Raw genomic sequence first — 288,358 nt, 5'->3', positions numbered from 1 at the left:
CCCCGCTGGCCTGCCCGCCCACCTAGCTAGTAGCTGGTCGATTCCCGGAATTGCCCAGCCACCAGCCGGGTGGGCAGGCTCGCCACCGCGGTGGCGCGGCCGGGCTGGCGCCACCTCTGTTGCCCGCCCGCCCACCTGGCTGGTGGCTGGGCAATTCCTGGAATCATTTTTCTTTTGTATCTAACATGTTATGGTTGAAAACATGTTGAATTTATACTTTGGAAAGAAAAATGATATCATTCCAAAAACATTAATGTGTTTTTTCCTCATAAACAACTTTGTTTGGCACATAAAAATTTGGTTTTACTAGCATTTTTTAAAAAGTTTGATAATTGACCCTAAAAAAAATCATTGTTCCAGTATCATCACTTTCATTTGGAAGCTATATTTTGCACGAAAATTTCGTAGTCACTACCATTTTTAAAACATGTTCAAAATTGACCGCTAAAAAATAAAATCATCATTCCAGTTTACACACTTTTCATTTTTAGCACTGTTTTTTATGTTTTTTCGGGGTTTTTTTGCCAGAGTTCCCATTTTGAGTTTATAGTTCCCGTTTCAAAATTTACATTGTTTATTATTACTATTAAACCAATAAATATCATTATTATTGTGTTGAAAATTATTATTAATAGAACCACTTCTCCTATTTTCAAAACAAACAGAACCCAAAGAAGAATTAACAGACAAGGAACCTGAGGGAATCCAATAGGGTGAATACGAGATTGTTCCATCCTCATATTTGATGGCAGAAGGGTGAGAAACACCATCAACCCAATTGTCTAGTCAATTTAATGTCTTAAATTGCTCTACATAAATTATCAATCTGAGTATCATAAGCTGATGAAGTGTGGTGCACTATATGTGCTTAGTTAACTTTTCTCTTACTTCGTTGTTTTATAGTTTATGTTGTTTTTGGGATTTTTGTTCTAACATGCAATAATCAAATAATGAGAAAATGACTGAGACCAAGTATCCTGGCTGCAGCAAAAGGACAAGATGATTCTATCACGTCATTAGTTCATTAGAAGGCTATGTGCATCACTAATCTACAATCAACTTGAAAGCATGCAGTAATTCAAACTGTACATTAAACTTGCAAAGAAGAGCTTGAAAGAAATAACTTGAAATGAAACTAAAAGCAAAGCATAAAAACCACTTTCTAATGGCACTAGTCACTACTCATGCTGCTGCAAAAAAAAATAAGAAAAACTACTTTAAAGACCAGTTATAATGTTCAACTCTTCTTAACTCTCTGCTTCCAACACATGGGATTATGTGAAACACGATTAAGAAGTAGTTAGAAATAAGTCTAAAAAGTAATCAAAATAAGAAAAATCCACTTTAAAGACCAGTTATAATGTTCAACTCTTCCAAACTCTCTGCTTCCAACATATGGGATTATGTGAAACACGATTAAGAAGTAGTTAGAAATAAGTCTAAAAAGTAATCAAAATAAGAAAAATCCACTTTAAAGACCAGTTATAATGTTCAGCTCTTCCTAACTCTCTGCTTCCAACATATGGGATTATGTGAAACACGATTAAGAAGTAGTTAGAGATTAGTCTAAAAAGTACTCAAAGCAAGCTGTGATTTATTAATATTCTGATCTCTTAAAGATAAACAACTTATGATAAAGAGACCATCAATATGTTAGCATACAACTTGAGAAACTAAACTAGAAATCAAGCTAGAAATATAAAATAAAGGCAGCAACTTATGAATATGATAACTGAAAATACCATTAGAGATAAAGCAAATACAACAAAGACACACAATCCCGGGAGAAAATAACTTGCATAAATTAAAATTGCATGAATGAAAATCTAATCTACCTTATATTCTACAAAGCAATATTTACAAAATGAAATCTAATCTACTTACATCCTAATATGCTCCATGACATCTACTTCACATCTCCTTCCATGTTGAGAACATCAAAGCTTTATTCAATTTCTTCAAAAGTGCAAAGTACAACAAAGCTCTCCAAAGCTTTCAAAAGCCATGGGACTAACAAACTAAAAGGACTAAGAAAAGACTAAAGGAAAGACTAGCAAATGAAGGAGAGAGATCTCCTATTTATACAAAAAGATGAGAGCCATCTCATTAATGATAGTCCATTAATCTCTCCCTCTACCTCTAGAGTCCTAATCAAAATAGGAACTGATAAGACACATGTCTTTTTAGAGTTACAATACAATTAGGAGATGTGACACATATCCTCATGATCCCATGATTCTTTCCAACCAAATTCGAATTTGGCCTTAGAGTGCCACATAAGGGTCTTCTAGAAGCCTCCTTTCAACCTACACATGTCAACAATCTTAACCCATTTGTTAAGTATAAGCATATGCACATTATTTTCTAATGTTTAACCACAAATTCACTTAAAAGGCTTAGAAATAATAAAGATTGGAAAAACATAAAGGTGGCCCAATGATAATGAAAGTGGGATGAATGTGGTGACATAGTAGTGAAATGGAGGTGATATAATGGACATAATAGTGAAAGTGTAATGCAAATGAATGACATTTTCAAGACTCAACATACCCCCCAACTGAAGCTATTGCATGTCCTCATGCAATATATATTACATTAACTCTTTTGATCCTTGAGCTTTGGCTTAACTTTGCATGATATCATTTGATAACTTTATATTTCTGCAAAGTGTTTCACTTGAATTGCAACATGGTTGGTTCTTGTGTTACAACCATTTTTTTTTTATTGTTGCCTTCTATTTTGATCTTTGAACTTTGCATAATGATATTTTGATTATTGTTGCAAAGTATATCTTTATTGGATTGCATGATGGTTGGTTCTTGTGTGACAACCATGATTTTGTTTGTATCCAATTTATCCTTTAAGCACTTTTTCAAAAGCCATTGTATGCTCATAATAGCAATGTAATATTTAATATATGTTGGAAGTATGTGAGCTCTTGAATATGATATGGACATGGCAAGATATGAATATGAATGTATTCCCCCCCCAACTGATGGTATTGGCAATTTTATGAAATGAGGAAGAGAAATGTTTTTCCAACAATTATCATTCTAGCTTTTTATGGAATTCTATGGTTAAAAGTTAGAAAATTCCGTACCTTCACTTACCCTTTGGAATGGATGAGTTGTATGTGTGGTGGCTGAAAACTTCTGATCATATTCTTCTTTAGTGGCTGAACAAGAGGAGTCATGGATAGAGAGATAAGATGGCTTTTTATTGCTTCTACTAAAACTTGCTGAGTCTGCTCCAAAATGCTGAAAATAATAGTCTTCATGTCTTCAAAACTCATTGGCACAATTCCTACTATGTGAAAAGATGTTCTGATGTCGAACATAGTAGGAAATTGTTGGCTTAGTGGCCATTAATGGATGCCACTAGTCAACACGAGAACTCTCACCATTGATGACAATGAGAGTCAAGATGCCCAAACACATCTTGCTATGTACGAATGAATTTGTTGATGTCGAGTCACCTAGAAGATCTAACGAACAAGGGGCATTAATGTATTCCCATTGTTTGTCAGCATGAGGACTTGCCATTAAGGCATGCAAGCCTCAAGGTGTTTTTACAAAGAACTTAGACTCAAAGGACTATGGACTCAATAATTTGCATTGAAGCAGGGCTTATTTGCAGAATGAAAATGACAAGGAATGGAAGGTGAAAATGGAAGATGGCAATGGAGAGTAGAAATGACAATGGGCAATAAGCATATGAATGAGCCTCTTGCTTTTATTTGTGGGTTATGAATGGACAAAAAGAGATGGAAAATGTATGTGAATGTAAATGGAAAATATGGAGGAAAATGAGGTGAATGGTTTATTATGAAGTATGGATGTGATGGAGACAATAGTATCTGAAGGTTTTTCAAGTGTTTGGATCTGATTTTGCATCAGCATATTTCCTCTTTGTTGCTGATCATCCTCTCATGAAACAAATTGGTCTCTTAGAGAGACACCATTCTCTTGTAGTCATTTGTCCTTCCTCCTGGAACCTGCAAAAAAACTAATACTTCTTCTGCAATGGAATGTAAGATTATCAAAGGAGAGAGATGATCAATCTCTCTAGTTATGATATTTACACACAAAACAAATAATTTGTATTAATGAAACAAGTTCTCAAAGGAAAAATCAAAAGAATTTATACCTGCTTTGGAATTAGTGCCTCAAGTTGATGTTGCTTCTTTTCAGCAATTTATTTCATTATTTGCCATTTCAAACTCTAATGATATATTTCTCATTGTATAGATCTTGTTGAGATCTTTCCAATGGTACTTAAATCATCAAAATCTGATTTTGTATGAGAAAGATAAGCTGATTTGAACAATGAGGTTTTTCTGGCTGCGGAATCAGAGAATAGCTGCGGAATTGGACTTTAGCTGTGGAATGTGCACAGTTCTGTAGCTAAAAATCTCGGATACAAAGTTAGCCATTCATCTTTCATTATCAGTCCAAAATTAATCAATACCTTCAGAAAAGTGAGAAAATAACTTGTTCATTTCAATGATTCAAAATTATTATTTTCTTTTGACATGCAGCGACTCAGTGTGGCGACTCAATGTGGCGACTTTGTGATAACACACAATTTGACTTCCCTTTGACCGGGGTCTTTTTCATCAAATTTGACCGAATGAATAGGACACCATCCATGTACTGACATTTCCCTAGCTACCTGGTGGGCTCCAGTATTGTAGCAATAATGCTACAACTCCTAGGGCTTCCTGTCTCTTAATTTTATCAACCCGGTAGTTCGTACAAACTTGGAAGCGACGGTGCTGTATGCACAAGTACTAGCCCTTGTCGCAGCTGTCACTTGGTCAGCTGGCACAAGTCCGCTAGGGCTTAAGCCAACTTCTATAGGCTCACAGAAGAAGCTTTATCAATGATGGATGAAAGCTAACTCAAAGGAAGGCTACGCTGCTTGACAAACTGAATCAAAAGCAATTTAAAGCATGTAAATCTATGAAACCCTAATTTAACTAGTCTATCTTCTATAATGCAAAGAATGTGGATGCAACTCCTATGAATGCTGTCATTACCTCTAACAAGTGTAAATGCATGGGTCTAAGCTACTTGCATCATGAGAAATGTGTTTTTGTGTTTTTCCTTTTGGTGTGTGGAATGAGTGTGAACTTGGCCTAATTAGGGTTTGATTGTGCAGGTGGGATGGAGAAGGAAGGAAAGTGTGGGACAGGTTGGGGAGGCTAGGAGAGGTTCCTAAGGATCCTTAGCACCCATCCATAGAGGTCCCTCACGTTCAGAAGCTCGGCAACGAAGTGAATGGCCTCCTACAGGAAGGCTGCAGGGGATCCTACAGGATACTCTGTTTTCTACAGGATGGCTGTGCACGTCTACAGGATGGTTGGCCGTGGAGGTTTTCAGGAGTTGATGGAGTGTTGGAGTGGTGTGGGAGGCTAAGGGAGATGGAGATGGACCTAATGATGTCTTAGGAAATGGCAAGTCAGACGAAGGAAGGGTGCATGCAATGGGTTGATGTTTTGGAAGGGTGGAATCAACGAGAGTGAAGGAGATGGAGCTGTACGTGAAATGAGAGAGTTGGAGGGCACGTGAGTGAGATAGAGGGTGAATAGAACTTGCAAGTGGATGAAGGAAACGACGAAGGAAATCGCTTGAGCAAAAGCAGCGTAAATAAAACAAATGACCTGTGCATGAAAACAAGGAATTCATTAACCTATTATGCCATGAAACCTATAAATCCAAAATGGAAACCAAGCAATAAAACTAATGCGTGAGAGTGCAGTATGGATCAATGTCGAGAATGTATGAATAAATCCTTAATGAAAAACGTTCATGTGGCAACTTGCGTGGAGATGAAACGACTGCTGTTCTTTTTGGTGGCTGATCATGGTCTACACCCCAATCCCAAACAGTGAGATGGCAGTGAGCCTTTACAACCTGTTTTTGTTGGAGCTCCAAGAGATTTATTCTACCAACCTATCAAACTTGAATACTGAAAGCAAAGCATCATACCAGTCCTATCTATGCTAATGAAAACAATTAAACTAACAAGCTGGAAATCCGAATTGCATAGGAAACTACACAAACTCAAGTGCTGGACCTAATTGTAAATGCATTACAACACTGAGGAGGTCTATGGCTCTCAGGTTGGGCCCTAACCTGAGAGCTATAGCTCCTTGAGAAAACTCAGAACTAACTCAAAAGTGGCCTTCTTTATTCATAATCTGATAACATGCCAAATTGGCTTACAAAAGAGAACGAAACTTGAGCTGTGCTCCAAAATTACAATAGTAATACGAGAGTTTCAACAACCTAACCAAGGCTAAGGCCTCTATACTTATACAAAACGATGATCCAACAAGTATCCATGATTCTAGGAGCTCGGCTGCTTAATCTAGAGTTTAACTGCTGATCCTGTAGGATGGTCATAAATGCTGTTTCCTGTAGAGCAGTTTTGAACTGCTGTTCCTGTAGAACAGCTGGCCGTGTATTAAGCTCGGAGGGAGGATGGAGTGGGGCTTGGAGTTCTTGGTGAGGATCACGAGGAATGTCCCCCAAGACCGTGGACAACCTTTCCTTACGTCAGCAATGCCAACTCGTTGTCTCCTTGCCACCTTTTCGTTGTCTTTTGCTCCCTTTTAATGCCAAAACCTGGAATCACAATGCATTAGCTACGTAGATAAAGTGCCTATCCTTTCTCCTACAAACAACATGAATAAACTAAGAAGTGTATGCATAAACAATAAAAATGAATGGTTTGAGCAAGCAAAATAGGCCAAAAATGAGCCCAAATTGTACCAAAATTGGGGCTCATCATCACCCCCCAGCTGAACCATTTGCTCATCCTTGAGCAACCTTGCCTCTGCTCCTTGTCCTTTGCCGAGGACTCGGGACCGGAACAGGCTGTTTCTTTTCTGCTTTTGATGGCCCTGCCTTTTCTGCCCCTGATGGTGATGAGGGTGATGCTTCCTTCCCTTTTTCTATTTCCTTGAGCCAGGCTTCAGAAGGCGATTGGCCTATCTTTCGTGTCCAGGAAGTTATTTTTGGGCTCCCCTTTCCGGGGGTAGCTGATGGTTTAGAGGGGGTTCTTGCACTGGGTGAAGTAGGTACATCCCCTGAAGTGGTATGGCCGTTGGGTGAAGGCTGTGGCTTGCTCGGGGACATCCGCTTGCTTCTCCTGGCTTCAGGTGGCAGAGGGGTCTCCCTCTCCCTTTTCTCTTTCGGTTTTGGAGGTGTGCTGAGGGCAGCCAGTGCCGCTGCTGCCTCCTTATCGAGGATGTCAGCCTTCTCTTTCTTGTGTTTTGCTCTCTCGGAGCTCCTTGTAGAGGGTCCCTCCTTTTTAGATTTCAGGCTTCCTGTGGAAGACCCTGCTTTGCCCGCTTCCGGGCCTCCTGTAGAAGATTCTTTCCTTGTCTTCGGGCTCTCTATAGGAGGCTGTTTCTCAATGACCTTCGGGCCTCTCGTAGAAGCCTGTGGGTGTATTGTCGGGCTTCCTGTAGAAGCCTTTGTCTTCGTCTTTGGGCCTCCTGTAGAAGCCTGTTTTCCAACAATTTTCGGGCTTCGTGTAGAAGCCTTGGTCGTTGCTCTTGGGCTTCCTGTAGAAGCCTGCTCCTTACTGATCTTCGGGCTTCCTGTAGAAACCTTTGTCTTTGTTTTCGGGCTTCCTGTAGAGGCCTGTGTTTGTGTTTTCGGGCTTCCTGTAGAAGCCTGTGGTTGCGTTCCTGCAGATGCAACTCCCACCACCTTCTCTTGTCTTGCTGCGTGGCTTTTGCTTTTGGCTTTGACTGCAGAAGCTAACAAGGTGCTTGGGCTGGCAGGGGCCACCTTAGCTTTGACTGCCCTGCTCTTCAACCTCTTTTCCCTTGCTGATAGGATGGGGGTGTCCTCTTTGACTCCGTCATCTTTTCCTTCTTTCTTCTTCTTTCGTTCTTTCTTCTGTGCTGGAGCCGGAACTTTTTGGCTTTTTCCTTTCTTACTCCCGGCTTCTGGCTCTTCTTCTCCTCCGTTAGAGGATTCTGCTTCTTCAAGCAACATTTTTATGTTCCCCGTTCTTGATAAGTCCCTAAATGATTCCCAAGCGAGGGGGACTTTATATGAGCGGAGAGCATCCTCCACGAGGAGCTTGACTAGCCCATGGTGGGCTATTTGGTCCGGAATTCCGTCCTTGAGCTTGGTGGAACACTCCATTAAGGACTGTAGTAGAAAGTAAGGAATGCTCAACCTCTGTGCTGCAGGGAGGTCAATCTGGTGTTTTAGTTTGTTAAGCAGCCTGAAGTGATACGCATATACAATGCTATATCGACCCTCACAGGTGATATATTTCATAATTTGTAGACTGACTTCGTTCCATGGCGGCAACAGGCTTGCCCTTTTGACTCCATTTTTGTCTTCGGTGAATGACTCTTCCGGTGAGAAGAACTCCTTCTTTGCTTGCTGGCTCTGCTTCCGCTCTTCTTTGTCCCACGGCAGACCCATTGGCAGCTCTGTAATCCGACTGATATGCTCTGGGGTGAGTTTGAGGCTGAGACCTCTGAAGGTTACCGTGGCCAATGTCTGTGATTTAGGCTGCAGAGCCCGCAAAAATTCCTCAGCTACTTCATCATCGTAGCCCTGTAGTTTATCACAGAAAGGCATCCATTGTGCTCTAGTGAAGAGCTCAACCACTGCCGGGTTTCTCCTTAATGCATTTTAATTAGTGGGCTCTCGCCTGATAAACCCGCCAGGCATGATGAACACAGTGGTTTATACCAGAGGTGGTGGATACACAGGAAATTCGGTCTTAAAGACAGAACATGCAATGAATTTTCAGACCACAGTTTGATTATACAGCTATCCTGTAGGAGCGATAGTATAGGCACGGCAATCCAATTCTTTATGACCACACTGTGACTAATGGCCTTGCCACCTTTAAAAAAACCAATTGCGGAAGGAGTTGCAGGGTTACCTCTTTTCTGCCACCTTTTTTTACGTGAAGACTTCACCTTCCTGTAGAGCCGCGTTCCTGTAGAAACTGCTTCCTGTAGGACGGCGTTCCTGTAGAAACTGTTCCTGTAGGAGCAGTGCGCAGGCTTCGGGAAGAGCTTTAGTTGGCTGGCGGTCGAGAGGTACTTTACCAGCGTTCAGGTAGCCGAGAGCTCGGCGTATCAACATGCAGAGGTAAGCAGAGGATCTACTCGAGTTTTGAAGTGAGGTTGATGGAGATACACGCTTAATCGAGCCGATTAGATTTTGAATCAGCGCAGCTCGTGGCGCGGGGGTGAGCTGTCCCCGCCGGACCGTTGGGTGACATCACCCATCATCCGCCTGCACATTCGTTTGTTGCCGCATTCATTCCCACAGATCTGCCGCCGCCCTTTTCGGTTAAACTTCACTTCTCGGTTGACGGGACTGATCTTCACGTGCTTGCTGCGTGTTTCTTTCGTCGTGGCTGCCACCTCGTCCTCTGACTAACCCTTTACTAACCGACGTGGCCAATCACTGGCCTTTAGGCCGCTCAACCATTCACCTTTATGCCATGCAAAACAAATCGAAGTAATAATCATGTAGTTTGATGGAGAGAAGGATTAGAACACTTACCTGCGCGCAGCTGCACATGATTTCCAGTTTTTTTTTAGCGATGGATCTACCTGCCGCCTGTGGCTGCACATTCCTGTAGGCTCGTGGTTACAGGATGCTGGCGATGGAGTGAATGGTTCTGCGTTCATGCGCCCGTGTTTGATCTCAGATGGCGGTGCTGTGAACGGTCTTCACTTGAGCAGGTTGAACTGGTACAGGATCCCCGCGAGGGGTCTTGTCACCGTTCTTTCTCCTCGGGTGTATGGTGCATGCTGGCGGTTCTGGCTTCTCGATCACGATCCCAGCACTTCTGATGTATCAACGTGGATGTGGTATGGTTCTCGGTGCTTAGTTTTTCTTTGACAGATGCTTCCTCACGAGAACTGATTACTTTATTGTGCTGCTGCAGGGATCTTGGTTGCATGGCGACGAGGATGGTGGAGGACGATAATGGCAATGTTCAGGGGTGCCATCATTGGCATGCATGCATTCAATCCACTCCTCAGTCGCTAGATCTTCATTTGAAACACATTTCGGCCATCGTAACCTTCTACAGGAAGTTTCCTGTAGAACACAGAGTTTCCTGTAGAAATTTGGCATTTTCCTGTAGAAGATCCGCGTCTTCCTATAGGAAGACTGTCTGTTCCTGTAGAAAAACTGTATCCTCCTGTAGAAGATCCAAAGCATGATAATAATTGCACATACCTTAAAAAACATTGCTGTTCTTGGAGGAGGTGTTGATGACATCCTTTGCTAGCATGATGAAGGCCCCTGGCTTGGAGTGGAGAGGCTTCTTCTCCTCCATAGAACATCTGTGTGCAAACCTTTTATTGTGCTGATTGCTTTTTCCTGTTTTCTTTCTTTTTTTCTCTTTTTTTTTCTTTTTTTTTTAGAAAGACAATAGGAGCGCCTCAATGAGGTTTTCACCCCTACTGCCTGCCTTGGGCGCCTCAATGAGGTTTTCACCCCTACTGCCTGCCTTGGGCGCCTCAAAGAGGTTTTCACCCAAGGATCTTTATTTTTCTCTCTTTTCTTTTTCGAAAGACAATAGGAGCGCCTCAATGAGGTTTTCACCCCTACTGCCTGCCTTGGGCGCCTCAGAGAGGTTTTCACCCAAGGATCTTTATTTTTCTTTTTTTTTTTTTTTTTTTTTTTTTGTGTTTTAGATCCTTCAGGGTATGCCCAAAGCGGAGGCAGAACCCTTCTCTATGACCAAAACAGATTTCTCCATAGTGCTGATAAACTCTTGTCTTGAGAGAGGTCTTCTATAGATCTTCAATCGGTGCCCATTGACAAGCATGGGAATGGATTCCTCATCAATGGTTCGAATGAGGACAGATCCATTGTCATGGCACTGTTCCACCACATATGGTCCTAGCCATCTGGTTCTCAACTTCCCCTTGAAATCTTTGAATCTAGAATCATACAACAAAGCCCAATCTCCCGGCTGAAATTGCTTGTCATGGAGATGTTGGTCATGCCACACCTTCCTCTGAAGTTGAACCACTTCTGAGTGAAGGAGGGCCTGCATGCGGTGTTCATCCAGTCCATTCAGCTGCAATAACCTTTCTTGCTATGCATGGCTGAGATCTAGGTCCAGCTGAGCTGCCAACCTCAAAGTGTTATACTCAAACTCAATGGACAGTAAAGCTTTCTTCCCATAGACTAGCTCATAAGGTGTGAAACCGGTGGTGGTCTTCCAAGTGTTGTTGTAAGCCCATGTGGCTTCAACTAGGCGATCTGCCCAGTCTTTTCTGCTGCTGTTTACCACTTTGGTCAAGATCCCTTCTAGAGCTCTATTGGTGACTTCCACCTGCCCATTTGCTTGAGGATGATAGGGGGTGGAAGTCCTATGCTTGATCTTGTGATGAGCTAATAGATCTTCAACCAAGTTGGAGGTGAACTGGCTCCCTTGATCGGTCACCAGCTCTCTTGGGTAGCCAAACTTGTAGAAGATGTTCTCTCTTAAGAACTCGACCACCTTTTCTTCTGTTGCTGCTTTGATTGCTTTAGTCTCTGCCCACTTTGTCAAGTAGTCAGTACACACAATGATGTAGGATCTCTGCCTCGAAGAGGGATTGATTGGGCCCACAAAGTCCATGCCCCACTTCTCAAATGGCTCGAGAGTCACTTGAGGTTGGAGAGGCATCTCATCCCTTTGGGTCGGTTTCCCCATTCTTTGGCATTGGTTACACTGGCTAACATATCTTCTGACATCTTGATGAAGTGTGGGCCAATAGTAGCCTGCCTGCAGGATCTTGAAGGCAGTTCTCTTTGATGCAAAATGTCCTCCACAAGGCCCATCATGACAGGTGAGGAGAATGTCAAAGACTTCCTCCTCCCTTACACAACGCCTTAAGATCTGATCGGGGCCAAGCTTGAACAGGTTGCCCCCAATCCATGTAAATGAGGCACTCTTTCTGATGATTTTGCTCTTCTCTTTTGAAGAGAGGTGCGGAGGGAACTGAGCTGAAACAAGGTAGTTTGCTATATCAGCAAACCATGGAGAGAGTACTGAGATAGCAAAAAGATGCTCATCAGGCATCTGGTCATCCACCGTCTCATCTTCATCTGCAGACAAATCCAATCTAGACAAGAAGTCAGCAACAACATTTTCTTTTCCTGGTTTATCAACAATGGTTAGATCAAACTGCTGCAATAAAAGTAACCATCTAATAATACGAGCATTCACATCTGGTTTATTCATCAAGTATCTAATAGCAGCATGGTCAGTATGTACAAAAGTCTGGTAACTAGTAATGTAATGTCGGAACTTGTTCAGTGCATGAACCACATCTAAGAATTCCTTCTCGGTTACAGTGTAATTCAGCTCTGCTTTGGACAAGTTTTTGCTAACGAAGTAAATGGCATATGGAAGTTTTTGCTCAACTTGTCCTAAGGCTGCACCTATGGCTTTGTTCGAGGCATCAGTGTGGATGTGGAAAGGTAGGGCCCAGTTTGGACCCCTTAGGATTGGAGCTGACACTAACTTGTCTTTTAATTCATTCAAACTCTTCTGACAATCGTCAGTCCAATTAAACTCCACATCTTTTGCCAACAAACCAAACAATGGTGAGGCTAACTTGCTGAAGTCTTTAATGAACCTCCGGTAGTATCCTGCTAATCCCAAGAAACTTCGGACATCCCTTACTTTTTGAGGAGGTGGAACCCTCTTGATGAGAGCAATTTTGTTAGGATCCACCTGCAATCCTTGATAAGAAATGGTATGGCCTAGCACTGTCCCTTCAGTCATTAGGAATTCATATTTCTCAGGGCTAAGGGACAAGTTCATCTCGATGCACTTGGTTAGGACCTTTCCCAAGTTGGACAATGCTTCCTGGAAGTTGGCCCCATAAGGGGTAAAGTCATCCATGTAGATTTCCACTGCATCATGGACCAACTCCGAGAAGATGCTCAAGACAGCTCTCTGAAAAGTAGCAGGAGCATTGCATAGCCCAAAGGGAAGGACTCGGTAGGCAAAGGTACCCCAAGGACAAGTGAAGGTGGTCTTATCTTGGTCTTCCGGGCTGATTTGGATTTGATTGTACCCGCTGAACCCATCCAGGAAAGAGAAGAACTTCTTTCCTGCCAGTCCATCCAACACTTGATCTATGAAAGGTAGAGGGAAATGGTCCTTCTTGGTAGCTTTGTTCAGCTCCCGGTAATCTACACAGATCCTCCACTTCCCATTCTTCTTGGGAACCAACACTAGAGGGGACACCCATTCACTATCTGAGATGGGGTAAATGAATCCGGCATCCAACAGTTTTTGCAATTCTTCCTTGACAATGTCCTTAAGGGCTGGATTCATTCTCCTCTGGGGTTGCCTAACTGGTTTACAATCCTCTTTGATGTATATATGATGGGTACAGACCGAGGGGTGGACTCCTTTCATCTCCTTATAGCTCCAAGCAAAAGCATCTAAGTGGCTGGCCAATAGGCTACACAACTCCTTCTCCTGGGAAGGAGATAGAGAGGAGCTGATCTTTAACGCTCTCTCAGGGCCGAACTCCACACTTTTGACTCTGGGAGTGACAGGGCTGGTTGTACAAAGGTCCACTAAGGTGCTAGCTTGGGCATCCTCCACCAACTTCTCTAGAGATAGTGCACTGGAAGGTGGATTCTAGATCAGGGTCTCAATTAAATCATCCTCGGTAGGAGAATTTCTTCTAGCGGTATCTAGGGTGCACAGAGGTGCAGAGTACACCTCGTCTTCCTCTCCGTCCTCCAACCAGAGTGGTAAATCATGCTCTAAAGAGGGTTGGGCAGGAGGGTATAGGACTAACTGCTTGGACATGGGACCATTCTTGATGGTCATGTTTCCTGCCCGACAACTTATGTAAGCATCTGCAGTAGCTAACCAAGGCCTTCCCAAGATGAGAGGATATCCAGTAAGCTTGGCCTTTGGTTGCAGGACCAGGAAATCCGCAAGGTATTCCCAAGAATCAATTGAGACCAAGACATCCTCCACAATCCCTTCGGGAGTCACGGTGGAGCGATCTGCTAACTGCAGTACTGTCGAGGTCTTTCTCAAGGAACCCTGAAGATTGAGTTTAAGCATGGTATCCCTGGTCATCACATTGATGGCTGCCCCCAGTTCAATCAAGGTGTGGGGGATAATGGTGCCATTGATGTGTACATCTACTACAGGACTTCCAGGATCTAGGTACTTTGGGCAGATGACTTGTCCTAGCATAAGGTCAGACAGTTGTCCTATGACATTGATAGTTGAGGCATCTTTCTTCCGTCTGCCTGGGTGTTTGAAACACTTCTCCTTAATCAGCTTGTTATATATTGGCACATCCTTGATGGCTTGGAGAAGTGGGATTTTTACACACAACTGTTTGAGCTTACCCAAAAGCTCATCTTCTTCTAGGTTCGGTTGTGTGGTGGCTGTTAGTCTCTCAGGAAAGGGTGGAGTAGGCTTTGGTTCACTCTCCTGATGGGTTTCCTCATCCTCTGGGGGAGGAGGTTGGCGATCTGGAAGAGTCTTTCCAGATCTAAGATTGATCTCCTGGATCTCCACAGCATAGGTAGGGCATGAGGTCTCCCCAGTATAAACCTGCTGAGCCTGTCTATTGTTGGGGTTCGGGTTTGGTTGAGCAGGCATCTGAGGTTGCCTTGGAGGAGCAGGAGGTAAAGGCTGAGGTTGAACTGGTGGTGGAGGCAAAATGGCAGGAGGAGTGTTGTATTGGGGCCTCCACCCCGACTGAGGAGCACTCCATTGAGGCTGCGACTGGGTATGTGAGTGATATGGGTGAGAAGTAGGTTGAGTAGGGTACTGAGGTGGATAAGACCATGGAGGAGGCATGGACCAGGAAGGATGAGCAGGGGGACCCCATGAAGGCATGGGAGTCAAGTGGTTGGGGTTGTAATAAGCTTGAGATGCCCCTTGCATCCCCTGCTGATAAGGTCTAGATCCTTGAGGCCTCCTTTGGTTGATGAAGTAAAGAGGTTCAGTGGGGGCTTCAGTTCCTTGGTACATGGCTTTAAACCCAGGCAAGGTTGGACACTGATTTGTTGGGTGGTCCTCCTCACAAACGAAACACACTTCGACCGAATGCAATGGACATTCGTTCTTAGGGTGTCTTCTGGTGCACCTAGGACAGAAGACAGCCAAGGCTCTCTCAGCTTCCTCTTTCTTTTGCTGGATCCTGAATGTGTCCAGCTACATGGCAATGGTATGTCTCACCTCACTCTTAAGATCTTCTAATTGGTTTGTAAGCTCATGTTTGGAGAAAGGGACACCGGTGGAGAGGAGGTTTCCTCTACCTCGTTTTCTAGCTGCCCTGGAATGATTTCGAAACACAGTCTTGATGTCCTCATAAGGCAGTGGGTAAATGTCCCCCCCAGCTAACATGTGAAGGGTGTCTAGGAGATCTTCAGGGACTCCTCGAAGTAGAACCAACTTGAGGGATTCAGGGTCAAGTGTGCATCTGGCCCGTTTATAGCTAAGTTGGAACCTCTCCTCATAGTCCTCTAAAGACTCATCATTCCCCATGGTCATACGAAAGATCTCTCCCTTGGTTTCCTTGGACCTACAATAATCCCTATACTTGGTATTGAAGGCTTGCTGCATCTGAGCCCAAGTGGTGATGCTGTTCCCAGGTAATCCCATGAACCAGCGTAGTGCTGCATCCTTAAGAGTGGAAGGGAAAAGCTTCAACTTTTGCTCATCCTCAGTATAGTCATAGGTTCGACAAAGGACAGCAAACTCAAACAAGAAGGTATCAGGATCCTCAGTGGTCAGTCCATGGAAGTGAGGCAAGGCAGAGGGGCTAATGTTTTTCATTTTCATATCCCCATTGGTCTCTCGGATGGGGAAAGCTCCTTCTATTCTCTCATCTTCTCTCCTGTTATCAGCCATGGCTTCAGATGGAGTGGTTTCTAACTCTTCTTCTTCTATAGGGTCTTGGTATATCTCGGGATGTTCACCTATAGGTTCCTCTGGGTCGCTGTCACCAAAGAAGAGAGAAGGGTGACTTAGTGATGTGGTGGGGGTGTTTGGTAGGAATTTGCCTGATCTATCTCGGTTCCTACGAGGCATGAAAGGGAAAGGACTCTTCTCTGTTTTTAGTGCTTTTGTTTTTTCCTTGTACCTGCAAAACTGAAACAAAGTGATCTACAACTAACTAGATTACTCAAATGAAATTTGCGGAATTGGAAATATTAATCTAGGAAAGCAGGAAATATTAATCTAGGAAAGCAGGAAATACTAATCTAAGAAAGCAGGAAAGATTAATCTAGGAAAGCAGGAAATACTAATCTAAGAAAGCAGGAAAGATTAGTCTAGGAAAGCAGGAAAGTCTATGCTACTTTTGCAGAATGGAAATGAAGCAAACTACTTAGCAGAAGGTAAGAGTAGGAAAGTAGAGGAAAAGCAACAGGTGCTAATACTCTGACGCTTCCCTGGCAACGACGCCAAAAAGATGGTGGGCTCTAGTATTGTAGCAATACTGCTACAACTCCTGGGGCTTCCTGTCTCTTAATTTTATCAACCCGGTAGTTCGTACAAACTTGGAAGCGACGGTGCTGTATGCACAAGTACTAGCCCTTGTCGCAGCTGTTACTTGGTCAGCTGGCACAAGTCCGCTAGGGCTTAAGCCAACTTCTATAGGCTCACAGAAGAAGCTTTATCAATGATGGACGAAAGCTAACTCAAAGGAAGGCTACGCTGCTTGACAAACTGAATCAAAAGCAATTTAAAGCATGTAAATCTATGAAACCCTAATTTAACTAGTCTATCTTCTATAATGCAAAGAATGTGGATGCAACTCCTATGAATGCTGTCATTACCTCTAACAAGTGTAAATGCATGGGTCTAAGCTACTTGCATCATGAGAAATGTGTTTTTGTGTTTTTCCTTTTGGTGTGTGGAATGAGTGTGAACTTGGCCTAATTAGGGTTTGATTGTGCAGGTGGGATGGAGAAGGAAGGAAAGTGTGGGACAGGTTGGGGAGGCTAGGAGAGGTTCCTAAGGATCCTTAGCACCCATCCACAGAGGTCCCTCACGTTCAGAAGCTCGGCAACGAAGTGAATGGCCTCCTACAGGAAGGCTGCAGGGGATCCTACAGGATACTCTGTTTTCTACAGGATGGCTGTGCACGTCTACATGATGGTTGGCCATGGAGGTTTTCAGGAGTTGATGGAGTGTTGGAGTGGTGTGGGAGGCTAAGGGAGATGGAGATGGACCTAATGATGTCTTAGGAAATGGCAAGTCAGACGAAGGAAGGGTGCATGCAATGGGTTGATGTTTTGGAAGGGTGGAATCAACGAGAGTGAAGGAGATGGAGCTGTACGTGAAATGAGAGAGTTGGAGGGCACGTGAGTGAGATAGAGGGTGAATAGAACTTGCAGGTGGATGAAGGAAATGACGAAGGAAATCGCTTGAGCAAAAGCAGTGTAAATAAAACAAATGACCTATGCATGAAAACAAGGAATTCATTAACCTATTATGCCATGAAACCTATAAATCCAAAATGGAAACCAAGCAATAAAACTAATGCGTGAGAGTGCAGTATGGATCAATGTCGAGAATGTATGAATAAATCCTTAATGAAAAACGTTCATGTGGCAACTTGCGTGGAGATGAAACGACTGCTATTCTTTTTGGTGGCTGATCATGGTCTACACCCCAATCCCAAACAGTGAGATGGCAGTGAGCCTTGACAACCTGTTTTTGTTGGAGCTCCAAGAAATTTATTCTACCAACCTATCAAACTTGAATACTGAAAGCAAAGCATCATACCAGTCCTATCTATGCTAATGAAAACAATTAAACTAACAAGCTGGAAATCCGAATTGCATAGGAAACTAAACAAACTCAAGTGCTGGACCTAATTGTAAATGCATTACAACACTGAGGAGGTCTATGGCTCTCAGGTTGGGCCCTAACCTGAGAGCTATAGCTCCTTGAGAAAACTCAGAACTAACTCAAAAGTGGCCTTCTTTATTCATAATCTGATAACATGCCAAATTGGCTTACAAAAGAGAACGAAACTTGAGCTGTGCTCCAAAATTACAATAGTAATACGAGAGTTTCAACAACCTAACCAAGGCTAAGGCCTCTATACTTATACAAAACGATGATCCAACAAGTATCCATGATTCTAGAAGCTCGGCTGCTTAATCTAGAGTTTAACTGTTGATCCTGTAGGATGGTCATAAATGTTGTTTCCTGTAGAGCAGTTTTGAACTGCTGTTCCTGTAGAACAGCTGGCCGTGTATTAAGCTCGGAGGGAGGATGGAGTGGGGCTCGGAGTTCTTGGTGAGGATCACGAGGAATGTCCCCCAAGACCGTGGACAACCTCTCCTTACGTCAGCAATGCCAACTCGTTGTCTCCTTGCCACCTTTTCGTTGTCTTTTGCTCCCTTTTAATGCCAAAACCTGGAATCACAATGCATTAGCTACGTAGATAAAGTGCCTATCCTTTCTCCTACAAACAACATGAATAAACTAAGAAGTGTATGCATAAACAATAAAAATGAATGGTTTGAGCAAGCAAAATAGGCCAAAAATGAGCCCAAATTGTACCAAAATTGGGGCTCATCACTACCCATGTGACTTGTTTTGCTTGATGACACCTGCAACCTAGAGTTTAACAAAACAGCTGCGGAATTGTCAGCTAGCTGCGGAAACGCTGTATTGGCTGCGGAAAGTGCAGAGAGTGCTGTGAAATGGAGTGGCTGAAACAGAGTGTAGTAATTACAACAAAACCTCAGATCATATCAGGGGATCATATGACAAAAAGTCCATAACAAAATTATTTTGATCCTTTGGAGTCCAAATCTTAATGTTTTGTTGTTGTTTTTTTTTTTTTTTTTTTTTTGACATGAATTTCCTATATGGGAAGATGACCGCATCATTCTCTGCTCTCTCAAGGGCAGCAACAGCTGAGTATATCTCTCAAGGGCAGCAACAACGGATTTTGTAACAACAAAAACAGCAGCACATGGTGAAGAGGCAGGCATTATGGACATGGGCTTTTTCGTCAATAATATTGATGCAAGATTAATTTAGTAGGATAGCCATAACAGGTTGCCCATATGTAGCAGAGCCATAACCAAAAAAAAATTCATGTAAAGTGGCTATAAGATGGTTACAAATGACGGCATGTACAAGTTCAACCTGTTCTCGAACTTCATTTGACAATTCAAGTTCTACATAAGCCAATTCACTTAAAGCCTGCTCCAACTGAGTAGTTACATTGTGAAATTTGCCTGCGGCTTGCTATGAACAGCTTGATACTCTCGTGGCCAAACTTGAGGGTCTCCACAACATGTTTAAGAGCCAAGCGCAGAGATGACAAGGGTATTATCCTTAAGCAGGGAATCCGTCAAACATGATTTTCTCCCAACATCTAACCGACAACGATTTCATGGAATTTAATGGCAGAGAGTCGTGTTCAATTGGAACACGTCTCCAAACAGGTTGAGTTTAATGAGAGGGAAGGTGTGTAATCGGATTTCAGATGCCAGCAATATACAATGATTCCTAATTAGAATTCCCTTTCTCAGGCACGCAGAACACATTCAATCTATCAGTTAATCAATTCAATTTTATTTTTTTCATGCGCGGCAGTAAAAAATGGGCTCCAAAGAACCAAAACTTTCTTCCAGACCGCCATGAATTTCCTCAAACGGTTTCTAGGTTATCTAATTAACCCACCTGGCAAAAAAACCCATGTTTTATTTTTTTGCAATTCGCTACCATTTGGGCAAATCGAGCGTGTAAAGTTTGACGTTTTTTTCCTGTATTTACATTTTTCTGAGTTAACAGTTCTGCATTCGGCCTTTTATGAATTTGCATTTGTTTTCTTGTGGTTTATTTGTTGTTTCGCAGGTATGTTACACAAGTTCAATTCAATGCAGTCAGCCATTTAGAACCTTCCGGCTCTGCTCTTAATAACTTGCCCATTTCAGTTATCAGCTCACTCTGCAGCTCTGACAGTGGTGTTTGCATGCTGGAGGAGAAAACTATGCGGAAAAACAGTGCTCAACAGTGGGTATTACGGCTTATAACAGAGTGGCTGTGATGAAATTGCAGGACTGGTGATCGGGGTTTTGAGTGGATAGGTGAGGAAAATGGAACAGAGAGGTTTACAATGAAACAGAGTGGTGAATGAAACCGAGAGTGAAAAAAAACGGTGGAGTGAGGGAGTAATCATCAATACGAAATTGTTTCCTTCAAGTCTGTCTTTAAAATAACCAAAGGCACATATCATTTCTTTGCTTTATTATGCACAATATTCTAGTAGAGGTTTTACCCAAGGAATACCACTTTTATTTTGAAAAGAGTGGTTCACTGTTAAACGCTTACTTCTCTAGATTTCTCCTTCTGAACATCAGGAAGAAAACCTTGATGACATTGAAGGATGGTATGCAGGGGAAAATGGATACACAGAGGGACTTATATGAGCCTATACTGAGGTAAGCACAAGCTGGTCAGGGTCCTAGTACATTTTTCTTTTTTGAAAACAGAGTTTGTTTCAGGCCAAAGCTTGAACAAGGAGGCAGATTTTTATTGAAGCCACAGTGAAAACTAGAAATGGAGATAGCCATAGATTGCTTTTCTCTTTTTTTTTCTTCTCTGAAATTGTAAAATTTTATAAAAAGGATTAATGATTTTCAATTTCAAGCAGCAAATACTTCAAGAAAAACATGCTAAAAACATGGCTTTGACTGAGGTCTTAGGTTGGTTTTTCATCGATCTGAGCTGGGTGACTAGGATAGGATCTATGTCGGGACAATTCTGGAGATGCCCATGTGGTCAGTTTTTTCATTGGATGCCTGTAACCTGCTAAACCTTAAAACAGCTGCGGAATTGTCAGCTAGCTGCGGAATCAGGGCAGTTTCCGCAGCTAAGTTGCAAAACCTTATTTGAACAGGATACAGTGTTTTGAAGACCACTACAAAGCATAACCAAACAATTTTGGACAATTTGAACCTATCAAAGCAGTTGAGTTTCATTTTTTTCATTTTTTTTCATTTTTTTTTTTTTTATTGAATCAATTGAAGTGATGAAGTTTATTTTGTCTCCTATTTTTTCTTAACAATTCTTTTTCTGATCCTCCAGATCACACAGAGTGCAGGAGGAGAGCATACTCAAGAATTATTATTTTGTCTTATTTTTACTTAACAATCCTTTTTCTGATCCTCCAGATCACACAAAGTGCAGGAGGAGAGCATACTCAAGAATTATTAATTTTTTTTTTCAGATGTAAGAAATAAGGTCTCCTAATTACACTTCCCCGGCAACGGCGCCAAAATGTCTAGTCAATTTAATGTCTTAAATTGCTCTACATAAATTATCAATCCGGGTATCGTAAGCTGATGAAGTGTGGTGCACTATATGTGCTTAGTTAACCTTTCTCTTACTTCGTTCTTTTATAGTTTATGTTGTTTTTGGGATTTTTGTTCTAACATGCAATAATCAAATAATGAGAAAATGACTATGAGACCAAGTATCCTTGCTGCAGCAAAAGGACAAGATGATTCTATCACGTCATTAGTTCATTAGAAGGCTATGTGCATCACTAATCTACAATCAACTTGAAAGCATGCAGTAATTCAAACTGTACATTAAACTTGCAAAGAAGAGCTTGAAAGAAATAACTTGAAATGAAACTGAAAGCAAAGCATAAAAACCACTTTCTAATGGCACTAGTCACTACTCATGCTGCTGCAAAAAAAAATAAGAAAAACTACTTTAAAGACCAGTTATAATGTTCAACTCTTCTTAACTCTCTGCTTCCAACACATGGGATTATGTGAAACACGATTAAGAAGTAGTTAGAAATAAGTCTAAAAAGTAATCAAAATAAGAAAAATCCATTTTAAAGACCAGTTATAATGTTCAACTCTTCCTAACTCTCTGCTTCCAACATATGGGATTATGTGAAACACGATTAAGAAGTAGTTAGAAATAAGTCTAAAAAGTAATCAAAATAAGAAAAATCCACTTTAAAGACCAGTTATAATGTTCAGCTCTTCCTAACTCTCTGCTTCCAACATATGGGATTATGTGAAACACGATTAAGAAGTAGTTAGAGATTAGTCTAAAAAGTACTCAAAGCAAGCTGTGATTTATTAATATTCTGATCTCTTAAAGATGAACAACTTATGATAAAGAGACCATCAATATGTTAGCATACAACTTGAGAAACTAAACTAGAAATCAAGCTAGAAAAATAAAATAAAGGCAGCAACTTATGAATATGACAACTGAAAATACCATTAGAGATAAAGCAAATACAACAAAGACACACAATCCCGGGAGAAAATAACTTGCATAAATTAAAATTGCATGAATGAAAATCTAATCTACCTTACATTCTACAAAGCAATATTTACAAAATGAAATCTAATCTACTTACATCCTAATATGCTCCATGACATCTACTTCACATCTCCTTCCATGTTGAGAACATCAAAGCTTTATTCAATTTCTTCAAAAGTGCAAAGTACAACAAAGCTCTCCAAAGCTTTCAAAAGCCATGGGACTAACAAACTAAAAGGACTAAGAAAAGACTAAAGGAAAGACTAGCAAATGAAGGAGAGAGATCTCCTATTTATACAAAAAGATGAGAGCCATCTCATTAATGATAGTCCATGAATCTCTCCCTCTACCTCTAGAGTCCTAATCAAAATAGGAACTGATAAGACACATGTCTTTTTAGAGTTACAATACAATTAGGAGATGTGACACATATCCTCATGATCCCATGATTCTTTCCAACCAAATTCGAATTTGGCCTTAGAGTGCCACATAAGGGTCTTCTAGAAGCCTCCTTTCAACCTACACATGTCAACAATCTTAACCCATTTGTTAGGTATAAGCATATGCACATTATTTTCTAATGTTTAACCACAAATTCACTTAAAAGGCTTAGAAATAATAAAGATTGGAAAAACATAAAGGTGGCCCAATGATAATGAAAGTGGGATGAATGTGGTGACATGGTAGTGAAATGGAGGTGATATAATGGACATAATAGTGAAAGTGTAATGCAAATGAATGACATTTTCAAGACTCAACACCAATGTCGGAGAGCAGAGATTTATTAGAATTAATTTTACATCTAGAAGGAACACAAAAGAAACTAGACTCATTAGGCTGCAAGATCAATTTCTCTGAGAGCTTACTGAACTTCTTGGACTTCTTTACTTTCCATATTTCTTCCAAACGAGTATATTTCAGTGCCGAGCATGACTCGATCCTTGACCAGAGGGGGGCAGAGATCTCATTTGAAAGTTCCAAATGGAGAGACAACAAATTATGAGAAATGAAATCCAAAACCTTTCTCACCATGCCAATCTCCAAACAAAGCAATGCCATGCTGGCATTAAGTAAAATACAACAACCACTACAATTATTAAGAGGGTTCTTAATCTGAGTGAATGGAGGAACAAGGGAAGAGTCTCTACATCATTTTAGAAAAGCCAGATCTATCATCAACTTGGAAACCCTTACGCAAGACCTTTGAAAGTGATGAACTTTAATAGCAGTGGCCCTTTCGTATAAGTTAGGAATTTCTGTATTCAAGATTTTGTGATCCATAATGAATTAAGAAAAGTCTTTCGATAGAAATCACATAAGAGAAATTTTTGGCCAATGCATTTCAAACCAAGTGTGTTTCTTCATCAGGACCAAATGAAGAGGTAGACCATGGCAAAGGCTTAAATAGAGAGCAATTTAGAGACAAAATTTCCAAGTAATAACTATATTTGAACAATAATATTTAAATTATGATAATTGTAATAATTATAGGATTGGTAATAAGACTCTAGGTTTGGATAATATTGTTTGTTCTAATTTTCTTTCCTCTTCTAGTAATAGGGTTGTCAATCTCTCTAGTTTTTCTTTTGATCCCCCTGTCTTTAGTCTTTTGGAGAAAGTTTAAATTTTTTTCTTACTCCTAAAAAGATCCTGGTCGAAGATATCATTTGTGACATTGAATATGGTATTAGAGACTTATTGGATGTCACTAATGATATCATTTGTCAAGACTATGTAGTTGTCCTTAGAAAGGCAAAGCGCCTCATGAACAACATCAACAAACATGAGTTTGATGCTTTCAAATCGTTAAATAATAATAAGAACATTGTTGTTCTCAAAGCCGATAAAGGTGGTGTTGTGGTTATTCTTGATAAAGATGATTACTGTTAGAATATGTTGGACCACCTCTATAATAGCGGGAGCTGCAAGAAACTCAACAAGGGTACCCTGAAGAAAATTTTCAAAAGTATGGCTCTTGCTATAAAGGCTAGTAGCTCAGTCAGCGCGTTCAGTCATAAGCTTATTGAAATTTTCCATGTTACCCCCAGAATATATGGTCTACCAAATATTCATAAGGAAGGGGCTCCTCTGAGACCCATTGTCAACACGATAGGAGGACCAACTTATCTTCTTCCTAAATATTTAGCATAAAATCTTAAGACCCTTTTTTTCCATACAGAATCCTTCGTCAACAATTCTGCATCATTTGTTAATGAGTTAAAGAGTTGCAAGCTTGATCCATATGACAAACTTGTGAGCTTCAATGTGGTCTCCCTCTACACTAATATCCCTATCAACAAGGCCATCGAAGTCATCAAGAGCATCACAAATCCTGATATGGCTTACTTAGTTGGTATTTGTATTACTTCTACTTTCTTTTCATTCGATGGGGAATTCTATGAGAAAGCATGCGGTGTCATCATGGGTTCCCCCCTCTCCCATGTGGTAGCTAATCTATTCATCGAGGATTTTGAATCAAAGGCCTTATATTCTTTTCTTCTTTTGCCTAAGATGTGGAAGAGGTTTGTGGATGCAACTTGTGTCATCTGGTCCCATGGTAAAGAAAATTTGGAATTGTTTTTCCTCCATCTTAACAATCAATCTAGTTCTATAAAGCTCACCATGGAATTTGAATGTAATTTTAGTTTTCCCTTCCTTGATGTCCTCCTCTCAAGGAATGATGATGGCTCTTTTTCTCGTCAGGTATTTCTTTAAAAATTCATACCAAACAATATTTTCATTCTAATTCTCATCATTTCCCAGCTCAAATGCTTGGTGTTCTCAACACCTTAGCGACTAGAGATTTAAGAGTTTATGATGAAAGCCATCTTAATGAAGAGAAAGCACATATCCTAAGTGTTTTCTCTTTTAATGGGTATAGTAGACACCAATGTACTAAGGCTTTCCTCAGAGGTAAAAAAGGTCCTAGTGTTAAGAAAGATACCAAGGATCAATTTTTTGGTGTTCATCTTCCTTTCATCCAAGGGACCACTGACAATATTGCAAGGATCCTAAGGAAGCATAAGGAGGCTTCAACCTTTAGGCCTTTAAATACCATCTAGAGCTCCCTTCAATCTATAAAAGACCTAGTGGACCCCAAGAATATGAAGGGTGTTTATGTTATCCCATGCTCTTGTGGGACTCCCTACATTGGTGAGACTGGTCGCTCAATTAATCAAAGGATTCGCGAGCATGTTGATGATATCAAACATGGAAGGACCCACTCCTCTAGTTTGGCAGAGCATGCAGATAAATCTAGGCATCACATCTGCATTGAGAAGGCCCAAGTCATTGCTAGGGTTAGTCATTTCCATCATCGTAAATTGAGGGAGGCCCTAGAAATTGAAAAAACGCCCAATAGTTTGAATAGAGATGATGGTTGGAATATTAGCAGAAGTTGGATCCTTGTCTTGTCCTCTTAGTTTTTTAGGCTTCTTTTTGGGTTTCATTTTGTTTATTTGTTTGTCTATGTACGTATTGGCATGCTTTTTATAGTATTTGTTGTCTATTTATTCTTCATTAGAGCTTGTTTTCTTGATCCTTCATGTTTTTTATGTATTTTGTCATCCTATTTGTTCTTAACTCCTTTTCATATTTTTATTATTTGTTTAATGGGCCACAACCCCATATCTTATTGTTAACCCTATTTTATTTATTGATTACTTTTCCTTGTATATATATATATATATTTCTTTCGACTTGTGTATATATTTCTTTTATTTTATTTTATTTCCCTTAATTATTTTATTTATAAAATGATCTTGTCTCGATTAGGGTATTGACTCATTTTTATAATTTTTGACTTCCCTCCTTCTTTAGAGTTTGACTTTTATTTTATTAATTTTTTATTTTTTTAATAAATTAATTTAAATATTATTTCCCAAAAACTAGTTGTTTAATATGGCGGTTACTTATTGATATTTGTTTTTAATAAATTAATAAACTAGTATCATAATTTAAATATTATTTTTCCAAATATTAATAGTCGGTTTTCATAAATTAATTTAAATATTGTTTTTCAAAAACTAGTCGTTTAATATAACCGTTACTTATTAATATTTTTAAATAAATTAATAAACTAATATCTATTTAAATATTATTTTTCAAAAACTAGTAATATTTGTTTTTAATAAATTAATTTAAGTATTATTTTTTTAAAAATATTTGTTTAATATAGTCGTTACCTATTAATGTTTTTAATAAATTAATAAAATAATATCATTACTTAAATATTATTTTTCAAAAACTAGTCGTTTAACATAGCCGTTACTTAATAATATTTGTTTTTAATATATTAATAAATTAATATCATAATTTAAATATTATTGTTCAAATATATTCGTTACTTGCAAATTATGTCTCTACGTTGTTTTCCATTTAAGCGTTTTCCATGGTCCGCCTCTTCATCTGGTGCTGAGGATAAACCACACTTGTTGGTTCGAAATGTGTCGGCCAAAAATTTATCTTATGCGATTTCTGTGGAAAGACTTTGCTTAATTCATTATCGATCATAGAAGCTTGAATATAGAAATTACTACCCAATACGGAAGGGCCACTTCTATTAAAGTTCATCACTTTGAACGGTCTCGTGTAAGGGTTTCCAAGTTGAAGACATATATGGCTTTTCTAAAACAATGTAGAGACTCTTCCCTTGTTCCTCTGTTCCCTCATATTAAGCACTGTCTTAATAATTCTAGTGGTTGTCGTATTTTTCTTAATGATAGCATGACATTGGTTCATTTGGAAATTGGGAGGGTGAGAAAGGATTTGGATTTCGTTTCTCTTAATTTGTTGTCTCTTCATTTGGAACTTTCAAATGAGATATTTGCCCCCCTCTGGTCAAGGATCGTCGCATGCTCGGCACTGAAATCTACTCATCTGGAAGAAATATGGAAACTAAAGTAGTCTAAGAAGTTCAATATTCATAAGGAAGGGGCTCCTATGAGATCCATTGTCAACACGATAGGAGGACCAACTTATCTTCTTCCTAAATATTTAACCTAAAAGCTTAAGACTCTTGTTTTCCATACATAATCCTTCGTCAATGACTCTGCATCATTTGTTAATGAGTTAAAGAGTTTCAATCTTGATCCAGATGACAAGCGTGTGAGCTTCGATGTGGTCTCCCTCTACACTAATATCCCTATCAATGAGGAAATTGAGGTCATCAAGTCCGTCACAGGTCCTGATATAGCTTATTTAGTTGGTATTTGTCTTACTTCTACTTCCTTTTCATTCGATAGGGAATTCTATGAGAAAACATGATGTGTCGCAATGGGTTCCCCCCTCTACCTTGTAGTACTTAATCGATTCATGGAGGATTTTGAATCAAAGGCATTATCTTCTTCTCGTCTTCTACCTAAGATGTGGAAGAGGTTTGTGGATTACACTTGTGTCATCTGGCCCCATGGTAAAGAAAAGTTTGAACTATTTTTCCTCCATCTTAACAATCAATCTAGTACTATAAAGTTCACCATGGAATTTGAATGTAATGGTAGTCTTCCCTTCCTTGACATCCTCCTCTCAAGGAATGATGATGGCTATTTTTCACATCAGGGATTTCATAGGAAAACTCATAGAGAACAATATCTTCATGCGAATTCTCATCATTTCCCCTCTCAAAATCTTGGTGTTCTCAACACCTTAGCGACTAGAGCTTTAAGAGTTTCTAATGAAAACCATCTCAATGAAGAGAAAGCACATCTCCTAAGTGTTTTCTTTAATAATTGGTATAGTAGACACTAATGTACTAAGGCTTTCCTTAGAGCTGAAAAAGGTCCTAGTGCTAAGAAAGATACCAAGCATCGATTTTCTGGTGTTCATCTTCCTTTTATCCAAGGGACCACTAACAAGATTGCAAGGATCCTAAGAAAGCATAAGGTGGCTTCAACCTTTAGGACTTTAAATACCATCCGAAGCTCCCTTAGATATTTAAAATACCTAGTGGACCCCAAGAATATCAAGGGTGTTTACGTTATCCCATGCTCTTGTGGGAATCCCTACATTAGTGAAACTGGTCACTTGATTAATCAAAGGATTCGTGAGCATGCTATTGGCATCAAGCATTGAAGGACCTGCTCCTTTGCTTTAGCAAAGCATGCAGATAAATCTAGGCATCACATCTGCATTAAGGAGGCCCAAGTTGTTGCTAGGGTTAGTCATTTCCATCATCATAAATTGAGGGAGGCCCTAGAAATTGGAAAAAGACACAATAATTTGAATAGAGATGATGGTTGGAATATTAGTAGAAGTTGGGTCCCTGTCTTGTCCTCTTAGTTTTTTAGGCTTCTTTTTGGGATTTATTTTGTTTGTTTGTTTAACTATGTAGGTATTGGCATCCTTTTTATAGTATTTGTTGTTGATTTATTCTTCATTAGAGTTTGTTTTCTTGATCCTTCATATTTTTATGTATTTTATCATCCTATTCATTCTTAACTCTTCATAGTATTTTTGTAATTTGTTTAATGGGCCTCAGCCCTATATATATATATCTATATATATATCTATATATATATATATATATATATATATATATATATATATATATATATATTTTATTATTTTGTTTTATTTTATATTTATTTATTTATTTATTTTAATAAATTAATACATATTTATACATGTCGAAGAATCCAATACCATGGACTGAAAACCATCACGTCCAAAAAACATGTGCGAAAATCATGCACAAAACCATAGGTGGGTCTGCTCAACCTAACATATGGTCCAAAACCAAAATTTTCTGAGGCGTTGCCCCAGACCCCATAAAGTGGGGTTATGGGTACACCTCAAACCCCCTCTAACCCCCCCTCACTACACAATTGGCGCAACGAAGGGGGGCTCTGCCCCACCTCTACCCCCCCGGTTAACTACGTGGGCTAGTCGTGGAAAGAATATAACACAACCCAATAGATTATGGTAATAAGGACAATTATTACAATGCATTGGGAAGGACCATAATTCAATGCAATCTTACGTAGTTCAAGTTCCAATGCGTATGCATAAATGTGCAAGATATGGTGGGGATCAGAATAATGATCGTTGAATCTACAAGCTAGCGAGAGGTTCAACAACGATAATTATGGATCATCATTTCTATTAAATACGGCATCTTTAACATTAAATACGATACCTCCCCCAACTAGGGCATGATCGTCCATGGTCATGTCTAGTCATGTCATAGGTGAAATGTCAATCAAATCCAATAAGTATGTTGGGGACGTACCTGCCGACTTACCTTGACAGAGTAACAACATCACAGGAGTAACAACACTAGATGAGTATTTAGACTATCATGACGAATGAAGTAACAACACCGAAGGAGTAACAACACTAGTGTACTTTGATAGAATCAAAACGAATGCAGTAACAACACCATTAGCGTAACAATACCTGTGTACTTCAACAGAATCATGACAAATGGAGTAACAATACTAATGTACTTAGACAAAATCACGACAAATGATGTAATAAAACCGGAGGAGTAATAACACTAGTGTACTTAGACGAAATCGCCACAAAAAGAGTAACAACGTTGGAGGAGTAACAACACTAGTGAAGTACTTAGACGAAATCAACATTCGCATAGTAACAACACTGGGGAAGTAACAACACTAAAGGAGTAGTAGCACCAACAAAGTACCTGCAAGAAAATAATGATAGAGTAGTAACAAAATTTTATTGTATATATATGTGTGTGTGTGTATGTTTTTATTTTTTATTTTTTCTAAATTAAGCAAGAGGTATAGACGAATAGTTCTCCGCACTAATAATTTCAAAACCAGAATTATCACAAAGATGCTTAATAAAGGAGTGTTTGGAAACGGGATGTTGATACAATTTGAGGCGGTGTCCATTTACAATCAGGGGAGTACGTGCCTCATCAATTGTTACGAGTCTAATAGTCTCGTTATCAAACACCATGTCAACTTCATATGGTCCCATCCATCTACAAAAGAGTTTTGCTTTAAAATCTTGGAACCAAGAGTCATAGAGAAACGCCCAATCTCCTCTTTGGAACACATTTTTCTTGATAAATTTATCATGCCATTTAGTTCATTTGCTGTAGACTCACAACGGTGTTCTAGACAACTATCGAACGAATTTCATCCAACTCATTTAATTGTTCCAGTCAGTGTTTCTTGGGTTCTAAAAGATCCAAACCTACTTCAAGGGCTCTCCTGAGCATCTTAATTTCGAATTCCACTAGCAACAAAGAGAATTTCCCATAGACAAGATCGTATGGTGAAAATCCTTTTGTGTTCCACTATGTTGTTCTATATGCCCAAAGTTCCTCAGGAAGCTTTTCAGCCCAATGTCAACGATGGCTTGCTATAGTCTTTGTAAGGATATTCTACAACACTTTATTTGTACTCTCAACTTGACCATTCGCCTGAGGATGATATGGAGATGTCACCCTTTGCTTGATTCCATACTTCTTCATAATCCCTGCTATCAGATGTGATGTGAATTGTGCTCCTCCATTTGAAACTATCTCTCTAGCAGCTCCATCCCTAGAAAAAATTTCTTCGAATAAGAAGTCAGAGATAACCTATTCTGTTTCTTTCGTAACAACCTTCGACTCTCCACTTTGTCACATAATCGATGCAGAGCAGAATGTGGAATTTTTGATGTGAAGGTGGATTGAATGGCCCAACAAAATCGATAACCCATTTCTCAAAGGGCTCAAGAGCTAGTTGAGGCTGTAACGACATATCATCTGACCAACCAAGTTGTTCCATCCACTGGTAGCTATCGCACCCTCGATATATTTCCTTGCATCATGAAAACTAGAGGGCCAATAGTATCCCATTTGTAACACCTTTTGACCTATCTACTTATCTACAAAATTCCCTCCACAGGGGCCATTGTGAGCAGTTTTCAGGGCATCATAGATGTCACCTTCACCTATGCATTGCCAGATTTGTTGATCAAGTCATGTGTAAAAGAGGTATCCCTCTATCCAAGAATAGTGGGCACTATGATGGATAATATTTCACTGCTCTCTGTATGGAAAGCGTTGAGGTACTTTTCCTATAGGAAGATAGTTAGCAATATCTACATATCACGAAGTGTGAGTAGAAATTGCAAAAATATGTTCATCCATAAAACTATCCTCTACAAGTGCACCTCCATCACTAGTATCTAGCCAAGACAAGAAATTAATAACTAAATTATCTTGCCTTGGCTTATCTACAATGGTGATATCAAATTCTTGAATTAAAAATTACCATCTCGTAATACCACCAAGAGTTATAGATTTAATCATCATATACCTGATGGTTGTATGATCAGTGTGCACAAAAGTGGGACACCCTGTAATGTAATGATGAAACTTATTAATAGCATAAATAACAACCAAAAAGTCTTTTTCAGTTACCGTATAGTTCAGTTCAACAGGAGTCAGAATCTTGCTGACGTAATAGATCGTGTATGGTTTCCTATCCTCTTGTTGTCCCAAGACTACCCCTATTGCTGTGTGAGAAGCATATCTAGAGATATGAAATGGGAGCTTCAAGTTAGGACCACGTAATATCGGAGCTTTGCAAACTAGTTCTTTGATTTTCACAAAGGTTGTTTCACATTCATCTATCCACACAAACTCTGCATCCTTAGGTAACAATTGAAAAATTGAAATACTCTCTTAGATATTTTTTCTATAAAACGTCTATAATAGCCAGCATAATCGATGAAACTATGCACCTATGTTGGTGTCTTAGGTGTAGGAAAATTTAATACTACCTCTACTTTGGTAGGATCAACCCAAATTCCTGCAACTAAAAGCAGGTGTCCCAACACTATTCCTTCTTTCACCATCATATGGCATTTCTGAGTACTAAGAAAAACATGTGTTTTCCTACATATTTCAAGTACTTTCTCTAAGTTTTCCAAACCTTCTTCAAAATAATCCCCATATGGGTTGAAGTCATCCATGTATATGTCAACACTATCATTGACTAGATGAAAACAAATCCTAATATTTCCTGTTGAAAGGTAGTGAGTGCATTATAGAGAACAAATGGGAGGACTCGGTATGAAAAGGTTCCCCAAGGTCATGTGAAGGTAGTTTTATATTGATCCTCAGAGATTTTTGGATCTGGTTGTACCCACTAAATCCGTCCAGAAAGGAGAAGAACTTATTTCCATCTAATGTATCAAGGACCTGATCAATAAAAGATAAGGGAAAATGATATTTTTGAGTTTCTTTATTTAATTCCCTGTAATCAACACAAACCTGCCACTTGTTATTCTTCTTCGGAGCAATTATTAGTGGGGATACCCATTGACTTTTTGACATCGGGGAAATAAATCCCACATCTAATAGTTTATGTAATTCATCTTTGACAATGTTCTTTAAAGCAAGATTCATTCTTCTCTATGGTTACCTAACAAGTCAACATTCTTCTTTAATATATATGTGATGAGTACATAAGCAAGAAAGGATTCCTTTCATATCTTTATATTCCCAAGCGAAGGCTTCTTTCTATTCCCGAAGAACTTTCAGTAACCATTCAAAATGGGAAGGTGAAAGGTCAGGATTAATGTTCAACGTCTTCCTTGGCTCAATTTCTACAGGAACATTGTTACAGGCTACAATTATAGGAATGATTTCAACTTCAATCTCTAGTTCAATGGCTTCCTGAACATTGAAATTCATAACAAATTCTAATAGTTGGTTGGTTGAATCATAAATGGAGTTGTGGTTGTTGATAAAGGTACTAATTGCATCATCTTCCATTTCATCCTTAAAATAAAGGGCCTCACCAATAGTAATAATTTGTCTAATTTCATAATTTTCGGGTTCGAGCCCTTTTGCAGGTATAGATTTTTATATTAAGGTGAATCTTGGTTTATCTGGTGAACTCAGTTTCATAGGGGGGTAAAGGATAATATTCTTTGTAACTTCCCCATTGGATATTACCATATTTCCTGACCGATACCCAATGTAAGCGTCTGCGGTCGCAAGCCAAGGTCTTCCTAAAGTCAAAGGATGCCCACCGACTGGGGATTAGGTATGTAATACCAAAATATCAACATGGTACAACCATGAGTGTACTGAAATGGTTATATCTTCCAACTTCCCTACCGATCTTCTAGTAGACCGATCTGCAAATTCTAGGATGGTGGGAGTTGGTTTAAGGTTTCGCAAGCCCAAGGTAATCACAGTTGCAGAAGTTATGACATTAATTGATGCCCCCAATTCTACCAACACATTTGGGATATCAACCCCATTAATATATACTGTAAGAATCATGTTCCCTAGATGTCCGTACTTAACAGTTGTAGGCTTCCCCAACATTATGTCTGATACTTTTCCCATAACATGAATAGTGAGTGGATCCCTTGGTTTTCTTCCAGGTTTCTTAGAGCAATATTATTTGATTGGTTTGGAATAAGTCAACACGTCCTTCACAGCTTAAAGTAACATAATTTTGAAAAATATATTTTGTAAATTCCCCTAAAACATCAAATTCAGGATGAGGACTTTGTTTGCTCAAGGATAGTCTCTCATGATAAGGTGGACCAGTTTGACATCCTCTAGTAACAATTGTTTGAGAAGGAGGTTGTTTTCCCATGGTATTTTGAGCTAACTCATCCCTAGTTGTTCCAATAGAATTCCTAGGTTCTCATTCTCAGACTTCATCATTAGTATGTTGAACAATTATTGGTGAAGTTTGAGTATTTACCACCCGACTAGACCGGAGATGTAATTCATTACATTCTGCAGTGGAAATATTGTATGTAAGAAGTTTGAGTGTCTCAACCTATTGAGCCCCTCTATTGTTTGGATTTTGGTTGGATTGAACATGCAGTTTTGGATGAAGAAGAGGATTACTCATGGAGGCATTAGAAGGTAGTTGCAACTGTTGTTGTGGCATAGGCTAGGAGAAATGTCCTGAAGGAGGAGGAAGTCCAAGCCAATTCTAGGACCATGATTGGGTTGGACCATACTATGGGAACCATGGTTTTAATGGCATTGGATATTGACAAGATTTCAGCCATGAAGGTAAAAAAGGTACAGACTGAGCCCGAAAATTCAAATTATTAAAATAATGAGAGGGGTCTTGAGGCATACCTTGGTTCATGCTATGTGGCCATGGTTTCCTTGATCCCATGAAGTACAACTGATCTACAACTTCATTTTCTCCCAAAACAATTGCCTTCAGTCGAGGAAGAGATCGATAGGTGCTAGTGGAATGACTCTATTCACATATCGCATAGGTCTCGATAGCATTCAGTGGAAATTCCTTTAGCGCGTGCTTCTTCCTGCGTTGAGGGAAGAAAATGGACATAGCCTTCTCTGCTTCCATCTGCTTTTATTTCATCTATAAAATGTCAGTTGTGAGGATAGTGTGCTCAAGATATCAATCCTCAAGTTGTCCAGCAAGTTTCCAATTTCTGCTTTCGTAACTCCACCGCTGGATGTCTTTACAGTTCAGATCCCCTGTCTATGTGTCACAGCTGCATGTGAACACTTAATGCACAATTTGTAGATGGTTCAAATTCTTCCTTCGATATATCTCCCTTTCCTACTATGTTCAAAATTTCCAAATATTCCTACTACGTTCAAAAGTTCCAAAGATACCTCCCTTTCCTACTACGTTCAAAAGTTCCAAAAAGGTACAGACTGAGCCACAAAATTCAAATTATTAAAATACTTATAGGGGTCTTGAGGCATACATTGATTCATGTTATGTGGGCATGGTTTCCATGGTTTCCTTGATCCCATGAAGTACAACTGATCTACCTCTTCATTTCTCCCCAAAAAATTGCCTTCAACCCAGGAAGGGATGGACAGGTGCTAGTGAAATGACTATATTCATATATCTCATAGGACTCAACAGTATGCAGTGGACATTCCTTTAGTGGGTGCTTCTTCTTTTGTTAAGGGCATAAAATGGAGATAGCCTTGTTTGCTTCCATCTGCTTCTATTTCGTCTATAAAATTTCTAGTTGTGAGGACAATGTTCTCAAGATATCAATCCTCAAGTTGTCCAGCAAGTTTCCAATTTCTGCTTTCATCACTCCAACGTTGGATGTCTTGATGGTTTGGATCCTCTACCTATGCCTCACAGCTCCACGTGAACACTTAATGCACAATTCGTAGATGGTGTCAAATTCTTCCTTCGATATATCTCCCTTTCCTACTACTTTCAAAATTTCCAAAGGTTCCTCCCATAGTGCCCAGAGAAAAATTATCTTCAAGATGTCCTCGTCTAGATCACTATGGCCTGATATATGCAAACTGTATTTGAAATGTTCCACAAAGTCCTTTATGTTCTCATCCTCTTTCTGCATAATCTTAAATATCTCTTCCTTAACATCTCGATATTTGCAGTAGTTTTGATATTTTAGAGAAAAATCATCTTCATATCATTCCATATAGTAATAGATTTCCCCCCTAAACCCACGAACCATCTCGAAGTTGTTCCCTTTAAAGTGGCAAGGAATATCTTCAATTTCTGGGCAATAGAAATATAGTCATACCCCCGACAAACAATGTTGAATTTCAAACGGGAATGTGTCCGTATCTTCAGAAGAAAAACCATGAAAGTTAGGTAATGTTGTCCAAGGAATGGGCTTCATAAGCGCATCACCCCTTATATCTCCAATTTGGAACTTAATTGAAGAAGTTGGAGGATCCATGAATATCTTCCAATATTCACTTAGAATCTCAACAAGTTCTGGTTGTTCTATAATGCGTGGTTGAGTCTATTTAACAACACTTCCTCGATCAATTGGTGCACTAAATTCCCTCAACTCTTCTTCTTCTTCTGAACTCACAATGTTCAGCTCCCGCGATCCTCTGCTTGCTACTTCTTCTTCCCTGAATTCTGCTTTTGTTATTGGGGGAGGTTTTGGTTGTGAAACTAACTTCCCTCCAGATCTCATATGAGATTTCACCTTAACAATAGCTCGCGACAATGCTCTTGACTCAGTTTTTGAAATGATTTCTTAGATATTGGTAATTCTACCTAGATCTTTCCTTCCTTTTTTGGGGGGTCTTCCTCTACCCCTTTTATTTGTATATCTGTTCATACAATTAGAAAATAAGAAGAAAAAATTCAAGCAAATTGAAATCTCAGGACTTGGAGCAGGGTGAAATCTTCCCTCCCCAAGACAAGAGAGTGTCCCCTAAAAATAAAGAAAAAGAAGGAAAAAAATCCAACCACAAAATCTAAGCTCAGGACCTCAAACAAGGTGAAAAAAAATTCCCTTCCGAGGACGTGAGAGCAGTTCCTATGAAAAAAACAAAAAAATCTAATGCTCAGGACTTGGAGCAGGGTGAAAAACCTCCCTCCCCAGGATGAGAGAGTGGTCCTATGTTCAATCTTGGTCATACTTTCACAACGACGCCAAAATGTTGGTGTTGAGATATGAGTCATACAATTCACCTAATACCACATTAATTGTCAACCTGGGGCTCACCTGTTTATTTCAAGGCTACCATGCAAGTTATATGCAGACCACAATTTCCCTACCGAGTATTGAAAATTTAATCATAACATAATAATGTGTAATAACAAGTAATAACTGTAACGACAACCAGAGTAACAACAAGTTAAGATTCACAGCAACACACTGAAGTCATTACTCAGAAGAGAAATAAACCTACGCGCACATCTAATCCAACAACACCTCCTTAGGAGAGTGGGCCCAATTCCCTGATTAGGGCTGTGGCAAGATCAAGAATTATGAAATGCTTAGAAGATCAGAAATTGTATTAATCAAAATAACATTATAGAGGTATGATGTTACAACTTAGAAATATCATATATCTCCTCACGGTGGCTTTCCCAGCCCCGTAACCACTACTTATACATTTCATTTAATAACTAACGATGCCTAAGATTACAACAATTTTCTGGCTACAGATGCATAACAATTCTTGAGATATAACATAATATAAAGATAACGCTTTTGTTGGTCGATAAGTTGAACCATCATTGCAGATGATATCCAAAGATAGCACTGCCAACTCGATAGACATCATATGCTGAATCATGGTCTTGATCATCATTCCTCCAAATCTACATAGAAACTTAAGTTAACAAGTTGCTTTAGGAAATAACCCCTACGACTACACTTCATCGATTATCAATTAACGAAGACATGACAATAGGTATACGTTTTCTGTTTAGGAGACAAATCAACCAACAAGGACATGAAATGAGTACAAGAAAGGGATAAAAAGGTGGGTAAAAAGTGGGCAAATTTAGCAACCAACAACTTACAAATTTTCCATGTGTTTGACAAAACCTATGTTATGGACTAGGCATGTCCTGGGTCAGTTCTTGTTCAAGTTTTGTATGAAAATATTTTTCATTATGTCATTCATCATTCTAAGAAGTTATAGGCAGTTTTGCGTAGTGTTTTGAAGGTTGGCCTGGAAAGGTGGCTCAGATCTGAGGACTGCACCCTTTGTATTGGAGTTTCTAGGCTATAACAACATGGAGGCAGTGTTGTGCATGAGGTTGGAGGCTCGGCCTTGTCATGCATGCATATGTGGGCTTAGGCTAGTAAAAAAGAGCACCATCTTAGAGTTTGGTCTCCTAGGGTGGTCCTTTGGCACCTTACTGTCATGTAGCCCTAAGGGATGCTGTGAGTTGTCAGTTTGTCGGCCCCACTTCCATAAGTGGAGCTTGGAGGTCGAGTCATGTCACAGTAACTTTTTGTATCGTGTTTACCTTGGCAGGCCAGTGAAATTAAGTTAATGTGGGGGGATGGTTGCAATCTATACGTAATGAAATATTTTATTTTTACTTTCAATTATGAATACTTTATCACATATATGAGGCTTCAACAAAGTCATATTAGATAGTCTTTAGAATTATATAAATTTATTAATTTATTAGAATGAAGAAGAGAAAAAAGGACACAAAACATAAAATAAAGTTAAAGGTAATGCTTCATAACAAATTTGAATTATTATAAGCGAAACCAAAGAATAGAATATTATGATATTCAAGAGTTAAAAGAAAACGTAAATAACAGTTGATCCTAAATAGTATGGAGAATAAATTAGATATCAAATCCAACAAAGAGGAAATTATTAAGATAATTGAGTTCAATCATGGCATAATGTAAGAGCTTTGAATCTAATAATGGCTAGTATAAAAGAGCAAAAGGATGAGGACACACTACCAATAGTAAAAGAAGAACTAAAGACATGTCACAAATTGAAGAAAAACAAATTAAAACAACTTATCTCATAGAAGCAAAAAGGCTGGGAAGATACTTAACATAAAAATAGGTTGATTTGTGTGAGAGTAAGTTGTATTGATCATAGATTTGACAATTAATATCTTAACTTAAAAAGAACAATAACCTTTAACTTAAAAGAAAAAAAATTATTTATAAATGAAAAACTCATTCGAAGAAAATTCAAAAAAAAAAGTTGAAAAAATAAACACAGCCATCAAAGAAGTAAATAAAAAATAATTAAAAAAAAAACTTCTACTATTATAGATTTAAAAACTATTACTAGCTTTCGGTAACGTAAAAGACTTATGTGAAGCTAGATCCTAATAAAATCAAATATTAATTTTTTACTTGAAACTGGGAAAAGTTCAAACATAATGGGTAGAAAATCAACCTATATCAAATCTCATAATTCTTTTTATATTTGTTATAGTGTCATATCTTTTAAAAACTAATGTTACTTTGCGATAACATCATATCTTCTAGAAACTAAGCTAAAAATAGTTATGACTATTTCGGGAAAAAAGTCTATATGAATTCAGGGGAAAAATTACAAAGCTATGTTTTATAATAATAATAATAATTAACAAATTGAAATCCAATATTTTTTTATAAATGCCACAGATGCAAAAATGACATTTAGAACATACTCAAAATATAAATTTGAAAAACATAAAATAGGATAGAGATAATGATATGCCCGATAATTCAGGCTAAAAACTTTCCACGGGTCTCATGATTAATGTCTCATCATGCCTATTCATTTCCCGTCCGATGGGGATGTATACCCAAGCATGAAGGTCAAGCACGCTTCCTTGGTTTAACTCCAATTCCAAGGTCAAAAAATTATCTTAAACTAATTAATTTTTTTAATATTATTTTAATACAATTTTGTTTGGTTTATAATCTATTCATATTACCAAACACAAAAATTTTATTAATTTTTTTTTTTAAATTTGTTTATATCTATTTAATTTTGAATCTATCATGTTTCTAGAGATCAAATTTATCATGTTTTGAGAGGGATCAAATTTCTTGAAGTGTAAACTTTTACTCAGATTCTATAGTCCACCTCTAGGGATTTGATCCTTCTCTACCAATAATAAGTAGGAGTTTAGAAATTTTAATATATCCTTAAGATCTGGTTTTTCTTTCAAAAAATCATTTTACAAATATTTAATTAAAAAAAATATTAAAAAATTTTGGAGTAAGATTTTTTATTCTTTGTGTTGAGTTAACTTTTTTAATTTAATTTAAGAAATAGTATTAGTAGTAGTAAAGTGTAACGCTGTTTAAAATTTTACTTAGTTTGGGATTTTAATTTCGTAAAAAAATTTATTAAAAGTAAATTTATGGACTTATATAATATATGATAAAATAACTATTAAATGCGTGGGAAAATTGTATTGTAGTTTTTTATTTATATGGTTATTTTCATTTTAGTTTAGGGGCGACATTATTTTTTTCTATTTTTATTACTATTTATTTGATGAACAAACATACTTACAAAGTTACACATCTTCCCCATACTGGATTGTAGAATATTTTATAATAAAATTTTGTATAATTACACTTAATTATAAATAATAATAACATGCTATTTGTAATATCACAAGTTTATTTAGCATTACTATATTAATTAATAAGTTGTAAAGAAATGGGTTGCAAAGGTTTATAAGTCATATTTATATATTTCTGTGATATCCCCGAGACTATGTAAATATTTTAATTGCTGCAGTTTGGACAACTATTTACTTTCTTAATTTTTATTATTTTGGAAGTTAATTTTATTTTTTAATAAAGACAACAGTTAGTAAATATTATTTTACTTAATAATCAGTTAGGCAAACAGTTACCTGTTCCTAACTAAGTTATTGAAACTAATTTCTTGAGGATTTAACGAAGAGATCAAGAGGATAGAGGTATCTGAGATCAAGGCGAAAAAAAAAAGAGTTACCAAGGAACATACTATGTTGTACTGCGTGTTGTACTGCGTGAAGGGTCAGGCAGTAAGGCTATGTCTGGTTTGGACTAGAGGACCAGAGGGTGTTGAGACTATAAGTCTCAAGATAATAAAGAGTTCCTGTGAATAGGAATAGCTCACGGGAAGACTAAAAAAGTAGGTCTCAAAGTTGGGAGGCAAAGATGAGCAATTCAGGTCTCGTGGCAAGACTGAATTAGGAATATTTCAAGCTAGATAGTGGTTCACATAAGTAATAATACCAATGCTTATAAAGTAGATTCTATCCTGTTTATGATATAGACATAAAGATCATTTTCAATAATTCAAGAATAAGCTAGCTTGATTAAATTACAGTTAACTATCGTATTAACTTATTGGCATTGTATAATTCAAGAAAAGAACATAAAATACTCATATTAACTTATTTACATTGTATAATTTAAGAAAAGAATAGAAAATACTAGTATTAACTTATTAACATTGTATAAATCAAGAAAAGTACATAAAAGACTAGTATTAGTGAAGTTCACGAATTTCAGAGATTTAGAACAAGTAATGCTATAAGGCTAAACATAATTATGATTCTGAATATAAACGAGATAACTAGAAGACAAACTTCATTTTCATTATTGGAAAATTGTTCCATAGGGATCATAGTACGCAAGAGAGATTACCAAATCTTCTGTTAACAAAAAGAAAAACAATAGGGAGATTTTCTTCCTCTATAATGAATAACTATTATGATAGGCACTGATTAAAAGTAGTTAACTGAACAAACATTTCGGAAAACTCAAAACAAATAGGGCAGTCTTCGAACCGTGGATATGCCCATAACCAAACTTTAGAGTATGGGTCCAAAAAATAGGTACGCAGTCTCACCACAAAATATTTAGGAATTAGCAAGTAGTCGAAAGGAGAAAACATAGATTCCAACTGATCTCTAAAAAAAAAAAGAAAACGCAGACAATACCTGATATATAATTTCTGTAATCTATTCAAGGCATTAAGTTTATTACGAAATAGAAAAAAATCAAAGGCCTTATTCTAAGCTACAAATCCTTGTGGCTGGGAGAATAGCATGTTCGTAGAACTTCTGAAACAGTTAAATACACTACCAATCAAACATAGAAATACAAGCCGAAGTCTAGCATAAACACAGGAATAAATTCCAGAGAAAAAAAAGTAATAGAGATGAATTTTGTATTCCAAGAAATGCTTAAAGATGTAAACAGGATTACATATAATTCATGCAACGGTCTCAACACCATTCTAGCTAGGGTTCCAATCGCTTCACCCTCGGCGTTAATTAAAAATACACAAATAACTAAGTCATTCAAAGCTAGGTTAACCTAGCAACATGTTCATGGCCAAAAGGCCTCAGAAAATTAAAACGAAATTCAAAATTACAGAGGGTAATCAATATCGTAGTCATGGAAAACAGAATGTGCCATGCTCTCTACGGAGCCACAATATTAAACTTCTAAATCAAGCCAGATAAATTCTCACCATGTATGCCAGCAAACTCCTTATCAGAACCCGAAATTGCAAGTGTCCCTAACAACGAACATAGGTAGTAAGAAAAAAAACTCTGAGCTTGATAAAAACTCTAGCGAAGGGTCCTCAAATTGTGAATGCAACACGTCCTCGAAGATACCAGGAGCAAGAAACAAAGAGGGAGAATAAAGGGCGAACATACCCATTTGAAGTTTCGACGAACCAAGAAACCCATCCTTCGTCCGATCTAGAGGAGAAACTGATGTAGGTGATCCAAAGAGAATTCCAAGCTTACAATGAATGAGGTACTGCAGTAATAACTCCAGCAAGGCGCCACCTCCACCTAGGCCGAGCAGCGATCAGCCAAAGTTAATGCGGGGTGGTGTGAACCATAAGGTAAGTATTAATTTTCGGATGGAACCGGATCTCGATCAACGGAGGTGAAATCTTATAGTATAGGTTCATTAATTTAGAAAATCGTGAAAGTAAAACAGGTGTACTCGGTAAGATGAGCCATTGCGAGTGACGAATAGATGTCCTCATCTTGAACTTATATCATGATGTAATTTGTATACTATAGTTTGAGACATAATCATAATGTAAATTCGGATAACAGTTCCTATCCATAATAAAGAGTCAATTACTTTAATTACGTGTAATAGATTACTATAGGATGATTATGTCTATATACCAAATGGAAATTCTAGTAGTTTAGGAAGTAAGATAATTAAATTTTATTATTATTATTATATGTGTATATGCTTAGTAGATGTGTGACATATGGTATTAGAGCGCTCAGGTTGCTAAACTGAGGCCTTTGGAATAACGAAATAACAATTTTGATGTGCACGTAGGAAGGAGTCAGCATGAGGAGAATGGGGAACCGTCCCCATCAGATAGTAATGGGAACAGGACTGGCATCATTTCAAGAAGGTAATCTCAAAGTATGGGTACAGTTAGGAGGTGACCCACAAAATGATAATACAACAATCCTGGAAATTGTACAAGAATTAAAATATGAGATGGCCCAGTTGCAGGCAGATAATGAGCGACTAATGCAGGAGAAAGAGAAAATTATGAAAAGTCTATCTGATAGACAGAACCATCAGCCACTAGCCCCTAGCCCTGAACACAAAAATATGACAAGGGAACAAGAATATCGAACTGAGAATATGGAGACAGAAGGAGGTGAAGAAAACCATGAAGAAGAATTAGATAACGTGTCAAATCACAAGATACATATTGAGACAGAAATCATAACTTCAAGGAGAATTTCAAAAAATTAAACCCCCCCTCTACGATGGTGAACAGGAAGAGGCAGCAGAGGCATGGTTCATCAACATGAACAAGTATTTCCAGCTGTATCAGTATGACCATAATCTGAAGGCTCGACTAGCCATTTTTCAGTTACAAGGAAAGGCCACATTATGGTGAGAGAAAGTAAAAACAATCAAAGGAGTTAATGAACAAAATATAACCTGGGAGAATTTTCAGAGATATTTTAAGAACAAATATCTAATAGAAATATTTTATGATGAAAAAGTGAAGGAATTCCATGATCTTCGATTGGTTCAGATGACCATGGATGAGTTCATAACCAAGTTCACATCATTACTTCGGTATGTCCCTTACATACACGAAGAAAAGGCAAAAGTGCAGTGGTTCATCAGTAGCCTTCCACTATTCATGAAGGAACAACTAAAGTTTGACAACCCAAAAACCATGGACGAATTTATTAGTAAGGCACAGATCAATTACCAGCAAAACAAACCAAAGGGCGATTTAAGAAAGAAGTGCGCTGACAAAAAAGAGAGCAAATTTGTTTCTAGCGATAAAGGGAACAAGGGTACATGAAACAAGGGATCATTTAAAGGTCCAATTAACCGAAAAAGAAATGGAAATCAACCCAGATTTAAGGTGCAAAGTGAAAACAGGATGAATGAACAAGTTGATAGATCCGAAATAGAATTAAATAACAGACCACCTGTAAAGCGTTGGGGATGCGGAGGGTCGTATTATGTCAAAAACGGCCCACAATGCAAAGGAGTTGATTAGATTTGGCATATACAAGAAGCATCTACCGTGGGAGAGGTGGTTAGGATCATTCCTAAAATTAATGTCGCCCTTGAAGACCATCGGGTAGAGTTTCAACCAACCATGGTTGAATTTCAAGGTAAAGTTTTTGATAGACCTATATCTATTTTAATCGATCAGGGGGCTACTTTAAGTTATATTAGCCCCAAAATTGTAGAACAATGTAAACTGCAATCTGTCAAATTTAAAAATCCATGGCTAGTATAGCTAACCACAGGAGCAAAAAGAAGAGTTTTGTCCAGGGTCAACAATTTCCCTCTAAGTTTAGCTAACTAGACTATTATAGCAGAACTTAATGTGTTAACCCTGGGGCCCTACGACATTCTTATAGGTATGGACTGGTTGGAAAAGAAGTGGTCCCTTATTAACTATAAGACCAAAACTATCAATTACGAGGATGAGAAAGGAGAGAGGCAGGAAATTCAAGGTATTCAAAATCCTTTGCATATAAGACTTGTAACAACCTCCAAATTAGCAAAATTTATTATAAAACGCTGCCATGTCTATGCACTACAACTGGGGTACGCTGATTTTGAAGATAAACCTGTTTCTATAGAAAGTATTCCTGTGATACAAAACATTCCAGATGTATTTTTTGAGGAAATCCCAGGCCTATCCCGAAAAAGAGACATAGATTTCACCATCGAGCTAATTCCTGGAGTTGCCCCAGTCTCTTGAGCCCCTTACTGCATGAGCATCCCAGAGTTAACTGAATTAAAAATGCAACTACAAGAGCTGCTTGATAAAGGGTATATTCGACCCAGTGTGTCCCCTTGAGGAGCTCCAGTGCTCTTTGTCAAGAAGAAGGATGGAACATTGAGAATGTGTATGGACTATCGTTAGTTGAACAAACTGACCATTAAAAATAAATATCCTTTACCTCGTATTGATGTGTTATTTTATCAAGTAAAGGGTGAACCAGTCTTCTCAAAGATCAATCTTCGCTCAGGATATCATCTGATCCGGATAAAGGAGGAGGATATAGAAAAATCAACATTTAAAACTCATTATGGAAATTATGAGTTTGTAGTGCTGCCTTTTGGACTAACTAACGCCCCAGAAACCTTCATGTGTTTCATGAACAACATATTCCATCAATATTTAGATAAGTTTGTATTAATCTTTATTGATGACATACTAATCTATTCCCGAAGCATGGAAGCACATAAGGAACATCTCCGTGTTGTTCTAAAAGTCTTAAGAGAACACCAGTTGTATGCCAAATACAGCAAGTGTGACTTCTTTAAGGAACAAATCCAGTACTTAAGAGATGTCATCACCAAGAATGATATTGCAGTAGATCCAGAGAAAATAAGGACTATCATGGAATGTCCAGTACCAAAAGATGTAGCTGACATAAGATCATTCATGGGCCTAGCTGGGTATTATAGATAGTTTGTGTAAGGGTTTTCTAGGGTGGCATATCCTATCACTTCTTTGAAAAAGAAAGGGAAAGCCTTTAAATGGACCCCCGACTGCCAAAAGAGCTTTGATCATCTCAAACATCTACTCACCACTGCACCCGTTTTGAGCATTGCAGATCCCAGCAAAGAATATGTGGTTTGTACAGATGCTAGCAAGAAAGGTGTAGGTGGTGTATTAATGCAAGAAAGCAAGGTTGTATCTTATGAATCAAGGAAACTTAAGGAGTATGAACAAAAGTATTCTGCATATGATTTGAAACTGATAGCGGTGATTCATGCCTTAAAAATGTGGCGGCACTACTTAATGGGTAAGAAATTTCTGCTATTGACTGATCATCATAGTCTAACAAGTTATTTTAAGCAACCCACTTTGGATGCTAGACAAGCTTGTTGGGTAGATTTCCTAAGCGAATTCGATTTTGAAATCAAGCATTTAAAAGGGAAAGAAAACCGGGTTGCAGATTCTTTAAGTCGATAGGTAAATTGTTTATATGAAATTTCTTATAGTGAATTAAGAACAACTTTTTATGAGTAGATTCGTGAAACAACCATGCAAGATTTAGTATATAAACATTTATGGTAGCAAGCGAAAATTCCAAACAACCATGAACAATGATTAGGATATGAGGTAAATTCATATGGATTGTTGATTTATAGGAAGGGGTTATATGTGCCTAATGAAAAACATCTTAAAAATTTAATTTTAGATGAATTTCATAAGATTCCTTGTGCAGGCCATCCTAGATACTAGAAAATGATTTCCGCCGTAAGAAAGAAATTTTTCTGGCCTAGAATGAAGAAGGAGGTAGCAGAATATTTAGCCAAATGTTTAGAATGCCAGCAAATAAAAGTTGAGCACCAACACCCAATAGGTTTACTCCACCCCTTACCTATTCCTGAATGGAAATGGGAAACGATATCCATCAATTTCATCACTGGATTACCTAAGTCAAAAAGACAAAATGACTCCATCATGGTAGTGGTAGACAAACTGAGAAAATCTACTCATTTCATACCAATCCAGCGAACTTATAAAGCAGTGCAAATTGCTAACATTTTTATGCAACACATTTTCAAGCTACACGAAATACCCAAAATGATCATCTCAGACTGCGATGTGAAATTTACATCCGCCTTCTGGAAGGCCCTTTTTGCAAGATTGGGCACGCAACTACATTTCAGTACCACTTATCATCCTCAAATGGATGGACAGACAGAGAGAGTAAACCAAGTGGTTGAAGACATGTTGTGAACTTAAGTTATGCAACAACCCTCAAAATGGGAGGACTACCTACACTTGGTAGAATTTGCTTATAACAATGGATACCACACATCTCTACAAATGAGTCCTTTTGAAGTATTATACGGGCGTAAGTGTAGAACACCATTGAGTTGGGGTGGACCAAACGACAAGTTGATGTTAGGACCGGATATGTTGGAAGAAATGGAAGAAATGGTAAAGAGAGTACAAAACAACTTAAAGGCCTCTCAAGATCGGCAAAAGAACTTTTCTAATCGGAAACAAAGTTTTCGGGAATTTTAAGTAGGAGACCATGTTTACATTAGAGTACGAGGTAAGAAAAGTACATTGCAATGGAACGTATGTGCTAAGCTGGCACACCGGTGTTGCGAGCCATTTCAAATGTTAGCTCGGATCGGGCCAGTGGCTTACCAGCTTGCTTTACCCAGCCACATTCGTGTGCACAATGTCTTCCATGTTTCTTTACTTAAGAAATACATTTGTGATCCTAAACACGTAATCAATTGGCAAAACATTTAGGTAAAATATTCGAGAAAATTTCTCTTTAAATGCAAATTTATTAAAGAAGGTAATTGATGACTTAAGTCGTTTTGTTGCCATGTAGGTTAAGCCAGAAGGCGAGTTCTTGGTCGAGCCTTTGGGTATACCAGATCAGAGAGAAGTAACGTTGTAGAAATGAGTTATCACCGAGGTTAAAGTGCAATGGCAGCACTTTTTGCCTGAAGAGGCCACCTGGGAAGATGGGTAGGTTATGAAGGAGACCTTTCCAAATTTGTTTCTAGAAGGAAAACATCGGGACAATGTTACATATTAGGAGGGGAAGATGTGATATCCCCAGACTATGTAAATATTTTAATTACTGCACTTTGGACAACTATTTATTTTCTTAATTTTTACTATTTTGGAAGTTAATTTTTTTTTAATAAAGACAATAGTTATCATAGTACGCAAGAAAGATTACCATATCCTCTCTTAACAAAAAGAAAAACAGTAGGGAGATTTTCTTCCTCTATCACGAAGAACTGTTATGATAGGCACTGATTAAAAGTAGTTTATTGAGCAAAACTTTTGGAAAACTCAGAACATGAAGGCAAGTTTTCAAACCGTGGATATGCCTAGATCCAAAACTTTAGAGTATGGGTCCAGAAAAGAGGTATGCAGTCTCACCACAAAATATTTAGGAATCAGCATGAAGTCGAAAGGAAAAAACATAGATTTCGACTCATCTCTCAAAAAAAGAAAACTCAGAAAATACCTAATATAGAATTTCTGTAATCTATTCAAGGCATTAAGTTCATTAGTACAAAATAGAAAAAATAAGAGGCCTTATTCTAAGCTACAAACCCTTGCGGTTGGGGGAAACAGGGTGTTTTTAGAACTTCTCAAATAGTTAAATACACTACCAATCAAACATAGAAATACAAGCCGAAGTCAATCATAAACAGAGGAATAAATTCTTGAGAGAAAAAAAGTAGTAGAGATGAAGTTTGTATTCCAAGAAATTCTTAAAGATGTAAATAAGATTACATATAATTCATGCAACAGTCTCAACACCATTCCATCCGGGGTTCGAATCGCTTCACCCTTGGCGTTAATTAAAAATACAGAAATAACTAAGCTAGTCAAAGCCGGGTTAACCTAGCAACATGTTCATGGCCCAAAGGCCTCAGAAACTTAACACGAAATTCAAAATTATAGAGGTTAATTAATATCGCAGTCATGGCAAAGAGAATGTGCCATGCTCTCTATGGAACCACAATCTTAAACTTCTAAATGAAGCCAGAACTCTTGCATACCCAGAATATTAATAAACCAGTTCCCAAATCGAACCAAGGGCCACACAACAGGCTTGAACCACAGGTTGTCCATTGCATAGACTCTACAAAACCCTCCACCCCGACTGGGATGAAAAAGCAAAGATTAATCACTTGCTCAGCAAATGTAACACAGGAAAAGAAAATGAATCCACAAGCAAAAATCTCCATTAAAATTACCTAGATGGCTCGAAGGGGTGAGTCATTTGTAGATACATTCTCACTATGTATGCTAGTAGACTCCTTATTGGAACCTCAAATTGAATGTATCCCTAACAATGAACATAGGTAGTAAGAAAAGAAACTTTGAGCCCAATAAAAACTCTAGCGGAGGGTTCTCAAATTGTGAATGCAGAACGTCTCAGAAGATACTAGGAGCAAGAACCAAAAAGGAAGAATGAAGGGCGAACATACCCATTTGAAGGTTAGACGAACCAAGAAACCCTTCCTCCATCCGATCTAGCGGAGAAACTGATGTCGTTGATCCACAGAGAATTCCAAGGTTACAATGAACGAGGTACTACAGTGCTAACTTCAACAAGGCGCCACCTCCACCTAGGCCAAGCGGCGATCAACGAGAGTTAATGTAGGGTGGTGTGAACCATAAGATAAGCATTAATTGCCGGATGGAACCGGACCTCCATCTACGGAGGTGAAACCTTACAGTACACGTTCATTAATTTAGAAAATCGCGAAAGTAAAACAGGTGTACTTGGTAAGGTGAGCCATAACAAGTGACGGACAGATGTCCTCATCTCGCACTTATATCACGATGTAATTCATAGTCTATAGTTCAAGAGATAATCATAAGGTAAATTCGGATAACACTTCCTATCCATAATAAAGTTTCAATTACTTTAATTGCCTTTAATAGATTACTATAGAATGATTATGTCTATATACCAAATAGATATTCTAATAGTTTGGGAAATAAGATAATTAATTTTTTTTGGTATTATTATATGTGTATATGCTTAGTAGATGAGTGACAATTTCCTAAAACATAATTTCATTTATTTATTTAGAATTTGATAAAAAATTATTAAAATTACAAATTTAAGTCGTAAACCACGTGTTGCAAAATTTTCAAAATATTAAACACTTTATTTCACAAAATTCGAACTGAAAAGCATCCATACATATAATATTTACACTACGCCCAATCGTCAATATCTCATTTATATAAGAGATTTGGAATATGGGGTTCAAACTTCAAAGTCCACCTCGGCGGCTTGAAAGTTGAGATAAATATCAAATTTCAAAGGTGTCACGGTAACCCACATGGGTATAGATCTACCAACTCTAATTTGTGTGGACAATAATTTTGAAAATGATGGACTTTCCGTTCAGCCAATACTCGGCACTCATCTTTAAAATCGCATCTGACGGCCTCAACTTTAACACTCTCATTTATCTATCGGTCTCCAGGTTTCACTGTGACTGCAACGAGAATGGGGATCGACATGAAGATGGAGAAAGATTTTCATATGAACTCTGGGCTTGGAGAATCCAGCTATGCTCAAAATTCCACTTTCCAGGTTTTGAATTTCGATCGATGGATCATTTTCTCTTTTTCATCTCTGTTAACTATACAATATTTCATTTAAATTTTAATATACTTTGTCTGGCAATGCAGAAGAACGTATTACAAATTGTACAGCCTATGTTGGAAGAAGCCATTTTACCAATGAAGTTAACGGTGGAATGCAAGACATTTTGCATTGCAGACCTTGGTTGTTCTTCTGGCCCAAATGCTCTCTTCGCCGTTGAAAATATAACAAAGACCCTCAAAGCCAAATGTCTATCTGCGGGCATAACTGTTCCGCAGTGCCAAGTATTCTTTAACGATCTTCCTGCTTCGGATTTCAATTCACTCTTTAGAATTTTGCCTCCCTTTTCTATAAACACTGATCACCAGAATGAAGAGGGTGCGGTAGATAGATGGTATTTCGCAGCAGGGATACCGGGTTCGTTCTACGGCAGGCTTGTTCCAGACAAGACTCTCCATTTCGTTCATTCATCAAACAGTCTTCACTGGTTGTCTCAAGTATGTTTTTACACAAATATCCAAATTGCGATAATAATTTCTCATTTAAATTCAAACTCAATCTTGTGGTATAAGATCTTGATGTCTTCTTATGATCATGATCAGGTTCCTCCTGAGATTTTGGAGAAAAATTCAGTGGCATGGAACAAGGGAAAAATCTTCTGCGAAGGGTCTCGAGCTGTTGGAGAAGCTTATTTTCGTCAATATCAGAGGGATTTTAACGCGTTTCTGAGAGCCCGAGCAGAGGAGTTGGTTCGTGGGGGCCGCATATTTTTGGTGTTAACGGGTCGAACATCTCGCGATCCAAGCAGTTTGAATGATTTGGTGTCTCAGGTATTTTTATATTATTGATTTTGCAGTTTGAATGCGTTTGATCTTGAATTGAAATGGCTAATAATAAGTTTAATATTTGTGCAGGGGGTGATCGACCAGGAGAAAGTTGACTCGTTCAACATCCCCTTGTATGCTCCATGCCCAGAGGAAGTGAGCAGCGAAGTAGCAAGAGAGGGTTCATTTGAAATACTAAGATTGGAGGTGTTAAGAAAATCAGAGAGATTTAGCGAGGAGGAGATTGAAGCGATGATAGGGAGCTCAACCTCTCTAAAGGATGCGTATGGAAGAAAACTTGCAAAGCAATTGAGACCAGTGACTGAACGCCTGATAAAACTCCACTTCGGAGAAGAAATAGTGGATGCGTTGTTCGAGAGATTCCGAGAAACAATGGGAGAGAGACTGAGCGAGCGCATGGAATATGGAAAGAAGGGAGGATATCTGGTCATAGTTCTCGAACGCAAATGAAATCTCTAAATAGTTGGTGTTACAAATAAAGTCAGACTGCATTAATGTCTAATTGCAACCCGCAAGGTAGTTAGAGTTCATCATGCGTTTATTGGCAAATCTACAGCAGTATTTCATGGAATGGATATAACTTCATAGTTTGACCAAATTTTGACTCTTTTCGGTTTTTTGTACGGTAAATATTGGCAACAAAACCATGTCCAAAAAGGCTTTTTCTGGCAAATAGTATAGGGTTGTGGTTAATTATTATAACGTTAGTTAATTATTTGATGGTTTTTAGTGCTCGTTAATTACTATAATATTATATATATTTTAATTGGAATGTAAAGATATAATTTATGATTAAATTATTATTTTTATTATTTAAAATGTATTTTTTCAAAAATATAAATCAAATTTATAATTAAAAAATATCTATCAAATTTGAAAAAAAACCTATCAAACTTCGTCATAACACCTTGAAGGACTAACTACATTGCATTGTTGACGCTCTAAGTATGGTTAATCTTAAAGAGATATTATAAAAAATAAAGTATGGTTAATCTTAAAGAGATATTATAAAAAATAAAAATAATAAAATAGTTTTAAAAGTTCATGTATTTATTTTCATTGCTAATGCATAAAAAAAATAATTAAAAACTATACATTTCTCCTAAAGTCTGTTTCTACATTATATGCTGTCATTATGACTCAAAATTCTACACAATTTGACCGGGATAGTTACATGTTTCTTTAAAAATTATTGAAAAAAACTTTTAATAACGCCATATAATACTCGTTACATTTTCATGGTTTTAAATCTTTAAAACTTCAAACAAAAATAAATTTCACTGCTCTGTTCCAAAATACCTTTTTATACTCATTTACATTCTAGTTAGTTTTATTAACCATTCCAGTTAGTTTTATTAACCCTTTAAAAATATTTAAATTACAAAATAATATAATTATTTTTACAATAAATTTTTTAAATTTAAAACTACAATTTAATTGTGTTTAATGAAATATTTTATTTTAAAATTAAAAAGAGATATTTTATTACTTATTTCTTTATTTTTAATAATTTATGTGTACAAGTTTTGTTTTTATTTTTATTTATTTATTTTTTCTTTTAATTATAAATGTTATAATATATATCAACCTTCATTTAAGATAGTATTTAGAATAATATAAATTCATTAAAATGAAAGAGAAAAAAGAAAAGCTGAATATAAGATAGAATTAAATAAAATGATTGATAACAAATTTGAATTATTAAAATTGAAATTAAAAATTAAAATATAAGGATAAACAATTAACCATTGAAGAAATTTGCAGTATGAAATATGAAATTAAAGAGGTAAAAGAAAAACTAAATAACATGTTGATTTTGAGTAGTATGGAGAATAAAAGATATATCAAATCTATCAAGAGGAAATAGTTAAGATAATTGAGTTGGAAGATGAGCATAATAAATGATTTTTGAATCTCATAATTGCTATTGTAAAAAAGAACAAGATAGGTATACTAAAAGATAAGTCACAAATTGAAACAACTTATCTCATAGAAGGAAAATACTTGAACATGAATATAGATTGATTTATGTCAAAGAACGTATATTGATCATGAATTTGACATTCTTCTTAAATATATGAGATTAAAAGTGACAATAGTCTTTATAAATGAGATCTCATTCTAAGATGAGTTAAAGGGAGGGGGTTCAAAAGATAAAGGAAGCTAGAAAGGAAGGAAATTGGGAAATAATTAGAAATGAATATTGGGAAATAATTAGAAATGAAAATTCTATTAAGACTCATAGATACCAAACCAATAATAATAAATAGGAATTTGGAATATTCAAGATCCATTTTTGGAACTGTAACTAGATTTCCATGGTGCAAAGCTTCTAATTTGGATCCCCAATGAAATCAATATTATTTTTCTAATTAAAACTTGAGAGCATGATGAATCTTACGTAGATAGATTCATCTTGTGGGCATCATGGCGTTAGTGTTGGTATTTTCCAACACACACTTTCTAATGAGCCAAGTGTTGAACTTTTCCAATGAGTGAAGTGTTGTGGGTTGTAAGCTCACTTAGGATTATCCACCAAGTTGTCATAGCTACCTAAGTGTTGTGGGTTGTGTTGTAAGCCCACTTAAGATTATTTACCATGTTGTCCACCAAGTAGTCATAGCTATGTTTAGTAGAGATTAGGCCTCCTCCACTTATAAATATATGTATTTTTCATATATTGTGAGTAATATAGTACCTTTACATGGTATCAAGCCAACTTTTCCTATGGTATCGAATTTTTATTTTTATTTTGTTTTAATAAGGTTTGGCAAATTTTATTGATTCAGATTTATAAATACCATTGAGTGATGTTATTTCAGATTTAATTCTCTTTGCCTCTATGTAAAAATAGCTTCTCCAATTTTACTTAAATTATTTCCTTCATAATTATTTATTTACATTTTTTCTACTTTAGTGGTCATAGATATATTTAAGATGATATCAAAACTATTTGAAATAGTATCAAAGCAAGTTCTAAAAGCCTCTTCTCATTTTTTTTTGAGAGATTGTTCTCTTTGTTGGGCACCGGTGACATGAAAGATATCATATTTTTTACTACCGTACATATTTAAGTTTTAAAAGCCTCTTCTCATTTTTTTTGAGAGATCTAATTGTCCTCTTTGATATGTACAAAAGAATATCATTATTTTTATTACCGTATATATTTTTTACTATAGTGATTTCCTGTTTTTACCATGGTGATTTATGGTGCCAAAGTAAGTGTGCATTCAATTTGTTAAAAAAAAAGGTGTTGTAAATTTCTTTCTTTATCCGCGTTAATATCAATCTCACCGAATTCATGATGAGTTATTTGAGTGAATTCTTTGTCTTTCAAAAGTTGAATCCATAAAAAGATGGGACCGTTGAATTGGAGGTTCAGATTTAGTTGGCACATTGTTCGTTGGTCCAATGCATTATTAAAAGTTGTATGTATTTTGTTTGAGCAGGTTCAGATCTAGACGGCACAATCTTCGTTGGTCCAATGCATTATTAAAACTTATAATGTATTTTGTTTGAGCATGTGTATTGGTGGGCCATTTTTTTCAGCAATTCATTAAAGGAATATATTTTTCAAAGGGCAAAATTTTTATAAGGACTGGTAATTTAAAATTTCTATAAGGACGGGTAATTTATAAATTCTTTAGTTTCTCTGAAACTATATTTAATGAGGAAGGATCACACAAACTATATTTAACGAGGAAGGATTACTTTGGCTGGATTTTTTGAGAATATATATTCACTAATATCATTTTATTTGGAAAACGATCTTTTTTAAATATTAAGAAGTTTTTTTTGATTGATTTCCATTACTAAAGTATTTAGTTTGTGAGGTGTATATTTGGAGGTTACATTTGGAGAAGATACTCTACTCATTTAATGCTTGTGAAAAAAATTTCTATCTTTTTTTGTTGAACATATTGATCAATTACACTACCTAGCAACTCTAACTCTCTTTTCTTGTTTAGATTATGGTTCTTTGAACAATTTATCATAATGGGTAAGATATTATAGGAACTTCGTGAGATGAAGGTAACAGACAGCTTGACAACGAGGTCCTTAATTTGTAGTCCATTGTTGTTATATTGCAAGCAGAAAATGCAACACTCAAGAATTGGTTTCATGAGATGAAGGTAGTGGATAGCTTCAGAACCAGGTCCTTCATTTGTAGTCCATTGTTTCTATATTGCAAGTAGAAAATTCAACACTCAAGAATTGATTCTGGTCTTCTATCATTGATAGAATAAGGAAGGTTGATAATATAGAGTCAACAATGGTAAAGTATTTCCAAAGTCTAGTAGACAAGTTTCAAACCAAAGTTGACCACTTTTATGATTTGAAGGAGGAACTTAAGTTCTTGTTTAACTCAAAAAGGGCTTTCTTCAAGAAGAAAATTCACTAGCTAGAGGACCAACATGATTAATGAATAACTGAGGTTTCCTATTTAAGATCCTCCATGGAAATGCTTTGTGTAGAAGCTACCCCTCTTCAAGAACATAATAAAAGACTATTTTTTTTTTGTGTAAGTCAGAGGATTATATTAACAGAGAAAAAATATAGTACAAAAAATCTGCCCTAGCAGATCGAGGCCTGAAGAAAACAAGCCAGACATCATGATTTCCATCCCTAAAAACCACAAAAAACTAGCAACTGCACACCACGCAGGGTGGCTGTTCCTGCTATCTAACAGCGCCTGTGAATAAAAGATACTAAAACGAGGACCGCAGCCCTTCAACCCGCAGAGACTATGGTAATGACAAAATCCCAGATTTTGGGGAGACCAAAAAAAACCGATCAGGATATATGAACCTCCGGTTAAGATGGATAAGACATTACAACAGAACACAAATATTAAGGTGACTGCCCGAACCTGCTCGCCGTGTCCAACGCCTGTTCCAGCACATGGCTGTCTACTCTCGCTTGCAGGGAGTGATAGCTGCGGCACTCCTCCTGCTTTTCTTGCGGCAGGCCTCCAGTTTGCCTTGCTTCTGGACTGAGCGTTTGCCTGAGGAGCTTAATGAGCACCGTCACCTTCTTGGACAGAGAGTCTACCATCTCATGCACTGCAGTGACTTTGAAATCCAAAGCTTCATAAATGTCGTATAGACTTTTCATCTGTGCCTCCGGGATGACCTGGTCCCTCTGAGCCAGCCTTTTACTATCTTCCTTCGCATCCAGAGCACGCGCCAGCAGGGTTTTAACTCTCCAGCTTTCCGCCTGAGTGCGCACAAACTGAGTTGCGTGCTTAGTAACTGTACCAGGATCTTGAAGCCAGTCGACTTCCTGCGCTATATCCTCCTCCGACCGCTTTCGCTCTTCTTCCTTCACCGAGGCCTCCAATTCAGACAATTTGCGTTTGTTCTTCGACGCGGTTCTGGTTTCATACATTTCCCTCACTGTCTTGAGCTCCATATTCGCAGTTGCACTGCGGCAGCCGTCACCTTCCATACTTATCCTAACACTTGCAACGTGAGACCTGGCGCTGAGAGCCGAAAGTAAATGAAACGGAACGATGCACTGCAAAAATCTGTTCATGACTATGCCTCCACTCGCTGTTAAATAGTTGATCTGGAGGATATTGCTCATGACCACCCGATTCTCCCGAAACGACGTGGATGTACTGACATAATTGTTACTGCCTTGAACTGTGTTTTCCGAGTAATGTATCCAACCTTTGACATCAATGTTGCCTCCTCCTTCTCTAATCAGAAATTGCCATGTGTCCTCCAACTTGCTGTGGTGACGGCGGTGATCGTTGCGGCACATCATATTAGATTTGTTTCCTTTATTCCCCTTATGTTGCCATAAACGCACCGGAATTACCTGTCCTTTTGTTTTCTGCCAACTTTTAATGTCCGTATCCACTCCTTTGTGCTTCATCATGAAAAAACGCGGAGTCTGAACGCCTTCTAGTTAAGCCCGGTTGGCATTATCCTTGTCTTGTTCGGCCAGCTGGATGCATTTCCTTTTCAGGTCTGGGCAGTTCACCTGCTGCCAACAGCTGTCCCATTCCCTATTTTGGTTATCGATGCCATGATTTGCTAGGTGGTCCGCAATCGCATTCGCCTTGCGTCTCACCGCCTGGAAGACTAACCCTCTCATGCCGCTGATCAGCTCGGCTATGTTTTCCGTCACCTTTGCTAATCTCCAATGCTTCGTAGCTTTGCTCGCTTTGGTTCCGCCATAGATTCTCTTTGCCACAGAGATTACCAGGGCCGAGTCACCTTCTACCACCGCTGTATAATTCTGCATGTCTTTTAGAATCCGTAGTCCCTGTTCTAAAGCTGCAAACTCCATTTCATTGTTCGTCCCTTCTCCCAGTGCTTTGCAGTAAATATGAAGAATGTCTCCTTTATGGTCTCTTATAACTCCTCCAATACCCGCCATCCCAGGGTTTCCTCTGGACGCGCCATCAAAATTCAGCTTCAGCCAGCCAACCGGCGGGTAATTCCAACTATTGGACTCAGACTGCGGGCTTTGCTGGCTTCTCGACGTGGCCATGCTCTGGTTGGTGTGCAGCTGGAAGAGTTTTAAAATCCGTAAGTCACTAGATGAAGGCTTCTCATTAGTTTCCTCTTTCACTTTTACTTGAATTAACTGTTTAATATTTCTCATAAGAGTGTCTATGGCATGCTCTGTGTTTCTGTATTCATCTTGGAATATTCTCCTGTTACGCTCCTTCCATATGGTCCATGTTAAAAAACCCGGCATAACCTTCCAAATGCTGTTGACCCTGGAGTTTTTTGAGTAATTTTTTTGCCAATTTTGTATAGTATCCTGAATGGACTCCCTATTTCTGTTAGAGTAAAGCATAATACCCTCCGCCCAATTCCATAAATGGCTAGCCCAGTCACAGGAATTAAATAAATGATTCATTGTTTCTTCCTCTACCAGGCACATTGGGCATCTGGACGGCCCATGAAAGCCTTTGCTGCGTAGATTTTCCCATGTCAAGGTTTTTTTCCTCATTAAAAGCCAGAGGAACGTTTTGATTTTTGGCCAAAACAGGCCGTCCCACATGTTATGACTCCAAGGTGAAACCTCCCTTTGCTCTGCATTTTCTATCAGTTCCCTGGCTTCCTTGAGTGAGAAATTTCCGTTACCCTTCATTCCCCATCTAAGCTGGTCCTTTTCGTCCGTATTCCTTATTTTCCTTTTGAGTAGTTGGTCAATTAGATGCTTTGAGCTGTCGTTTTCCCCATTGTTGTTATCCAAGTCGAAGTTTATCCATTCTCTCCAGATGGGATCCCTGCTGTTCCAGTTCCAGTATTGATGAACTCTGTAACGACCCTCGTGTTGACATTTCTGCTTGAGAAGATCGAGTTCGGGCTTTTCCAGTTTTGGGAGCTGCTGCCAAGCATCTTCCCAAAAAAGAGCTGAATGCCCATTCCGGATTTCCCAGAAACTGTTTTCCTGCACCAAGTTGCGATTTTTCCGGGCAAGATTCCATATTGGTGATCCCTCAGGCACCTCCTGAAGCCTAATAATATCCTGATTATTGTGTTCGGGGGTATATTTCTCTTTCCAATGTCTTGCCCAGGGGAGATGGGGCTCTTTTATCCATCGCCACCTGAATGTAGCACCACAATTCATGTTGATGATTGAAGGATCCACCAGATTTAGGCCTCCCAAAATTTTTGGTTTGCAGAGTTTATGCCATGCTACAAGCGCCCATTTTTTCTTCTCCCCATTACCATTCCATAGAAAGGATCTTTGGATTGTTCTAATTTGTTGGAGGATGCCCTTGGGGGACGACAGCATGGAAAGTAAGTACTGAGGGATAGCTTGCAGAACTGCCTTTGTGAGAACTAATCTCCCCGCAAAATTAAGTGCTCTGTGCGTCCAGTGCTTGCACCTTTTCTCCAGGTTAGCCAAGATTCTTTCCCAGTGCACTTTTTGCCAGGGTTTGAGAGTTAACGGTGCTCCCAAATATCTTGAAGGTAGACATCCTTTTCTGAATCCAAGTAAATTAGAGAGGTGCTTCTGAATAGCTGGATGAGTGTGAAAGAAGTAAATCGTGGATTTGGAAAAATTAATTTCCATTCCGGATGCCTTGCTGAAAAGATCAAGGATTTTCTTAAAAGCTAGAGCCTCTTTCACTGTGGGAGTTCCATGTAACATCGTATCATCCACAAATTGTTGGTGTGTTGTAGCTGGAATAGATTGGAGAGGCTGAAGGCCCTTGATTTTCCCTTCTCTTTTTGCTTTGGCTATAAGTCTGCTGAGACCTTCCATGAGAATTACAAACAGGAAGGGGGAGAGAGGGTCTCCTTGTCTGATTCCACGAGTGGGTGAAAAGGGTTCAGAGGGAGATCCATTGACAAGGATTGAGAATCTGGAGGACTTAATAAGGGCTAAGATCCAATTGATCCATAACTTGCAAAATCCGAAGGCTTTTAGAATGGCTTCTAGATATTGCCAACTAACTTTATCATAGGCTTTCGATAAATCAAGTTGCATTATCATTCCTGCTAATTTCCTAGTTTGCAGGGTGTGAATCATTTCTTGAGCTAGAAGAATATTGTCTAAGATATGTCTCCCTTCAACATACCCGGATTGCTCTTCTGATATGAGGCCAGGAAGAATAGGCTTTAGTCTATTAACTATAACTTTTGATATGATTTTATAAATGACATTACACAGAGCAATTGGTCTGAACTTCTCAGGAGAGTTTGCTTCTTCCATCTTTGGGATAAGCACTATGAAGGTTGAGTTGAGAGATTTGAGGATGGAACCAGATCTCCTAGAGTCCTCAACAACTTCCCATATCTCATTCTTCACTAGGTTCCAGCAGGCTTTGTAAAAATTAATGGTGAAACCATCCGGTCCAGGGGCCTTATCACTAGGCATACTTCTGACTGCTTCCTCCACTTCCTCTAAGGTTATTTCTCTGCTTAGAGCTGAGTTCTGAGTGCCGGTAATAGTTTTGGGGATGGCCGAGATGAGCTCCTTTATGGCATCCTCTCTGTTTGCTAGCGGTTCCTGGGCAATACTGCTGAAATGCCTAGTTAGTAAAGCCGCTATCTCTTGGTGATTATTTAAAGTTTCACCATTCTCATTCTTGAGTTCTAGAATTCTATTCGCACTTCTGTAATCTAGAGCAGATCTGTGAAAAAATTTGGTATTCTGCTCACCCTCTTTAAGCCACCGAATTCTGGATTTCTGCTTCCAAAGAGTTTCTTCCTGCTGACATCGTGTATGCCACTGATTAGTTAGATCTCTTTCCTACTCTACAGACTCCTCACTGTTGTGCCCTGAAGCCCACGCTTTGTGAATCTGTTCCAGTTTATCTTCTATCAAGGTTTTTTCCTTAAAAATATCTCCAAACTCCGTAATGTTCCATTCTTTAATTTTAGCTTTAGTGTACCTTAGTTTCTTCTGAAGGTTAAACATTTTGGATCCCCCTCCAATCACAGGTTCAGACCACCATTTCTCCACCAGATTGAGGAAGTTGGGGTGATCCAACCAAAATTTTTCGAATCTGAAAGGTTTATTCCTTGGGGTGCCATGGATAGTTGCTATTAAAGATAAACAAAAGACTGTTTGATCAATATCAAAATTTAAAATAAAATCGTGGTGCCTTGTTTCTAAAGTTGACTAAGAAAAATTACATTATTCAATACTTGCAAGAGTGTAAGAAAAACAATGAACATGAAGTCAATCAACAACAAAATACTGAGAGGATGAACATTGTTGTTGAGTTGTTAGGCTCATGTATTTCCACCCTTCATGATGTTGATTGTTAGAAGGCTAACGTTAATTATCATGACTCATCACATGATTTGTTTACACCTAGCTTTGCAAAACATACTATTTGGATCATGACTGCTAATAAAAAGAGGATGCCATATAATGAAACTATTGCATCATTTCCTACATATAATCCTATTGAATAGATGTCACTATTTTAAGGTAGAGTTTAGGCTGGGTTTTTGGAAGACCAATCCATTGTTGACTATGTTGCTTAGATTGATGAGCTCACTAAGAGAATTATTGATGTGCACAATTTTCCTCCTATTGTTGCACCCATATATGAGACTACAAAACAAAATTTTGAGCCTTCATCTTAGACAATTTTACCCAAGAACCAAAAACCTCACAATTATGCATTTAGATCATTGCAAAAATTACATGAAAGGATCAATCATGGAATAGTGCTAACCATCAAGATCGATTGTTGTTGGATTCATAGATGATCATGGAATTAGTTGAAAAATTCAAACTTCATAAATGTTTTGTCTCATCGGCTATCTAATTGTATATCATTCCTATTGTTTGATGTTGATTGTGGTTTCTCCCTCAATTGTGTTTCAGGGGGGGAGTTAGATGATGACAGATATTGCTATGATTTCTTTGTTTTTCCTTTGCTTGATCAATGTGATGGTGAAAGTGTTTAGACAACTTTGTAAGTGTTTTTGTACCATGTTTAAGCTAATTTTTCCATACTTATAGGAATCATTGTTTTTTTGTTGGTTGATGGTGTTTTTTATATTTGGAGCTTTTGTTTTGATTCTTTACCAATGCATATTTTCTCTGAAGAATTTATGAGGAAGTTGTCAGTGTTTTCCTTTCTTGTGCCTCTATAACATATTATACTTCAAATATAAACCGAGTTCAATGAGACTTCTTGGCTCTCATATTTAGAGTTTTAGTGCTTGCTGGGGGGGGAGTTAGATGATGAAAAATATTATTGTGATTGATTTGTTTTCATTTCTTGTGTTTGATAAACGTGATGGTGACAATGTTTAGACAAATTCATAAGTGTTTTTGTACCATGTTCAAGCTAAGTTTTCCATACTTATAAGCATGATTGTTGGTTGTTTGGTTGATGGTGTTCCTTCTATTTAAATCCTTTGTCTTGGTTCTTTACCATTTCCTATTTTCTCTAAAGAATTTATGAGGAAGTTGTCAATGTTTTCCTTTCTTGTGCCTCTATAACATATTCTACTTCAAAGATCAACAAAGCTCACTGAGACTTCTTGGCACCCATCTTAATAGTTTTAGTACTTCCTGATTAGAGTGGGCTTATGTTCTTGCCATACAAATAGATAATTTTGAGATCTACAATTTTAGCTCTATAACTAGCTAAGCATTAGAATATTTCTCTCTTTTCGAGAGGATTTTTCCCTATGGGTTTTATGAGTTTGTACATAGGTACCTATTGTAGGGGACTTTTAGGCCTATGTAAGTCCTTATACTTATATGAGTAAATGTATGTAATAAATGGTAAAAGGTAAATGTATGAGTGATTGGTCGGAGCAAGTACCACTGCTCCAACCATATTTACTATGTATAAATATGCATGAAGTTATGATAAGAAGAAAATTGGAATTCATTCCCGAAATTTGTTTCTTCTTTGTGCATTGTGTATGTTCTTGCTATGTACTTATCATGTAATCCATTCTAGTTGCATGTGAAGGCTATTCCTTCAACACAGGTTCCATTTCCATTGATACTGAGTCTGACATTGTAGCAATATTAAATGAAGACGGTGAGAACCTAAAGAAGAAATAAAAATGAAGAATATGAGATTGTAAGTAAGGATGTGTTTAACAAGATGTTGTGTGAGAAAAGTGTGTTACCTAGAAAATTTCTTATGCATGCTAATGCTTGTGGAAGAACTGTAAATTTAAAAGATTTCTCATGGATGTTTTCACATGGACTATGTACGACAAAGCTTGCATAAGTAAAAACAAAGGTATGTTAGCGCTTACCAACCCAAGCAATTGGAATAAATAAAATAAAGATGTGAGAAGTTATTTCTATGGTTATTATCATAAAAAATCTTGAGTAATAATTATAGAGAAATCTTGTAATTAATTATTATGGAGATTTTTTTTTTTTTTTTTGGGTGCGGAAAAGAGAAATATTGTACAATCTGCTCAACTAATTACCCTTGCAAGAACACCGTCATTTACCGACCTTCCTAGCCTTTTCCAATGTCAAAATTATAGTGAGCTCGGGAGGCTTATCTCCAAGCTTTTTGAGCATAGGAATAAAATCTTAAATCAAAATAAATAATTTGTTTCTTTAGGTCTGATAGACCAATGTTTGGTCTCAGCGTACGTTAACCATCATCATCATCATATAAAATGTTGTTTTTGGTTGGAGTATCGAAGATGTTAAATAGGGTATCAATCTGAATCATTTCAACCTTGATAATCGGATGCATTTTCCATGGCATACAATCATGAAATGTCATATTTGTTAGAGTCATCTGCATAAACTACCTTAGAACAAAATTTATTTATGTACACACCCTTAATACTTATTTCTAGGCAAAACACTATAAATAGAAACAACTAAAAAAAATGATAATGGACCTTTACAACCCAAAACACTATAATTGGAAACATCAAAACACTATAATTAGAAACATCAAAACACTATAATCAGAAACATAAAAAGGAATGATAATGCACCTTAACACTATAAATGGAAACATCGAAAGGAATGATAATGCACTTTTCTATCTAAAACACTATAAATGGAAGCATCTAAAGGAATGATAATGAGATGCATTATGCTCCTATCTCTATAAGAGATCAATACCATATTTGTTTATTGTATGTCTCACATTTGCTTAGAGCGGTCTTGGTGGTGTGCTTACAAGGGTAATTAGTTGAGCAGATTGTAGAATTTTTTACAAAAAAACATTGTGTCACTAAGGGTATTCTTTATTGTCGGTCGTTGGTTGACCTAAAAATTAGTTGAAGGAGAGATTGATCACTTTCGAAACTTTCTACATAAAATATATGGAGAAGGCATGCACATAATTTAAATTGTGTGGGATTTAGGAGTTGTGTTGCTTGGTTAAATGCCACGAGAATTGACAAAGGAGACTAAGGAGACCAACACCTTCTTTATGTTATATGGTCAACCTGGATTACTCTTCAAAAAGTTTCGACTTGATTGACCTAGTTGATATTCCTTGTATTTTTAATTTGAGAAAGAAGACCTATTTGTTCAACACAATGATAAAAAGAAATTTGTATTTAATGTGTATAAACTGATGGAATAGAACAGTGAACGCTTTATTTATGTTTAAAAATAAAATTGTAGAGAAAAGTGTAATTTAATATAGTTGTCATTTATTAGTCGATAGTCTCTCATGATGGATGATTAATACTTTTGCAGTACCTATAGTCGACTTCAAATTGACTAGCGCATAGATCTATAATGCAAATATCGTGGAGTAATATGCTAATATTGAAGTGGTTGACATATACAAAGTTTTTAGTCAATCATGACAAGTAAAGAAAATTTCCAAAGTCGATTGTGTAATAAGTTGAGAGCCTAGTAAAAAAACCATCAATGATTTGGGTGCTAATATTTTTGTGAGTGGTCAAGCGATCGATGAATAATATCACATCTATGAGTACTACAAAACATAACTTATTATTTTAAAGATTGAGACTTCAATTATGTTGTCATTGTGACCATATAGATGGAGCCAAATCTGACTTCAAATTATTGGTCGACTTCAACATACTAGCAAAGATAATTGAAAGGAGTAAGTGGGTCGACCTCGACTATCAAACGAAGAAATAAATCAAGATATGTTGTTGTGACCATGTAGATGGAACCAAATCTGAGTTCAAATTATTGGTCGACTTCAACAGACTAACAAATCTAATTGAAAGAAGCAAGTGGGTCGACCTCGATTACCAAACGAAGAAATCAATCAAGCTATGAATATGAAGCATAGTGTGTCCCGAATACGATCAAAGATTAATTTTTAGGTTTATATTTCAAGTCCAAAACATAGGTAGAAATTTCAAGTTCAAAACAAGACCCATCATCCAGACAAAATGTTTAGAGAGAAAGAAAGGGAAGAAATATTAATATATGGAAGAAAGGGATGGAAAAGTCCAGAATCAACCAACCAATCAACGCCAATTTATAAAAGTAATTATAGTGATCATATAACTTGAAGTTAGAAGTTGACTAACCCTTTCTACATTGTTTAGCCGGGATCAACTTGCATTAGTCGAGTCGATTTCAACCATTGGGTGGAGAAACCTTGATTTCAATTTGATGGTCTACTTCAACCACATGATTTCAATTTGATGGTCTGCCAAGAAAATTTCTTTCATTATTTGAGCTTACAAACATTATTGGTTCGTCTTTATGAAGATCTGGTTGTTGGAACATTAATCAAGATGGCACTAACTGCATTGACAACTATTCCCCCGTTGGTGATTTTAATGTGATTCGGTAGGAGTCGGTAAGACATTAGTTTCAGTCGGCGGAGATCATTATTGATTCTCCTGCTTATGCATGTATAAATAATGATGTTCAGTAATGAAATAAGTAAGCTCATGTAGTGAGTTTCAAGTTTCTGTCATGGTATCAAAACGAATATGAATTGGAATAGCATTGTTGGAACACAGAGCATTTGATGACCCATGGAATTTTGAGGAGTCGTGGTACCCCATGATTGTTTTCCTATTGGAGAAAGGGTTTCTTTTGTGAATTATTTTGAAGGATGTGATTGATGAGCCGAGTGCTTTTGGTGCAATTTGTTGAGCGTTTGTTTGTGCCTCCTAATTTGATGGTGGCAGAGTTGGCTAATGGCCATGGTCGTTTGACATTTAGGAAAGTGGAAAAAGGGTCGATTCGAGTTGGAGGTGAAAGTGTTGTTGAGATCCTTGTTGATGCTTGTGAGAAACCAAAGGTTTCCAAGATTTGCATTGTGTGGGAGGTGATTATGGTGTTGTTGCAGATCAGTGTTGTGTGATAGAAGTGTTTGTTTTTTGCATTATTATTGTTTGATGTATTACCGTTATGGTGTTGAATTTCAAATAAGTGGAATCCAACAACTGTATTGTAGACCTATGAAAGCATCTTCATGAATTGATCTGAGTGAAGCTAGGACTGGTGAGGAGTAAATCCTCCGTATGGGTGAGGAGTAGGCTTCTACTACCTATTGTGACATGAAGTGAGAGACGTGAAATACAAGGAGTTTTCAGTGGAGTTGTTGTAGGGAAAACTAGTAACGTATGTCGTGGCTACTGGTTAATGAAGCTACCAGAGCTCGTGGGATTGTGAAGCATAAAAAAGGTAATGAACATATCTACCTGATATCTAACTCTGTGTGTGGATATATTACCATTAATGAGTTGGCTGTGTTTTCCACAATGTGTGGAGAGTCGTGTAGAAAGTCATAGGTCTGATTGGAAGACAATGAGTGTGATAATGTTTGATAGTGATCTTTTTTATGATGCTTTCTTAGAGAGTCCATTTGGAAGTATTTTGCACTGGGTGATATTTTTTATTCCAGTAGTATTTTTGAGTCTGAAGAATTATTTGATAAACATAATGGTTTTATTAATGACCATGAATATCAGGAGGTGTAGTTTATTCCACAGATCCTGCAATCATTCTGAGTAAAACTTGCTTCTCCTAGAATCCAATTGTTATAAATTTGATTGGATTTGCTTCTAAGATGTCTATGACAGTGGAGGATACAAACATTGATGTTATCCAAACACCTCTCATGTTCGAAGATGAGTTCATTTTGGTGGCTCCTCATGGAAAGTTGGGAGAGCATGGATTGGATTACCTTGTTTTCATTGTTTGAGATGTTGCTCTGCATCCCAATCCAAAAGAGGTTGATGATGTTAAGTACTTAAGCAAAGAGAAGAAGGAGGTCATAAGGAAAGCAAGAAAGGTGAATATGATACTACACCATCAAACGAACAAGCATGGACCCTTTAACAAGAAGGAAAAAATGAAATGTATCGCTGTAAGGCTAGCTAAGATTTAGACCAACATGAAAGTGAAATTTTAGGTCGTCATGATTAAGGGGAGGTGTTAGAGAATTAATTATGATGACGTCGACAACGCTAACCACTGTTCCATCATTGGCAAGTTTAATGTGAGTCGACAGGAGTCAGTAAGACATTAGTTTCAGTGAGCGGAGATCATTATTGATTCTTCTTCTTATGCATGTATAAATAACGATGTTTAGTAATGAAATAAGTAAGCTCATGTAGTGAGTTTCAAGTTTTTGTCACTGGTCACCTTGATCATGCCCAAATGAGTGTTTGTGATGCAGATAAAGCACTTGCTCAAAAACTATAAAAATATTGAGGTTTTCTGTTAGAATTTTGGCTGCTACTATCACAAGCAGCATAGAAACCACAAATCCTTTGCTACACAACTTATTGTTGGTGATGATGATATGTATAGTTGAAATGGAAGTTGTCTTCATATATAGCTCATGGAAAATGAATTCAATACAATAATTTCCATCCTAATCAAAGTAGACATTTCTGGACTCTTTGGCTATTTTTTCGTGATTTTGGCCCAGACTTTATTTTATCTGATATGAATGGTGAGGAAATACACAAGGATAAACAAAGCTCACAAATATATTTTATCAGTCTTAGGAAATTTCATGAACTCTGTAGTTAATTTTACATGAGATATTTTATGTAATGGAGTCTTGTTCACAAATCAACTTACATAAAGGTTGTCTGATGAGACAAATAGTTAATTATATGTCAATTTAGTTGTTTAGTCAAATTTTTTGTAATTTAAATCAATTTCTAGTTGATGAAATCAAATTTTTCTTGAGAGTGGTCCATATCTGTTGTAAAACTCCCAGCACAGGGAAAAACTAGTTGTACTAGTCAACTTAAATGTGTCCATGTAATATATATGAAATATATACCCCATAGATCTCTAGCAACAATAGAAGAAGTGATAAAAGAGCACAACCATAACAACAAAACAACACACAACTGGAGGACTTTTAGATCTCCAGGATCGACTTTGTTCTCTATTTTTTTGTCATTTGGCTTTAAATTCTTAAAAATGGGTCACAGTCAAGGTGGTTGGTATTTTGGCCTTAGTCAAGGTGATTCGTGTTTTATGTTAGATGAATGTATCCTTCCAAACAATTGTGAGGACTTGGATGTTGGTCATTGTGTATGGACTGATTTTGTAGGTTTTTGGGACATGTGGTACAACCCTCATAGAAGGAATAACACACAATGAATGAATAAGTTCTGCATGAAAATTGAAATGGTGGTAAAGAAGAAGAGTGTCCTTTTTTATGTAGGAAGAATAATCTTGGCATGGGTTCTGCTTATAAATAATGGTTTTGACCCATATGTAATACTTGAGTTTGCATAAATTTGATAAAAAATGAGAAATTATCATTGATGACTTCATATAATTGAAAATTCCATTAAAATTTCATATAGATAAAAACTTAGATTTTACACTATTCAACTTTAACAAAGAGAGAGAAATTTGTTTTGTTTTTGGCCTCTAAATAATTCCAAATATTTTTTAATAAGAAAACCAACTGATATTATGGAAATTGTTTTCACCTAGAAAAATATATTTTGAATCACACGTATCAAGGTTGGGATATAATGATGGTAACGATATTTACAGATGCAAATTTTTCTTTGATGGATAAACAATAATTCCAAGACCTACCACATTAAATGCTCTAGGAAGTTGTCTCAGAGTTTCTTGATACTTCCTTAGCTTCCTGAAGAAGCCACCACCAACCAGAGTCAAGAAACTTCATTGTAATGTATAAAAACCAGTCTTTGGCAATGTAAAATACAACTTGTTCAGTGGTCAGTGTGCGTTCTTTGATTTGGTATCAGAGCGAGGTTAGAGTGTGAGTCTTTGCTCTCTATGAGCGATCAATGTGTGAGGTTTTGTGTTGCAAAGAAGTCTCAAAAAGGTTTTGAGCGATGAGAGTGTGAGGTCTCTTCTCTCTGAGGGATCAGTTTGTTGAGGGCATGTTGCAAACAAGTCCCAGATAGATAGTTGTGTCAGTGTGAGTTGTGACACCGTTGTGTTGCAAAAACGGTGTGTTGTAGAGAAGGTTTGCAGCCAACGTGAGAATGTGAGAAATCTGGTTGAGTTTATTTTTTTCCCATTCTTCCTGTGTTGTAGAAAAAATTGTTTGTAGTTGGAGCGCTTTGGTGAAGGGCATAGAGATTGTTGAAAGTGATTGAGGTGTTCAAGCGACCAAAAGGAGGAAACATACTTTGTAGATCTGACATATATTCACTGCGAGTTTCCTATTCGCCACATCACCCTATGTTTCTATTTGAAGGTCAAAGGAGCCATGTTGATGTAGGCTGTGAGTGTAAAGGGCATAAGATTTGGAATGGTAAAACATAAGTTCTGAATTTTTTAATAAGCAGCTCAATAATATTTTTGAATGACTTTATAAATGACCTGCCAATAATATTTGGAATTAAGTTGAGGATTAAATTTTCATATTTTACCAATTCAGGTTATTTAAAGTGAAAATAGCTTTTCTAAGTGAAGAGTATTTTGTGGTTGTTGTTTTGTTTGGGTTTTAAGTTCTTGAAACTTTCCAACTGAGTAAAAAAAGGTAAATTTTGGTCATACAAATAAATATGTGGTTGAATTTCAACTAAGTGAAAAATGTTGTGGATTGTTGATTAATGATTGGCCTCCTAACCTTTTTTTAAATTGGCGGTTGTTATTTTAGAAAGACTCTTGCAATATTGGTGGTTGTTTGATGAAATCATGTTTTGTTTGTCATTATAAAAATTACATATATAACTTAAAAAGGAGGGAGACATACTGTTCAATAATATGTTTGAGTTGTGAAGTTCAATATAACTTTATGAACTTTGCTTGAGGAATTATATTTTTGACTAAGGAGTCATTAAAGTTATTGGTTGGAGGTTCCATAAGATTAATATTATGGAAAATGTATTTGCAGAGCCTTATCTATTAGATTTTAACAAGCTAGATGGTGAAATTTATGCAAATTGTAAGTTTAGCATGCAGACTTTGATGGGAAGCTACAATATATGGAAAATTGTGTCTGGAGCTGAAGTCAAGCCAGTGTCCCCTCAAGCCACAGATGTTACAATTCAAGATTGGGAGCGACGAGAAAACAAGCGAAGGTGCTTTTGCGGATATCTGTTTAGGACAACATTATTCCACACATTAGAGAGTGCAAAACATCCAAGGAGGCATGGGACACTGTCAAAAATTCGTATGAGACGAAGACTACAAATCAAATATTGTATTTAGAGAATAATCTTCTTTAAATTGAGATGGAAGAAAATGAAAGTGTCAGTAATTTTATTTCTAGAATTAAGGATCTAAAGGATAAATTAGGTGACATTGGTGAAATAATATATAGTACAAACTTGGTTACTATGACATTAAATAGAATGCTTGATATCAAATGTTTATCACCGGTCTTTCATCTAGAGAGAAGGCTCATACTTTTGATGAGTTGGCAAGTATACTTATGCAGGAAGAAGAGAAGACAAGGAGTCTTAAACAAAAATCTCCCAATTCAGATTTAGCATTGGTCGTTAAAGGGAAACAATCCTTCAAAGGAAAATTGTGGGAGAAAAATAAAGGAAAAAATCTATAGGTAAAATCATTTCAAGGTACACCTTTACCAAGGACAAATGCCAAATCAAGTAGAGATGATGTCTGTTAGCACTATGGAAAACCTGGTCATTTTGCTATGAATTGCATGAAAAGAAGGTCTGGTCAATTTAAGCATAGAAGGCACTTAGGAAATTATGTCAATAGAGATGAAGCAATTAATCATGACTTTAGAAATCAATAAAGGTAAATGGATTACACAGCCTGCCGATGCAATCCCGCTGTATCGTACTACAATCAATCTCCACACACAAACATCATTCTGTCTCTCTGATGGTTAAATTTTTATTTTTATTTTTTTATTTTTTAAATATATTTTAATCTTTTTTATTTTATATTTTTTAAATATATATTTAATATCTTGTGTCCTTTTCATTTGTTTTTTGAAATGGTTTTTGTAGTGTACTTTTTTTTTCTTTTCATTTTTATTTCGATGATTTGAATAGCTGGTTTTGGTAATATTGAGTTGAGAGGTGCGCTACAATCCACTATGGGGAAGATGTTGTAGTGTAGTAAATGAGTGTAAACTAAGAAAAGTTTTTCGGTACAAATCATATAAGAGAAATTCTTGGCCGATGTGTTTCGAACCAACAAGTGTGGTTCATCATCAGGACTAGATGAAGAGGCAGACCATGGAAAAGGCTTAAATAGAGAGCAATGTAGAGACCAAAATTTCAAGTAAACTCTCTAACAAAAAAAGGTGTAATTTCCTGAAAATGAGTCATAAAAAAAAATTAAATAAATAAATAAAGCGAAATATAAGCTCAACTAGCTCAACTAAAAAAGTTAAAAATTAATAAAAATAATGTAATTTTGTTTTTATTAATAAAATTACAAACAATTTTTCCACAAAAAAATCATAATATGTATATTATATTAAAATAAATTTAATTAATATTGATTCATATTAATAACAAACATATTTCAAAACATATAATTAATAATCATATAAAAAAATAATAAATTTAATTAATAAATCAACACTTGAAAATAAAATATTTTTTAATTACAATCTAGTTGACCATATATATTACAATAATGTTTAATTTATGTAACCACTATATTTCAGATCTTTATATTTAGATATAATTAATAAACATATAAAAAATCACTATTTAGAATAAACATTGTTTATTAAGTTATATATCCATCTATCCATATATATATCATCAATGCTATGTATATCACATACAATTTTTATAAAATCCGTCAAAGAAACATGCTACATATATATGTAATTACATGCATTATCAATGTTTTAATAAAATTAAAAATAAAATGATTTTATTCATAAAAATTTGAAATTAATATAAATATAAATGATATTACTAAGAGCGAGAATAGATTTGTCCTAGCTCTGGATATACCAAATGTTAAGAGTAATTAAATCTCTTGAGGTGTAAACCTTTCCCCAAGTTTTGCACTTAAAAAGAGGTTTGGATCTTGAGATATTTGATCTCTCTTAATGCTTGGTAGGTCCATAGTTAAAATGGATCTATGCTTATATATAACACTGAGTGGCCACTACATCCACAGGAAAATCCAGGTAGATCAACCCGAAATTAACCCCATACAGAAATTACCTGCATACAAATTCTAGAACACAGAAAATAAATAATGCGAGAGCATAACATAAAACACATATACACAGAGATTTTCCCCTGGATCCCAAAACTAGGACTACCAGCTTGATTTTTCATTATGTTCCTTTAAATCTTACAATACATATTTATACATGCTGAAGCATATAATACCATGGACCAAAAACCCTCATATCCAAAACCATGTTCAAAAAACATGCACAAAACCATAGGTAGGTCCGCCCAACCTAATATAGGGTCCAAAACCAATTTTTTTTGGAGCACTGCCCCGGATCCCATAGAGTGGGGTTACCTGCATCCCTCAAACCCCCTGTGACTCCCCCCGCTACGTAATCGATGCAATGAAGGGGGGGGGGCTCCGCCTCCGTTCCAACCCCCCGGTTAACTACGTGGGCTAGTCATGGAAAGAATATAACACAACCCAACATTCTCCCACTTATTTTTTTATTTCCATGGGGAGGCCACAAGAGAGCTTAGTCATTTATCTAGTCCTACAATGCCCATTGTTTCTCTACACCAAGAGAACTTCTCAGAGCTCACAGATTTTGTCAATGCATCTGCAGTATTCTTCAAAGTGTCCACCTTTACCAACAACACCTTTTTATCTTCTATCATATCCCTCACAAAGTGATACTGAACATCAATGTGCTTTGTCTTTGAATGATATTTAGGGTTCTTTGCCAAGAATATTGCACTTTGGTTGTCACAGTCTATCCTTATAGCTCCCTGTACTAACCCCATACTTAAACACAATCTATGCAACCAAACTGCTTCCTTTCTTACATGAGTGGCTGCCATGTATTCTGCCTCTGTAGTTGATAGTGCCACTACAGATTGTTTCTTACTCATCCAATTGACTACACCTCCAAACAGGTTAAACACATACCCACTTGTAGATCTTCTCTCATCGAGATCTCTAGCCCAATCTGCATCAACAAAGCCATGAATATCCAACACTCTGTCCAATCCTGGTCTTCCTTGGTAGCACAAACCATAATCACTAGTGCCATGCAAATACCTGAAAACCCGCTTCACTCCTGTCCAGTGCTCCTTCCTCGGTTTTGACATAAACCTACTCAATACTCCCACTTCATGTGCAATGTCTGGTCTAGTATAGGCCATCGCATACATCAGGCTATCGACTGCACTTGCATATGGAACACGAGACATGTCCTCTTCCTCTTCTTGTGTCTTGGGACACTGTTCAGCAAATAACTTTACACCTACAGGAATAGGAACCTTCACTGGTTTACTATCCTGCATATTAAACCTCTGCAATATTGTCTCGACATACTTCCTCTGGTTTAACCAGAGCTTCCTCTTTGCCTGATCTCTTTTAATTTCCATGCCCAAAATATAGTTTGTAGCACCAAGATCTTTCATGTCGAATTTGGAGGACAAATGGGTCTTCAAATCCTGGATAATTTCTTTGTCATTTCCAACCAACAACATATCATCCACATATAAGACCAGATAAATAACACGGTCACCAATTAATTTAAAATACACACAGTGATCTACTTTGCTTCTGGTGAAGCCAAGTCCCCGTATAAATGTATCAAATTTCTGATACCACATCCTTGGTGATTGTTTTAACCCATATAGAGACTTCTTTAACTTGCATACTAATTCTTTCTTGTCCTTCACCACAAAGCCTTCAGGTTGCTTCATGTAGATCTCCTCTTCCAGATCCCCGTGAAGAGATGATGTCTGCACATCCATCTGTTCTACCTCAAAATCAAAAGCAGCGGCAACATATAAAAGTAATCTAATAGAAGCTACCTTGGCAACAGGAGAAAAAATATCACTAAAATCAATTCCCGACACCTGGGAATAACCTTTTGCTACCAACCGAGCTTTGTATTTCTCCACCTTTCCTTCTTAATTTGTCTTCTTCTTGAACACCCATTTGCTGCCAGTGGGTTTCCTTCCAGCCGGCAACTCCACCAGATCGTAAGCCTCATTTTTGTGCAAAGATGCCATTTCATACCCCATGACCTCTTTCCAGAGTTTTCCATCCTCTGAATCTACTGCTTCCATCACAGTTCTGGGATCATCATCAATAATAGATAAAGCAAAATTTGAATAGAAAGCAGACGGACTATACCTTTCTCGCTGCCTTCTTTCTCGAATTGATCTTCTCACACCCAGAGTTTGTGGATCTTCATCTTCTGGTTCCTCCTCTGCTGTAGACTCTACTTCTTCCTCCTTTAGCTCAAACTCTATCTTCTTTGGTTTCTTTGGTTGGACTTCATGTTTAATAACATCTTTTACCTCTCTGAACACCACCTCGCGACTATACACAACCTTCCTTGTTTCTAGGTTCCATAGCTTATAACCCTTTAAACCATCTGTATACCCAATAAAGATGCACTTTTCAGATTTACTATCCAACTTGGCTCGTTTCTCCTTTGGAACATGTACATATGTGTCACATTCAAATACCCTCAGATGTGAAGGAGAGGGTTTCTTACGAATCCATACCTCTTGTGGAGTCCTATCCTCCAACGCTAATGAAGGTGATCTATTGACCAGGTAACATGGTGTATCCACCGCCTCTGCCTAGAATTTATGTCCTAACCCGGCACCATTGAGCATGCTTCTTGCCCTTTCCATCAATGTCTTGTTCATTCTTTTTGCAACTCCATTTTACTGAGGTGTATATGGAGTATTTTTCTGCCGTGCTATACCACACTTCTTACAGAATTCTTCAAATTCCTTATTGCAAAACTCTCCACCATTATCTGTCCTCAAAACCTTTATCTTCTTCTCTGTCTTGTTTTCCACCAGAGCCTTAAATTCTTTAAACCTCTCAAAGACTTTAGATTTCTTCTTAAGGAAATATATCCATGTATTCATTGAGAAGTCATTTATAATTGATACATGGTACATAGACTTACCCAGTGACGGAACTTTCATAGGTCCAAACACATCACTATGCACAAGCTCTAATATCTGTTTCGCCCTCTTACCACCAGAGGGGAAACTCACCTGATTCTGCTTCCCATATACACAATTTTCAAAGAAATCAAAATCCAGAGAGCTATTACTAATACCTTCTACCATACCTTTACCATGAAGCATTCAAAGGCCCTTCTCTCCAATATGTCCAAGCCTTTGATGCCACAACATGTTCTTCTCTCCAAAGGCCACTAGATTTTCTGCTCCACTTTCAGGAACCACATAACTATTGCACCCATCAACAACAATTCTACCTTGCATCTTGTATAGAGTTCCAATCCGAACTCCCCGCATCAATACCAGTGCTCCACGAACCATCTTGCAAGTATCCTTCTCGAACACTATTTTTACACCTACATCATCCAGCTTGCTTATAGGAATCAGATTTCTGGCCAATGCAGGAATATGTAGAACACCCGGAAGTGTTCTAAGCCTTCCACCTTGCAAATTTAGCTTTACTTTTCCGTGACCAACGATTCTAGCCTTCCTATCATCCCCTAAGAAGACATCACCACCATCGTACTTCTCATACTCACGGAACCACTCTCTATGGGTAGTGAAGTGAAAGGATGCACCTGAGTCAATCAACCATGCCTCATGATATACATGTGTACTTGAAAAAGCCAAGTACACATCTCCACCTTCATCTGAGGTGGTTTTCGCCTCTGCAAAAGAAGCATCATCATATCCCTTTCCTTTGTCAGGAGCTTCAGATTTATAGTCCCTTTTGTAGTGCCCTTCCTTTCCGCATTTCTAGAGCACCACCTTTATAGGTTTTCCTGGAGATTTAGATCTCCCTCTAGATTTAGATCTCCCCGTGGATGACTTATTTTTGTTTCTATTATGGGACCATCCTCGTACAGACAAGGCATCACCATTCTGGCTCTCCACATTTTTCCGTCTCATCTCCTCCGTCAGCAAGGATGAGACTATTTCATCAAACTGCAAGGCAGTTGCATTGCTACCTATTGCAATAACCAAACTATCCCACGAATCTGGTAGAGAACACAACAAACTAATTCACTTATCTTCATCTAAAATTTTGATATCAATAGACGATAACTGACTTACCACAGTATTAAATGCATTTAGATGCTCTGTCACCGAGTCTCCATATTTCATCCTCAGGTTATACAACTTTTTCTGTACGAACAGTTTATTCACGAGAGACTTAGATTGGTAAAAAGTCCCTAACTTGTCCCACAAAGCCTTTGCCGTAGCTTCCCCTGATACATTCAGCAATACTGAATCTGAGACACACAATCGTATTATGCTTTTTGCCTTCCGATCCAACTTCTTCCATTATTCATTAGACACTCCTTTTGGTTTAGTACCCAAATCTACCGCGATCCATTGATCTTTATCGACCAACAGATCCTCCATCTTGAGTTTCCACAACTCAAAACTCTAACCATTAAATTTCTCGATCTCTATCTTTTCACTGCTCGCCATCTTCTTCCACTACCAGAATTAATCCCGCAGATCTCCCACTAAACAGGGTCTACCAGAGGCCCAAGCAAAACCCCTCAGCAACAAAGACGTCCCCTTGAAGCCAAAACTGCTCTGATACCAAATGTAGGTTTTAACCACGTACAAAAATTACCTACATACAAATTCTAGAACACATAAAATAAACAATGCGAGAGCATAACACATAAAACACATATACACAAAGATTTTCCCCAGGATCCCAAAACCGGGACTACCAACTTTATTTTTCATTATGTTCCTTTCAATGTTACAATACATATTTATACATGCCGAAGCATCCAATACCATGGACTGAAAACCATCGCGTCGAAAACCATGGACTGAAAACCATCACGTCCAAAACCATGTGTGAAAAACATGCACAAAACCATTGGTAGGTCCGCCCAACCTAATATAGGGTCCGAAACCAAAATTTTCCAGGGCGCTACCCCGGACCCCATAGAGTGGGGTTACCTGCACCCCTCAAACCCCCTGTGACTCCACCCTCTACACAATTGGTGCAATGAAGGGTGGGCTCCACCCCCCTTCTAATCCCCCGGTTAACTACGTGGGCTAGTCGTGGAAAGAATATAACACAACCCAACAGCAATGACATTAGCTATTAAGGTCATGGTTTCAAAGAAGAAGTATTTTTTACCCTGAAAAGGAAAAGTGATATTGTTAACACCACCTTTTGATTGAGGGGTTGTTTTAAGGGTTTTTTGGGTAATGTTACAAGGTTGTCAAGGTCATGATCATAAAATATGGAAATTTTAACCATGAAAAAATTGATGTGCTATCATTAGTACCACTTTCAATGACAATGGTTGATTTTAAGTTTTTTGTTAGTAACATTATGGAGAACTGACGCTGTGGTTGCAAAATATTGTAATTTTTTAATGCAAAAGAAAGAAGTCCTACCAATAAAATTATTATTTTTATCCAAAGGTTTATTTTAACATTTTTGGCTCAAATTATGGGTTTTTAGAGTTAACGTTCTCAATTTGACTTCATGTTTCTCATCAAATTTGTAATTATGTCTATATTGTCATGCACTACTCTACCTTTTGTTGTTGTTTTATCTATTTTCATGTTTTTATCGTCAACATAGGATTCAATACGCAACTTGGCCTCTCTAGACTATTTTCTTCACGTGCAGTGGTGCACATGTCTTTGTACTTACAATTAAATCATGATAGCAAATGTTGAGGGAAAATAAGAGTTTGTTAGATGATCCAAAAATACAATTTTATCATGGGTTATAAAATTAGAATAAAATAATTTTTAATTTAAGATATTAAATTAATAATTATTATTCTAGAATGTTTAATTATTTAATGGAGACTTTTAGAATTAGCATATTGTTGTAACTAGATATGACTCTCCAAATGTGTCGTATCTTAGGCTCTATTTTAGGAGATTTGTTAGCTAGTTGGTTTTTATAGCATTTATTGTAAATGGACACTTGTTATTTAATAAGTGATCCATAATTAGAGGTAGTTAGGGCATGGAGCTTATAAATAGCTCATTGCAAGAGTGTTTGAGTTGCTCAGTGTTGGAAATAATACTGAGAGAGGGGGTGAATCAGTATTATCAGAACTATAAAACTTTTTCAATGCTCAGAAACATATACGCTACTTTCGTTAAGTGATCCAGCGTGTACACGCAACTGTGTCTAAAGAAAACAGCGTATAACCAGAAATCTTATAATTTAGTTAGTTTATCTTCAGTTAAGTGCATAAGGACATTATTCACCATATTAAGAGTAAACAGATGCAGTAGAACAGATCACACAAAAACCACACACATGAACACCATGATATAAGGTGGAAACCCAATGTGGGTGAAAACCACCTGCTGCAAGTCGTCTCTATCTTTCTTTAATATGAAACTTCAGTTTACAATCTTTTTGTACTGGTGCAGCCTTATACCAGTACGCAGGCTACAACCTGCAGAAGGCTACAACCTTCTCTCGTTCTCCAAACTTCCTTGGAAGGGAGCTCCAACCCCCTTTGCTCTTGTACTAGCCAAGATACTAGTACGTAGGTGCAGGCCTACAATCTTCTTTCTTTCAGGTACCACCTTTCATACATTTTCAGACTGGATATTCCTGAAGCATAACATTACAATCTGAAGACCACAATTCATTCAACTTTCACAACAGATCATTGAAGCACAAAACATCCAATACTAGCATCATCAATCACTGAACCACTGAAACCCTGTCAATCACCAGTTACCAAAACACAGAGCAGACTACAGAACTCTGCAATAACAGTACGACCCAACTGTAAACCCAAAAATCAAACTTCAAAAGATATACGCTACTTCAATGAGAGAAACCCGCGTATACACGCGCTTTTACCGAAGCCAACCTGCGTACAGATCTAAAAATAAATTCTCTCAACTTGCAGCTGTACCAGACATCAGTTAGACCCAGAACATAACATTGCGTCAGTATGCAGATCTAGAAATACGCATAATCAACCATATCATAATAGTGCATTTCAAATCATTAGATCCCGATCTATCCTTAGATCTAGTCTTCCATCAACCGAAGTGATCTCTTCTTAGCTTAGATCAAGCAACCCAGAACTTGCATACCAGATCTCTTTCTTTTTCAGATATTCAAGCCTTTTCAAAGATGCTTTGCCTAATGATCTTCTTCTCCTTATATAGCCTTAGGCCTTGCTCAATACCAAGGGCCAAACCATAGAAATCCAATACCATCAACTTAGAAACTAGGGATCAACACGTCTGTCGAGATACTTTGGTCCAAATACATAGGCTCAAGTACCGAGGACTAACTACCACGGACCAAAGGGAAGCTTCCCGACATATACGCCCTTTTCTTTTCATATATATGCGTGTATACGCTCCTTAGTATATACTTAACCTGTGTATACGCGGATTTGTATACAGATAGACTGCGTGTATACACAACTTGGACTTAATTAACCTGCGTATATGAGATTTCTCTTCATTCTGTAGTCTGATCGGAGATCTGTCATCAAAGAGAGTTGCCATCAAGGACAACACCAGTATCATAGCGCCACACCTGTGCCAAAATGCCAACAATCTCCCCCTTTGGACTTGATGGCAACCTCAAGCTCCTTAGAATCATTCTCCCCCTTTGTCATCAAGGGCAAAGGGCTGTGCTCCCCCTGAGTACATGCTGATACCTCTGCTTGGCTGTGCTGAATCATGCTCCCCCTGACTGTAGGCACGATCTGCAAATAATGTTCTTCAAAGAGAACCAAGACTTATACACCATAAGGGACCTTCCTATCACCAAAAGACTTAATACATACATCCATACTCCCTACCAAGAGGGGACACATCAGAAACAACCAATTATATTACATCATTCATCCCAGGCATAGTGGGGAAACCAACATAGGCCGTTACATGACCTTGACACCATAAAAGAGATACCACAAAAGAGATACATGACATAGAGACAACAGATCTAGACCAAGACTTATGAAAGTCACCAGCAGCATCTGATAAACATCTTTTAGATCAGCAACCAGGATTTCTTTCTGAGCTCCTTCTCTTGAAACCAAAACATCTAAATGCCAACAATGTTTTATGAGACTTTTAAGCTGCTCCCCCTGAACCTGTGCCTGCTGCACCCCCTGAAACTGTGCCTGAAGAATTCTGACATACCATCTCAGACCTTTTCAAACCAGAGTTTTCCCTTGCTGTTCAGAATTCCATATACGCGATTTCTCCTGCATAAAACAGCATATGTACGTGGATATACTTTCTGAAACAGGCGTACAACAAACACGCGACTTACACCGCATAAATACGCGTATATACGCGGATATCCCTTACGTAAATTGCGTATACCAACGTTTCTGTAGAGCAGACAAGCTTTAACAGCAGGATGAAGCATCAACTACTCCCAGCTTTTGTCTGAGATATTCAAAAGTTTCCCTGGGCAGTGGTTTTGTGAGAATATCAGCAACTTGTTCCTTAGAAGGAACATACTCCAACTTGACCTTCTGCTCAAGCACTTGTTCCCGAAGAAAATGGTACTTGATTGGTATGTGCTTGGTCTTTGAGTGCATGACTGGATTCTTTGAAATGCTGATTGCACTTGTATTATCACATAAGATAGAGACTGGTGGAGTGCAAGTGATTTGAAAGTCCTGCAAGGTCTGCATCATCCAAAGAAGTTGTGTGCAACAAGATGCCGCAGCCACATATTCTGCTTCAGCTGTAGATAAGGCAATCGAACTCTGTTTCTTGCTGAACCAAGATACTAATCTGGAACCCATGAAGAAAGCACCACCACTTGTGCTTTTCCTATCATCCACACTTCCAGCCCAATCTGCATCTGTGTAAGCATGAAGAGTGAGATCTGTATTTCTAGGATACCATAAGCCATAGTTTTGGGTCCCTTGAAGATACTTGAAGATTCTTTTGACTGCATGAAGATGAGTTTCCTTTGGGTTGGCTTGAAATCTTCCAACAATTCCTACTGCATGTGTAATATCTGGTCGGGTACCTGTCAAATAAAGCAAACTCCCAATCATGGATCTATAAGTGGGTTGGTGAACTGCTGCTGATTCATCATTTGCACTGAGGCTGCATCCTGTAACCATGGGTGTACATACTGGCTTTGACTCTTCCATGCCATACTTCTTCAAGATCTGCTTGAGGTATTTGGTTTGAGACAAGAAGATACCTCCTTCATTTTGTTGGATTTGCAATCCAAGAAAATATGTCAATTCTCCAAGTAGTGACATTTCGAATTCTTTCTGCATAACCAAGGCAAAGTTTTGACTCATAGTCTCTTCATTGCTGCCAAAGATAATATCATCTACATAAACAACAAGAATTAGCAATTTGTTATTTTCAACTTTTATATAGAGATTGCTATCTGCTGATCCTTTTGAAAAGCCTTGTTGTTGAAGATATTTGTCCAACCGATAGTACCAAGCCCTTGGAGCTTGTTTGAGTCCATAGAGAGCCTTTTTCAATCTGCATACAAGGTTTGGATCATTCCCAAGAATGAAACCATCTGGCTGCTCAATATATACTTCTTCTTCTAAGTCTCCATTCAGAAAGGCTGATTTCACGTCCATTTGAAATACCTTGAAGTTTTGAAAGCTTGAGAGAGCAAGGAACATTCGGATGGCCTCAAGTCTTGCCACAGGAGCAAAGGTCTCTTCAAAATCTATTCCTTCTTGCTACGCATACCCTTTACAAACAAGTCTGGCCTTGTTCCTAATTACTTCTCCATTTTCATTCAATTTATTCTTGAAGACCCATTTTGTTCCTATTACATTCTTATCTTTAGGTCTAGGAACTAATTCCCAAGTGTTGTTCTTTTCGATCTGCTCAAGTTCTTCATCCATTGCTTTGACCCAACATTCATCTTTGCATGCCTCTTTCACATATTGTGGTTCCTTGTAGGAGAGTAATGCCAAATAGCTTGAAGCTTCTGCAAGTGTCCTTCTTGTTTGTACTCCTGCTTCTTTCTGCCCCACAATCTGAGATTCTGGATGATTCTTTTGAACATATCTGGATGGAGTCTTCTCTTCTATTCTTGTTTGTTCCTCTGGTTCTTCTTGAGGTTCTTCTTCTTCTTGAGGTTCTTCTTCTTCATCATTCCGTCTTTGAGGGTAGCCTTCATCTTCTTCAATGTCTTCATGATGAACTTGCCTAGGAATATATCCCTTCTCATCAACCACTACATCAATGCTGTCAACAATTCTGCCAAGTCTTTTATTGTAGCACTTGTATGCTTTGCTATGTGGAGAATAACCAAGAAGAATGCCCTCATCTGCTCTTGGTTCAAGTTTGCCAAGTTGCTCATCAGTATTCTTAATATAACATTTGCTCCCAAAGATTTTGAAGTGCTTCACCGAAGGAGTCTCACCACTCCAGAGCTCATGAGGTGTTTGAGTGCTGTTTACTCGGACATTTGTTTTGTTAAGAATAATAACCGCAGCATGTGCAGCTTCACCCCAGAAGGTTGCGGGAGTACCTGATTCATCAAGCATAGCACGAGCCATTTGTTGGATTGTTCTGTTCATTCTTTCCGCAACCCCGTTTTGCTGAGGAGTTCTAGCTGTAGAGAATTCTCTTCTTATCCCATGTTCTTCACAGAAATCGAAAAATTCGTTTGAGGTAAACTCCCCACCTCTGTTAGATCTGAGGCACTTAATTTTGTGTCCTGATTCATTTTCAACCAAGGCTTTGAAGGATTTGAATTTTTCGAATGCTTCATCTTTGTGCTTCATGAGCCCTAACCAAACAAATCTGGAGAAATCATCAATGAATAATATCAGATATTCTTCTCCTCGAGGTGTCCTCTTCCTAAATGGACCACATACATCTGTATGGACTAACTCGAGAGGCATGCTAGCTGATCCTTCCTTCTCTGGAAAGTTAGTTCTGGTTTGCTTTCCAAACTGACAAGATTTGCATATGGTATTGTCTGGAATTTTGATATCTGGAAGACCACGAACTGCCTGATATTTGCATGCTTTCCTTATTTGTGAAAAGCTTAGATGCCCCAACCTTCGATGCCATAGCCGATGTTCATCATCCTTGCTTAAGTAGCATTGTTGTTTTTCCTCAAAGATATATAGATTATTTGGAGTCCTTCTTCCTTTGATCACTGTTTCACCTGTATCAAGATCGCGAACACAACATCCATTTGATCTAAATATTACCTCAGTTCCTTGATCGCACATCTGACTGACACTCAGAAGATTATGCTTCAATCCATCAACATATAAAACATTTCCTGCTTTGACCTTCTCTTTCAACGGAGCAACACCTTTTCCTTTTATGGCTGCAGAGATATCGTTCCCAAAAGAAACTTTCTTCCCCTTTTCTAATGCGGTATATGACTCAAGCTTTTCTTTGTCCCCTGTCATATGCTTCGAACATCCGCTGTCAATGTACCATAGACTTTCTTGACCTTCTGCATAAAAGGCTATCCCACATCTTTCTGGTTGTGATTCTTTTATTCTCCATGTTCTAACATTTGAGGTTTGTTCCTTCTGAGTTGTCTTCCGGAACCTGCTCCTGCATTCAGAGTCTTCATGACCAAAGTTATTACAAATAGAGCATTCAACTTCATTTTCAAGAACCGAAAAGTTGTTATAAGTCCTTTTCATGATTCCAGTCATTCTCCCTTGCTTTTGAGCTTCTCTAGTCATGATTGTTTTGTAGGCAACACATTGGGCTGCTTTGTGACCGAAGTTATGGCAAGAAAAGCATTGGCCATTAAAGAAACTTCTGCGATAATCAGATCTATCATCCAACCGATTGTAGCTTCTATTCATTCTTGGAGCAAATTGGGAAGATTTTACCTGTGGCTGATTGTAGCTTCTGTTTGTCCTTAAGGCAGTTTGTCCCCGAATTTCTTGATGGTATTTATTTGTTCTTGAGGTAAACTGTCCCTGATTCACCTGATGACTTTTATTTGGCCTTTGCTCGCTTCTCCTTGATGCATCAAGATAACTTTTAGAGGTAGAGGCTTGAGATGTTTCTCCATTATATCCAAGACCTGTCTTGATCAGAGGAGATTGCTGCACATTGATAATCTCATCCAAGGTTTCAGATCCTTTAACAAACTTAAAATTAATTGCTTTGGTTTTCTCAATCTCCTTTCTAAGACAAACAATCTCACATTCCAATTCTTCAAGATGTTTTTCCTTTTCAACTAGTTGACATTGTAGAGAATCAATAATAGCACTCTTCTCTTCTAAACGAACTTTGAGATCTTTCATTTCTTCACAAAAGCCTTCTACATCTATAGCATCCATGTAGTCATCATCTTCAAAAGCCATTAAAAGTTTATATCTATTACCTCGTTCATCTTCATCACTATTTGAAAGTCCGTCACTATCTTCATGAGTGTAATAGCTTTTCTTCTTTTCATATTGTTTCTTGTTCCATTTAATAGGTTCCTTTCCCTTGTCATTCTTATCTTTGTGAGGACATTTGGCAGCATAATGACCTACTCTTCCACAAGCAAAGCATTTAAAAGGTAACTTACCTCTGAACCTTCCAGAACCCCTTTGAAGATTTCTGACAAAATTTGATTCCTCTTCTTCATCTTCTGGCAGGTGACTTGCTTCATAATAATCTTCTTTCCCTGAAGCCTTGAAGGCAGCTTCTCTTCTGTCTGATGGACCTCCCTTTCTCATTTCATAAGCGGTTAGAATTACGTGAAGCTGAGACATAGTAAGAATTTGCAAATTTTCCTTTTCTTCTATGGCAGACACTTTAGATTCAAACTTGGGGGACAAAGATCTTAGAACCTTTTCAACCACAATAGCCTCTTTTATTTCTTCACCCAAGTTTTGCATGCAATTGACAATCTCATCTACCCTAAGGAAGTAGTTAGCCACACTTTCATCATTATACATTCTGAGAGTCTCATACTTAATCCTGAGAGTTTGAAGTTTAGCACGCTTTACCTGATCGTCTCCTTCATAGCTCGTGATCATTTTGTCCCATATTTCTTTTGCAGATTTATAGTGCATTACCTTCATGAATTCTGATTGAGAGATGCATCCCAAAAGAGTATTGACTGCTTTCGCATTTGTTTCATATTTCTTTTTCTCGGCTGCATCTGTAGGAGTAGCTGAAGGAAAAGTGTAGCCTGTCTCTACGATGTTCCAAACTTCTGTACCAAGAGATTGAAGATATGCAGTAACTCTTACCTTCCAATAATTGAAGTTTGTCCCATCAAAAACCGGTGGCCTAATTGATGCTTCTTTCTCGTAGTTGCTCATGATGAACGATCTACCTTCAAGCGGTCAAGCTTCTCTGAAGGACCTGCTCTGATACCAATTGTTGGAAATAATACTGAGAGGGGGGGTGAATCAGTATTATCAGAACTATAAAACTTTTTCAATGCTCAGAAACATATACGCTACTTTCGTTAAGTGATCCAGCGTGTACACGCAACTGTGTCTAAAGAAAACAGCGTATAACCAGAAATCTTATAATTCAGTTAGTTTATCTTCAGTTAAGTGCATAAGGACATTATTCACCATATTAAGAGTAAACAGATGCAGTAGAACAGATCACACAAAAACCACACACATGAACACCATGATATAAGGTGGAAACCCAATGTGGGTGAAAACCACCTGCTGCAAGTCGTCTCTATCTTTCTTTAATATGAAACTTCAGTTTACAATCTTTTTGTACTGGTGCAGCCTTATACCAGTACATAGGCTACAACTTGCAGAAGGCTACAACCTTCTCTCATTCTCCAAACTTCCTTGGAAGGGAGCTCCAACCCCCTTTGCTCTTGTACTAGCCAAGATACTAGTACATAGGTGCAGGCCTACAATCTTCTTTCTTTCAGGTACCACCTTTCATACATTTTCAGACTGGATATTCCTGAAGCATAACATTACAATCTGAAGACCACAATTCATTCAACTTTCACAACAGATCATTGAAGCACAAAACATCCAATACTAGCATCATCAATCACTGAACCACTGAAACCCTGTCAATCACCAGTTACCAGAACACAGAGCAGACTACAGAACTCTGCAATAACAGTACGACCCAACTGTAAACCCAAAAATCAAACTTCAAAAGATATACGCTACTTCAATGAGAGAAACCCGCGTATACACGCGCTTTTACCGAAGCCAACCTGCGTACAGATCTAAAAATAAATTCTCTCAACTTGCAGCTATACCAGACATCAGTTAGACCCAGAACATAACATTGCGTCAGTATGCAGATCTAGAAATACGCATAATCAACCATATCATAATAGTGCATTTCAAATCATTAGATCCCGATCTATCCTTAGATCTAGTCTTCCATCAACTGAAGTGATCTCTTCTTTGCTTAGATCAAGCAACCCAGAACCTGCATACCAGATCTCTTTCTTTTTCAAATATTCAAGCCTTTTCAAAGATGCTTTGCCTAATGATCTTCTTCTCCTTATATAGCCTTAGGCCTTGCTCAATACCAAGGGCCAAACCATAGAAATCCAATACCATCAACTTAGAAACTAGGGATCAACACGTCTGTCGAGATACTTTGGTCCAAATACATAGGCTCAAGTACCGAGGACTAACTACCACGGACCAAAGGGAAGATTCCCGACATATACGCCCTTTTCTTTTCATATATCTGCGTGTATACGCTCCTTAGTATATACTTAACCTGTGTATACGCGGATTTGTATACAGATAGACTGCGTGTATACGCAACTTGGACTTAATTAACCTGCGTATATGAGATTTCTCTTCATTCTGTAGTCTGATCGGAGATCTATCATCAAAGAGAGTTGCCATCAAGGACAACACCAGTATCATAGCGCCACACCTGTGCCAAAATGCCAACACTCAGGTGTAAACTCTTGCAAAATCAATTATGTAATTGTTTTTTTTTATTAATAAAATTACGTGTCTGAGGACACTTCTGCCATTATTGTCACATAGATTCTTCGACTTATTTTCTTCACTACAATTTCAAGATTCCTTGAATGCATACAATTTTAAATTCATTCTCCTTGGTCTCCTCCTCCTCTTTCAAATTGTTTTAAGTCACATGCAATTCCAAATATTCTTACATGCTCACTTGAAAACAGGGAGTGAGTTAAAAACAGAAATGATTGATGCCCGTAGAGGGAAGACTGCGAGTCGCCAATCGGGTGGTGAATAGTTTATAAGATATTATTGCAATCAATACAGTGCAGCGGCTTGCTTCACATCGAATATCGGATGTCGTTGGACATTTTCAATCCAACGTCGTTGTCTCACGACATTTTAAATCTAGATAGGACATGGAGTAGTCATCGAGAATTTAATTTAGTCAAGTTTATGCAGTCATATAAAGGTTTGAAATTTATACTTTCCAAGCACGTAATAGAGGTTTGAGATTTATATTTTTGTAACAGGTAACTAAGCCGCTTTACTATACTTTGCACTTTCCTATATTTTCAGAGGGATATTTTAAAAGTGTATTTTGATAAATCAGAAGAGCAGCTAAATTTACAAGGTGGGGAGTTTATCATAAAGTTTTTTTTTTTTAATGATGATGATATTGTATTGATTGTAAAATATGTTTATGGATTGCAGATGTATTTATATGGTTTTGAGTTTTTTTGGGCGCTGATGCAAGTGAATATTACCAACACCAAAATAATGATTTTTTATAATAAAAGGAAGCATAGTCAATATTTTCTTTGAGGGTAACATTTTTGAAGAAGTAAGTGAGTACAATTACGTTGAGATTGATTTCAATAACAAGCTTAATTGAGATGACTCCAAAAAGAAGAGAATTTTAGGAGGGTGGAAAGCATTATATGCTCTTCAAAATAGATATCTAAAGAGACAAAGTTATGGGATTGGAAAACAACTAAAGTAGTTTAATTGGGATGACTCTAGAAATAAGAGAATTTTAGGAGGGTGGAAAGCATTATATGTTCTTCAAAAACCAGTAAAGTACTTTTTAGACCGTCTAAAAATAGAAACAAATTGAGAATTGATCATGAGCAAGTTCAAAATAAAATGTTTGGTTCCTTAGGAGATAATGTTGAGTGAAACACGAGGAGCTCCCATCCAAACAATTGCTATGGTACATCTACCATGCCATTGTTTTTTACTACACAACATTCATTTACTCATTTACTTTAATTAAGTACTAGCCAATGAGGGGCATATGGCTTACCGTTGGAAGGGGTAGAAAAATATGGCTTATTCTAAGAAGTCAGTTACAACAAAACATAACAGAAGAAGCCATAAAAAGTTCCTCGAATATGGTAAGGCATGTAAATAAGTGCATGGGCCTACAATATGGTAAACCATGTAAATTCATACATAGGCCTTTAAATGCATAATGTCCCGCATGAAATTGCGAGAAGATATCAGTGTGACAAAAATCATGCTTGTTGGTGCTGTTAAAATCAATATGGCCGTCCAACGCATCAAAAATGATGGAGAATATGGTAATAATGTCTCTTATATATATATAAAAGGTAGGTTTTGAAAATTTTAAAGAGTTGTTATTATGTTAAATTTTTATATTAATTTTTAATATAATATTAATTTAAAATTATATTAAAATATATTTAATTTAGATATATTTTATATATAAAATTATCTTTTTTTTTTTTTTTTTTTTTAATTTTATAAAAGGCAATACTACATATGTTATGTTTATTTTGAATTATTCTAGTTATAATATTAGTCTAACCACATTATCATTCTATATCTAATTAGTGCTTAAATACATATTTTTGGAGACCATATATTTTTAATGGTTATATAGTTTTGAGGCTTGGTAAAAGAGTTAAACACGTACTTTATATGTACACTTTCGTCGCATTCTTCGCATATACTCTTTGGTGAAGGAGTTCTGAGGCTCGGTGAAAGAGTTAAATACGTACTTTATATATACACTTGCATTCTTCGCATATATTCTTCAGTGAAAGAGTTCTGAGGTTCGATGAAAGAGTTAAACACATACTTTATATATACACTTCCTCGCATTCTTCGCATATATTCTTCAGTGAAAGAGTTCTGAAGCTCAGTGAAAGAGTTAAATACGTACTTTATATATCCACTTCCTCGCATTCTTCGCATATATTCTTCAGTGAAAGAGTTATGAGGCTCGGTGAAAGAATTAAACACGTACTTTATATATTCACTTCCTTGCATTCTTCACATATATTCTTCGGTGAAAGAGTTACACATACTTTATATATACACCTCCTTGCATTCTTCGCATATATTTTTCGGTGAAAGAGTTAAATACATACTTTATATATACACTTCCTCGCATTCTCCGCATATATTCTTCGGTGAAAGAGTTCTGAGGCTCAGTGAAAGAGTTACATGTACTTTATATATACACCTCCTCGCATTCTTCGCATATATTTTTCGGTGAAAGAGTTCTGAGGCTCGGTGAAAGAGTTAAACACGTACTTTATATATACACTTCCTCACATTCTTCGACGGTGAAAGAGTTCCGAGACTCGGTGAAAGAGTTAAATACGTACTTTATATATCCAATTCCTCGCATTCTTCGCATATATTCTTCGGTGAAAGAGTTTTGAGGCTTGGTGAAAGAGTTAAACACATACTTTAAATATACACTTCCTCGCATTCTTCACATATATTCTTGAGTGAAAGAGTTCTGAGGCTCGGTGAAAGAGTTAAACATGTACTTTATATATACACTTCCTCCCATTCTTCACATATATTCTTTGGTGAAAGAGTTCTGAGGCTCAGTGAAACAGTTAAACACGTACTTTATATATACACTTCCTCTACGATATAAGACCATAAGGCTCGCATCTTTGGTGATCAATTCTGAGGCTCACTATATGACCAGGGCAGAGGCTCGCATATAAGACAGAGGCTCGTATATATTCTTTGGCATTTAAATCTGGGTTCTGAGGCACGCATCTCTGGTCTGCGGGTTGCGATGGGCACAAACGATCTGCAGTCAGGTTTGTTGATATCAAGTGCACACATTCCTTATCTTTTTCCTTTTCTAATACATCTTTGCTCATATAATATCGAGTATGAATATTTCACCACAGTTACCAAAGATTACCAAGGGCAGACGTAGCACAGTTACTCTACAAGGCCTTTATGAGTATATAGAGTCTTTAGAGAAACGTAGAGAAGAAAGAGAAGCCAAGCTACAAAAAGAGTTAGAAGCCATGCTGGAAAATAATTTTGCATCTCTTGAAGACACAATCCATAAATGAATAGAAAATAAAAGAGAACTACTGGAGAATAAAATGGAGGCAATGGAGACTAGATTACAGGTTATAGAAAAGCAAAACCAAGATACTAACCAACCATCCCAACAAGGAGATGCTCATACTTTAGAGAGTCTTAAAATGAAAGACATGATTAAAGAACTGGAAGAAAAAGTTAATAGCCCCCTCACCCTAAATAATGTGGTAGACAAGTTAGATATCAAACCAATTAAAGATGAAATGAAAAAATTAATAGAATTAGATCACGAACGTAACAAAAGGGCCTTGAACCTTATAATCTTCAGTTTAAAAGAGGAATTATATAAGGGTACATTAGCCTTAGCCCCGACAGAATTACATAATAGATTAAAAATTTGAACAGTGTGTCTCACAGAAGCAACAAGGTTGGGGAAATTAACCGAGAATGAAGGAAGACTAATCCGCATAAAGGTGAGCTCTACTGATCATAAGTACGACATACTTAGTAAAACCTCAAGTCTAAAAGGAATGAGAATATTCATAAATGAAGATCTCATTCCGGAAGATCAAGCAGAATTAAGAAAGGAGGTTCAAAAGGTAAAATAAGCTAGAAAGGAAGGAAAATGGGCAATAATCAGAAATAGAAAAGCCTTTATTCGAGATAGAAACCAAAAAGATAGTAATCAATAACAATTAAACATGCTCCGGATCCTTTCTTGGAACTGTCGGGGCTTCCCATGGAGCAAAGGCCCCAAGCTAAGTTGGTTTCAAATGATGTTGATATTATTTTGCTTGTTGAAACTTGGGAGCATGAAGAATCTAAGGTCCCTAACATAGATGGCTTTACGCTATGGTCTACCTGGAACAAGCGAACCTCTCGTAGAGGCATTGGGGGAATAGCTTGTTACATTAATAAGAACATCTCCCCCCATGCTAGGATTTATAAAACCGACCCTCACAACCAATATAGTTGGATAGAGATCAGTGACATTAATAATAAAAAGTCCTACATAGCAATATTTTATTTTCCCCCCATCAATTCTAACTTCTATAAGAAGAAGAATCTAGATAAAACTAACCCTTACAATGGTTTAGAGAATGATATTTCTAGCCTAAGGAATGACTGTAATATCCTTTTAATAGGTGACTTTAATGCTCGAACTTCAAACGACCAAGCTATTATTCTAAGCAATCATTCCAAACCTAATCCTCTTTGGCTAGATGAAGACTCTACTCTGGCTAGTAGGTACAAAAGGAGCTCTGAAGACCTCAAGGAAATTTTGTTTGGGTTGGAGCTAGTCAATTTCTGTAGTGCTCAGGATCTCATAATTTGCAATGGTCTAAAGAGGTGGCCCAATTCTAGCAAGATGACCTGCATCCATGGACTTGGTAGCAGCATGGTAGACTATGTTATTTCTGATCTCACATTATACAATGAAATAATAAATTTTGGCATCTTAAACGACCACGAACCTGACTCTGATCATAGGCCTTTACTTATAACTCTCAATTTTGTCATGCATAGAGTTCCCACAAAAAATAATACTTACAGCCAAAAGAACTTAATATTTGATAGAAATAAAAACGATCTCATTCTAAATGAATTAAAAAGTAATTTTCTTCCTTTATCTAGTATAGACAACGTAGAAGACCTCTATCATAATTTTACTACAACCCTCTCATATTCTATTAACAAGTTCTCAATTCAAGTTTCACATAATAAAAGAAATAGCAAAACCAATCCATGGTATGACAAAGATTGTAAAAGTGCAAGGAGAGAAATTAAGGAAGCTGTTGATGAATCTCTTAAAATGGACAAGATAAAAATATACAAAGCCCTAACTAAAAGGAAAAAGAGGCAATGCATTTGTCAAAGACAGGAGAATCTCTTAAACCTCTCTAAGGTAGCTCCTAAGAAATTTTGGAGGCAGATTCTGACTAGGAAGACTAAAGATAATAATACAATTACTCTTCACGATTGGAATTTCTATCTTAAAAAGCTTTCTGAATCTCCAAATGTCATGGATAATTTGGAAACCCTGCTCACAACAAAAGAAGTTTTCACTTTAGAAGACATTAAGTTTGGGGTTAATCGCCTCGCTAATGGGAAAGCTAAGGACATTGAAGGTTACCAGGCAGAAATCTTAAAAATTGGAGGTCCTGTTCTCATCCCTCACATCCACAAGATTTTCAATCAAGCAATCAAGCAAGGGTTCCATAAACCTTGGACTGAGAGCCTCCTAATCCCTATTTTTAAAAGTGGGGATACAAATAACCCCTCTAATTATCAGACAATTATGATCAGCCCTCTCTTAACCAAGTTATATGGTAGTAATTTGGAAAAGAAGTTAAGAATATGACTTGAAAGTGAAGGTAAGAAGACTAAAGGCCAAGCAGGTTTTAGAAGCCATTACTCAACATCAGACCACCTCGTTACGCTTAGGATCATTCCAGAGGAATGTCGTAATGATAAATCCAATTTATTTTGTTGCTTTGTGGACTTTAGAAAGGCTTTCGATACAGTTCCTGGATACAACATTTGGAATAGATTAGAAGAGCTAAAGGTTCCTCTCGAGTTGAGAGCTGTTGCTATAGAGAATGTAATTGCCAAGCTAAAGAGCAATTAGGGGTGGTCAAAAGATATTAAGTGTAACATCAGAGTTAAACAAGGTTCCCCCTCTCCCCTACCCTATTTGGCATTTACATTGATAAGCTCGAAGGCTATTTAGAGGAAGCGAGATATGATGTCATGATCTTAGCTAGGATATTCATCATCCTTCTTCTCTATGCTGACGATATTGTTCTTTTCACAAGGTGCCCATCTGATATTGATAAGAAACTCAGGCTTCTTAAGGATTTCTGCTCTACCATGGGTATGACTGTTAAGACTGACAAAACAAAAGTTATGATTATCAAATCCAAGAAGGACACTTACGCTAATTTTATGTATGACAATAATAACTTGGAGGAAGTGTATTCTTACAAGTACCTAGGAATTGATATTCATCACAAGCTCAACTGGAACCACAACATTGAGAAAATGATTAATGGGGGTGGAAAGCTTATTTTGGTCTTGAAAATAATTGTAAAACAACAAACCTCGTAATGTGGGATAAAAAGAAGTTCCTCTTTGAAACTTTAGTCACTCTTGTTATCTTATATGGCTGTGAGGTTTAGGGTTGCAGCATCTCCAGAGAATCATGGAGAAATATTGAGCAAATCCAAAAGCGTTTTATAACTTATAACCTGAAAATTAAAAGTAATACACCCTATCCTATTCTCCTTATAGAAGCAGGTCTTTCCCCTATTGAGAGCCTAGCTATGATTAGGTTTCTGCTGCACAAGCACAAACTCAATAACATAGACAATCATAGACTTCCTAAGCTAGCTTTAAATTCTAGCCAAAACCACCTAAGGCTTAATCGAGGGTGGCATAAAGACACAAGGGCCTGGTTAAACTAATGGGAGATCAATGAGAATGATGCATTGCAAAACATTAATAACACTAAAGATATTGTTACTTCTAAGTTCAAAGAAAAAATGTGGTGTGAGAAAGATTTAGCGGCTAAAAGAAAATTAAGTTACTATATGAAGGTCATCAACCCCACTCTAGAAGATCAAAAGTATCTCTCTATTTTAACTAGCTCAAAGAAGAAAATTAATATAGCAAAGATTAGAACGAATTCTCATGAGCTCCATAATGAAACAGGTCGTTGATCAGTTCCTAAAACACCATGGATGGAAAGGATCTGCCATATATGTGAGAATAGGAACATCCAGGATGAAAACCACTTCCTCTTAGAGTGCCCCACGTACAACCACATTAGATCTCAGTTTCACAATCTTTGTTACAATACCAACCTTCCTAGCCTTTTACAATGTCAAAATTATAGTGAACTGGGGAGGCTTCTCTCCAAGCTTTTTGAGCATAGGAATAAAATCTTAAATAAAAATAAATAATTTGTTTCTTTAGGTCTGATAGACCAATTTTTGGTCTCAGTGGACGTTAACCATCATCATCATCATCAATAATGCTGATAAACACTAAACTATATATATATATATATATATATATATATATATATATATATATATATATAGATATATATATATATATATATATATATATATATATATATATATATATATATATATGAGTTGTATATAGTGCGACTTTTTGGAGTTTTCGGTGCCAGAATCCAATGGAAAAAATTGAAGTAAAATCTTGATTTGTGTTATTTAAACTAGTTTTTTGATTGCATATATGGATTCAACACCATGAAAAACCCCTAGGGGACTTCTATTGTGCAGGATTTACCCATGAATCTTGTGATTTCAATGAATTTTGGATGGATTTTAGAAAAATTAAACTCGAAAATTTGTTAGGATATTCCGACACATAGGAAATAGTTAAGTATAACTTGGTCTAGTATAGAGTTAGGTAAAGTGTGTTTCTTTACTATGTACATTTTGTAACTTACAATCCGACGGTCACGATATGTAGTGATCCGACGGTTCATTCTCTCCTCGGTATTACCGACACTTGATCTATGGCTTAACACCCGATTGGTCCATGATATCTATTTAAAGAGCATGGAGGGTCATTTGTAGGGTAACCGTCCATGAGAGAAGCTTATGTAAATTTTCATTCTTTTATTAATAAATTGCCTGAAGTGGTCGCGTTGGCTCAGGCCGTAGACTGTTTCCCTCTTTGAGGGTTTTAACCACGTCAAAAATACTGGTGTATTGATCTGTGATCTGTTTATGAGCGACATCCTTTGGTGTTCTATCTGAGGAACTTACCATTTAAATTCCTACATGGTACTAGAACTATTTGAGGGTCGTGTCTGTTGGTGATCCAAATCTGAAGCCGGTAGAACTGCATCCGACTGTCATTTCCTAGATCTATTGTTTCTGACTACTTTCGGGCTGAGAGGACTGCTCTATTGTGTTAGGAGCATCTATTCCAGTGAGGAACCCCTTTCGTTTCACGCGAAAAGGTTTCTGGTAGCCCTAGCTATGTCATTTTTAAGATCTGGAGGTATACAGTGTTTATTTGCAGTTTACAGTTATTTTCTCTCTGTTTATTTCGGTTTATTTAGCTTTTTTTTTAATTACCGGATCTATATCTTTCATTTCTGTGTATGCTCTTTGCCCCACGACTCTGTGCAATTTGGGCAAATCAGAAACAGAAAGGAAGGATTTTTCTCATGTGTATGCTCTTTTCCGCTGCGCCTTAGTGTGATCTTGGAAAATCAGAAACATTGAGGAAAGTATTTAGTTTCCGGCTAAAGCTAACTTCAAGCCATAAGGTTCATTTTTCTTTTGTATGTCCATGTTGGGTTTTGTGTTTTTTGTTTTTTAGGGAAAAAGATCTTTCTCAAAGTAAGCACGCAGCCCAAAGCTTCAACGACTAAAAAAAAAAAAAAAAGATCCCCCCTTCCTCTTTTCCAAAAATTACTAAACTTTTAGTTTAGCTCACTTGGTCCAAAGCTACTTTATGAGAGTAGAGGTCTTGAGTTCAAGTCTTCTTTTTGTTGAGCTAATTAGATTAAGTTTGGAAAGGGGGCTGATTTTTTTTATAACATTATCATTCATTTCCGCACATTCCCGCACTTTGTCGGCATCTTCATCAAATTTTCTTCAAAAAGCCATAACTTCTTCATCCAGAAGCCATTTTCAGAGCCGTTTTTTTGAACCAGCCTAATTTTTTGAGATCTTTCCATTGGAACACTTAGTTTCAGCATCTATAGCTTCAGTTTATGTTAAAATGGAAAGTCCATGCCAAGTTATGCTTGACAGCACCAACTACTTCCAATGGTGGTCCTACATTGTGGATTTACTTAGAAGTAAAGGTCTATAGAGAATAGCCTCAGGCCAAGAAACCAAACTAAAAGATGAAGATAAGGCAGCTAAATGGGAAAGTAGGCAAGATCAAGCACGAGGGTTGATAGGGATGTCTATTTCTCCAGATCTTAGATTCCATATTGCAGAACTTGATACTCTTGAGGAAGCAATGAAACAGATCACTAAAGATTTTGGAACTAAAAATGAACTTAAAGCCCATCAACTCGAAAATGATTGCTTACATTGGGCCCCAATAATTTTTCTTACATTGAAGATTTTTTGTCCAAGTCCAAGACCCTTAGACTTCTCTTGGAAGGTGTTAAGATTAAGAAAGTAGATAGTAACCTTATCTATTCCATTCTTACTAAGTTGGGACAAGCCTATTCTGTGTTTGTTTCCACCTTCCATTCTACAAGAGAAGCCTTCATTTCTCAAGGACAAGCCTACAAGTCCCCTTCCTTTGATTCCTTTTGTGATTCTTTAATAAGAGAACAAGAAAAACTCTTACACCTTGGTCTTCTTTATCTTGGAAACTCTTCTAAGAAAGCATTAGCCACCCAGTAGCAACCAAATTCAAAGAATCCTAAGAAGTTGTATCCTAAAAGGAATGGTCCTAAACCAAACAAGAGTCCTAAGCAATTTCAGCCTCAAAATGAAAAATCATTTCAACAAAATGATAAGACAAATAAAAACAAAGGGAAGAAGATTGATAGACATTGCAACTTTTGTAATTGAGATGGCCACCTAGAATCCAAATGCTTTAAGAAGATGGAAACCTTGGAAGCAACAATGAAGAAGCATAACATCCATTTGGAGCACTCTTCAACTTCAACTTCATCTTCAGGAATAACACTTTCTGCATGTGGTTGTCAAGCATCTCGGTCTAGCTATGCACTAAATGTATCTTCTTCTTCTCATTCTCATGAATGGCTCATTGATTCTGGAGCTTCTTATCACATGGCCAAAAACAAAGCCATGTTTTCTTCTTTAAATGATTGTAAAACCAAAAGTATATATGTTGGTGATGATAGATCTCTTAGTGTTGTAGGGACTGGAACAGTTCATATAGACAATGGTTAGTTTAATTATGTATTATGTGTTCCAACCTTATCCTGCAACCTTCTATCTGTATATCAGATAACTCATTCAGGTGAAGGTAAAATCGTTGAATTTTCACCTCACGATGTTGTAATTAAGGACCTAAGAGATCCTAGACAGATTTTAGCTACTGGCATTGCTGATGACTCTACAAGGTTGTATAAGTTTCACAACTTTGGGTCATCAAATCTTCCCTCGGTATTTGTTGCTCATAACGATGAAGTGAGCAAACTTTGGCATGAGCGATTTGGTCACTTAAACTATCGCTCCCTTCAGAATCTATGTAAAGAAAATATGGTGACAGGTCTTCCAATGGTATCTTGCAGAGATGGTGTTTGTTCCGGATGTGTACTCGAAAAACATCATCGAGATAGTTTTGAAAAACGTGCCTCTTGGCACACCTCAGCCCCTTTACAACTTGTGCATAGTGATTTATGTGGTCCACTTCCAGTTGTTTCATTCTCTGGCTACAAGTATTTCTTAACTTTCATTGATGATTTCTCCAGACGCACTTGGGTATACTTCTTAAAACTCAAGAGTGAAGTATTTAACATGTTCCTGGCCTTTAAGGCATTTGTTGAAAAACAATCTGGACATCAAATTCTTAAGCTAAGATTTGATAATGGCGGAGAATATGTTAACAAAAAATTCATCAACTTTTGCATTGAGAATGGAATTCAAATGCAACATACTGTTCCATATACTCCACAAAAAAATGGTGCAGTTGAAAGGAAGAATCGCACCTTAAAGGAAATCGCTAATTGTATGCTTCAATCTAAAGGACTTGGTCTTAATTTTTGGGCAAAAGCAATTAACTGTGCAAATTACATAATAAATTGCACTCCTACTAAGGTTTTAAAGAATATCACTCCAGAAGAAGCATGGAGCTCCATTAAACCAGATGTAAGTCACTTTCGTGTTTTTGGAAGTGAAGCATGGGCCCATATTCCAGATGAGAAACATAAAGCTTTAGAACCTAAGAGTGAAAAATGTATTTTTGTTGGATATTCTGAAGATGTCAAAGGATATAGACTTATTCCACTTAAGTCCAAAAATGTTATCATTAGAAGAGATGTAAAGCTTGCTGAAAATATATCGGCCTACGAGCCTAGTTCGGTGGATGTGCCACCTCTCCCTATCTCTTCTACTTTTGAAAATATTTCTTCTTCAGATGTTGAAAGCGAGGATGAAAATCCTCCCCCACCTTCTCAGGATCCTCCTTCAGCTCCTCAGCTTCTAAAATGGGTTCGTGCTACTCGGGATGCAGCAGTTGATCTTGCTGGTGATCCTACAAATCAGCGACGTACACGTTCTCAGTTCGATAGAGCCTCTTCTTTATTGGCTCAAGCTTCAATGAATTATGATCCTGACACCTTTGCAGAAGCTTCAGGCCATCCATATTGGGACGCAGTATGAATGAAGAATATCGTTCATTATTGCCAAATGATACATGGGATCTTGTTCCTCTACCAAAGGGATGAAAACTTGTTAGATGCAAATGGGTTTACAGAACCAAGTATGGACCAGATGGGAATGTTGATAAACATAAAGCTCATCTTGTTGCTAAGGGTTTTTCACAAGTTGAAGGCATTTACTATACCAAAACCTTCTCCCCTGTTGCCAAAATGAACTTTGTCCGCCTTGTTCTTTCCCTTGCTACCTCTTTCAAATGGGAATTCCATCAGATGGATGTTAAATCTGCCTTCTTGCATGGGGACTTGCATGAAGAAATCTATATGGAACAACCTATTGGCTTTATACAAACAGACTCCAGCCTTGTATGTCGGCTTAAGAAATCCCTTTATGGTCTCAAGCAAGCTCCTCGGGCTTGGTATGCCAAAATGGATAGCTTTCTTTTAGAATTTGGCTTTTCTAGGTGTCATTCTGACAATACTGTCTACACCAAGAAAGTGGGCAAGTCTCTTATCACTCTTGTTCTTTATGTTGATGATCTTATCCTCACTGGTAGTGATCCCAACCTTATAAACCATGTGAAGTCCAACCTTAAAAAGAAGTTTGAAATGACAAACTTAGGACACTTGCATTATTTTCTTAGTCTTAAAGTCCTGCAATCCAAGGAAGGTATTTCCCTTTCCCAGTCCAAATATGCCTGTGATCTTCTATGCCATTTTCACATGGAAGACTGTAAGCCAGCCCCTTTTCCCTTTCAGTCTGGAGTCAAACTTTCAGTCACTTGCAATTCCCCTGAAGTTGATGCTACCTTATACCGTCAACTTGTAGGAAAAATTTTGTATCTAACCCATACTCATCCTGACCTTTCCTTTGCCTTTGGCCTTGTTTCTCGGTTTATGCAAAACCCACATGAAAGTCATTGGAAAGTAGCTAAAAGAATACTTCGTTATGTTCAAGGTACAGTTCAGTTTGGGTTTCATTACAGTGCTGAAGCATCTCCTCTATTGGTTGGTTTCACTGATTCCGATTGGGTTGGTTACCCTGATGATCGAAAGTCTACTGCAGGTTATGTGTTCACTCTTGGTTTAGGACCTATTACATGGGCTTGCAAGAAACAAGGTGCCATTTCTCTTTCTTCAACAGAAGAAAAGTATCGTGGTGCCGTAGAAGCTAGTAAGGAAGCCTTGTGGCTTTGTCAGATCCTGCCAGAGTTTGGCTTTTAGCAGCAACATCTGACTACGCTTTGGTGTGATAATCAAAGTGCCATTCAACTATGCAAAGATCCAGTCCAACGTCAGCGCAGCAAACACATTAAACTGCACATGCACTTCATCAGAAAGTTCATTCACAACCATGTTCTTGAAGTGCAATATTGTTCAACAGATGATCAAGTTGCAGACATCTTTACAAAGGCTCTCACAGAGGCAAAGTTTACTAAACTTCGATTTATGGTTGGAGTTCAGGAAGTTGTCACTAAGGGGGGATAGGCTCTAGTGCCTCCTTCCTTCTCCTATTGTGTCATATTTGTAAATCCTTCAATCCTATCCCAGGTTGTTCTTAAGGGGTGATGTTAGGATATTCTGACACATAGGAAATAGTTAAGTATAAGTTGTTCTAGTATAGAGTTAGGTAAAGTGTGTTTCTTTACTATGTACATTTTGTAACTTACAATCCGACGGTCACGATATGTAGTGATCCGGCAGTTCATTCTCTCCTCGGTATTACCGACACTTGATCCGTGTCTTAACACCCAATTGGTCCATGATCTCTATTTAAAGAGCATGGAGGGTCTTTTGTAGGGTAACCATCCATGAGAGAAGCTTATGTAAAATTTCATTCTTTTATTAATAAATTGCCTGAAGTGGCCGCGTTGGCTCAGGCCGTGGACTGTTTCCCTCTTTGAGGGTTTTAACCACGTCAAAAATACTGGTGTATTGATCTGTGATCTATTTGTGAGCGGTGTCCTTTGACTGTTCTGTTTGAGAAACTTACCCTGTAAATTCCTACAAAAATCCACTGGAAATCCACTAGAAAAGATTCCAAAAAGTCGTACTAAGAAAATCCATAGTAGACTTTACTCATACATTTATTGGAATAATATATTTTTTGGTTATATATTAACAAGTTAAAATTCATAACATTTTTTTATAAGAATGAGAATTTATATTTATATATAAGTTTGCGTTTGATAGAGTAAATACATTAGTTAGTACTTATCTATATCCTTAAAAGAATTGAATCTTATTATTCAACAAAACTACAAATTTTCCCAAAGAGACTCCAAATAGGACAACAAAACATGGGGTTTCTTGGTATATGCCATACAGAACAGAACCACAAAAAACAGAATTTACATGTCATATTATACTTGATTGATAACACAATCCTTTGTAGTTGTGCAATGCCAATCCATTTAGCTCTAAGGAATAGGAGACGGCCTCATTCGAATCAACCATTAATTTTTAAATCCCCCAACCTTAATTTAAATTTTACACCCTTCATTAACACATAAATCTGCATTCATTATGTAATATTTTATTGTACATTTTGTTGTTATACTGTTATGCAATCTTGTAAAATAATTTGCATGATCTTACATATTTAGACATCGATTTCTAAACTTTAATATTGTTTTGTTGCATACTTTAACATTTCTATATTTTATTTTGTTTTTTTTTAATATTTTTTCATTAATATTTTATGAATTGGAATTGCAAATTTGAGTTGTGTAATTTATATAATATAAGTGTTGCAGTTATTTTTTTAAAATATTAAATTCATTTATGAATTTAAAACATAAAATATCACGATCATATAAAAATTGTGTTATACAAAAAATAAAACATAAAATTGGTAAGCTACACCTTATAACATTGGTTAAAGAAAAGTATATTTACACCTACACTTAATTAAAGAAAAGTATATTTACACCTACACTTAATTAAAGTTTTATAGTGGGATTAGGTTTCTTATTATTAAGTTAAATAAGTATTAGTGTTTCATAGATTTTATAATTGTTGTCCTTAGCATATGTTCTAGTTTTTAGTTTTTTAGTTTTTTGATTTTAATTTTAATATAGAGTTTAGGTTATATATAGAATTATGATATTAATATTAATATATATGTTAGTCTTTTAGATTTTAATTTTAATATTGGTTTTAGTTTAATGTCTTTGTTTTATAGATTTTAAATATTTGATATTAATTTATAAAGATTAAATAACTATTAATTTATTCAAATAACAATAAAAACAATTAATATTAATTCATAATTATTAAAATCAATTTTAGGTTTCTTTTTAAAATCTCTCTGGCCGACCTGTGCTGTTCCTTTATTATTCCCTCATCAGTATTTATTTCTTCCATCTGGCTCTTCTTTTATCATATTCTATCATCTTTCTCTTACCCTGATGATGGATCCCATTTGGGATTCGAAACGTTGGTGTAAAAATTCCATTACTGTGGGTTCTCCGGTCAAAAATTCATAAAGATAACCAATTTTTTTTATTTATTTTTTTATTATTAATTTTTAAATATATATTTAATATCTTGTCCCCTTTTCATTTTTTTTTTGAAATGGTTTCTGTAGTGTACTTTTTTTTCTTTTCATTTTTATTTCGATGATTTGAATAGTTGGTTTTGATAATATTGAGTTGAGAGGTGTGATACAATCCACTATGGGGAAGATGTTGTAGTGTAGTAAATGAGTGTAAACTAAGCAAAATGTGGTTCATCATCAGGACCAGATGAAGAGGGAGACCATGGAAAATGAGCATAAAAAATAAATAAATAAAGTAAAATATAAGCTCATTTACTAATAAAAATAATGTAATTTTGTTTTTATTAATAAAATTGCAAACAATTTTTCCAAAAAAATCATAATATGTATATTGTATTAAAATAAATTTAATTAATAAATGAACACTTAAAAATAAAAATATTTTTGAATTAAAATCTATTTGACCATATATATTACAATAATGTTTAATATATGTGACCACTATATTTCAGATTTTTATATTTAAATATAATTAATAAACATATAGAAAATCACTATTTAGAATAAACATTGTTTATTAAGTTATATATCTATCTATCCATATATATCATCAATGCTCTGTATATCACATACAATTTTTATAAAATCCGTCAAAGAAACATGCCACATATATATGTAGTTACATGCATTATCAATGTTTTAATAAAATTAAAAATAAAATGTTTCTATCTATAGAAATTTGAAATTTATATAAATATAAATGATATCACTAAGAACAAGCATAGATTTATCTTAGCTCTGGATATACCAAATGTTAAGAGTAATTAAATCTCTTGAGGTGTAAACCTTTCCCCAAGTTTTGCACTCAAAAAGAGGTTTGGATCTTGAGATATTTGATCTCTCTTAATGCTTGGTAGGTCCACAGTTAAAATGGATCTATGCTTATATATAACACTGAGTGGCCGCTACATCCACAGGAAAATCCAGGTAGATCAACCTGAAAGGAGATACCTGATCAACCAAACTAGGAAGGCCTAACCCCAAGGGCGTCGAGGAGATTTGACCTCGTGACCTCGAGATAGGAAATGTACTTAGCAACAGAACTGATCCCTTGGGGCTTAGATATATATATTCATTTTTTATTTATATGATTTTGTTTGCAATAATCCCAAGTTTATATCATTATTTAGAAAATGTTGCAATTTTAATCTTAAAAAATGCCTTTTTTAAAACCTTTTTTCTCTAATCCAATTACTTGCTTTAAGAATTTTGTTATAATCGTGGGGTGGCAGGTGTAGTTGGGGTTATTCTCAACCCCAATGGAGAAGTTGAAATTGAGTGTAGTTGGGGGTTAGGGAGTTCTATAAATAATGTGACCGAGGCAGAGGGATTATTGCAAGGGATCCTTCTGGCCAAAGAAGAAAACATTGAAGATTTGGTAGCATTAGGAGATTCACAGTTGGTTATCCATCACCTTATTCATGAATATTTGCTTGAGGATTCAAGTTGTGAAACCTTATTGATAAAATCAAGAATCTAAAACTATTCTTCCTTTATTATTAGCTTCTTTCATGTTTTGAGAATGAACAATTTTGTTGCATATGACCTCACCAATAAAGGTGTAAACTTGGATGCAAGAGTCCTAATGATAAATAATATCCTCCACTTGTAACAAATACTTAACAACGTATCTACTATGTAGTGTAAATTTTGTTTGTATCTACAGGCCTTCTGGAGACTCTACACCTCTAAAGACCGTGTGTCCTTTAGGATAGTAAAACGACTAATAGATATTGAGAATACAAATCATCGTGAGGTTAAGAGTATAGCTGGCCTCAAAGGATTTTCATTGTACTCACTTGTTTTATAGGCCATGATTTAGGCACATATTTTGATTTAATACAATATTCTCATCACAATGATTTTTTTTTTCAAGGTCATGCTTTCAAAGAATTTATGATTTAAACTTGATAAAGAAGAAGGGTGATATTAGGAGTGCCACTTTTTGATTTGGAATTGACTTCAAGATTTTGGTTACAATGACATTAGCTATTAAGGTCATTGTTACAAAAGAATAAGTATTTTTTACCCTAAAAAGGAAAAGTGATATTGTTAACACCACTTTTTGATTTAGGGGTTGTTTTGAGGGTTAATTTGGTAATGTTACAAGGTTGTTAAGGTCATGATTATAAAATATAGCAATTTTAATCATGAAAAAAATGATGTGCTATCATTAGTACCACTTTCAATGACAATGGTTGATTTTAAGATTTTTGTTAGTAACATTGTGGAGAACTGAGGCTATGGTTGCAAAATATTGTAATTTTTTAATGCAAAAGAAAGGAGTGCTGCCAATAAGATTATTATTTTTATCCAAAGGTTTATTTTCACATTTTTGACTAAGAAGTATGGGTTTTTAGAGTTAACATTCTCAATTTGACTTCACGTTTCTCATAAAATTGGTAATTATGTCTATATTGTCATGCACTACTCTACCTTTTGTTGTTGTTTTTTCCATTTTCATGTTTTTATTGTCAACATAGGATTCAATAAGCAGCTTGGCCACTCTCGACTATTTTCTTCATGTGCAGTGGTGAACATGCCTTTGTATCTACAATTAAATCATGATAGAAAATGTTGAGGGAAAATAAGAGGTCACATAGATTCTTCGACTTGTTTTATTCACTAAAATTTCAAGATTCCTTGAATGCATACAATTATAAGTTCATTCTCCTTGGACTCCTCCACCTGTTTCAAATTGTTTTAAGTTTCTCTTCTTCCTCCACTTCTTCGAGGATGCAATCAAAGTCATTATTTGCAATCAAAGTTTATTTTCAAGCTATAGGCTATGAGCAGATCCCATTTCACTGCAGGAAATATCATGAACATGGGCATCTATTCAGGGAATGCCCAATGAACAGAACAACGGAGAAACCCAAGGATAATACAAGGGGAAAAAATAAGGAAGCTTTTAATTGACCTCATGTTAGACAGTGAGACAACAGAAGACAACAACCTAAAGCAAGCACATCTATCAAAAGCACAGGCAATGCATTTGAGGTGTTGGAATCAGAGACAGAAGTAGAGGAGACCAATCAAGAGCAATATCCACTGCGAATCAGCTAGACCATAACGACACCAAGGACACAAGACCCTAATTCCACCCCTTCAAATAACATCCCACTTGTTTCAGTACTAACAGAAGAACTGGAAGAAGATTCATAAATGATAACCAGTGAAATGGGTTTAGAGGATATGGATCTTAGCGACTTAATAGAACATGAAGGAATGGATCTACTAAACATGGTAGAGAAATGGAAAAAGAAAGGCATAGAACACATACCTAAGGAGGAGGTGAATAGAGTAAACTCATTATTCCTAGCAAGACAAAAAGTGGAAATGGATATGCAGAAAAGAAGCTATGGAACAACAAAGGGTCTAGGGGTGAAAGCTCAAGGACTGCATCAAACCACCACCAATCCAAAGCACCGGAAAAAATGAGGGAGAAGGACAAACAATGAGGCACTCCAAGAGCTCATTCAAATGCTCCTTAACTTAGGTAAGGTGAAAGCCCTTGAGGCTTTCACACTCACTTCCTAAAAAATCTGTCAATTATGAAAGTACTTTCATGGAATGCTAGAGGGATAAACAACCTAAAGACACAGTGGTTATTAAGGTAAAAAGTCATAAATGAACAACCTAATATGATCTTTTTGCAAGAAACAAAATGTTCCAGCCAAATAATGAAAATCATAAGTAAAAAAGTTGGAAAAAGAATGGAATGCATAGAGGTAGAAAGCAGTGGAATGGAGGGTGGCTTAGCCACTCTTTGGAATCCTTAGGTCCTCCATCTTATTTCTCCAAAGGCTTCTAGATCTTCCATTTCCATAGAAATCCAAACTGTGGGGAATTCAGACACTTATCTCTGCACGAATGTATTTGGCCATCAGAAACTCGAGGAAAAATTGATAATGCTTAGAAGTCTCTCCAACCTGCAGCATAGATATCCCCTAGCAAAAACGATTTATGGAGGAGATTTTAATATGATCACTTCACTCACAAAAAAAAAGAGGCATCAATATGCTCAATCGGAATGCCAAAGCTTTCATGGATTTTATCAAATCAGCAAAGCTTGTAGACATCTTCCCCAAGAGGGGTGCATTCACCTGGAACAACAAAAGGGGAGGCAATAGGCAAATTTCCTCTAAACTGGATAGGTTCTTAGTAACAGAAAACATCCTTCTTGAAGGGATTATTATGGATTTGGACATTCTACCAAGTGGAGGTTCAGATCATTGGCCTATAATTATGAACGCGGCCATCCTCGGCACCCCGAGGAACAAACCCTTCAGATTTGAAAAGTTTTGGCTCAGTCATCCGGAGTTCATCTCAAAAATAAAACAATGGTGGAATGAGCCGATTGATATAAGGGGAACCAAGATGTACAATCTCCAAGCCAAACTCAAACATATCAAAACCAGGTTAAAATCCTGGAACCAAGAGGTCTTTGGCAACATATTTAAAGATAAGAAGATTCTGGAGGATCAGTTAGAACAGATTCACAAGGAGTGGATCCAGGGGGATATCAACCAAGAAACAATGAACACAGAACAGATACTCATGCAGAAATGGCAGGCCAGATGCCACCAGGAGGAAACCTTGTGGAAGCAAAAATCCTGAATTCAGTGGCTTAAAGAAGGAGAGAAGAATACAAAATTCTTTCATCGCTTGACCATTGATCACAAAAGTGCTAATAAAATAATCAGGATGAAGAATGAACGGGGGACCTCTTTTCAAACCCATCAAGACATATCAACCCTCCTCAAAAACCATTTCAGCTAGATTGCATTGGAGCTGACTATTAATAGGGAGGAAGCTATTAGAGGTTTAATGACTTCCATTCCTAGGCTTATAACAGATGATCAAAACAAATCTTTGAATCGCTTGATCACCATGGAAGAATTGGAAGAAACAGTGTGAGATATGCCCAATGGAAAGGCTACAGGACCTAATGGTTTCACCATCGACTTTTACAAAGCCTATTGGGAAATAGTCAAAGTGGAAGTTTGGGAGGTGGTGGAAGACTCACGATGCTCCTCGTCCATCCTAAAATCCCTCAACTCTACTTTCATAACCCTTATACCAAAATAGGAGGAAGCAAATACACCTTCGAAGTTTCACCTGATTGCATTGTGCAATGTTCTTTACAAGATTATCTCTAAAGTCATAGCTAACAGATTGAAGCATTTTCTTCCTGGGATAATTTCGGAAGAACAATCAGGCTATGTTGAAGGAAGACAAATTATGGATAATATATGTCTAGCCCAAGAGATGATTCATCCTCTTCAATCTCGGAAAAACGCTGGCATGCTCATGCAGCTAGACCTTTCAAAAGCCTATGAAAAAGTTAGTTGGAACTAATTGGAGGCTATACTGGAGGCCCTTGGTTTTGCTAAAAGGTGGATAAAGTGGATTCTAGCCCTGATCAAGTCTACAAGATTCTCCATCCTAGTCAACGGAGCTCCCATAGCCCAGTTCACTCCTACCAGAGGTATTCGTCAAGGGGATCCCCTGTCCCCCTTTCTGTTTGTAATATTGATGGAATGTATAAGCTATATTATCAAAAATGAAAAAGAGGCCAACCTAATTCAGGGCCTCCAACCCCTCCCCTCCTGCCCTGCTACAACCCACCAACAATTTGTTGATGATACTATGCTTCATGGCACGCCCACAATCAGAGAGGCTAAACGTTTCAAAAACATTCTCAAACGTTTCAGCAAAGCCTCAAGTATGGACCTCAATCTCTCTAAATCCTCCATTTTCTTTTTCAACACTCACCTCGCAGTCCATGTTACAGGGAAAAGTGTCTACATAGAACTGCTTATCCCACTAAGGTGTGATAGCTACCTTAGAAACAAACAAAGTAAAGCTACTTTCGTTTTTCCTTTATGAAATATAGATGAGAGAAGAACAAAGAAGACCAACCTCTATCTTGCGCTAATCTCCTAGTTCGATTCCTCTCTCTCTTGATAGTCTTTCGCTACTTGCTCCCTCGTATGCCCAGCTTCACAGAGTACCTGTAAGATCACAGTAGCATAGCACTATACAAGAACATGGATCTATAATCATAAACAATCTAGGATCAGATGTAAATTGACCACATAAATGACACAAGAGTATGGAGGAAAACTTGAATAGCTTTTATTGATAAACAAGAAAAAGCCAAGGGAGTTACAACCAGTTGTTCTGACCCAGCATCATCCTCTCAGCAAGTAAGCCCCTCTTCACCTCATACAAAGCTTAGATCACCCAACACTCTGATGTTGTCTCAAGAAACCAACAGCAATTCCCTACAATATGCAAAATTCCAGCCTCTGGATCTCTGGGATGAGGGATCCATATATAGATATCTGTAACGGGGATGAGTCAGCTTGTGATTTGATTAGTGTCTTCCCTCTGATAGTTCTTGCTTCCACTTGGAGATTGATGATCTCTTACTCATCCTTGGTCGAATTTAGAGAGGCAAGTGTCACAGGAGAAGTTTCTGGAAGATTCCATGCCTCTCCACCTCACAGAATGACATTTCCATTTGTCACTTCTCGCCCATCGCACCCCATAGAAGGGCTTTTTGAAATGCAATGCACGCACATAGTGTATTTAGGTGAGATGCTACGCACTTTGCCTATGGAGCAGCTGAAATGATCCTGTTTTGACCAGTTCTAAGCAGTTTTTCATGGAGAACTTCTTGGAGAAGCTCTAATCAGTTTACCTTGTTCCTTTAGGGGTTAGAACAACACTTTTAGGGACTTAGGAGCCCTTGGTTTATGGAAATTTCATGCTTGGGGTTGTAGTGCCCAAAAATGTCTATAACAGTTGCCCCCTAAAGCATGAGGTCGTTAATCTTTTGATGTCGGGTGAAATGCTTTATTATGAGGATCCGAAGTTCTTTCAAGCTGAGAGGAGACCTGTAATAAAATACAATACAATACATTATCTTCATAATATTTTCATGATCTAGCTGAGGTGGGCGTTCCCATGCTCAGCTTTATAAATTCATCTTCATGTACATAGGACAGACAATCGTGTGACTGTAGACTGATGATTCTAGTAGAGCCATCATCCCTTTGATTGGATGATTATCTGTACAGCAATGATGTATATTTGATGTCTTTATTTCCCTGAATATATATCGCAGCCCGGATGGATGAAACTAGATCCGGGGTCTTCAATCTCGTTCGATCTTCACTCGAAGTACAAGTCTATCCATGTGAGAGATGTTCTGGAGTCGAACATGGAAGGACATCGCTTGATTACCAGCCAATGATGTAAGCTGTTAACAGGCGCGAGAGGAATCACCGATAATGACAATGACCCTCAAGGTACTGCAGTACAATTCACGTGGTGTGAATAAAGGACTTGGCATCAAACACCATGCAAAATCTTTCGGTCAAAGGCCATTGATGTAAACCTGTCGCCGGAAGTGAGAAACTTGCCATTGAGGCATGGAAGCTTCAAAGTACTGAACGGGGTGTTCCTAGATCGACTTCTTGGATAATGAGCTAATGTCAACAAGAAGTGATCCGTCACAGGAGGGCCTTAATGAATGATGCAGGAGCATTCAGGCCAGTCAGCAATGTGATGGTATGGTCACATGTTGTGACTAGCAAGGGGCTGAAAGAAAATAATTTAATTAAATTATTTGTCTATATATGTGAGAGTGTTTATTTATTGAGGAAAGGGTATAGGTGGCTGAGTGATCCTCCTTGTATGGAGATCAGGCCAAATAGTTGGATTTATTTGGCTAGAATAGAGTATGAGAGATTTTAAAAGCTTTATTTAGTGTTAGTTTAGAAAAGAGTGGGATTGAAGAGATTTTTTAGGAGAGGTTGAGAGATTTCTGGTTCAGAATCAGAATTGGTTCATGAACCATTTATTTGTATAAATTGTGTCTTCTTGTACAATTGAGAGGGGAGATGTGAGGTAGAATTAGATAGGCTTGGTGTGGAGCGAGAGCTCAGAGAGGTGTGAAGATTGTGTTTGTGTGAAATTGAGTCAAAAGCGAAACTCTGTTTCATTTTTTTTCTGAATATTATAAAAGTAACTGCGTTTGTGTGTAATCGAATGCCAAATTGTGTAGACTTGAGCATGATATGTCTGCGTAATTGATTGTAATAGTAATTATGTGTGAAGGGTTGTATCCAGCGCATTTTATTCTGTAGTTTTGTGTTGAATCATTGTACAGGACTCTGTTTTTGTTGGGTTTCATTGTTGTTAATATAAATCTGTGGGTAGAATCGATGTGTGAAAGCGGAGGAGATTCAATTGTCAACATTGATTTTTATTACAAAACCGGTTCAGAATCATTGAGAGTTTCAATAGGCGTTAATGAAATTGGGTTTTTTTTTATGGAGACAACGCTTAAATTATAATTGTGAAATTGGTAAATCGATCACCCTGAATCGATTTCATGAAGAAGAATTCCTGTATTGGTCAAGCACTGGTTGAAAGAGGGTGTTGTTCCTTTGAAATTATATATGCCATATAAAGGTTTCTGTCTTGAACGCCTTTAACTGCATCTGAAAGTCCTAAACGTTGTCGTTCGAATGTATGATCTGCAAAATTCTGGGAGACAAAGAGCGCAGGGTCAAATTTATGACTGTTTATGTTTGATTTTATATCGTGATATCATTCTGAGCTCGTGGGCACAAAGAAGTCATAGTTTTGTAGTCATGTGGTGTGGAGTATACACTGGATTGGTTTCTAGCGTTAAGATGAAGCACACGTCAAGAAGAACTGAGCGTGAAATCGATCCATATGTTATCTATAAATAACAAAAGCTGTGGATCATCTGAAGATTGTGTTAGCAAGGTCGTATCAGTGTTGAATAGCACTAAACCCAGTGTTAAGCAGAGGCCAGTTTGTCAGAGGCCGCGCGCTTGCAGGTAGAATTTGTCCAAATTCGGTGATCGATGTTGTTTAAATTGCAAATCAAGTTGAATCGTTGTGTCAGAAGTAATCGATTCAAATTGCCATCGATTGTTACAGTGAGGTCAATGTAATTGTTACAGCTTTCAAATTCTGCTTTGATATGGTTAATTTGAGTGTAGATTGGGTGTTGCGTCCGGTATACATAGTTTTCAGTTTCCTGAGATAACCGATTGAAGTATGTAATAAGCCAGATTGGAGCTCTAATATGTTCAAAAGTAGTGTTTGCAGATCGCTACAGTTTGAGCATCGTTGATGAGAAACAGGTATGCGATATCGACATTCGATTCTAGCCAACTCTCAGTTTATATAAATTGCTATTGCCATAAGTCGAAAGGTTCGATTGTTTGGTTGGAAGTTGTGTTTTGATTGAATGAGAATTGAATAAAGAGATTCAATTTAAAGGCATATTTGGGCGCTGGTGCCATGATCTTATTTGAATTCAAGGGTGTAAATAATAATTGTATGGATGTCAGCAACAGAGTATTACAGGCGAGACTTGCATTGGATGAGATTGAAGGTCGAAAATTAATGTCTGAAAATTAATTCAACTTGTTATGAGAAGAAATGTTAAATATTGTTTTTAATCATAAATATGAAGGAGAAACTAAAACTTCCGCATGAGTTGAATTTGCCAAAAAGTGAACTGAAATTGACTAGAACAGGAATTGTCGTTTTTATATGTACAGTTTGTAATGATTCTGGGTTTTGCAGTCTAGAGTTGCGTCATTTTGGTATCAGAGCTAGCTTAACGCTTTGAAAGATTGTTTTGGGAAACTGCATTTTAATTTTTAGCAGGATGTATAATTGCCTGAAGTGTGTTTGATGAAGGTGAGGATCAGGTTACTAATGGCATTGAAATCAGAATGGAGAAGCAGAGAATGCCCAGGAAGGTCTGGTAAGAACGTTTAAGTTGATAATTTTGCAGAGATGTATTTGAATGTCTAAATGTAACAGTGAACAGATGAGTCCTTTGACTGATGGAATGGAAGTCAATTTAAAGACATCTTTGAAGGAAATATTGCAGGTTTGAGAGATACTTTGATGTGTCTTGAGATCAGATTGTGCAGGTCAGTGGATTTGCTGAAAGGTGGAATGAGTTGTACCAGCATTATGGCATATGAGTTATGTGAGTAATTGAAGATGCAGAGCCTACAACAAGAAGTATTCAAGAGGAGATGAGAACAACTTCCAACTGAGGTTGGGTAGAAGTTGATGAGGCAGCTCCACAATTGTGATTGTGGATAGGAGATAACAATTCCAGCAAGAAGAGTGCTGGGTAGAATTGTTAGTCAGTGAAAGGTTCGAGGAAAGAACCAATAGGTGCCAAAAGGCTAAACTCAGGAAATTTTGGTGAGGCATGAAGGAGACTTGTTACAGGCGAAATGGAAGAAGTTAGTTGCAGCTCACTAGTGAACAAGGAATGTTCACCAGAGGAAGGAAATGAATTAACTATTGATGGTCATGACAGGGGTACAAAGGAAAGTCACAGACATAGGGAAAAGAATGTTGAAGCAATTGGAATCAAAGGAATGAGTAAAGAAGAAAGGGACATAGAGTTGGTTGAGATGAAGGCAGAACTCAGTCATTTGGAGAAGCTGCTATTAAGAGGAATTAGAGAAAAATGGAAACAAGGAATTTATGTGGGAAGAAGAGTTAAATGGCCTGTCAAAGAATTGTTTGCTGAGAAATTATTACTTTGAACAACTGAGAATGAAGAAATAGGATACATCTGCGAACCAGAGAAAGGATCTCTCCTTGGGGAAGAAGACAACGATGACAGTAGAGAAGAACTGATCTATGCAGATCAGAATGAGAGGAATGTGTTGACATCATCCGCACAGACAAGAGGATCTCATATTTTTGGGATTAATTATTTCTGTGAATGTAAAATTGCAGGTATGCAGCTTAAAGAATTTGAACCTGTGTATGAAAAAGTGAAAGGAGCAAAGGCAAGACAAGAAAGAAAGGAGATGCATAAGGATTTTCAAGACTTCAATTGGTGGAGAAAATTAAAAGGTATGGCTGAATGGTTATGTCTTCTTTTAGTGGAAACTTATTTGATTATATTTGAAGGAATTTTAGCATGGAAAGAAGACCAATGGGAAATGGAAACAGGAAAGGAAACAAATGCAATGCAGATTTATGAAGTGAAGAGAAGGAAAGCTGACACCGAGAACTTAGTTGAAGAAGGTAAGCCAAGGAAATCTTTGAAAGATCAAAGTCTTATCAGAGAAGAGGAAGAGGCATTATTGTCTTATTTGGACAAACTGAGTATTGGAAGAAGTTGTGTAGAACAGGAAGGTATTCTACAAACTTATGATGAAGTTGCCAAGTATAGTCAAGAAATTGCAGTCCCAGAAGTTTTCTTTGATGAGGAAGAAATCAGAGATGTTGAGGAAGAATTTCTCAATAATTTAGTGAACTATCAGAATAGTTCAGAGGAGCATGAGGAGCTGACCATTGAGGCTTCGAATGAAGAGCCTTGCATTTTTGAAAATGACATGTTGTGTATGTTTTCAGGTTTGACACGTGAGGAGCGATTGGACAATGTGCTTATGCATGTTGATGAAGAAGTGAGATTACTGGAAGAAATGGCTGAAACCGAAAGATATTTTGAGCATGTATTTAATAATTTTGAGAATGATGGTATTGACAGGGAAATTGTCATGATTAAAGGAGCTGAAGATAAACAAATGAAAAAGGAAAGTATGGAAAAGGAGAATGTACAACAGATAGATGTCAGTGGGGTTCAGTTAAAGACAAATGGTAAGAAGGAAATTGAGAAATTATGGAAGATGAAATTAGAAGAGAACAGGGACAGCAAGAAGGAGAAATTGACCACAGGAATTTGTATCAGCAAGAACAGAGGACAACAGAAAATTAAGATTTGGGAATTTGAAGGAACAGAAGTGACAGTGGCAGAAGAATTGAATCAGCAGCATAATGAAAGTGAAGGCCAGTTACAAAGTAAAGTTTGGGATACTAGATGGAGAGCAGAAGAAACACATGACTAGGAGGTAATGGAAACTTTCAACTTTGAGAGTCTGATGTAGGAGCATTCAGGCCAGTCAGCAATGTGATAGTATGGTAACATGTTGTGACTAGCAAGGGGCTGAAAGAGAATAATTTAATTAAATTATTTGTTTAAATGTGTGAGAGTGTTTATTTATTGAGGAAATGGTATAGGTGGCTGAGTGATCCTCGTATGGAGATCAGGCCAAATAGTTGGATTTATTTGGCTAGAATAGAGTATGAGAGATTTTAAAAGCTTTATTTAGTGTTAGTTTAGAAAAGAGTGGGATTGAAGAGATTTTTTAGGAGAGGTTTAGAGATTTCTAGTTCAAAATCAGAATTGGTTCATGAACCATTTATTTGTATAAATTGTGTCTTCTTGTACAATTGAGAAGGGAGATGTGAGGTAGAATTAGATAGGCTTGGTGTGGAGCGAGAGCTCAGAGAGGTGTGAAGATTCTGTTTGTGTGAAATTGAGTCAAAAGCGAAACTCTGTTTCATTTTTTTTCTTTTCTGAATATTATAAAAGTAATTGCGTTTGTGTATAATCGAATGCCAAATTGTGTAGACTTGAGCATGATATCTCTGCGTAATTGATTGTAATAGTAATTTTGTGTGAAGGGTTGTATCCAGTGCATTTTATTCTACAGTTTTGTGTTCAATCATTGTACAGGACTTTGTTTTTGTTAGGGTTTCATTGTTTTTAATATAAATCTGTGGGTAGAATCGATGTGTGAAAGCGGAGGAGATTCAATTGTCAACATTGATTTTTATTACAAAACCGGTTCAGAATCATTGAGAGTTTCAATAGGCGTTAATGAAATTGGGTTTTTTTATGGAGACAACGCTTAAATTATAATTGTGAAATTGGTAAATCGATCACCCTGAATCGATTTCATGAAGAAGAATTCCTGTATTGGTCAAGCACTGGTTGAAAGAGGGTGTTGTTCCTTTGAAATTATATATGCCATGTAAAGGTTTCTATCTTGAACGCCTTTAACTGCATCTGAAAGTCCTAAACGTTGTCATTGGAATGTATGATCTGCAAAATTCTGGGAGACAAAGAGCGCAGGGTCAAATTTATGACTGTTTATGTTTTATTTTATATCGTGATATCATTCTGAGCTCATGGGCACAAAGAAGTCACAGTTTTGTAGTAACGTGGAGTGGAGTATACACTGGATTGGTTTTTGTGTTAAGCTGAAGCACACGTCAAGTAGAACTGAGTGTGAAATCGATCCATATGTTATCTATAAATAACAAAAGTTGTGGATCATCTGAAGATTGTGTTAGCAAGGTCGTATCAGTGTTGAATAGCACTAAACCCAGCGCTAAGCAGAGGCCAGTTTGTCAGAGGCCGCACGTTTGCAGGTAGAATTTGTCCAAATTCGGTGATCGATGTTATTTAAATTGCAAATAGAGTTGAATCGTTGTGTTAGAAGTAATCGATTCAAATTTCCATCGATTGTTACAGTGAGGTCAATGTAATTGTTACAGCTTTCAAATTCTTCTTTGATATGGTTAATTAGAGTGTAGATTGGGTGTTGCGTCCGGTATACATAGTTTTCAGTTTCCTGAGATAACCGATTGAAGTATGTAATAAGCCAGATTGGAGCTCTAATATTTTCAAAAGTAGTGTTTGCAGATCGCTATAGTTTGAGCATCGTTGATGAGAAACAGGTATGCGATATCGACATTCGATTCTAGCCAACTCTCAGTTTATATAAATTGCTATTGCCATAAGTCGAAAGATTTGATTGTTTGGTTGGAAGTTGTGTTTTGATTGAATGAGAATTGAATAAAGAGATTCAATTTAAAGGCATATTTTGGCGCTGGTGCCATGATCTTATTTGAATTCAAGGGTGTAAATAATAATTGTATGGATGTCAGCAACAGAGTATTACAGGCGAGACTTGCATTGGATGAGATTGAAGGTTGAAAATTAATGTCTGAAAATTAATTCAACTTGTTATGAGAAGAAATGTTAAATATTGTTTTTAATCATAAATATGAAGGATAAACTAAAACTTCCGCATGAGTTGAATTTTCCAAAAAGTGAACTGAAATTGACTAGAACAGGAATTGTCATTTTTATATATATAGTTTGTAATGATCTTGGGTTTTGCAGTCTAGAGTTGCGTCAATGAATCCCACATCAATGACACAGAACGTAGCAAATGATTTTAATGGAGGTGAAAACAATCTGATGACATAAGGTTCAGGGTGGCAGTCATGAAAGAATGGAGTGTAAATGTATTGTAGCGGGTGAGACACAGGTGAATTCTCTGAATGACTTCTCTTGAACATATCGGCGACACTGACATGACAGATTGGTAGCATTAACCCCAAATGTGGATGGTGTGATGGGACCATGGTGATGTGACCGGTGAATGAAACAACCCAACCCGACTTGGATGCAGAGTGAAAGTGTCATGTTCAAGAGCGACTTGCTACCAACAAAGTTTCTTCAAGTTTTCTTCCGAATTTTTCCCCAGTCATTGCTGACCAGTACCTCTTTATTTTTGTCAAGCTTGAGGAGGATAACATATGCTTGTTCTATAATTTTCCCTTCGGGCAAACCCATCGCTATGTTTTAACAAGCCTAGCGATAGTGAAACTCGTTCTTGTCTGCTATGGACAAGTTTGTCGCTATTAAGTTTTAACGAGTTTAATGACAAAGATAACTCGGTCCTTTTCAATTTTAGAGAGTCTGAAAAGGAACGTAAAGGAAACTTCAAAATTCATTTTTCGTCATCTAATCCCTTAAGTCCGAAAAAGTATAAAACAATACAGAAGGAATGAATTTTCGATACTTTTAACGAGCCGAACAAAACAAGTGCTCGATCTTTTTGTGTAATAATCCCTCAGCTCCAAAAAAGATTAAAAATTAGAGGAGGGATAGCACTTCCGGACCCTTTAACGAGCTGGAGAGGCTAATGGCTCGACAATCTTTTCATATTTTATGAGTCAGTTGAAAAGAGCTTAAAGGAGACTCGTCTTTTTAGGAACGAGTGATAAAATTGGGTAGCAGCTGATTCCAAGTAAGGTTTGGAATTTTCCAATCACGACAGTGTTACAAGGATGGCTAGTGAGATCACTCTTCGCAGCTGTTCCTCAAAAGGGGTAAACAATCAAATGGAGGTGAATGATCGGCCAATACAGAGTGGAGGTGATGATGAGAACATGACCAAGGCTTTTAAAGGCTGAAGTACTACATTCACGATGGTTATTTACCGGGAAATAGTTCATTTTTTAATGAGCTTAAATGCAGGGAGAAACATTTGCTCATGACTTATGTTTATTTTTTAACGAGCTTGAACTATGTGCTAAAACTGCTTGATTAATCCAGTCGTATAATAAGAATGTCCCATTTAAAAACGGCAATTTTTAGAGTTTTGCCCCACATCCTTTCTTTATGCAAGTTAGGAAACGACCAATCCTACGAGTTTAAAGGGTTAGAGGACCTACAAATTTAAAAAAATAAATAGTCGCTCTTTGCTTGCATGCCAAAAGGTTTGCATGCCCCCAGGTATAAAATAAAGCTTCAAGGTCACCTTTTGTTCTACCGACAAAACATTTGTTTTATCAGGAAAGGTATACCTCTTTCAGGTTACCAAAGATTGTTTTGTTCACAGCGCAAACAAAACACTTCCTCGGCGATGTCTACCGAAATAGACAAAGGCGAGTGGCAGAGACGACTCCACTCACATAACTTTGACGAGGAAATCTTGTTCCAGTCTAACCCCCTCTTCCAATCACGGACGGGAGTACAGTCCAGTCATATATCTCTCGTGGAAACCTATCCTATACCCGAAGTTTTCCTGCCGAAGCAGACCAGGGTGCATGCCCCCTGGGTTTCAGTCATGTCCCCTGAATTACTCGCGCTCATCAGGTGGACGGACTGGAGATTGATGAGACATTCCTTGTGTGAAAAGACCATTCAGGGATGGCATATGACTATTTTCTCTGCATGATCCGGGAAATGAAAGCTAGTCTACGAGCTTGACCACTCTTCCTTCGTGCAGAAACACATTACTCTAAAGAGTGAGGAGACAATCGCTCATCAGGTGGATGGACTGGAGATTGATGAGACATTCCTTGTGTGAAAAGACCATTCAGGGATGCCATATGACTATTTGCTCCGCATGATCCGGGAAATGAAAGCTAGTCTACGAGCTTGACCACTCTTCCTTCGTGCGGAAAACACATTACTCTAAAGAGTGAGGAGACAATCGCTCCCATGCAATAAATATAGTCTCACCCAAGGAGTAGATTATAATCCAGGGGTCCTTGAACTACCATTACATTCATGTGAACGGTTTTCCCTCTCAATGTTATGGGCACATTGGGAAGGATCCCTAACAGTCGACTGGTTCCTTTGTCAAAGCCTGTTAGATTTCTCATCTCAGGCAAAAGCGATGGCGAACCAAGCGCTTTCCAAGCAGTCGAGGAAAGGATACTCACATAAGCCCCTTCATCTATGATGGTACCAGCCATAACCATTCTATATATTTGAGCAATAATTCAGAATGGTACACTAGCCGGTAAACGGGGTCTGCCTAGTTGATTCCAGTTGAAGGAGACAACTAGGTTGCTTGGAGGTGGGACCGAATAGACGGCCAGGTACGACTCTGACGAACTTCCTTCCTGCGGTAAAGGAATGGGTAAATTGCCCCCATGTTCATCGGAGTTTGTGCTTACGAAAAGAATTTGGACAATGTCATCCTTATTCTCTTCTGTGACTGTATCATTTGAAGATGGAACCTCTGAAGGCAAGACCGGGTCAACTGCCGCCTTGACCTTTTGACTTTCGTCTGGTATGGGTTTAGATGGTTTGTCTTCAATGGTAGATGCTTCGGCCGATCACCTGGGCGGGTCAGCCGGCTTTTCAACTAGTGACAGACTCGGCAAGAGTTTTTTATATCCATGAGGAAGTTGTAATGGTGAAACTGGACGATCGTCCAAAACTCTTTTAGCCTCGTCTAAGAAGGGACAACGGTGGACGGCATGGTCACCTTTGCACAGTTTACAAGGAAATCTATATTTTCCTTTTTGTCCTGGGGCTTCACTTTCACTAGTCGACGGTGTGCTTTCAACATGATTATTAAAGGTTAACGACACCGGGTTGTGCAAACGAGGAGACCAGTCCCTTAAGATCCGAGGGATGGAGGGACAATCTCTATGATAGTGGTCTCCTTTGCAAATGACACATGGCGATTTAGGCCTGGTCAGCGCAGTGTGTGGATTTTCGTTAGACGATGCTTGGTTGCCCCCTTTCGCTTTTGGCTTCTTCTTCTTCTTCTCTTTCTTCTTCTTTTCCTTCTTCTTCTCAGATACTTGATTTTTGGCTTTACCAGCCCCATCAGGTGAAGAGGAAGGAGGAGAGGAAGAATTGGAGGAAGTAGAAGGTTGGTGGGTAACTCTGGGTTCTTCTAGTTGTTGACTCGATTGTTCAGGAATTGCGGTTTTCTGAACGACAGAGATTGAGAAGAGCCATACGGGCAAGCCGATTGCCAATCCTGGAAGCGACAATGTGGCCATATGGGGTGCACTAACATCTCCCCATGAGGAGAAGGGACTAGGATTTCCCCCAAGGGGAATTCCTTGGTTGGTGGGTTCCATTTTCTCAACCTAAGATCAACGTAGGAAAGGGTGATGATTATTCCGTTTAAAATAAATTTTAGACGCTTTGACACAACTTGTTTTTCAATTTTTAAGAGTTGAGAAAAACAAAAGATGACTCTAATTGCCTTTGATTTTTAATGAGCCTGAAGTGACAAGTGCTTAGATGGACCTTTTCCGTTAAGGAGTCTGAAAAGGAACGAAAGGGACTGCTATGGAAATCTAGGTAGAGGGATTACCAAACCAATCGCAAAACTGCAGAATACTTTTTACGGTACGACAATCAATCTTCCCGAATGCTGTGTTCAGTGCATTGCGATCGATAGGGTGGCAGACACAGCTTCCTATGGATAAAGGATTAAGCCTATTGTGGTCTCCCAAAATATACTCGACAGTACGTGGGAGCACAAGTCCGTACTGGCACTTATTGTCTCAAAGTGGAGGAATCACCCAACCATCAGTGAGAACAATAGTTACCAGGCTTTACAATGCCAGAATATGTCTCTAGCCTAGACTTCTAAATGTTGTGCGTTAGGTTCCAAAGCATTGTTAGATTCATTGAATCTATTTTATAGTTGCTCTTGTTTAAGAAATTTTCCTTTCAGGTTCAACGCGAGATGTAGATGTATAATTCCTAAAATGAAATCTAAGATGATAAACAGTCTTTTATCTTCTTTGTGCAATGAAAATCCTAGCTACTAAGGAAAGAGAGACAATATTCTTTCACAAAGAGCAAAGAGCACACTCTAAATGCGCAGTCCTAAATCAAACCAATCAAACAGTCTAAATGCAAATGCACATGCATGTATTTTTTTTTGGCTTTCTTAGTATGTGAATGGTAAAAAGAAAGCTAATGCACAAATCAGAGTTACTTTTCAAGCAACAATTATTAACAAGTTTCTTTTCAAAATAAAAAATGGAGACAATCAAAACATTTTACGATTTGGAAATGAATACTTGTTTTTGACACTAGAAAAACTACAAATTCATGCCAAATACAATGGTAATAGGATAATCGACTATCTACAGCAACCAAACTCTTTCCTATGACTGAAAACGACACTTACGACACTTTCAAACCAAAGGACGATAGTACAATTACGTTACTTTTTGCAAAGGAGAACTGAAAATGACTCAACAAATACACAAAAACATTTACAGTTATTTTGTACAACGGAGGCAGAATAACGGCAAGGAAAAGGGGTTTCAAACAGAGATATACTGATTACAGGCAGCAAAATTCATGAATAGAACTGGAAAGAATGAATCACAGAAACCAAAACTGAACAATGCCTAGTCTGATCAGTGCACCTGTAACACAGGGAATTTGAAATGCAGCGCACCTACTACACTCGGAAAGTGCGCTGAATTTTAAATTCACAGAACAGTACCTACGCTGGGTCAGAGACGAGACTTTGCTTGGGTTCTGGGTCACAGTTTGCAGTTCAGTTCATGGGTTTTGGCCGAGAAAATGGTAATCAGTAATGCAACAATCAGGGGTAGATCTAAGGAGGTTCTAAGAGCTACCACGAGGGCAATTAGAGAGTTTGTGAATCAGTTGTTTAAGTCATAAACAAATCCCGGAGATTGACTGAAGCGACATTTATCTACTTTGCATTTGCATAGCAAATGCAGTTTGAAAGCTACCTGGCTCGACTTCAGGCTCCGTCTGTAAGTTTATAAAATAAACAACAAGGAAGATAAACAAACAAACTAATTCGTCCCCAGCGGAGTCGCCATTTTGTTACAGGGAAAAGTGTCTACACAGAACTGCTTATCCCACTAAGGTGTGATAGCTACCTTAGAAACAAACAAAGTAAAGCTACTTTCATTTTTCCTTTATGAAATATAGATGAGAGAAGAACAAAGAAGACCAACCTCTGTCTTACGCTAATCTCCTAGTTCGATTCCTCTCTTTCTTGATAGTCTTTCACTACTTGCTCCCTCATACGCCCAGCTTCACAGAGTACCTATAAGATCAGAGTAGCATAGCACTATACAAGAACATGGATCTATAATCATAAACAATCTAGGATCAGATGTAAATTGACCGTACAAATGCATAAAACATAAATAACACAAGAGTATGGAGGAAAACTTGAATAGCTTTTATTGATAAACAAGAAAAAGCCAAGGGAGTTACAACCAGTTGTTCAGACCCAGCATCATCCTCTCAGCAAGTAAGCCCCTCTTCACCTCATACAAAGCTTAGATCACCCAACACTCTGATGTTGTCTCAATAAACCAACAACAATTCCCTACAATATGCAAAATTCCAGCCTTTGGATCTCTTGGATGAGGGATCCATATATAGATATCTATAAGGGGGATGAGTCAGCTTGTGATTTGATTAGTGTCTTCCCTCTGATAGTTCTTGCTTCCACTTGGATATTGATGATATCTTACTCATCCTTGGTCAAATTTAGAGAGGCAAGTGTCACAGGAGAAGTTTATGGAAGATTCCATGCCTCTCCACCTTGTGGAATGACACTGCCATTTGTCACTTCTCGCCCATCGCACCCCATAGAAGGGCTTTTTGAAATGAAATGCACCCACACAGTGTATTTAGGTGAGATGAAATGCACTTTGCCTATGGAGGAGCTGAAATGATCCTGTTTTGACCAATTCTAAGCAATTTTTTATGGAGAACTTCTCGGAGAAGCTGTAATCAGTTGACCTTGTTCCTTTAGGGGTTAGAACAACACTTTTAAGGACTTGAGAGCCCTTGGTTTATGGACATTTCATGCTTGGGGTTGTAGTGCCCAAAAATGTCTATAACAGTCCAGAAAAATCTATTTAAAATCCTCGGGTTCAAGAGGTGTAACCTTCCTTCCAGATACATAGGTATTCCTCTTACTGACAAATCATGGCAAAAAATTCATTGGGAGAAAATGCTCTCCAATTTGGAGAAGCGCTGTCATCATTGGACCCACAGAGCCCTTAACTTTGTAGGCCACCTTGTCCTCACAAAATCTGTCCTCCAGGCCTTACCTCATTACATGCTATCCATTCTCCCTGCTCCAAAAGGTGTGCTTCAGAAAATAAGACTCATCCAAAAAGCCTTCTTGTGGTCGGGAAACTCTGTTAAATAGAAATGGTCCCTAGTGGCCTGGGAGAACATTTGCAAACCCAAGCTCCTCGATGGGTTAAGCCTACATGACCCTTACACCGTCAACAGAGCTTGTGGAGCCAAGCTATGGTGGAGATGGGTAAAAGAACCGAACATTCCCTGGGCCAAACATTGGAAAGCCAAGTATGCGGACAATTATAGCCCTTAGAATGTGATCAGGATCCAGGAACCTCCATAAGGTTCTCCAATCTGGAACTTAGCGAGAGAAAATCAAAGCATAATTAAGGGGCATATTTTTTTGGAAGTCCGTAATGGACAAACTGCTTTGTTTTGGGAGGATGCTTGGTAGCAATTGCCTAAACTTGAATTCCCTAATTTCCTCACTATTCAAAGAAGACACCAGGAACAATGAAAGATAATAGTAAATCATTACTGGAGTCCTGACACAATGAATCAGCCATGGAAACAATGGATCTTTAATGACACTTTGCATTCAGAAGAAAGGGATAATAATATGATGTCTTTGCAAACAAATCGTGCTAAAAGGAAAATCCGAAACTCTCAAGATGCAGATCAACTGCGTTGGGGAAAGCTCAAGGGGGGTACCTTCACCCTAAAAGAGGCAAGATCACATATAGAAGAAAGAGACCAAGAAGAAAAAGTCAATTGGCACAACAGGGTCTGGGATGTAGAGCTATGGCCGAAGATTAAAACCTTTCTATGGCTCTTTATGCACTGTAGAACCCTTACCTAGGAAAACCTACGAAAAACGATTCATAGGCCCCTCACATTGTCCCCTGTGTGAAAATGAGGAGGAATCAATGAATCACCTCCTTAATGAATGTGAATGGACTGAAAGACTATGGAATTGGATGGAGACAATCTTTAAAAACATGGACAGGAACAGAAATTCAATACAGGAAAGCATAGCAAATTGGAGAAATAATTATGCCAAGTCTCAAACAGTTAATACTTTATGGAAATTAACCCCTGGTTTCGTAGTTTGGTCAATATGGAAAGAAAAAAACAGAAGAGTGTTTCAAAATGAGGCTAAATCTATAGAGATTATCAAAGCTACCATACTGCAAAACATGAGGGAAACGACTCTTACCAGGTGGAAAGCCGAGCATGACATTGAACTATCTCTTATTGACATACAAATTTTGCAGATGTTTGGAATCGTGGCAGGTACCAATTCCAGTTTGTCTAAGCAACGACAACAACAAGCCCCCTCCATTACCGCTTGGCAACACCCACAACTAGGTTTTCACAAACTGAATTTTGATGGGGCCTCTCGGGGTAATCCTGGACCGGCGGGCCTAGGAGGTGTCCTTCGTAATCACAAAGGTGAAATTCTACATATTTTCAGTCAATTCATGGGAGAGGCCACCAACAATGAAACAAGATTCGCGGCATTAGAGTAGGGTCTCCGAGTACTAATTTGCTTGGGAACAGGAGCTACGGTGGTAGGAGGGGATTCTCTACTGGCAATTAATGTAGCAAGGAAATTATAGATTGGTTTGAAACCTGGAAAGGTAACGAAGCACTAGAGGCTGGCCAAAGTTACAGAGCTCATTTCAGAGCACCTCCCAATCCTCGACGGAGTCATTCTGCAAGCAGTGAGATGAACGGAAAATGTGGTAGCGCACTGCCTAGCCAACTATGGGATCAATCATCAAAATACATACCTGGACACTTGTTGGCATGATGTCACATGCAAAAAACTTTAGGACAAGTGTTTACAACTTTCAAGAAAGGACATTCTGTACAGGGAGGAAGGGTTCAGTAGTACCATGGTAGCGCGCATCAATAACGAATGAAGACAGCCATTAATGTTCACTTCCCAGGTCATTATGCCCCGAATTGGAATTGTGAGGGGAGGTACCATTACTCACATTGGGAGGTGAAGGAAATCTCGCAGAAGAATGAACGTTAGAGGACACAAGGCGCAACAGATGGCACGTGGCCCATGACAAGAAGCTATAAGCATGGCAACTCAGTGGCCCCGAATTGAAGGCATGGGACGGCAATCGTAAAAATAAAGGGGAGTAATTATGTGAGAGTTTGGGGACCTAAGAAGGCATTGCTAAAGAGCATAATCCATTACACTCAACCCTCAACTATAGTTACGATGATTTAGCAGAGGGTTCATACATCTTATGCCCTTCGCCCGATTCTTCATCCTGTGTACTCTGTCTTGTTTTCTGAAGCATGTTTAACTCCTTCTGAGACCTGCAACAACACAATGACAAACGGTGGTAGTCGGAATGTGTCCGCTAACAGAGAGCTGAAAAAATCCCAAGAGGCTTATGAATCATTGGTCTCTACTAAAGGGAAGAATAAAATAGAGGAGATAGAAGTAGGAGTTAATGAGGAACAAGAAAGGCTCGACATGCAAACAATGGAGGAAGAGATGGAGTGGATCTTGGACCCAGGAACCATAACCACTAGAGCCACACAGTTTGTGCGAACTCAGAGTGAAGTTTGGCACATGAAAACCATGCTGGCCAAAGCTCTTAGCAAGTGGGGTGAAGCCATGAAAGAGGCATACTATGCCACATCACTTGCATCGGCTAAAAAATTAGCAAGGCTAGATTCACTGGAAATCTGCATGAAGTCACTTATAGAGAAACTCAAAATGCTGTCGGAAAATCTGGGGGCCTTCATCAGGCTTTTTAAACTCTCTATCTGACAGGGAATGAACATTGTGGTTGATGTTCCTGCAGAAGACAACAATGCTCATGTGGTTAAGCACTAGGATTCCTAGAAAGTTCCAAAACCAGAATGTGAAAGTGCAGTAGCCGGCCCGAGTGCCACCAGCAAAGAGTATGTGGAATTGGATCTGTAATTGCATCTTCACACTCTCTTTTGCGCCCGCCATCCTTTGATGGCATCTTTTTTTATGTTTGAATATGTCTGGTGTCTTTGGGCCCTCCTATACACTCTTTAGTTTTTTCTTCCTTGTTCAGGCAACCCTGCGTGGTTAGCCTTTTCAAAGTTTCGAAATAACTATGAAAGTTTAGAATGTGGAGTTTGTTAGTGTCATTGATAGGCTTGTTTCTTCAGTTGCAAGCCTATTTCCTGCTAGCGCTTAGTGTAGTCTTTTTGGTCGATCAAGCGTTAAGCTCGATGTTCTGTCTAGTTAGATAGACCTTTTGTATCTTATGTAATTTTGTGATATAATATACTTCTACTGACTTACAAAAAAGAAGAAGTGATCTTAAGTTGTTATGCCATTTTCTTCCTTTTAATCAAATAGATTAATTAAAAAATGTCATATGAATAAGTGTCATATGAAGCGAGTTATCGTTTTTTGGGCATGTTGTATTGATAAACCATGGTATTATCCCATAGTATTATAACAAAATATATTTCCATATTAAGAATCTCCATGGTAAAGTGAGACTAAATCTCTATGATTAAGAATGTTGTTCTATGTTTTTAAATATATAATAATAATAATAATAATAAAGTTATAATTTAATTCATTTTCTTATTTTTTATTTTATTTTAGCAACTTAAGTTGTATCATGTAATGGACCATTTAATTTACATGGCTGCACTATTTTAATTTATTCTAGTTTTAGGTTTGTACAACTCTTAAATTTTTAAGTATTTTGTTTAATTCGTTCTCATACTAGATTTGCATAACCCTTAATTTTTTTAGATTTTTAAATAAATGAGACATGATAATGGTTGAATTTATAAATCTACATGGTTGAAATTGTAATGGCTTAAAAAATTATTTAGTTATTTAACATTAATTTATTTGTTTTAATCAAAATATTTTTATAAATATTGAAAGAAAGTTTTAGAGACTAAATTTTACATATAAGTTTATTTTCTGTTTTTATAAATAAATGTATTTATCAATTTCCATTTTATTTTCCTTTGAACAGTAAACCAAATTTTCTTTAAAAATGCTATAAAACCATTAAATATTTAAATATTTTTATAGAAAAATCCACAAAATATTTCAGAATTTACATACTGAAAAATTCAGCCACGACCATAATACATTAGAATTTAAAAAAAAAAAGTTCACCCAACTTTCTACCCCTAAACAGGACTCTAAAAATCAAAATACGGAGATGCTTGATTGCCATGTTTTGGTATTGACATTAACGCGTTTAGTTGGCAGTCACATGCCCTCAAATGGATCCATCATGGATCAAGAGTCACTAAACTTAATCCACAATATCTTGCCTTTCACATTGTTGCAACATAGAGTTTTGAAATTTATACTTTCCAAGCACGTGAAAGTTGAATAAAAAGCGCATGCTAGACCTGCGCCCCTGAACTTATATGGACTGCGAATTTCAGAAATATTTTGGAGTTCAACGAATAGAAATCTTATTTCCGGAGGATTATTAAAATTTAATAACTCTTTCTACAAATTGACAATTTTAAGGAGTCATAGTTATCTACATAATTTGAATAAGTAAATGGATGGTGATTAAACTCCGCACCGACGACTTATTAAAATTCGATTGTGAATTCGAAGGTTAACATGTCGAGTGGAAGCGAGCAGCGAGGTGACCAGAGAGGGTTCATTTGAAATATTACGCTTGGAGCTGCTAAGAAAATCAGATAGAATTACCGAGGAGATGGAAGGCATGACGGTGCTCTCAGACTCTGTAAAGGATGCGTATGGAAGAAAACTTGAGAAGCAATTGAGATCAGTGACCCAAAGCCTGATAAAACACCATTTCGGAGAAGAAATACTGGATGCGTTGTTCGAGAGTTCAGAAAATAATGGGGAGAAGATTGCGCAAGAAGTCGATAGGTGTATATCATATTAATAATTAATATTAATATTATTAATTATAGTATTAATTATTAATAATGATGATATGATGATGATTAACTTTCACTAAGATTAATGTGGTTTATGGGACTTCAAGAAAAGAGAGTCTAATTGTCATTTTTTAAAATTTTGTTTTTATGATCAAAGAGCATGGAAAGAGGTGTTCCAAGATAGCTGTAGTTGAGTTGGCTTAATATGTCAAGAAGATTGGAGGTGTCACTGATGTTAGGGAATTGAGAGCGGATGTGAGCAAGAGCTGTGCAATCTAAACGAAAGTTATTTTCATCTTCCACCTTCTTAGTTTCACAAATCTCACAAATTCTATCATCCCAAGGAGTCTTACCGCCCGATCTCACTCTGATGTTTATGAGTGTTAGTTCTAATCCTAGCATTGTTCATTTTCTTCTTAGTGCTAGTCAACATAGAAAGATAATTTTGGTTATCGAGGGTGGGGTTGATCACCTCTTTATAGTACCTTAGCTTCCTTGTACCCTCCAATTCCTTAACATCCCACATCTTGTCCATAAAACTGGAGGTAATAGTATCTTTGATATTGTCCTTGCTTTCGAGCATGATGATCTCCTCCTTAATCCCCCAAACGTTGAGCCAAGACTGAGCATCCTGATGCCACCTGCACTTAAGGTGGAGGTGGGGGTTTTGAAACAGTTAGAAGCAAGTTTTGGGAGCCTCTTGGATTCCATATTGTGAAGCTTCTTCTTATACATCAGATATCTAAACATGGTCACACGTTCAATGGGGGACATCCCAGCTTCGATCAAGATAATAGGATAGGGAGTATTTCCCTTAATCTTGAGGTTATAGGTTATGAATTGCTTTTGGATCATCTTAATCTCCACGACTCCCTAGATATACTGCACCGCCAAACTTCACATCAGTATACGATAACACGGGTGACGAGAGTCTCAAAGAGGAACTTTTTTTTACTGCAAATGTAACAATTAACTCACAATTGTTTTCAAGTTCATAATAACCTTTCCAACCTCCAATAATTCTTTTCTCGTTGCTATAATTCCAATTGAGTTGATGATGAAAGTCAATACCCAAATATTTATAAGAAGAAACATGCTCAAGACAACGATTATCATAAACAAAACTATCGTGGGTGATCTTTTTGGATTTAATGATCATGACCTTTGTCTTGTCGGTATTAACTATCATACCCATCTGGGAGCAGTAGACATGAAGTGTCTTAAGCTTATTGTCTAGATCATCGTGTCCCCTTGCAAGAAGAACGATATCATCAGCATAAAGGAGAAGAGTAATGATAATACCAGTGAGCTCGGTGCCTTTGCAGCCTGCAGTTTCCAGACACTCCTCTAGTTTATCGATGTAAATACCAAAAAGGGTAGGGGAAATGGGACAACCTTGCTTAACCCCGATATTGCATTTAATATATTTATACCACCCTTCGTTGGTCTTAAACTTGGCAATGACTGTCTCGTAGAGGTAGATCACAACAATCCTCAGTTCAGGAGGAACCATGATCTTTTCAAGCCTTCCCTAGAGCTTATCTCAAGGGACAGTGTTGAAATATTTACTAAAGTCCACAAAACAACAAAAAAGATTGGTTTTACTGTTGTGACATTTCTCTGCAATGATCTTAAGGGTGACAAGGTGGTCGATGGTCAAGTGATGTCTCCTAAAACCAGCTTGCCCTTCAGCTCTTTTACCCTAGTTCTCAAGCCAAAGGCTAAGTTTTTTTTCCAGAATGAGCCCATAAAGCTTGGCTAGGATGTGGCTAATCATAATGGTCCTATAGTTAGAGGAAACGCTTTTGTCCCCATTTTTGAAGATAGGCACAATAAAGCTTTGCATCCAAAGCCTAGGAAGGTCATGCTTTACAACCAAATTGAGAATCTTGTGGAGATGAGGAATGAGGATAGATTTTCCCATTTTAAAGATCTCAGCTTGGTAACCTTCAATACCTTTGGCTTTCCCATTAGCAACCTTATGAATCCCAGACTCAACGTCTTCCAGAGAAAAAATATAATCCTTAATAGGAGTGTTTAAGATGGCACCCATGGGTTCTAGAGAGTCATACAACTTCTTAAGATAGTTATCCCAATTTTCTAGGGGGATAGAATGATTGTCTTTAGTTTTATGAACAAGCACATTTTGCCAAAACTTTCTTGGCGCAACTTTAGAAAGGTGAAGAAAATGCTCATCTCTTATTAATATATGACCTCTTCTTCCTCTTAATGAGAGCTTTGTATATACTTATATTATGGATCTTAATGCTTTCATTAGCGGCGTCTCTCATTGCTTTCCTGGAAATTTTATAGCTTTTGTCATGCCAAGGATTGGAAGTTCTATTATTCTTCTTATACAAAGTCTTATTAGAGAGATTGCTAATGGTGGTGGAAAGGGTAGTATTAAAATGGCAAATAGATTTGATCAATGTTGTTATTGTAAGTCACGGAGCTTAAATTCCTTTCCAAACCCCTTAAGAAAAGGACGACCTTACTTCTATCGAAGTGAATGTGACTTTTGCTTTCATTGTTCTCTTGCATGTGGGTGGTATGCATAGCAAGATTGAGGGATAAAGACAAAGGGTTGTGGTCAGATTTAGGTTCATACCCATTAAGAAGCTCAAAGTTTATAATATGGTTGAGGATATAGATGTCAGAGATCGCATAATCCACAACGCTTCTACCCAAGCCCATGGATTAATAATCATTACTAGTAAATAATAATAATATTCATAACAATCACTGTTACTAATAATATTAATAATTAATAATGTTATTAACAATTAAATATTAATATTAATAAGTAACTAAGAGTGATGAAAAATAATATTTAAACTATGATATTAGTTTATTAATTTATTAAAAATTAATAAATAAATAAATAAAATAAAAGTCAAACTCTAAAGGAGAGAAGTAAAAAATTATAAAAACGAGCCAATACCCTATTCGACACAAGATCATTTGATAAATAAAATAATTAATGGAAAAAAATAAAACAAAACAAATATATACACAAGTCAAAAGAAATATATATATATATATATATATATATATATATATATATATATATATATATATATATATATATATATATATATATATATATATATATATATATATATATATATATATATCCAAAGAAAAGTAATCAATAAATAAAACAAGGTCAACCATAAAATATGGTGCTGAGGCCCATTAAACAAATAACAAAAATACTAAAAGGAGTTAAGAATGAATATGATGATAAAATACATAAAAAATACGAAGGATCAAGAAAATAAATTCTAATGAAGAATAAATCATCAACATATACTATAAAAAGGACGCCTATACCTACATAGATAAACAAACAAACAAATATATCCCAAAAACAAGCCTAAAAAACTAGGAGGACAAGATAGGGACCCAACTTTTACTAATATTCAAACCATCATCTCTATTCAAATTATTGGGTCATTTTCAATTTGTAGGGCCTCCCTCAATTTATGATGATGGAAATTACTAACCCTAGCAACAGCTTGGGCATCCTCAATGCAGATGTGATGCCTACATTTATCTGCATGCTCTGCCAAAGTAGAGGAGCAGATCCTGCCATGCTTTATGTCAACAACATGCTCACGAATCCTTTGATTAGTCGAGTGACTAGTCTCACCAATGTAGGGAGTCCCACAAGAGCATGGGATAACATAAACACCCTTCATATTCTTGGGGTCCATTAGGTCTTTTACAGATCTAAGGGAGCTCCGGATGGTATTTAAATGCCTAAAGGTTGAATTCACCTTATGCTTCCTTAGGATCCTCTCAATATTGTCAGTGATCCCTTGGATAAAAGGAAGATGAACACGAGAAAATCGATCCTTGCTATCTTTCTTAGCACTAGGAACTTTTTCAGCTCTTAGGAAAGCCTTAGTACATTGGTGTCTACTCTACCCATTATTAACGAAAACACATAGGAGATGTGCTTTCTCTTCATTGAGATGGTTTTCATTAGAAACTCTTGAAGCTCTAGTTACTAAGGTGTTGAGAACACCAAGATTTTGAGCTGGGAAATGATGAGAATTAGCATGAAAATATTGTTCTGTATGAGTTTTCTCACGAAATACGTTATGAGAAAAAGAGCCATAATCATTCCTTGAGAGGAGGACGTCAAGGAATGGAAGATTACCATTACATTTAAATTCCATGGTGAACTTTATAGAACTATATTGATTGTTAAGATGGAGGAAAAACAGTTCCAACTTTTCTTTACCATGGGACTAGATGACACAAGTGTCATCCAAAAACCTCTTCCACATCTTAGGGAGATGGCGAGAAGAAGTTAAGGCCATTGATTCAAAATTCTCCATGAATAGATTAGTTGCCACAGGGGAGAGGTGGAACCCATGACGACACCTCAAGTTTTCTCATAGAATTCCCCTTCAAATGAAAAGAAAGTAGAAGTAAGAAAAATACCAACTAAATAAGTCATATCGGGATGTGTGATGCGCTTGATGACTTCAATGGCCTCGTTAGAATTTAAGCTTCAATGGCCTCATTGGTATGGATATTAGTGTAGAGGGAGAGCACATTGAAGCTCACAAGCTTGTCATCTAGATCAAGCTTGAAAGTCTTTAACTCATTAACAAACGATGCAGAGTCCTTGACAAAGGATTTTGTATGGACAACATGGGGCCTAAGCTTTTGGTGTAGATATTTAGCAAGAAGATAAGTTGGCCCTTCTATCGTGTTGAAAATGGGTCTCATAGGAGCCCCTTCCTTATGAATCCTTCGTAGACCATAGATTATGGGGGTAAGAGGGAAAATTTAAATAAGCTTATGACTGAATGAGCTGACCAAGCTACTAGCCTTTATAGCAAGAGGCACACTTTTGGAAATTTTCTTGAGGGGATCCTTGTTGAGTTTCCTATAGCTCCCACTATTATGGAAGTGCTCACACAACTTTCGATGGTAATTTTGTTTATCAAGAATAACGACAGCGCCACCTCTATCGGCTTTGAGAAAAACAATATTCTTATTATTGTTTAACGATTTGAGAGCATCAAACTCAGGTTTGTTGATGTTGTTCTTGGGAGGCTTTGCCTTTCTAAGGAAAACCGCACAGTCTTGATGAATGATATCCTTAGTGACTTCCGGTAAGTCTCTAATACTATATTCAATGTCACAGATGATATCGTCGACTGAGATCTTTCTAGGAGCAAGATAAAAATTTAAACCCTTCTCCAAAAGACTAAAGGCAGGGGGATCAAAAGAAGAGCTAGAGATATTGACAACCCTATTACTAGAAGAGGCAAGAAAATTAGAACAAACAATATTATCCAAACCTAAAGTCTTATTATGAATCCTATAATTATTATAATTATCATAATTGAAAACAGCCTCACTAACCTCATTCATATTATTATTATTATTATTATTATTATTATTAAGCCTAGTGATATTATTATTATACAAATTATTATTATTATTATTATTATCCAAACATAAATTATTATTATTATTCCTAATATTATTATTCCCATCTGAGGTGAAAATGCAATCACTACTATTATTATTACTATTAAACCAATGAATATCATTATTATTATTATTCAATTGAAAATTATTATTAACAGAACCACTTCCCCTATTTTCAAAACCAACAGAACCCAAAGAAGAATTAACAGACAAGGAACCTGAGGGAATCCAACAGGGTGAATACGAGATTGTTCCATCCTCACCTTTGATGGTGAAAGGGTGAGAAACACCATCAACCCAATGTCGGAGAGCAGAGATTTTATTAGAATTAATTTTACTTCTGGAAGGAACACGAAGGAAACTAGACTCATTACACCGCAAGATCAATTTCTCTGAGAGCTTACTGAACTTCTTGGACTTCTTTACTTTCCATATTTCTTCCAAACGACTATATTTCAGTGCCGAGCATGACTCGATCCTTAACCAGAGGGGGGCAGAGATCTCATTTGAAAGTTCCAAATGGAGAGACAACAAATTACGAGAAATTAAATCCATAACCTTTCTCACCATGCCAATCTCCAAACAAAGCAATGCCATGCTAGCATTAAGAAAAATACAACAACCACTAGAATTATTAAGAGGGTGCTTAATCTGAGTGAACGGAGGAACAAGGGAAGAGTCTCTACATCGTTTTAGAAAAGCCAAATCTATTATCAACTTGGAAACCCTTATGCAAGACCTTTGAAAGTGATGAACTTTAATAGCAGTGGCCCTTTCGTATAGGTTAGGAATTTCTGTATTCAAGCTTTTGTGGTCCATAATGAATTAAGAAAAGTCTTTCGATAGAAATCACATAAGAGAAATTTTTGGTGAACGCATTTCAAACCAACAAGTGTGGTTCATCATCAGGACCAGATGAAGAGGTAGACCATGGCAAAGGCTTAAACAGAGAGCAATTTAGAGACAAAATTTCCAAGTAATAACTATATTTGAACAATAATACTCTAGGTTTGGATAATATTGTTTGTTCTAATTTTCTTTCCTCTTCTAGTAATAGGGTTGTCAATATCTCTAGTTTTTCTTTTGATCCCCTTGTCTTTAGTCTTTTGGAGAAAGTTTAAATTTTTTTCTTACTCCTAAAAAGATCCTGGTCGAAGATATCATTTGTGACATTGAATATGGTATTAGAGACTTATCGGATGTCACTAATGATATCATTCGTCAAGATTGTGTAGTTGTCCTTAGAAAGGCAAAGCGCCCCATGAACAACATCAACAAACCTGAGTTTGATGCTTTCAAGTCGTTAAATAATAAGAAGAACATTGTTGTTCTCAAAGCCAATAAAGGTGGTGTTGTGGTTATTCTTGATAAAGATGATTACTGTTAGAATATGTTGGACCACCTATATAATAGCGGGAGCTGCAAGAAACTCAACAAGGGTCCCCTGAAGAAAATTTTCAAAAGTATGGCTCTTGCTGTAAAGGATAGTAGCTGAGTCAGCTCATTCAGTCATAAGCTTATTGAAAGTTTCCATGTTACCCCCAGAATATATGGTCTACCAAATATTCATAAGGAAGGGGCTCCTCTGAGACCCATTGTCAACACGATAGGAGGACCAACTTATCTTCTTCCTAAATATTTAGCCTAAAATCTTAAGACCCTTTTTTTCCATACAGAATCCTTCGTCAACAACTCTGCATCATTTGTTAATGAGTTAAAGAGTTTCAAGCTTGATCCATATGACAAGCTTGTGAGCTTCAATGTGGTCTCCCTCTACACTAATATCCCTATCAACGAGGCCATCGAAGTCATCAAGAGCATCACAAATCCTAATATGGCTTACTTAGTTGGTATTTGTCTTACTTCTACTTTCTTTTCATTCGATGGGGAATTCTATGAGAAAGCATGCGGTGTCACCATGGGTTGCCCGCTCTCCCCTGTGGTAGCTAATCTATTCATCGAGGATTTTGAATCGAAGGCCTTATATTCTTCTCTTCTTTTGCCTAAGATGTGGAAGAGGTTTGTGGATGCAACTTGTGTCATCTGGTCCCATGGTAAAGAAAATTTGGAATTGTTTTTCCTACATCTTAACAATCAATCTAGTTCTATGAAGTTCACCATGGAATTTGAATGAATTGTAGTTTTCTCTTCCTTGATGTCCCCCTCTCAAGGAATGATGATGCCTCTTTTTCTCATCAGGTATTTCTTTAAAAACTCATACGAAACAATATTTTCATGCTAACTATCATGATTTCCCAGCTCAAATGCTTGGTGTTCTCAACACCTTAGCGACTAGAGCTTTAAGAGTTTATGATGAAAGCCATCTTAATGAAGAGAAAGCACATATCCTAAGTGTTTTCTTTTATAATGGGTATAGTAGACACCAATGTACTAAGGCTTTCCTCAGAGGTAAAAAAGGTCCTAGTGCTAAGAAAGATACCAAGGATCAATTTTCTGGTGTTCATCTTCCTTTTATCCAAGGGACCACTCACAAGATTGCGAGGATCCTAAGGAAGCATAAGGAGGCTTCAACCTTTAGGCCTTTAAATACCATCCAGAGCTCCCTTAAATCTATAAAAGACCTAGTGGACCCCAATAATATGAAGGGTGTTTATGTTATCCCATGCTCTTGTGGGACTCGCTACATTGGTGAGATTGGTCACTCAATTAATCAAAGGATTCATGAGCATGTTGGTGACATCAAACATGGAAAGACCCACTCCTCTAGTTTGGCAGAGCATGTAGATAAATCTAGGCATCACATCTGCATTGAGAATGCCCAAGTCATTGCTAGGGTTAGTCATTTCCATCATCGTAAATTGAGGGAGGCCCTAGAAATTGAAAAAATACCCAATAGTTTGAATAGAGATGATGGTTGGAATATTAGCAGAAGTTAGATCCTTGTCTTGTCCTCTTAGTTTTTTAGGCTTCTTTTTAGGTTTTATTTTGTTTATTTGTTTGTCTATGTAGGTATTGGCATGCTTTTTATAGTATTTGTTGTTTATTTATTCTTCATTAGAGCTTGTTTTCTTGAACCTTCATGTTTTTTTATGTATTTTGTCATCCTATTTGTTCTTAACTCCTTTTAGTATTTTTATTATTTGTTTAATGGGCCACAACCCTATATTTTATTGTTAACCCTATTTTATTTATTGATTACTTTTCCTTGTATCTCTCTCTCTCTCTCTCTCTCTCTCTCTCTCTCTCTCTCTCTCTCTCTCTCTATATATATATATATATATAATTATAATTCTTTTGACTTGTGTATATATTTGTTTTATTTTATTTTATTTCCATTAATTATTTTATTTATCAAATGATCTTGTCTCGATTAGGGTATTGACTCATTTTTATAATTTTTGACTTCCCTCCTTCTTTAGAGTTTGACTTTTATTTTATTTATTTTTTTATTTTTTTAATAAATTAATTTAAATATTATTTCTCAAAAACTAGTTGTTTAATATGGCGGTTACTTATTAATATTTGTTTTTAATAAATTAATAAACTAATATCATAATTTAAATATTATTTTTCAAAATATTAATAGTCGGTTTTCATAAATTAATTTAAATATTGTTTTCCAAAAGCTAGTCATTTAATATAACCGTTACTTATTACTATTTTTAAATAAATCAATAAACTAATATCTATTTAAATATTATTTTTCAAAAACTAGTAATATTTGTTTTTAATAAATTAATTTAAGTATTATTTTTCAAAAAATATCTGTTTAATATAGCCGTTACCTATTAATATTTGTAATAGATTAATAAAATAATATCATTACTTAAATATTATTTTTCAAAAACTAGTCGTTTAACGTAGCCGTTACTTAATAATATTTCTTTTTAATATATTAATAAATTAATATCATAATTTAAATATTATTGTTCAAATATATTCGTTACTTGCAAATTATGTCTCTACATTGTTTTCCATTTAAGCGTTTTCCATGGTGTGCCTCTTCATCTGGTCCTGAGGATAAACCACACTCGTTGGTTCAAAATGTGTCGACAAAAAATTTCTCTTATGCGATTTCTGTGGAAAGACTTTGCTTAATTCATTATCGATCATAGAAGCTTGAATATAGAAATTACTACCTAATACAGAAGGGCCACTTCTATTAAAGTTCATCACTTTGAACGGTCTTGTGTAAGGGTTTCCAAGTTGAAGACATATATGGCTTTTCTAAAACAATGTAGAGACTCTTCCCTTATTCCTCTGTTCCCTCAGATTAAGCATTGTCTTTATAATTCTAGTGGCTGTCGTATTTTTCTTAATGATAGCATGACATTGGTTTGTCTGGAGATTGGCAGGGTGAGAAAGGATTTGGATTTCATTTCTCTTAATTTGTTGTCTCTTCATTTGGAACTTTCAAATTAGATATTTGCCCCCCTCTGGTTAAGGATCGTCGCATGCTTGGCACTGAAATCTACTCATCTGGAAGAAATATGGAAATTAAAGCAGTCCAAGAAGTTCAATACTCATAAGGAAGGGGCTCCTATGAGACCCATTGTCAACACGATAGGAGGACCAACTTATCTTCTTCCTAAATATTTAACCTAAAAGCTTAAGACTCTTGTTTTCCATACAGAATCCTTCGTCAATGACTCTGCATCATTTGTTAATGAGTTAAAGAGTTTCAATCTTGATCCAGATGACAAGCGTGTGAGCTTCGATGTGATCTCCCTCTACACTAATATCCCTATCAATGAGGAAATTGAGGTCATCAAGTCCATCACAGGTCCTGATATAGCTTATTTAGTTGGTATTTGTCTTACTTCTACTTCCTTTTCATTTGATAGGGAATTGTATGAGAAAACTTGATGTGTCGCAATGGGTTCCCCTCTCTACCCTGTAGTACTTAATCTATTCATGGAGGCTTTTGAATCGAAGGAATTATCTTCTTCTCGTCTTCTACCTAAGATGTGGAAGAGGTTTGTGGATGACACTTGTGTCATCTGGCCCCATGGTAAAGAAAAGTTTGAACTATTTTTCCTCCATCTTAACAATCAATCTAGTACTATAAAGTTCACCATGGAATTTGAATGTAATGGTAGTCTTACCTTCCTTGACATCCTCCTCTCAAGGAATGATGATGGCTATTTTTCACATCAGGTATTTCGTAGGAAAACTCATACAGAACGATATCTTTGTGCTAATTCTCATTATTTCCCCTCTCAAAAGCTTGGTGTTCTCAACACCTTAGTGACTGGAGCTTTAAGAGTTTCTAATGAAAACCATCTCAATGAAGAGAAAGCACATCTCCTAAGTGTTTTCTTTAATAATGGGTATAGTAGACACTAATGTACTAAGGCTTTCCTTAGAGCTGAAAAATGTCCTAGTGCTAAGAAAGATACCAAGCATCGATTTTTTGGTGTTCATCTTCCTTTTATCCAAGGGACCACTGACAAGATTGCGAGGATCCTAAGGAAGCATAAGGTGGCTTCAACCTTTAGGACTTTAAATACCATCCGGAGCTCCCTTAGATCTTTAAAGGACCTGGTGGACCCCAAGAATATGAAGGGTGTTTACGTTATCCCATGCTCTTGTGGGACTCCCTACATTAGTGAGACTGGTCACTCAATTAATCAAAGGATTCTCGTGAGCTTGCTGTTGGCATCAAGCATTGAAGGACCTGCTCCTTTGCTTTAGCAGAGCATGCAGATAAATCTAGTCATCACAAATTCATTAAGGAGGCCCAAGTCATTGCTAGGGTTAGTCATTTCCATCATCATAAATTGAGGGAGGCCCTAGAAATTGGAGAAAGACACAATAATTTGAATAGAGATGATGGTTGGAATATTAATAGAAGTTGGGTCCCTGTCTTGTCCTCTTAGTTTTTTAGGCTTCATTTTTGGGATTTATTTGGTTTGTTTGTTTAACTATGTAGGTATTGGCATCCTTTTTATAGTATTTGTTGTTGATTTATTCTTCATTAGAGTTTGTTTTCTTGATCCTTCATGTTTTTATGTATTTTATCATCCTATTCATTCTTAATTCTTCATAGTATTTTTGTAATTTGTTTAATGGGCCTCAGCCCTATATATATATATATATATATATATATATATATATATATATATATATATATATATATATATATATATATTATTATTATTTTATTTTATTTTTATTTTTGTTTTTATTTATTTTAATAAATTAATACATATTTATACATGCCGAAGCATCTAATACCATGGACCGAAAACCATCACGTCTAGAAAACATGTGCGAAAATCATGCACAAAACCATAGGTGGGTCCGCCCAACCTAACATAGGGTCCAAAACCAAAATTTTTTGAGGCGCTGCCCCGGACCCCATAAAGTGGGGTTATGGGTACACCTCAAACCCCCTCTGACCCCCCCTCACTACACAATTGGCGCAACAAAGGGGGGCTCCGCCCCACCTCTAGCCCCCCGGTTAACTACGTGGGCTAGTCGTGGAAATAATATAACACAACCCAATAGATTATGGTAATAAAGACAATTATTACAATGCATTGGGAAGGACCATAATTCAATGCAATCATACGTAGTTCAAGTTGTAATGCCTATGGATAAATGTGCAAGGTATGGTGGGGATCAGAATAATGATCGTTGAATCTACAAGCTAGTGAGAGGTTCAACAACGATAATTATGGATCATCATTTCTATTAAATACGACATCTTTAAGATTAAATACGATACCTCCCCTAACTAGGGCATGATCGTCCACGGTCATGTCTAGTCATGTCATAGGTGAAATATCAATCAAATCCAAGAAGTATGTTGGGGACGTACCTGCCGACTTACCTTGACAGAGTAACAACATCAGAGGAGTAACAACACTAGATGAGTATTTAGACTATCGTGACGAATGAAGTAACAACAATAGTGTACTTTGATAGAATCAAAATGAATGCAGTAACAACACCGTTAGCGTAACAATACCTGTTTACTTCAACAGAATCATGACAGATGGAGTAACAACACCAATGTACTTAGACAGAATCACGACAAATGATGTAATAACACCGGAGGAGTAATAACACTAGTGTACTTAGACGAAATCGCCACGAAAAGAGTAACAACGTCGGAGGAGTAACAACACTAGTGAAGTACTTAGACGAAATCAACATCCGCATAGTAACAACACTGGGGAAGTAACAACACTAAAGGAGTAGTAGCACCAACAAAGTACCTGCAAGAAAAATAATAATAGAGTAGTAACAACATTTTATTGTATATATATGCGTGTGTGTGTGTGTGTGTGTATATATATATATATATATGTTTTTTTTTTTTTTTTTTTCTAAATTAAGCAAGAGGTACAGATGAAGAGTTCTCCGCACTAATAATTGCAAAGCCAGAATTATCACAAAGATGCTTAATAAAGGAGTGTTTGGAAACGGGATGTTGATACAATCTGAGGCGGTGTCCATTTACAATCAGGGGAGTATGTGCCTCATCAATTGTTACGAGTCTAACAGTCTTGTTATCAAACACCGTGTCAACTTCATATGGTCCCATCCATCTACAAAAGAGTTTTCCTTTAAAATCTTGGAACCGAGAGTCATAGAGAAACGCCCAATCTCCTCTTTGGAACACCTTTTTCTTGATAAATTTATCATGCCATTTAGTTCATTTGCTGTAGAATCGAAACAGTGTTCTAGAAAACTATCGAACGAATTTCATCCAACTCATTTAACTGTTCTAGTTAGTTTTTCTCGAGTTCTAAAAGATCCAAACCTACTTCAAGGGCTCTCCCGAGCATCTTAATTTTGAATTCCACTAGAAACAAAGGGAATTTCCCATAGACAAGATCATATGGTGAAAATCCTTTTGTGTTCCACTATGTTGTTCTATATGCCCAAAGTTCCTCAGGAAGCTTTTCAACCCAATTTCAATGATGGTTTGCTACAGTCTTTGTAAGGATATTCTACAACACTTTATTTGTACTCTCAACTTGACCATTCACCTGAGGATGATATGGAGATGTCACCCTTTGCTTGATTCTATACTTCTTCATAATCCCTGCTATCAGATGTGATGTGAATTGTGCTCCTCCATTTGAAACTATCTCTCTAGCAACTCCATCCCTAGCAAAACGTTATTCAAATAAGAAGTCAGAGATAACCTATTCTGTTGCTTTCGTAACAACCTTCGACTCTACCCACTTTGTCACATAATCCATGCAGACAAGAATGTGGACTTTCTGATGTGAAGGTGGATTGAATTGCCCAACAAAATCAATAACCCATTTCTCAAAAGGCTCAAGAGCTAGTTGAGGCTGTAACGACATATCATCTGACCAACCAAGTTGTTCCATCTGCTGGTAGCTGTTGCACCCTCGATATATTTCCTTGCATCATGAAAACTAGAGGGCCAATAGTATCCCAACTGTAACACATTTTGACATATCTACTTATCTACAAAATTCCCTCCACAGGGGCCATTATAAGCAGCTTTCAGGACATCATAGATGTCACCTTCACCTATGCAGTGCCAGATTTGTTGATCAGGTCGTGTGTAAGAGATGTATCCCTCTATCCAAGAATAGTGGGCACTATGATGGATTATATTTCACTGCTCTCTGTATGGAAGGCGTAGAGGTACTTTCCTATAGGAAGATAGTTAGCAATATCTACATATCACGAAGTGTGAGTAGAAATTGAAAAAATATGTTCATCCAGAAAACTATCCTCTACAAGTGCACCTCCATCACTAGTATCTAGCCAAGACAAGAAATTAATAACTACATTATCTTGCCTTGGCTTATCTACAATGGTGATATCAGATTCTTGAATTAATAATTACCATCTCGTAATACCACCAAGAGTTATCAATTTAATCATCATATACCTGATGGTTGTATGATCAGTGTGCACAAAAGTGGGACACCCTATAATGTAATGCTAAAACTTATTAATAGCATAAATAACAACCAAAAACTCTTTTTTCAGTTATCGTATAGTTCAGTTAACAGGAGTCAGAATCTTACTGACGTAATAGATCATGTATGGTTTCCTATCCTCTTGTTGTCCCAAGACTACCCCTATTGCTGTGTGAGAGGCATATGTAGAGATATGAAATGGGAGCTTTGAGTTAGGACCACGTAATATCAGAGCTTTGGAAACTAGTTCTTTGATTTTCACAAAGGTTGTTTCACATTCATCTATCCACACAAACTCTGCATCCTTAGGTAATAATTGAAAAAGTGAAATACTCTCTTATATATTTTTTCTACAAAACATCTATAATAGCTAGCATAATCGATGAAACCATGCACCTATGTTGGTGTCTTAGGTGTAGGAATATTTAGTACTACCTCTACTTTCGTAGGATCAACCCAAATTCCTGCAACTAAAAGTAGGTGTCCCAACGCTATTCCTTCTTTCATCATCATATGGAATTTCCGAGTACTAAGAAAAACATGTGTTTTCCTACATATTACAAGTACTTTCTCTAAGTTTTTCAAACCTTCTTCAAAATAATCCCCATATGGGGTGAAGTCATCCATGTAGATGTCAACACTATCATTCACTAGATGAAAAAAATTCCTAATATTTCCTGTTGAAGGGTAGCGAGTGCATTATAGAGAACAAATGGGAGGACTCAGTATGAAAAGGTTCCCCAAGGTCATGTGAAGGTAGTTTTATCTTGATCCTCAGGAGATTTTTGGATCTAGTTGTACCCACTAAATTCGTCCAGAAAGGAGAAGAACTTATTTCCATCTAATGTATCAAGGACCTGATTAATAAAAGATAAGGGAAAATGATCTTTTTGAGTTGCTTTATTTAATTCCCTGTAATCAACACAAACCCGCCACTTGTTATTCTTCTTTGGAGCAATTATTAGTGGGGATACCCATTAGTTGTTTGAGATTGGGGAAATAAATCCCACATCTAATAGTTTATGTAATTCATCTTTGACAATGTTCTTTAAAGCAGGATTCATTCTTCTCTGTGGCTACCTAACAAGTCAACATTCTTCTTTAATATGTGTGATGAGTACATAAGCGAGAAAGGATTCCTTTCATATCTGTATATTCCCAAGCGAAGGCTTCTTTCTATTCCCGAAGCACTTTCAATAAACGTTCAAAATGGGAAGGTGAAAGGTGAGGACTAATGTTCAACGTCTTCCCTGGATCAATTTCTACAGGAACATTGTTACGGGCCACAATTATAGGAATGATTTCAACTTCAATCTCTAGTTCAATGGCTTCCTGAACATTGAAATTCATAACAAATTCTAATAGTTGGTGGGTTGAATCATAAATGGAGTTGGGGTTGTTCATAATGGTACTAATTGCATCATCTTCCATTTCATCCTTAAAATAAAGGGCCTCACCAATAGTAATAATTGGTCTAATTTCATCATTTTCGGGTTCGAGCCCTTTTGCAGGTATAGATTTTTATATTAAGGTGAATCTTGGTTTATCTGGTGAACTCAGTTTCATAGGGGGATAAAGGATAATACTCTTTGTAACTTTCCCATTGGATATTACCATATTTCCTGACCAATACCTAATGTAAGCGTCTACGGTCGCAAGCCAAGGTCTTCCTAAAGTCAAAGGATGCCCACCGACTGGGGATTAGGTATGTAATACCAAAATATCAACATGGTACTGCCATGAGTGTACTGAAATGGTTATATCTTCCAACTTCCCTACCGATCTTCTAGTAGACCGATCTGTAAATTCTAGGATGGTGGGAGTTGGTTTAAGGTTTCGCAAGCCCAAGGTAATCACAGTTGCAGAAGTTATGACATAAATTGATGCCCCAAATTCTACCAACACATTTGGGATATCAACCCCATTAATATATACTGTAAGAATCATGTTCCCTAAATCTCTGTACTTAACAGCTGTAGGCTTCCCCAACATTATGTCTGATAATTTTCCCATAACATGAACAGTCAGTGGATCCCTTGGTTTTCTTCCAGGTTTCTTAGAGCAATATTATTTGATTGGTTTGGAATAAATCGACACGTCCTTCACAGCTTGAAGTAAAAGAATTTTGAAAAATATATTTTATGATTCCCCTAAAACGTCAAATTCAGGACGAGGACTTTGTTTGCTCAAGGATAGTATCTCATGATAAGGTGGACCAGTTTGACATCCTCTAGTAACAATTGTTTGAGAAGGAGGTTGTTTTCCCATGGTATTTTGCTTTAACTCATCCCTAGTTGTTCCAGTAGAATTCCTAGGTTATCGTTCTCAGACTTCATCATCAGTATGTTCAACAATTATTGCTGAAGTTTGAGTATTTACCACCCGACTAGACCAGAGATGTAGTTCATTACAATCTGCAGTGGAAATATTGTATATAAGAAGGTTGAGTGTCTCAACCTATTGAGCCCCTGTATTGTTTGGATTTTGGTTGGATTGAAAATGTAGTTGTGGATGAAGAAGAGGATTACTCGTGGAGGCATTAGAAGGCAGTTGTAACTGTTGTTGTGGCATAGGCTGGGAGATATGTCCTGAAGGAGGAGGAAGTCCAAGCCAATTCTGGGACCATGATTGGGTTGGACCAGACTGAGGGAACCATGGTTGTAATGGCATTGGATATTGACAGGATTTCGGCCATGAAGGTAAAAAAGATACAAACTGAGCCCTAAAATTCAAATTATTAAAATGTTGAGAGGGGTCTTGAGGGATACCTTGGTTCATGTTATGTGGCCATGTTTTCCATGGTTTCCTTGATCCCATGAAGTACAATTGATCTACCACTTCATTTTCTCCCCAAAAATTGCCTTCAACCGAGGAAGAGATCGACAGGTGCTAGTGGAATGACTTTGTTCACATATCACATAGGTCTCGACAGTATTCAGTGGACATTCCTTTAGTGGGTGCTTCTTCCTGCATTGAGGGAAGAAAATGGACATAGCCTTCTCTGCTTCCATCTGATTTTATTTCATTTGTAAAATGTCCAGTTGTGAGGACAGTGTGCTCAAGATATCAATCCTCAAGTTTTCCATCAAGTTTCCAATTTCTGTTTTCGTAACTCCACCGCTAGATGTCTTTATGGTTCGAATCCCCTATCTATGCATCATAGCTCCACGTGAACACTTAATGCACAAGTTGTAGATGGTGTCGAATTCTTCCTTTGATATATCTCCCTTTCCTAATATGTTCAAAATTTCCAAAGAGTGCTACTACATTCAAAAGTTCCAAAGATCCCTCCCTTTCCTACTACGTTCAAAAGTTCCAAAAAGGTATAGACTAAGCCACAAAATTCAAATTATTAAAATATTGAGAGGGGTCTTGAGGCATACCTTGATTCATGTTATGTGGCCATGGTTTCCATGGTTTCCTTGATCCCATGAAGTACAATTGATCTACCTCTTCATTTCTCCCCAAAAAATTGCTTTCAACCCAAGAAGAGATGGACAGGTGCTAATGGAATGATTATGTTCATATATCACATAGGTCTCAACAGTATGCAGTGGACACTCCTTTAGTGGGTGCTTCTTCTTGTGTTAAGGGAATAAAATGGACATAGCCTTATCTACTTCCATCTGCTTCTATTTCATCTGTAAAATTTCTAGTTGTGAGGACAATGTTCTCAAGATATCAGTCCTCAAGTTGTCCAGCAAGTTTCTAATTTTTTCTTTCATAACTCCAACGTTGGATGTCTTGATGGTTCGAATCCTCTACCTATGCCTCACAACTCCACGTGAACACTTAATGCACAATTCATAGATGGTGTCAAATTCTTCCTTTGATATATCTCCCTTTCCTACTACTTTCAAAATTTCCAAAGATTCCTCCCTTAGTGCCTAGAGAAAAATTATCTTCAAGGTGTCCTTATCTAGATCACTATGGCCTGATATATGCAAACTGTATTTGAAATGTTCCATGAAGTCCTTTGTTTTCTCATCCTCTTTCTGCATAATCTTAAAGATCTCTTCCTTAACATCTCGTGATTTGCAGTAGTCTTGATACTTTTAGAGAAAAATCCTCTTCATATTATTCCTTATAGTAATAGATTTCCCCCTAAACCCACAAACCATCTCGAAGTTGTTCCCTTTAAAGTGGCAGGGAATATCTTCAATTTCTAGGCATCTGAAATATAGTCATACCCCCGACAGACAATGTTGAATTCAAACGGGAATGTGTCCAGAACTTCAAAAGAAAAACCATGAAAGTTAGGTAATGTTTTCCAAGGAATGGGCTTCATAAGCACATCACCCCTGATATCTCCAATTTGGAACTTGATCGAAGAAGTTGCAGGATCCATGAATATCTTCCAATATTCTCTTGGAATCTCAACAAGTTCTGGTTGTTCTATATTGCGTGGTTGAGTCTATTTAACAACACTTCCTCGATCAATTGGTGCAATGAATTCGCTCAACTCTTCTTCTTCTTCTGAACTCACAATGTTCAGTTCTCGTGATCCTATGCTTGCTACTTCTTCTTTCCTGAATTGTGCTTTTGTTATTGGGGGAGGTTTTTGTTTTGAAACTAACTTCCCTCCAAATCTCATATGAGATTTCACCTTAACAATAGCTCGTGACGATGCTCTTGACTCAGCTTTTGAAATGATTTCTTAGATATTGGTAATTCTACCTAGATCTTTCCTTCCTCTTTTTGGGGGTCTTCCTCTGCCCCTTTTATTTGTATCTCTGTCCATGCAATCAGAAAATAAGAAGAAAAAATTCAAGCAAATTGAAATCTCAAGACTTGGAGCAGGGTGAAATGTTCCCTCCCCAAGACAAGAGAGTGTCCCCTAAAAATAAAGAAAAAGAAGGAAAAAATTCCAACCACAAAACCTAAGCTCAGGACCTCAAACAAGGTGAAAAACAAATTCCCTTTTGAGGACGTGAGAGCAGTTCCTATGAAAGAAACAAAAAAATCTAATGCTCAGGACTTGGAGCAGGGTGAAAAACTTCCCTCCCCACAACGAGAGAGTGGTCCTATGGTCAATACTGGTCATACTTTCGCAACGACGCCAAAATGTTGGTGTTGAGATATGAGTCATACAATTCACCCAATACCACATTAATTGTCAACTCAAGGCTCACCTGTTTATTTCAAGGCTACCATGCAAGTTATATGCAAACCACAATTTCCATACCGAGCATTGAAAATTTAATTATAACATAATAATGCGTAATAGAAAGTAATAACTGTAACGACAACTAGAGTAACAACAAGTTAAGATTCACAGCAACACACTGAAATCATTACTGAGAAGAGAATAAACCTACACACACATCTAATCCAACAACACCTCGTCAGGAGAGTGGGCCCAACTCCCTTATCAGGGCTGCGGCAAGATCAAGAATTATGAAATGCTTAGAAGATTAGAAATTGTATTAATCAAAATAACATTACAGAGGTATGATGTTACAACTTAGAAATATCATATATCTCCTCACGGTGGCTTTCCTAGCCCCGTAACCACTACCTTTACATTTCATTTAAGAACTTCAAAAGAAAAACCATGAAAGTTAGGTAATGTTTTCCAAGGAATGGGCTTCATAAGCACATCACCCCTGATATCTCCAATTTGGAACTTGATCGAAGAAGTTGCAGGATCCATGAATATCTTCCAATATTCTCTTGGAATCTCAACAAGTTCTGGTTGTTCTATATTGCGTGGTTGAGTCTATTTAACAACACTTCCTCGATCAATTGGTGCAATGAATTCGCTCAACTCTTCTTCTTCTTCTGAACTCACAATGTTCAGTTCTCGTGATCCTATGCTTGCTACTTCTTCTTTCCTGAATTGTGCTTTTGTTATTGGGGAGGTTTTTGTTTTGAAACTAACTTCCCTCCAAATCTCATATGAGATTTCACCTTAACAATAGCTCGTGACGATGCTCTTGACTCAGCTTTTGAAATGATTTCTTAGATATTGGTAATTCTACCTAGATCTTTCCTTCCTCTTTTTGGGGGTCTTCCTCTGCCCCTTTTATTTGTATCTTTGTCCATGCAATCAGAAAATAAGAAGAAAAAATTCAAGCAAATTGAAATCTCAAGACTTGGAGCAGGGTGAAATGTTCCCTCCCCAAGACAAGAGAGTGTCCCCTAAAAATAAAGAAAAAGAAGGAAAAAATTCCAACCACAAAACCTAAGCTCAGGACCTCAAACAAGGTGAAAAAAAAATTCCCTTTTGAGGACGTGAGAGCAGTTCCTATGAAAGAAACAAAAAAATCTAATGCTCAGGACTTGGAGCAGGGTGAAAAACTTCCCTCCCCACAACGAGAGAGTGGTCCTATGGTCAATACTGGTCATACTTTCGCAACGACGCCAAAATGTTGGTGTTGAGATATGAGTTATACAATTCACCCAATACCACATTAATTGTCAACTCGAGGCTCACCTGTTTATTTCAAGGCTACCGTGCAAGTTATATGCAAACCACAATTTCCCTACCGAGCATTGAAAATTTAATTATAACATAATAATGCATAATAGAAAGTAATAACTGTAACGACAACTAGAGTAACAACAAGTTAAGATTCACAGCAACACACTGAAATCATTACTGAGAAGAGAATAAACCTACACACACATCTAATCCAACAACACCTCGTCAGGAGAGTGGGCCCAACTCCCTTATCAGGGCTGCGGCAAGATCAAGAATTATGAAATGCTTAGAAGATTAGAAATTGTATTAATCAAAATAACATTACAGAGGTATGATGTTACAACTTAGAAATATCATATATCTCCTCACGGTGGCTTTCCTAGCCCCGTAACCACTACCTTTACATTTCATTTAATAACTAACAATGCCTACGATTACAACAATTTTCTGGCTACGGATGCATAACAATTCTTGAGATATAAAATAATATAAATATAACACTTTTGTTAGTCGATAAGTTGAACCATCATTTTAGATGATATCCAAAGATAGCGTTGCCAGCTCAATAGTCATCATATCATGAATCATGGTCTTGATCATCAGTCCTCAAAATCTACATAGAAACTTAAGTTAACAAGTCACTTTAGGAAATAACCCCTACGACTACGCTTCATCGATTATCAATTAATGAAGACATGACAATAGGTATACGTTTGTTGTTTAGGAGACAAATCGACCAACAAGGACATGAAATGAATACAGGAAAGGGATAAAAGGGCTGGTAAAAACTGGGCAAATTTAGCAACCAACAACTTACAAATTTTCCATGTGTTTGACAAAATCTATGTTATGGACTAGGCATCTCCTGGGTCAGTTCTTGTTCAAGTTTTGTATGAAAATATTTTTCATTATGTCATTCATCATTCTAAGAAGTTATAGGCAGTTTTGCATAGTGTTTTGAAGGTTGGCCTGGAAAGGTGGCCCAGATCTTAGGATCGCACCCTTTGAATTGGAGTTTTTGGGCTATAACAACATGGAGGCAGTGTTTTGCATGAGGTTTGAGGCCTATAATCGCACCCTGGCCTTGTCATGCATGCATATGTGGGCTTAGGCCAGTAAAAAGGAGCACCATCTTAGAGTTTGGTCTCCTGGGGTGGTCATTTGGCCCCTTACTGTCATGTAGCCCTAAGGGATGCTGTGAGTTATCAGTTTGTCGACCCCACTTCCATTAGTGGAGGTTGGAGGTTGAGTCATGTCACAATAACTTTTTGTATCATGTTTACTTTGGCAGGCCGGTGAAATTGAGTTAATGTGGGGGGATGGTTGCAAACTATATGTAATGAAATATTTTATAGTAAAATTAAAAATAAAATAAAATATTTTTGTTTTTCTTTATTTATAGTTTTACTTTCAATTATGAATACTTTATCAAATATATGAGGCTTCAACAAAGTCATATTAGATAGTCTTTATAATTATATTAATTTATTAGAATGAAGCAGAGAAGAAAATACACAAAACATAAAATAGAGTTAAAGGTAATGCTTCATAACAAATTTGAATTATTATAAGAGAAACTAGAGAATAGCATATTATGATATTCAAGAGTTAAAAGAAAACGTAAATAACAAGTTGGTCTTAAGTAGTATGGAGAATAAATTAGATATCAAATCCAACAAAGAGGAAATTATTAAGATAATTGAGTTCAATCATGGCATAATGGAAGAGCTTTGAATCTAATAATGGCTAGTGTAAAAGAGCAAAAGGATGAGGACACACTACCAACAGTAAAATAAGAACTAAAAGACATGTCACAAATTGAAGAAGAACAAATTAAAACCACTTATCTCATAGAAGAAAAAAGGTTGGGAAGATACTTAACATAAAGTTAGATTGATTTGTGTGAGTAAATTGTATTGATCATAAATTTGACAATTAATATCTTAACTTAAAAAGGACAATAACATTTAACTTAAAAGAGAAAAAGATATTTATAAATGAGAACCTCATTCGAAAAGGATTCAAAAGAAAAGGTCGAAAAAATAAAGAGAGCCTTCAAAGAAGTAAATAAAAAATAATTAAAAATAAAACTTCTATTATTATAGATTTTAAAACTATTACTAGCTTTCCATAACGTAAAAGACTTATGTTAAGCTAAAAACTTTCCATGGGTCTCATGATTAATGTCTCATCATGCCTATTCATTTCCCGTCATATGGGGATGTATACCCAAGCATGAAGGTCAAGCACACTTCCCTTGGTTTAACTCCGATTCCAAGGTCAAAAAATTATCTTAAACTAATTAATTTTTTTTAATATTATTTTATTACAATTTTGTTTGGTTTATGATCTATTCATATTACCAAACACAAAAATTTTATTATTATTTTTTTGTTTAAATGTGTTTATATCTATTTAATTTTGAATCTATCATGCTTTTAGGGATCAAATTTATCATGTTTTGAGAGGATCAAATTTCTTGAAGTGTAAACTTTTACTCACATTCTATAGTCCAGCTCTAGGGATTTGATCCTTCTCTACCAATAATAAGTAGGAGTTTAGAAATTTTAATATATCCTTAAGATATGGTTTTTCTTTTAAAGAATCATTTTACAAATATTTAATTAAAAAAATATTAAAAACTATTGGAGCAATATTTTTTATTCTTTGTGTTGAGTTAACTTTTTTAATTTGATTTAAGAAATAGTATTAGTATTAGTAAAGTGTAAAGATGTTTAAAATTTTAGTTAGTTTGGAATTTTAATTTCGTAAAAAAATTTATTAAAAGTAAATCTATGGACTTATATAATATATGATAAAATAACTATTAAATGCGTGGGAAAATTGTATTGTAGTTTTTTATTTATATCGTTATTTTCATTTTAGTTTAGGGGCGACATTATTTTTTTCTATTTTTATTACTATTTATTTGATGAACAAACATACTTACAAAGTTACACATCTTCCTCATACTGGATTGTAGAATATTTGATAATAAAATTTTGTATAATTACACTTAATTATAAATAATAATAACATGCTATTGTTCATATCACAAGTTTATTTAGCATTACTAGATTAATTAATAAGCTGTAAAGAAATGGGTTGCGAAGGTTTATAAGTCATATTTATATATTTCTGTGATATCCTGGAGACTATGTAAATATTTTAATTTCTGCAGTTTGGACAACTATTTATTTTCTTAATTTTTATTATTTTGGAAGTTAAATTTTTTTTTTTAATAAAGACAATAGTTAGTAAATATTATTTTACTTAATAATCAGTTAGGCAAATAGTTACCTGTTCCTAACTAAGTTATTGAAACTAATTTCTTGAGGATTTAACGAAGAGATCAAGAGGATAGAGGTATCTGAGATCAAGGCAAAAAAAAAAAAAGAAAAAAAAAGAGTTACTAAGGAACATACTATGTTGTACTGTGCTGAAGGGTCAGGCAGTAAGGCTATGTCTGGTTTGGACTAGAGGACCAGAGGGTGCTGAGACTATAAGTCTCAAGAAAATAAAGAGTTCCTGTGAACAGGAAAGCTCGGGGGGAGACTACAAAAGTAGGCCTCAAAGTTGGGAGGCAAAGATACTGAGCAATTCAGGTCTCGTGGCAAGACTGAATTAGGAATATTTCAAGCTAGTGTTTCAAGCTATATAGTGGTTCACATAAGTAATAATACCAATGCTTATTAAGTATATTCTATTGTGTTTATGATATAGACATAAGGATCATTTTCAATAATTCAAGAATAAGCTAGCTTGATTAAATTACAGTTAACTATCATATTAACTTATTAGCATTGTATAATTCAAGAAAAGAACATAAAATACTCATATTAACTTATTGACATTGTATAATTCAAGAAAAGAACAGAAAAGACTAGTATTAACTTATTAACATTGTATAAATCAAGAAAAGTACATAAAAGACTAGTATTAGTGAAGTTCACGAATTTCAGAGATTTAGAACAAGTAATGCTATAAGGTTAAACACAATTATGATTCTGAACATAAACAAGATAACTAGAAGACAAACTTCATTTTCATTATTGGAAAATTGTTCCATAGGGATCACAGTACGCAAGAGAGATTACCAAATCTTCTGGTAACAAAAAGAAAAAAAATAGGGAGATGTTCTTCCTCTATAATGAATAACTATTATGATAGGCACTAATTAAAAGTAGTTAACTGAACAAACATTTCAGAAAACTCAAAACAAGCAGGGAATTCTTTGAACCGTGGATATGCCCATAACCAAACTTTAGAGTATGGGTCCAAAAAATAGGTAGTAGCCTCACCACAAAATATTTAGGAATTAGCAAGTAGTCGAAAGGAGAAAACATAGATTTCAACTGATCTCTAAAAAAAAAAGAAAACACAGACATACCTAATATATAATTTATGTAATCTATTCAAGTCATTAAGTTTATTACGAAATAGAAAAAAATCAGAGGCCTTATTGTAAGCTACAAATCCTTGTGGCTGGGAGAATAGGGTGTTCGTAGAACTTCTGAAACAGTTAAATAGACTACCAATCAAACATAGAAATACAAGTCGAAGTCTAGCATAAACACAGGAATAAATTCCAAAGAAAAAAAATTAATAGAGATGAATTTTGTATTCCAAGAAATGCTTAAAGATGTAAACAGGATTACATATAATTCATGCAATGGTCTCAACACCATTCTAGCTAGGGTTCCAATCACTTCACCCTCGGCGTTAATTAAAAATACAAAAATAACTAAGTCGGTCAAAGCTAGGTTAACCTAGCAACATGTTCATGGCCAAAAGGCCTCAGAAAATTAAAACGAAATTCAAAATTACAGAGGTTAATCAATATCGCAGTCATGGCAAATAGAATGTGCCATGCTCTCTACGGAGCCACTATCTTAAACTTCTAAATCAAGCCAGAACTCTTGCATACCTAGAATATTAATAAACCAGTTCCCAAATCGAACCGAGGGCCTCGCAACAGGCTTGAACCGCAGGTTGTCCATTGCACAGCGTCTGAAAAACCCTCCTCCCTGACTGGGTGGAAAAAGCAAAAGATGCTCAGCAAATGTAACAAAAAAAAAAAAACAAATCCACAACACAAAATCTCCATTAAAATTACCTAGATGGCTCGAAGGGGTGAGTCTTCTGTAGATAAATTCTCACCATGTATGCCAGAAAACTCCTTATCGAAACTCGAAATTGCAAGTGTCCCTAACAATGAACACAGGTAGTAAGAAAAGAAACTCTGAGCTTGATAAAAACTCTAGCGGAGGATCCTCAAACTGTGAATGCAACACGTCCTCGAAGATACCAGGAGCAAGAACCAAAGAGGGAGAATAAAGGGCGAACATACCCATTTGAAGTTTAGACGAACCAAGAAACCCATCCTTCGTCCGATCTAGAGGAGAAACTGATGTCAGTGATCCAAAGAGAATTCCAAGGTTACAATGAATGAGTTACTACAGTAATAACTCCAACAAGGTGCCACCTCCACCTAGGCTGAGCAGCGATCAACCAGAGTTAATACTGGGTGATGTGAACCATAAGGTAAGTATTAATTGTCGGATGGAACTGGATCTCCATCAACAGAGCTGAAATCTTATACTATAGGTTCATTAATTTAGAATCGTGAAAGTAAAACAGGTGTACTCGATAAGATGAGCCATCACGAGTGACGAATAGATGTCCTCATCTTGAACTTATATCATGATGTAATTTGTATACTATAGTTTGAGAGATAATCATAATGTAAATTCGGATAACAGTTCCTATCCATAATAAAGAGTCATTTACTTTAATTGCGTGTAATAGATTACTGTAGAATGATTATGTCTATATACCAAATGGAAATTCTAGTAGTTTAGGAAGTAAGATAATTAAATTTTTTATTATTATTATATGTGTATATGCTTAGTAGATGTGTGACATATGGTATTAGAGCACTCAGGTTGCTAAACTTAGGCCTTTGGAATAACGAAATAACAACTTTTATGTGCACGTAGGAAGCAGGCATGAGGAGAATGGGGAACCCTCCCCATCAGACAGTAATGGGAACAGGACTGGCATCATTTCAAGAAGGTAATCTCAAAGTATGGGTACAATTAGGAGGTGAGCCACAAAATGATAATACAACAATCCTGGAAATTGTACAAGAATTAAAAGATGAGATGGCCCGGTTGTGGGTAGACAATGAGCGACTAATGCAAGAGAAAGAGAAAATTATGAAAAGTCTATCTGATAGACAGAACCATCGGCCACTAGCCCCTAGCCTTGAACATAGAAACATGACAAGGGAACAAGAATATCGAACTGAGAATATGGAGACAGAAGGAGGTGAAGAAAACCATGAAGAAGAATTAGATAACATGTCAAATCACAAGATACATATTGAGACAGAAATCATAACTTCAAGGAGAATTTCAAAAAATTAAACCTCCTCTCTATGATGGTGAACAGGAAGAGGTAGCAGAGGCATGGCTCATCAACATGAGCAAGTATTTCTAGCTGTACGAGTATGACCATAATCTGAAGGCTCGACTAGCCATTTTTCAGTTACAAGGAAAGGCCACATTATGGTGAGAGAAAGTAAAAGCAGTCAAAGGAGTTAATGAAAAAATATAACGTCGGAGAATTTTCAGAGATATTTTAAGGAGAAATATCTAACATAAATATTTTATGATGAAAAAGTGAAGGAATTCCATGATCTTCGATTGGTTCAGATGACCATGGATGAGTTCATAACCAAGTTCACATCACTACTTCGGTATGTCCCTTACATACACGAAGAAAAGGCAAAAGTGCAGTGGTTCATCAGTAGCCTTCCACTATTCATGAAGGAACAACTAGAGTTTGACAACCCAAAAACCATGGACGAATTTATTAGTAAGGCATAGATCTATTACCAGCAAAACAAACCAAAGGGCAATTTAATCAAGAAGTGCGCTGACAAAAAAGAGAGAAATTTTGTTTCTAGCGATAAAGGGAACAAGGGTACAGGAAACAAGGGATCGTTTAAAGGTCCAATTAACAGGAAAACAAATGGAAATCAACCCAGATTTAAGGTACCAAGTGAAAACAAGATGAATGAACAAGCTAGTAGATCTGAAATAGAATTAAATAACAGACCACCTGTACAATGTTGGGGATGCGGAGGGCCGCATTATGTCAAAAACTACCCACAATGCAAAGGAGTTGATCAGATTTGGCATATACAAGAAGCTTCTACTGTGGGAGAGGTGGCTAGGATCATTCCTAAAATTAATGTCGCCCTTTAAGACCATCAGGCAAAGTTTCAACCAACCATGGTTGAATTTCAAGGTAATGTTTTTGATAGACCTATATCTATTTTAATCAATCAGGGGGCTACTTTAAGTTATATTAGCCCCAAAATTGTAGAATAATGTAAACTGCAATCTGTCAAATTTAAAAATCCATGGCTAGTACAGCTAACCATAGGAGCAAAAAGAAGAGTTTTGTCCAGGGTCAACAATTTCCCTCTAAGTTTAGCTAACCACACTATTTTAGCAGAACTTAATGTGTTACCCCTGGGGCCCTACGACATTCTTATAGGTATGGACTGGTTGGAAAAGCAGTGGTCCCTTATTAACTGTAAGACCAAAACTATAAATTACGAGGATGAGAAAGGAGAGAGGTGGGAAATTCAAGGTATTCAAAAGCCTTTGCATATAAGACTTGTAACAACCTCCAAATTAGCAAAATTTATTAGAAAGGGCTGCCATGTCTATGCACTACAAGTGGGGTACGCTGATTTTAAAGATAAACCTGTTTCTATAGAAGGTATTCATGTGATACAAAACTTTCCAAATGTATTTCCTGAGGACATCCCAGGCCTATCCTGAAAAAGAGATAGATTTCACCATCGAGCTACCTGGAGTTGCCTCAGTCTCTTGAGCCCCTTACTGCATGAGCATACCAGAGTTAACTGAATTAAAAATGCAACTACAAGAGTTGCTTGATAAAGGGTATATTCGACCCAGTGTGTCCCCTTGAGGAGCTGCAGTGATCTTTGTCAAGAAGAAGGATGGAACATTGAGAATGTGTATGGACTATCGTTAGTTGAACAAACTGACGATTAAAAATAAATATCCTTTACCCCGTATTGATGTGTTATTTGATCAAGTAAAGGGTGCACCATTCTTCTCAAAGATCAATCTTCGCTTAGGATATCGTCTGATCCGGATAAAGGAGGAGGATATAGCAAAAGCAACATTTAAAACTCATTATGGAAATTATGAGTTTGTAGTGCTACCTTTTGGACTAACTAACGCCCCAGAAACCTTCATGTGTCTCATGAACAACATATTCCATCTATATTTAGATAAGTTTTTATTAATCTTTATTGATGACATACTAATCTATTCCCGAAGCATGGAAGAACATAAGGAACATCTCCATGTTGTTCTACAAGTCTTAAGAGAACACCAGTTGTATGTCAAATACAGCAAGTGTGACTTCTTTAAGGAACAAATCTAGTACTTAAGAGATGTCATCACCAAGAATGATATTTCAGTAGATCTAGAGAAAATAAGGACTGTCATTGAATGTCCAGTAAAGGAAGATGTAGCTGACATAAGATCATTCATGGGCCTAGCTGGGTATTATAGATAGTTTGTGTAAGGGTTTTCTAGGGTGGCATATCCTATCACTTATCTGAAAAAGAAAGGGAAAGCCTTTAAATCGACCCCTGAATGCCAAAAGAGTTTTGATCATCTCAAACATCTACTCACCACTACACCCGTTTTGAGCATTGCAGACCTCAACAAAGAATATGTGGTTTGTACAGATGCTAGCAAGGAAGGTGTAGGCGGTGTATTAATGAAAGAAGGCAAGGTTGTAGCTTATGGATCAAGGAAACTTAAGGAGTACGAAAAAAAGTATTCTGCATATGATTTGAAACTGACAGCAGTGATTCATGCCTTAAAAATGTGGTGGCACTACTTAATGGGTAAGAAATTTATGCTATTGACTGATCATCATAGTCTAACAAGTTATTTTAAGCAACCCACTTTGAATGCTAGACAAGCTTGTTGGGCAGATTTCCTAAGCGAATTCAATTTTTAAATAAAGCATTTAAAAGGGAAAGAAAACCAGGTTGCGGATGCTTTAAGTCGATAGGTAAATTGTTTATATGAAATTTCTTTCAGTGAATCAAGAACAACTTTTTATGAGTAGATTCGTGAAACAACCATGCAAGATTTAGTATATAAACATTTATGGCAGCAAGAAAAAGTTCCAAACAACCATGAACAACAATTAGGATATGAGGTAAATTCATATAGATTGTTGATTTATAGGAAGAGGTTATATGTGCCTAATGAAAAACATCTTAAAAATTTAATTTTATATGAATTTCATAAGATTCCTTGTGCAGGCCATCCTGGATACCAGAAAATGATTTCTGCCTTAAGAAAGGAATTTTTCTGGCCTGGAATGAAAAAGGAGGTAGCAGAATATTTAGCCAAATGTCTAGAATGCCAGCAAATAAAAGTTGAGCACCAACACCCAACAGGTTTACTCCACCCCTTACCTATTCCTGAATGGAAATGGGAAACGATATCCATCAATTTCATCATTGGATTACCTAAGTCAAAAAGACAAAATGACTCCATCATAGTAGTGGTAGACAAACTAAGAAAATCTACTCATTTCATACCAATCCAGCCAACTTATAAAGCGGTGCAAATTGCTAACATTTTTATGCAACACATTTTCAAGCTACACGAAATAACCAAAATGATCATCTCAGACTGCGATGTGAAATTTACATCCACCTTCTAGAAGGCCCTTTTTGAAATATTTGGCACGCAACTACATTTCAGCATCACTTATCATCCTCAAATGGATGGACAGACAGAGAGAGTAAACCAAGTGGTTGAAGACATGTTGTGAACTTATGTTATGCAACAACCCTCAAAATGGGAGGACTACCTACACTTGGTAGAATTTGCTTATAACAATGGATACCAAACATCTCTACAAATGAGTCCTTTTGAAGTATTATACGGGCGTAAGTGTAGAACACCATTGAGTTAGGGTGGACCAGATGACAAGTTGATGTTAGGACCAGATATGTTGGAAGAAACGGAGGAAATGGTAAAGAGAGTACAAAACAACTTAAAGGCCTCTCAAGATCGGCAAAAGAACTTTTCTAATCGGAAACAAAGTTTTCGGGAATTTTAAGTAGGAGACCATGTTTACATTAGAGTACGAGCTAAGAAAAGAACATTGCAATAGAACGTATGTCCTAAGCTGGCACCCCTGTGTTGCGAGCCATTTCAAATCTTAGCTCCGATTGGGCCAGTGGCTTACAAGCTTGCTTTACCCAGCCACATTCGTGTGCACAATGTCTTCCATGTTTCTTTACTTAATAAATACATTTGTGATCCTAAACACGTAATCAATTGGCAAAACATTCAGGTAAAATATTTGAGAAAATTTCTCTTTAAATGCAAATTTATTAAAGAAACTAATTGATGTCTTAAGTACTTTTGTTGCCATGTAGGTTGAGCCAGAAGGCGAGTTCTTGGTCGAGCCTTTCGGTATACGAGATCAGAGAGAAGTAACGCTGTAGAAATGAGTTATCACCGAGGTTAAAGTGCAATGGCAACACTTTTGGCCTGAAGAGGCAACTTGGGAAGATGAGCAGGTTATGAAGGAGACCTTTCCAAATTTTTTTTTAGAAGGAAAACATTGGGACGATGTTACATATTAGGAGGGGAAGATGTGATATCCCCAGACTATGTAAATATTTTAATTACCGCACTTTGGACAACTATTTATTTTCTTAATTTTTACTATTTTGGAAGTTAATTTTTTTTTTAATAAAGACAATAGTTATCATAGTAAGCAATAAAGATTACCAAATCCTCTCTTAACAAAAATAAAAACAGTAGGGAGATTTTCTTCCTCTATAACAAAGAACTGTTATGATAGGCATTGATTAAAAGCAGTTTATTGAGCAAACCTTTTGGAAAACTCAGAACATGAAGGCAAGTTTTCAAACAGTGGATATGCCTAGAACCAAAACTTTAGAGTATGGGTTCGGAAAAGAGGTATGCAGTCTCACCACAAAATATTTAGGAATCAGCAAGTAGTTGAAAGGAAAAAACATAGATTTTGACTCATCTCTCAAAAAACGAAAATAAAACTAAAATAGTTTTATTTATTTTCTTAATTATTTTTACAATAAATTTTTTAAATTTAAAACTATAATTTAATTGTGTTTAATGAAATATTTTATTTTAAAATTAAAAGGAGATATTTTATTACTTATTTCTTTATTTTTAATAATGTATGTTTACAAGTTTTGTTTTTATTTTTATTTATTTATTTTTTCTTTTAATTATAAATGTTATAATATATATCAACCTTCATTTAAGATAGTATTTAGAATAATATAAATTCTTTAAAATGAAAGAGAAAAAAGAAAAGTTGAATATTAGATAGAATTAAATAAAATGATTGATAACAAATTTGAATTATTAGAAATGAAATTAAAAATTAAAATATAAGGATAAACAATTAACCATTGAAGAAATTTGCAGTCTGAAATATGAAATTAAAGAGGTAAAAGAAAAACTAAATAACATGTTGATTTTGAGTAGTATGGAGAATAAAAGATATATCAAATCTATCAAGAGGAAATAGTTAAGATAATTGAGTTGGAAGATGAGCATAATAAATGATTTTCGAATCTCATAATTGCTAGTGTAAAAAAGAGCAAGATAGGGATACTAAAAGATAAGTCACAAATTGAAACAACTTATCTCATAGAAGGAAAATACTTGAACATAAATATAGATTGATTTATGTCAAAGAACGTATATTGATCATGAATTTGACATTCTTCGTAAATATATGAGCTTAAAAGTGACAATAGTCTTTATAAATGAGACCTCATTCTAAGATGAGTTGAAGGGAGGGGGTTCAAAAGATAAAGGAAGCTAGAAAGGAAGGAATATTGGGAAATAATTAGAAATGAATATTGGGAAATAATTAGAAATGAAAATTATATTAAGACTGATAGATACCAAACCGATAATAATAAATAGGAATTTGGAATATTCAAGATCCATTTTTGGAATTGTAACTAGATTTCCATGGTGCAAAGCTTCTAATTTGGATCCCCAATGAAATCAATATTATTTTTCTAATTCAAACTTGAGAGCATGATGAATCTTACTTAGATAGATTCATCTTGTGGGCATCATGGTGTTAGTGTTGGTATTTTCCAACACACACATTTCTAATGAGTGAAGTGTTGAACTTTTCCAGTGAGTGAAGTGTTGTGGGTTGTAAGCTCACTTAGGATTATCCACCAAGTTGTCCACCAAGTTGTCATAGCTAGCTAAGTGTTGTGGGTTGTGCTGTAAGCCCATTTAAGATTATCTAACATGTTGTCAACCAAGTAGTCATAGCTATGTTTAGTAGACATTGGGCCTCCATTTATAAATATATGTATTTTTCATATATTGTGAGCAATATAATACCTTTACATGGTATTAAGCTAACTTTTCCTACAGTATTGAATTTTTATTTTTATTTTGTTTTAATAAGGTGTGGCAAATTTTATTGATTCGGATTTATAAATATCATTGAGTGATGTTATTTCAGATTTAATTCTCTTTGCCTCTATGTAAAAATAGCTTCTCCAATTTTACTTAAATTATTTCCTTCATAATTATTTATTTGCATTTTTTTCTACTTTAGTGGTCATGGATATATTTCAGATGGTATCAAAACTATTTGAACTAGTATCAAAGCAAGTTCTAAAAGCCCCTTCTCATTTTTTTTTGAGAGATTGTTCTCTTTGTTCGGTACCGGTGACATGAAAGATATCATATTCTAAAAGTCTCTTCTCATTTTTTTGAGAGATTGTTCTCTTTGTTCGGTACCGGTGACATGAAAGATATCATATTTTTTACTACGGTACATATTTAAGTTTTAAAAGCCTCTTCTCATATTTTTTGAGAGATCTAGTTGTCCTCTTTGATGGGTACAAAAGGATATCATTATTTTTATTACCGTATATATTTTTTACTATAGTGATTTCCCGTTTTTACCATGGTGATTTATGGTGCCAAAGTAAGTGTGCATTCAATTTGTTAAAAAAAATAGGTGTTGTAAATTTCTTTCTTTATCCGCGTTAATATCAATCTCACTGAATTTTTGATGAGTTATTTGAGTGAATTCTTTGTCTTTCAAACGTTGAATCCATAAAAAGATGGGACCGTTGAATTGGAGGTTCAGATTTAGTTGGCACAATGTTCGTTGGTCCAATGCATTATTAAAAGTTGTATGTATTTTGTTTGAGCAGGTTCAGATCTAGATGGCACAATCTTCGTTGGTCCAATGCATTATTAAAACTTGTAATGTATTTTGTTTGAGCATATGTATTGGTGGGGCCATTTTTTTCACCAATTCATTAAAGGAATATATTTTTGAAAGGGCAAAATTTTTATAAGGACTGGTAATTTAAATTTTTTATAAGGACGGGTAATTTATAAATTCTTTAGTTTGTGTGAAACTATATTTAACGAGGAAGGATTACTTTGGCTGGATTTTTTGAGAATATATATTCACCAGTATCATTTTATTTGGAAAACTATTTTTTTTAAATATTAAAAAGTTTTTTTTTTTAATTGATTTCCATTACTATAGTATTTAGTTTGTGAGGTGTATATTTGGAGGTTACATTTGGAGAAGATACTCTACTCATTTAATGCTTGGGAAAAAAAATTCTATCCTTTTTTGTCGAACATATTGATAAATTACACTACTTAGCAACTCTAACTCTCTTTTCTTGTTTAGATTATGGTTCTTTGAACAATTTATCATAGTGGGTAAGATATTACAGGAACTTCATGAGATGAAGGTAACAGACAGCTTGACAATGAGGTCCTTATGTTGTAGTCCATTGTTGTTATATTGCAAGTAAAAAATGCAACACTCAAGAATTGTTTCCATGAGATGAAGGTAGCGGATAGCTTCACAACCAGGTCCTTCATTTGTAGTCCATTGTTTCTATATTGCAAGTAGAAAATTCAACACTCAAGAATTGATTCTGGTCTTCTATCACTGAGAGAATAAGGAAGGTTGATAATATAGAGTCAACAATGGGAAAGTATTTCCAAAGTCTAGTAGACAAGTTTCAAACCAAAATTGACCTCTTTTATGGTTTTAAGGAGGAACTTAAGTTCTTGTTTAACTCAAACAAGGCTTTCTTCAAGAAGAAAATTCACTAGCTAGAGGACCAACATGATTAATGAATAACTGAGGTTTCCTATTTAAGATCCTCCATGGAAATGCTTTGTGTATAAGCTACCCCTCTTCAAGAACATAACAAAAGATTGTTTGATCAATATCAAAGTTTAAAATAAAATCATGGTGCCTTGTTTCTAAAGTTCACTAAGAAAAATTACATTATTCAATACTTGCAAGAGTGTAAGAAAAACAATGAACATGAAGTCAATCAACAACAAAATATTGAGAGGATGAACATTGTTGTTGAGTTGTTAGGCTCATGTATTTCCACCCTTCATGATGATGATTGTTAGAAGGGTAGCGTTAATTATCATGACTCATCACACGATTTGTTTACACCTAGCTTTGCAAAACATACTATTTGGATCATGATTGCTAATAAAAAGAGGATACCATATGATGAAACTATTGCATCATTTCCTACGTATAATCCTATTGAATAGATGTCATTATTTGAAGGTAGAGCTTAGATTGGGTTTTTGGAAGACCAATCCATTGTTGACTATGTTGCTTAGATTTATGAGCTCACTAAGAGAATTATTGATGTGCACAGTTTTCCTCCTATTGTTACACCCATATATGAGACTACAAAACAAAATTTTTAGCCTTCATCTTAGACAATTTTACCCAAGAACCAAAAACCTCACAATTATGCATTTAGATCATTGCAAAAATTACATGAAAGGATCAATCATGGAATAGTGCTAACCATCAAGATCGATTGTTGTTGGATTCATAGATGATCATGGAATCAGTTGAAAAATTCAAACTTCATAAAGGTTTTGTCTCATCGGCTATCCAATTGTATATCATTCCTATTGTTTGATGTTGATTATGGTTTCTCCCTCAATTGTGTTTTAGGGGGGAAGTTATATGATGACAGATATTGCTACGATTTCTTTATTTTTATTTCCTTTGCTTGATCAATGTGATGCTGACAGTGTTTAGACAATTTTGTAAGTGTTTTTGTACCATGTTTAAGCTAAGTTTTCCATACTAATAGGAATCATTTTTTTTTTGTTGGTTGATGGTGTTTTTTATATTTGAAGCTTTTGTTTTGATTCTTTACCAATGCATATTTACTATGAAGAATTTATGAGGAAGTTGTTAGCGTTTTCCTTTCTTGTGCCTCTACAACATATTATACTTCAAATATCAATCGAGTTCAATGAGACTTCTTGGCTCGCATATTTAGAGTTTTAGTGCTTCCTAGGGGGAGTTAGATGATGAAAAATATTATTATGATTGATTTGTTTTCATTTCTTATGTTTGATAAACATGATGGTGACATTGTTTAGACAAATTCATAAGTGTTTTTGTACCATGTTCAAGCTAAGTTTTCCATACTTATAGGCATGATTGTTGGTTTTTTGGTTGATGGTGTTTCTTCTATTTAAATCCTTTGTCTTGGTTCTTTAGCATTTCCTATTTTGTCTAAAGAATTTATGACGAAGTTGTCAATGTTTGCATTTCTTGTGCCTCTGTAACATATTCTACTTCAAAGATCAACAAAGCTCACTGAGATTTCTTGGCACCCATCTTAATAGTTTTAGTACTTCTTGATTAGAGTGGGCTTATGTTCTTGCCATTCAAATAGATAATTTTGAGATCTACAATTTTAGCTCTATAATTAGCTAAGCATTAGAATATTTCTCTCTTCTTGAGATGATTTTATCCTATGGGTTTTATGAGTTTGTACATAGGTACCTATTGTAGGGGACTTTTAGGCCTATGTAAGTCATCATACTTATATGAGCAAATGTATGTAATAAATGGTAAAAGGTAAATGTATGATTGATTGGTTGGAGCGAGTACCACTGCTCCAACCATATCTACTATGTATAAATATGCATGAAGTTATAATAAGAACAAAATTGGAATTCATTCCCGAAATTTGTTTCTTCTTTGTGCATTGTGTATGTTCTTGCTATGTACTTATCATGTAATCCATTCTAGTTGCATGTGAAGGCTATTCCTTCAACACAGGTTCCATTTCCATTGATATTGAGTCTGACATTATAGCAATATTAAATGAAGATGAAAATGAAGAATATGAGATTGTAAGTAAGGATGTGTTTGACAAGGTGTTGTGTGAGAAAAGTGTGTTACCTAGAAAATTTCTTGTGCATGCTAATTCTTGTGGAAGACCTATAAATTTAAAAGATTTCTCATGGATGTTTTCACATGGACTATGTATGACAAAGCTTGCATAAGTAAAAACAAAAGTATGTTAGCGCTTACCAACCAAAGCAATTGGAATAAAGAAAATAAAGATGTGAGAAGTTATTTCTATTGTTATTATCGTAAAAAATATTGAGCGATAATTATAGAGAAATATTGTGATTAATTGTTATGGAGATTTTTCTTTTTTTGTGCGGAAAAGAGAACTATTTTACTAATATATAATATAAAATGTTGTTTTTGGTTGGAGTATCGAAGATGTTAAATAGAGTATCAATCTGAATCATTTCAACCTTGATGATCGGATGCATTTTCCATGGCATACAATCATGAAATGTCATATTTTTTAGAGTCATCTGCATAAACTACCTTAGAACAAAATTTATTTATGTACACACCATTAATACTTATTTCTAGCCAAAACACTATAAATAGAAACATCTAAAAAAATGATAATGGACCTTTACAAGAAAAACACTATAATTGGAAACATCAAAACACTATAATTAGAAACATCAAAACACTATAGTCAAAAACATCAAAAGGAATGATAACAGACCTTAACACTATAAATGGAAACATTGAAAGGAATGATAATGCACCTTTCTATCTAAAACACTATAAATGGAAACATCTAAAGGAATGATAATGCGGTGCATTATGCTCCTATCTCTATAAGAGATCAATACCATATTTATTTATCATATGTCTCACATTTTCCTAGAGTGGTCTTGGTGGCGTGCTTGCAAGGGTAATTAGTTGAGCAGATTGTAGAATTGTTTACAACAAAAATTCTGTCATTAAGGGTATTCTTGACTGGCGGTCATTGGTTGACTTAAAAATTAGTTGAAGGAGAGATTGATCACTTTCGAAACTTGCTACATAAAATATATGGAGAAGGCAGGCACATAATTTAAATTATGTGGGATTTAGGAGTTGTGTTGCTTGGTTAAATGCCACGAGAGTTGACAAAGGAGACTAAGGAGACCAACACCTTCTTTAATTTATATGGTCAACTTGGATTACTCTTCAAAAAGTTTCGACTTGATTGACCTAGTCGATATTCCTTGTATTTTTAATTTGAGAAAGAAGACCTATTTGTTCGATACAATGATAAATAGAAATGTGTATAGACTGATGGAATAGAACAACGAATGCTTTATTTATGTTTAAAAAAAAAATTGTAGAGAAAAGTGTAATTTAATAGAGTTGTCATTTATTAGTCGATAGTCTCTCATGATGGATGAGTAATACTTTTGCAGTACCTATAGTCGACGTCAAATTGACTAGCGCATAGATCTATAATGCAAATATCGTGGAGTAAAATGCTCAAATTGAAGTGGTTGACATATACGAAGTTGGTAGTCAATCGTGCTAAGTAAAGAAAATTTCCAAAGTTGATTGTGTAATAAGTTGAGAGCCTAGTAAAAAAAACCATTAATGATTTTGGTGCTAATATTTTTGTGAGAGGTCAAGCGATCGATGAAATAATATCACATCTGTGAGTATTACAAAACATAACTTATTATTTTAAATATTGAGACTTCAACTATGTTGTCATTGTGACCATGTAGATGGAGCCAAATCTAACTTCAAATTATTGGTCGACTTCAACATACTAGCAAAGATATTTGAAAGAAGTAAGTGGGTTGACCTTGACTATCAAACAAAGAAATAAATCAATATATGTTGTTGTGACCATGTAGATGGAACCAAATTTGAGTTCAAATTATTGGTCGACTTCAATAGAATAACAAAGCTAATTGAAAGAAGCAAGTGGGTCGACCTCGACTATCAAATGAAGAAATCAATCAAGGTATGAATATGAAGCATAGTGTGTCCTGAATATGATCAAGGATTAATTTTTAGGTTTATATTTCAAGTCCAAAACATAGGTCAAAATTTCAAGTTCAAAACGAGACCCATCATCCAAACAAAATGTTTAGAGAGAAAGAAAGGGAAGAAATATTAATATATGGACGAAAGGGATGGAAGAGTCCAAAATCAACCAACCAATCGACGTCAATTTATAAAAGTAATGATAATGATCATATAAATTAAAGTTATAAGTTGACTAATCCTTTCTGCATTGTTTAGTCGGGATCAACTTGCATTAGTCGAGTCGATTTGAACCATTTGGTGGAGAAACCTTGATTTCAATTTGATGGCCCGCCAACAAAATTTCTTTCATTATTTGAGCTTACAAACATTATTGATTCGTCTTTATGAAGACCTAGTTGTTAGAACATTAATCAAGATGGCACTAACCATGCTAACAACTATTCCCCCATTGGTGATTTTAATGTGATTCAGTAGGAGTTGATAAGACATCAATTTCAGTCGGCAGAGATCATTATTGATTCTGCTGCTTATGCATGTATAAATAATGATGTTCAGTAATGAAATAAGTAAGCTCATGTAGTGAGTTTCAAGTTACTATCATGGTATCAAAACGAATATGAATTGGAAGAGCATTATTGGAACATAGAGCATTTGATGACCCATGGCATTTTGAGGAGTCGTGGTGCCCGATGATTGTTGTCCTATTGGAGAAAGGGTTTCTTTTGTGAATTATTTTGAATGATGTGATTGTTGAGATGAGTGCTTCTGGTGCAATTTCTTGAGCGTTTGTTTGTGCCTCCTAATTTGTTGGTGGTGGGGTTGGCTAGTGGCCATGGTCGTCTGACATTCAGGAAAGTGGAAAAAGGGTCAATTCGAGTTGGAGGTAAAAGCATTGTTGAGCTCCTTGTTGATGCTTGTGAGAAACTAGAGGTTTCCAAGATTGGCGCTATGTGGGAGGTGATTATGGTGTTGTTGCAGATCAGTGATGTGTATAGAAATGTTTGTTTTTTGCATTACTATTGTTTGATGTATTACCGTTGTGGTGTTGAATGTTAAACAAGTGGAATCCAACGACTGTATTGCAGACCTATGAAAGCATCTTCATGAATTGATCTGAGTGAAGCTAGGACTAGTGAGGAGTCAATCCTCCATATGGGTGAGGAGTAGGCTTCTACTACCTATTGTGATGTGAAGTGAGAGACGTGAAATCCGAGGAGTTTTCAGTGGAGTTGTTGTAGGGCAGATTATGTTGTGGCTACTGGTTAATGAAGCTACTAGAGCTCGTGGGATTGTGAAGCATAAAAAAGGTAATGAACATATCTGCATGATATCCAACTCTGTGTGTGGATATATTACCATGAACGAGTTCGTTGTGTTTTCCACAATGTGTGGAGAGTCATGTAGAAAGTCACAGTCTGATTGGAAGACAATGAGTGTGATAATGTTTGATAGTGATCTTTTTTATGATGATTTTTTAGAGAGTCCATTTGGAAGTATTTTTGCACAAGGTGATATTTTTTATTCCAGTAGTATTTTTGAGTCTGAGGAATTATTTGATCAACATAATCGTTTTATTGATGACCATGAATATCAGGAGGTGTAGTTTATTCCACATGATCCTGCAATCATTCAAAGTAAAACTTTCTTCTCCCAAAATCCAATTGTTATAAATTTGATTGAATTTGCTTCTAAGATGGCTATGACAGTGGAGGATACAAACATGGATGTTATCCAAACACCTCTCATGTTCGAAGATGAGTGCATTTTGGTGGCTCCTCATGGAAAGTGCAGAGAGCATGGATTGGATTACCTTGTTTTCATTGTTAGAGATGTTTCCTTGCATCCCAATCCGGAAGAGGTTGATGATGTTAAGTACTTAAGCAAAGAGAAGAAGGAGGTCATAAGGAAAGCAAGAAAGGTGAAGATGGTACTGCACCATCAAATGAACAAGCATGGACCCTTTTGATAGGAAGGAAAAAATGAAATATATCGTTGTAAGCCTAGCTGAGATTTAGACCAACACGAAAGTGAAATTTTAGGTCGTCGTGATTAAGGGGAGGTGTTAGAACATTAATTATGATGACGTCGACCGCGCTAACCATTGTTCCCCCGTTGGCAAGTTTAATGTGAGTCGACAAGAGTCGGTAAGACATTAGTTTTAGTGAGCGGAGATCATTATTGATTCTCCTTCTTATGCATGTATAAATAATGATGTTTAGTAATGAAATAAGTAAGCTCATGTAGTGAGTTTCAAGTTTTTGTCATTGGTCACCTTGATCATTCCCAAAGGAGTGTTTGTGATGCAGATAAAGCACTTGCTCAAACACCATAGAAATATTGAGGTTTTGTGTTAGAATTTTGGCTGCTACTATCATAAGTAGCCTAGAAACCACAGATCCTTTGCTACACAACTTATTGTTGGTGATGATGATATGTATAGTTGAAATGGAAGTTGTCTTCATACATAGCTCATGGAAAATGAATTCAATACAATAATTTCCATCCTAATCAAAGTAGACATTTCTGGACTCTTTGGCCATTTCTTCGTGATTTTGGCCCAGACTTTATTTTATTTGATATGAATGGCGAGGAAATACACAAGGATAAAAAAAGTTCACAAATTTATTTTATCATTCTTAGGAAATTTCATGAACTCTGTAGTTAATTTTACATGAGATATTTTATGTAATGGAGTCTTGTTCATAAAGCAACTTACATGAAGGTTGTCTGATGAGCCAAGTAGTTAATTAGTTTTCAATTAGTTGTTTAGTCAATTTTTTTGTAATTTAAATCAATTTCTAGTTGATGAAATCAACTTTTTCTTGAGAGTGGTCCATATCTGTTGTAAAAATCCCAGCACAGGGAAAAAATAGTTGTACTAGTCAACTTAAATGTGTCCATGTAATATATATGAAATATAGACCCCATAGATCTCTAGCAACAATAGAAGAAGTGATAAAAGAGCACAACCATAACAACAAAACAACACACAACTGGAGGACTTTTAGATCTCCAGGCTCGACTTTGTTCTCTATTTTTTCATCATTTGGCTTTAAATTTTTAAAAATGGGTCCGAGTCAAGGTGGTTGGTATTTTGGCCTTAGTCAAGGTGGTTCATGTTTTATGTTAGATGAATGCATCTTTCCAAAAATTTGTGAGGACTTGGACGTTGGTCATTGGGTATGGACTGATTTTGTAGGGTTTTGAGACATGTGGTACAACCCTCATAGAAGGAATAGCACACAATGAATGAATAAGTTTTGCCTGAAAATTGAAATGGTGGTAAAGAAGAAGAGCGTCCTTTTTTATGCAGGAAGAATAATCTTGGCATGGGTTTTGCTTATAAATAATGGTTTTGACCCATATGTAATACCTGAGTTTGCATAAATTTGATAAAAAATGAGAAATTATCATTGATGACTTCATATAACTGAAAATTCCATTAAAATTTCATATGGATAAAAACTTAGCTTTTATACTATTAAACTTTAACAAAGAGAGAAATTTGTTCTAAAGAGAAATTTGTTCTGATTTTGGCCTCTAAATAATTCCAAATATTTTTTAATAAGAAAACCAACTGATATTATGGAAATTGTTTTCACCTAGAAAAATATATTTTGAATCACACATATCAAGATTGGGATATAAGGATGGTAACGATATTTACAGATGCAAATTTTTCTTTGATGGATAAACAATAATTCCAACACCTACCACATTAAGTGCTCTAGGAAGTTGTCTCAAAGTTTCTTGATACTTCCTTAGCTTCCTGAAGAAGCCACCACCAACCAGAATCAAGAAACTTCATTGCAATGTATAAAAACCAGTCTTTGGCAATGTAAAATACAACTTGTTCAGTGGTCAATGTGCATTCTTTGATTTGGTATCAGAGCGAGGTTAGAGTGTGAGTCTTTGATCTCTATGAGCGATCAGAGTGTGAGGTCTCTTCTCTCTGAGGGATCAGTGTGCTGAGGGTGTGTTGCAAACAAGCCCCAGAGAGATAGTTGTGTCAGTGCGAGTTGTGACACTCTTATGTTGCAAAAACGGTGTGTTGTAGAGAAGGTTTGTAGCCAGCATGAGAAAGTGAGAAATATGGTTGAGTTTATTTTTTCCCGTTTTTCCTATGTTGTAGAAAAAATTGTTTGTAGTGGGATCACTCTGGTGAAGGGCTTAGAGATTGTTGAAAGTGATTGAGGTGTTCGAGCGACCAAAAGGAGGAAAGATACTTTGTATATCTGACATATTGATGCGGGAGCATTCAGCCAAGGGAAATTATTGTAAATAATAGACATAGGGGGGTCATGCATTTTAGGAATTAATTTCCTAAGTAGTATTTTAAGTGTGATTTAAATTAGATATTCTCAAAATAAATAAATAAGAGCATGAGTATTCCATGATTCTAGAAGTAAGGGAGAGCTTTTAGGCATAAAAGAAATAGATGTGGATAAGGAGGCTTTTCTGTTTTAAAACAGAGAAAAGATAGAATAAAGCTTCAAGAGGCTTTTTACCATATATGCATGCATGTAAAAGCTTTAGGCTTTTGATACCAATGTTTATTATATATATGAATGTAAGCCTACGGGAAAGGGGGAGAGCCACCAGTGGGGAGCCACTAGAGGAGAGAATTTGGCTTGTGAGAACAGAGGAGAATTTGGCTTGTGAGAGGAGAGGCACCATAATTGATAGTCGGGCCTGTGAGAGAGTGCAGCATTGACTGTTAGGCCTGTATGCCTGTATATGTGTGTGTATGTATGAGACCGAAGTCTCAATATAGATTTATTGCTTTCAGATTAATATATGCATAGTTTCTGATGAAGGGCACGTATGAAGTGTTTGCCTGTGATTATTTATGGTATGGATGAGAATTAATGGTTCTGTTAATGTGCATGTATCGGACAGCTTAATTACTGTATAGTGAAAGTATTGGAAGTGGTTTATTTCCCTGCATAATGTTTGGTTGGAGCCTTCATGGCATTTCCATTTAACTACTGCTTCCATGGACTCTCTAAGTGCTTTTTATAATGTTCTGCGTATAACTCTGTTTACATAGAGAATTGCGATATTTTTCCTTAAGTGGCATTGTAGTGGACGCGAATTATTATAGTGGCTGATTAAACCCTTATCGTGTCCGAACCCTATTATCGGACTGGAAGAGAGCCTTTGGGATCACTGAAGTGGAAGCCCGAATTACCGGAGCCAAAATCTTATAAAGCAGAATGGAAAGCATATCGGGTCCGAAACCCATATCGCGTCAGAAGGGAGAGAGGGCCTTAACCTTGTGAACGCTCTAATACACCGGAGCCGAATTGTTATGAAGCGCAACATATAAATAGCGTCGGGTCCGAAGAGAAGCCTTAGCAGTGTTCTGAAATCCGGAGCCGAATTTATATTAAGGAGCACCCTAAAGGAGATCGGGTCTGCAACCTCGTCAAGACTAGCCGATAAGGAATCCGCCGATACGACGGATCCAAAATCAGTTTAGAAGGGAGTATAAAAGTACATCGGGTCCGCACCTCATCGGAGGTTAGGCCTTAAGAGTTTTGTTGTGGTTGCGAAATCCGGACCCGCCGAATTTATGAAAGCGGCTATATAATCCTTGAGATCCGCGTACATTGAGTTAAGCGGGTTTTATGTTGGTTCTATGTATTGATATTATATGGTTATATATGGCCATGAGGGGTTTTATGGTATCTCCATATATGTTTATATGTGTGGCGGGTTGATTAAAGTGCTCGGTGATGGTTGATTATAAAGCGCCGATAAAAAGGTGGCTGTGATTCTAAATAAGTCCATGGTTTATAAAAGGCTTAGAGCCTAAGTTGAAGCTTCCGATAGGACTTTGTGGCCATATCCACAGGTCCAAGGTTTGGGAATTTATATAAGAAAGGGGATTTTGGGATTGTACCAGATCTCTTTTCATCACATATATTCACTATGAGTTTCCTATTCACCACATCACCCTATGTTTATATTTGGAGGTCAAAGGAACCATGTTGGTGTAGGTTGTGAGTGTAAAGGGCATAATATTTGGAATGGTAAAACAGAATTTCTGAATTTTTTAATCAGCAGCTCAATAATATTTTTGAATGACTTTATAAATGAGCTGCCAATAATATTTGGAATTAAGTTGAGGATTAAATTTTCATATTTTACCAATTGGGTTTATTTAAGGTGAAAATAGCTTTTCTAAGTGAAAAGTAGTTTGTGGTTGTTGTTTTCTTTGGGTTTTAAGTCCTTGAAACTTTCCAACATAGTAAACAAAAGTAAATTTTGGTCATACAAATAAATATGTGGTTGAATTTCAACTAAGTGAAAAATGTTGTGGGTTGTTGATTAATGATTGGCCTCCTAACCTTTTTTAAAATTGGCGATTGTTATTTTAGAAAGACTCTTGCAATGGTTGTTTGATGAAATCATGTTTTGTTTTTCATTATAAAAATTACATATATAACTTAAAATGGAGGGAGACATATTGTTCAATAATATGTTTGAGTTATGAAGTTCAATATAAGTTTATGAACTTTGCTTGAGGAATTATATTTGTGACTAAGGAGTCATTAAAGTTATTGGTTGGAGGATCCATAAGATTAATATTATGGAAAATGTATTTGCAGACCCTTATCAATCAGATTTTAACAAGCTAGATGGTGAAAATTATGCAAATTGGAAGTTTAAGATGCAGACTTTGATGGAAGGCTACAATATATGGACAATTGTGTCTAGAGCTGAAGTCAAGCCAGTGTCCCCTCAAGCCACAGATGTTGCAATTCAAGATTGAGAGTGACGGGAAAACAAAGCGAAGGTGCTTTTGCGGATATCCGTTTAGGAAAACATTATTCCACACATTAGAGAGTGCAAAACATCCAAGGATGCATGGGAAACTGTCAAAAATTCATATGAGACGAAGACTACAAATCAAATATTGTATTTAAAGAATAAGCTTCTTTAAATTGAGATGGAAGAAAATGAAAGTGTCAGTAATTTTATTTCTAGAATTAAGGATCTAAAGGATAAATTAGGTGACATTTGTGAAATAATATATAGTACAAACTTGGTTACTATGGCATTAAATAGAATGCTTGATGAATATCAAATGTTTATCACCAGTCTTTCATCTAGAGGGAAGGCTCATACTTTTGATGAGTTGACAAGTATACTTATGCAGGAAGAAGAGAAGACAAGAAGTCTTAAACAAAAATCTCCCAATTCAGATTTAGCATTGATCGCTAAAGGGAAATAGTCCTTCAAAGGCAAATAGTGGGAGAAAAATAAAGGAAAAAATCTACAGGTATAATCATTTCAAAATACACCTTTACCAAGGACAAATTCCAAATCAAGTAGAGATGATGTGTGTTAGCACTCTGGAAAACCTGGTCATTTTGCTAAGAATTGCATGAAAAGGTGGTCTGGTCAATTTAAGCAAAGAAGGCACTTAGGAAATTATGTCAATAGAGATGAAGCAATTAATCATGACTTTAGAAATCAATAAAGGTAAATGGATTACACAGCCTGCCGATGCAATCCCGCTGTATCGTACTACAGTCAACCTCCACACACAAACATCATTCTGTCTCTCTGACGGTTAAATTTTTATTTTTAAATATATTTTAATATTTTTATTTTTTATTTTTTAAATACATATTTAATATCTTGTGTCCTTTTCATTTGTTTTTTGAAATGGTTTTTGTAGTGTACTTTTTTTTCTTTTCATTTTTATTTCGATGATTTGAATAGTTGGTTTTGGTAATATTGACTTGAGAGGTGCGCTACAATCCACTATGGGGAAGATGTTGTAGTGTAGTAAATGAGTGTAAACTAAGCAAAGTTTTTCAGTAAAAATCATATAAGAGAAATTCTTGGCCGACGTGTTTCGAACCAACAAGTGTGGTTCATCATCAGGACTAGATGAAGAGGCAGACCATGGAAAATACTTAAATAGAGAGCAATGTAGAGACCAAAATTTCAAGTAAACTCTCTAACAAAAAAAGGTGTAGTTCCCGAAAATGAGGCATAAAAAAAAAATTAAATAAATAAATAAAGTGAAATATAAGCTCAACTAGCTCAACTAAAAAAGTAAAAAATTAATAAAAATAATGTAATTTTGTTTTTATTAATAAAATTACAAACATTTTTTCCACAAAAAAATCATAATATGTATATTATATTAAAATAAATTTAATTAATAGTGATTCATATTAATAACAAACATATTTCAAAACATATAATTAATAATCATATAAAAAATTAATAAATCTAATTAATAAATCAACACTTAAAAATAAAATATTTTTTAATTAAAATGTAGTTGACCATATATATTACAATAATGTTCAATATATGTAACCACTATATATCATATTTTTATATTTAGATATAATTAATAAACGTATAAAAAATCACTATTTAGAATAAACATTGTTTATTAAGTTATATATCCATCTATCCATATATATCATCAATGCTATGTATATCACATACAATTTTTATAAAATCCGTCAAAGAAACATGCTACATATATATGTAATTACATGCATTATCAATGTTTTAATAAATTTAAAAATAAAATGTTTTTATGCATAGAAATTTGAAATTTATATAAATATAAATGATATTACTAAGAACGAGCATAGATTTATCCTAGCTCTGGATATAACAAATGTTAAGAGTAATTAAATCTCTTGAGGTGTAAACCTTTCCCCAAGTTTTGCACTCAAAAAGAGGTTTGGATCTTGAGATATTTGATCTCTCTTAATGCTTGGTAGGTCCATAGTTAAAATGGATCTATGCTTATATATAACACTGAGTGGCCGCTACATCCACAGGAAAATCCAGGTAGATCAACCCAAAGAAATATACCTGTCAGCCAAACCAACAAGGCCTAACCCCAAGGGCATCGAGGAGATTTGACCTCGTGACCTCCAGATAGGCGAGGTACTTAGCAAAAGAATTGATCCCTTAGGGATTATATATATATATATATATATATATATATATATATATATATATATATATATATATATATATATATAGATATATATATATATATATATATATATATATATATGATTTTGTTTGCAATAATCCCAAGTTTGTATCATTATTTAAAAAATGTTGCAATCTTAATCTAAAAAAATATTTTTTTTAAACCTTTTTTCTCTAATCCAATTACTGGTTTAAGAATTTGGTTATAATGGTGGGGTGACAGGTGTAGGTGGGGTTATTCTCAACCCCGATGGAAAAGTTGAAATTGAATATAGTTGGGGGTTAGGTAGTTCTATAAATAATGTGACCGAGGCATAGGGATTATTGCAAGGGATCTTTGTGGCCAAAGAATAAAACATTGAAGATTTGGTGGCGTTGGGAGATTCATAGTTGGTTATCCATCACCTTATTCATGGATCTTTTCTTGAGGATTCAAATTGTGAAACCTTATTGATCGAATCAAGAATCTAAAACTAGTCTTCCTTTATTATTAGCTTCTTTCATGTGTTGAGAATGAAAAATTTTGTTGCATATGACCTCACCGATAAAGGTGTAAAATTGGATGTAAGAGTCTTAATGATAAATAATATTCCTTCCCTTGTAACAAATCCTTAACAATGTTTCTATTATGTAGTGTAAATTTTGTTTGTATCTACAGGCCTTCTCGAGACTCTACACCTCTAAAGATTGTGTGTCCTTTAGGATAGTAAAATGACTAATAGATATTGAGAATACAAATCATCGTGAGGTTAAGAGTATAGCTGGCCTCAGAGGATTTTCATTGTACTCACTTGTTGTATAGGCTATGATCTAAGCACATATTTTGATTTAATATAATATTATCATCACAATGATTTGTTTTTGTCAAGGTCATGGTTGCAAAGAAGTTATGGTTTAACCTTGATAAAGAAGAAGGGTCATATTAGGAGCACCACTTTTTGGTTTGGTATTGATTTCAATATTCTGGTTGCAATTGTAGGTTTTAAACCTGTACAGAAATTACCTGCATACAAATTCTAGACCATAGAAAATAAACAATGCGAGAGCATAACACATAAAACACATATACACAGAGATTTTCCCCTGGATCCCAAAACCGAGATTACCATCATGATTTTTCATTATGTTCCTTTCAATCTTACAATACATATTTATACATGCCGAAGCATCCAATACCATGGACCAAAAACCCTCGCGTCCAAAACCATGTGCGAAAAACATGCACAAAACCATAGGTAGGTCCGCCCAACCTAATATAGGGTCCAAAATCAAAATTTTTTGGTGCGTTGCCCCGGAACCCATAGAGTGGGGTTACCTGCAGCCCTCAAACCCCCTGTGACTCCCCCTGCTACACAATCGATGCAATGAAGGGGGGGCGACTCTTCCCCCCCTTCGAACCCCCCGTTTAACTACGTGGGCTAGTCGTGGAAAGAATATAACACATCCCAACATTCTCCCACTTGTTGTTTTCTTTCCACAAGGGGACCACAAGAGAGCTTAGTCATTTATCCAGCCCTACAATGGCCACTGTTTCTCTACACCAAGAGAACTTCTCAGAGCTCATAGGTTTTTTCAATGCATCTACAATATTCTTCAAAGTGTCCACCTTTACTAGCAACACCTTTTTGTTTTTTATCATATCCCTCACAAAGTGATATTGGACATCAATGTGCTTTGTATTTGAATGATATGCAAGGTTCTTTGCCAATAATATTGCACTTTGGTTGTCACAGTCTATCCTTATAGCTCCTTGTACTAACCCCATACTTGAACACAATCTATGCAACCAAACTGCTTCCTTGCTTACATGAGTGGTTGCCATGTATTCTTCCTCTGTAGTTGATAGTGCCACTATAGATTGTTTCTTACTCATCCAAATGACTGCACCTCCAAATAGGTTAAACACATACCCACTTGTAGATCTTCTCTGATCGAGAGCTCCAGCCCAATCTGCATTAACAAAGCCATGAATATCCAACACTTTGTACAATCCTAGTCTTCCTTGGTAGCGCAAACCATAATAACTAGTGCCACGCAAATACTTGAAAACCCGCTTCACTCCTGTCCAGTGTTCCTTCCTTGGTTTTGACATAAACTTGCTCAATACTCCCACTGCATCTACAATGTTTGGTCTAGTACAAGCCATTGCATACATCAGGCTACTAACTGCACTTGCATATGGAACACGGGACATGTCCTCTTCCTCTTCTTGTGTCTTGGGACATTGTTCAGCAAATAACTTTACACCTACAGTAATAGGAACCTTCACCGGTTTACTATCCTGCATATTAAACCTCTGCAATATTGTCTCAACATATTTCCTCTAGTTTAACCAGAGCTTCCTCTTTGTCCGATCTCTTTTAATTTCCATGCCCAAAATATAGTTTGCAGCACCAAGATCTTTCATGTCAAATTTGGAGGACAAATGGGTGTTCGAATCCTGGATAATTTCTTTGTCATTCCTAACCAGAAACATATCATCCACATATAAGACCAGATAAATAACATGGTCACCAATTAATTTAAAATACACACAATGATCTGCTTTGCTTCTGTTGAAGCCAAGTCCCTGTATAAATGTATCAAATTTCTGATACCACATACTTGGTGACTGTTTTAACCCGTATAGAGACTTCTTTAACTTGCATACCAGTTCTTTCTTACCCTTCACCGCAAAGCCTTTAGGTTGCTTCATGTAGATCTCCTCTTCCAGATCCCCATGAAGAAATGATGTCTTCACATCCATTTGTTCTACCCCAAAATCAAAAGCAGCGGCAATAGATAAAAGTAATCTAATAGAAGCTACCTTGGCAACAGGAGAAAACATATCACTAAAATCAATTCCCGGCACCTAGGAATAACATTTTGCTACCAACCGAGCTATGTATTTCTCCACCTTTCCTTCTTCATTTGTCTTCTTCTTGAACACCCATTTGCTGCTAATGGGTTTCCTTCCAGCTGGCAAATCCACCAGATCACAAGCCTCATTTTTTTGCAAAGATGCCATTTCATCAACCATGGCCTCTTTCCAGAGTTTTCCTGATCTGATATTCACCCAATGAGTGACATTAATTAAAGATTTATTAAAAAAAGGTATTACATACTCATGTACTGGTGTGTGTTCCGTGTTATTGAAGCAACGGATCGATCATATTGCCAATACATAGACAATAAGATGGAAAGACAGCAGAGAAATACAGTAAGCAAACATAAAGAGACAAGCAATTTAAATAAGGACTTCACCCTATTCTCTAGGGCTACATCTCTAGTCCAACATTCAATGGTGGCCTTTTTTTATTGTGTCTTAAGCAGAGAAATTATAATGCAGGGACTCAATAGGAGTTCTCTTGAAGTAGATTTGCTTGGTAGGGTGGTTCTTGGATTCCCCAAGCCACTGGAGTACACAGACTCTTCTTCTTCCTACCAGCTCTGTGACCTTCTGGTCTACAGTGGAAAGAGCCAAATGTGATGCTCAGTCTGGACAGATTCCTCTATGGGATGGCTTGAATCTTCAAGCTATATGGTGCTCGATGTTGCCGCTGGTCAACTCAGCCCTCTGTCTCTTCTGCTTTGCTTTACTGTTCTCCGTGTTCCATCCTCCTCTCGGGATCCTGGTTCCTTTCTCTGTCTCTCTCTGTGTCTTGGACATTGACTAGCTCAACTGATTGTCTTCTTCCTCTGTTCATGGCATTAGCCATTCGAACCCTATGCCTATTTGTTTCCTCTTCCACCTCTGTCGATTCACCTTCTGCAGTTGCGCTTGGAGTTCCCTGTTCAGCATCATCATGAACGCTTAGGGAGTGGCCACTTGTCCTCCTTTAAACGGCACCAACATGCTTCGTCGATTCATTTCTTCAGTTACGTCGTGGATGCATTCTTCCTCCACCATGGTGGTCAAACGGATTACAAGTCCCTTTTAAAAAGTGGCTTAATTCCCTGTCGGTTCCGCTTCCTCTATGGGGCACGATCTCAGCCGTCTAATCTGGGTCCTCCAGATCCGATGCCATACGCATGTTTTGCACAGTTAACCTGCTCGACCGATAGCACACGATCAACGACAGTTTTCTCTCACCTTTGCTTGCCACACGTCGATCGATGTATGGAATCGCTTTGCTCTCATCCAAAACCTCTTACCGTTTGAGGATGCCTCAATCAAAATCACTGGTTTCGAGAGTGTATGTCTCGCCGTTGTGTTTTGGCACTCTTTCCCTTTTCCGCCCGCGGTCCTCCGGTTCCCCCACGCGACTGAGTGCTCGGGCTTTTCCTTCACGGCCGTGTTTTCCTAGCTTTACATGATTCGTGCATCAAATTCCACTTCCTTTTCCCATTCCAGGGCTCCCAGGGGCTACTTTGGCCTCCTGCGCAGTCTCCATGGGCCTCGGTCAGCATGCTTTGACTGAGGTCCTCGTCGTTCCACATTAGCTGCCATTGTCACTAGTTCAAGGGTGTTTTTGATCGATGTTTTAAATTCTCTAGAGATTTGTTTGACTTGCTATAGTCATAGTTCTTTGATAGTCTTTTATGGATCTAATTCGGATCACGACCTTCCCACTGAAAAAGCTTTTGGACCACCAAAAGTTGGTTTTCAAGAATTGACTAAGTGAGGGTACTGTTTTCTCACTTTTCCAATCTCAATCCACTTTGTGCTGCTCGGCTTTGAACCTTTGAGCCCAATCTTGAGGTATTCAAAATCTCCCCTGCGCGTTGTCCTCACTTTCCTATCTAGCACTGTGTCTTCCCACAACTCATCAAGGTATTCAGGTAGCAAGTCATCAATAGAAGGCAATTGACTTTGCTCTTCAGGGTCCTCAATCATTGAAGGTTCAAACAATCTCAAGCAATCTGCATTTACAATTGAGTAGATGTGCATGTAAACTGGTAAATCAAGGCGAAAATCATTTTCACCAATTTTCTCAAGTATCCTAAAAGGTCCATACTTGATAGCATTTAGCTTTCTACCTTCACCTTGCATCTTGTCCTTGCTGATATGCAGCAAGACTTGGTCTCCAACTTGAAAACTATGCTCCATCTGATGCTTATCATGCTTGGCCTTATACTTGGCCTGGCTCTTTTCCAACTATTCTTCTATTGCCTAGTGGATCTCCTGGATCTATTCAATGAACCTCGTTGCCTTGTCCACATCAGAGTGTCCATCAACCATGGTATCTTTACGAAAGACAAAATCCAAAGGAGACCTTGGTGTGAAACCAAAGCAGGTCTCAAAAGGAGATCTCTGTGTAGAAGAGTGTTTGGCTCTATTGTAAGCATGTTGCACATAACACAAGTGTTCATCCCAAAGCTTAGGATGTTTGCTGTAATATCCTCTCAGTAACTGGATCACTGTCCTGTTTACTACTTCTGTCTGGCCATCTGTTTGTGGATGAAAAGCTGTGCTTTTCTTTAGTTTGGTTTCCATCAGTTCCCACAGACTCGACCAAAACAGCCCCACAAATTTGGTGTCTCGATCAGATACAATGGAAGTGGGTAATCCAAAATGAACCCATACACATTCAAAGAGCAATTTTGCAGTTTGTTCAGCTGTGATCTGTTTACTACAAGGTATCAAAATACACATTTTGCTGAACCTATCCACAACAACATATAGATAATCATGACCTTTCCTAGATTTAGGCAGTCCTCCAACAAAATCCATGGAAATACTTTCCCAAGGGTGAGAAGGAACTGGAAATGGAGTGTACAAGCCTAGTTTTCTATTGCTGGGCTTACTTTTAGCACACATGGCACACCCTCTTACATATCTAGCAACTGTCTCATTCATTTTCGGCTAATAGTAGAATATTTGCAGTTGTGCAACTGTTTTACTTACCCCAAAGTGACCTGATATCAGAGAAGTGTGTGCTTCCCTAATTATCTTTATCCTCTCAGTTTGTGGAATGCAGAGTTTCCCACAATGGTATAAGAATCGGTCCTTTATATGATAGTCCAATTCTTCTACTCTTTTTCCTTGACTCAAAATTGCATATACATCTTTGAAGTCCATATCTTGAGCATATTGTTCTATGTAGCTTTCATGTAGCACAGAATTATGCTTAAGTATGGTAGATGCATTTATAATGGGTCTAGATAACATGTCTGCAATCTTGTTATGTATGCCCTTTTTATATCTGATGACTAAATGAAACTGTTTTAGAAAACACATCCATCTGTAATGTCTTGATTGCTGCAACTTAGTTTGGGAGTGTAGATATTGAAGTGGCTGATGATCAGTATGTATTACTGTCTCTTTGCCCATTAAGTAATGTTTCCACTTTTTCACACTTTGAACTAATGCATACAATTCTTTATCATATGTAGGATAGTTAACTACTGCAAGATTAAAAGTCTCAGAATGATAACATATGGGTTTTCCATGTTGTGTCAACACTGCTCCCATGGCATAGTCACTGGCATCAGTTTGGATCTCAAATGGTCTTTGTAGATCTGGCAGTGCTAGTACAGGTGTTGTACTAATTTTCTCTTTCAAGGTGTCAAACGCTTTCTAATGTTTGCCTCCCCACTGAAACACCTTATTCAATCTTGTTAAAGCATGTAAGGGAGCTGCAATTGAGGAGAAGTTAGAAATGAACTTCCTCCAATATTGTGCTACTCCTAAGAAGCTTCTTACTTCTGTAGCAAACCTAGGTTTAGGCCAGTTCAAAATGACTGCCACTTTAGAGGGATCTACTATCAATTCACCTCCCCCTACTATGTGACCCAAGTAATTTAGAGATGTTTTGCCAAATTCACATTTTGAGAGTTTAACATAAAGTTTTACTCTTTTCAAAACATCTAATGTCTGCTTAACATGCTTTAAATGTTCTTCCCACGTTTTACTAAAAATTAGAATGCCATCCAAATACATAATAACAAAATCATCAAAAAAATGTTTGAGTTCATCATTCATTAATCTCATGAAAGTAGCAGGAGCATTAGTTAAGCCAAAAGGCATAACCAGTCATTCATACAGTCCCTGCTTTATTTTGAAAGTAGTCTTCCATGCATCTTGCTCTGCAACTTTGACCTGATGGTATCCACTATGCAAATCCAGCTTGGTGAAATAAACAACCTCTTTCAATTGATCTAAAAGATCATCTATGCGAAGAAGGGGATAATGATTTTTGATTGTTATATTAATCAGTGCTCGGTAATCAATGCAAATTCTCCACGAGCCATCTTTCTTTATCACCAAAATGATCGGTGACCCACATGGTGATGTGCTAGTCCTGATGAAGCCTTTCTCAAGCAACTCCTACCCCTGCTTCTTGATTTCAGCATTCTCTAAAGCAGACACCCTGTACATCCCAATGTTAGGCAATGGAACATCTTGCTGCAAAATAATATCATGTACTATTCCATTTTTGGTTGGCATACCTTTTGGTTCTTGAAATAAGACATCATAATATGAAACAACCTTTTCTATATCAGCTTGCTGTTCAGCATTACAGCCCTCAAATACATTGGTTTTATTAGGTTTCTTTTCCTTTACAACCATCAGTAAGAATTGTTAGCATGAATTTATCATTCTTTTCATCTGTCCTGAGTTTATGAAAGTATAATTTTCTTGAGCTTATGAGCTCTTACAAAGTATTCGATTCCATCATTAACAAGTAGATACTTGTTCTCAGCTTTATAGAAAATAGCCTTTCTATCATACAAGTAAGGACTTCCTAAAACAATTCCACATATATCCAAAGGAAATATGTCTAACTCAACCTCATATACAAATGCTGACCCAAAAGAAAACTTGAGTTTGCACTGTCTAGTCACTTGTAGTTGTGCTTTATCATTCAACCATCCTAATGGGCATGGTTTCTTGTGAGGTGTAGTTGCTAATCCCAATTTCTTTACAATTGCTTCAGAAATCAAATTTACTTGTGAGCCACTATCAAACAAAGTATCAATCTTTTGATTTTTGTAAATAACTCGAATATGGAAAAGCTCATATCTTTTTCTCTCATTTTCTTCATCAATAACAGATTGAGAAGAATTACAAGTAGATGCTTCAGAATTCTTATCTTTTATACCTGTGGCTGCTATAGTTGTTTCATCTCCTGAGTTTGACCCCAAATCTTTCTGAATAGCTGCAACTATCTTCTTCTTCTTACCCTCGGACTTCTTAGGTCTCAGCTCTGGATGCAAAATCCAACAATGCTCATCATCATGCCCCACCTTTTTACAGTGAGTGCATGAAGCTTTGGCTTTCTGTGCAGTGTTAGCCTTCCTTGCTTTCCACTTCTGTTTTCTTTTCTCCTTGCTCTTGCTTACAGTGGGTTGGGATGGTCCCCCAACTTCTGGATTTCCATCCTTTCCTCTAGCCTCTAGATGAGTAGCTTGTACATATACCTCATCTATACTAGTGGGATTAAACATGAGGATGCTATGCCTCATGTAGCTGTGTAGACCACCAATGTACTTCAAAAGAGTCTCTGGTGATTCTAATGAGATACCCAACATCAATGCTCTCTTTCTAAATTCTTCAGTATACCCTTGCACACTTTTCCCTTTCAACTGTCGAAGAGCTTGCCAACCCATCATGGCTTGTTTCATGTAGGCCAATGGATAGAACTACTTTTTGATTGTAGCAACAAATTCACTCCAGACAGAGATGGTCTTGCCATGTCTTTTCATATCAGCTTGGGTTCTGCCTTCCCACCAAACCAAGGCAGCGCCTCCTAGGCATAGGCTTGCCAGCTGAATCTTACTCTTGTCTGAGTTTATGTTATGTACCCTGCAATACACATCAATTTGTCTAATCCAATTGTCCAAATTTTCAGCATTTAGCTCTCCATCATATATAGGCAAATCAAATTTCACATATATCTTAATCAAAGATGCTTTCTTATTATGCACAGGGCTATTAGGAGGTGTGAGAAAGCTTTCCTCTTTCTGCTTTCCTTTGGAGTGGTCATGGAAGTGAGACTCATCTTCTTATTTATCTTGTTTAGAGCCTGATGCATCTTCCACCTTTTTCTTTCTAAAGTCTCTGTACATTTCTTCAACCATAGACTTTATAGCTATGAAACTCTCTATGAATTAAGGGTCTGGTCCTACAGAACCTTCCTTTGACATTGTCTTTCGAGAATAGACTCTGACAATTTCAGGATTAGTTTCCACCAACTCTCCTTCTCCTAATTTGAGCTTTGATCTTGTGAGCATTCACAGCTAACCCAACACAAGCTTGTCTAACCTTATAGCCTAGAGCTTTGATACTACTTGATCTGATATTCACCCTATCAGTGACATCAGTTAAAGATTTATTAAACAAAGTTATTACAGACTCATGTGCTGGTGTGTGTTCTGTTTTATTGAAGCAACGGATCGATTAGATTGCCAATACACAGACAATAAGATGGAAAGACAGCAGAGAAATACAGTAAGAAAACATAAAGACACAAGAAATTTTATTAAGGAGTTCACCCTATTCTCCAGGGCTACATCTCCGGTCCAACCTTCAGTGGTGGCCTTGTTTTATTGTGTCTTAAGCAGAGAAATTACAATGCAGGGACTCAATATGAGTTCTCCTGAAGCAGATTTTCTTGGCAGGGTGGTTCTTGGATTCCCCAAGCCACTAGAGTACACAGACTCTTCTTCTTCCTACCAGCTCTATGACCTTCTGGTCTACAGTGGAAAGAGCCAAATGTGATGCTCAGTCTGGACAGATTCCTCTATGGGATGGCTTGAATCTTCAAGCTCTCTGGTGCTCGATGTTGTCGTTGGTCAACCTGTCCCTCTGTCTCTTCTGCTTTGCTTTACTATTCTCTGTGTTCCGTCCTCCTCTTAGGATTCTGGTTCCTTTTTCTGTCTCTCTTCGTCTCTTGGACTTTGACTAGCTCAACTGACTGTCTTCTTCCTCTATTCATGGCTTTAGCCATTCAAACCCTATGCCTGTTCGGTTCCTCTTCTGCCTCTATCGATTCACCTTCGGGCGCGATCTCGGCCATCTGATCTGGGTCCTCCAGATCTGATGCCATACGCACGTTTCGCGCGGTTCACTTGCTCGACCGATAGCGCGCGATCAATAGTGGTTTTCTCTCACCTCCGCTTGCCATGCATCGATCGGTGTATGGAATCACTCCACTCTTGTCCAAAACCTCTTACCGTTTGAGGGCGCCTAGATCAAAACCACCGGTTTCAAGAACGCGGGTCCCGTCGTTGTGTTTCGGCGCTTTTTCCCTTTTCCGCCCGCAGTCATCCGATTCCCCCACGCAACCGAGTGCTAGGGCTTTTCCTTCATGGACCTGTTCACCCAGCGATGTACGATTAGCGCTAAGCATGCATCAAATTCCACCTCCTTTTCCCATTCCGGGGCTCCCAGGGGCTACTTTGGCCTCCTGCGCGATCTCCATGGGCCTCGGTCAGCGTGCTTTGACCGAGGTCCTCCTCTTTCCACATTGGCTGCCATTTCCACTGGTTTAGTGGTGTTTTTAATCACTGTTTTGAATTCTCTAGAGATTTGTTCGACCTGATACAGTCATAGTTCTTTGACAGTCTTTTACGGATCCAATTCGGATCATTTCCATCCTCTGAATCTACTGCTTTCTTCACAGTTCAGGGATCATCATTAGTAATAGATAAAGCAAAATTGAATAGAAAGCAGATGGACTATACCTTTCTCGTTATCTTCTTTCGCGAACTGATCTTCTCACACCCGGAGTTTGTGGCTCTTCATCTTCTGATTCCTCCTCTACTGTAGAGTCTGATTCTTCCTCCTTTAGCTCAAAATCTATCTTCTCTAGTTTCTTTTGTTGGACTTCATGTTTAATAACATATTTTACCTCTCTGAACACCACATCTCGGCTGTACACAACCTTCCTTGTTTCTAGGTTCCATAGCTTATAACACTTTAAACCATCCATATACCCAATAAAGATGCACATTTCAGATTTGCTATCCAACTTGGTTCGTTTCTCCTTTGGAACATGTACATATGCATCACATCTAAATACCCTCAGATGTGAAAGAGGGGATTTCTTACAAGTCCATACCTCTTGTGGAGTCTTATCCTCCAACGCTGATGAAGGTGATATACTGACCAGGTAACATGGTGTCTCCACCACCTTTGCCCAGAATTCCTATCCTAATTTGGCACCACTAAGCATGCTTCTTGCCCTTTCCATCAACGTCTTGTTCATTCTTTTTGCAACTCCATTTTGTTGAGGTGTATATGGAGTACTCTTCTGCCGTGCTATACCACACTTCTTACAGAATTCTTCAAATTCCTTACTGCAAAACTCTCCACTATTATCTGTCCTCAAAACCTTTATCTTCTTCTCTGTCCGGTTTTCCACCAAAGCCTTAAATTCTTTAAACCTATCAAAGACTTCAGATTTCTTCTTAAGGAAATATATCCATGTATTCCTTGAGAAGTCATCTAAAATGATACATAGTACACAGACTTACCCAGTGATGGAACTTTCAGAGGTCCAAACACATCCCTGTGCATAAGTTGTAATATATGTTTTGCCCTCTTACCAGCAGAGGGGAAACTCACATGATTCTGCTTCCCATATACACAATTTTCACAAAAATCAAAATCCAGAGAGCTATTACTCATACCTTCTACCATACCTTTACCATCAAGCATTCGAAGGCCCTTCTCTCCAATATGTCCAAGCCTTTGATGCCACAACATGGCCTCCTCTCCAGAGACCACTAAATTTTCTGCTCCACTTTCAGGAACCACAAAACTATTGCAACCATCAACAAAAGTGCTACCTTGCATCTTGTACAGAGTTCCAATATGAACTCCCCACATCAATACTAGTGCTCCACGAACCATCTTGCAGGTATCCTTCTTGAACACTATTTTTACACCTACATCATCCAGGAATATGTAGAACACCTAGAAGTGTTCTAACCCTTCCACCTTGCAACTTCAGCTTTACTTTTCCACGACCAACGATTCTAGCCTTCCTATCATCCCCTAAGAGGACATCACCACCATCGTGCTTTTCATACTTGCAGAACCACTTTCTATGGGTAGTGAAGTGAAAGGATGCACCTGAGTCAATCAACCATGCCTCATGATATACATGTGTACTTGAAGAAGCCAAGTACACATCCCCACCTTCATCTGAGGTGGTTTTAGCCTCAGCAGAAGAAGCATCATCAGATCCCTTTCATTTGTCAGGAGCTTCAGATTTATAGTCCCTTTTGTAGTGCCCTCCCTTTCTGCATTTCCATCACACCACCTTTATAGGTTTTCCTGGGGATTTAGATCTCCCACTCGATGACTTATTTTTGTTTCTGTTCTGGGACCATCCTCGTACAGACAAGGCATCACCATTCTGGCTCTCCATATTTTTCCGTCTCATCTCCTCCATCAACAAGGATGACACTATTTCATCAAACTGCAAGGTAGTTGCACTGCTACCTATTGCAATAACGAGACTATCCCACGAATCTGGTAGAGAACATGAAAAACTAATGCACTTATCTTCATCTAAAATTTTGATATCAATGGACCATAGTATTAAACGCATTCAGATCCTCTGTCACTGAGTCTCCATCTTTCATCCTCAGGTTATATAGCTTTTTTCGTAGGAACAGTTTATTCACCAGAGACTTAGATTGGTACAAAGTCCCTAACTTGTCCCACAAAGCCTTTGCTGTAGCTTCCACTGATACATTCAGCAATACTGAATCTGAGACACACAATCATATTGTTCTCTTTGCTTTATGATCCAACCTCTTCCATTATTCATTAGACACTCCTATTGGTTTAGTACCCGAATTTACCGCAATCAACTGATCTTTATCCACCAATAGATCCTCCATCTTGAGTTTCCACAACTCAAAACTCTGACCATTAAATTTCTCGATCTCTATCTTTCCACTGCTCACCATCTTCTTCCATTACCAGAATCGATCCCGCAGATCTCCCACTGAACACGGTCTACCACAAGCCCAAGCGAAACCCCTTAGAAACAAAGGTGTCCCCTTGAAGCCAAAACAACTCTCATACCAAATGTAGGTTTTAACCCTGTACAGAAATTACCTACATACGAATTCTAGAACACAAAAAATAAACAATGTGAGAGCATAACACATAAAACACATATACACAGAGATTTTCCCCTGGATTCAAAAACCGGGACTACCAACTTTATTTTTCATTATGTTCCTTCCAATGTTACAATACATATTTATACATGTTGAAGCATCCAATACCATGGATCGAAAACCATCGCATCCAAAACCATGGACCGAAAACCATCGCGTCCAAAACCATGTGCGAAAAACATGCACAAAACCATAGGTAGGTTCGCCTAACCTAATATAGGGTCGAAAACCAAAATTTTCCAGGGCGTTGCCTCGGACCCCATAGGGTGGGGTTACCTACACCCCGTAAACCCCCTGTGACTCCCCCTGCTACACAATTAGCGCAACGAAGGTGGGCTCCACCCCCCTTCTAACCCCCTAGTTAACTACGTGGGCTAGTCATGGAAAGAATATAACACAACCCAACAGCAATGAAATTAGCTATTAAGGTCATGGTTTCAAAGAAGAAGTATTTTTTACCCTGAAAAGGAAAAGTGATATTGTTAACACCACCTTTTGATTTAGGGGTTGTTTTAAGGGTTTTTTTGGTAATGTTACAAGGTTGTCAAGGTCATGATTATAAAATATGGAAATTTTGACCATGAAAAAATTGATGTGCTATCATTAGTACCACTTTAAATGAGAATGGTTGATTTTAAGATTTTTACTAGTAACATTGTGGAGAACTGAGGCTGTGGTTGCAAAATATTGTAATTTTTTAATTCAAAAGAAAGGATTCCTACCAATAAGATTATTCTTTTTATCCAAAGGTTTATTTTGAAATTTTTGGCTAAGAAGTATGGGTTTTTAGAGTTAACGTTCTCAATTTGACTTCATGTTTCTCATCAAATTTGTAATTATGTCTATATTGTCATGCACTACTCTACCTTTTGTTGTTGTTTTTTCTATTTTCATGTTTTTATTGTCAACATAGGATTCAATACACAACTTGGCCTCTTTAGAATATTTTCCTCATGTGCAGTGGTGCACATGTCTTTGTACCTATAATTAAATCATGATAGCAAATGTTGAGGGAAAATAAGAGTTCCCATAGATTCTTCGACTTATTTTCTTCACTACAATTTCAAGATTCCTTGAATGCATACAATGTTAAATTCATTCTCCTTGGTCTCCTCCTCCTCTTTCAAATTGTTCTAAGTCACATGCAATGCCAAATATTCTTAAATGCTCACTTGAAGTTTCTCCTCTTCCTCCACTTCTTCAAGGATGCAATCAAAGTCATTATCATCATCCTAAACTATCTTCATCTTAGTATTTAGATCTTATTTCTCTTAAATCATTTTTAAATTAAGTGGGTGTTCATTAATTTCCCTTCCTTTCAAACATCTCCACCCCTTTTTTTATGTGCATATTCTCCCTTTTTTGCTACCTTATGGTAAATACCCTCATGGTGTCAAAAATAAGAAGTTTTGATTCTTCTAAAGGTGACTCCTCCCATTCCTTTTCATTTTAATAAACTATTATTCCTATATTTCTTTCCTATTGAGTTTTTTCCAAGACATCAAGGTGCACTCATATAGCCTTCACACTTCCTCTTTAGTCTTCTTTCTCTGAGCATTATCATTATCCTCAATGATTTGTGTGCTTCCTTTTAGTTCCATACAGAAATTAACAATGTAATGTTCCCTTCTCAATTTTGCAAATCTCCTCATGCAGAGTTATTCTCATCATCAAACTTCGGACAATTCTACCTTACATTTTCTTTGTTAGTTTTTTTCCCTCTAAGATAATAATTCTACCTAGAAGTGTTCTCTATTAAATTTACTCTTCCAAATAAGTAAATTTTGGATTTTTTCCTTAACCTCTATTTCCAACTAGATTTTGGGGTCTTTCACTATATTCTCTTAATTTTTCAACATCTACCTAAAGTCCTATTGGAATTATTCTTCTCCCTTCCACAATGCTACATAGTGAGCTATTGAAGTTGTTTCACATATACAACATTTATCCAATGTTTTCCTTCTTGTTGAAGTTATAATTCAAAAGGAATCCCTCTTGGTCTTAAACCAAATGGTCTAGGATGGGATGAGAGTGACCTCAACCACCCTTGCAACTCTCCCACTTACAAACACTTGACTCTAGAATGCTCCACACATAACATAGTTGGAAGGCATGCACACACATTGAAGGGAGATAATATAGACTATTATAGATTTGGAAATCAAATTACATGCGTTAGGTGTCCATGAGCTCTTTTTATTACAACAAAAAGGTCAAAACCCTTCCCACAAAATCCCTATTGATCTAGGGCTTGGTGTGAGCTTCCAAAACTAGATTTACAAATAAACCTCTTTTCAAGACTTTAAATTTTATCAAACTAAATTCTTTGTTAATTTGAGCTTCAATATCTTTGTTTTCCTCATGCGTAATCCACCATAGAAACTATGAATTCCTCTTCTTTCTCCTTACATCAATCTTAAGAGTTATAAACTCATTATAATACTCAATGACTCAAACTACCAAGTTGACCTTCTTTCTCTTTTCTAGCTTTATTTTTTCTTCTTTTCCATGTTGTTCAATCCAGCTCCTCCCTGGTTAAAATAGTTTTTTTTGAAAATTGTGAATTTACCTTAATTCATACCTTCCTCCCTATTTCTTCCTCTCCTCGTTTCTTCCTTGCTTTATAGTTGACCTCAATTATTGTGTTGAATAAATTTTAAAAACTTAACACCTTCATGATAGTACCTTATTTTAAAGTTTTCCACCCCATATTTCTTGTCTCATGTGAGTCCTTTCTCCTTGGGGATGAATAATAATGGCCCTTAATTCCATTTAGGTCTTTCTTATGTCCATAGGTATGCCTATTTTGGAGAATTTTAGTTTAGTTTTCAGTAATTATTAAGTGGATGGTAGGTATTTAACCTCCATAGAATATTATAAAATATTCTTAGCAATATACACAAATGAAATGATCTCAAAGTAGTTATGCCATTTTCTTCCTTTTAATGAAAAAAATGTCATATGAATAAGTGTCATATGAAGCCAATTATAGTTTTTCGGGCATGTTGTATTGATAAACCATGGTATTGGTTCATAGTATTGTAATAAAATCTATTTATATATTAAGAATCCCCATAGTAAAGTGAAACTAAATCTGTATGATTAAGAATCTTGTTCTATGTTTTAAATATATATGTGTTTAACTTATATAATAATAATAATAATAAAGTTATAATTTAATTCATTTTTATGATTTTATAATTTTAGCAACTTGAGTTGTATCATGTTATCCACCATTTAATTTATATCGCTGCACTATTTTAATTTGTTCTAGTTTTAGGTTTGTACAACTCTTGAATTTTCAAGTATTTTGTTTAATTCCTTCTCATACGAGGTTTGTATAACCCCTAATTTTTTAGATTTTTAAATAAATGAAACATGATAATCATTGATTTTATAAATTTACATGGTTGAAATTGTAATGGTTTAAAAAATTATTTATTTATTTAACATTAATTTATTTGTTTTAATAAAAAACAATTATAAATACTGAAAGAAACTTTTAGAGACTAAATTTTACATCTAAGTTTATTTTCTGTTTTTATAAATAAATGTATTTATCAATTTCCATTTTATTTTGCTTTGAAGAGTAAACTAAATTTTCTTTAAAAACGGTATAAAACCATTAAATATTTAAATATTTTTATAAAAAATGGACCAAATATGTCAGAATTTACATACTAAAAAATCAGCCACGACCATAATATATTAGAATTGAAAAAAAAAAAAAAAAATCACCCAACTTTCTACCCTTGAACAGGACTCTAAAAATCAAACTACGGAGATGCTTGATTGCCATGTTTTGGTATTGACATTGACGCGCTTAGTAGGTAGTCATATGCCCTCAAATGGATCCATCGTGGATCAAGATGCAAATCTCACGAGTCACTAAACTTAATCCACAATGTTTTACCTTTCACATCGTTGCAACATGTGAAAGTCTGCATTCAAAACAAAGGAGTCTGTTTTCTGGGATCAGATAAGCATCAAGTTGAATAAATGAGTCTCTTTCCAAATTCATGGAGGACGTTCATGGATCCCACCTGCTGAAGAGTAGTCGTCAAGAATTTAATTTAGTCAAGGTTATGCAGTCACATAGAGGTTTGAAATTTATACTTTCCAAGCACGTGAAAGTTGAATAAAAAGCGCATGCTAGATCTGCGCCCCTGAACTTATATGGACTTTGAATTTCAGAAATATTTTGTAGTTCAACGAATAGAAATCTTATTTCCGGAGGATTATTAAAATTTAATAACTCTTTCTACAAATTGACAATTTTAAGGAGTCAGAGTTATCTACATAATTTGAATCAGTAAATGGATGGTGATTAAACTCCGCACCGACGACTTATTAAAATTCGATTGTGAATTCGAAGGTTAACATGTCGAGTGGAAGTGAGCAGCGAAGTGACCAGAGAGGGTTCATTTGAAATATAGAATTACCGAGGAGATGGAAGCCATGACGGTGCTCTCAGACTCTGTAAAGGATGCGTATCGAAGAAAACTTGAGAAGCAATTGAGATCAGTGACCCAAAGCTTGATAAAACACCATTTCAGAGAAGAAACACTGGATGCGTTGTTCGAGAGTTCGGAAAATAATAGGGAGAAGATTGCACCAGAAGCGGATAGGTGTATATTATATTAATATTAATATTATTATTAATATTAATAATAGCATTGAGAAAAGGATTAATGGGGATGGAAAGCTTATTTTGGTCTTGAAAATAATTGTAAAACGACAAACTTGGTAATGTGGGATAGAAAGAAGTTCCTCTTTGAAACTTTAGTCACTCCGGTTATCTTATATGGATACGAGGTTTGGGGTTGTAGCATCTCTAGAGTATCTTGGAGATTGAGAAAATCAAGAAGTGTTTTATAACGAATAAGCAACACACCCTATCCTATTCTCCTTTTAAACGTGGGTCTTTCCCCTATCGAGAGCTTAGCTATGACTAGGCTTCTGTTGTACAAGCATAAACTCAATAACATAGGAGACCATAGACTTCCTAAGCTAGCTTTAAATTCCAGCCAAAACCACCTTAGGCTCAAACGAGGTTAGTATAAAGACACCACACCCTCGTTAAACCATTGGGAGATCGATGAGAATGTTGCATTGCAAAACATTAATAACATTAAAAATATTGTTACTTCTAAGTGCAAAGAAAAATGTGGTGTGAGAAAGACTTAGTAGCTAAAAGAAAATTAAGATATTATAAGGAGGTCATCAACCCCACCCTAGAAGATCAAAAGTATGTCTTTGTTTTATCTAGCTCAAAGAAGAAAATTAATATAGCCAATATTAGAACAAACTCTCACAAGCTCCATAGTGAAACGGGTCATTGGGCAGTTCCTAAAACACCATGGATGGAAAGGTTTTTCCATCTCTGTGAGAATACGAACATCGAGGATGAAAATCACTTCCTCTTAGAGTGCCCCACGTACAACCACATTAGATCTCAGTTTCAAAATCTTTGTTGCAATATTGACCTTCCTAGCCTTTTACGTTGTCAAAATTATAGTGAGCTCGAGAGGCTTCTCTCCAAGCTTTTTGAGCATAGGAATAAAATCTTAAATCAAACTAAATAATTCGTTTCTTTAGGTCTGATGGACCAAAGTTTGGTCTCTGTGGACGTTAACCATCATAATCATCAATAATTATAATTAATAACTATAGTATTAATTAGTAATAACGATGATACGATGATGATTAACTTTCACTAAGATCAATGTGGTTTATGGGACTTCAAGAAAAGAGAGTCTAATTCACTAAGATCAAAGAGCATGGAAAGAGGTGTTCCAAGATAGCTATAGTTGAGTTGGCCTAATATGTCAAGAAGATTGGAGGTGTCACCGATGATAGGGAATTGAGAGCGGATGTGAGCAAGAGCTATGCAATATAAAATGAAGTTATTTTCATCTTCCACCTTCTTAGTATCGAAAATCTCACAAATTATATCATCCTAAGGAGTTTTATCGCCCGATCTCACTCTGAGCATTAGTGAGCGTTAGTTCTAATCCTAGCGATGTTCATTCTCTTCTTAGTGCTAGTCAACGTAGAGAGATAATTTTGGTTATTGATGGTGGGGTTGATCACCTCCTTATAGTACCTTAGCTTCCTTTTACCCTCTAGTTCCTTAACAGCCCACATCTTGTTCATAAAACTGGAGGTAATAGTATCTTTGATACTGTCCTTGCTTCCGGGCATGATGATCTCCTCCTTAATCCCCCAAACGTTGAGCCAAGACTGAGCATCCTGATGCCACCCGCACTTAAGGTGCAGGTGGGGGTTTTGAATACAGTTAGAAGCAAGTTTTGGGAGCCTCTTGGATTCCATATTGTGAAGCTTCTTCTTACACATCAAATATCTAAACATGGTCACACGTTCAATGGGGGACATATCAACTTCGATCAAGAGAATATGATAGGGAGTATCTCCCTTTATCTTGAGGTTAAAGGTTATGAATTGCTTTTGGATCATATCAATCTCCACGACTCCCTAGATACACTGCACCCCCAAACATCACATCAGTATAAGATAACATGGGTGACGAGAGTCTGAAAGAGGAACTTTTTTTTACTCCAAATGTAATGATTAACTCACTTACAATTGTTTTCAAGTTCATAATAACCTTTCCAACCTACAATAATTCTTTTCTCGTTGCTATAATTCTAGTTGAGTTGATGAGGAAAGTTAATACCCAAATATTTATAAGAAGAAACCCGCTCAAGACAATGGTTATCATAGATGAAACTATCATGGGTGATCTTTCTGGATTTAATGATCATGACTTTAATCTTGTTGGTATTAATTGTCATACCCATCTTGGAGCATTAGACATTAAGTGTCTTAAGCTTATTGTCTAGATCATCGTATCTCCTTGCAAGAAGAATGATATCATCAGCATAAAGGAGAAGAGTAATGATAATATCACCGAGCTCGGTGCCTTTGCAGCCTGCAGTTTCTTGACACTCCTCTAGTTTATCGATGTAAATACCAAAAAGGGTAGGTGAAATGGGACAACCTTGCTTAACCCTGATATTGCATTTAATATCTTTATACCACGCTTCGTTGGTCTTAAGCTTGGAAATGACGATATTGTAGAGGCAGATCACAACAATCCTCAGTTCAGGAGGAACCATGATCTTTTCGAGCCTCTCCTAGAGCTTATCTCAAGGGACAGTGTGAAATATTTTCTAAAGTCCACAAAACAACAAAAGAGATTGGTTTTACTATTGTGACATTCCTCTACGATGATCCTAAGGGTGACAAGGTGGTCGATGGTCGAGTGATGTCTCCTAAAACTAGCTTTCCCTTTAGCTCTTTTACCCTAGTTCTCAAGCCAAAGGCTAAGTTTTTTTTCCAGAATGAGCCCATAAAGCTTGGCTAGGATGTGGCTAATCATAATGGTCTATAGTTAGAGGGAACACTTTTGTCCCCATTTTTGAAGATAGGCACAATAAGGCTTTGCATCCAAAGCTTAGGGAAGCCATGCTTTACAACCAAATTGAGAAGCTTGTGGAGATGAGGAATGAGGATAGATTTTCCCATTTTAAAGATCTTAGCTTGGTAACCTTCAATATCTTTGGCTTTCCCATTAGCGAGCTTATTAATCCCATACTCAACGTCTTACAGAGAAAAGATATAATCCTTAATATGAGTGTTTAAGATGGCGCCCATGGTGTCTAGAGAGTCATACAACTTCTTAAGATAGTTATCCTAATTTTCTAGGGGGATATAATGATTGTCTTTAGTTTTACGAACAAGCACATTCCGCCAAAACTTTCTCAGCACAACTTTACAAAGCTAGAGAAGATGCTCTTGTCTCTTATTAATATATGACCTCTTCTTTCTCTTAATGAGATCTTTGTATATACTTATATTATGGAGCTTAATGCTTTCATTAGGGGCTTCTCTCATTGCTTTCCTAGCAATTTAACAGCCTTTGTCATGCCAAATATTGGAAGTTCTATTATTCTTCTTATACAAAGTCTTATTAGAGAGATTCCTAACGGTGGTGTAAAGGGTAGTATTAAAATGGTAATAGATTTGATCAATGTTGTTATTATAAGTCACGGAACCTAAATTCCTTTCCAAAACCCTTAAGAAAAGGTTGACCTTACTTCTATCGAAGTGAATGTGACCTTTTCTTTCACTGTTCTCTTGCATGTGGGTGGTATGCATAGCAAGATTGAGGGATAAAGACAAATGTTTGTGGTCAGATTTAGGTTCGTACCCATTAAGAAGCTCAAAGTTTGTAATATGGTTGAGGACATAGATGTCAGAGATTGCGTAATCCACAACACTGCTACCCAACTCTATGGATTGATTATCATTACTAGTAAATAATAATAATATTCATAACAATTACTACTACTAATAATATTAATAATTAATAATATTATTAACAATTAATTATTAATATTAATAATTAATATTAATATTATTTTTTTTTTTGTTGAAGCAAAAGTCGTACTTTCTATTTCATTGAATCGGAAAAACAAATTATATAAATTACAACAGTCCCAACGGATCTGTGGGCCATGGAAAAAACCTAGGGCACCGAGCTAGAGGCTTAAAAACTGCACCACGGGCCCACAAACGAAACTACAATACCTGAGAAATACAAACAAAAGTCATGACCGTTCGATCCACCCTCAGAGATCTGACGGATGAGGCTCATATCGGGGCTAAAACAAGTAGACACTTTAAAACTAGAATCAGACTTGATGAGGAAATAGGGACCACTCTATAATTATTTCGAGTCCGAATGGGGGGATAACCCATGTGCATGTAGTCCGCCCGAAATCCACCGATTCGCACCTTGAAGCAAAACAAGCACGGAAGATAACACCTCACCTGGACCTGCATACTTTTCCTTGACCGTCGAATCTCCTCGCCAGATCCAACGGTGGAGGATGATATCGCATGACCTAAAAGCACGGTGAATAATCTCGCAATAAAATACCTGGACCCACCAACATGCACGTTTATTCTTGACCATGGATTCTCCTCGCTTGATCCTACGGCTGAGGATCATATCGCGTGAACCAAAAGCACCGAGAATTACCTCGCAATGATGGCAGTATTCTCTCCCCTCCCTTGGCCACGTGTTACTTGGTGTGTGGAATTGCTTCCACCTCCAAAATACTGCTTCCGGCTTGAAGGGCTTGTGAAAAACCAGATACCACCCCGAGAGCGGTATTGCCACCACAGAAAATAAGGCTGGGGTATTGAGTCTGCCGAGAAATCCTGGACTTCGGTCCCTCGCACCGTCCCATCTCCTCGGGCGCATGAAACATAGGAGGATGAAAGTCCATCTGCCCCTCCGACCATACGAGAAACAATGTCTCCCAAGCCACTTCCACCTAAGACTTCTGTGATTGTGCTTACCTAGGTTGAGGAGGTAGATAGAGACCTACATCCCAAAAATGGTCTCACTTCTGAAATAACACTTCATAATGAATCCAAATCAACTAGACCCCTTCTCTGTGGCTCTGTTTCGAAATATCATTTTGTCCTCATCTGCGTGATTGAAACATTGCTCCCTTAATCTATTCTGAGGCATCACTTGCCAACTCAGCTTGACCCTGCTTTCGGTACAGAGAACCCCTTGATTGGCCAGAATGTCCGCCAATTTATTAGCTGTCCTTCGCACATGAGTAAAACTCACAGTACGTAAGCACATGAGGAGAAACTGATCCTTTGAAAGACCTCAAACAACCTCTAGTGTTTTGAGACTTTTTCCAGCTCCGTGCCACAGAAGATTCTCTTGATCGAGTTAATGATTAACTAAGAATCAGGTTCAACTATTATATTCTGGAGATTATCCTGCTTCAGGAATTCTAAGCATTCCTCAAGTGCCATTAATTCCACCATATTGTTAGTAGCTCTTCCCAAATGACCATGGAAAATAAAAAGGATGCAGCCATTTTCATCCCTTAACACCCCAACAAAACTGGCATTACCCAATTCGAATGGGGGGATAACCCACGCGCATGTAGTCTGCCCGAAATCCACCGATTCCCACCTTGAAGCAAAACAAGCACGGAAGATAACACCTCACCCGGACCTGCATACTTTTCCTTGACCGTCGAATCTCCTTGCCAGATCCAACGGCGGAGGATGATATCGCATGACCTAAAAGCATGGCGAATAATCTCACAATAAACTACCTGGATCCACCAACATGCACATTTATTCTTGACCATGGATTCTCCTTGCTTGATCCTACTTCTGAGGATCATATCGCGCAAGCCAAAAGCACCGAGAATTACCTCGCGATGATGGCGGTATTCTCTCCCCTCCCTTGGCCATGTGTTGGTTGGTGTGTGGAATTGCTTCGACCTCCAAAATACCGCTTCTGGCTTGAAGGGCTTATGAAAAACCAGATACCACCCCGGGAGCAGTATTGCCACCACAGAAAATAAAGTTGGGGTATTGAATCTGCTAATAAAGCCTGGACTTCTGTCCCTCACACCATCCCATCTCCTCGGGCACATGAAACATAGGAGGATGAAAATCTGTCTGCCCCTCCGGCCATCTAGGAAACAATGTCTCCCAAGCCACTTCCACCTAAGACTTCTGTGATTGCACTTACCTGGGTTGAGGAGGCAGATAGAGACCTGCATCCCAGAAATGATCTCACTTATGAAATAACACTTCATAATGAATCCAAATCAACTAGACCCTTTCTCTGTGGCTTTGTTTCGAAATATCATTTTGTCCTCATCTGCCTGATTGAAAGATTTCTCCCTTAATCTATTTTGAGGCATCACTTGCCAACTCAGCTTGACCCTGCTTTCGGTACAGAGCACCCCTTGATTGGCCAGAATGTCCGCCAATTTATTAGCCGTGCTTCGCAAATGAGTAAAAATCTCAGTACGTAAGCACAGGAGGAGAAACTGAATCCTTTGAAAGACCTGAAACAGCCTCTAGTGTTTTGAGACTTTTTCCGGCTCCGTGCCACAGCAGATTCTCTTGACCGAGTTAATGATTAGCTCAGAATCAGTTTCAACTATTATATTCTGGAGATTATCCCACTTCAGGAATTCTAAACATTGCTCAAGTGCCATTAATTCCACCATATTGTTAGTAGCTCTTCCCAAATGGCCATGGAAAATAAAAAGGATGTCGCCATTTTCATCCCTTAACACCCCACCAAAACTGGCATTACCCGGGTTGTCTTTTGAGGCCCCATCAATGTTGTATTTTAAAAAACCCTGAGGGGGAGGATGCCAGTAATCTTGCTTATTGTCCATTTTCATTACCTTCCTATCCAAGCCCTGTGGAATAAGCCCCTGCATACCCAACTGAAGAAGTATCTTCATTTCAACCTCTGAAGGTGGATTCTTTGGGGAGGTTCACACTAAAGTGCTTACCGTCTCCTTAAGATGTCTTAGGATTTGCTCAAAAATGCTTTGGGAGGAACTTTTTTCATTTTTGAAGATTTTATTGTTCCTTTCTTTCCAGACATTCCATATTATAAAGCTTGGCGTTAGAGCCCAAGCTGAACAAAGAAATTCATACTCAGAGAAGTTTCGTCTCCAGTGATTTAGGGTGTTGATAATGCTTCATTTGTCCCTGTCTATTTGTTAGAAAATTGTGGCAAAAGAATCGCACAACCTGGAGGTGAAAATGCAATTATTGAGAAGGTGCTCCATTATTTCCTCTTGGGCTTCATAGAACTGGCATCTAGAAGGCCCCAGAACATCTATCTTTCGAATGTTTTCCCAAGTCAGAATTTTCTTGTGATATACCAGCCACATGAAGAGTTTGATCTTCATCCATTCTTGATGCCTCCATAGGTTCTGCCAAACCCTATCCGGTACATTGGAGTCCAGCTCAAGGATTATGCACTTTGCCTCCTTAAGATTGAAGGTACCTTCATTCTTGTTGCCCCATCTCAGTTGGTCATGCCCCTCTGAAACTAGGATTTTCCTTTGGTCCAACATTGTCAGAAGAGCCTCAACTTTTGCTTTCAAGGGGTTGTCATCCCTGTAGTCTATATTCTTCCAGGTTCTCCATTTTCCTTCACTATTGGTTTGCTCCCAAAAATATTTTACCCAGGTAACCCTTTGGTATCAGTTTCCTTCTTGAGGTCCAGAAAGTCCTCTCTTAATAGTATAGGTTCTTGTTGCCACTTATCATCCCAGAACAAAGCAAGATCTCCCTCTCTGATTTTCAAAAAGCTATTTTGTTGTACTAAGCCTCTATTCTCCCAGGCCTTATTCCAGATGTAGGAGCCTTTTATGATGCCAGTCATCCTTATGTGATCATTATCTTGCCAAGTGTTGGCGTATTTTTCTTTCCAAATACTAGCCCACTGAGCCTTTGGATCTTTTACCCAACACCACCATAATTTTGCCCCTAAAACTTTGCTTAGTACTTCTGGATCATCCAATCCAAGACCCCCATGGTTTTTAGGTTTGCAAATCTTATCCCAGGCTACCAAGGCCCATTTCTTTCTTTCCTCCCCCTTACCCCAAAGAAAGTCTCTTTGAATGGTTCTAAATTGTTGCAAAACTCCTTTTGGAGCTAGAAGGGCTGATAGCATGAAGACAGGGATTGATTGAAGTACAAATTTTGTAAGCACCAACCGACCAGCCAAGTTTAAAGATCTAATAGTCCATTTCCTGATTTTATCCTGCATCTTATTAATCACCGGCTCCCAAATTCTCTTGTGCAAAGGTTTATCAGTTAGAGGAACTCCCAAGTATTTGGAAGGAAGGACATCCCTTTGAAAGCCCAGAATTTTGGAGATATTTCTCTGAATAACAATATTAGTATTAAAGAAAAAAATATTAGATTTGGAGAGATTAAATTCCATCCTTGTAGCCATGGCAAAGTCACACATGATTTGTTTATAAGCTAGTGCTTCTTTGACCGTGGGGACTCCCTGCAGCATAGTATCATCAAAAAATTGTTGATGGGTCAAAGCCTGGCCAGTCTCAGAAATTTGGAGACCCTTGATGTTACCAACTTCTTTCGCATGCTTGATAGACTGACCAAGTCCTTCCATCATGAGGATAAAGAGAAAGGGAGAGAGCAGATCTCCTTGCTTGAGGCCTCTTGAAGGAGTAAATGTCTTGGAAGGAGAAACATTAACCAAAATTGAAAAGCTAGAAGAAGTTACCACGGCCATAACCCATCTTACCCAGTTATGATCAAATCCAAAGGCTAGAAGGACCTTCCTGATATAGGTCCAATTCAACTTATCGTAAGCTTTGGCTAGGTCCAATTGCATAATCATTCCGGACTTCCTATTGCTTATCAATGAATTCACCACATCATGTGCTTGAATGATGTTATTGAGAATTTGTCTGCCCTCCACATAGCCTGATTGCTCCACAGAAACTAGAGTAGGATGAAGGGGTTTGAGTCTATTGGCAACAACTTTGGATATTATCTTGTACACCACATTGCATAAAGCTATGGGTCTAAATCTATCTGGAGTCAAAGCATTGTCCTATTTGGGGATCAAGGATATGAAGGAAATATTCAACACCTTCAAAATGGTTCTATTCATCCTGGAATCCTCCACTACATTCAGAATATATTGTTTAACAACGTTCTAGCAAGCTTTAAAGAAATCCACATTGAAACCATTAGGGCCTGATGCTTTACCATTTTGCATTTCTTTGATGACCTCACTAACCTCCCCTTCAGTCACTGACCTATTAAGATTGAAATTATCCTCTCCTGTTACAAGCCTAGGTATATGCCTTGTTAAGTCCCTGATAAAATAATCTCTGTCTGAAATAGTTTCCTTTGCTATACCTCAAAAGTGTTGTACTAACACAGTTTCTATATCTTGATGGGAATTAAGTAGATGACCTCCCTCATCCTTGATCGAAGAGATCCTATTAGGAGATCTGTTCGCCATGGTGGATATGTGGAAAAATCTAGTGTTTCGCTCCCCTTCTTTTAGCCATTGAACTCTAGATTTTTGTCTCCAAAATGTTTCCTCTTGTTTACATATATTCTCCCAGTCTTGATAAAGTTTGGTGACTTGATCATTTCTGACTCTGTCAAAGCCATCCGTGATAAGGGCTTGATTTAGTTCCTGCATTTTGTCTTCAACAGCTTTTTTCTCTTCAAAAATATTGCCAAATTCATTCTTATTCAAGTCTTTAAGTCTGAGCTTGATGTGCTTTAGTATTTTGTGTAGCAGAAACATTCTTGTACCCTGAATGTGCAGATCTTCTGTCCACCATTTTGCAATGTTGCTAATGAAATCTAGGTGGGGGAGCCAGATATTCTCAAATCTAAAAGGTCTATTCTTGGGGGTACCAATTCCCTGAACCTCAAGTTGTAGAGGCCAATGGTCCGAGCCTCCAAAGGGGAGAATTCTCACTATCATTTCCTTGTCGGTGAGTATAAGGACCTTTAAGATTATGAATCTGTCTAACTTTGAGGCTACTTGAGACTCTCCTCCTCTTTTATTATTCCAAGTAAAGTGGCCATTACTCATATCAGTGTCCACTAGCTTCATATTATCTATAAAAGTTTGAAAAGCTATAGAGACTTTGCTTAAAGTTCTGGAACCCCCTTTTTTCTTCGAAAGTGATTTGATCATGTTGAAGTCCCCACCCATGATCCATGGTACTCCTGCGTGTCTATCTCTTAGTTCCACAAGAGAATTTAGAAACCTAAGCTTTTCATCCAGTCTTTGGGGGCCATAAACATCCGTGACCAGATAAGTCTCCCTATCTCCCACAGGTTGAATAACCACTGATATATAATTCCTAGATGCCTCAACATCTATTATGCTAATTTTTTGGGGGTTCCAAAGAATGAGTATGCCTCTTGCTGTATTATCTGCTTTGAATTCTAGAAACTCAAATTTATTGAGCCATTTGTTGTGAATTTCTTTTATTTTTTGAATGGAACATTTAGTTTCCTGGATAAAGATCATATCCGGAGCTTCTTGTTTCATTCTATTGTTGAGTATTCTTTTTTTTCTTTTACTACCTAGATCATTGATATTCCAAGATGTAAACTTCATTATTAAAGATTTGTAAAGGAGTAACTGGCTAGGTCTTTCATCTTACCTGAATCTATCATTAGCTTTCCACATTCCATCAATAACTCATTCTGCTTTTTTCTGCCTCTTTTTTTTCCTGGGTTTCTAGGAGCTAGTCCTAGTGTGGTTTTCATAGTTTTCACACCTTCGTTGCCTTGCATTTCATTGTTTCTTTGCCTTTCCAGCCCTTTAGCCTCGATTTTCCATAGGAATAGCTATTGTACTCTGTCGAACTCTTCTTGAGGTAGTGATTCTACCCCTCCCATGGTCCCCTGTTTCAAGAACCCTCCAAATCTAGGTGTTCTCTATCAAGAATCTCCTACAGTTCATGATCCTCCATTTCCATCTCACTCTGGGTCATTTCTTGGTCCATTACCAGTTCTCCATTGGACAGCATAGTCTCTTTCTATTTATTAATATCTTATGTTTTTTTCACTATCTTCTTCTATCTCCTTTTGCCTTGGGCTTACTTCCATTACGTGATCTGCCTTTGTTATCTCTTCCTCTTCTTTGAGTATTTGGAACCTGTTCAGACTGGCCTGCTACCCTTCTGTTTGATGTTGCTTTGGCCCCCTTTTGCCCCGTTTTCCTCTATATCCCACTTTGTGAAAGTTTTTAGTATCTTTCACTGTGGTAGCTTTACTTTTGTTCTCTATTTTACTTAGAGGGCAGTATCTAAATAGGTGTCCGTGCTCATGGCACTTGCAACATCTGAAAGGAATATGTTCATTATCTACTGTTTACACCCAGTCTTCATAAAAAACTTCCAAGATGACCTCATCCGGTAGAGCTCCAGAGAGATCCATATCCACACAGATTTGTGTGAAGGAAGTATAATTTCCCCTTCTGCTGGACTCAAAAGCTTTGACAAAATGCCTTAATTTGTCTGATATGGCAGATAACAATTCTGTTTGCTAGTAATCAAGTGGAAGGGAATAGAGTCTTACCTAGACTGGGACCGAAGTGAAAGTCTCTCGCTCCGAGAAAAAATTCATCATCCACGGCCTCATGTAGAGGCCTACTGTTGCATAGAAGTAGGGCCCTCCTTCAAACACCCTGTCTTTGTCCTCAATGTTTGTAAAGACCACAGTGACGAAACCCTTTGACCTGGAAGATGTAGGTCTATGCTTCCTTTTGGTTTCCAGTGGTATTTATGGTGGGCTCCAGTATTGTAGCAATAATGCTACAACTCCTGGAGCTTCCTATCTCTAATTTTATCAACCCGGTAGTTCGTAACAAACTTGGAAGCGACGGTGCTGTATGCACAAGTACTAGCTCTTGTCGCAGCTGTCACTTGGTCAGCTGGCACAAGTCCGCTAGGGCTCAAGCCAAATTCTATATATTCTCAGAAGAAGCTTTCTAAATGATGGACGAAGGCTATCTCAAAGGAAATTAATCTACTTTGCGAGAATGAACTGAAAGCCAACCAAAACATGGAAACCTTAGTAAACCCTAATCTGACTAGCTTAATCTCTATGATGCAATGGTGGGAGTGCAAATGTCTAAAAATGATGCCATTACTTCTAGTGAGATGAGATGCATGAATTTAAACTACTTTCATTGAAAAGAACTCACTTTTGTATTTTTGCTCAAGTGGGTGGAGTTATTGTGATTGTGCTTCTTACTAGGTCTTGACTGTGCAGGGGTAGTTCAAAGGGAGGAAGGCTTGGAAAAGGTCAGGAGGGCTGAGAGAGGTCCCAGGGGATCCCTAACATCATTCCATAGAAGTCCACAACGTTCAGGTGCTTGGCAACCGAGCTTGCAGGCTTCTACAGGATGTCTGCAGGGGATCCTACAGGAAACTCGGGATTTCTACAGGAAGTCTGCTAACTTCTACAGGATGTCCTACAGTCGGAGTTTTAGGTAATGGAGGAGTGAAGGAATTGTATGGACGGATGGGTAAGGTGAAGGAGGAGTTTGAGATGGCTCAGGGACAGAGAGATAAGATGGGGAAAGAGTGGGTACAGTTGGTTGGTGGATAGAAGGGTGGAAGCAATGGAAAGTTGAAAAGGTGGAGCTACGTGAGAAGTAGAAGGGTTGGAAGGCTAACGAGCTGGACAGAGGATGAGTAGGTGGCTTTAGGCGTGGTTGAGAAGAAGAAGAACACAATCAAGTGATGCTTTGCAGTGTAAAAGAAACAAATCCTCTATGTCTTGCACAAAACCAAGAATTCCATCAACCTATTCTAACTGTGTTATTAAATCAATGAACAGCAATGTAAATTGTGGAGAGAAATCGTCCATGGTGTTGGAACGAAGAAGTATTGCTCAAGATCAGAATGCATGGAAGGTTTTATGACTGAAATGATTGTGTTGCAGCTTGCATGAACGTATAAGACTGTGTTTTTTGGTGGTTGGTACAACCCACACCCCCAATCTCTAAACAGAGATGGCAGCGAGTGCAATATCAACCTTTTTTGGAGCTCTGATGAATTACAATCCTCCTACTCTAATCTAAGCTGCTGAAAGCACTTTAACCATAAACTAATCCTACTCAATCATATTAAAGAAATTAAATCAGCAGACTGTGTTTTCCAAATGCATGTCAAAACAAAGAAATGAAGTGCTGAAAGGAAAGACAAGTAACAATACAAGGAAAAGGAGGTCTATTGCTCTCAGGTTGGGCCCTAACCTGAGAGATATAGCTCCCTTAAAAACTCAGAATTGAATCCAAAGCCGCCTGCCTTTATTGAATAATCATGAGTCTAACATCATGCCAAAACTGGCTTACAAAAAGCAAAAACCGAGCTGTAGCTCGTGCTTAGAAATTGCAACAGTAGTTCAAAAGTTCAAAAAGCTCCTATCAAAGGCTACGACCTCCATATTTATACATGATGAGGGCCAAGCTGGCTTCCTCAATTAGTGGAGCTTGGCTGTCCAACTAAAAGTAAACTGTTGTTCCTGTAGAATCCGTTGGCTGCCTTTTAGCTCGGTGGGGAGAGCTGTTGGAGCTCGGAGTTAAGGTGGAAATCATGAGGAAGGTCATCAAGACTGTGGACAACCTCCCTATAAACCCGCAATGCCACCTTGGCTGTCTCCTTGTCTCCATTTGCGTGTTCTTTGCTCCCTTTAATGCCAAAAAACCTGAAATCATCATGTATTAGCCACATAGATATAATGCCTGCCCTTCTTCCTACAAATAACACGAATATACTAAGAAATGAATGCATAAGTGATAAAAGATGAAGGGTTGAGCAAGGTAAGTAGGCCAAATGAGCCCAAATTGTTACCAAAAATTGGGGCTCATCATCACCCCCCAGCTAAAATATTTGCTCATCCTTGAGCAACTTAGTCCAACTCTTCATCCTTCATTGCTTTTACTGCTACCCTTACATCCCAAGCCTCTGTAGTGGTGTCCTCCTTGCTGATATGAAACCCAGCTTTCCTGTTCACTTCTTCCCATTGTTCACTGTCATCCTTCTCTGTGCTGCCTTCAATCAATCCTAGCAGCAGTGGTGGGTTGAGTTTAAGGCCAATCCAGTTGGCCTGGAGGTTTTGCATGGATTTCTTGTAAAGGGCTACCCTTACCAAAGCTTCCCTCATCCGAGTTGGGGTGTGGTACTCTCGGATTTTGAAGCTGTGTGCCAATGTATTCCATCTGCGTGTGCACGCTTGGACAGCATTTTCTCCTAGCAGTCTTTCCATGTCTTCAAAATGAGCTATGGCTTGGGCCTGTTGATCCATATATCTTAGTGAAGCTGTAGGATCAGTAGACAAGTGTTGGTGTGCTGAGATGAGTGCAACTAGATCCTCTGGTTCTGCTCGAATGAACAATGGCTCGTTCAATTCTCGGTTCATGACCGATTTTGCTTCAGCTGCTCTTTGATCCTCATGGTTCAACCATGAAGCGAACGCCATCAATTGCATATCACCCAAGGCAGTATTGGGATCCCAGGAAACTATATTAGGCAAGGCCAAATTATGGAGGTAAAACTCCGCTAATTTGGCTTTATCTTCTGACGAACTAGTACTGCACAACTCAGAAAATTGTTGTGGGTCTTGGATTTGAGAAATACCTCTTTGTGCCAAGGTATTTATTTGGAACTGCAGCCATTGGTCTTTCAAGTACAAACCATAGGATTTTGCAGGTTGTCTGCACTGTATTGCCTCCATGGCCCAACTGGCCATGCAGGCCAATTGTGCCTCTTTTTGCTGCAGCTGTTCTTTTAGAGCTTGCACTTCAATTTGTGCTTGCTGTTCTGCTTCTTGTAGAAGTGTCATTGGCTCCTCAAGACCGGTGGTCAGTTCCTTTTTCCCCTGCTGTTCTTCTTTGGTGTCCTTGGAGGATGTACCTATCCCTGCCTTCAGCTCCTGTAGCTGCAATCTTAGCTTCTGGTTTTCTTCCTGTAGGTACACTCTTTGGCAATTGGCCACATGTTTAGCCATGGCTAATTCACTCCTGGCCTCCTTGAGTTGCTCTTGTAAAGGACCTATGTCCGCCACACCCTTTGACTTGGTGATCTTCATCCACGTGTGTGTACGGACTCTTTCTTCCTCTAATGCAAAAAACAGGGGCACCGTAAATTTCTGCGGTATGATTTTGCCCGCCTCTAAAAAGGTGTAGTACGAACTCAGACTAGGCTGAGGGCTGGGCTTTGGTATATGTTCTTTTTCTACCTCTGTAGGTGGCTCTACCTCACCCTCCCTCGGTGGTGATGAGGGTCCTTCTCCTTCCCTCCTTTCTGTTTCCTGTAGCCAGGTCATAGTTTCCTGTAGAACATTTTCAGCCTCCTGTAGCCGAGCTTTTTCAGTCAACAGGTCTAACCTTTCTTGCCACTTAGTTTTCTTTGGGCTCCCCTTCTCATAGGTGACTGTTATCCTTGAGGGGGACTTTTCCTTGGGCTAAGTAGAGGTATCTTCAATAACAATCGGGCTGCTGGACTGAGGCTGTGGTTTTCCGTCTTTATTCGAACACTTCTTTGAGCTTTAAAGTATAGAGGGGTCTCCCTCTTTCTCTTCTCTTTTGGCTTAGGTGGCGTGCTAAGGGCGGCCAGCACAGCTGCTGCCTCCCTTGCTAGAATGTCTGCCTTCTTCTCCTTGGGCTTCACTTTTTCAGGGCTTCCTGTAGAAGACCCTGTTTTAGTCAATTTCAGGCTTCCTGTAGAAGCCTGTTTCTGCTTTCCTGTAGACACAGGTGTCACCACCTTGGCTTGCTTTGTTGCATGAGTTTTGCTTTTTGGTTTGGTTGCGGGTGCTGATGAGGTACTTTTGCTGATGTGGACCTCCTCAGCTTTGTCCGTTCTGCCTTGCAACCTTTTTTCTCTTGCTGTCAAGATGGGTGTGTCACCTTTTTCTTTGTCATCCTTTTTCTCATGCTTCCTCCTTTGCTCTTTCTTCTGCACTGTGGTCGGGGTCTTCTGGCCTGTTTTTTTCTTTCCCGCGGCCGCTGATTCTTTTTCCTCACTACTGGAGGAACCACTTTCTTCAGTCAACATCCTTATGTCTCCATCTCTTGTCAGATTTCTGAATGCTTCCCATGAGAGAGGAACCTTGTATGAATGAAGCACATCCTCCACGAGAAGTTTGATCAATCCATGGTGGGCTACCTGATCTGGTATGTCTTCTTTTAACTTTGTGGCACACTCAATTAGAGACTATAGCAGGAAATAAGGGATGCTCAGTTTGTTTTCTACAGGGAGATCAATCTGGTGCCTCAATTCAGTGAGCAACCTAAAGTGATACCCGTACACAATGCTAAAATGGCCTTCACAGGTTATATACTTCATGATCTGCAGGCTAACTTCATTCCATGGTGGCAGCAAGCTGGTTCTACGCACACCATTTTTGTCCTCCGAGAATTCCTCCTCTGGGGGAAAGAATTCTTTCTTGGCCTGTTGGCTTAACTTCCTTTCTTCCTTATCCCATGGCAAACCCATTGGAAGTTCAGTAATTCGACTGATATATTGCGGGGTGAGCTTGAGGCTTAGGCCCCTGAAGTTCACAGTGGCCACTGTTTTGGATTTCGGCCTCAGAGCTTGTAAAAATTCTTCTGCCACTTTGTCGTCATAACCCTGCAATTTGTCACAGAAGGATATCCATTGCACCCGTGTGAAGAGCTCCACCACCTCCTAGTTTTCCCTTAACTCTGATGAATCAGTGGGTTCCCTTCCAATGAACCCGCCCGGCATGATAAAAACTGTGGTTTTAACTAGAGGTGGCGAATGCGAAGGAAATTTGGCTTATTGGGACATAGCGTAGAATTACGCTTCTGTCGTGCAGATAATCCACGAACCTTATCTCTGAGGACCTTAACACAGTTTAATTACAATGACATCCTGTAGAATGACAGTTTATGCACAGCAGACAACAATTGCAACAATTTTCTACGACCAGACTGTAGACGACGATTCTGCCACCTTCACAAGCCAATTGCATGGAGAGTTCAGGGTTACCTTTTTATCTGCCACCTTTTGACGTGAGGAACCCGCCTTCCTGTAGAAACAGCGTTCCTGTAGGAGCAGCTTTCCTGTAGGAGCAGCGCGCGATTTCCGGGGAATACTGCAGTTGGTCTGCGCTCTTGCTGTAGCTTCACAGGCGTTCTGATGGCCAAAGGCTCGGAGTTTCGAACTGCAGAGGGATCCGAGTGTTCACTCGAGTTTCAAACGGTGAAGGATAAATGCATGCGGGCAATCTAGCTGATTAGATTTGAATCGGCGGAATCCATGGCGCGGGGGTGAGCTGTCCCCGCCGGACCGTTGGACGACGTCATCCCATCATTTGCCTGCGAGTTCCCTTACTGCGCATCATCTCTCGCAGATCCGCCGCCGCCATTCTCGTTAGACTCATTTTTCCCGACGGGATTTCTCTCACGTGTGTGCTGCACCCAAACATCCGACTAGACCATTAACTGGTCGACGTGGCCATTCAAATGACCATACCACCGCTCAACCCATTCACCTCACACTTTGCAAACAATTCAAAGTAAAATTCATGCAATCTGATGGAAGGAAGGGTCGAGACACTTACCTGCGCGGCTGCAACACGATTTTTCGGCTTTTGGACGATGATGAGTGGATCTATCTGCCGCTGATGCATTTGCACAGGCCCGAAGGTTCATGTTTACAGGCTGCCGACGATGGATTGGATGCTTTGGCTGCATGCGCCCGTGTTTCATTGCATATGGCCAGCGCTGTTAATGGTATCCACTCTAGCGGGCTTAACTGTTACAGGACTCCCGCGGGATGTCTTGTAACAGTTCTTCCTCCTTGGGTGCATGCTGCACGACGAAGGATCTGGCCTCACGATCACGCTCCCGGAGCTTCTGGATGACTGGGATGGATATGGTATGAGATCTCAGCATTTGTTTATCTTAAAAATTGCTTTCTCCTTGATAACTCATCGATCTGCTTTGCTGGTGCAGGTAACTTCGTTGCATGTCGACAAGGATGGTGGAACAAGGTGACAACAGTGTGCAAGGGTGACAACAGTAGCTTGCATGCGTCCAAACTGATCCTTAGCCGTTAGATCTCCTCATAAAATGAATTCTGGGCCGTCCCGAACTTCTACAGGAAGTTTCCTGTAGAAATACAGAGCTTCCTATAGAAAGTTTGTGTTTCTTGTAGAAAGTCTGCACCTTCCTGTAGAAAGTCTGCATCTTCCTGTAGAAGGTCTGCATCTTCCTGTAGAAGACTCAAGCCATGATGAAATTGTGCACATACCTTGGAGGAACTGAATATTCTTGGAGGAGGTGCTGGTGAGGTCTCCTAGCAGTATGATAAGGATCCTTGGCTCTGAGTTGAGAGGCTTCCTCTCCTCCATAGAACACCTGCAATCTGCATGCAATTTCACATTATAAACTTGCTGTCTTTGTCTTTTTTGCTTATTGTTCTTTCTCTTTTTTTTTCTTTTTTCTTTTTTTTTTTTTTTTGAAAGATAACAGGGGCGCCTCAATGAGGTTTTCACCCTTGCCATCTGCCCTAAGCACCTCAGAGAGGTTTTCACTCAAGGATCTTTTTCAAATCTTTTTCTTTTTTTTTTTTTTTTTTTGAAAGACAATAGGGGCGCCTCAGTGAGGTTTTCACCCCTACCACCTGCCTTGGGCGCCTCAGAAAGGTTTTCACCCAAGGATCTTTATTATTTATTATTATTATTATTATTATTTTTAGATTTTTCAGGGTATGCCCAAAGCAGAGGCAGAACCCTTCTCTATGACCAACACTGACTTCTCCATAGTTTTGATGAACTATTGTCTTGAGAGAGGCTTCCTGTAGATCTTCAATCGGTGACCATTGACAAGCATGGGGATGGCTTCCTCTTCAATGGTACGAATAAGAACAAATCCATTTTCATGACATTTTTCCACTGCATATGGCCCCAGCCATCTGGTTCTCAGCTTCCCCTTGAAATCTTTGTATCTGGAGTCATACAACAGTGCCCAATCTCCTGGCTGGAATTGCTTGTCATTGAGGTGTTGGTTATGCCACACCTTTCTCTGAAGTTGAACCACTTCCGAGTGAAGGAGGGCCTGCATTCGGTGCTCATCCAGTCCATTCAGCTGCAATAACCTTTCTTGTTGTGCATGGCTGAGATCTAGGTCTAGCTGAGCTGCCATCCTCAAAGTGTTGTATTCAAATTCAATCGACAGCAAAGCTTTCTTCCCATAGACCAGATCATAAGGTGTGAAGCCGGTGGTGGTCTTCCAGGTGGTGTTGTAAGCCCATGTGGCCTCAACCAGGCGATTTTCCCAGTCCTTTCTGCTGCTGCTCACCACCTTAGTCAAGATCCCTTCCAATGCTCGATTGGTGACTTCCACCTGCCCATTTGCTTGAGGGTGATAGGGGGTGGAAGTCCTATGCTTGATCTTGTGATGAGCTAGTAAGTCTTCAACCAAGTTGGATGTGAACTGGCTCCCTTGATCGGTGACCAGCTCTCTTGGGTAGCCAAACTTGTAGAAGATGTTTTCTCTAAAGAACTCGGCCACCTTTTCTTCTGTTGCTGCTTTGATTGCTTTGGTCTCTGCCCACTTTGTTAGGTAGTCAGTACACACAATGATGTAAGACCTTTGCCTCGAAGGAGGGTTGATTGGACCCACAAAGTCCATACCCCACTTCTCAAATGGCTCAAGAGTCACTTGAGGTTGGAGAGGCATCTCATCCCTTTGAATTGGTTTCCCCATTCTTTGGCATTGGTCACATTGGCTGATATATCTTTTGACATCTTGATGAAGCGTGGGCCATTAGTAGCCTGCCTGCAGGATTTTGAAGGCAGTCCTCTTCGCTGCAAAATGTCCTACACAAGGCCCATCATGATAGGTGAGGAGGATATCAAAGACTTCCTCCTCCCTTACACAACGCCTTAAGATCTGATCAGGGCCAAGCTTGAACAGGTTGCCCCCGATCCAAGTAAATGAGGCACTTCTTCTGATGATTATGCTCTTCTCTCTTGAAGATAGGTGCGGAGGGAACTGTGTTGAAACAAGGTAGTTTGCTATATCAGCAAACCATGGAGAGAGTACTGAAATAGCAAACAGATGTTCATCGGGCATCTGGTCATCCACTGTTCCATCCTCATCTGCAGACAAATCCAATCTAGATAAAAAGTCAGCAACAACATTTTCTTTACCTGGTTTGTCAACAATGGTCAAATCAAACTGCTGCAATAAAAGTAACCATCTAATAATATGAGCATTCACATCTGGTTTATTCATTAAATATCTAATTGCAGCATGGTCTGTATGTACAAATGTTTGATAGCCAGTGATATAATGTCGGAACTTGTTCAGTGCATGGACCACAGCCAAGAATTCTTTCTCGGTTACAGTGTAATTCAGCTCGGCTTTGGACAAGTTTTTGCTAACAAAGTAAATGGCATATGGAAGTTTCTGCTCAACTTGTCCTAAAGCTGCACCTATGGCTTTGTTCGAGGCATCAGTGTGGATGTGGAAAGGTAGGGCCCAGTTTGGACCTCTCAGGATTGGGGCTGACACCAACTTGTCCTTCAATTCATTCAAAGCCCTCTGACAATCGTCAGTCCATTTAAACTCCACATCTTTTGCCAACAAGCCAAACAATGGCGAGGCTAGCTTGCTGAAGTCTTTAATGAATCTCCGGTAATACCTTGCTAATCCTAAGAAACTTCGAACATCCCTTACCTTTTGAGGAGGTGGAACCTTCTTGATGAGAGAAATTTTGTTAGGATCCACCTGTAACCCTTGACAAGAAATGGTATGGCCTAGCACAGTCCCTTTAGTCATTAGGAATTCACATTTTTCAGGACTAAGGGACAGGTTCATCTCAATGCATTTGGTTAGGACCTTTCCCAGATTGGACAATGCTTCCTAGAAGTTGGCCCCATAAGGAGTGAAGTCATCCATATAGATTTCCACTGCATCATGGACCAGCTCTAAGAAGATGCTCAAGACAACTCTCTGGAAGGTAGCAGGAGCATTGCATAGCCCAAAGGGAAGAACACGGTAGGCAAAGGTACCCCAAGGACAAGTGAAGGTGGTCTTATCTTGGTCTTCCGGGCTGATTTGGATCTGGTTGTACCCGCTAAACCCATCCAGGAAAGAGAAGAACTTCTTTCCTGCCAGTCCATCCAACACTTGATCTATGAAAGGTAGAGGGAAATGGTCTTTCTTGGTAGCTTTGTTCAGTTCTCGGTAGTCCACACAGATTCTCCACTTCCCATTTTTCTTGGGAACCAACACCAGAGGGGACACCCATTCACTATCTGAGATGGGGTAAATGAATCCGGCATCCAATAGTTTTTGCAATTCTTCCTTGACAATGTCCTTAAGGGCTGGATTCACTCTCCTCTGAGGTTGCCTAACTGGCTTACAATCCTCTTTGATGTATATGTGATGGGTACAGACCGAAGGATGGACTCCTTTCATCTCCTTATAGCTCCAAGCAAAAGCATCTAGGTGACTGGCCAACAGGCTACACAGCTCCTTTTCCTGCGAAGGAGATAGGGAGGAGTTGAACTTTAACGTTCTCTCAGGGCCGAACTCCACATTCTTGACTCTGGGAGTGACAAGGTTGGTTGTACAAAGATCCACTAAGGTGCTGGCTTGGGCATCCTCCACCAATTTCTCTAAGGATAGTGCACTGGAAGGTGGATTCTGGATCAAGGTCTCAATCAAGTCATCCTCGGTTGGGGGGTCTCTTCTAGTGGTATCTAGGGTGCACAAAGGTGCTGAGTACACCTCATCCTCTTCCCCTTCCTCCAACCACAATGGTAAGTCATGCTCTAAGGAGGGTTGGGCAGGAGGGTATAGGACTAGCTGCTTGGACATAGGACCATTTTTGATGGTCATGTTTCCTGCACGACAACTTATGTAAGCATCTGCAGTGGCTAACCAAGGCCTTCCCAAAATGAGAGGATATCCAGTAAGCTTTGCCTTGGGTTGCAGAACCAAGAAATCTGCAGGGTATTCCCAAGAGTCGATAGAGACCAAGACATCCTCCACAATCCCTTCGGGAGTCACAGTGGAGCGATCTGCTAGTTGCAGTACTGTCGAGGTCTTTCTCAAGGAACCCTGAAGATTGAGTTTGAGCATGGTATCCCTGGTCATCACATTAATGGCAGCCCCCAGATCAATCAAGGTGTGTGGTATGGTGGTGCCATTGATGTGGACATCTACTACAGGACTCCCAGGATCTAGATACTTTGGGCAGATGACTTGTCCTAACATAAGTTCAGACAGTTGTCCCAAGACATTGATGGTTGAAGCATCTCTCTTTCGCCTGCCTGGGTGTTTGAAACACTTTTCCTTAACCAGTTTGTTGTATATTGGCACATCCTTGATGGCTTGGAGAAGTGGTATTTTCACACACAACTGCTTGAGCTCTCCCAGAAGCTCATCCTCCTCTGGGTTGGTTTGTGTGGTGGCTGTTAGTCTCTCAGGAAAGGGTGGAATAGCCTTTGGTTCACTTTCCTGTTTATCTTCCTCATCCTCTGGGGGAGGAGGTTGGCGATCTGGAAGAGTCTTTCCAGATCGAAGATTGATCTCCTGGATCTCCACAGCATAGGTAGGGCATGAGTTTTCCCCAGTGTATACCTACTGGGCCTGTCTATTGTTGGGGTTCGAGTTCGGTTGAGCAGGCATTTGAGGTTGCCTTGGAGGAGCAGGAGGTAATGGCTGAGGTTGAACTGGTGGTGGAGGCAAAATGGCGGGAGGAATGTTGTACTCGGGCCTCCACCCCGACTGAGGTGCATTCCACTGAGGCTATGGCTGGGCATGTGAATGATATGAATGAGAAGTAGGTTGAGTAGGGTACTGAGGTGGATAAGACCATGGAGGAGGCATGGACCAAGAAGGATGAGCAGGGGGACCCCAGGAAGGCATAGGAGTCGATTGGTTGGGGCTGTAATAAGCTTGAGGTGCCCCTTGCATCCCCTGCTGGTAAGGTCTAGGTCCTTGTGGCCTCCTTTGGTTGAGGTAATAGAGAGGTTCAGTGGAAGCTTTTGTCCCTTGGTACATGGCTTTGAATCCAGGTAAGGTTGGACATTGGTTTGTGGGATGGTCCTCCTCACAAACGAAACACACTTCAACCGAATGCAATGGACATTCGTTCTTAGGGTGTCTCCTTGTACATCTAGGGCAGAAGATAGCCAAGGCTCTCTCAGCTTCTTCCTTCTTCTGCTGGATCCTGAATGTGTCCAGTTGCATGGCGATGGTCTGTCTCACCTCACTCTTAAGATCTTCTAATTGATTTGCAAACTCATGCTTGGAGAAAGGAACACCAGCTGAGAGGAGGTTTCCCCTACCTCGTTTCCGAGCTGCCCTGTAGTGGTTTCTAAACACAGTCTTGATGTCCTCATAAGGCAGTTGGTAAATATCTCCCCCAGCTAACATGTGAAGGGTATCTAAGAGGTCTTCAGGGACTCCTCGGAGCAGAACCAACTTGAGGGATTCAGGGTCAAGTGTGCACTTGGCCCGCTTATAGCTAAGTTGGAACCTCTCCTCATAATCCTCTAAGGACTCATCATTTCCCATAGTCATCCGAAAGATTTCTCCCTTGGTTTCCTTGGACCTACAGTAATCTCGGTACTTGGTATTGAAAGCTTGCTGCATCTGAGCCCAAGTGGTGATACTATTCCCAGGTAAGCCCATGAACCAGCGTAATGCTGCATCCTTAAGAGTGGAAGGGAAGAGTTTTAGCTTCTGCTCATCTTCAGTATAGTCATAGGTTCTACAAAGGACAGCAAACTCAAACACGAAGGTATCAGGATCTTCAGTAGTCAATCCATGGAAGTGAGGTAAAGCGGAGGGGCTAATGTTCTTCATTTTCATCTCTCCATTGGTCTCTCGGATGGGGAAGGCACCTTCTATTCTCTCATCTTCTCTTCTATTGTCAGCCATAGCTTCAGATGGGATGGTCTATAATTCTTCTTCTGCTATAGGATCTTCGTATATCTCAGGAGGTTCACCTATAGGTTCTTCTGGATCACTGTCGCCGAAGAAGAGAGAAGGGTGACTCAGTGATGTGGTGGGGGTGTTGGGTAGGAATTTTCCTGTTTTATCTCGGTTCCTACGAGGCATGAAATGGAAAGACTTTTTGATTGCTTTTGTTGTTTTTTTCTCTGGTACCTGCAAAACTGAAACAGATTGATCTACAACTAACTACCTTGCTGAAATAAAAATGCAGAATTGAAATGAAAGCAGGAAAGGACTAATCTATTTTGCTCAAATGAAATTGCAGGAATGGAAATGCTAATCTACGCTTGCAGAATTGAAAGGCTAATCTATGCTTGCAAAATTGAAATTGCGGAATTGAAATGCTAATCTATGAAAGCAGGAAATGTCTATGCTACTTTTGCAGAATGGAAATGAAATAAACTACTTGGCAGAAGGCAAGAGTAAGAAAATAGAAGAAAAGCAACAATTACTAATACTCTGACGCTTCCCCGGCAACGGTGCCAAAAAGATGGTGGGCTCCAGTATTGTAGCAATAATGCTACAACTCCTGGAGCTTCCTATCTCTAATTTTATCAACCAAATAGTTCGTAACAAACTTGGAAGCGACGGTGTTGTATGCACAAGTACTAGCTCTTGTCGCAGCTGTCACTTGGTCAGCTGGCACAAGTCCGCTAGGGCTCAAGCCAACTTCTATATATTCTCAGAAGAAGCTTTCTAAATGATGGACGAAGGCTATCTCAAAGGAAATTAATCTACTTTGCGAGAATGAACTGAAAGCCAACCAAAACATGCAAACCCTAATAAACCCTAATCTGACTAGCTTAATCTCTATGATGCAATGGTGGGAGTGCAAATGTCTAAAAATGATGCCATTACTTCTAGTGAGATGAGATGCATGAATTTAAACTACTTTCATTGAAAAGAACTCACTTTTGTATTTTTGCTCAAGTGGGTGGAGTTATTGTGATTGTGCTTCTTACTAGGTCTTGACTGTGCAGGGGTAGTTCAAAGGGAGGAAGGCTTGGAAAAGGTCAGGAGGACTGAGAGAGGTCCTAGGGGATTCCTAACATCATTCCACAGAAGTCCACAACGTTCAGGTGCTTGGCAACCGAGCTTGCAGGCTTCTACAGGATGTCTGCAGGGGATCCTACAGGAAACTCGGGATTTCTACAGGAAGTCTGCTAACTTCTACAGGATGTCCTACAGTTGGAGTTTTAGGTAATGGAGGAGTGAAGGAACTGTATGGATGGATGGGTAAGGTGAAGGAGGAGTTTGAGATGGCTCAGGGACAGAGAGATAAGATGGGGAAAGAGTGGGTACAGTTGGTTGGTGGATAGAAGGGTGGAAGCAATGGAAAGTTGAAAAGGTGGAGCTACGTGAGAAGTAGAAGGGTTGGAAGGCTAACGAGATGGACAGAGGATGAGTAGGTGGCTTTAGGCGCGGTTGAGAAGAAGAAGAACACAATCAAGTGATGCTTTGCAGTGTAAAAGAAACAAATCCTCTATGTCTTGCACAAAACCAAGAATTCCATCAACCTATTCTAACTGTGTTATTAAATCAATGAACAGCAATGTAAATTGTGGAGAGAAATCGTGCATGGTGTTGGAACGAAGAAGTATTGCTCAAGATCAGAATGCATGGAAGGTTTTATGACTGAAATGATTGTGTTGCAGCTTGCATGAACGTATAAGACTGCGTTTTTTGGTGGTTGGTACAGCCCACACCCCCAATCTCTAAACAGAGATGGCAGCGAGTGCACTATCAACCTTTTTTGGAGCTCTGATGAATTACAATCCTCCTACTCTAATCTAAGCTGCTGAAAGCACTTTAACCATAAACTAATCCTACTCAATCACATTAAAGAAATTAAATCAGCAGACTGTGTTTTCCAAATGCATGTCAAAACAAAGAAATGAAGTGCTGAAAGGAAAGACAAGTAACAATACAAGGAAAAGGAGGTCTATTTCTCTCAGGTTGGGCCCTAACCTGAGAGCTATAGCTCCCTTAAAAACTCAGAATTGAATCCAAAGCTACCTGCCTTTATTGAATAATCATGAGTCTAACATCATGCCAAAACTGGCTTACAAAAAGCAAAAACCGAGCTGTAGCTCGTGCTTAGAAATTGCAACAGTAGTTCAAAAGTTCAAAAAGCTCCTATCAAAGGCTACGGCCTCCATATTTATACATGATGAGGGCCAAGCTGGCTTCCTCAATTAGTGGAGCTTGGCTGTCCAACTAAAAGTAAACTGCTGTTCCTGTAGAATCCGTTGGCTGCCTTTTAGCTCGGTGGGGAGAGCTGTTGGAGCTCGGAGTTAAGGTGGAAATCACGAGGAAGGTCATCAAGACTGTGGACAACCTCCCTATAAACCCGCAATGCCACCTTGGCTGTCTCCTTGTCTCCATTTGCGTGTTCTTTGCTCCCTTTAATGCCAAAAAACCTGAAATCATCATGTATTAGCCACATAGATATAATGCCTGCCCTTCTTCCTACAAATAACACGAATATACTAAGAAATGAATGCATAAGTGATAAAAGATGAAGGGTTGAGCAAGGTAAGTAGGCCAAATGAGCCCAAATTGTTACCAAAAATTGGGGCTCATCAATTTAATCCACGTTTGCAGTGCCTTTTCAGTGGGCCATAATCCCATTAATTTACAAATGATACCATAGTTCCGCATGTGGTCCCTGTGTGCCTGCAGAGCATGATCATTTAAAACTACTGTCGGTGTAACCTCAACCTTGGGTTTACATGGCCCCTTTTTTGCTTTGTTTTCTGGTCCCTGTTTCTTGTCTTCTTCGTCATTTTCTTTTGTTCTGTTGTCCTCCCTTGTTTTGGTTAACTCTTGATCCTCTTCCATATTTCTTTTCCCTTCTCCTAAAGGACCTCTGACATTTTCTAATGGTTTCTTACCTCGGCTGGCCACGACCTGCCTGTAGGAGGGAGTGGAGCTCCCTCCTTTGCGCCCCTCCATGGATTTCAACACTTGCAGAAGCTTAAAACCCTAGCTCTTCGTTCTCAGCTTTCAGTCTACTTTCCCGCAAAATGATGGTTTTTCATTTTATTGTAATTCATAAATTCTTTCTTTCCAATATTAATATTAATTATTATTAATAACATAAATAATAATAATTATTATTATTAATTATTGACAATAAATATTAATAAGTAACTGAGAGTGATGAAAATTAATATTTAAACTATGATATTAGTTTATTAATTTATTAAAAAATAATAAAGAAATAAATAAAATAAAAGTCAATCTCTAAAGGAGGGAAGTCAAAAATTATAAAAATGAGTCAGTACCCTATTCGACATAAGATCATTTGATAAATAAAAGAATTAATGGAGATAAAATAAATTAAAAATAATTAATGGCAAAATAAATAAAATAAAACAAATATATACACAAGTCAAAAGAAATATATATATCTATATATATATATATATATATATATATATATATATATATATATATAGATATATATATATATATATATATATATAGATATATATATATATATATATCCAAAGAAAAGTAATCAATAAATAAAACAGGGTCAACAATAAAATATGGGGCTGAGGCCCATTAAACAAATAACAAAAATACTAAAAGGAGTTAAGAACGAATATGATGATAAAATACATAAAAAAACACAAAGGATCAATAAAATAAATTATAATGAAGAATAAATCAACAACAAATACTTTAAAAAGGACGCCAATACATACATAGATAAACAAACAAACAAAATAAATCCCAAAAGTAAGCCTAAAAAACTGGGGGGACAAGACAGGGACCCAACTTCTACTAATATTTCAACCATCATCTCTATTCAAATTATTGGGTCATTTTCAATTTGTAGGGCCTCCCTCAATTTACGATTATGGAAATTACTAACTCTAGCAATGACTTGGGCCTCCTCAATGCAGATGTGATGCCTACATTTATCTACATGCTCTGCCAAAGTAGAGGAGTGAGTCCTCCCATGCTTTACATCAGCAACATGCTGACGAATCCTTTGATTAATCGAGTGACCAACCTCACCAATGTAGGGAGTCGCATAAGAGCATGGAATATCGTAAACACCCTTCATATTCTTGGGGTCCACTAGGTCTTTTATAGATCTAAGGGAGCTCCAGATGGTATTTAAAGGCCTAAAGGTTGATGTCGCCTTATGCTTCGTTAGGATCCTCTCAATCTTGTCAGTGGTCCCTTGGATAAAAGGAAGATGAACACCAAAAAATCGATCCTTGCTATGTTTCTTAGCATTAGGACCTTTTTTAGCTCTTAGGAAAGCCTTTGTACATTGGTGTCTACTATACCCATTATTAATGAAAACAAATAGGAGATGTGCTTTCTCTTCATTGAGATGGTTTTCATCAGAAACTCTTGAAGCTCTAGTTACTAAGTGTTGAGAACACTAAGATTTTGAGCTGGAAAATGATGAGAATTAGCATGAAGATATTGTTTTGTAGGATTTTTCTCACGAAATACGTTATGAGAAAAAGAGCCATCATCATTCCTTGAGAGGAGGATGTCAAGGAAGGAAAGGCATTTAAATTCCATGGTGAGCTTTATAGAACTACATTGATTGTTAAGATGGAGGAAAAACAGTTCCAACTTTTCTTTACCATGGGACCACATGACACAAGTGTCATCCAAAAACCTCTTCCACATCTTAGGGAGATGGCGAGAAGAAGTTAAGGCCATTGATTCAAAATTCTCCATGAATAGATTAGCTCCCACAGGGGAGAGGTGGAACCCATGGAAACACCACAAGTTTTCTCATAGAATTCCCCATCGAATGAAAAGAAAGTAGAAGTAAGACAAATACCAACTAAATAAGCCGTATCGGGATGTGTGATGCGCTTGATGACTTCAATGACCTCATTAGACTTTAAGCTTCAATGGCCTCATTGAGAGGGATATTAGTGTAGATGGGGAGCACATCGAATCTCACAAGCTTGTCATCTGGATCAAGCTTGAAACTCTTTAACTCATTAACAAACGATGCAGAGTCCTTGGTGAAGGATTTTGTATGGACAACACAAGGCGTAAGCTTTTGGTATAGATATTTAGCAAGAAGATAAGTTGGCCCCCCTATCATGTTGACAATGGGTCTCAGAGGAGCTCCTTCCTTATGAATATTTGGCAGACCATAGATTCTGGGGATAAGTGGGAAAATTTAAATAAGCTTATGATTGAACAAGCTAACCGAGCTACTAGCCTTTATAGCAAGAGGCACACTTTTGGAAATTTTGTTAAGGGGATCCATGTTACCTTTAGCTCCCACTATTATGGAGGTGCTCCAACATCTTTCGATGGTAATCATGTTTATCAAGAATAATGACATCGCCACCTTTATCGGCTTTGAGAACAACAATAGTCTTATTATTGTTTAACGATTTGAGAGCGTCAAACTCAGGTTTGCTGATGTTGTTCGTGGGAGGATTTTCCTTTCTAAGGACAACCACACAATCTCGATGAATGATATCCTTAGTGACGTCCGGTAAGTCTCTAATACCATATTCAATGTCACAAATGATATCGTCGAATAATATCTTTCTAGGAGCAAGAGAAAAATTTAAACCTTTCTCCAAAAGACTAAAGACAAGAGGATCAAAAGAAAATCTAGAGATATTGACAACCCTATTACTAGAAGAGGAAAGAAAATTAGAAAAAACAATATTATCCAAACCTAGAGTCTTATTACCAATCCTATAATTATTACAATTATCATAATTGAAAACAGACTCACTAACCTCATTATTATTATTATTATTATCATTATCCAAAAATAAATTATTATTGTTATTCCTAATATTATTATTCCTATCTGAGGTGAAAATACAATCACTATTATTATTATTACTATTAAACCAACTAAACCAATTAATATCATTATTATTACTATTAAACCAATTAATATCATTATTATTATTATTATCATTTAATTGAATATTATTATTAATAGAACCACTTCCCCTATTTTCAAAACCAACAGAACCCAAAGAAGAATTAACAGACAAGGAACCTGAGGGAATCCAACACGGTGAATATGAGAATGTTCCATCTTCACCTTTGATGGGGAAAGGGTGAGAAACACCATCAACGCAATATCAGAGAGCAGATATTTGATTAGAATTAATTTTTCTTCTAGAAGGACCACGAAAGAAAGTAGACTCATTAAGCTGCGAGATCAATTTCTCTGAGAGCTTACTAAACTTCTTGGACATCTTTACTTTCCATATTTCTTCCAAACGAGTATATTTCAGTGTCGAGCATGACTCAATCCTTGACCAGAGGGGGACAAAGATCTCATTTGAAAGTTCCAAATGGAGAGACAACAAATTACGAGAAATGAAATCCAAAACCTTTCTCACCCTGCCAATCTCCAAACGAAGCAATGCCATGCTAGCATTAAGAAAAATATGACAGCCACTAGAATTATTGAGAGGGTTCTTAATCTGAGTGAACAAAGGAACAAGGGAAGAGTCTCTACATTGTTTTAGAAAAGCCAGATCTATCATCAACTTGGAAACCCTTATGCAAGACCTTTCAAAGTGATGAACTTTAATAGGAGTGGCCCTTTTGTATAGGGTAGGAATTTCTGTGTTCAAGCTTTTGTGATCCATAATGAATTAAGAAAGGTCTTTGGATAGAAATCACATCAGAGAAATTTTTGGCCAATGCGTTTCAAACCAACAAGTGTGGTTCATCATCAGGACCAAATGAAGAGGCAGACCATGGCAAAGGCTTAAATAGAGAGCAATGTAGAGACAAAATTTCCAAGTAACGACTATATATGAACAATAATATTTAAATTATGATAATTGTAATAATGATAGGGTTGGTAATAAGACTCTAGGTTTGGATAATATTGTTGTTCTAATTTTCTTTCCTCTTCTAGTAATAGGGTTGTCAATCTCTCTAGCTTTTCTTTGATCCCCCTGTCTTTAGTCTTTTGGAGAAAGGTTTAAATTTTTCTCTTACTCCTAGAAAGATCCTGGTCGAAGATATCATCTATGACATTGAATATGGTATTAGAGACTTACCAGACGTCACTAATGATATCATTCATTAAGATTGTGCAATTGTCCTTAGAAAGGCAAAGCGCCCCAAGAACAACATCAACAAACCTGATTTTGATGTTGTCAAATCGTTAAACAATAATAAGAACATTATTGTTATCAAAGCCGATAAAGGTGGTGTTGTGGTTATTCTTGATAAAGATGATTACCGTCGAAAGATGTTGGACCACCTCTATAATAGCGAGAGCTACAGGAAACTCAACAAGGGTCCCATGAAGAAAATTTTCAAAAGTATGGCTCTTGCTATAAAGGCTAGTAGCTCAGTCAGCTCATTCAGTCATAAGCTTATTGAAAGTTTCCTTGTTACCCCCAGAATCTATGGTCTACCAAATATTCATAAGGAAGGGGCTCCTCTGAGACCCATTGTCAACACAGTAGGAGGACCAACTTATCTTCTTCCTAAATATTTAGCCTAAAATCTTAAGCCTCTTATTGGCCATACAAAATCCTTCATCAATGACTCTGCATTGTTTGTTAATGAGTTAAGGAGTTTCAAGCTTGATCCATATGATAAGCTTGTGAGCTTCAATGTGGTCTCCCTCTACACTAATATCCCTATCAACGAGGCCATTCAAGTCATCAAAAGCATGAAAAATCTTGATACGGCTTACTTAGTTGGTATTTATCTTCTACTTTCTTTTCATTTGATGGGGAATTCTATGAGAAAACATGTGGCATCAACATGGGTTCCCCCCTCTCCCCTGTGGTAGCTAATCTATTCATCGAGGATTTTGAATTGAAGGCCTTATATTCTTCTTGTCTTCTGCCTAAGATGTGGAAGAGGTTTGTGGATGAAACTTGTGTCATGTGGTCCCATGGTAAAGAAAATTTGGAATTGTTTTTCCTCCATCTTAACAATCAATCTAGTTCTATAAATTTCACCATGGAATTTGAATGTAATGGTAGTTTGCCCTTCCTTGATGTCCTCCTCTCAAGGAATGATGATGGATCTTTTTCTCATTAGGAATTTCTTTTAAAAACTCGTATGAAACAATATCTTCATGCTAATTCTCATCATTTCCCAGCTCAAATGCTTGGCGTTCTCAACACCTTAGCGACTAGAGCTTTAAGATTTTATGACGAAAGCCATCTCAATGAAGAGAAAGCAGATATCCTAAGTGTTTTCTTTAATAATGGGTATAGTAGACACGAATGTACTAAGGCTTTCCTCAGAGGTAAAAAGGGTCCTAGTGCTAAGAAGGATACTAAGGATCGATTTTCTGGTGTTCATCTTCCTTTTATCCAAGGGAACACTGACAAGATTGCGAGGATCCTAAGGAAGCATAAGGTGGCTTCAACCTTTAGGCCTTTAAATACCATCCAGAGCTCCCTTAGATCTATAAAAGACCTAGTGGATCTCAGGAATATGAAGGGTGTTTATGTTATCCCATGCTCTTGTGGGACTCCCTACATTGGTGAGACTGGTCGCTCGATTAATCAAAGGATTCGTTAGCATGTTACTGACATCAAACATGGCAGGATCCACTCCTCTAGTTTGGCAGAGCATGCAGATAAATCTAGGCATCACATTTGCATTGAGAAGGCCCAAGTCATTGCTAGGGTTAGTCATTTCCATCATTGTAAATTGAGGGAGGCCCTAGAAATTCAAAAAACACCCAATAATTTGAATAGAGATGATGGTTGGAATATTAGTAGAAGTTGGGTCCTTGTCTTGTCCTCTTAGTTTTTTAGGCTTCTTTTTGGGATTTATTTTGTTTATTTGTTGGTCTATGTAGGTACTGGCATGCTTTTTATAGTATTTGTTGTTAATTTATTCTTCATTAGAGCTTATTTTCTTGATAATTCATGTTTTTTATGTATTTTATCATCCTATTCGTTCTTAACTTCTTTTAGTATTTTTATTATTTGTTTAATGGGCCTCAACCCCATATCTTATTGTTGACCCTATTTTATTTATTGATTACTTTTCTTTGTTTGTGTGTGTGTGTGTGTGTCTATATATATATATATATATATATATATATATATATATATATATATTTCTTTTGACTTGTGTATATATTTGTTTTATTTTATTTATTTTTCCATTAATTATTTTTAATTTAGTTTATTTTATTTTATTTTATTTTATTTCCATTAATTATTTTATTTATCAAATGATCTTGTCTCGATTAGGGTATTGACTCTTTTTTTATAAATTTTGAGTTCCCTCCTTCTTTAGAGTTTGACTTTTTTTTTTAATAAATTAATTTAAAAATTATTTCTCAAAAAACTAGTTGCATATTATGGAGGTTACTTATTATTATTTGTTTTTAATAAATTAATAAAATAATATCATAATTTAAATAATATTTTTCAAAAATATTAATAGTCAGTTTTCATAAATTAATTTAAATATTGTTTTTCAAAAACTAGTTGTTTAATATAACCATTACTTATTAATGTTTTTAAATAAATTAATAAAATAATGTCTATTTAAATATTATTTTTCAAAAACTAGTAATATTTGTTTTTAATAATTTAAATATTAGTTTTCAAAAATTATTTGTTTAATATAGCTATCACCTATTAATATTTTTAATAAATTAAAAAATTAATATCATTATTTAAATATTATTTTTAAAAAACTAGTCATTTAATATAGTCGTTACTTAATAATATTTGTTTTTAATATATTAGTAAATTAATATCATAATTTAAATATTATTGTTCAAATATATTCGTTACTAGGAAATTATGTCTCTACATTGGTCTCTATTTGACCCTTTTCCATGGTCCGCCTCTTCATCTAGTCCTGAGGATAAACCACACTTGTTGGTTCGAAATAAGTCGACCAAAAAATTCTCTTATGTGATTTCTACGGAAAGACTTTTCTTAATTCATTATCGATCATAGAAGCTTGAATACAAAAATTACTACCCAATACGAAAGGGCCACTTCTATTAAAGTTCATCACTTTGAACAGTCTCACGTAAGGGTTTCCAAGTTGAAAACAGATATGGATTTTCTAAAATGATGTAGAGACTCTTCCCTTGTTCCTTTGTTCGCTCAGATTAAGCATTGTCTTAATAATTCTAGTGGCTGTCATATTTTTCTTAATGATAGCATGGAATTGGTTCGTTTGGAGATTGGCAGGGTGAGAAAGGATTTGGATTTCGTTTCTCTTAATTTGTTGTCTCTTCATTTGGAACTTTAAAATGAGATCCCTGCCCCCCTTTGGTTAAGGATCGTCACATGCTCGGCACTGAAATCTACTCGTCTAGAAGAAATATGGAAAGTAAAGCAGTCCTAGAAGTTCAGTAAGCTCTCAGAGAAATTGATCTCACAGCCTAATGAGTCTAGTTCCTTGTTCGTTAATTCTTCTTTGGTTTCTGTTGGTTTTTAAAATAGTGGAAGTGACTCTATTAATTGTAATATTCAATTGAATAATAATATTAATAATGATATTAAATGGTTTAATGGTAATAATAATAATAGTGACTCTCTTTTCACCTCAGATAGGAATAATAATAATAGGAATAACAATAATAATTTACATTTGGATAATAATAATAATAATAATAATTTGTATAATAATAATATCACTGGGCTTAATAATAATAATAATATTAATGAGGTTAGTGACTCTTATTTCAATTCTGATAATTGTAATAATTATAGGATTGGTAATAAGAATCTAGGTTTGGATAATATTGTTTGTTCTAATTTTCTTTCCTCTTCTAGCGAAAGGGTTCTCAATCTCTCTAGTTTTTCTTTTGATCCTCCTGTCTTTAGTCTTTTGGAGAAAGGTTTAAATTTTTCTCTTGCTCCTAGAAAGAGCCCGATCAGCAATATCATCTCTAACATTGAATATGGTATTAGAGTCTTAATAGACGTCACTAGATATATCATTCTTCAAGAGTGTGAAATTGTCCTTAGAAAGGCAAAGCCCCCCAGGAAGAACATCAACAAACATGAGTTTGATGCTCTCAAATCGTTAAACAATAATAAGAATAGTGTTGTTCTCAAAGCCGACAAAGGTGGTGTTGTAGTTATTCTTGATAAATATGATTACCATTGGAAGATGTTGGACCACCTCCATAATAGCGGGATCTATAGGAAACTCAACAAGGATACCGTCAAGAAAATTTCCAAAAGTGTGCCTCTTGCTATAAATGCTAGTAGCTCGGTCAGCTCGTTCAGTCATAAGCTTATTGAAAGTTTCCCTCTTACCCCTAGAATCTATGGTCTGCCAAAGATTCATAAGCAAGGGGCTCCTCTGAGACCCACTGCCAACACAATAGGAGGGCCAACTTATCTTCTTCTTAAAGATTTAGCCCAAAATATTAAGTCCCTTGTTGGCCATACAAAATCCTTCGTCAAGGAATCTGCACCATTTGTTAATGATTTAAAGAGTTTCAATCTTAATCTAGATGACAAGCTTGTGAGCCTCGATGTGGCCTCCCACTACACTAATATCCCTATCAATGAGGAAATCGAGGTCATCAAGTGCATCACAGGTTCTGATACAACTTATTTAGTTGGTATTTGTCTTACTTCTACTTCCTTTTCATTGGATGGGGAATTCTATGAGAAAACTTGATGTGTCGCAATGGGTTACCCCCTCTACCCTATGGTAGTTAATCTATTCATGGAGGATTTTGAATCAAAGGCCTTATCTTCTTCTCATATTCTGCTTAAGATGTGGAAGAGGTTTGTGGATGACACTTGTGTCATCTAGTCCCATGGTAAAGAAAAGTTTGAAGTATTTTTCCTCCATCTTAACAATCAATCTAGTACTATAATGTTCACCATGGAATTTGAATGTAATGGTAGTCTGCCCCTCCTTCACATCCTCCTCTCAAGGAATGATGATGGCTCTTTTTCTCATCAGATATTTCGTAAGAAAACTCATATGGAACAATATCTTCATGCTAATTCTCATCATTTCCTCGCTGTAAAGCTTGGTGTTCTCAACACCTTAGCGACTAGAGCTTTAAGTGTTTCTAATGAAAACCATCTCAATGAAGAGAAAGCACATCTCCTAAGTGTTTTCTTTAATAATGGGTACAGTAGACACTAATGTACTAAGGCTTTCCTCAGAGCTAAAAAATGTCCTAGTGCTATGAAAGATACCAAGGATCGATTTTCTGGTGTTCATCTTCCTTTTATCCAAGGGACCACTGATAAGATTGCAAGGATCCTAAGGAAGCATAAGGTGGTTTCAACCTTTAGGACTTTAAATACCATTCAGAGCTCCCTTAGATCTGTAAAAGACCTAGTGGACCCCAAGAATATGAAGGGTGTTTATGTTATCCCGTGCTCTTGTGGGACTCCTTACATTGGTGAGACTGGTCACTTGATTAGTCAAAGGATTAGTGAGCATGTTGCTGGCATCAAGCATGGAAGAACCCACTCCTTTGCTTTACCGGAGAATGCAGATAAATATAGACATCACATTTTCATTATGGAGACCCAAGTCATTGCTAGGGTTAGTCATTTCCGTCATTGTAAATTGAGGGAGGCGCTAGAAATTGGAAAAAGACCCAATAATTTGAATAGAGATGCTGGTTGGAATATTAGTAGAAGTTGGGTCCCTGTCTTGTCCTCTTAGTTTTTTAGGCTTCTTTCTAGGATTTATTTTGTTTGTTTTTTTACCTATGTAGGTATTGGTATCCTTTTTATAGTATTTGTTGTTGATTTATTCTTCATTAGAGTTTATTTTCTTGATCCTTCCAGTTTTTATGTATTTTATCATCCTATTCATTCTTAACTCCTGTTAGTATTTCTGTTATTTGTTTAATGGGCCTCAGCCCCATATCTATATATCTATATATATATATATATATATCTATATTATTTATTTATTTTAATAAATTAATTTAAATATTATTTTTTTTAAATAGTCATTTAATATAGTCGTTACCTATTATATTTTAATAAATTAATAAATTAATATCATTATTTAAATATTCTTTTTCAAAAACTAGCCGTTTAATGTAGTCGTTACTTAATAATAATTTTTTTAATATATCAATAAATTAATATCATAATTTAAATATTGTTGTTCAAATATAGTTGTTACTTGGAAATTATGTCTCTACATTGCTCCCTATTTAAGCCTTTGCCATGGTTTGCCTCTTCATCTTGTCTTGATGATGAACCACACTTGTTGGTTTGAAACACGTCGGCCAAAAATTTCTCTTATGTGATTTCTACCGAAAGACTTTGCTTAATTCATTATGGATCACAGAAGCTTGAATATAGAAAATAAAAATTATATTAATAATAATTAATTCATCCATATAATAAAAAATAAATTAAAAATGAAATAGCAATTTATTAATACATTTATACTATTAAATAATTAATTACTTGATAATTAATATAATTAATTAATTAATATTTAATAATAAATTGATCATTACTATTATTTACTAAAAATATAGATATTGTTTTTTTAATATGATAAACCTTAAATTAAGTATCGTTAACCATGGTTTACCATTGTTGATTTTTGTATTGAGACAATCGTTTTCACCATGTGATGTTGGACCATTGTTGACCATAATTATAAACTCGAGGAATCTATATAAAACCTAGGGATCAATATTATAAATCCTATGAATAATAGTGTACCCTAGGAATATGAACCCTTAGATTAATAAACCCAAAGGATTGATATTATAAACCCAAGGGATTAATACGAAAACCCCAAGGGATTATAAAAAAGGGAATAATATTAAACCCAAGGTATACAAACCCTAAGATATATATTGTAAACCCTAAAATAAACATGGTTGACCATGGTTTATTTTTATACTGAGACAATCTTTGTCACAATGCGATGTTTGATCATGGTTGAGCATCGTTGATTTTCATATTGAGACAATCTTTGTCACAATGTGACATTGGACCATGCTTGACCATGAGTGACCATCATTAACAATAATTGACAATTGATGATGGTTGAAAATGGTTGATTTTCATATTACGACAATCTTTTTCATAATGTTGACCATGGTTGACCATGCTTATAAACCCAAGGGATTTATATTAAACCCAAGGATTAATAGTATAGACCCTATGAATCATATTATATGCCCGGTATATCAACCCTTAGAATAATAAACCCAAGGGATTAATATTATAAACCCAAGGTATATAAACCCTAAGATAAATATTATAAACCTAAAATAAACATGGTTGACGAAGGTTCACCATGATTGATTTTCATATTGACACAATATTTCTCACAATGTGATGTTAGACCATGTTTGATCATAGTTGACCATGTTTGATTTTCATATTGAAACAATATGTGTCACAATGTGACATTGGATCATGGTTGATGATTGTTGATAATGGTTTACTATGGTTGATATTCATATTGAGACCATCTTTTTCGTAATGTGACATTGGACCATGGTTGACAATTGTTGATAATGGTTGACCATGGTTGATATTCATATTGAGACAATATTTGTTGTAATGCGACATTGGACCATGGTTTACCATCACTGATTTTCATATTGAGACAATCTTTATAACAATGCGATGTTGGACCATGGATGATTTTCACGTTGAGAAAATCTTTGTCACAATGTGACATTGGAAAATGGTTGACCGTGGTTGACCATGATAATATTATAGACACTATGAATAATATTATATGCTAGGAATATCACCCTTAGAATAATAAACCAAATAGATTGATATTATAAACACAAGGGGTTAATACTAAAACCCCAAGGGATTTAAAGCCAAGGGGTTAATACTAAAGCCCCAGGGGATTTAAACCGAAGGGATTCATATTATAAATCCAAGGTATATAAAGCTTAAGATGAATACTATAAACCCTAAAATAAACATGGTTGACCATGGTTGATTTTCATATTGAGACAATCTTTGTCACAATGTGACGTTAGACCATGGTTGACCATAATTGACCATGTTTGATTTTCATATTGAGACAATCTTTGTCACAATGTGCCATTCAACCTTGGTTGACAATGGTTGACCATGGTCAATATTCATATTGATAATCTTTGTCACAATGAAACATTGGACTATGGTTGACCATGGTCCTCCATCATTGATTTTCATATTGAGACAATCTTTCTCATAATATGACGTTGGACCATGGTTGATTTTCATATTGAGATATTCTTTGATCACAATGTGAATTTGGAACATGGTTGATCATGGTTATAAACCCAATGGATTTATATTGAACCCAAGGATTAATATTATAAACCCAACAGATTTATGTTGAACCTGAGGATTAATATTATAAACCCCATGAATAATATTATACCTTAGGAATATGAACCCTCATATTAATAAACCCAAGGGATTGATATTATAAACCCAATTGAATATTAAAACCAATGGATTAATACTAAAAGCCTAATGCAATAATATTAAACCCAAGGGATTACTATTATAAACCCAAGATATATAAAGCCTATGATAAATATTATAAACCCTAAAATAAACATGGTTTACCATTGTCGTTTTTCTTATTGAGACAAGGTTTGTCACTATGACGTTGGACCATGGTTGACCATAGTTGATTTTCATATTGAGACAATCTTTGTCACAATGTGACATTGGAATATGATTGACCATGGTTGATTTTCATATTGAGACAATATTTGTGAGAATATGACATTAGACCATTGCTAATAAATATTATAAACCCTAACATAAATATTATAAACCCTAAAATAAACATAGTTTACCATGGTAAATTTTCATATTGACACAATATTTGTAACAATGCAACGTTGGACCATCGCTAACCATGGTAGACCATCGTTGTCATAATGTGACATTGCACCATGACACAATATTTCACACAACGTGACCATGGTTTACCATGATTTATTTTCATTATGAGACAATCTTTCTCGCAATGCGACGTTGGACCATGGTTGACCATGATTGACAATGGTTGATGAGAGTTGACAATGGTTAGCCATGGTTGATTTTCATATTGGGACAACCTTTGTCACAATGTGACATTTGACCATAGTTGACCATGAAGGGATTTACATTAAACCCATATTAATATTATAAACCCTATGAACAATATTATGCTCTAATAATATGAACCCTTATCTCAATAAAATCCAAAGGAATTATAAACCCAAGGGATTAATATTAAACCCAAAGGATTAATAGTAAATCCAAGGTACATAAACCCCCGGGAAAATTTTAAGAACCACCGTAAATTTATTTGTATAATAAATGGGCGAATCCCCATGATACATAAGAAAAATGGGAGGCAATTTCATCAATAATATAATATGTATATATAATTTATTTGGTGAATCTCTCACCAGATTATATTATTTTATAAATTCATGGCAAATCTTTCACTGAATAATAAAACATCATGAAGTCTTGGTGAATGTTTTGTTAATGTATGAAACCATATATGATAATAGGAAAACATATTCATCAAACTATTATATACTGATATGAAAATGAGATCTTAGATTACTTTTAAGGTATTACATACTCATGTGCATGGATTTTCCTATATCACTTGGTGCAACGGATCGATAAGATTGCGAATAATATAGAAAATGCGCAGTTAGAGAAACATAATAGACATACACACATAACACAGCAAAATAATCGAGGAGTTCACCCAAAATTCCTGGGCTACGTTTCCTGGTCCAATCTTAAGTGGTGACCTCTCTATTATGTCTTCAAGAGCAGAGTTTTACAAATTGAGCTCAATTTGAGTCTCAACACAACAGATACAAAACAACAAGAGTTTACTTGAATCCCTCAAGTCTCTCTGAGTACACAGACTCTCCCTCTCACTTTTTGTCTCTGTCTTCTCTCTGTCTCAGCGCTACCTTCCCTGTCTCTGTCATTCAGTGGCTTTAAAGCCAATCAGTATTTGTCTGTTTGTTTTCCCCTTCGGGCTCTATGGCTCTTGGCCTCTGTCTGCTAAAATCCACTGTGAGCTTTAAACAATCATTTTTTAATGTCTTCAGGGAAGGTGGCCACCTGTTCTACAACGGAAGGGACCATCGGTGCAGTCAAAATCCCCGGGAACATGTTTATCTGTTTACACAGAGAAATACACTAAAAACTCTAAAAAACTTGGAAAAATCTTTCTATCAGACTTCAATATTTATCAACTCCACCCTAAATTCCATCGGGTCTGGCTTTAAATCGCTATCGCAAATCGCTTAGTCGTGGTTTTCTTTGTATTTGGGTTTATAGCGAAAAACCCCAAATACAAAGGAAAACCTAACAAATGCCCCCATATCAGACTTCAAATACTATAATATTGCATTCATAAACCCTTTCGGGTCCGGCCATATCGCATTGGGTGCATTCCCTTTGTATTTCATTTATTTAACGAAAATGCGAAATACATAGAAAAACCATGTTTCCGGAACTCAAAATATATTAAAATTCATCCATAACCCCGTCGAGTCTGGCTATCACAAGTCGCAAGTGTATCGGCCCCACTCCTTTGTATGGCTCTGATGTGATAATGCGATGTGATATATTACAATTGCATATCGCACGGTCTTTGGGCCTCCGTAAGCCTTTCCCTTTGTGTTTTTTCAATGCGATATCACGAGTTAACCTGGGCCGTCAATATGCGCACCTGATTGATGGTCCTCGTTGACTCGTGCTGATTACTGTCGTAACTTTCATAGGGCCGCCTCTGATAACCTTTGCTTGCCATCACCGATTGCAATATGCCAATAGGATTTGGACCATTGATCGACCAGATCTGACGTCTCCTATGCATCGTTCTTTTGACCTTCGATAGGCTCTGTTTTCTCTTTTTCTTCATGTTTTTCTCTCCCGATGGTGTTTTCCGCCCTTTTTAAAGGTTCATCCTTTTGTGGTAGTTTTTTATTTTTGAAGGCTTAAAGGGGTTTTTTTGGATCCATTTTGGATCACACCTTCCCACTGAAAAGCTTTTGGACCACCAAAAGTTGGTTTTTAAGCATTGATCAAGTGAGGATGCTGCTTCCTCATTTGTCCAATCTCTATCCATCGTGCACTGCTTGGTTTTGAACCTTTGAGTCCGATTCTGAGGTACTCAACATCCCCTCTGCGCGTAGTCTCACCTTTCTGTTTAGCACTATTTCTTCGTGCAACTCATTGAGATATTCAGGCAACAGATCATCAATAGAAGGCAACCGACTTTCCTCTTCGTGATCTTCAATCAATGAAGGTTCAAATAGTCTCAAGTTTTCTGCAATAACAACTTAATAGATATGCATATAAGCTGGCAAATCAAGGCGAAAAGCATTTTCACCAATTTTCTCAAGTATCTTGAAAGGCCGATATCTTATTGGCTTCAACTTCTTACCTTCACCTTGAATTCTGTCTTTGCTAATGTACAGCCAAACTTGATCACCAACTTGGAAGCTATGCTCAATTTGATGCTTATCATGCCTTGCCTTGTACTTGGCCTGGCTTCTTTCCAGTTGTTCCCGCACTGCCTGGTGAATTTCTTGGATCTGTTCAACGAACTTGGTTGCTTTGTCCACATCACTGTGTCCATCAACTTCTATGTCTCTTCCAAAGACAAAATCCAAGGGAGACTTTGTTGTAAAACCAAAACAAGTCTCAAAAGGCGATCTCTGAGTAGAAGAGTACTTGGCATGGTTGTAAGCATGTTGCACATAAGACAAATGTTCATCCTGTTATCACCCCAAGAAACTCACCTAGGTTGTAAATTAGTGATGCTCGGAACATTACAAACTCAACAAATATGTTGGATAAATGATGGATGAATGAAACAAATGCTGCATATTCAAGCCAGATAACCACTTCTACTATAATTGACCCGAGACATGGGTGAACACCCCGAGACTACAAGGCTTTTAACCACCAACTACTCACAATTTGAGGATAAGGTGATAATGGAGAAAACTGACCACACCAACAGATGCACAAGACCCTGTGATGGCCGTCTGCAACCAGTTAGGAGGTCTGTAAATCTATTATCTAATACCCAGACATGATGACAGCTCTCTGGTATTGAAACAATAGAAACCTGCATGCACATTCAATGATACAGCTAAATCCTAACACAGAGGTGGGATGATAGCCCCTCTAATGCTAAACATTAACATAACATGAATCAATGCAAACAGGCACAGCCTGGAACAAGAAAGAGAAGTGGAAAGTGAGCAATTAACAGTAAAAGAAGCTTGTATTGGCTGGAAATGAAGACCAGACGCTGCAGGTTACAAGGTAGTTACAGTCTCCAGAAGTTGAACCTTACAGCAAGGTAACTTTCATCTAACACTCATCAACCTGATTACATCTCTGTTCTAGGTATATATGGTGTTACATTACAAAATATCTCTGTTAAACATGCGCGGAGGAGCCAATAAATGGTCACCAACCACATTTACATTCAGAAATGGGCCTCTGATACAAATCTGGCTGTGTTGTAAATGTATTTGACCTTCTCTGGCGCTCTGAGGTCCTCCTTTGAGCAGATGGCGTGAAATACAAATGAAACCATAGCCATTGAATGCTCTGACTTGATTGGCGATGTCCTGCTTCCTCCTCGGCCATACTGTTGATTAAATGCAGTCGCCGAACAATAAAATGGCTCAATCATGACTGTTTTGCTTATAAACAGTGAAAACGCTGCCAAACTGAGTATTCCCGCCCATTACTGCTTCAATTTGGACTTTAAAAGGTTCAGGCATGGTTCAATCATCTATCGGGTCCGCCTTTTGGGTTGCAATGCATATCTTAACCGGCCAATCCTATGTTTCTTTATATTTGAAAATACACATAAAACTGCTGCAAAATCATGAAAAATGGCTTTGGTGGACTTGAACAATATATATATTTTACTTCCGAACCCTTTTGGATCCGAGACTCATCGCAATTGGCACCTGCCCAGGCTTCCTTTATATTTTCTTATATTTCGTTATATAAAGAAAATGCGTCCAAAACCATTGAAAACGGCTTTAGCACGGATTTGAAATTTTAACAGAAATCATTCATAATGCCCTCGGGTCCGACCCACTGGGTCACAAATATATATGTGCGAAGGGCCCTACCCCCTTTGAAACCACCGATGCGATACGTCGATGCAATATCGGCGATCGCTCATCGCAAAATATAAAAGCCCAGACCTCTTTGTAAGTCCTCCATTGCAACTCGCCGATGCGATATCGGCGATCGCTCATCGACGATGTCTTGTGCCCTGATCCTTAGTGAAGCGCCGATGCCATATCCGCCGATGAGATCTGGACTGTTGATCGGCCAGATCGAATGACTGCGGTTCATTTGGACCTTTAAGCCTGTAATTCGGGTTTTTTGCATGGTTTTTGAGTGTCTTTGCCTCCTGATAGTGTATTTTTGCTTTCCCAAGGGCTTTTTCTTTTGCAACCAATTCGATCGGTGGACAACTTTTAATCAAAATTTGAAGATTTCAACAGCAATAATGGATCCTTTGGCATGATTTTAAGTGTATTTGCAGCCTTTGAGAGTGTTTTGGATCCACTTTCTAATCCCTTTGTATAGCAGAGCTAACACTGGCTCCTTCTGGGGATGAGATCCTCCCTGTGAGGTCTCAAGAACTACAGACCAATGCCTTCCTACAAAACAATCTTAAAAAGCATTTGCCTAATTTCCATTGGGCATGGAGTCAACTAAGCATACAACATAAAACTGTAAAAGAACTTAATTACAAACATTAAAGCCTGAAAATGTAATCTTCAAAATTTTCCCATTTGCTGGGCCACCAAAATTGTTTCTCCTACTCTCAACCCGGTTCATCATAGATCAGCAGGACAAGATTTATTTGATCCCCTACCTCAAACAGTTTGGGACATTTGAGCTTGATAGGTAGATAGGGATCATATTTCGCTTCCCTTCTGCGTATTTTTCTCCTTGGATGCTGTTCAGAGGAGCCTTTGAACACCTGCTGGATAGCTATGAATGTTGTGTACCTATTTTTATCTTCTGTGGCCTGCAAAATAAATATGAAAGATGCATCATTGTTTTCTTGTGCAGGGGACACAGAGATAACATTTGCTCCTGAATCTTTGTTTGAACAGCCCTCTTCCAAGGAGGAGTCCCATGACTGTGCATTTTCTTCTTCTGCCATCTGGTAAGCTGCCCTTTCATTCCGAGTGTTGGCCATCTGAGCAGGCATCAGAATATCAAGACTGAAGTGATCAGTATCAGTCTTGAGCATTGAATCTTCTCCTGCCTCAGTGTTCAAGGGGAAACTATGAGGGATTGTCACTGGAGCAGGCAGAGAAACATAAGATGATGGGGAGTCTTCTTCTCCCTTCTTGATCACTGGGCAGGGGATGAAAGCAGGCTGGCTAATTTGCATATAGCCAGGAGAAGAAGTGCTGGCTTCAGGTTCAGGTTCTTTGAGGATGGTAGGACCTGCTGCTGACTGTTTCTGCTGATGAGCTTGTTGTTCTGCAGGTACAACAAACTCATGAGCAGTGCCTCTGGATACTGCATTTTCACATGCAGCTCTGGTTAGGAAAGGAACACCTTCCAAACCATGGGCCTCCCCCTCTTCTTCGTATAGCTCTTCTTCTGAATACTGCTCAGCTCTTAACCTAGAAATTTCAAAGGCCAATAGCTCTATCATCCTGGCCATTTCGTCGATCTCATGATCTAATGATGATGAGAGCCCATCCCTCTGCGAGTTTCCAGACTCAGTATTATCATAGAGAAGATCTTCCTTATCCCCCCAGTACTTTAAAAACACATCATCTAGGGCCTCAATGTCTGCAATAGACTTAGGGGCTAGTTCATTGAACCACTTTTTAGCATTGCCCTATAGGCTTTGGACAAAAATCCTCATCCATACATCCTCTTCATAGATATCCAAGTTATCAGCAAAGTTATAAAAGGATTAGAGGTGCTCCTCAGCTGATACTCCTTCTGTACCAGTAAACTTTGGCATGTATTCCTGATAATCTCCTGCAGGCATGGCATTTAGAGGAACAGGAAAGACCAGAGGTCTATACCTAGTAGCAATGATTCTTTCTATTTTTGTGGGAGCTTGCTGGCTTGCCATGACTGAGGTATATGAAAGAATACTGGTAGGCTGAGAGGAATTAATCAATGAAAAGGATGACAGAAACAGAGGAATATGATGGACAACATGGAAATCTTCTTTCAACTGAGGTTTGAAAGGGAACTGAATGGGTAAGGAGCTGAATGAATCTCTGAAGGTGACATTCACTAACAGAGATACATGGAACCTTTGAGGCTTACCTGATCCTGGTGCTCCCTATTGCGACATTTTCTTCTACTGAACGATCTTCTCAGGATCGGGCAATGGTTCAGCTGATATTCTGAAGATATCTTTGTGCATGCTTCAGCAGCTGCGCCAGAACTTCAATTTGGAGTCGCCAAAGGATGGCCTTCCTCCAGTGGAGTTGCCAGACAGATGATCACAACCAAAATCTATGTTCAAACCTTGTCTGTCATCAAAGCTTGAAGCTATGTCGTCTCCCAGTGAAGTTGAGCTTCGATTCTCTTCTCCCCGACAACGACGCTAATTAATGTTATCACCCCAAGAAACTCACCTAGGTTGTAAATCAGTGATGCTCGGGAACATTACAAACTCAACAAATATGTTGGATAAATGATGGATGAATGAAACAAATGCTGCATATTCAAGCCAGATAACCACTTCTACTATGATTGACCCCAGACATGGGTGAACACCCCCAGACTACAAGGCTTTTAACCACCAACTACTCACAGTTTGAGGATAAGGTGATAATGGAGAAAACTGACCACACCAGCAGATGCACAGGACCCTGTGATGGCCGGCTGCAACCAGTTAGGAGGTCTGTAAATCTATTATCTAATACCCAGACAGGATGACAGCTCTTTGGTATTGAAACAACAGAAACCTGCATGCACATTCAATGATACGGCTAAATCCTAACACAGAGGTGGGATGATAGCCCCTCTAATGCTAAACATTAACAGAACATGAATCAATGCAAATAGGCACAGCCTGGAACAAGAAAGAGAAGTGGAAAGTGAGCAATTAACAGCAAAAGAAGCTTGTATTAGCTGGAAATGAAGACCAGACGCTGCAGGTTACAAGGTAGTTACAGTCTCCAGAAGTTGAACCTTACAGCAAGGTAACTTTCATCTAACACTCATCAACCTAATTACATCTTTGTTCTGGGTATATATGGTGTTACATTACAAAATATCTCTGCTAAACATGCGTGGAGGAGCCAATAAATGGTCACCAACCACATTTACATTTAGAAATGGGCCTCTGATACAAATTTGGCTGTGTTGTAAATGGATTTGACCTTCTCTGGTGCTCTGAGGTCCTCCTTTGAGCAGGTGGCGTGAAATACAAATGAATCCATACCCATTGAATGCTCTGACTTGATTGGCGGTGTCCTGCTTCCTCCTCGGCCATAGTGTTGATTAAATGCAGTCGCCGAACAATAAAATGGCTCAATCATGACTGTTTTGCTTATAAACAGTGAAAACGCTCACAAACTGAGTATTCCCGCCCATTACTACTTCAATTTGGACTTTAAAAGGTTCAGGCATGGTTCAATCATCTATCAGGTCCGCCTTTCGGGTTGCAATGCATATCTTAACCGGCCAATCCTCTGTTTCTTTATATTTTAAAATACACATAAAACTGCTACAAAATCATGAAAAATGGCTTTGGCGGACTTGAACAATATATATATATTTTACTTTCGAACCCTTTTGGATCCGAGACTCATCACAATCGGCACCTGCCCAGGCTTCCTTTATATTTTCTTATATTTCGTTATATAAAGAAAATGCGCCCAAAACCATTGAAAACGGCTTTAGCACGGATTTGAAATTTTAACAGAAATCATTCATAATGCCATTGGGTCCGACCCATCAGGTCACAAATATATATGTGCGAAGGGCCCTTCCCCCTTTGAAAGCGGCGATGCGATATCGGCGATTGCTCATCGCAAAATATAAAAGCCGAGACCTCTTTGTAAGTCCTCCATTACAACTCGCCGATGTGATATCGGCAATCGCTCATCGGTGATGTCTTGTGCCCCGATCCTTGGTGAAGCGTCGATGCCATATCCATCGATGCGATCTGGAGCGTTGATCGCCTAGATCGAACGCCTGCGGTTCATTTGGACCTTTAAGCCTATAATTCGGGTTTTTTGCATGGTTTTGGAGTGTCTTTGCCTCCCGATAGCATATTTTTGCTTTCCCAAGAGCTTTTTCTTTTGCAACCAATTCGATCGGTGGACGGCTTTTAATCAAAATTTGAAGATTTCAACAGCAACAATGGATCCTTTGGCATGATTTTAAGTGTATTTGCAGCCTTTGATAGTGTTTTGGATCCACTTTTTAATCCTTTTGTATAGCAGAGCTAACACATCCCAAAGCTTGGGATGCTTGCTGCAATAGCCCTTGAGCAACTGGATCACTATCCTATTGACTACCTCTGTTTGGCCATCTGTTTGTGGATGAAATTCTATGCTTTTCTTAAATCTAGTGTCCATCAATTCCCACAGACTTGAACAAAACTTCCCAACAAATCAAGAATCTCGATCAGATACAATAGAAGTGGGTAACCCAAAATGAACCCGTGCATGCTGAAAGAACAATTTCATTGTTTATTCAGCTGTAACCTGCTTGTTACAAGGTATCAAAATACACATTTTGCTAAACCTATCCACAATAACATATAAATAATCATGACCTTTTCTAGATTTTGGCAATCCCCCAACAAAGTCCATGGAAACACTTTCCCAAGGACGAGAAGGAACTGGAAGTGGAGTGTACAACCCTAATTTTCTATTACTGGGCTTGCTTGTAGCACACATAGTACACCCTTTGATATATCTAGGAACTGTCTCATGCATTCTTGGCCAATAGCAGAATCTTTGCAGCTATGCAACTGTTTTACTTACACCAAAATGACCTGATATTAGAGAAGTATGTGCTTCTCGGATTATGTTACCTCTTTCAATTTTTGGAATGCAAAACCTTCCCAAACGATACAAGAGTTGGTCCTTAACATAATAATCCAATTCTTCTACTTGTTTGCCATGACTTAAAGTTGCATATACATCTTTAAAATCTATGTCTTGAGCATATTGTTCAATGTAGCTTTCATGCATTACTGAGTTATGCTTAAGTATAGTAGATGCATTTATGATTGGTCTGGACAACATATCTGAAACCTTATTGTGTATGGCCTTCTTATATCTGATGACAAGATGAAATTGCTGTAGAAAACCCATCCACCTATAGTGTCTTGATTGCTGCAATTTAGTTTGTGAGTGCAAATATTGAAGTGGTTGATGATCTGTATGGATGATTGTTTCTTTTCCCATTAGGTAATGTTTCCACTTTTTCACACTCTGTACTAATGCATACAATTATTTATCATATGTGGGATAATTAACTACTACATAATTAAATGTCTCAGAATGATAGCATATGGGTTTACCGTGTTGCATCAACACTGCTCCCATGTCATAGTCACTGGCATCTGTTTCAATCTCAAATGGTCGTTGAAGATCTGGCAGTGCTAGTACTGGTGCTGTACTAATTTTTTCCTTTAAGGTATCGAAGGCTTTCTGCTATTTTCCTCCCCACTAAAACACCTTGTTCAATCCTGTTAAAGCATGTAAGGGAGCTTCAATCAAGGAAAAGTTAGCAATAAACTTTCTCCAATATTGTCTTGCTCCTAGGAAACTCCTAACTTTTGTAGCAGATTTGGGTTTAGGCCAATTCACAATGACTTCAACCTTAGAGGGATCTATCTTCAATTCACCACACCCTACAATATGATCCAAATAATTTAAAGATGTTTCTCCAAATTCACATTTTGATAACTTCACATAGATATTTTCTCTTTTCAAAACATTTAAATTCTGCTTTACATGCTTCAGATGTTCTTCCCATGTTTTGCTAAAAAGAAGAATTTCATCTAAATATACAATTACAAAATCATCAATAAAAGGTCTGAGTACATCATTCATAACTCTCATGAAAGTGGCAGGAGTATTATTTGAGCCAAAAGGCATAACCAGCCATTCATACAGCCCTTGCTTTGTTTTTAAATAAGTCTTCCATGCACCTTGTTCTACAACTCTGACATGATGATAGCCACTATGCAAGTCTAACTTGGAAAAGTACACTGCCTCTTTCAACTGATCTAATAGATCATCAATGCGAGGAAGAGGATAATGATTCTTGATCGTTATTTTATTCAGTGCTCTGTAATCAATTCACATCCTCCACGAACCATCTTTCTTTCTCACCAGTACAATTAGAGATCCACATGGTGATGTGCTTGGTCTTATAAACCCTTTATCAAGCGGCTCCTATACCTGCTTCTTGATCTCTGCATTCTCTAAAGTGGATAACCTCTACATTCCGATGTTAGGTAATGGAGCATCTTGCTACAAATGAATATCATGTACTATTTCGCTTTTGGGTGGCAGACCTTTAGGTTCTTGAAATAGGATATCATATTCTGAAACAAATTTATCTAAATCAACTTTCTGTTTAGCATCACAACCTTCAAATACATTGGTTTTATCAGGGTTATTTTCCTTTACAACCATTAGTAAAAATTTCTTGCATGAATTTACAATTCTTTTCATTTACCTTGAGTTTATGAGAGAATAGTTATTTTTGAGTTTATGAGCTCTTACAATATATTTTATTCCAACTTTAGTGAGTTGATACTTATTTTCAGCCCTATAGAAAATGGCTTTTCTATCATACAAGGACTTCCTAAAACAATGCCACATATATTCAAGGGAACTATATCTAACTCAACCTCATCTACAAATGTTGACCCAATAGCAAACCTAAGTTTACATTGTATGGTCACTTGTAGCTTTGCCTTATCACATACCCAACCTAATGGATATGGCTTCTTGTGCGGCATTGTTAGTAAGCCCAACTTCTTTACAATTGTTTTAGAAATCAAGTTTATTTGTGATCCACTATCAAATAAAGTATCAATCTTTTGGTGCTTGGAAATAACTATAATATGAAAAAGCTCATGTTTTTTCCTCTCATTATCTTCATTATCAATAGATTGTGCATAATTACTTGTAGATGCTTCAAATTTTTTACCTTTTATACCTGTGGCTATGACTGTTGTTTCATCACCTGAGTCTGACCCCAAGTCTTTCTGAATAGCAACATCCGCCTTCTTCTTCTTACCACCGAACTTCTTAGGTTTCAGCTCCGGATGAAAAGACCAGCAGTGTTCATTATCGTGCCCATCCTTCTTGTTGTGAGTGCATGAAGGTTTGTCTTTCTGTACAGTGCTTGTCTTCCTCTCCTTCCATTTCAGCTTCTTCCTTTCCTTGTTCTTGCTTGAAGAGGGTTTTGATGATCCCCCAATCTCTGGGTTCACATTCTTGCCTCTAGCTTCTAGATGTGTAGGCTGGACTGATACATCATTTAGGAAGTGGGATTAAACATGAGAATGGTGTGCTTCAAATAGCTATGCAGGCCACCTATATACTTCAACAAAGTTTCAGGTGAGTCTAGAGAAATTCCTAGAGTTAAAACTCTTTTTCTAAATTCTTGGGTATAACTTTGTACACTTTAGCCCTTTAATTGGCGAAGAGTTTTCCAACTCATCATTGCTTGCTACATATAAGCTACTGGATAGAATTGTTTTTTAATGGCAAAAACAAATTCATTCCAGGTAGAAAATTTTTTACCATGTCTCTTTAGATCAACTTGTGTCTTGCCTTCCCACCACACTAGTGCAGTTCCTCCAAGGCGAAGGCTAGCCAGTTGAATCTTTCTCCTTTCTAAATCAATGTTCTGCACCCTGCAATATACATCAATTTGTCTAATCCAGTTATCTATCTTTTCTGCATTTAATTCTCCATCATAAATTGGCAAATCAAATTTCACATCTAATTTAATCAAAGATGTTTTCTTCTTTTTCTTTTCAGGGCTAGTTTTATGTGAAGAAGATGATGAGGATGGTGATGCTGGAGTAGATGGTGGAGAAGGTCTCTATTCTTTTCCTTTGCCTTCTGGATGGGAAACTAGAAGAGGTTCCTCTGCTCCTTTATCTGGTTGAGGTGCTGAAGTGTTTTCACCTTGAACTTTCTTAAACTCTCGATACATCTCTTCCACCATGGCTCACATGAGAATAAAACTTTCCATGAATTGGGCTTATGATTCTCGTGGAGTTTCTTCTGCCATTCTCCTGTGAGAATATACTCTCCCAATCTCTAGATTAGCCTCAAAAATTTCTCATTTTCCATGTTTTAGCTTTGACCTAGTTAGCATACAAAAATCCAGCACAAGCTTGTCTAACCTTAGCAAACCTAAAGCTCTGATACCACTTGATTTGAAAATGCGATCTTAGGTTTCTTTTAAGGTATTATAGACTCATGTGCATGGATTTTCCTATATCACTTGGTGCAATGAATCGATAAGATTGCGAATAATATAGAAAATGAGCAGTTAGAGAAACATAATAGAAATACACAGATAACATAGCAAAATAATCAAGAAGTTCACCGAAAACTCCTAGGCTATGTCTCCTGGTCTAGCCTTCAGTGGTCACCTCTCTATTATGTCTTCAAGAGCAGAGTTTTACAAACTGAGCTCAATTTGAGTCTCAACACAACAGATACGAAATAGTAGGAGTTTACTTGAATCCCTCAAGTTTCTCTGAGTACACAGACTCTCCCTCTCGCTTTTTGTCTCTATCTTCTCTCTGTCTCAACACTACCTGCCTTGTCTTTGTCATTCAATGGCTTTTAAGCCAATCGGTGTTTGTTTGTTCATTCTCCCCTTTGGGCTGTCTAGCTCCCGCCTCTGTCCACTCAAATCCCCTCTGAGTGTTAAACAATCATTTTTTAACATCTTCAAGGAAGGTGGCCACCTGTTCTGCAATAGAAGGGACCATCGGTGCAGTCGAAATCCTTGAGAACATGTTTTTCTGTTTACACAGAGAAATACACTAAAAACTCTGAAAAACTCAGAAAACTCTTAAAAACTTGGGTCCAACTTTAAATCACTATCGCAAATCACTTATTCATGGTTTTCTTCGTATTTGGGTTTATAGAAGAAAACCACAAATACGAAGGAAAACCCGACAAATTCCCCCATATCGGACTTCAAATACTATAATATTGCATTCATAAGACCTTTCAGGTCCGACCATATCGCATTGGCCGCATTCCCTTTGTATTTTATTTATTTAACGAAAATGCGAAATACATATAAAAACCCTATTTCTGGAACTCAAAATATATTAAAATTCATCCATAACCTCATAGGGTCCGGCTATCGCAAGTCGCAAGTGTATTAGTCGCGCTCCTTTGTATCGCTCTGATGTGATAATGTGATGTGATATATTGCAATCACATATCACATGGTCTTCGGACCTTCGTAAGCCTTTCCCTTTGTGTTTTGCCGATGCGATATCGCGAGTTAACCTGGCCCGTCGATATGCATGCTTGATTGACGGTCCTCGTTGACTCACGTTGATCATTGTCACAACTTTCATAGGGCCACCTCCGATAACCTTCGCTTGCCACCGCCGATTGTGATATGCAGATCGGATCTAGATCGTTGATCGATTAGATCCAACGGCACCTGTGCATTGTTCTTTTGACCTCCGATAGGCTCTGTTTTCTCTTTTTCTTCATGTTTTTCTCTCTCGATAGTGTTTTCCGTTATTTTTAAAGGTTCATTGTTTTGCGATAGTTTTTTTTTTTTTTTGTAAGCTAAGGAGGGACCATACTTTTTCCATTAATTCGAATTGAAACTAGTACATTTTCATGGTGGCCTCAACCCGCCCTGAAGGGAAACTGGGTCTGTTGGCCACCTTAAGTTTTTGACAGCCATCCAAAAACAAAAAATACTAAGTCTTCTTGTCCAGGCTAAGTAAACTAAACATTCAAAAAGATTACTACTGATTCTTATTTGCATTATAAACTGATACTGAAACCAAAACCTATCCACCGGCATTCAAAAAACTATGGAAAGCATATACATATCTCCAGATATTAACCAGCCATGGCTTCTTGCTGATCATATTCTTTCTTTATTCCCGGATTGATCTTCTTTATCTGCTGCTGTATCTCTTCCAGTTTTTTTCCTACATTATCAAGGACCTGAATGTTCTGCATTTCTTTCTTCAAATTAGGAATTCCCTGGGCCAATCAACCATCTCCATGGCAACCTACTCCATAGCCTTAGCCAACAACCTTTTCATAACCCAGTATACATGCAAGGCTTGTTTATACAGTGTCATGCGTCCTCTAGTATTCCCTGGATCCGGTAGCAGGTATTCCCAATCTTCCATTTCTGATCCTGACTGACCCTGAGTCGCTTCTTCCTCCAATTGCTGTATTATTCTTCTGATATCCTCATTAGTGTTTTCACTGTAGGCTTGCTCTGCGAACTGTATCCTCTTCTTCAACGTTTTTCTATATCTTCTTGCCGGTAATGGTTCACATTCCTCCCGTTTCCCTTCCGACCATCCTCTTCCTCTACTGCGTCGGCCTCATCCCCATCCTGCTCTTCCTCTAGTCACATAGTTTCCTCTGCCTCCCAGACCTTTCATACCCGAAGTGCTCCCGAAGTCGCCTCCCTCCTCTCGCCCTTTGCCTCTCCTATCTCCATACTTCCTTTCTTCCTGTGGTTTGTCCTTTGATTGCCTCTCATCCTTCCATACACTCTTTCTTGGTTGCTCAGATCTATCGTGGTCAGAATCAAACATTTCCACTTCATCCTCAATCTTGTCCTGAATTTTCTGATACTGCTCTATAGTTTCCCCAGCATCGATTCTTTTCCCTTTCTTTTGTGGGCTTTTCCGGCCTCTTCTCTCCTCGTCCACTTCATTTCTCATTCTTCTCCTTGTAGCCATTTGTTTCCTCCTTTCGGTGCTGCCTAGTTGTTTTCTCTACCTCCTATGCCTTTCTATGGACCTAACTAAAGTTTTCACCACCCTGTCTCTTTGCGAACTCTCTGCAGTTTCGTTAAATGGACTCCTTCCTTTACCTCACCTCCCTCCTTTATGATTTCTCCTCCGCTATTTCTCCTCCTTTCTCTTCTCCCGATTCTTCTGCCACCTACCATTTTCATGACCACCCACCTCCCTTCGTCCTCCTTCTGTGCCATCGTACCCACGTCCAATCTCTGCAGCATTACCTCCACCAACTTCGTCTTTCATTACTTCATCACAAATCCTCCTTGGAATAATATCCTTTCTGCTGATCTTTCTGTCTCCCTTCATCATTATCCAAATCCCATTTGCCTCATCATCATCCCTCACCCGTTTCGTATTAATTTCCCTGATCGTTGCCATTATCACCCCGATCAGGGGTCTTTGGCGATCTTTTTTATTGTGTTGTGGTTCCATTATGGTCCTGAGTGATTATTGTAGTGAGTTCATCCCATCCCGGTTTATTCTTTATTGTTGGCCAGCTGCTGTCGACCCTTCCCCCTGTTCTTTGCATCCCCAGTTTGCAAGGTAGTCTGTAGCTTTGTTTCCTTTTCTCCTGATGTGGTTAATGATTTTTCATTCGATTCTCTTTAAAATTTCAGCCAAGTCTTGAACGATCCCTACCGTCCTCCAACTTCTTGCTACTTGCTCCCAGTCTTTCCCATTGTTGAGATTTCGTAGCATTTCCACTACTATCTGTGAGTCACCTTCAATTTCCAGATTTGTGTAGCCATTCCTTACTGCTATCCTTAGACCCTGATAAACAACCCACAGTTCTGCTTCATTGTTGGTCATTACGCCTCCCCATTCTGCATACACCCATCTTGTGCGTCTCTCACTGTCTCTAAAGATGCCTCCAAAACCTGCCGGCCCTGGGTTCCCTTTGGAAGCCCCATCAAAATTCAATTTAATGAAATTTCGCCCAGGATACCTGAACTGTTCTGGACTCTGAGTCTGGGATCGTTGTTTTTTTCTTTTCTAGGATACACCATGCCGAATTCCATATTTAGTTTTGCTAAGATTCTTCCTTCTTCAGGGTTCGCTTTCCAATCTTCCTCCTCCCAGGTCTCTGCCAGAACGGTCTCTCTAATTGAGTTTTGAATTCCTCTCCAAATCTTTTCTGGAGTATTGGTCTTGTCTAAGAAAATCCTTCGGTTTCTTTCCTTCCAAAGAAGCCATATCACAAATCCTATGGCTAGATTCCAAGTTCTCCTTACAACCTTGCATGAGAATTGTCCCTTACCCCATTGAAAGATGGTCTTTTTAATGTCACTGGGATCTCTATTTGATTTTCTGAAGAGGCTTCTGATCTCTTCCCATTGATGCTGAGCAAATGGACAGGAGTTCAGAATGTGTTCCTGGGTTTCGTTCCCCAGTTTGCAAAGGCTGCATCTCGGGGGTCCCAAGAAACCTCTTTTCTGTATCTTATCCCACGTCAGGATCCTTTCTTTTCCAACTAGCCAAGAAAATATAGCTATCTTCGGCCACCACTTACTATTCCAAATTATTTCCCAGTCTAAGGTTTCTCCCTCCCTCTCCTGGTGGGTTGTTAAATAATAAGCTTCTTTGACTGTGAAGGCCCCTCTTGTGGATTTTCCCCATCTAAGAATATCCGGTCCTAGTCTGGCTTTGATTTTCCTTGACTCCAATTCTTTTATATATATTCCTTGCTGCTCTTGATCTATATTTTCATCCCATTCTTCTGGTTTTCTCCATGTTCTCCATATCCCATTTGGCTCCCCTTCTTTCCAATAATCTCTTACGTATTCTCGCCCCTCCCTTACTGCCTTTTGATGTATGCTTTGCAGGGCTTGTATACTGACCATTTTGTCTCTCTGTTGCCATTCCTCCTCCCAAAATATAGTTGTACCTCCTCCTCTTATTTCCCAGAATGCATAATTGTTTATGATGTTTCTACTATGGCTTGCCAATTCCCATATTGTAGATCCTTTTGGGGTTTCTTCTACTCTGAGGATGCCTACCGTTGTTGCGAGCATATTATATTTCTGTGTCCATATTCTCTTCCATAAGTCATTTCCTCCTCTCATCCACCTCCACCACAGCTTCGCTCCTAGAACTTTGTTCTTTTATTTTTATCAAGCTTTTCCATGAAACTAGTGCCCATTTCCTCTGTTGTTTTGGCCCTCCCCATATGAATTTTCCAAAGATTTCCTTCATTTTAGTGCAAACCCCTTTGGGGACAACCATGATTGATAGAGGGTAAATTGGTATAGATTGAAGAACTGATTTCAGTAATACCAATCTTCCTGCTATGTTCAGCGATCTAAAAGACCAACTTGCAAGTCTATTCTTGAGCTTTTCTATGACTTGCTGCCAGTTTGCTATTCTTGTAGGGTTTATATCTAGTTGATTCCCCAGGTACTTTGTTGGTAGTTCACCATGTCTGAATCCTAGCGTTCTGGTTAAATGAGCTTTGATCGTGTCTGGAGTGTTGAAGATGAAGGTGCATGATTTCTCTTTGTTTATTTCCATACCTGATGCCTCCATAAACAAGTCCAAGATCCTTTTAACGCCCCTTACCTCCTTTATTGAAACTTCACAGAAGAGCATGATGTCATCCACGAACTGCTGGTGGGTGATGGGCAAATTGTTTCCCCATAGCCTTAATCCTTTAATTTTCCTTTCCCTCAGTTCTTTTTTGAAATACCTTCCCAGACCCTCCGCAGCCAGTATAAATAAGAAAGGGGATATAGGGTCCCCCTGTCTTATTCCTCTAGTGGCATTGAAGGTTGATGTTGGCACCCCATTTAACATGATAGAGAAAATAGGAGTTAATATTATATTATAAACCCAGTCTATCCATCTACTGCTAAATCCGAAGCCCACAAGAATTGCCTTGATATATTTCTAGTTTAAGCGATCGTAAGCTTTGGACAAATCTAACTTTATCATCATCTCTCTCTGTTTTTTCTGTTTTAGTGAATGGATCGCTTCCTGGGTGACTACTAATCCATCAAGAATTTACCTTCCCTCCACAAAGTCGGTTTGCTCCGGTGAGATAATGCTAGGGAGGATGGGTTTTAATCTTTTAGCCATCAGAGTAGCGATTATTTTGTAAATTACATTGCAAAGGGAAATTGGTCGAAAACCCTGGGCAGTTTCAAAATTGGCATTTTTAGGAATCAAAGTAAGGAAAGTAGAATTGAGACCCGGCCATACCTTCTGTTTTATGTGAGATTCCTCTACTGCCTCCAGTATCTCTTGTCCAAGAAAATGCCAGCCTGCTTGATAAAACTCCGTTGTATATCCATCTGGTCCTGGCGCTTTGTTTTTCTTCATACCCTTCACAATTTCCTCTACTTCCTCTAGAGTGGCAGCCCTCATCAATGCCATATTTTGTTCTTCTGTTATTATTCTAGGGATCTCTTTACAGATAAGGTCTGTAGCCGCTTCTCTGTCTACTTGTGGTTCTGTCAATATGTCTTTATGGTATCCTACCAATACTTGCTCAATTCCTTCATATTCTATTATCCTTTCTCCTTCTTCGTTTTTGATGGAAAAGATCTTATTCCTTTGCCTATGCTAAATCATAGCTTGGTGAAAAAACTTGGTGTTTCTTTCTCCTTCGCATAACCAGTTTATCCTGGATTTTGTTTCCATAGGATCTCTTCCTGTTTCCTCCACTCCTCAAGTTGGCTAATTATAATTCCTTCCTCTTTACTTCTTTCCTCATTTCTGCCTTCTGTAATAATTTTTTGTTGTATCTCTTCCATTTCTTTTTCTAGCTTCTATTTTCCAACCATTATGTTCCCAAACTCCTCCTTATTCCATTTTCTGATTTTACTTTTGTGTTCTTTGAGTTTTAACTGAAAAGTATGCATCTTACCTTTTCCTTTTTGTGTACTTTGAGTCCACCATTCCTCTACCTTAGATAAAAACTGAGGATTCATGAGCCAACAAGCCTCAAACTTAAATGGTCTTTTGAGGGGGTTTTTCTTAATATTTATTTCCAACCTGATCGGCCAATGATTGGAACCCATCACCGACATTATTGTGGCTTCAACAAATACATCCCTATTCATTATTTGTTCTGATATAAGGAATCGATCTAATCTGGAAGCTATTTGGTTTCTTCCTCCTCTTCGGTTATTCCATGTGTGGATGTCGTTAATTGTTGGGATGTCTACCAGTCTTTGTTCTATAATCATCTCATTGAACTCCTCCATGTTTTGATCTGGTCTACTTATACCACCTCTCTTTTCTTCCATTGTTCTGATCATATTAAAGTCTCCCCCTACTATCCACGGTATTCCTGGAAAGATCCTTCTTGTGGTTTGCAGATCCTTAAGGAAATTTTTCCGCTCCCTTGGTATGTGCGGCCCATAGACTCCTGAGATGAGAATCCATTCCGATGATCCTATCATTCTGAATAAGCCTGTAAGGATTCTAGGTAAGCTTATCCAGTTTTCAAACAATACCTCCTCAGGGTTCCAGAGGATTGCAAGACCCCCCGCTGTGCCACTCGCATCCTGACCCATCACCTCGTATTGTATTTTTTGTTTTTTTATTATACCTTCTAATTGTTGGGAGCTAATTTTTGTCTCCTGGATTATCATTATGCTAGGCTTATCTTTCTTTATCCTCTCCTTTAGATACCTCTGCTTTCCTTTGCTGTTGAGTCCCCTAATGTTCCAACTTGTGACTATCATTTTATAACTTTTTGGATGGTTGTTGAAATACCTCTGAAAGAGGTATAACCCTGCCTGAGTTGACCAATATTTCTCCAACCACTTGTATGGTTTCATTCAATGTCCATCTACCTCGTTTCCTGCCTCCTTTGCCAGTACTGTCCATTCCCAGACTTTGGGTTCCTTGCGTTCCTGTTTGATCTATCTAATTTTCTATCGTAATTCCTTTCTTTTCCTTGTATTTCTAGAATGTCTCTTTATACAATTGCTTTTGGGCTTCCGGGATAAATCTTTCATCAAGATTTTTCTAGTCCTGTAATAGTCTTTTCATGATTCTTTCCTCCTCGTTTTCGCTGTCCTTCTGTGTATCTATCCCCATCTGGGTTTGTTTTGTTGTCATCTCCATGCTCTCCTCTGCTCCTCCTTCTGCCCTACTATTTTGGTTTAGTTCTGGTTCCTCTGTATCTTTTATAATTTCCATGGGTTCCTCCGCATTTTATTGTTTTCCGGACTCCTCTTCTTCCTCCTGTAAAGCCTGAAACTTGTTCTGGCATTCTATTGTTACTGGTTTTGCAGGTTGTTGCATCCTTGTCATTTCCTTTCTTGGCCTTTTTTTCCTATGGATTTCTTGGAAATCCGTTTCCCCTTCATCTGTCTCTTCTGTCAACCTTTTCTCTTCTTCTTATTTCCTTGGTGTTTCCTCTTCTTTATTCAGTGGGCATTGTTTGAAGAGATGTCTGTATTCATGGCACCTTCTACATCTGAAGGGTATATGCTCGTAGTCCATTGGTTGCTGCCATATTTCATCATGGTACTCTAGCTCTATGTACTTTGGCAGTGGTTCTGTTATATTCATATAGACGCATATCCTTGCATAGGATGTATACTTCCCTCTTTTTGTTGACTCTGCTACTTTGACAAAAGTCCCGATTGTATTGCCTATGCCTTCCAGGATATCAGGGTCCCAGAACTCCATTGGTAAACCAAATAGTCTTACCCAGATGGGTGCTGCTAGCATCTTTTCGTGGTCTGGATTATATCGGTCCTCCCAATGCCTCATAAATAAACCAGCATTATTCATAAAATATGGTCCTCCTTCAAAGGTTCTTTCCTTGTCCTCCAGATTTGCAAATATCACTGTAAAGAAACCCTTTGCCCCTAACTTTAGATCTATATGCCCTTTCGGCTTCCATCTTTGTTGTATCCACTTAGCTAGGTCCCTTTCCGATGGCCAAAAACCTACAAAATTGCATATCAAAGCATGGTCTCTCATATAACATCTGTAGTCTTCAAGTTTGTTGTTGGGTATAACATACCTTGTTTTTTTCTGAGCTTTGGGAAGACATCTACCCCCAAGTTTTGTTTGCCACCGATTCCCTAGTACTAGCACATCTTTGTTGTTCTCCTTTGGGTCTCTTTGCATCCCACCCCCACTTGATTCTCCCGCCACCATATTTTTGTAGGAGGGGATCTCTCCCCTCCCCAGCTCCCCTGCCATGGTGTCTTTCAGTCCTTTCTTAATTTATTAACCCTCCTCTTCTTGTTATGTCTTCGCAGGTCCATTTGCATGCAGAAGACTTGCCCTTCTACCCTTATCGTCATCGGTGTTCCTCTTCTAGCCCTGTCTCTGTTAACCATAGATTTTCAAAACCCTAGCTCGACCATCATCGCTCCTACCAGCGCACCAGTTTGCAATTTTCTCTTGGATCGCATTTTATGCCATATTGTTTCAAATACAACCCTTTTGCGATAGTTTTTTATTTTTGAAGACTTAGAGGGGTTTTTTTTTTATGCCTTTTGGATCATATACTAACATACATGTTTGGAAAAAAGAAACATAATTTTCTCTTCCTATAAACAATGTTTCTAGTTTCAGTGGCCATGTTTGTCAAGGTTCTTACTGTACACTCTTTCATATCCTTCTATTAGTTTTGATAATATTCCAAAACAAATTTCTTGTAGGTGTTAATCTTGACCGCCAGTTCTGTCAAGGTAGGAGACATTAATATTTTCTATACCACTTTTGTCAAGCTATGAGAGATTAATGTTTGTACAAATTTTGTTTTACTTTTCTCCCAACCTTTGTTTCCTTGAGTGTTTCCATCACTACCTTGTCGATTCCATATCAAACAAATTTCGAAAATGCCATACTAACTATGATAGAGGACTTTCTTGCTTCTACAAATTTGCAGCCTCATTGTAAGGAAAAGTTGTTATATTTGCAGGGGAAATTTATAAACACTTTAAATTTCTCTTTGGGTAGTTTTTAAGCCACCGACCTTCAGGTAGTTCATCCTTCCATATGATATTTGGTCATTACACTCTGTTCTTCAAGAAATATATAAGTTATGAAATTTATTCTACCATGTCATGAAGTGTTGAATCGAGGGAATCCCATACCCATGAACCTTATCCGTGGTCTTACGATGCAATATTCTATTTTGAGTCATTTTGTTAAAGTCCCTCCCCTTCAAGCCTGATTTATGCAACTAGGAAAATGAAACAGGGCCCTTACTTATCGACCTTCCTTTCTCTTACCTAAATAGTTGTATCTTACCCAACCAACAAATGGTTCCTACAATGAATTATGGAGTTTAATAGACCAACAATAAATGATTTATGTAACTCTGGCCCCCACCACCTGAACACCTTATGGCCTAGCACAAATGAAGGCATGTTAAGGATTTCTTCATTAGTCTTTGTAAAGATCATTTCAATTCATATTCATCATGGATTCCACTAACCACTCATGTAGGGTCACTTAGTTTGGCAATGCAAATTTCTCATTAATGCTTCCCATCACTCAACCACCTTCAATCATATTCATGTCAACAATTTCATTTTGATTATCATTTGTAAAATTTGTATGTGGTTTTTTCATCAATAACTACTATTTTTTCTTGAATTTCTCCATCATATTCTTAAGTAGCATTTCCATTTTCATCATCATCACCTAATAGATGGTAACATCCTTGAGGTAGACTCAACATGTTTATAACAAATTTTTCATCTTTATCACCAGGTATTTCAAAAACTTGGCTACAAACATCATCATTGGTAAGAGCATCATAATTAACTAGCCAAATTCCATTGCACCTACATTCCACATTAATATTAGAGGGTTTCAAGGTCCTTTCAATATATATGCTAGCAATTTCAACTGTTTCAAACCTTTTTACCTCCCTCCATGGGTTCTTTTCCATCCAATTTATTCTTTCAAACCTTAAATAATTCTTAAAAGGCCCAAAGACACTTCTAGGTGTTGCAACTTATGAGTAATGTTTAAGTAGTGCCAACACTATGCATGCTTATCATGTTTGCCTCTTTGGTTTGTAAAACTATGTTGTTGTGATGGCCATAAAAAATTAACAAGTATATGTTTGTAAGATAGATGCCTCTAGGTAAAAAGTGACAAAATGATATAGCCAAATCATAAACAATTATTTAGTCATCCATGCATTAGGGTGTGCAACGACAGATATTCCTTGCTCACAATTCTTGACATGGTTCTTCATATTTTTATTTCCCTAAAACAAATATAGCCTAGACATTGATAAACAAATTATTATTGAAAAACAAAATATATTTATCCACGATGTTGTTGGGAAACACTTTGGCACATTTTCACTCATTCTCTTGGCATTTATCCACATGCCACAGTTCCTTCCAACTTGGAAAGGAAACTCGTCAAAATTGCATATATATTTTGTAAATTGTATGAATGATCTTTGTATGCCTTGGATAGAGTGTAATAGAAATTGGTCAGAATTGTAGGGTGTAAATCCATAGCCTCGTCTCTATTTAGGATTTCAATTGTTCATAATGCCAGCTCTTGATATATTTTCTTAACTCCTGCACACCCTGATTTCCCCAAAATCCATCTTTCAATGGACTCAAAGTGGAGCAACATTAGCCTTAAGATGTATCAACTCTAGGTCAAGGTCAATTTCAAGTATCTCCTTACACCAATCAACTATTCCTCCTTTTGTTCAATTAACACTGTAATAACCCCTTTCTTCTTCTTCCTTGCATGAGGTATTTAGCCAATAATGTATTTATGCTGGTCAATTCCATATTTTCTCACTACAACTCTTATTAAGCATCAATTGAAGTCAACATCATCAATTTCCTTCAGCATATCCTCTTTATTTTGGCCTCTGTTAATACTAATATTCATGGTTAAACTTGCACCTTGCACTATATTTCAGGTAGAAGCACCACCTTCAACATCTACATCATATGCTCTTCAACTTTTATATCATTATGCTCTGCAAAACCTATCGAATTTAACTCCTCATTTGAGGAAGAGTTTTGTATATGATCAACTCTTTCACTTGCATTCTTACCCTCACGAGAGCAATAATATTTCCTAGTGCATGACATAAAAACATTAAACAAACAAATATTGTAGAATAATAGAGGTTGATGCAATGCATAGCAACAAGGAAACGAAAAAATTAAGGTAAACATAGGTGAAAAGAAACAAAAATTTTAAAGGATAGATTTTAAGAAATAGTGTTGATCCCTAACTAAAGATTCGTGGTGAGAGAAATGTTTGCAGTGACCTATAGAGCAGTATTGTAAACTGAGTTCAAGAAATGGTGCTTCCATTAATGATGGTTTAGATTTATAATGCTCCATTGGAAATATTTATTGATAAGTTCCAAGAATAAAGATACAATGTATGAAATTCTGACAGCGATGTAGAGAGAAGTATTGTAAACTGACTTTCCACAATGGTGCTTCCATGAATTAGATTAAATGTATAACAATTCATTGGAAAGTTGAGTGGTGTATGGTCATAGACATGGATTGCATATGAATAATGATGATATCTGTGTCTAGGATTGATTTTATTATGATCTAGGCACTCTTAGTTTCTCCTAGCCAATGTTGGTGCTTCTAAAATGTTTAATGGCCCTCGCAGATTGATTTGATTAATGGTCATTTTGAACATAGTTGAACAAGTTACTACTTTGAATTATAGATTGTAAACTTAGGGGTGGGTCATGGAAAGCATTGAATGATAAGCATTACCTATTCATGTCTGATCAAATACACAAGGGAGAAGAAGCATTGGGATATATATGTACTTGAGGTTATACATATTGGAACATCATTTACTGTAGACATTCTCGAGCAATCAACCGCTTTCTCAGATGTGATAGGTAATCTATACATCAAAGCTAAACCTTGTTGGACTAAACATTTGATGGTTTTTAATGTCTAAGGATTTTAAGTGTCTTTACATTAGAGAATTTAAATACATGGTAGTGAACTAAGAGTCACTTTCTAGACAATTGTATGCCTATTGATTTTATGGACTATTTTTAAACTTGTCAGCATTCTTCATTATTTTAATACCACTTTTATAATGTGTTGTCGGTGTGTTGTGTTCTGATTTGTTATAGCTTTAGAGGTCAAGTTCTATCTCCACTATTGGTCCCCATTCCACTACTAGCTTCCTTCCCCTAGTTTATCACCTGCTCCGGAATCACAAACTCATGAGGCATTGATTACAATTGAATAGAACCAATGAGAACTTGAAAATAATATCAATGGAGTTGCAACAATAAAAAAAACATAATTAGGTCACTATATGAGGATAATACATTAAGCATGCAATAATGCTTGCGAGAACGATCTCCATTACAGCAGGAACAATTGGGGATCTTAACATCAAATACAAAAAGATTCAAAGCATTGATCAACAAGAGGTGTTGCTTAAGAATAATGTATTACCCCACAAAAAACACCTCATGTTTAATTTAAAATGTATTATTACACCAAAAACCTTCTTGCGTGAATAAGACATGGAGACAACTCTTTGCTCCTAAATGCAACAAATGTTGAGTTAAAAAAAAAAATGGTTGATTTTGTACTGAGAAACAACAAAATATACATAATTTCCTTTTGGCGGAGTTGCTAAGATGGAATCTTCATCTACAAACATTTACCTATCAGGATGAGAAAATGAAAATCAAATTTCTTTCTTATTCCATAGACTCTAACTACAAGATAAAAAATAACACATCAAGTTTGTTTACCCCAACACACCAACAAGTAGCAAGCCCCAACTATATAATATAAGAAAGTAGTAGGTATCCCAAAGGCTTGAAGGGGATCTAATGGAAATAAGTGATTGTTTTCAAAAGCCTTCCAATCAATATACAAATATATAAATATATAAATGTAGATTTATTATTATTTTAATTGGAAATGTTATGAAACCAGGTCACAAAAAGATAGAAAAGATAGATCAACGCCTTAGAATTCAGCCTCTTCGATGGGTCAACCTCCTTTACATTACACAAATGAACAATTCTTGGATGATACAAATGACAAGACCTCCTTTCTATATATAGGATTCTAAGGAGTCATAATATAATCAGAGGTGACATAACAATAATAATGTAAGGGCACAATAATAACAATAGTGGGCTTCTATGGGGCACAATAGTAACAATATGGGGACTACATGGGTACAACAATATAATAAGGGGGTTGTACTAATAACAATAAGGGGTTACACTAGTACTATAGGGACTTAACATGCCCCTCTCCTTCAAAAAGTGTTGTCCTCAACGCTTGAGTAGTTCTTGATGCTTCTGTATAAATTCTTGTCCTCCCATGTGGAATCTTCAATGGGTAAGTTCTTCCACTTGATTAGATACTCTGAAATTGATCGATTTCCTAGCGGTCAGGTTCTTGTTTCTGTGACTGCTCTAGGTTCCAATATGATTTTTCCTTCCTCTTCAAGTTCTGGCAATATTGTTTGAATTGGGATGTTTTGCAACTTTTGAATGAGTGGCCACACTTCATTGTCCTTCTTCCATTCATCCCTTGCTTCGTTAATCCAATCTAGTTGGATAATAGAAATAGCCCAAAACAATGTTCCACATCCTCATCCTTTCTTGAGAGTGCATCTGCAACAAAAAATTTCTTCCCTTTTTTGTAGATGATGTCAAAGTCATAACCCAACATATTTGTGACCCATTTTTTATGTTCTTCTAAATATAATATTTGTTCTAAAACATATTTAAGACTATCATGATCCATTTTTACCTTGAAGTGTCTTCAAAACTTTTTTCACTGCGATGTTGATCTACCTGTTGTTTCATTCGATTCTGCACCAAAGTGGAGTTATCCTTTAAAAGTTGGAGAGCTTGTTGTTGATGCTCGATGTGATCTTTCATTGCTTGAACCTTTTTCTTCTTGATATGTCCTTCTATCTTGAGAGTTTGAGGAGTGGTAATTTCTTCCAATGCTTTACAAGATATGGTCGGATTCATTTCTTGATGCTCGATGTGATCTTTCACTTCTTGAACATTTTTCTTCTTGATATGTCCTTCTATCTTGATAGTTTGAGGAGTAGTAATTCTGGCCAATGCATTACAAGATATGGTTGGATTCATTTCTTCTTTCTCAATGTGATCTTTCACTTCTTGAACCTTTTTCTTCTTGATATGTCCTTCTATCTTGAGAGTTTGAGTGGTAATTCTTGCCAATGCTTTACAAGATATGGTCGGATTCATTTCTTCTTTATCTAGGGTTGGGTCCTGGTGTATATCCTCTTCTTTTGATGTTTCTTGATCCTTTTCTTCCTCCTCTTCATACTCTATGTAAAATAATTTCTTCTCAGCACACTTATGACCTTTAGTGCATTTTCTATCACAATTGTAACAAAGTCCTTTTTCTCTTTTTTCTTCCAATTGTTGTGGTGTAAGCCTTGTAGGTTGTGGAAGGCTAGGAGAAGAAACACTTCCATAATTATAGTCATGAGTGGTGGGATTCCTTATTTCCAAAATTTCGATTTCAATTTTTCTTGCCAACTCGAATGCCTCCTCCAATAAGTCAGGTTCCCAAAAACGAACCTCATGTTGAATGTTATCCTTTAAAGTCCCTATGAAGACATCAATCCTTTACTTCTCTGGAATATAATTTACCCTAATATTCAATTTTTGAAAGTCCTTAATGTGCTCTTCTATTGAACCCTTTTGTTTGAGATTTATCAATTGGCTAAAGGAGGAGTTTCTCTTTGTATCCTCATAATGTGCTATCATTTCCTCCGTGAAAATTGACCACATAACAAGTGGTTTACGAGAACAAAGCCCTTTATACCATAAAAATTGATCTGGTTCTAAATATGAAGATGAAATACGTACCTTTTGTAATAGTTTCACCTCATGTAGATTGAAATATTGCTCCATCTGTAATATCCATGTTGCGGGATCCTTTCCATCAAACTTCCTCATATCGATTTTTCTTGATTTTAGGAGCTCGGTCTTGAAACGACTATAACTCAGTAATTTCAGTACTTCCAGTTTTGAAATAGCGACTTGCAGTAGTCCTCTGCGTCCTCTTTCTAATGCCACCAGTCTAATTGAAATTGGATTCTCCAAGAAAGAGTTATGCACAATCTCCCAAGATGACCTGATTATATACCTTTTGAGACGAGAAAACTTGTATGAAGTTCCACGTGTCATTGTTTTGACCTTAGGATCTAAAAAATATACACAGGAAACTACAGTCCATCCTTCTTCTGTAACTTCTTACGAAATTTCAATCTAATGCTCAAAACAAAAGTTATGACTCTTTTCCCAAGGTCACCTGTTTGGAATGAAATTCAGGAGTTTTCAAAAAGACCAACTTCCTCATATCATATCTCCGCAAATATAGCATGAAAAGATTTGAAATTTGGACCCTAGGTTTAGTACGATTTCGTCTCAAATGGGTTGTTTTTTTCACTTCTGAAATGTCACATAAAAAAAGTTATAGTGAAAATACCACAATGACCTATTTGGAGCAGCAAAACCCTAGAATCCAAAGCTCTGATACCAAATGTTATGAAACCAGCTCACAAAAAGATAGAAAAGATAGATCAACACCTTAGAATTCAGCCTCTTCGAACAAATGAACAATTCTTGGATGATACAAATGACAAGACCTCCTTTCTATATATAGGAGTCTAAGGAGTCATAATATAATCAGAGCCGACATAACAATAATAATGTAAGGGAACAATAATAACAATAGTGGGCTTCTGTGGGGCACAATAGAAACAATATGGGGACTACATGGGTACAACAATATAATAAAGGGGCTGTACTAATAACAATAAGGGGTTACACTAGTAGTATAGGGGCTTAATAGGAAATCTGTAATTAAATGATAAAATTTAATTACATCCCTCCCAATCTAAATTTCTTATTAGCATAATTCACTACCTTCATATGTCTTACATTTTTTAACAGCGTTGTAACAAGTTGATTAATTTCCTTTTTGGTGCATAATCTCTACCTTTTAGGACAATATGGTGTAGTGGCCCAACCCCTATAGATCATTATGACAAACTAAGAATAACAGAGAATATGAAAGGTTGTACAAACCACCATATTTTTCAAACTACTAATCCAACATCAGTACCTTAACTTTTTCATGAAGATATCATATTGAGAACATTTGAAAAATGGTGGGAAGTCTGGACAACGAATATCCCTCTTTTGCGAGGGTGATGCAGAAAGACTGACAAAATATTGGTATTTTTACTAAATTTTGTGGCGTGACTAAATGTAGCTTTAACCATTCACCTTAACATGTTTTTTACAATATAATTTCGTAAGTCTATTTAATATCTTCCTTATCATAAAAACCAACATATATCCATCTTAACTCCATATCTACCACTCTTAGAGGGATGAAATCTATTTATCCCTCTAAACACTTGGTAGACATGGAATTAAGATGGATCTAAGCTAATAGAATTTCCCCTTTAAATAGTCTATGCTCACATTAATACCATGGTATTACCATGGGTCAATACCATGGGTTATCATAAACCTAGAGCTTAAAAACTACTATTAGTAATTTATAAAATTAATAAAATTAATAATTTATTTTTATTTTTATTTTTTATTTTAACCAAGTTAAAATGTTTAAGTGACATTAAATTACAAGATCCATTTTGACTCTTGATCTACCAAGCCCCCCAAGAGGGATCAAATATTTTTTCAGCACTTAGTAGATCCAGAGTAAAGATTGATCTATGCTGGTTTAATTCCCACCTTTAAATAGGCTACATTCCTCGTGAATACCATGGGTCAATACCATCTTTATTTTTATTAATACTAATATTAGAGTTAATAATGTTTTTTTTCCATGGTATTAATAATAATTTGGCCAATGGTATTTGGCCCATAGGCTTCACCTAAATATAACGCATTTTTTGAGTGTTCATAAATATAAGGTGACTTATGGAGTAAATATAAAAAAAATGTTTTATTTATTTACCGTACCTCTCATTTATTTATATTTTTATTAATTTACCATACCTCTTTTATAAATATGGTATTTGGCCCATAGGATTCACTTAAATAAAATCTCTTTTTTGAGCCTTCTTAAATAGAAAGAGGGTTATGGACTAAATATAAAAGAGGTTTTATTTATTTACCATACCTCTAGTTTATTTATATTATTATTTATTTACCTTGTCTTTGGAGTAAGTATAAAAAGAGTTTTTATTTATTTACCACAAGTTAACTTTATTTATATTTTTATTTATTTACACCCTTGCGTGTTCGTAAATATAAGGTGACTTATGGAGTAAATATAATTTTTTTATTTATTTATCTACCATACATCTCGTTTATTTATATTTTTATGAATTTACCATACCGCTTTTATAAAAATGGTATTTGGCCCATAGGATTCACTTAAATTAAACCTCCCTTTTTAGCCTTCTTAAATAGAAAGAGGTTTATGGACTAAATATAAAAAGAGACTTTATTTATTTACCATACCTCTAGTTTATTTATATTTTTATTTATTTACCATACCTTTGGAGTAAGTATTAAAAGAGGTTTTATTTATTTACCATACCTCCACCTTATTTGTATTTTTATTTATTTACACCCTTGTCATCGATGAAAACCATATTTGAAAATACGGAGCTGTTCATAGAAGAAATGAGGGCGATTGGGACCAAATACAACCTCCCAAACCACCTCCCAAACCAGAAAATGGGCGATTGCAAAGTAGAAAACGAGCGATTGTAATGGAATATAACCTCCCAAACCAGGCGAATCGGGTCAAATGAGTCTTTTCATAGTTTATCCACCCCTTCCGTTTTGGGCTAAAATGAAAAAAGTAATTATTATTTAAATAAAAGTTGGGCTAAATATATGAAATGGGTGTTTTATAAAAAATTGCCCCTCTAAAATGAAAAACCCCTTAAATTTCACCCTTGGAATAAAATTTGCCCCTAAAATTTACCATGATAAACCCTTAGATAAATATTATAAACCCTAAAGTAAACATGGTTGACCATGGTTTACCATGGTTGATTTTCATGTTGAGATAATCTTTGTCATAATGTGACATTAGACTAAGGTTGATCATAGTTGACCATGTTTGGTTTCCATATTGAGACAATCTTTGTCACAATGTGACATTCAGCCATGGTTGACCATGGTTGAATGAACCCTTAGGTTAATAAAACCCCAAGGGACTATAAACCCAAGGGAATAATATTAAATTCAATGGATTAATATTATAAACCCAAGGTACATAAACCCTAAGATAAATATTAAAAACACTAAATAAACATGGTTGACCTGGTTGATTTTCACAATGCGACATTAGACTATGGTTAACCATGTTTGGTTTTCATATTGAGACAATCTTTGTCACAATGTGACATTTGACCATGGTTGATGATGATTGACCATGGTTGACAATGGTTGACCACATTTGATTTTTATATTGAGACAATCTTTGTCACAATGCAACATTGGACCATGGTTGACCAGGATTGATTTTCATATTAAGACAATCTTTATTACAATGCGAATGTTGCATCATGGCTCATATTCATATTGAGAAAATCTTTGTCACAATGTGATGTTGGACCATGGTTGATTTTCATATGGAGAAAATCATTGTCAAAATGTGATGTTGGATCATGGTTGACCATGATTATAAACCCAATGAATTTATATTCAGCCAAAGCAGTAATACTATAAACCCTATGAATAATGTTAAAGCTAAGGGATTAATATTATAAACCCAAGTATATAAACCCCAAGATAAATATTATAAACCCTAAAATAAACACCGTTTAACATGGTTTACCATTGTTGATTTTCATATTGAGACAATCTTTGTCACAATGTAATGTTGGACCATGGCTGATCATGGTTGATTTTCATATTAAGACAATATTTGTTACAATATGACAATGTACCATGCTTCACCACCATTAATCATGGTTGACGATAGTTGACAATGGTTGACCATGGTTGATTTTCATATTGAGGCAATCTTTGTCACAATGTGACGTTGGACTATCGTGGATAAATATTATAAACCATAAGATAAATATTATAAACCCTTATATAAACATGGGTAACCATGGTTTACCATGGTTGATTTTCATATTGACACAATATTTCTAACAATGTGATGTTGGACCATTGTTGACCAACATTGACCATGGATATCATAATGTGACATTGGACCATGAGAAAATATTTGACACAATATTACCATGGTTATTGACCATAGTTGACCATGATTGTCCATGGTTGACCATGATTTATTTTCATATTGATACAATCCTACTCCCAAAGCAACTTGTACCATGGTTGACAACGGTTTTCCATTGTTGTTAATAGTTTACCATTGTTTACCATGGTTGATGACGGTTGGAAATGGTTGGTCATGGTTGATTTTCATATCGAGACATTCTCCATAACAATGTGATGTTGGACCATGGTTGACCATGATTATAAACCCTAGGGATTTATATTAAACCCAAGGATTAATATTATAAACGCTAAGAATAATATAATACCCTAGGAATATGAACCCATAGATTAATAAACCTAGGGGATTGATATTGTAAACCCAGGGGGTTCATACTAAAACCTGAAGGGATTACAAACCCAAGGGAATAATAATAAACCTGAGGGATTAATATTATAAACGAAAGGTATACAAACCCTAAGATAAATATTGTAAACTATTAAATAAACATGGTCAACCATGGGCCAATGTCACATTGTGACAAAGATTGTCTCAATATAAAAATGAACAATGGTAAACTATGGTCAACCATGTTTATTTTATGGTTTAGAATATTTATCTTAGGGTTTATATACCTTGGGTTTACAACATTAATCTCTAGGTTTATAATCCCTTAGATTTTTAATATTAATCGCTTGGGTTTACTATTCTCTTGGGTTTATAATATCAATCCCTTGGGTTCAATAATCAAAGAGTTGAATTTATTAGGGTATAATATTATTCATTGGGTTTGTTATATTAACCCTTAGGCTCAATATAAATTTCTTCGGTTTATATTCATGGTTAACCATGGCCAACCATGGCCCAACATCACATTGTGATAAATATTTTCATAATATAAAAATTAGCCATATTAAACAAGTAATATTGGGATTATAAACCCAACAGAATAATATTAAACCCAAGGGATTAATATTATAAACTTAAGGTATGTAAACTCTAAGATGAATATTATAAACCATAAAATAATCATGGTTAACCATTATTTACAATGGTTCATTTTCAGATTGAGACAATCTTTGGCACAATTCGAAGTTGGACCATGGTTTACCATAACTGCCATTAATTATTATTATTATTTTAACAAGTTTGGGTAGTTGATATATTACCAAAAGATTTGTTGGAGCAAGCTCCTATTACAAACGACTGTAAAATGATAAACACCTAAGCCATGAGATAGGAACGTAGTCTCTTCTCCTAGGTTGGTGTTCAAGACTTCATGTATTTTTATGAGCATTCTAGTGTACTGCTTGGTGAGCGCCAGGATTGCAGCAAGAATGCTACAACTCGTGGGCTGCCAACTTTACTTTTATCAACCTGGTAGTTCGTAACAAACTTGGAAGCATCAGTGTTGTGTGCACAAGTACTAGTTCTCATTGCAGGTTGTCACTTGGTCAGCCAGCGTGAGATCACTAGGAGCTCAAGCCAACTTCTATAGATTTCAGAAGAAGCTCTGTGTGTGATGAAAGCAAAGAAAGATTACTCTATAGGAGCTATTCTAATTGTAGAAAGGAAAAATACTGGAATGCAAAGCAAGACCTAGTAAACCCTAATTAACAAGCTAATTCTACTTTTGCCAAAAACACTATGAAAACCATGAAAGCAATGCCATTAACCACTCAAGAAAGTAAACGAAATATAACCATGCTATATCTGGAAGTAAATGAGCAAAAAAAACATATTTTTGGATTTTTATGTGTTTTTATATGAATTTGATATGCATCTAATTTATTGTGTGTGAGTGTGGCAGCGAATAGGTGGCGTTAAAGGGAGGTTCTGGAGCTTGGGAGGATGTAAGATGGTGTGGATGGGTCCTAAGAGGTCTTAGGTGGACTTCTAGAGGCTTTTCCCACACTCGGCCTTCAAAAGAAAGCTTACAGGAAAAACTACAGGAGGACACAGGGAAACTACAGGAGGAAAACAGGGAAACTACAGGAGGCCTACAAGAGGAGGCCGAGAGCAATTTCTGCTATTTTGAGGGTGTGAGAGTGGGTGGAAAAGGTGTATGAAGGTTGGGGTGAGGTGTTAGGGCACCTAAGGTCTACCATGAACCACTAGGAGAGAGAAAGATGATTGGGTTTGCTCAAGGAGAGAGGAAGAAGTTCTATGAAAAATGCAGGAAACTAAGGCAAAATTGAGGTGAGGTTTGGGAGATCTGCAGGGCATGGATCAGATGGGGGATGTGATTTTTGATAAGCCAGCCTACTGCTGGAAGAGATCTGCTGCATAGAAACTGACAGTCAACCAAGAATATCAAGCAAGCAATGGAATGAGTGCATCTAGAAAAGCAGATTTTTGCATTCCAATGACATAAACTATGCTAAATAGAAGGAAATGCTGGGAAATAATGTAAGAAAGGAAAGCATGAAAAAGGAATATTATAAATCAGGAAGTGAACACGATAACAAAGATCCGAGGTAAAGAAAAACTGGACTATCAACCTACTAAAGAGCTGCAAACACTAGAAGTCCTATGAATGAGGAAAATCTATGTTTTGGGGGGCAACAAGAGAGTCTTTGCACAAATCATGGTCCCAGAGGGAGGAAGAGAGGCCAAGGCACTGTTGCTAGCCTTTTAAATCTTTTCTGATCACTGCTTAACCTGCTATAGAAAGCACAAATGAAAGCAAACTCCTAAATCACCAAAAGTGTTACCGGAAAATCTAGTGTCTATACAGAATTGCTAGTCCCACTAATACAGGTAGCTATCTTAGAAAAAAATAGATTAAAGTCACTTGTTTTTCCTTTATGAGAGAGAGATGAGAAAGAAGCAGAGAGTACCAACCTCAGTCTTCCGCTTGGCTCCTTGCTTGTTTCTTTTCCCCTTTGACAGAATCTCGCCACTGCTTCCTTACTTATCCAGCTTCAGAGAGCACCTGTAGATTCACAGCAGCATAATACCATCAAAGCATAGAGATATTTCACTATAAAAAATATAGGATCAGATATATATTGACCATATAAGTGCATATAACAACACAATATTCAGAGATACACAAGAATATGGAGGAAAACTCAAATAGCTTTATTAGTAAAAGTCATAGAAGAGAGGATTACAACCACTTGGTCTGACCCAGCACCGTCCTCCCAGCTTGAAAGCCCTCTTCACCTCACACAAAGCAAGACCACCTAACAATGTCTTCAAAGAGAAACCAGCAGCACCTCTTTGAAAATTACCAAATTCCAACCTTTTGATCTCTTGGATGAGGGATCCATTTATAGATATTTGCAGGGGGGTGAGTCAACTTCTGGGATTTTGATTAGTGTCATATCTCTAGTAGTTCTTGGTTCCACTTGGAGATTTTAGATCTCTTACTCATCCCTGGGCGAACTCAGAGATGCAAGTGTCAAATGAGAAGTTTCTAGAATATTCTCTAGGTTTCCACCTAGCAAACTGCTTGTGCCATTTTTCTGCTCTCGCCCATCGCACCCTATAGAAGGGCTTTCCAGTATGCATTGTACTTTTTGCATGTGGCAGGTGAGATGCATCGCAACTTTAGCACTGGGCAGCCTGTATGGTCCTGCTTTGACCAGTTCTGAGTAGCTTTTCATGGAGAACTTCTGGGAGATGATGTAATCAGCTGACCTTACTCCTTTATGGTATGAAACAACACTTTTAGGGACTTAGAAGCCCTTGGTTTATGGACATATGTGATTGGGGTTGCAGTGCCCAAATATGTCTATAACAGTTTCCCCCTAAAGCATGAGGTCGTAAATCTTTTGATGTCGGGTGAAATGCTTTATAATGAGGATCCGAGGTTTTTCGCACTGGAAGGTGACCTGTAATAAGATACAATACAATACATTATCTTCACAATATTTTCATGATCCAGCTGAGGCGGGCATTCCCATGCTCAGCTTGATAAATTCATTTTCATGTACATAGGACAGACAACCCTCTGTATGCAGACTAATGATTTTGGTAGAGCCATCATCCCTTAGTTCGGATGATTATCTGTGCAACAATTATGTACATTTGATGTCTTTAGTTTCCTAAATATATCGCAGCCCGGATGGATGAAACTAGATCCAGGGTCTTCAAAATTCGTTCAATCTTTGCCTGAAGTACAAGTCCATCCATGTGAAAAGATGTTTTGATGTCGAACATGGAAAGACATCACCTAATTACCAGTCATTGATGTAAACTGTTAACAGGCGCGAGAGCAATCACCGATGATGATGATGACCCTCAAGGTACTGCAGTACAATTCATGTGGTGTGAATACATGATTTGATGTTGAACACCATGCAAAATCTTTTGGTCGAAGGCCATTAGTGTAAACTTGTCGCCAGAAGTGAGAAACTTGCCATTGAGGCATGCAAGCTTCAAAGTACTGGAAGGGTTGTCCGTAGGTCAACTTCTTGGATAATGAGTTGATGTCGACAAGAAGTGACTTGTCGTAGGAGCGCATTAATGGATCCCACATTTACGACACGGAACAGACCAAATGATTTTGTGGAGGTGAAAATGATCTTATGATACAAGGTTCAGGGTGGCGGTCATGAAAGAATGAAGCGTGAAGGTATTATAGTGGATGAGACACAAGCTGGGTAGGTGAATTATCTGAGTGACTTCTCTTGAACATATCGGCGGCACTAAAATGGATTGGTAGCGTTGACCCCAAAAGTGGATGGTACGGTGGACCAAAGGTGATATGACCGGTGAACGAAATAACCCAACCTGATTCAATCATGGTGATTGAGTGACAGTGTCATGTTCAAGAGCAACTTGCTACCAATAAAGTTTCTTTAAGTTTTCTTCCCAGTTTTCCCTAGTCATTTCTGACCAGTACCTCTTTATTTTTGTCAAGCTTGAGGAGGATAACATATGCTTGTTCTATAATTTGCCCTTCATGCAAACCCATCACTATGTTTTCACAAGCCTAGTGACAGTGAAACTTGCTTTTTTCTGAATGGACAAGTTTGTCGCTATTATTTTAACGAGTTTAACGACAAGGATAACTCGGTCCTTTTCAATTTTAGAGAGTCTGAAAAGAGACGGAAAGAAGACTCCAATATTCCTTTTTCATAATATAATCCCTTAAGTCCGAAAAAGTATAAAACAATGCGAAAGGGATGAATTTTCGATAGTTTTAATGAGCCGAACAAGACAAACGCTCGATCTTTTTGTGTAATAATCCCTTAGGTCCAAAAAGATTAAAATCTAGAGGATGGATATCACTTCCAATCACTTTAACGAGCTGGAGAGGCCAATCACTCGGCAATCTTTTCATATTTTACGAGTCAGATGAAAAGAGCTTAAAGGAGACTCGTTTTTTGAGGAACGAGTGATGTTTTCAGATAGCAGCTGGTTCCAGGTAAGTTTTGGAACTTTCCAATCACGACAGTGTAAAAAGGTGGCTAATAGGATAACTCGTCACAACTGTTCCTCAAAAGGGGTAAACAATCAAATGGAGGTGAATGATCGACAACAATAGAGTGGAGGTGATGCTAAGAACACGACCAAGGCTCAAAAGCTGATGAAAATGCATTCACAATGGTTATTTACTGGAGATGGGTTCCTTTTTTAATGAGCTTAAACTCTAGTGGAACATATGCTCATTGCTAGGTTTAATTTTTAACGAGCTTGAACTTCACGTAAAACTGCTCATGATAATGGTCATTGATATTTGATTCACCGTTGACACTACGTTCTTTGGATGGTCGTACTACCTGTTCAATTTCTCCATCAAACTGATTAGAAATGAGGACATATGCTTGAAAAATGAGTTAAAAATCTAATACCCTACTTAAATTACGTGAAAAGTAACTTAAAAATAGTTTTTACCCCTCATTTTACCATTTCATTCAGAGTTGTGATTGTTGGAGCTCTGGAGGTGCTTTCCCCTTTCATTCTCACCAGCTGATTCTAGGAGATTCTATGGACGATTTTCGGCGCCATCTGGATCAGGTAGGAGCTAAACTTGAGCTCTTCAATTGCATTCTTTCCTTTTTGAATTCTGAGCATGTTTTCCTGCTTTTCTAGGCCCCTAGGGTTTGAACATTTCATTCTGACCCCATCGCACCTAGTGTATATCGAAAGGTGCAATGCATCTTAAGCTATCCACTAGCCAAAATGTATGCATCGCACTGTGTACCAAGCCAGGGTGTGATGGGTGCAAGGAGGAAAACTTTTGCATCGATTTTTCATGGAAATTTTGCCTGTTTTTTGCCAAATCAGGACCCTAACTCTTCTTTTGTTTGTTTTTAAGATATTCATCGGAGCAAAATGGTCGTTACATGGTGTGAATGCGAACATGAAGAAGAGGGCATGGTTGCCCTACATGATCTAGGTATGGTAACTGCATTGTGGAACTGTGGCTTGCTCAAGTTCTTCCGCATTTCTAGCATGGGGCAACAAATCAATTTGTTGCAATATTTCCTCAATGCATGGGATCCTACCAACCAAGTGTTCTAGATAAGAGGCAAATCCATCCCCATGACTGTTGAGGACATCTACTTTTTGACCGGTTTATTGAGGCGTGGTGCCCCTCTCTCACTTTCAGGTTCTGCCCGTGGGGGTGAATCCATGAGGGATTATATTTGCCGATACTGCAGGGATGGTAAGATCAGCATCTAAGATGTCACTGACCGGCCTTTGAGGACTATTTTATTCACTTTTTCTAGATTGGCTGGCAGTGCGGCCCTTCACTTGGCCAACAGGTCCTATATGTAGTATGCTTTGGAATGCGTCGAACCCAAGTTATTCAACTGGTGTGATGTAGTACTTCCAGTTATCAAAGAACAACTCACCAAGGTAAAAAATGGAAGATCCAAGCTATGGTTCTATTTTGACTGCTTTCGCCTTGGAGAAGATCCCACTGATGCAACCACAGTACATCTCACTTGGCCTACCACCGTCAGCTGAGCCACAGATGCAAAGATGGGTCGACCTTATGGCTAGACATGTTGGTCAATCGCAGGTTTCATTCTCTGATGCCTTCTTTGAGTGGTTCAACCGTCAGTAGATGGTTTATGCCGAGTATCCATATGCTGGGAGGGATTTTCGGGGTGACCCGGATTTGGTGTTGCCGACTGGCGAGCAGTAGGGTGTCATAGGTAAATTTTTTTGACCATATTTCTATTTATTGTTTTCATAATGTACTTATGCTCTTTAAATGTTTATCAAGACTAATCAAAACTCATGTGATTATGCAGATATTGGGCCAGTGCGACCAGCAACACGTCTGAGAGGAGCAGCTGTCGTTCCAGTAGGAGAGGTTGTAGGGAGGGCCATTCTTCGCGACCTGGATGTATCCAAGACCCTTGCAGTGTTGCCGGAGCAGATTGAGGGTCTCACCCTTAGTATTCCAGATGTGAGGACCGATGAGCTTCCTCTGAGATTACAGCACCATACCATTGTCATTCCAAGCCGATGGACCAGGATCTTACGCATGATTGCACAGGCGGTGACTAGTTATCACGAGCATCATTAGATTAGGGTGTCCCTTTGCATTCTGAGTTTTTGGGTCATGTGACTGATTTTGTCCTGGACATAGAACACTATGTACAAACTATAAACAGTTATATATCTATATATATATATATATATATATAGATATATATATATATATATATATATATATATATATATATATATTATTGATTTTCGGAGCTTTATTTTGGTTAAGTTATATTATCTTGATGCAGTTTATTGATAAAATGCTTCTCTTTCACAAATGATGCAAATGTCTATCTAACACATAATTTTCTAATGAATCGGTTAATGTGTTTAAGTTTCTGGAAATATGTTGATATTGAATAGAATCGAACTGTCTTTCCAAAATCTTGACCCTTAGGAACATGCGATATATAGCTAGATTTCGAACAGAATAGATGCATGTAAGCTGTAGAATGACGAACTGTGAGTCTAGCCTGACAACAAGTCGGCATATGCCATGCGCGATAGCATCAGAAAGGAGTTCTATCAACATGAAATATTCAGCGATGTTGTTCGTTGATTGACTAATACACACCCCTCTAAAACTCACTAACTCGCCGCTTGGATCAAATATGGCCCAAGCTGCAGAAGGTAGGTTCCGCATACTACGACTTGCCCCGTCGACATAACCAACAAATGATTCCAATGGGTTCGACATCTGCAAAAAATTGCAAAAGTGGATTACCTAACCAAAACGATCACTCTTAACGAAAACAAAAATGTAACAAAAGCATATGAAGAGGTTACCATGTTGAGTCAAGCATAGTAACGGTTAAGGTACAACCCATTTCGGGGTTGCGACAATGGAATCCGATCATAACCTACTAGCTCGTAGGCTCCTTTTGCTAATACACGCTTAACAATATAGGGACCCATCCATAAAGACTGGAACTTACCTGCTCCCAATTTGTCGGATTCCTGATCATAGATCAAGACCAAGTCACCTTCTGAGAAAACACGGGGTTTGACATTCTTGTCAAATTGCGCTTTGACTCGTTTCTTATGCGCTTTGTTAGCCAAGGCGGCGTCATGGCGAGTTTCATATAGTTGGATTAATTCTAAGAAACGAGCTTCTTTCTCTGAAGTTTCCGGGAGGAGGTCAACTGCGAGCCTGAGAGATGAAATCTCACACTGAACTGGTAAGATCGCTTCCAAGCCATACACCAGTTGAAAGGGTGTAAACCCGGTCGCATTTCTTATTGATGTCTGGTATGCGCACAAGGCTCAGTACAGGATTAGCTGCCAACTCCGTTCATGGACTCCAATCATCTTTTGCAGCATGTGTTTCAGGACTTTGTTGATCACTTCAACTTGCCCGTTCGCTTGCGGATAGTATGGAGTAGAGCTGTCGTGGGTCAGTCCTAATTTGGTGGCCAATTCAACCATCATGTGATTGTGGAAATGCGATCCATGATCTTTGACTATAACTTGTGAAATGCCAAACCTGGCAACTACATGATTGAAAAAGAAAAGAGAGGTCGTTTCGCTGCTGTTGTTTAATGTAGGCAGCACCTCGACCCATTTCGTAAAACAGTCAATTGCGACTATGATATACCCATGCCGAGGTAGGGTTACATTGCATGAAATCTATGCCCCATTTGGTGAATGACCCAACAACAAGTACTGGTTACAGAGGAGCGGGTGGTATTCTGGTTTTGCAGTCGAAGATTTGATAGGCATGGCAACTTCTGACTACGGTTATGAAATCTTTGAACATTGTTGGCCAGAAGTATCCTGCTCGTAAAATATTTTGTGCCATGGAATAACTAGATTGATTCCCCCCACATGCACCTGAATGACAATCATTCAGTACTTTTTCGGGCTCCTCATGGGTGAGGCACCTTCACAGAACTGTACCGACACCACGACGGTAAAGCGTATCACTGACGATCATGTAGTATTTTTCTTGGTATCGAGTACGTTGCTGTTCTGAGCAAGAGGTATTAGATCTATATGTTTAGGTTTGGAGGTAAATGATTATATCTCCATACCACAAATCGCTTGAAGATATCATAAACAAATATTCATCCATGATTGTTGCTTTGGATGTTGAATCGTTGGACGATGATGGGAAATCACATAGTAACTCTGCAAAAACTAGAGCTTTCTTTGATTTGGATTTTACGAATTCTAGATCAAACTCTTGCAAAATTGCTATCCATTTTGAATATTTGCCCCTAAGCAATTGTCGCAACAAGATGTAAGTCATGGGGTTGCAATTTGACAAAACGGTAGTTTTTCGAAAGAGGATATAGTGTCAAAATCTTTGTATTGCTTGAATGACAGCGAGAGCTAGTTCTTCAACATATGAGTACTTGCTTTCTATATCATTTAATTTTCGACTTAAATAATAAACAGGATGTTCGATTCCATTGTCTTCTTGTACTAAAACCATTGCGATGGTCATATTTGCTGCAGCGAAATACAGGTTAAAGTCTCTTTGATAAACAGGAGTGTACATTAATGATGCTTTTATTAGGGATTCCTTTAGAGCATCAAAGGAAGCTTGCACGACCTGATCCCAATCGAAGTGTACTTCTTGTTTCAAAAGAAGCGTATAACCTTTAGCAAGTTCGGCATAGTTTGGAATGAACCTCCTCAGAAAGTTTGCTTTCCCTTGGAGTTTTTGAATCTGAAGCAAATTTGAAGGTGGAGGCAAATCGATGATTGCATGAACCTTGCACGGGTCAAGAAAAATTCCATCTTTAGAAACTACAAATCCAAGTAAACGACCAGAACTGATGCAAAACACACACTTGTGCAGATTGAGTCTTATTTTGTAGTGTTGACAACATAGAAATATTGCTCTCAAATGTTGAGGATGATCGGTCCGCTTTCATGAGTGAGCCGGAAAATCGTCAAGGTATCATTGAATGATGTTCTTGATGTCATGGAAGGCATAATTCATTGCCCTCTGGAAAGTTTCCCTTATGTTCTTTAAACTGAAAGGTAGATTACGGTATGCGAATGTGCCCCACGGATAGATAAATGCAGTCTTTGAGGAGTCCTGTGGGCGGATATTTATTTGATTGTACCCAAAAAATCCATCCATAAACGAAAAGATTTTGCATCCGGCGCATTCATCAATTATCTGGTCGATGAAGGGTGTAGGATAGTTGTCCTTTGGACAAGCTTGGTTTACATCCCTGTAATCGATGCACACGCTTTGTTCCTTGCTTTTTCATCACAGGAACAATGTTCAATGCCCAATCAGTTAGCGGAACTGGGTAAATGAAACCAGCATGGAGAAGTTTTTCAACTTGCAGCGGCTTTCTTTGGGTGCACCTGCCGAAGCCGTTGTCTTACTAGTTTGACACCTGGATACATCTTAATTTCGTGTTCAACTATGCTCGAGTCAATGCCTGGCATTTATTCATATGACCATGCAAAGAAATCTCTAAACTCGCAAAAGAGAGTGTAATATATTTCCAATTCTAAAGAAGAACAAGATTTGCCAACATGAATATCTTCTACAACATCTGGTTTTGTCGAGATATTTATGGCGATAGTTTCTTCAATATTGGATAGATTTCGCTTGGAATCCACCATATTTATAGTATTTGATAGAAAATCAAAAACTGATGGATGATTAAGGTCGCTGGAGTAATATTCGTTGTAATATGGAAGATGGGAATGATGGTGGTAATCTTCTCATGGTGCCCCCTATATGTTCATTAACTGAACAATTCCTTCGTGTGTCGAATGCACATGTGACCAAGGATCTAAAGAGGTACCATACTCCTTAGACCTATCTACCCAAATGCTTGATGAGCATTCCTTGGGGTTTGCCTCCCATGCAGAGAACATTGATTGCTACAATATTTCTATTAGGCTTGGAGGCAACACCTGGTGACGATCCATGCTAATATCGTTTTCGGACATCTTCTGAATGGAAGATACCATATTGTAGGTTCCCACTGGTGCAACTTCTGCCAATTTGTTTGGAGGCGGTAGTGCAAAAGTACCCATCAACGTAGGGTCTTTTAGTAAGCCTACTTTGATATTTTGAAGTGACTGAGAGCTTCCATGGATCATCGGGATGCTTCCCGTAACTTGTGAACTGTTGGGGAGGAATGTCTGTTGGTTGATGATCGTAATTCCCCCTTGGAAGGGAAATGCAATCTTCCTGAAGTATGTCAACACAACAGCAGTCATAGCATAAATCCAGGGCCTTCCAGTAGGATGTTGTAATTGAGGTTTCCATCGATAATTTCCACATCAATTTCTATTGTTTTGCCCCCAAGTTTGACTTGCAAGTTACTTAAAATCCCGTATGGAGTGTATGTTCGTCCATCAAATTCTTTTAACATCGTTAACGATCGCGACAAGGGTGGTGAGCCTAAAGTTTTCCGGCAGCTCATTGACATAATGCATGTAGATGCCCCCTCATCAATAATTGTTCGATGAACAATTTTGTTGAGGGCTTTCACTTGAATGAGGAAAGCAAGTTGAGCTGGTAACTGCGGGTCATATCCTTTATGATTAAAGGCCACAAGATTGGAATCCACTGGGTCAATCCCACCTATTGCTGATAATAAAGCTTGCTTTTGGGAGGGGCAATTTTGCAGTACCTCAAGTGTCGACATAGCAGACGGCGATTGGGCCAGGTCCTCTACTATATTATAATTCTATGCCGCTCTGGCACAAGGATTAAATGTCGATTTGTGTACAACTCCCTTTGGTGGCTTTATCGTTAGCTCAAGAATGATGGGTGGCACAACTTTGGTCGAAGTCATTGTCGAACTACTAGGTTGATCAGTAGCCTTGTTGTTCGACAGCTGTGGATTCCCGTAATCTTTATTCCTTGTCGATATCAAAGCATCATTTTGTTGTTTTGAAATGGACAGCATAAGGACTTGGGATGGGGAAGCATTGTCACTAGCAACCAGATTGGTTCCTGGGTTTGGAAACGGATCAGTCAATACTGCTGAGGTTTTTGAATTCTTAAAGAATTTCTTAACTTCAGCTTTATATGGACAATCTCTCATCCAATGATCCTCATCGCATATGAGGCATGGCTGAGTAGGTTTCTTTTGCCCATAAGGGTTTGCAAAAGATTTTTCAGGAGACGAATCATCTTGTTTCTTCTTTTTGCTCTTCCCTTTCTTCTTACCCCCTGGTTGCTTCGGTTCTTTACCTTTGTTAGTCGACACGGCATTAACCTCCATGGCTAGAATTTATTCATTTGCATTTTGATCAGAAATCTTATGGGCTTTCTTAGATGTAGCCTTTGTCAATTTCGTGCTCGTCATACCTATCACGCCGTCGCCAGCGTGAGAGTCTTTGTTTGATTTAGGAGGAGGAGGAACGGAAAACTCCGGTCTGGGAGCATCGAGGATTTTGTCGTAGAGCATTCCGCACTGAGTATAGATCAAGTCTAGATATTGCGCACGAGCAATAACCTACTCTTAAGTGATGACCCCTCCCTTTGCCACATCTTCTGTAATAGAAGGTAACAATGAACTTAATAAACCATTCAGCTAGCAGCTGATCAGGAACATATGTTTTCACCATTCTACGACAACGTCGCCATTCATGAATATGATTGGATATGTGAGTGGTCGTCATTTGCTTGAAATTGGTAAGAAGCTATGTTCCTGTTTCATACCTTATTGGTAATTGAAAATGGGTTAAAAAGGTTGTGGCAAGGGCACTGAAGTTATCAAATGGAGCTCTAGGCAACTCGATATACCATTTTGCTGCCGGACCAGTTAACATTCGTTGAGAAAGGCGAAGTCAAATCAAATCATCATTGAGAGTGTTGGATGAACACCACAGATGAAAGGTCATCACATGATTCGACGGGTCTTCACCCGGATTCCCATTAAATTTAGGAATATTTGACGAAAGTTTATGAGGAATTACCGGCCACCAAGGGGCATAAGCGATTGGATCGTTCGTTAGCCAATTTAGATCTGGTAACTCTAGAGTCGCCATAAAGGGCAACTGTTGATTCAGGTTCGGTGAAGCATACCTAGGATAAGATGGGATCGCCTGAGCAGTGGGTCTTTGCATACCAGCATAATGCATTTGATGCTGATAACTTTGATAAGGTGGTTGGGCATAACCAATTTGAGACCATTGGTTTTAACCGTTTTGAATATACGGCTGCCCATTACTTGCAAAGTTTTGCTACTCAGGTCCTTAGTAAGCTTGTTGGAATTGTGGTTGTTGATATTGCACCAGCCATGGTTGTGAAACCATTTGTTGTTGCCCAATATTGGACATTTGACCAAGATGAGGGGTAATATTACTTGTTTGAGCCTGAGTCGCTCTAGTTAAGGAGCCACTAACTAGCGATTGCAGTTGTGCTGCGGAGACAAGAGGCTATTGTACAACGACCTGAGAAACTTGAGGTTGGCATATAATAGGCAATGCTTGTACTTGTGACACTGTCACAATAGCTGGTGTAGTGGAGATGTTCGACAGAGGGAGACTCGGTTGCATTGAGTATACAACTCTTGGTTGTTGAGGCAGTATTGGCACCCAACCACTAGATGTGATTCCAATTTGACCTGAATTCGGTTGTGAACTCTCATTTGGTGGCAATCTAGTGCTCAAGGGAACGATTGGCCTTTGGAGACTAGACTGCCCAAATTGATGTAGTGAAGGATCAATTTGTTGAGATTCAACATAAGAGATTCCAGATACTATTCCGGATGAACAAACGGGAACAGACCATACTGTCGAAATAGTCCCTGGGTGGACTCCTTCTAGTGGTTGAGAGCTAGTTGGGACAGTTAGTATACCCGCGAACATCGTCGGAGTGGTGGTAGGAGGTTCTGCTACCGCTGTATCAGATGAGACAATCCTAGATGTCAATGGTTGCCCAGACATATCGAGTCTATCCAAAATACTTCCCAATGCTTCTACAGGAACTTGCGATGAAGGTGTATTAACTTCTGAAGTAGAAGGATATAGGTGGATCTCAGCCCCAAAATGTGATGGAGTACTAGATGGAAGATCCTCCATAATCGCTTCTATAGCAATCAATCTAGGTGGAGGAGGCAGACCGTCAGGTTCGTAAAATATTTCTGGTGCTGAAGAACGTATAGATTCTGCAGCGATAGATGTTGGAGGGGTAACACCTTCTAAATCAACCCTGGATGGAGTTGGTTCAAAAATAGAAGTGTTTACTGTTACACTAGGATCAGTTCTAGTGTCCTCTTGTAACTGCGGAAATTCTTCTGTAGAGGCAGGGATATCAGAAATGGTTGGAATAACTAGAGTCTCAAAGGATGTTGAAACACAAGTTTCAAACAAACTAGGAGACTTTGACCTAGTTAAACGAGTTTGCTTGACCCAGAATGGCTTGGTTTCCGGAATCAAAGATAGTTGACTCGTCAATCTCCGTGAACGACGGGGTTTTGATTGACTTTCTTCCATGATTGCGGATTTATTTGATCAACTCAAAATAAGAGGGGAAAATGTTATTCTGTATTAAATGAATTCTAGACACTTTGACACACCTTGCTTTTTCACTTTTTAAGAGTCGAGAAAAAGCTAAAGATGACTTTAGTCGCCTTTTGATTTTTAATGAGCCTGAAGTCACAAGTGCTCATATGGACCTTTTCCTTTAAGGAGTCTGAAAAGGAATGAAAGAGACTACTCTGGAAATCTAGATAGAGGGATTACCAAACCAATTGCAAAACTACAGAATACCTTTTATGGGACGACAGTCAATCTTCCCGAATGCTGTGTTCAGTGCATTGCGATCGATAGGGCGGCAGATACAGCTTCCTAAGGATAAAGGATGTAGCCTATTGTGGTCTCCCAATATATACTCGACGGTAAGTGGAAGCACAAGTCCGTACTAGCACTTATCATCTTAAAGAGGAGGAATCACCCAACCTACGATGAATGCAACAGTTACCAGGATTTACGATGGCGGAATACATCTCTAGCCTAGACTTCTAGATGTTGTGCGTTAGGTTCCAAAGCGTTTTTATGTTCATTAAATTTATTTTACAATTGATATTTCTTAAGAATTTTTCCTTTCAGGTTCACCGCGTGATGTAAATATACAATTCCTAAAATGCAATCTAAGATGATAAACAATCATTTAATCTTCTTTATGCAATGAAAATCCTAGCTACTAAGGAAAAGAGAAATGAAATATTTTCAACATAGAGCAGAGAGCGCACACTAGATGCACTGTCCTAAATCAAAATCAATAAGCAGTCTAAATTAAAATGCACATGCATGTATTTGTTTTCACTTTCTTAATGTGTGAATGACAAAAAGAATGCTGAGTACAAATCTGAACTATTCCTTCTTTCAAAGCGACAGTACTAACGATTTTCTTTTCAAAAAACGAAAAGGAGACAAGACAAAACTTTACGATTTTGAATTTAAAACTGCTTTCGACAATTGAAATACTACTAATTTAGATCAAATACAAGAGTAACAGTACAATCAACTATCAAGAACAATAGGATTCTTTTCTTTGATTGAAAACGACTCTTGCGACACTTCCAAATCAAAAGACGACAGTTCGATTAAGCTACTATTTTGTAAAAGAGAACTGTAAATGGCACACAATACATAAAAACATTCACAATTATTTGTACAATAGAGGTTGTATGATGCAAATAAAGGGGGTTTCTACAGTGGTCTGCTAATCACAGACAGCAAAACTCCTGAATAAAACTAGACGCACTGAAGAAAAAACCAAAATCTGGAGGCAGATTTAGTCTTGTCTGATCATCGCACCTGTAACACAGGGAAAAAGGGATGCATCCCACCTATTGCACACGGGAGGTGCAATGCATCCAAATTTTCAAGAAGACAGGGTGCGATGGTCCAGGGACGAGACTTCAACTTGGTTCTTTGTCACAGTTTGCAGTTTAGTCCAGGGATTTAGGCCGAGCAAATGATAGTCAGTAACTACAAAGTATAGGGCTGATCTAATGAGGTCACTCAAGCTACCTCTAGGGCACTTAGGATGTTTGCAAGGGAATTGTTCAGTTCATAAACAAACCCAGAGATTGAATAACTAGCGTTGATCTACTTTGCACTTGCATAGCAAATGCAGTTCGAAGGCTAGTTGGCTTATCTTCAAGCTCCATCTGTGGTTTATGAATCAAACAAATAGAGATAAGAAATCAAACTAATCGCTCCCCAGCAGAGTCACCATTTTGTTACCGGGAAATCTAGTGTCTATTTAGAATTGCTAGTCCCACTAAGACGGGTATCTATCTTAGAAACAAACAGATTAAAGTCACTTTTTTTTCCTTTACGAGAGAGAGATGAGAAAGAAGCAGAGAGTACCAACCTCAGTCTTCCACTTGGCTCCTTTCTTGTTTCCTTTCCCCTTTGACAAAATCTTGCCACTACTTTCTTACTTATCCAACTTTAGAGAGCACCCGTAGATTCAAAGCAGCATAATACCATCAAAATATAGAGATATTTCACTGTAAACAAAATAGGATCAGATATATATTGACCATATAAATGCATATAACAACACAATATTAAGAGATACACAAGAATATAGAGGAAAACTCAAATACCTTTATTAGTAAAAGTCATAGAAGAGAGGATTACAACCACATGGTCTGACCCAGCGCCATCCTCCCAGCTTGAAAGCCCTCTTCACCTCACACATAGAAAGATCACCCAACAATGTCTTCAAAGAGAAACCAGCAGCACCCCTTTGCAAATTACCAAATTCCAACCTTTGGATCTCTTGGATGAGGGATCCATTTATAGATATTTGCAGGGGGGTGAGTTAGCTTCTGGGATTTTGATTAGTGTCATCTCTCTGGTAGTTCTTGGTTCCACTTGGATATTTTAGATCTCTTACTCATCCCTGGGCGAACTCATAGAGGCAAGTGTCAAATGAGCAGTTTCTAGAAGATTCTCTGGGTTTCCACCTAGAAAACTGCTTGTTCCATTTGTTTGCTCTCACTCATCGCACCCTATAGAAGGGCTTTCCAGTATGCATCACACTTTTTGCATGTGGCAGGTGAGATGCATCGCACCTTTAGCACTGGGCAGTCTGTATGGTCCTGCTTTGACCAGTTCTGAGTAGCTTTTCATGGAGAACTTCTGGGAAATGATGTAATCAGTTGACCTTGCTCCTTTAGGGTATGAAACAACATTTTTAGTGACTTAGAATCCCCTGGTTTATGGACATATGTGGTTGGGGTTGCAGTGCCCAAATATTTCTATAACAAAAAGCAACCTATTCTTAACCATAAAAGAAAAATACATCTAACAGCAAATTAATCTACAAACTGAAGTAAAGCATACAAATACAAGTAAAGAGAAGCTTGGCTTCTTGGATTGGGCCCTAACCCAAGATCTTCAGCCCTCTGAGGTAACTAAGTGCTAGCTCAAAAACGATTCCATCTTCATTATCAAAACAATATCAAGATTACATAAAACTGTCACCAAATAATAAGCTCGAAATTTGAGAAGATTTTACATAAGAAAAAATCCCACCCTAGTGAGGCCCTAGGCATCTCTACTTATACATCTAAAGCTACCAACAGCTTCCTTAAAATCAGGATGCTTGGCTCGCAAAACTCAAGATAACTATCAGTCATCCTCCACTTGCTCGGCTGCCTTCTAGTGCATGATTCGGCTGCTTGTACTCCGAGCTGAATGAAGGGGAATTCGAAGTGAGGAGTAATAAATGAGGGGAATTCCCTCCTATAAGTCCTCTCCTCTATCTACTTTGAGTTATTGCTGCAATTTGACCACTGGATCCTTGACTTTGACCTCGAAATCCATCAATAATCTGCATTAAATACATGTTAGACCACATGGCATAATAACTAACTCAACTCACTCTATAAGCATAAATATAATCAGAAAATCATACAATAAGCTAAGAGAATGGTTGATTTGACTAGGTTAGGAGGTAAAATGAGCCCATATAATTACCCATTTATGAGGCTCATCATCACCCCCCTACTGAAGGTGTTGCTCATCCTCTGAGCAACCTAGTCAATCTCCTCATATTTTATGGCCCTGGTGGCCTCCCTAGCATCCCAGGCTTCTGATGTGGTCTACTCATGTTTGCCATAAAATCCTACCTTTCTGTCTATGTCCTTCCATTGCTCCTCCTCTTCTTCTTCTCTTCTTCCTTCCAGCATGCCTAATAGGAGTGGGGGACTCAGTTTGAGGCCAATCCAGTTGACCTTTAGCCTTTGCATGGAGCGCTTGTACATTGGCACTCTTTTCAATGCCTCCTTCAGCCTCATGGGGGAATGGTATTCCTTGATCTGCAAACTGTGAGGTAAGGTGTTCCATCTTCTCATGCATGCATGCACACAGTCATCCCCAAGTAGCCTTTGCATATCTTCAAAGTTTGCAATGGCTTGTGCCTGATTGGCTAGATATTTAAGGACAATCTGAGGGTCATTGACAAGTAGGTTGTGTTTGTTGATGAGTGCCATAGGATCTGATGGCTTAAATCTTATCATTAATGGCTCATTCTTCTCTCTTATCATCAATCTTTTCATTTCTGTTGCCCTCAATTCTTCATAGTTCATCCATGAGGCCATGGCCATTAATTGCAGGTCCCCTAGCTTGGTATTGGGGTCCCACTCATTCATGTTTGTGAGGACCATGTTGTGTAGGTAGAACTTTTCCATATTTTCTTTATCCTCCGAGGTGCTTTGGTCACACAGGTCCATGAATTGCCTATAGTCTTGGAAAGGCATTGTGCCTCTTTGTGCCAAAGTCTTTATTTGGAATTGAAGCCATTGGTGCTTCAGATAAAGGCCATAAGATTTGGCTGGTGTTCTCAATTGTAATGCTTCCATGGATAAGCTGGCCACGTATGCCAACTGAGTCTCTTTCTCTTGTAGCTACCTCCTTAGGATTTCATTCTCATTTTCAAGGTGGCTTCTTGTGATGGATTCTCTGTCTCTGAGAGCACTCAATTCTCTACCCATTTCCCTGAGTTTGTTTTCCATATGGCCAACATCATCAACTCCTTTAGATCTGGCTATCTGCATCCACCTATGTGTTCTCACTCTTTCTTTCTCCAACTCGAAAAATAGTCAAATTGGAAATTTCTGTGGGATGATCCTATCCCCCTCAAGTAGATTGTAATAGGAGGCAAGACTAGGCTGGGGGTCAGGTTCTTGTAGCTCTTGTGCTTCCTCCTTCACCTCTGGCTATCCTCCTATCCTTTCCTCAAGCTTTTGTGTCTCCTGTAGTTTGGACAGTGTCTCCTGTAGGACTGTTTCAACATCTTATAGGTCTGGTTTTAGGTCCTATAGTACTACCTTTCCCTTCCATGTAGAAGATCTTGGAGTCCCCCTTTCATATGTTATAGGTGTCTTGGAAGGAGATTCTTTCACCTTGGCAGATGGTGAATCTTCAATGGTAATGGGAACTTTTGAAGAGGGCTAAGGTTTGCCTGTTTTAATTCTTGTGCTCTTCCTTGCCCTGAAATACATGGAGGTCTATCTTTTCCTCTTCTACTTTGGCTTGACTGGTGTACTGAGGGTAGTGAGGGCAGCTGCTACCTCTCTTTCCAAAGTCTCAGGGGACTCTTCTCCTTGCTCTGCCTTCTCTGCCTCTTTTTCTCCTTCTTCTGTCTCATTTTCTCTCTCTTCAACTTTTACTTCTCTTTCTTTTCCTTCCTCCTTCCTTTCTTGCTCTGCTATGTCACCACTAGCTTCATCTTCTCCTCCTTGTTATTCTTCCTCCTCACTGCCAGTAGGACTAACATCATAGGTTAATGCTTTTATGTCATCCTCAGCTGTCATATTTCGGAAAACTTCCCATGCTATAGGGAGTGTAAAGGTATGGAGGGCTTCCTCTACTAGGATTTTGATTAAGCCATGGTGAGCTTACTGCCCTGAATTTCCTACTTTTACCTTTGTGCTGGAGTCAATGAGGGACTCAAGGAGAAAGTAAGGGATACTAATCTTTTGAGGTGTTGGAGTATCGATGCCATACCTCAAGTCATGGAGGATTCTGAAATGATATCCATAGGCAATGGTGTGCCTCCCCTCACAGGAAATGTATTTGACTACTTGGTAGCTAACCTCATCCTAGGGATATGGTAAAATAGCACTTCTAATTCCACTTTTATCTTCAATAGGGGTTTCATTATTTTGGAAACATTTCTTCTTAGCATCCTGGCCAATTGGTTTCTCATCTTTACTCCAAGGTAGCCCAAGAGGAAGGGTAGTGACCTTACTGATGAATTCAGGGGTTATTTCCATGGATAGGCCTCTAATGATTACAGTAGGATGAGTTCTTGTGTGAGGGACCAGAGAAAGCAAATTCTTGGGCAGTCTCATCATCAAACCCTCGAAATTTTTCAAAGAAATTCATCCAGTTTTACCTTGTGAATATGTCTACCACTTGAGGTTGTGCATGGAGCCTAGTGGAGTTAGTGGGCTCCTTTCTCATAAAACCTCTTGTCATACTGTCGATAATTTTTTGGAAAACCAAATATGGAGGTGGAGACAAAGAATTTTGAGAAGAACAGAGAAATAGAGGAGACTGTGTTTTTTTAAGTAAACAAAATTTTTTTATGTTTTTTCTGCTCTCCTAAAGACTTATTTCATCCTCAAATTGAGACCATTTCATTTATATATTGATATTCAATAGTGGGCATGCATGAATCCTACCTCTTCAGACTAAAATTCGTGCCAAAAACCATGTTTTCTCCCTTCAAAATGACTCACTACCCCTACTGTAGAAGCCCGCTGTCCCTCCTGTAGATTTCTTGTAGGTTCTCCTGTAGATTTCCTATAGGTGCTTCTGTAGGTGTTCTTGTAGAAAATGATGAGAACAAAGATAGGGAGGAAATCAATGGAGGATGGTGGTTACGAGGATGTGGAGCCACAAGAAGATTGATGTGGATGAGTTACGAGGAGCAAATGAAGAAAAGGTGGTGGGAATACGTGGGGAGGAGTGCTCATTGCTTTTTATGGCTATTTTCAGTTATGAGTGCTGAGATGGCAAGGTGTACGTTGGCCATATTCAGACTGTTGGTCCCCACCTACTTGGTCATCATGGCCCCTCGTCGTAATCATCCCTCATTATTGCATCAGAGTTCACTCTTTCTCCACTACCTGTCCTTGGCATCTTTTTCTTGAGTTGACTGTGCACACGTGTGGGTGACATTTCGAATAAGTGGAGTCAACTAAATGAAGGTGGCCAAGTTAAATGGCCACCTTTCCCTTGTTCAATCTCAACCATCTCGTTGCCTTCGTATGACTCCTAATTACACAAATGCAAATAGAGGAGTGACTTAGTTACTTACCTGTGATCCGAGTGTATTGGCTGTGAGGTGCTGTGGCTTTCTCTGCTGCATGCCTTCGTTTTTCTTCATGCATGCTATCTCTGCTTACTCATGTGTGGTTGTGTACTTTTGCATGTTCTTCTTTTGCTGGAGCTGAGTTGCATGTGCCTTTCCAACCTTCAAATGTGCACACTTTTGTTGTTGGTGCTGGATTTCTATGGGATCAGCTACTACAGGAATTCCTACAGGAGCTCCTATAGCTGCTTCTTCCTTGGAAACTTCAGCTTTTCCCTTTGCTTGGAGCTTGAAAATAATGCCAGAGGTGTCATGAATGATGGAGGGATGGTAGGTAAGTTTCAAGTAAGGTTATTGGTGCCTTTTCCTCTTTTTGTTTCCTTTCAAAACCTAAAAAAATTGTTTTTCTCTGTTTTTTTTTCTTGGACAGGAAGAAAAAATAATGATGCTTAGGGTGTGATGTAGGCTTGGAAATGATGGCAAGGAGGTTTGAAGATGGTAGGAGGGGTTATAGGTTCCTCATGAAGCTTTTTTGTCCCTAAAACTACCTTCTATAGACACTTTTGGCTCTCTGTAATTCCTACAGGAGTCTCCTGTAGAAACCACAGAGCCTCATGTAGAAAACACAGTTTCGGAAGAAAAAGGTACAGTGGAGTGAGGGAGATGCCAAAAATGATGGAGGAAGGTGTGAAGAAGATGAGATGGATGCTGGTGTGAATGTCAGGGTCCCCTTGGCACCTTCTTCTGCTCCCTGTAGTCCTCCTGCAAACCTGCAATGCAATAAAAATTCATATTTTTTTTTTTTTGAAAACAACTAGGGCGCCTCAGAGAGGTTTTCACCTTAATTGCCTGCCCTGGGCACCTCCAAGGGAGGTTTTCACCTAGGGATCTTATTCTTTTTCCTCTTTTTTTTTTTGACATCACTGGGCCACCTCAGAAGAGGTTTTCAACCCAATGATGGGACTCAAGCGCCTCATGGAGGTTTTCACTTGAGTCCTTATTTTTTATTTTTTCTTTTCTTCAGTGAGTGGGTGAAGTGGAAGCTAAGACATGCTCCACTACCATCACTTTTTTATTCAAATCTTCAATGAACTCTTGCTTGGAGAGGGGTTTCTTGTAGACTTTCAACCAATGTCAATTGACAAGCATGGGGATGGCTTCATCATCAATGGTTCTGATTAGAACTGAACCATTGTCATTGCATTTCTCCATAGTTTAGGGTCCCAGCGATCTTGTCCTCAGCTTGCCTTTGAAATCTTTGTATCTTGAATCATAGAGTAGTGCAAAATCTCCCTCTTGGAATTGCTTCTCCCTGATATTTCTGTCATGCCATATCTTTCTTTGAGGCTGAACTACCTCTATATGGAGAAGGGCTTGCAATCTATATTCATCCAATCAATTAAGCTAATGTAATCTCTCCTTCTGTGCATGGCTGAGGTCTAAGTCCAACTGAGCTACCATCCTTAGGGTATTTAATTCAAACTCTATTGACAGCAAAGCCTTCTTC

General features: G+C 37.5%; 2 protein-coding genes across 2 annotated transcripts; one reads left to right on the top strand and one right to left on the bottom strand.

The window, feature by feature from the left end:
* The first annotated feature begins 49,954 nt into the window (after positions 1-49,954).
* On the top strand, positions 49,955-51,557 carry LOC149233805 (putative methyltransferase TCM_000168). The gene is made up of 4 exons (XM_089376811.1): positions 49,955-50,102; positions 50,201-50,611; positions 50,717-50,944; positions 51,029-51,557. Exons 1-4 carry the CDS (start codon positions 50,016-50,018, stop codon positions 51,407-51,409), a joined length of 1,107 nt encoding a protein of 368 aa, XP_089232937.1. The 5' UTR covers positions 49,955-50,015; the 3' UTR covers positions 51,410-51,557.
* Positions 51,558-56,872: 5,315 nt separating this feature from the next.
* On the bottom strand, positions 56,873-247,129 carry LOC149233804 (uncharacterized). Its single transcript, XM_089382299.1, has 3 exons — positions 247,012-247,129; positions 238,018-238,739; positions 56,873-60,142 (listed from the first exon to the last, which is right to left on the bottom strand). Exons 1-3 carry the CDS (start codon positions 247,127-247,129, stop codon positions 56,873-56,875), a joined length of 4,110 nt encoding a protein of 1,369 aa, XP_089238425.1.
* Between the last annotated feature and the right edge of the window lie 41,229 nt (positions 247,130-288,358).

This window comes from Pinus tabuliformis, chromosome J (assembly GCF_031772625.1).
Source record: "Pinus tabuliformis cultivar Carrire ecotype Pingquan chromosome J, CPIR1, whole genome shotgun sequence".
Classification (NCBI taxonomy): domain Eukaryota; kingdom Viridiplantae; phylum Streptophyta; class Pinopsida; order Pinales; family Pinaceae; genus Pinus; species Pinus tabuliformis.
Note: the sequence above shows the minus strand (reverse complement) of the source record. Positions and strands in the feature narration are given on the sequence as shown.

Coding starts and splice junctions, on each gene's coding strand:
- LOC149233805 (XM_089376811.1), top strand. CDS start 50,016: ATGGGGATCGACATGAAGATGGAGAAAGATTTTCATATGAACTCTGGG. Junction 50,103..50,200: donor CTCAAAATTCCACTTTCCAG/GTTTTGAATTTC, acceptor CTGGCAATGCAG/AAGAACGTATTACAAATTGT. Junction 50,612..50,716: donor GTCTTCACTGGTTGTCTCAA/GTATGTTTTTAC, acceptor GATCATGATCAG/GTTCCTCCTGAGATTTTGGA.
- LOC149233804 (XM_089382299.1), bottom strand. CDS start 247,129: ATGCAGAACATTCAGGTCCTTGATAATGTAGGAAAAAAACTGGAAGAG. Junction 238,740..247,011: donor TCAGCAAGAAGCCATGGCTG/GTTAATATCTGG, acceptor AGTCTATTGCAG/ACATTGAGGCCCTAGATGAT. Junction 60,143..238,017: donor ACAAAGATTCAGGAGCAAAT/GTTATCTCTGTG, acceptor CGATGTCAGCAG/GAAGAAACTCTTTGGAAGCA.